Source organism: Denticeps clupeoides, chromosome 15, assembly GCF_900700375.1.
Source record: "Denticeps clupeoides chromosome 15, fDenClu1.1, whole genome shotgun sequence".
Classification (NCBI taxonomy): Eukaryota; Metazoa; Chordata; class Actinopteri; order Clupeiformes; family Denticipitidae; genus Denticeps; species Denticeps clupeoides.
Window position 1 is genome coordinate 12,813,878 of NC_041721.1, and position 251,567 is coordinate 13,065,444.

The 251,567-nt window shown below is 41.3% G+C and overlaps 1 protein-coding gene and 1 long non-coding RNA gene across 2 annotated transcripts; one reads left to right on the forward strand and one right to left on the reverse strand.

Moving 5' to 3' along the window:
* Nucleotides 1-36,763: 36,763 nt before the first annotated feature.
* Nucleotides 36,764-168,224, forward strand: LOC114765021 (uncharacterized). Its single transcript, XR_003742569.1, has 3 exons — nucleotides 36,764-36,885; nucleotides 154,275-154,414; nucleotides 168,204-168,224. It is a non-coding gene; the product is annotated as an uncharacterized LOC114765021 (long non-coding RNA).
* lrrn3b (leucine rich repeat neuronal 3b) lies at nucleotides 136,738-149,950 on the reverse strand. The gene is made up of 2 exons (XM_028955062.1): nucleotides 149,774-149,950; nucleotides 136,738-139,821 (listed from the first exon to the last, which is right to left on the reverse strand). The coding sequence occupies exon 2, from the start codon at nucleotides 139,512-139,514 to the stop codon at nucleotides 137,394-137,396; it is 2,121 nt and encodes a 706-aa protein (XP_028810895.1). The 5' UTR covers nucleotides 139,515-139,821; nucleotides 149,774-149,950; the 3' UTR covers nucleotides 136,738-137,393.
* Nucleotides 168,225-251,567: the final 83,343 nt, after the last annotated feature.

Consider the following 251,567-nt stretch of genomic DNA (forward strand, 5'->3'; position numbering starts at 1 on the left):
GTTGCCTGAGCGCAGCCGTATATTCACACGTATCGTCACATTTTAAATGGAGGTTAAGTGGCCATTATTACCTACCCGAAGCTAATGGCATAAAATTGGCTCTGCGGAGGGAGCGACTGCCACGAAGCTCGGCCATTCACTGCCCATACGTGCCAGAACGTAGCCTGGTGCTGTATGACTCTGTACAACTGCCTCCCTAAGCCTCTCGCACAAATTTATGTGGTTTATGTTGGACTTGGCAAAACTCGTGGAGGGATGCTGAGTTTTGTGCCAAAAGAATTTAATAAGCAGAATGGTGCTGCAGTACGTGGATCGTGGAAACGGAGCTTCTGGAACTATTCCAGTCACATCATGTATGCACAGTGAAAGTGAATACAGGGGTGTTGGACCTCGTTTTTTTTTTTTTTTTTTTTTTTTTTTTTTTAAGGAGCACAGAATGCTGACACCTTGGGTGCTTGAAGAGGTAATCCCATTGAGAGCATCCGTGAATTTTATCTTTCTGTCTTCTTTCTCTTACTTTTCTCTCCTAGTATTCGAGCACACTGTGGGCATTGAAGTGCGGGCAGTGCAGTTTTTTTTTTTTTTTTTAAGATAAACTTTCAGAACACCTGTCAGATACCTTACTGGCCAAATTTGCTGCCATTCCTGCCAACTGATTCACATTTCCCCCACTGAATTTTGTCTGTACGACGGTGTATAGCTGCACGTTTGTATGTAATTTTTGTTTGTGAATGGCCATGCTGTTGTACAGTGTTTAGGCATTAGTCATGGCTGTGCCCATGATCACATGGCTTATGTACAATTCTGTTGGGAAAATACTGATGATTTTTAACTGTCTCACATTCAGTTCCCAAAAATCAACTGGAGTATTGTTTTTTTGTACATTTCTTTATTAAGACTTGCATTTTTTGTGAGTTTTTTTAATTGGTTTTTCACATGAATCAGTACTTGAGATATTGTAAATTATATAATGAGGTTGTTGTAAGTATGCCAAATACTGTACCATCTTATTGCGATTATTGTACATATTGTGTTTTTAACAGAAATGTAGCTATAACAAATTTACAGCTTTGAATGTTGAAACAGCAAATTATAATTATAAAATGTCAAATATTTATGTTTTGTGAGTGTAGAGAAACTAAGATTACAGATGTATGCCTAACTCATTTACATACTGAAATAAATAATTGCCCTGTGGATTAAACAATTTTCAGCTTTACACAATTTCTGATTTATTCCCTAAATGCATTCTTGTATTCAGTGTATTTAATATGGTATCTATCATCTGCTTGTCCCAGAAGTGTTTCAATTTATTAAAAAAAAAAACATAGACAGGGCTACAGAATCACTTCCAGGGACCGACTAAAGCTGAATTTTGCATTTCAAAAACATAGTGTGTTTACAGAAAACACATTCATGTTCCGTTATGGCACCGTTATCAGTCAGTGAGCCATGGAGATGCAAACTGTTTTAAAATTGCTTTGGAGGAGACTTGGGAAAGTAGAGAAAATAAAAAATTTTCATATAAGAATTTGGGTGCAGTGCCACTTTATTGGCATTCCAGAAGCCGGAATGAAGGGAAACAATGCATATCATAATAATAAGGTTGAATTCTCTCTTTTTTTTTTTTAACAAGGAGACGACTGAAGCAATTGCAGATAAGACACACGTATAATTAATATTCAGTTTGGTTTGGTGCAGAAGAGGACTGCATTATTCATGATGGGATTTTTTTTTGTTCTTTTGACGACGACGACCTTACATTATTTCTCGAGATTTTGCTGCGGTGTGGTGCTGAGACTCCAGCACACTGCTGCCACTGCAGGTCTGTTTCTCTACTGGAGGAATGACTGAATCAGAGTCTTTGTGTGCACTTCACTTGAGCGATAAAGGCCTAATTGTAACAGTTGCTTTAATTTGACCGCATTAATTGCATAAAGCTCAAATACCTCATGTCCTTGTGCGGGAGGACACCCTTTTTGAGGCGTGGAAGGCTTGAGAAAGCACGTTTTCCTAGGCTTTGGGCCGTATTGTCAGCACCTTGAGTGATGTGCGTTCTTCTCCTCTTATTGGGTACTTAAGAGGAATAGTAACTGTCCCAAATGATGCTGTTGCCTTGGCAGGTACTCAAAAACTAAATATAATAATACTCTGATAGGTGCACTTGAGGCTGGTTCCTCCCCGGCACAGTTTAACACGGTTATTTTGATGCTAAACATCACATCTCGATATGCCGTCCTGCATTGGCTTTCTAAAAAGCCAACACACAAGGGAGAATGCAGGCCTTAATTCATCCTTGCCGTGGGCATATTCTGGATAACGTTGGGGTTAGTTTTTTTTTTTCTCTCCTCTGCTGTGTAAATCTCGGTGGAATAGTGGAGGCCCCAGCCTCGGCACAGCAAAAGAAATCTATGGTTAAAAAGAGGGAAATTTCAAAGACAGCCTCCAGATAATAGATCTGACTGTTTTTTTTCTTTCTATCCCTCTCATTTCCTGTATCAGCTCCATTGTGCTTGTGGCTTATGGGGATTTACCTGTCAGCCATGATGTTCAGGTTATTCACATTCACAGACTGAGAATGAAAGGAGCCTTTTTTCTGTCTTTGCTTTGACCTCTGTGACATGAAAGAATGATCTTTTGTTCTCATTATATACAGTACAATGAAACTCGGTTTGGACCAAGTGATATTTCAATATGAGTCCCAAATATATTGCAGTAAAATGCCCCACTCACCCCTTGCTTTCCTTAACTCTAGGTCCTTCTCAGGGCGCAGGGCGGGGCCTCACCCATGGAACGGCATCACAAATAAAAAATAGATTGCCTGGCATTTATGACCATGGATACTGATGTAGGATACAAACATTTATTGAGTTCATCATTGGCCCTTGTGGCCTATAGGAACACAAGCATAATTATATATTTTATGCCATCGTTTTTAAATAATCAGGTTTTTGAGCATAAAAGTTTTCTTTCCGTGATCAAAATAGATTTTTCAATAATCAATGAGCCATTTAAAGTGACAGATTTGCATTGGTGAGCACAGCATTCAAGTTAGAACTTAAACAAGGACATTTCTTAAACTTTTGTTCCTAGACCTTTTCAGAATTTAGGAATTCGAACAATTTTGTGAAGGTGCCAGCTTTTTTCAAGCTAATAATTTTTATCTACCCTATGGCCTGCTGTTGCTGTTAAGCATTAGCATTAAGGGAAAATGGCATTCTGTTGGCTAACAGCAGCTGTGATTTAACACCAAGCAAATTACCGACGCCGTGCCATGTTGTGTAAGCGTTTAAAGACAGAAAGTGCCAAAGAGTGACAGCTGAGGGCATTTTTAGCCCTGCCGACAGACTGTGACACTTAGAGACCCTATTCTCATTGAGCAGGCAATTATGAGGATCGAGCGGAAACCCGATGGCTGTAGAACCACTTAAAAGCACCAGGCTGAAGCAGGGCTGATTGGGAAATGACCAGCGAAGATGCAGCAGCCGAGTGGACTTCGCATCTGTTGTGATTGCAGGTCACTTGCCCGAGGGCGCGTTAGACCAAGATCCTTTGAAAAACTATTTCTGTGTGCCATATTTTCTCATCTCTTTCTTGACGTGGATCTCTTTGAAGTAATGTTTTTAAAGGGTTCTCTTGACCTCTCCTTATTTTGTCCTTGAGTTTGAAAATCGGTGCTTTTTAAAAACACTCATTTAAAGACCGCCTTTACCAACTTCTGCACTGAGACCTGAGCTGCTGCCTCTGTAATGATCAGCGTTGGGCTGCGTTATCCTGATTTGCTCATGGGAAAGATGATAGGCGGGATAATTCCCTTGAAGTATCATTTAACGTAATTCCTCTCGTTTTCACTCTCTCCCCCTCAAAGATTGCCACTGCATCTGAAAAGCATCTCCTCCTCATTCTGCTTCAGTCCAACTCATGCCAGTCATTTTAAAAAGTGGGCCTCGCAAGGTGCACTTCCATTAACCCATCAAAACTGAAGTTACAAATAGAAAATATGCCTGATGGAAACACATACTTTTTTGGATAAAACTCCAAATATATCTCAAATAGTATTTCATCCAACACTGCAATGGAATCAACTTTTTTGTATTTATGTAAAGAATGCATGATGATCTGAAATACATATTGGAAGGAGGAGTTAGCATGTTCTGATGCATAAACATGAATAAATGGAAACAGAAATTTTGTAATTGTGTTTTAAATTATTACGTTAGTTCAGCACAGATCTTAATAGGAAACACAGCTACATTCATTGTATTTCTTCTATATTTCTTCTTCCTGCTGCATATGCGTTGTGGTGCAAAACAAAACCACATCTTCTTCCCTTTTTCTTAATTTCCCACAATTGTTCCTACATATTGAAGCACGTTGTGTTTGTGCTACACAAAGCACCTGGACCAGCAGCGATTATCACCATGTTGCCCTTGACCCTGGCCTGGAACTTCTTGTGTTTTCCCTCACTGCATATGTTCATGAATAGAAATGAGGTACCAGAGCCATGGAGGACTTGCTGGCAGATGCACCCTCAGCCTTGATAGTATCAGAAGTGATTGGACCCCCCCGGAAAGGTCGACGTTGGCAAACTAGAGGTTATCTACCAGTGCTGTTGGTGTTTTGTATTCATTAGGCGGACGCTTGCTGTAATATTAATGCTAACATGGTTCACATGGCTTATGTAGCATTTCGCAGCTGGTGTTGCGTGCATAATAGTGCACAACTTGCATGCATAATAGTGCACAAAAGGGAGTGGTACAACATTGTGTTATGTTATGTTGAGCACAAACATATTTATGAATGGCTGTTTCAAAGATAAATACAAAAAAAAAGAAAACTTCACAGGGAGGATTGTGATTTTGGTTCCACAATGAAACAAACAAATCAGCTCTTTTTTTTTTTATTCTCTCCTGGTTGCTAAGCAACAACATTTTGTCGTTCTGCAGAGTTATTCTTATCCAGATACAAGGTGATGTCCAAGCTAATTGTGATACCTAAATATAATATTTAAATTACAGTTGTGGGGACAGTACATGCTCATGCCAAGCACTCTGCATCTCTGCAGGTCTGCAGGCAGCCAGAACCCCGTCTTCCAGGTGATGGTTGCCAGATGAGAGTGCCGCGTCACGGTAAAAATTCCTTTTGACACCACTGTGCACTTAAGCATTTGGTTCATTGATTGGACTTGCCATGTTCTCCAAGTCGGTTCTTTGTAGCAGTCTGTGTATACATTGTGTAGGCTTTCTGTGATTACGGAAGCTGTGCTGTGTGGCTTCCCCCCTGTCGGTGTAAGGTGCCACAGCTTAATTAAGTACCCATCAAGTAAAATCAATCCACTGTCAGCTGGCAGGATCAATAAGATGTCCAGACAAGGATACTTTAGCCTTTCCTTGGTTCCATTTGTTAGAATGGGGAAAAAGGGGTCACCTTGGGTCACTTTACACTGACAAAAATCCATGTGTTTTTTTTTTGTTTTTTTCATGCAGGGATAGATAGTAAGTTTTCTATTCATTGAATTTTGCAACTAATTAGACCCAGAAATTATCAGGTTTTTAGAGCATTTTATTGCAAGGTAAAAAGTTTTGTGGATGTTGCCAAATTATTTTAACTAGATCTACTACTAATAATAAATCTACTATGTGCCGTTATTACAGGTGGTTTGATGGGCAGTGGTGGCCTAGTAGCGGTTTCGTAACCGGAAGGTAACCGTCCCCACACTCTGCTCTCCAGGTGACTTTCATGGCTGCCCACTGCTCATTAAGGGTGATGGTTCAAATGCAGTGGACACCACCGCTAAAAGATGTTGGCACTGTTGGCAAAAAGAGGCAACTAAGACATCTCAGCAATGGTGTTGTCTTTATGTACAGTCGCTGCTTTTCCCATTGGTTATGTATGTATTTATTTAAGTGAAAGTGATTGTCATTATGAAACACTGCAGCACAGCACAAGGTGACACAACGAAATGTGTCCTCTGCTTATTAACCAGCAGGGCCACCAAGGCCACCACTGCCCCATAAGTATTCTTTCTGAACTTTGAGTTTGCCTTTTGATGCACTCATAAAAGTAAAAAAGTAGAGTGTATTATTACATGTATTACATACATGAAGTATACCACTTTAGTAATATTAGAAGTCATTAAATCAGCAGTTTTATTTTGAATGTCAGCGAAATTATACTCCTCCCCCTGGGGGCTTAGATCCCCCCCATTCATAGATATTTTTGATGTTATGTGAAATCTAATGTATCAGTTTACAGCCGGAGTTACAGTCGGCCCCCTGCTGATTTGGGGTGTTGGGGACTCAGTGGAGTCACATATTATGCATACGGCCCAAAGAATGTACATACGTACATGCTGGTGCTACAAACAACAAAACTGAGACTATTATTAAGGTTGAAAGAATATCTACGTTTGCTCCATATTATACTTTCTACATTTATTATTGACAGCCCCTGATGATCATGACTGTTAGGAAAGGGGAGCAAGGAAATTGATTCTCTAGCAGGCTAGTGAATGAACTGATAAATGACAGCAGCTGCCACCATTTTGAAGCCCCAGATCTCTGAACACAGGGCGTGATTTAGCAGCGGTTAGTAAAGATGGAGGCCATCCAAAGGCCAAGTCGACGCCGAGACTACTGTGCCGAAAACGCTTTTGGGATCATGTTTGATGAGCGTCTACTTCCTTGGCCCTGCCGGAGGCTGGAGGAGGTGGAGTTGAGTATCGCACCGTGTTTTATGGGGGTGGGCGGGAACCCCCTGGTGTGAAGGATCGTGGGTCTGCACCATCTGTCTTAATCTGGGGGCAGAGTGGTAAGAGCCCCGACTAGCAGGGCCCTGCTAAGCACCAGCTGCTTTCCTTCTTTCGTGCTCACCTCACCAACTGTGCAGCCTGAAATATTTACTGTGGGTGCATTAAAATGAGTGACACTTACTTTATTGTCTCATTTTCCCCTATCCTTCTGCCCATCGTAGGTCATAATGCTGACTACCACCTAGAAACACTACCAAAGTATAAATTAGCATAATAACATGACAAGCAGATGTGATGATGCTGACTCCCACAGCTTAGATATAAGCTTCAGTCAGGCCCATCATCAAACTTTTCACATTTAAAGAAGAACCTGTCAAACCAACAATTTACTACAAATGAGTGATAAATGTTGACTAGACAAATCCAGAAATAATAATTCTACAGTCTGTCTTACTGCAGGGATGAAGAATTCCACATTCTATCAGATGCTAAGACGTCTCCAAAATCTCCAGTCTCCATTTCTTTGGTATTCTTGATGGTTATATTGTTGTTATGGTTGTTTTTGATGTTGTGCCAGATCATTAAATAAATGAGTTAAAAATATATAATGCCATATTTCACAAGCTAAATAAGTTCTTCTATATACTATCAGTACATATCTTCTTAATGCAGTCATTGTAGCCAATGGTGTTGTGGCCATAATGTGACAAAATAGGCTGGATGTCCATCAGTTTTCTGCCCATCTTATGGCCCTGGAGAGTCTCAAGGATTCAGGGCAGTAACAACCCCTGGACTAGGTGTCAATTCATTGCAAATTTCAGTCCATTACAATTTACCTATGTGGCTTGTCTTTGATTTTCATGACTAAATCGGAGACTGTTGGCGAAAAAAAAGAGGCATCTGAGACATCTCACCAATGGTGTCGTCTTTACATTTGTTCCCTGAAAACATTTCAGTTGCTGCAGATGGCTTCAGTTAAAGATACATTTGTGAAGATGTGTGAATGGAAATCTGATGCAGACTGAAAAACAAGCATATGGCCCACCGCAGGAGAACATCTGAGGCCAAAACCTTCGTATGAGTTCAGACGCTAATGAACCTACTCTGCCTGTGAACTGGCGGTCATGAGGAGGCATTGATTTTCAGGCCCCGTCTCTCGGCACAGCATCCTGCTATTTAACTTGCATCTGCATACATCTATATAACCCACCCTTTTTCCTGCCGGATGAAGTCAGCAGGGGCCTCAACGATTGCCACCTGGTTGTGTAACAGGTCAGAAAAGCTTCCATTGATTCTGACCCCATGGCCCTACGGTAATGAGACTGATCAGACCTAAGCCGTTCATGTGCTCAGGCAGTAAATAAAGAGCCAATAAGGCATGTTTGCATGCTGGGCATGAAAATATTCTTGATGCTTGGAGCGATGACCGTATTGGAGTGATGATACATTTGTGGTGGTAGGATTTGTTTTAGTACTGTCAAAATTTGCCTGAAAATTAATTGCAGCCAGAGATAATTTACATTTATTTTTACATACATATATTTATGAAATTATTCACAAATCCAGTGCACCCACCATTTAAACACAGGGTCCACAGTGTCCAAACCACCACTTAAAAACAAAGATGAACATTGACTTTGAGGGCTGATTTAGACACTGAAAATCAATAGTTAGAGGGACAGTCCCCCCTGGAGCAATTCAGGGTTAAGTGTCTTGCTCAGGAACACAATGGTAGTAAGTGGGGTTTGAACCTGTGACTTTGTCATAGGTGAGTGTAACACACTAGACTACTAGTACCACCATTTAAACACAAAGACAAACATGGGCTTTAGGTTTTTTTATGGCATATTTAAATGCACAAACTACCATGTTAACCCACAATTCAAACCTGCATTTTTTGCACTGAATTCATTTATCATTCCCTGTGTGAGCCTCTCTCCCATGCTTGTCACTGTCATAATTTTAAACAAGCATTACAGCACATATTAGTCTTGTGAATGAATCAATTATTAATGAATTAATTGTTAAAATGTGTTAGCTTGTTAACTAATTTTTAACGATTGACAGCCCTACTTTGGAACAAACCAACAAAGGACTGTAAGGTGGGCAAACGTGCCCCGTACCACTGCCTAACGGAGACAAAGATCAAATGTCTTGTGATTACCCATGAGCACATGCAAACAGGAATATAATGCACCCTGTCTTTGCCTAGACAAGCAGCTTGTCCCCTCCGTCTTGTGGAAAGGTGGATGTAATGCGCTCGAGTGGAGCTGTCATGCAGCGATGAAGCCGGTTGCGTCCGTACGCAACGTTCACAATTGATACTGATGACACAATGGAGCTTCTTGGCAGCACAATAAAAGATATTTTCAGAATGGTGGCAGATTGCCTCTTGTTCGCACAATGCAGAACACAAGCTCAGAGGGAGGGCTCCAGCGCCAGCCAGTATACTTTATGGGCCTGTGTGAATGTGTGTGCATAAATGCAATGTGCCTTTGTGTGCTTTCGTAGCTTTATCAAACTCCACCTGATCAGACTTAGGGTGTAAAAGCCACGTCATTGTGACTTGCTACAGGATCAGGAATTGTTTTGCAGGTTTCTTTTCACATTTGCTCACTAGATTTGCTAATGCCCTCGTTGCAACTTTATCAGAAACTTTCTCTTCATAGTTACACTTTTAAACTACACCCTCGTGCAGTACTTCAGATGCACTCCACCCTACTCAACAATTCAAGTCACTTTTTCGATCAATAGACCACCACTGACCAGGTATGATTATGGTTTGTGGCCGCTTTCAATGCAGCAGTGATGTTGCCGTGGTAATGGGATATTGGTGCTGTGCTGGTAGGAGAGTATCAGAGGTGCTGATGGGATTTTAACACACATCAGTGTCACTGCTGGGTACAGAGTGGTTCTCCAACCAAATAAATAATGCTGGTGGTCCCCCCACAGTAAAAAAACTGACCAGTGATGAAGACAAACTCCTCATGACAACGACTGAACTATAAAGCCCTGTTTTCAAATCACAACAGGCTTGGGCTTGTTCGGTAGCGTAAGGTAAAGGCATCCTCAGGAAGTAAAAAAAAACTGAAAATATTGCATGCCTTTTATTTGTTTCCTGAAGAAGAGAAATTACATACCAATTTAGTTGGTTTGCAATTATTTCTTTTCATGAAGAACATGAACTTTAATGACGTTTTTATAAGCAGACTTTATAATAAAGGAGCTCGTAACAATGATTGGCAGCTCCCACACAGATTCTGGATGGTTTTATTCGATTAACATTTTGACTACTTAACATACTTAAAAGAGATTCTAAAATACCAAATACTAAACCACCCAATCTGGCAACATTGAGTGCTGTTTTACCTCCAGTTTCTGTCCTCATCATAAAACTTGTTCAATAGGCCACAACATCACAAACATGATTGCTTTCAAAATCACCACACCAAAGATGCAGATAGATTTTTCATTTCTTATTAAATAATTCAGAATGTGCAGAAAATGACTATATATGACTATATATGTACAGAGTACATGTTAAATATTTTAGAAACAATGCCATGATCCTTTGTGACTTTTTTTCTGTCTTTCTCTGTCTTCTCTGTAATTTGGAGCTTCTTCCTTTGTCCATCACAGTTTTTAATTGGACACTTCCTCCTGGTGCTTCAAAGATGATCAAAGATGGCATCTCATCAGCAAGTCAGCGAGAACACGTGCAAGCATATGGTCTGAGCGAGGTACCACTGCGGACACCCGCTGCTCGGAAACTTTGATTATCGTCTACTGATCTGAACAGAGGGACGGTCCAGAGGATGCAGGCCCTAAATATAGCTGCGCCGCTGTCAGCTCTGCCTCCACGGCAACTTCTGTCCCCCAGTGCGGAATGTCAAGGAAACGTATTCCCCCTCCACTGTCTTCCTGTGAGCCTCGTCTCATCGCACTACAAAATTTCTGTTTATGTGCCCAGTGAGTGACATGAGATTAAAGTAAAAAAGAAATACATCACTTTTCATTGGCCTGTTTTTGCTCTGTCTCAGGCCTGTCCCCTATGTTTTCTTATTTTTTGGGGATGGGGGGGCTCAACTCCAAGGACAACTTTGCCCACCGGGCTCACAAGCTGCCAGCATCAAGTGCCTGCCTTGGAGGTCTCCTCCCAACCGTGATGGGGTAATCTGCGTTAGCCAATGAAAAACTTCAACTCCCCACTGCGAGAGACAAATGGAATCTGTTATATATTTTTACCGGTCAAAATGCATGAATGAAAATAAAAGATGTCTTCCATCTTAGGGGAAACGTCAAATAGCATATTTTCCTCCTCCATTTTCTGATTCTGACAAGTCACATGTCTTATCTGTCTGTAAAAGGGAGCAGTTTTGTTTTGGTGAATATGAATAAATCTCAACATTGAGTGGCCTTAAAGCCCCCAACACACCCCTCCCTGGTCTCTCCCCAGCTGTGTTGGCACAGTGTGAGTGATCTCTGTGAATGAAAAGGATCATTTAACATTGTGGCAAAATTAAAATGGCCCATAATTGCTTTCCATTTTTCCCCGTTTAAAACATTGTTCTGTAGTACATAACGTCAGCCGTTCACATTTGTCTCGGAGTTGGACACCTTGCTACAGAGGACTCTCTTTCATGAGACGAAATGCTTTTCATTTAGAGCATTGAGGGGTACACGACATTCACTCACAGCTGCCTCAGGAGAAGACGGGTCGGTGACGCAAAAACGGCACAATTCAGTTGATTCATGCTTCCCTTTCAGTCCTAGTGATGAGGGCTTCATTTCTGTGCTCCGGTAGTCATGGCATCTTTTTTTTTTACTCGTTGCATTTTATCTCTTTCTGAGAGATTCCAGATGCTTCTTCGCAGAAATGTTTTTTTTTTTTTTTTTTACGTATATATGTGTGTGTGTGTGTGTGTGTGTAAATGAAAAAGTGCTTGTGGTTGTTGGCTGTTCGATGCGAGCAGGTGGCCGCAATGCATTACAGAGACAGATGGCTTCGGAACTGTCAATTATGCTTTAAGGCTGAAAATGGATGGAATTCAGGTTTAAGAGGGTGGTGAAACAAGGGTCAGCCTGCATCGCTGGTTGCAGCTTAGAAAGGAAGCACTTATTGGCTCTTAGTGCGAAATAGGGAGCAGAAGAACAGAGAATCTAGGGATGGTGCAGCCCACCTAAAGCCCACTTGTGACTGTTGCGCTTGTTGTAAGTGTGTTATTTCACAGTCAGGGGACCTGCATGTCCTTGATCATCTGTTAGTTAGATTTTACCCCTGATATGGGGACATTGTGCGCTGCGTACATTGAGACATACATTTTAAATTCAGACATGAATTTTAAATTCAGTTGTGACTTAGCCCTATGGTCATAGAATCAGCATTAAGTAATAATGACATCCTTGATGTAAAACTGGATATGTTGGTGGCAGGTCTAAATGAAGTCCTTCAGATGGTCAAACTAGCTTGCCAATGTGCTTAAGGGGGTCTTGAGCTGGTATGACCAGTAAAAAATTATGAAAAAAAATGTTGCCTTAAAATGAAGTGAAAGTGAAATGATTTTGAAACACTGCAGCACATGGTGACACATAGAAATGACAGCGCTTTGCTCAGTGGCACCTCAGTGGCACCTTGGCGGCTTAGGATTCGAATCGACAACCTTCTGATTACGGGGCCAATTCCTTAACCTCTAGACCACCACTGCCCTTTAAGGTACTCTTTTGATGGGTTCCCATAATGTCCCAGGCATGTAATTAAGAATGTTGTCAGGACTTAGGAGAACTTTTTTCTAGATGTCCCAGGGATGTTATTGTGAAACATTGGTGTAATGTTGCATAGGGTAAGTTAAAAAAAGTTCCAAGAAAGTTCCTTCAACATCCCCATTAAAATGTTATGGTCCATTTTGGTCCTTCATTGGTGGTGGCCTACCGGGTAAGGAAGCAGAATCATAATCAGAAGGTTGCGGCTTCAAATCCTGAACCGCCAAAGGTGGCACTGAGGTCCCCTTGATCAAGGTACCGTCCCCATACATTGCTCCCCGGGCACCTGTCATGGCTGCCCAATGCTCACCAAGGGTGATGGTTAAATACAGAGGACACATGTCGTTGTGTCACAAGAGTTTCACAATCACTTCACCTTTACTGGTAACAATGTATCATTTTGTGCCAACCAGATCACTTCACATATTCAGGGGCTAAAGAATAAATATATCTATATTTAAAAATATACTTAGCAGATGGGGGATGTTCACCAAACATATTAACAGTCATTAACTCAGTTCCTTCTCTGCAGTAGCACAAAAGAGAACCCAAACGAAAATGCTGCTGGGCGGTCGGTCCCCTCTCTCCCAGCTACAGCTAATGAGTAAAAAGCCCTTTCTCGTTTGTGTATTCCCCAAAAACCCAGGAGACGTGCGATGTCAGCGAACATGTGCACTGTGCTAAATCTCAATTGCAGTGTTCCTACTGCACTTAAAACCCTGTCCACAGTATGTGGGTCCATCTGATTTCAATTTGACATCAAAATGATGCACAGAAAAAGGTCTGCACTCAAAATCTGAACTTGACCCAAAGTCCCGAGATGATGGGAATTCTTGTTAGCTTGCTTTTGTCTAGACCTGGGTTTTTCGCTCCTGATGGACCCCCTGCCACAATGGTTTCACTCCAATCCCACCTTCATTTGACTGAAGTGTTTTTTTAACAGCTCAATAATGAATGAAGCTGGTTGCAAGCAGAATGAATAGGAATTAGAACGCTCTAGGAACGTGATAAATAATCTAGAACGCCATCTATCCTTCAAGCAGTCCAAAATCATTTTTAAGTGCATATGTTTATTATTTATACATCATATGAATGTGCAAAAAAAAAACGATTTCAGTATTTTAATGTTTTAATTGTGTCCAGTATTTTACACCCTTGAACACAAAGGAACAAGAAGCCACAGATCTGAAGTATCTCTTGCATGTGGTGAAGCATAAATCACCACTCTCAGTGGTTGCATCCAAAATATTAAGGGGCAGATAATTGTGTGTGAAATGTAACACTGGGAAATCTGGAATGCCATGTCACACACGGTTACATAATATCAGACACCCAAAGGATTTCTTGGCCTCGAAAAAGGGGCTTTAACATTCTGTAACGTACCTCTGCCTAACAGCAGCCAGCAATCATCAAAGAGCATAGATGTCTGAAATGATTCTTTTTTGGAGGCTGGTGTAAACAATGAGTCTAGATTTATTCTAAACTTTCCCACTTATTGCTCGTGGTGACATAAGAAATGATTCTGTTACTATGTTTTATCTCCCAAAAAGACAGGAAAGCTTAATTTTTAAATATTAATTTTAATATTAATAATAATTAAACCCCCTGTCTGTCATCACTGAGTCACCACATAATACATGTAATTATTTTGATGGTTTATTAATTTAAAAACCCTTCTGTATATAGAAATGAACACTTTAACTAAGCTCAAATTAAACAATAAGAACAATAATAAAACTTTTTTATCCAAATACAACTAATACTGGAAGTAGTCTAGTGGGTGACACACTCGCCTATGAACCAGAAGACCCAGGTTCAAATCCCACTTACTACCATTGTGTCCCTGAGCAATACACTTAACCCTAAGTTGCTCCAGGGAAAGATTGTCCCTGTAACTACTGATTGTAAGTTGCTCTGAATAAGGGCGTCTAATAAATGCCGTAAATGTAAATGTAAATGTAAATGTACTGATACTAATGCAGGCAGTTAAATATATTAGTAGTAGTAACAAATCTCTACACATCCCTACTAATTTTATAACGGCTTGTCCTCAGTTCTTTACTCCCTTGTTCTGATACCTGAGGAAAATTGCTTCATGACTTCATTCATTTAAATCAGTTCCTTTTGTTCCTGAACAGGGTGCCAGCAGGTACAGGTGGCACCTAACAGCACATGACAATCTGAAAATGAGAAGAAAAGTTCAATTCTCATCTAAAGCACTGGACTGTGATCACACCTAAAGTGATGCTATGCGCATGTTCATTAACACCAGGCCCTGCCTGCCGTGTAAACAACACGTGGCGACCCCGTCCCCCCGTCCCCCACACCCCCGCTCAGACACCTGCACAGGACAGGTGCGAAGAGCCGCACTCTCAGATCCTACAAAAAGCTTCCGCTCCTGTTCTCCCTCCCTCAGCGACTTCCTCAATTACCGCCGCCAAAGTGACAGTCGCACGGCTCAGAGTTAATCACGTATCAGAAAGAGTGTGTATTTTTAATGTGTCTGCAGATAACGCTGGGCTGCTGCTGGTGTGTAGGATCGCAGGTAACAGATTGCTGGAAATACGAAGTTGTGGCTGACATGTTACACAGTGTTTTTAATTTAACCTTTAGTAACCAAGGTTTGGACAGTAAAGTATAATGGCAAATATTCCACCTCTATTTGAACAGAAAAAAAAAATTACTCTTTGTGTCAATATCCACAACAGGCAGATTAATTATTAACTATTAACTAATAATCCATTAGCAACCGACCGAGATTTGTTTGTCGCATATTTAGTTAGTCAACCTTAATTTACTGAGTTCTCATATACATTTTCAATAATGAGTAATAACGACGCGTGGCCCTTTTCACACGCCAGTGTTAAACGTTTCATTAACAAAATTTTCACTCCCCTCACAGCCTTCCATTATAGTAATGTTCATGTTCCCATGTTAGGTTATTAGAGGATGTGACATTCCACACGCCTCCATAAATAGTGTGTACATTCAATACCATGTGTGTGACATCAAGTGAAATGTCTCAGGCTGTATCATTCGTTAGTTTGTTAGCAGTATGGAATGAAAAGTACTGGCCAACTAATGAGAATGTCCAGCTCTTGTTTCAGAACCCATAACTTTAAAACATGTGGCTTTCAGATTGTGTAGTAATGGGGCAAATTAGAATGCTTGTGCAGTAGTGTATGTTTTCATGTTTTTTTAGTGCAGATGTTCTATATGTTATTTTTCCCTAGTCGCCTCATTCCACTAATGTCCAAATATTAATAATACTATCCATTTCATTTCCATTTACAGCATTTATCAGACGCCCTTAGCCAGAGCGACTTACAATCAGTAGTTACAGGCACAGTCCCCCCCTGGAGACACTCAGGGTTAAGTGTCTTGCTCAGGGACACGATGGTAGTAAGTGAGGTTTGTACCGAGGTCTTCTGTTTCATAGGCGAGTGTGTCACCCACTAGGCTACTACAAATACTAAAAATGTGTACAATATGTGCTTTTATTGGTTTATTTGATTGCAGACATTTATACGTTGAGCTATGCCACAGTGCACCACTCAGAATGTTGAGTATTATTAGTTATTTATCTTTGCATTGCTGGCTATCGCATTGCTCCGCATTTTCTCCGTTTTTTTGTGCCGCGGTGTGAACGGGCAGTGATGCGGCCGTCCGGGCTGCCTGCTCTTTCACCGCTGCGAGCCGTTAAGTGTGATGGCGGAGTACATGCTGTTCTCCGGCAATCCAGTAATTACCGGGCGGTGAGAGAAGGTTCAGCAGCGTTGCCATAGAAATGTCCAAGGGAAACCTTAAGGTCCACAAAAATGCAATCTTTTTTAGCGGACGGAGAGACAACCGCCGCTGCCTTTCTCCTCCGGCTTGGTTCCATGGTGTGTGTCAGGGATGAATGTATACGCATGACACGTAATTGGCTGGAGAGGCCGGGCTGTCAGGCAGGTCTGAGTGTTGGTGGAGGAACGGATGGAGCGGCTCAGTGTTTTGATAGGGGCTCCATCAGCGGTGGCTCGGATCGATCCCGCCGCAATCGTAGGTTTAACAGCCGCCCTGTGCGCCTCCGCTGCGGCCGCGGTGCTTTACCCCACCGCTCACTCCCCGCGTCATTTATTTTAGAAATGGGATGTGCCGCCGGGATGCAGTTGCCCTTGCTTTTGAAGTGCGTGAGGAGTTCTGCATGCATGCTGCTTGCCATGGTTGGAGTTGTGTATATTATACTTTCATGTGATTCGCCTGTGAGTGCTGCCAAATTCAGATGCATTTTTCATGCACCAATAATCTGAAGAGTTTCTAAAAAATGACTCTTTTTTTTTTTTCAGATAGAAAGGCGCAAGAGAAAACTCTGGACTGTAAGGACTGTATTTCAGTATTCGGTGTTATATCAGTGAACACCACTTGATGAAGATGCAGAATTGTATGTGCAAAGTACATACAAAAATACCTTATTTCACATCTGTGTTTTCAGCTAACTTGGGGCAGTGGTGGCCTAGCGGTGAAGGAAGCGGTCCCGTAATCACAAGGTCACCAAGGTGGCACTGAGCAAGGCACCGTCCCCACACACTGCTCTCCGGGTGCCTGTCACCAGTGATGTTTAAGAGCAGAGGACCCATTTCATTGTGTCACCGTGTACTGTGCTGCAGTGTATCACAATGACAATCACTTCACTTTCACTTTCAACTTGTTCTAGTAAAAATACAAAAGCACAATCAATCTTTAGGCGAAACTGTAGTAAATATGACACCTGCCCCATGTGTCCAGTGGTGTGATCTATATACTGATGTCCGGTGGACGTTGCCTGCTCAGTACTTGTTTTTGGCTGTATTTCTTTTAATATGAGTGAAAAATGAACACACAATCCCACAAGTCCCCTCAGAATTGAAAGGGGTGGTTGAATATGTATTAATTGTTCATTGTTAATTAAGTTCTGGTTGGAGTAACAAGGTCTCTAGACCACCTTGTAGTCCCTGGTAAAAAAAGCAAGATTTCTTTAGACTGAAAGAACAGTTATATAAATTATATAAGCCAGATTAAATAAAGATTTTATATATAACATGTATCTCATTTGTCTTCAAATAATGCAGTGATGAGTAATACATGTATTATTATTTTATGACATCCCTGATATTTCTTATCTTATGTGTTAAAAATGTGTGGATGTTTATGAGGATGAGATGTATGTGTGTGTTTTTTGCACGTTGTATGTGTGCTTTCCAGAACCTTCTTCCCCCTCCAGAGTTTCCTCACTCAATCCTCTTACCCAGTTGCTACCCCTGGTGGGGCCAGTCATGTGGTGAGCGGTTGGAGTTGGAGTTGGGTGGATGAGGGGAATCGAGGGGCCGCTATCGCAGCCAGAAATAGACCCCGTCTGTGTGTCTGCTGTTCCTCCCCGGCTGACATTGATTCTCACTCCAGCCTGCTTCATCCTGAGGAGGGAGACCAGCTGCCCCCTCACATCGCAGCGTTCAGACGGAGAGAAGCAGAGGAAGGGAAGGGAGCGAGCGCAGGATAAGTGCAGATCCGTGTCGGCGCCGGCTCTAACCCTCAGTTTCGTTTCCTTCTGTGGGGACATGTGGTGGAATGATTGCAGTCATCAGAAGAAGAATGGCTGACGGGTTTAGCTGCAATCCTCTTGCAATTTTGTTTTGGTGAATCACCCCCTGGAGATGAGAAAAGAAAAGAAAAGAAAAGAAAAGAAAAGAAAGGAAGACATTTTTTATTCTGTGCACACTTATGCCCAAGTTGCCACCGAATGCTATCAGTGTCACAGGTCAGCCCTTTTCTCCACACTCCTCCACCACTGCTGTATTATTCTGCTCTCGACCCCGGTGGAATGAAATGAGGGGCACGTCTCGGTTTTATGAAGGCCAGTGCACTTTCGGCTCTGAGTGGTGAGCCTGAGGCCACTCAGATCCAGACTACCACCGCCAGACGACACAAGCAAGGGAATTGCCTAATGGAGAAAGAGGTCACCATTTCAGCTGTAGCTACTGTTTTGCATCTTCGGAGCAGATAATGCGGTGGGTGAGTTTTGCTCTTGAGCTTTGGTCACTTGGCCCCTACAAAAGAACGGTCACTACAGACCAGAAAGTGGCGTCTTCCAGGACAATCATGGTTTACCCTCACCTCATGTGACAATGTCACGACACCAAAGAAGGGGGGGACCAAGGTGCAGGTGCTTGAATAGAAAACCATTTTATGTAAACTGGACAAACACATAGGGCTCCACTTGGGGCGAATGGAAGTGGAAACGTACCACCACCACGATCGCGCTGACCCGGAACACTGGTGCAGGTAGTCCTTTCATTTAGGTCCAGGGAGGGACGGGGCCTGCACTCAGTCAGCTCAACTGACTCTGGGAAGGATCGTTACGAACAAGTTGTCTGGGAATTTTGGGGATGGAAGATAAAAACCATCTGTTGCTGCAACAGAAGATAGTGCAAGCGATTGGACACAAATGAGGCATTCGTTTCAGGATTAAGAAGACATGGGTCTCGGTCTCCTCTCTATCCAGACGTACTGTGCCATGTATTTTGGAATTTCATGTGACTGTTGTACATCATGGGACCCATAAATGCAGGGAAAGGGCTTCCAGGGTGGTACACCTATAAGTCATTTTGGAGCAAAAGCTGAGCCAATCATCAAAACATCTGATGAAAGAACATCTTGTTCCCTTCACAACAGGGGTGTTGAAGTTGTTGTGGTTTGTGGAGCCAAACGCTTCTCTGTGACTCCTTCTGGGAGCAAGAATGACTGTGTAGGACACAGTAATTAGTGATTTGTGACAAGGAGACCAGGGCTCCAGTCCTATGCTGGGAACTCTCTGGTTTGTGTGCATATGGGTTTCCAGAGTTAAATTGACCCTGACTTGGGATAAAATCCATCTTTCCTGCCACTCCAACCTGAATAAGCAGATTTTGAAACTCCAAGGAGTTTGAAAACTGTCTCAGTGTTTGCATGCCCTTCCCGTGTTGGTGAGGGGTTTCCTCTGGGTTCTCTGGCTTCCTCCCACTGTCCAAAAGCATGCATCCTAATTGAACCGGTGACTCTGAACTGTCCATAGATAGTGTGTTGTACCCCTCCCTGGGGTAGGACTAAGCGCTTCTGGAAAGTGAGGTTATACGAAACAGCAATTGTTTCTTATGGCAAAACAGTTGTCGCTAGGTTCTGAAAAAATATGATTTAAATCCAGATGTATGCATTTAAATATAAGTATATTTGAGTCATTTGACTCAAAGTCCTTTGTTTTTTCCGGCACAAGTGAAACAGAGTGATATATTTTTTTTATTGTTCTTTTTTGTCTGTCTGTGTGTGTGTGTGTGTGTGTGGTCCGTTTTTCTCCCGTTATGGCATGGCACTGGCTTCCGGCACGATGCCTGCCTGTGTAAGTCTTGAGTGATGTGTCATGCAGTGATCTGTGATTGGATAAGCAGACTGATGAGAGGAGACAGGCTCGCTGCCCCCTACCCAGATGCGTACGAACACTACATACCTCCAGGCGTTCCCACACATGGAGCCAGAGAGGTCAGCTGGGTCTGATACATAAAAACACACACAAACACAGGAAAAAAAAACTCCTTGCCAAGTACTATACAAAAATGAAGGTTTTCATCCTTTGGATAATTTATGCATATGATTTAAATGGGATGAAAGGCTTTTCTCATCAATTAGCAATCCAAACTCTCAGCAGTGGGTGTACGGAAGAGAAATTTGGAAGATCTTCCAAAAAACACTTAAGAACATTTCACACAGCATTAAAACAAATCTGCTCTCTAAATCTCACATTATCCTTCCCCTCTTCACAGTGTAGTGCTGCGACACTTTTGGTTGCCCACCCTGTATTAATACTGGTGATGGGAGCTTCAACAAAAAAGGCTTTGTGTTGGTCAGTTTCTTTCATTCAGTCTATTCTGCTCAGAAAAACGAACTGAAGGTAACAAGTAAAAATGCATTGTATTATCGTAGAGTAAAAATGCATTGTATTATCGTTGGTTGGAAAGATATAGTATGTAAAACAACAACAACAACAACGCATCTTAAAAGGTGTGTGAATATCTGAGAGAGAGAAAATTTTTAAACCTAAGGTGATGGAGCTCCTGTGCTGGTCAACAAATATATTTGATATTATGCGTAAAAGTATTAGTATGATGTAAGGTAAAATGTTTCTTTTATTGATGTATTGCTAACAACGTAACTATTTTTTACCTTGACATTCAGAAGTGTAAAGTGTGAACTTCTAGGTCCATGACTTTAATGAAGACCCCCAATTTATCTCCAAGCTCTAACTTCTTGTTTGTGAGCAGAAGGCATCACCAGGGTGGCAAAAGGCCAACAAATGGCCTGTAAGAATGGACATCGCGGGAGCCTGCTTTGTCTTACATAACAGATGTCTGCAGGGGGAAGTGTAACATTCCTGTGTCGACGGTTGTGGGTGAAGATTCGACACCCCGGTTTTTACATGTCTTTTGTCCGACGTCAACGTGCGAAGTATCAGCCGTCAGGACCGCCCACCCTCTTTGTCTTCACCAAATGGGAGGCACCGGGGGCGTGACATCAGAAACAACAGGTTCTGATTGGTCAGTGACAACTTCCTGTAGGCCAGTGACAACTTCCTGTAGGCCAGTGACAACTTCCTGTAGGCCAGGGGTATAAATGTCTGCACACATGTGGAAAAGTGACCTCTGAGCTATCTTGCTCAGGGGGGGTTCCCTCTCTTTCCCTTCTCTTTCTCTTCTCCCTCTTTACTCTTTCTTCTCATGTTTACTTTCTCTGTAACCTTGGTACCTTTTTACATTCAATATTCACATGTAACTACAATAATTATTTACCGGTGTTAATAAATTAGAAACTGTTCATTTCTAACCTCTGTTGTGCCATGCCTCTTTCTGCCAGGTAACATCAAATTGGAGTGGTTGAATACAGTGCTTTGTGTGGAGGGAGAAAGAGTTTTTTCTACACACTCTATTCTCTTCTCCACACCACATGGTCTTCATGTGTGCCTTTTTACAAATGGTGATCCCGACGTGATACCTTTGCTCGGATGTGGATCTGTGACCGTAAGTCTCTTTTATCTGAATTTTACTGCATAGGGAAGAATAGAATCTATGTGCTTTAATTTAAATAAAAAGGATCTACATATCCTAAAAGCCCGGGACCGTAGAAACCGAGGCATTTCTAAATCCAGATCCACTCCGACAAGGTATAAAATGAACATAGACTAATTACTGTATCACTTACAATGTGGCATGTAGATATGGCTGGCACAATAGATGAACCCACAAACCAAACTGTTAACCAGGATTTGTGACATTTTAGATTACTGGTATTACATTGAACATCATAAACCATGTCCCACGGTGAACAATTTGATAATAACTGATCAGGGATTGGAAATTGCACTGTTAAACTTAAATGTTTTTATTTTAAATTCATGTTCAGTATGATCAACATGTTTAGGATCAGAATTAAAATTTATGTGAAACTGTTTCTCTCTCTGAACACCTCAACAATGCCATAATCTCAAATAATAGCTTTTAGTGATAAAGGTGTAATTCTCTAATCACATGGCAACAAGCGGGATTTTATTTGTGTTTATTTTTCCGGCCACTGTTGTTGATTGAACTTCGTTAAGCCGATGCAAATTCGCAGAGTTATGAATTCCCTAATAAAGGTGTAATTCTCCAATCACATGGCAACAAGCGGGACTTTTTTATTTATTTATTTGTGTTTATTTTTCCGGCCACTGTTGTTGATTGAACTTCGTTAGCCGGTGCAAATCCGCAGAGTTATGAATTCCCTAATAAAGGTGTAATTCTCCAATCACATGGCAACAAGCGGGACTTTTTTATTTATTTATTTGTATTTATTTTTCCGGCCACTGTTGTTGATTAGACTTGATAAGCCAGTGCAAATCTGCGGAGTTATGAATTCCCTGATATCATTTTAAGCCTCCCACTATATTTACATGTTTTTTGCATTACAGTATCTGATCATTGTTGTCATTTGTTTTTCTGGTTTGGTTTTAATGTAATTTTTACATTCAATATTCACATGTAACTACAATAATTATTTACCGGTGTTAATAAATTAGAAACTGTTCATTTCTAACCTCTGTTGTGCCATGCCTCTTTCTGCCAGGTAACATCAAATTGGAGTGGTTGAATACAGTGCTTTGTGTGGAGGGAGAAAGAGTTTTTTCTACACACTCTATTCTCTTCTCCACACCACATGGTCTTCATGTGTGCCTTTTTACAGGCCTGAGGTGCCATGATGGAAGTCTCATGGATGACCACTGTCTTCCTGCATCAGGAGTTCTGTTTGGACAAGGCAGAAACATTAAAGGACAATCGGATTGGTCTTTTGCAAGTAAAGTGCCGGGTATAAAAGAGGTGCTCTTCACAGTCACTGGCTCTTCCTTTCCTCCATCATTGTGTCAGGATCTGGTCCAGAAGGGGCTACTTGTGGTTCTGATTCAGGACTGGAGTTTCATGTTAGTCATGTGCTATGATTGTTCCTGTCTGTCTGTATAAAGTCTTGATAAAGAACAAAATGTGTCCTCTGCTTTAAACCAATCACCCTTACTCAGACGTGGGCATCCATGAACCATGAAGTGCGCCCAGGGAGCAGACATTTCACATAAACCAAATTGAAAATGTGGTGAAGATGTTGTTCTGTAATGCATTTTAATTTAATAAAAAATATTGTGCTAAATGATATTTTTTATTGTTCCAATTAACTTATTTGATATGCCTGACCATGTCCCAGCAGTGTTGATCTATGGATTATCTATTTAACATTTGCTGACTTAACCTTTCTGAACTATGCAAATTACTGTAACCACTTGAGAAATAACCTGCTAGAAAACAGGCTATTTAAGCTATTGTGTTGATCATAGGAACAAAAATAAAATTACAATAAAATAAAAATACATTCTTATGTTTTGCTTACCAGAGGTAAAGGTGAGGTTTTAAAAAATACAAATAATGAAAAAAAACAACAACTTGTAGATGCATTTTTGATGCATTTAGAAATATTTTGGATCCAAACGTTTAAATGGAGACAATAATACATAACATCTATAAACATAGTAGGCATATTTTGCTGCCTTTTTAACCATCAATTTATTTTTTCATGACAGCTGTAAAGCATAATGAATAGATTTATTTGGTAGAGAAGAACATTTATTAATGTGAAGAGCAATGTAGTGGCGATATCAAATATGACGCTTCTCAAATTGTTGATCCCTAAGCTCTCATTTTTTTAGGTCTCAAAATTTTATTCATCAAACATCAAACTCCTATGATCACCACACACCAGTCTCTGAAATCCTCCAGTCTGTTTATGTCACAACAGGAGTTACGGATAGCCAGCTGCACCCATTCTCACCCCACTCCTGAAACCAGTGTAGCAACACCTGCAGGTGGGCTGAACATCCTGGGTTTTCAACGACTCCTCGGGGTCCTGGTTCACTCCAACCTGTTCTGCAAAAACAGACATCAAAGAGGTGGCTTGAGACTTCAATGATCAGCCCTAAACTGGCAACCACCTGTTCCACCCTCCGGACAAGTACGTCAGCATTAAGGCTCACCACGTCCTGAGTAAGCAGCCCACCCGGTGGACTCACAAATCTCCAGGTAGGATGTGTGTTATGCCCACTGGCAAAGATGGGGACTGGAGCTGCAACCAAATCACAACCAAACCAAATCCAAAGTTTTTGTCCAATTTCAACTTTCAACACAACAAAGTCTCGTTTCCATGTTGTTCATGTTCAGTGTTGTACATGTTCAGTGAGACATGCTGACAGACTGAGTAGATTCTAAATTTTGTATCTTTATTTTTAGCCTGTTTGTACACGCCCTGGTTGGTCTGGACCATCCGCCAGTATATCTTAAACATGTTATATGCAGGATGAGAGGTGTCCTTTATAATGTTTTTGTAGCTTCTCACACATCAAGTGTCATCTGGTGGTTTGGTGGCATCAACTCATTGCCGAGCTGTTGTGGCGGTCATACAGATACTCGAATAGGTAATATAGGTAACATTTAGGTAATATAGGTAATATAAAATGTTTTTAAAACAGTATGGTCGTATTGGGTCAATATGGGGCCATATGTATACTGCTAGAGTCTGTCACACATAATACATAAGGTATGGAATAATAACAAGAAGCTACCAATGGTGCTGAATTCTGGACTGAAAGGTACCTGGTAAACTAGATATTAAAAGAACAAAAAGTACAAAAAGTTACTCTGTGGTGGTTATGGAGACTAAGATGGATTTTGAAGAATCCATCAAAAATGTCATCATCAAAATGATATGCTCATTAACATGAATGATAAGAAAGTGTTCAACTCGTAGTTGAACTTAAGGTGAAGAGAAGTCAAATGTTGCCATCGAACCAAAATATGTTTGCTTTGGAGAAACTGAAATGTTCTATAAAATACTATATGCTGTGGGTCTTTTTTGTTTTGTTTGTTTATTCCATCAGCTCACATATTGTTATTTCATGGTCCTGTGTCTTCAGTTTTGTTCTATAATGCAAAAACTTCAAGACCCATAAATGAGTAGGTGCGTCCAAACTTTTGACTGGTATTTTACATCTGGCCTAAGATGTAAGGACTCTTTGAAGGGGAGATCTACCTCTCTTTATAGGTCCGTTTTAAACAAAGCAGAGTGTTGGGTGAGCAAAAAAGGAGTTTTCACAAATGTCCTCTTGCAGTTGTATAAAAAAAAATCTATTAAGCCACTGTGTGATGCCTGATAAAACAGGATTGATTTTCTGCCCATCACTGTCAGCCTGAGTGGATATAACTGCACCATCATCCATTTTTAAGGCCGTTTTTGCTTCGTTGCCGGTGTGCTTGTCTTTTATCAGTGCACATGGACCCAGTGGTACATAAGTTGTTGTGTTGGGCAGAAAGAAAAAAAAAAGAATTGTTAGCTTTAGGCTCTCGCCGGGATACCAATTAGTGCTATAAACGCTCTGTATGGATAATTTGTTTTTTTACGTTATGTGAGGACTGATGATGAATGGCGCAGTGTGAAACTCTCTAGTGTTGCAGTTATTTGGTAATAAAGATTCCAGATGACTATATTTGAATTATCTTTGAGATAACCTTTATCCTTATGGGCACACCAAATGTGGCAAGATTCATTTTGTATTTAAAGGTAGCGGTCCATTGTTATAGCTTCACCTCACCTCTGGGAATTCCAAATTCACCAGTATGAAGCAGTGCAGTAGGGATCAATTCCTCCTTAGAGGAAGCTTTGGCTATTTATTAAAAACTCCTGTTGGCTAATTGTGTTGCAGCCATATGCTTTTTGACATTCAAACTGCTTCAAGAGATGTTTTGCTTAACTGCTGGTGATGCATTGTTGTCCTCCGTAAAAAAGGATTTAGACCCAAGATTGATCGTGGGTGCTCCTGAACAGTACACGCACATCATTAGGCAGTGCACAGAATTTAGAATTGCTCTGGGTTTTAGAATTTAGACATTTTTAGTAGGACTACTGGAACAAATGTTGGTCCACTCACAATTCTGGTGTGCATGTCAGGTTAAATTCATAACACTCTTATTTCAGGTCATGGTCATAACATCACTGTACCCTTGAGCATACTATACTGTACACTGTATCGCTGTATTACTGTACACTTGAAAATAGAATATGGATGTCTTCTACCCACTGACGCTAAATGTGGAGCTTGTTCACTAATGTAAGCTCAAAGGTGGTTTCAGGAACTCCATAGATAAATAGATTAAACAAGAAAGAAACAGGATCTTTAATGATGTATTGACGGTCATGGCATTAAATAATCTAGAATGAGCAAATACTGTACGTGAGAACTCCTCCCAATCGAAACTCTGTTTCTGAGAAATCCCATTAAAGATTGTTTTCCGGGTCACAGAAACTATTACACTTCAGATAATTACCAAGCAGTCCATTTACTCAGCACTAGCCTACAGCTCGTCACTTTGCACGGGATCAAAAAGTGTGCCCTCGATTGTCATCCTCCCCAATTCCATTTATGACCCTGTAAATGGCCAATATTTCATCTTTAAACCGTTGATATGAAAATTCACACAAGTCAAAAGAGGCAGCATGCTACTTGTGCATTATTTGAACACTGTGATGCCTCTTTTTAAGTGAAACCGGCCAATGTTGGACTGTTTTCCAAGCATCTTACATGGGAATAGACACTACACTGAGGAGATCCGTAGATCACAGTAATATCATTGTAACAATATTTGTACAGTTATAAACAATGCCACTAGCCACTATATATAATGCACACACTGTGGCCACTGGTACAATGAGCTTCTATTTTTAATTGATTGATCCAACCACAGCCTTAGGTGGGGCACACGTCCGTCAATCCAGAAGGGACAAGATACAGACAGAAACGCAAAGAGAAAACTACAAAAAAGATCACATCAGGCCAAAATCTGAAAATCTAACACTTATTTCAGAGTTGGGGTAGTTAGCTGAAACTATTGATACTGATCCTGCTACTTGAATTACATTTTACTAGGTGGATGCATATCTAAATGTAAAAAAGTGAAATGTGTGCGTATGTGTGTGTGTGTGTGTGTGTGTGTGTGTGTGTGTGTGTGTGTTGGGTGCATTGTGTTTGTAAGACTGCCTACACTTAACGTAGGCAGACTTACCATGAATATTTATATGTTTGGAAATGTGAGCGTGCCAGTGGGAGGGTGAGTCTCTAGTCTATTAAACTTCTGGAGGAGAGGAATTGTCCTCCACCCAAAGATGGCAGTGTATCCCTGCAGGGGGACAGGGGGTGCAGTTCGCAGGTTATGAAAAAAAGGACATTTATCCACCATTAGAGAGGAGTTCCTGACAGAGCGTGCAGACAGCTGCAGCCATGCGCTAATGTCCCTGATCCCCCGTCTGCACCCCGGCCTGCTCCTCTGCACTGTGCACATCAGACACTGTAAAAAAAGAATAGAATATAAACGTCTTACTGTTCAGTGTCTTGCACAAATACACGTAAATTTGCACACATTTGTAAGGATGTTTGTACCTCTACTTACAGTATTTAGCATCAAGAGAAATACAACTCTTTGTATTTAACCTGAATGTGTGTTCAGGCTTTGCTGTTTTCCCAGACTCATTGTTGCCAGATTTGGAACAATTCTCTCTGCACACAATGTAGAGTCTCTGGTTTTACCACCACAAAACATTCAAAACGTTACAAAATGAACAGTTTTACAATGCTGTGCCAATGTTTATTTCATGTGCAGTAGTCAAAGGGCTGTGATATATGGAATGGTTTATAACAAAAAGTACAAAGAAAAGTCATAACAAAATCCCAAAATTCTAAACACACAAAAGACTGATTAACATGCATCAAATCTTTTCAGCCATTCTTCTTCTTCTAGATACACAGCAGTCTTATGTCTCAGCCCCTCTGTGTCATCTTCATGCTTTTTCATACCATTATTAGCCTGATTTATTATCTATGCCATATGCACACAGAAGCGGCTCTCTTGAAGCCTGTGTATGAAACTTGCAAAAAGGAAACCATAATCCCCCAGCTATGGATATGTCTTTCTGCAGAAAATGATGTGGTGATGGTTACATATGGCTGTGCCTTTGTTTGCTGTCATAGCCAGATGTTGCCATATATTTCTTTTTTAAGCTCAAAGAGGGTTTGGAATTGACAATTTCCCATTTATCATATTTAGTCTTATCCAAGAGGGTTCACTATAATGGCTGTAGATTCTTCCGCCTGAGAGTAAAGTGCTCGCAGGAAATGTTCATACAGGGCTGCGCTCCCTCCCTGTGGCTTTCTATGATAAATGTGTGGCTTAAAAAGTGAACCTTCATTGCACGTAGAGGGGACACTCATTAACATGTGAATAATCAGCCTAGGCTGTGAGCTGCATGCTGCAGGAAGCACAACTCGGATATGGCTCTCCCACTGCTTTTTTGGGAAGGGGTTGCAGCGCTCCCTCTCCAGACGCTTCCTGTAGACGCTGAGCCTCCAATCTCTCCTCTGCAGAAGTGTGTCTTGGGTTTGTATCATCCCTCCAGTTTGTTTGTCTGTGCATATATATTTAACTGAGAGTGAAGTAAACCTGTGTGTGGCCTGTTTTTTTTTTTTTTTTAGATGATGAACCCACCCAGGACTGTGGAGGCCTGCGGATACAGGTTCCTGCCATAATCCACCACAGCTTTCAGGTGCAGGTGGGAAGCCTTAAAAAAAATGTCCTGCTATTCCCTACTCCTGTACTTTGGCCTGAATTTTGGAGGATCTGAGACAAATTTTGAAGCCCCTAATGGATGTTTGTGTTAAAAAAAGAAAATGAGAGAAAAAGAAAAAACAGAAGGAGAATAGAGGAGTAGTGATGCATGCTGTGATGGAGCAGCTCATTACTGCTCAGCCACATTCATTCGCTGCTAGTCTAATTGGTTAGTGCTTCAACGTTGTGGAATCTAACAACTGCATTTGTGTGGAGCCATTCGCCCCTAATGGATCTTAATTAATATTTATGCTTACTTTCACACAAATAATCATTTAGGATTGAATTTGTAATAACTATATGCCTCTGCAGAGAATTTGCTAATCTGGAGGAGGAGTTCATTTAGCACTTTAAGCAATGAATGCAGAGGCAGGGGGATAATGTTCAGCATACAAGACAATGTACAAGAACAACAGCAGAAAGCAGGCAAAAGGTCAGCACTGTCAGTTAACCCGTGGTTTAAGCCGCATTAGCAGCCACATTCCCCTGCATTAAGGAGTGCATTGAATAATTAATGCACGTTATATATCTCAAATGACATATATCAGCAGACACTCCATGGCAGCGAGCATACATTTTCAGTACATGCCCCGGGTGAACTGGCCTCTAACGCCCAACGGTACACTTTAATAATGTGCACATCCATGGGGCACCTATTTTTGTACCAGAATAAATAAATAAATACATTTTATGACTAAATAAACTGCATTTTTATGTAAGGGTAAACTCCAGACATAACAAGGATTTGTGACATACTATAGTATAGTTATGGAATTCAATATTTAATACAAATTTATTATAAACGGAATAAAAAGATTGGATCTTTTCTACAACAACTTTGAACAATGCAATATCTCATCTCCTTAGATCTTATTTCTTTCCAGACATTTTTTCTCCTCTGGTTCCTTTTTATATATGTCAGCTAATCTACTTTACAATCAGCCGTTACTACAACCATTACTGATTTATTGCATCAGCCTCTTGGACTCGCAGTAGTCTTGATCACCTATTGTATGAAAGCTACAAATTTTCCAGCTGGAAGGGACATAAGACAAACTTAAAAAAAAAATGCTAATAAAACTCCTCTCTCTATATGTTTTTCTGCTGAAATCAGTCCACCAAATATAGAGCATGGTTTTTGTCTGCTTTGTGCTGACATTTATTTGCATATACAAAGCACATTTTTTTGCATTTATCATACTTATTCGCAACCAGCACAGCCACATTAATAGTTGGTTTAAGTACCTAAATATGATCAATTATTTAATTATTGTTCTTGGAAGGCAAAAAAAATGAACTAATATGTCATATTTGAATTTGACATGCACTTTATCACCATTCCTATAGAATGTCTGGAGTGGGTTTTTGGAAGGTGGGAGGTAACTGGAGAACCTGGAGGAAACACCAACACGGGAAGAGCACGCAAACTCCACCCACACAAGCCAGGATTTGTAATCAACTTCAGAGATGTGAGGCCATAAGCAAGTGTGTTATCCATTAGACACTAACCCTTTTCCCACTTAATTGGTATTTTGTCTTTTCAAACCTATTAGATTAATAATGAAAAAGATACATTAGAAAAAAACTTTTCTGGAAATATGGTGTTTATTTAGAAAACAAATGTACAAAAACTGTAGATTTTATAAAATGTATCACCCAGTAAGAACTATGCTGCATCTGCAACAGTGGGAGTGAAAAATTGAGCAGTGCAGAAGGAGGCGTTTAAAGAAACGCTTTTCATAAATGGCCATTGTTAGCATTGTGACGCTTAAAAAAAAAGAAAGTCTTTTTTTTTTTTTTGCTGCGCAGCATGAAGCACAGTGTGTAGGTCATTTGTAGAGTTGCCACTTTTTTGTCTGTAGCCCCAGGGGTTTGCACGAGTGCCCCTACTGGTCACGTGTAACAGCGCGGTGAGATAACGCTTCTCCTTGCTGGTCTCCTGTCTGACCTAATCACTGTTCCACAGTAGCAACCCAGCGTCTGGCTACGTTCCCAGCATAGATTCTGCCGAGGAGAAGCCGGTGCCTCCTGCATGCCAAAAGGCCTTTCTCTGAACAGACCCCTATCTTAAAGGCTTGTGCTAAGACAATGTGCCAGAGGAATTTTTCAAAAACGCTGCAGCAGCCCCAGCTCATGCTAGGCACGGCCCATGCCAAATTGATTAAAGTGGAATTTATACGCAAGAGCGACTTTATGCATCAAATAAATCACGTGTGTAGACAGTTGGGCTTTGCCAATGCCTGGTCACCAACACTAAAGGTATTATTTCTCTATATATATTTATTATCTTGGTTTTATAGGTGTAGAGAGAAAACTCACAAGCACCTTTGGTTCTGGGTGTAAGATGATAAAAGATTCAAGATTCAAGATTGTTTTATTGTCAGTACAACAGTATCCAAAGTATACCGTGTATTGAAATAATGTTTCACACAGACCCCCCCATAGTGCAATCATAAAAATATATATACAATACAGGCCAAAAGTTTCTTCAAAATAGCCGCCCTTTGCTCTGATTACTGCTTTGCACACTCTTGGCATTCTCTCGATGAGCTTCAATTGTATTCTCCAACAGTCTTGAAGGAGTTCCCAGAGGTGTTTTGCTCTTGTTGTTCCTTTGCCTTCACTCTGCGGTCCAGCTCACCCCAAACCATCTGGATTGGGTTCAGGTCCGGTGACTATGGAGGCCAGGTCTCCACTTTTTGTCAAGTACATAACTCCACATGTGTTCATCATAAAGAAAACACATTGAATGAGAAGCTGTGTCCAAACTTTTGGCCTGTACCCTATGTCAACCTTTGCTACGATAGGTGGTGGTCTGCTTGGTTGACCTTTTACCTCACAGACAAAAACAATGGACATTCAGTTTAGCTGGTGGCAAATTTGTACCCTGTCAATAAACTGTATGTGTGGTTATGGTTTTAACTGAAGTCAGGTGCACCCGCTTCCAGGTCGAAGTGCGGAGGATTGTGGAACACCAGATCCAGTTTGGTCCGGTTGAACATATACATGAAGGAGTAGCATTACCACCAATCACATTATCTGTTGCACTGAATACAATTTCAGCCAGACTGTTACCTATTTATTCTACTATGCTTTACTGGCCGTAGCCCTAACCCCAACTCTAGCTTTACCATCAGAGTGCCTTTGAGTAAGACTTTTAACCTACAGTATGCTGTTTGAAAGGGGACTGTCTTTATAACTCTTACTGTTAGTATGGATGGGGTGTTATTGAAACTTAATATACAGGGTGGGCCATTTATGTGACACACCTCAATAAAATGGGAATGGTTGGTGATATTAACATCCTGTTTATGGCACATTAGTATATGTTAGGGGGCAAACTTTTCAAGATGGATAGTGACCATAGTGGGCATTTTGAAGTCGGCCATCTTGGATCCAACTTTTGTTTTTTCAAAAAGAAGAGGATCATGTGACACATCAAATTTATTGGTAATTTCACAAGAAGAAGTAATTTCACAAGAAGAAGTTTTAACGTAACTTTATTCCTTCATGAGTTTTTACAAGTTTCTGACCACTTATAAAATGTGTTCAATGTCACCAACCATTCCCATTTTATTAAGGTGTATCCATATAAATGGCCCACCCTTTAGAAAGGTGACAAAAATAAATAAAGTCTAAATGATATAAAAAGCAGCTTGATTGTTCACGGGTTGTCCATATAAAGGGAACAGCATCTCCACCACCACACTGATCACTGGAGCCCCTCAGGTCTGTGTGCTAAGTCCAATGCTGTTAACCCTGCTGAGTCATGAATGTGCAGCGATGCACAGCTCCAGTCACATCATCAAGTTCACCAATGACGTGCCCGTGGTGGGTCTCATCAGCAAAAACGCTGAGTCAGTTTACAGAGAGTTGACGCAAGGACTGATAGACTTGTGTAAGGTTAACAATTTAATTCTGAACATAGACAAGGATGATTGTTGACTTCAGGAGACAATGGAGGGACCACTCACCACTAAACATCAACTGATCATGTGTGGAGATTGTCAAGAACACAAAGTTCCTCGGTGTTCATTTAGAGTAGAACCTCTCCTGGAATCTCAACACCAGCACAACAGCCAAGGAAGCCCAGCAGCATCTTTAAATGTTAATTTTGCACTGCTACGTCCCCTGTTTGCACTTTATGTAACCCGGTTTGTCTGTGTCCACACATGCACGTTACATCAGGATGCAACTTTGTTTAATTGTTGAAACGTTAATCCAGGTTCTGGAGAACGTGTATATAGCTGAAATGACAAAAAAGCTCAACTTGAACTTCAAAACTTTTTGTCCTGATGGGTGTCTTCCAGGGTGAAGATGCTCCAATATCTTTAGACACTAATGGCTTTGGATGAGTATGAAAACAAATATCATATGATATTGTCAAAACACTAAATCTGTCCATTAGTTCCAGTAGGATCAGTAATAAAGACCAGAGAACATTAACAGTGTCTATTGAATCAGATTTTATGGTGACCAGACATTGGAGCGTATTACATTATCTGCACTAGTAGAATGGACCCTTTCTAATCTATAAGCCCAACTTTGCATTGGAGGAGATGAGTTGAAAGGCACCATTTCCTGTAAATGAAATGCAGGTTGTCGTCAGTGGAATCTTCCTTCCATACTGGCTTTTACACACATTTTCTCAGGTGCATGATTCATTATTAATCCATTTTGAATTCATGAGATATAAAATTAATGGAGTTTGCTAGAGGTGGGAGTTTAGCAGTGGACATTTCATAAAAATGAAACAAATACGTTCATGTACATTTATGTAAAAGTAACATAACAGATTCTAAATAATTAACATAGGATATTATCATAAAAAACCTACATACATAGAGTGACCTCTATTTCTCAACCTTATGTTACAAGTCCACTTTCTTACCCACTAGACCTTCACTAGGTATTTTGTTGTAGTACATTCCCTCTACAGAGATATAAAATATTTATTTTGTTTCTATGTGTGGTACATAAACCATATTTATCTCACTATCACATATCTTGTAAAAACTATTTATTGTCCTTGTCACTGTCTCACATCATATGCAGGCCATTTACAGCTGGAGATGGTGTTAATTACCAGTACCACATCAACAGAAACTTTTTTTAGCTTTTCAGATTTGTTAAATAGTTATATTGTCTGCGACTGTTTCTGTTTATGCTGCTCCCAAATATTATTTATATCGGCAGCGCGTGGTCCAAACAGAGAAGATAGAGCGCATACAGAGGACAGGACATGGGAGGAGGTAAATCGATGGTTATATCAGACAGAGAGGAGGCAGATGGTAACAGCAAATAAAAATAAATAAAAAAAAACAATATTATATATATAAACAAAAAAATCTGTTCATTTTACAGAAGAATTTTGGCAAAGAGCAATGGATGGTCATCAGGAGCAAGTCTGGTGTTTGAAATAGAAAAAAAAATGTTTTCAAGTAAAGCACATTGCTATTTTGTTTATGTATTTGCACTGGGGCAGAGCATAAAATATTCATATTATTATTAGTGAAATATGTATGTTAATATGCACCCACGCTGTGAACCCACTGACTGCACTGGTCACTACAAAATTGGTCTGTTTGCATTTGCACACAACACAAGTTGTGATGCGTAATTTATTAAGGGCAGAAAATTTAGCCTGTGGCCAAGCATGTGCCCATGTATGAATTAGCTGTCAGCACTTGAAGGAGTGTAATTGCATCAGTCTAGTGCTCTCTCAGTGTTAAGTAGCTGTATTAGTAGCTCTCCATACAACATGTACTGGCGCACCCACTCCCACCAAATCTTCATATTCAATGATCACAGAGTACACTTGTATTTTTTTTTGGTTTAACTCAAAAATGGACATGGACTTATTTCAAAAACCCCAAAAAAAGAGATAAAAACGCTGTATTGAAAATACAGTGTGTAGCTACGTGATCTCTTAAGACAAACTGAATTAGTATGTGCTGCAGAGTAAGGAGGTGATCACCTTCATCCATCCTCTAAATCCACTTATGTGATCCAATCCCAGCAAACTCTGGCCACAAGGCAGGAGCAACATCTTTAAAGGGCATAAGATTACATCTTATTGTATTGCATTCACATGCTGCAGTAATCACTCACTGCCATCCGAGTACTTTTATGTAACATGTACGTTACGTAAATGGACAGCGGCAGGCGGTGAAGGGTGTTTCAATGGTCATGTCCTGAGTGATTGGAAGTGTGTGTAGGAAAGTTCATTTGCTAACTCCACAGGGATTTATCCCTGGCTCTCCTTCTCTGGTGGCTGTGGGGCTGACCACTCTACCAATCTGGCCCTAATGCTAAGTTCAGGCTTCATGACTTTCAAAGTCGTTGGAGCGCTGTACAGTCCACACTGCACAACTTTCTGATTGGGTCGTAAGGGTTCGTAATACATGAATGATAGGCGACAGAGGTGGGGTCACACACTGCACAATCTTTCACCCCTGACTGGTCCGTTGGGTCTTCAAAACAATGTTAAGATTGGTCAGAAGAGATACAGGAAAATTACCCTGGTGCATTTTTCAAAATATCTAAAACAAACAAGACAAAAATGTTCTGATCACTGATCCATAGTGTGCTGGTGCCTGGGTGAATCCCTGATCCCTGAAGTGATCCTGAGTAGGTATAGGATGGTTAATTAACAGAATTAATGGCCAGAGTAAGAGGCTTGTTCCTCATCAAACTTCAAACCACAATAAACATTGTGACCTTTCGACTTGAAGAATATTATCAATGACATGCTCTTCCTTCCTTTTCCTTTCTTCCTTCCTTTTCCTTTCTTGTTGCAACTCTAAGAAAGTCTGTACCTTCTGAAGGAGAACTTCATGACACTCATGAACAAGTAAATCCTCTTAATGTACTGACAATTTGAGTGTGTTAATTAACAACTTTTTATGTTAGTAAGAGGATTTTAAAATAAATTCAGAATTTCATGGGGAGTCAGTGAAGGGAATCTGGTGAAGGAGTAATATGATGAGGTCTGATGTATTCTGAACACTTCAATACAATAAGTGAAACAGTAAATTAAAGGATCTGTCATATTGCAATAGCAATTGCTCATAACAAAATATTTTTGATGCATTAAAAGTGTTCGGAAGACTTGCTTCCCTCTGGGCTGTAATTTAACAAAAAAACTCATATTAGACAGTTGTTATTTAACACTCCCATGTATTTATTCCATGTGGTTATACCGGCTATAGACATACAGTCAGCAAATATGAAAGATGAGCTGTTTAAGGTGCTGAATGCTTGAGTGTTAAGGGATTTAAACGTTCAACCCGTAAATAACAGAGTGTAATAAGGTGCTTCATCATAGTATCAGTTTAAGGATCAGTTTAACAGGGGTGTGTACTAGGGCATTAATGACTTCAGATTTTTTGAGATCAATGTATCTGTCAATAAAGTCAAAGTTGAGTGGACAAGTCGAGTGGACAGCTGTCAACTTTGCATTTTACATCCCCATCTCCGGGTGTCCTTTATATGTCCACTTAAAAAACATATAAAATATAATAAAAATAATAATACTTTAAAAAACAAAAACACCAGGATCTCCGGTTGTCGTTTCCTTTTAATTTACACTGGCCAGGTCTTCCTCTGTGGAACAAGTAATTTGTTAATAAAAAGCACACACAACTTGTTGACTTCTCTCAAAGGTCATCGACTTGTGCCTCTGAAGTTGATGCATTTTCTGCCCTATGGTGTGCACATTTTTATACCCACTGTTCTTATTATTTTCTGAATAGTTCAATTAAAAACTGCTATGTCTGGATGTGGTCAAGGTCAAATCCAAGTGATATAAATGTAGAGGAAAACACACACTACCTCCATGGGCTGGCAATGTATATCTAAGTTTAGCCAGCACTTCTAAATTTGATTTGACATTGTTAGCTATGTCCTCGGAAATGCAATTGGCTGTGGTTGGAGTCGGGTCATTTCTCAAAATAGCCTCGCCAGTTATCAAACCTTTCTCAACTGGTCTCTGTTGCAGGTGCTTCGCTGAGCGGCGAGAAACTTGTTCCAAAAGTGACTGGGATGAGGGTGCTTGGCCGAAGCTCTGTCCCATTCACCTTGCCAAAGAGTCCAACTAGGAACAAAGTAGGTAATGCTGGGATTGTGTCCTTTCACAACTTCATAATTTGCAGAGGACTGTCATTTGGCATCTCCAAAACTGAAAACTATGCAGAAAAGAGCAAACGATGTGTTAATAATATGTTTTTTTTTCACATTGATAGAGGTTTTAGATGTCCAATAATACTGTATCTGAAGTCTCTTTCCAAAATTCAGCCGTGGTGCAGAATTACAGCCACTTTGACCTTTAAGGGATACCGTGAGGGCATGAAATTTATACTTAATATTGTGGTACCACAAGATCAGTGTAGGACACTGTTCCTCTTTAATGCACCCGATAATCTTCTTTTTAAAAAAAGCTTTTACTCGAAAGTGATGTTAGATTTCTCTGACAATTCTTATGTGGCATGAGGGAGAAGCAGGAGACACAACTGCAATGGCAATCACACTAATTAAAAAACCTGAAAAGTGAGGGACAGAACACATACACACCTTCTGTATACAGGGTGGAAAAAAACAAAGAAAAGACACAAGTCAGGCTTTCATACAGGGCAAAACAGAGAAGACAAGGCACAGTTGAGCACAATCAGGGTCAAAAGAGCACCAACCCGGCAGGGAGTGGCCAGCCTCCCCAACCAGCCTTTGGTAGGACAGTAGATACCACCTTGGTTATTATTTAAATAGTGCATTGTAGATACTTGTATGCTGTGGAAATATTTCTTTAGCTAAAGGACGTTCTTCTTACTCTGTGGGCATCTAAGTCTGGGCAGTGTATCACAGCAAAGGCTTGCTCACCCAGGTGAGTTGTTAATAAACTTGGCCCTGGCCCCCATATCCTCAGGACCCAAATATTTCAATTATGGCACTTCATAAATATTGAGTGTTGTTGTGCCTTAGCGAATCGTTCAATAGATTCAAGTTATGGTTATTATTCAAAATAATACAATTTGATCTTTAATTTGACAGGCTCTGGTGAAAGAGGGTAAAATGTTAATGCTCTATTAATTTTTTTGTTGGTGTGATTTATTATTTTTTTGAATGTTTTATTCATAACATGGTTACACTTTAGATATTAGAATAAGGAGAAAGTGAAGGCCCTGGGGTCATTTTTCTGTATTGCTTGGCATCACACACAGTGAACATGGCAAGCCCTGGTCCTAGACCACTAATAATGCTGCAGTGTAATTATTGCAGGGTTGGTGAGAATGGCAAGTGGGGATTGTCGGATGAGGTGTATTCTGCGCATATGCAAGGGATGCGTTTGTAACGGCCACAGCCATGGGAACCTTGAAAAACTCATTCCAGTAAATCTCCATTGCGACACCACCACTAATTAAATTGCCCTGTGAGTGCTGCAGCCTTTCCTACTGATAATCCTTTTTGGTCCTGCTTTGTATGACATGCACACAAAAAAACCTGTGGCTGAAACTGTCAAACTGTTGATCTAAAAACCCAATTAAATATGCTAATTAGCAAGAATCAGTTCCATTTATTAATCATTTACAAATAATTTAGTTCAACCATGTTATAAAAAATTCATCAAAAGCAACAAGATATTTTCACATTACACTGATATTGACAGTACAATACAATTTATTATGGCTCATCCAGTCACATTATTAGAACTAGATCTGAACTTAACTGAGCTAAAATTGATCTAGAAGTACACCTTACATTGGCTTGCTCCTCTGGTGCAGTGGTGGCCTACTGGGATCATTTACATTTATGGTATTTGTCAGACACCCTTTTCCAGAGTGACTTAAAATCAGTAGTTACAGGGACAGTCCCCCAGGAGACACTCAGAGTTAAGTGTATTGCTCAGGGACACAATGGTAGTAAGTAAGGTTTGAACCTGGGTCTTCTACTAACACCCTGAAGGCTGAGGAAGAGGACTCGTGGCTTCCCTCTTGAGCAAGGTCCGTCCCCACACACTGATCCCTGGGAACCTTCCATGGCTGCCCACAGTTCACTAAGGTGATGGGTTAAAAGCAGAGGACACATTTCATTGTGTCCACCGTGTGCTGTGCTGTGTATCACAGTGACACAAAAAAATAACTTTCATCCCTATATCTGTTTAGGCAGCTCAAAAGGCCAAAACTCGGACATTTCTAAAAGAACCCAGATAGACGCAGTTTCAAAAAGAGGACCTCTCCATGGCAAAGACGACCCATAGCAGGGCATTACATATAATTCTTCCATCTGCTCACAGTCTTTTGAAAAATCTTAACACATGTCATAGGAAACACAGAAAAAGTCCAGTTAGCTCAAATAATCTCGCTGCATTTACTTCACTCTTTGACTGACACAGGACACACTTCCGCTCTATCGCACCAACCCTTTGCATTTCGAGTTGCTCGCTGCTTGTTTCGCATTTTGTAAGTTTCGTCCATGAAATGTTAATTTGTTTTATGCTTTTATTAGCCACTGTACTATACCTTTCAAGTTTGTCTTTATGTTTTATCTATTTATGTATATATCCTTTGAGGTCACACTGGCAAACAAGCCACATGCTTAGTGCTTAGTGGCGGCTTCCAAAATAGAGCCCATAGCTGTACTGTGAGACACAGTTGTCACTATTTCCTTACTTCATTTAAGACACCATACATGTTTAATGACCCCAATGCAGTCCATTTTAGTGCTCCAACAAAACTACATGCTGGTCATTCAATTCTCAGTTCACCCTAAAATCAATCATGGTATGACACAAAATGTGTAAAAAATTGGATTTGTCAATCACACATGAAATTACAGCCTGCTAATTTGCTGAGCGAGAGCCTAAATCCACTTAAACTGCTGTGTTCAATACATCACATTGGATTCCATCAGTGCTGGATGAGGTACACTTAAAGTAGAGATACCTAAGGTAAAAGCAAATATCCTCCCTTTATACATCCACAAAAGTGCAAAAGTATTTTCCTTCCATTGCACATAAAGAATCAGTAAGGTGATGTATTGTGGCTCTAAATCGAAATGACATTCTGCGTTACTAGGTTTCGTGTTTACCTGCAAAGTGTGATGCTTCATCTGCGGCACCGAACACAAGACGAGGGCTAGGAAATGTTTGACATGTGTTGTTTTGTCTTTTGTGGGACTGCACATTTTTATAATCACAAAATTTCCATAGCCCAAATCAATATTTTGGTCCATCTGCCAAGGGTGGATGAATAAATAAATACATATTTCTTAACTGGCCATATGACATTCAATACCATTACAGACAATACGTTTAAAAATAATCAAAAGTCATTATGGCATGTATTATATGAAGGAATAGTAACATCATGATTATATAGGTTCTCATGAGTGGAGCACAGCTCAAGTATATTTTTATCCAGTTTTATGTCTCTATCTATCACTGTTTTGAAACATAAACAGTCAGAATCCAGATTACATTTACATTTGACATTTATGGCATTTATCAGATGCCCTAGTCCAGAGCAATTTACAATCAGTAGTTACAGGGACAGTCCCCCTGGAGCAGTTTTAGGATTACGTGTCTTGCTCAGAGACTGAATGGCAGTAAGCAGGATTTGAACCTGTGTCTTCTGGTGCATAGGCGAGTGGGTTAACCACTGGGCTACTACCACCCATATTAACCCACCCAGATTCACCCACTTACTACCACCCTTATTAACCCACTCAGATTAATGCAGAATGTATGTTTTAAAAAATATGGTAAGTCGTAATATTTAAAAAAAAAACTACCCAGAAGGCCTTAAGATAACATACAGTGTCACCATGTAATAACACATAGTGAAAAGGAACGATTTTGCATAATTGATTGATTGATTGATGATTGATTGATTGATGAAACCGTTTATTGCTGTTGCAACAAACCATGTCAAAAGTAAAAGTACTACTGAATCTTGGCCATTGACCTGACCAGAAGATGGGTATACATTAGGATAGAGGAGGGGGATAAAAAAAAGACAAACCCCAGATTGTGGGAAGTACATTGTGGGAACCGTAAAAAAAATCTACCTCAACGGCATAAGCACATAGACTCTAAGGAAGATAAGGGACGGAGAGCAAACACGGACAGGTCAGGAGGATAGGAGTAGTGTAGTGTAGATAGATGTAGTGGAGTAAAACGTTAGAAAAATATACTGGAACTAAAGTAAAAAGTCTCCACAAATGGAAATACTTTACTAAAATACAGATACACAAAAAAATACCCGACTTAAGTACAGTAACGAATTACATCTATTCTGTTACTGTCCACCCCTGGATACTGTAGCTGTCATTGCAAAGATGGAATTTTGTGGTGTGCGTTTCACAGTAGAAGAAAAAAAAAAAAAAAAAACGTAAAAAACATAATCTTCTCTAGCCCCCACATTTAAATGGGATTAATTTTAACACAGAAAATCTCCTTATGCCTCATGCGACAGTGATACCTACGGAGATGCAAGCACTTGACATATTGGGGACACAAGGAAAGTACGGTACATGCTCATAAACTAGGCTGTATCCACACTCTCATGCATTTGCCTGTGGATTACGGCTCCCGAGAGCCAACTGCACAGCTTTGTAAATCGCAATATAACTCAAAATATGAAAAGGCAATGGTCTGCTGTCTGCTAGGCCCCTTGTCAAGGGCTTATGTCTACTAATAAAGCTCGGTTTGAGGAGTTGTTGGTGTGGTGAATCTCCTTTCTTGCTGACACTGGTTTTGACTTGGAGGGCTGATAATGCTCTCCCAGAATGCTCCGTGTGGCCTGATATGAGAGGGAGGTAAATTAAGAAGTATGGGTGCCATGTCAACACTGTAATCCCTTAGTAAGTAGGGGAGCTTTGTTGAGATTAGAGGGGCGAATGCTTTGGGGTCTATCCTGGTACTCATCTATCGCCTAACAGATACCATTTTGCAACCGACAGCTGAGTGGAATGTTCCACAACATCAGAGGTCACAATGTTGATGCAAATAATGAAATATGTGAGGATGTGAGTGTTCTGAGATAAAAAGACAATAAAAATTAAAATTCCTAAATAGTTTGAAAGGGTGTTGAACATGCATTTATTTAGCTGCTTTTAAGCAGTTAACAAATTAGGCAAAATGGGTACAATAATTTGCCAGTTATAATACTAACTTCCAGTGATTCATTAAACTAAACTAATGAACAATTACCATCCTAAAATGATTGATATTTTATTTCCCTACAATCAGTTAATTAGTAAATGTTGAACATAAAATGGAACCTACATTTCATTTTGAATTGGCACCATCAATCAAAGCAAAGACAATTTCAAGTTTTCTCCTCCAGCCCTGAAGAACCATAATTCTTAATACCATGACTGTGCCCATGCGTGTTTCGAGCCAGTGAGGAAGTGTGCAAGCATGCAAACATGCATTTTTTTTTCCTGAGCGCCCATATTACTCATAGTAGGCACTGTGGTGTTGTGCCGAAATGGATTTGTCTTGGTCGCTGGGGGGGAATGATGAAGGGGCCTTTGTCACCGAAGGACAGATATCAAGATTAATCAGTGCATTTGTGATGAAAGTCGCTCTTTTTTTCCCCGACGTAGAATAAAAAAAAAAAAATCAGGCTTTTTTTTTTCATCCTCAATATCTCCTCCACGTAAACTGACCAGAGAGCGGATGCTGCTTTATGTGCTAGTGTATTTGTGCTGGGGACGCACGTTTAAAATGACTGTGGTGGTGGGGGGGGGGGTGTTAGAGACCTCACCTGCGGTCTGGTGTCAGGTATTTATAAACTTGTACTGACAGAGACAGATCGCCTGCGCTTAAACAGGCATCTGCTGTCATTAGAGATCCACTCACACAGGGAGGGCTGCGCGCCGCGATTATTGCAGCAAACACCGGCTACAGCCGGCCGCTGGAAGCCACCATTGTTCCTACCATTCGCATCCCTCTTGGGTGGCGCGCGACGAAGCGTGCACTTTCTCCTTTCTTTGTTCCTTTCTGTTTGACGACCTACGCAGCAGGGACATGCAAGCGCTGCAGGTGAACTGCAGCTTAGCAAGCGATGACAAGTGACAGGCACAAAAGCGTGCGTCAAAGCACATTTTGCCCCTGCAATGGTCATAATGCGCCGCTGTTGTTGCAATGGACGTAGCCTGGCTGCGGCTTTTCCATGTTTTGTGCACATTCCCAATGCTAGTGCTTGCTTAAAAAGAGCCACATATTCACTGTGGTGCACAATGGTGTTTATTTCAGGTCCCTTTCATTTAAATCAAGACAGAAACTCAAAGCAAAAAAATAAAATTATCACTTACACAACACTCTACCACTTCTGTTTTTGATGCCCCGTTGTTCATTTCATTAAGTTAAAGCTTAAATAACATCTTTCTGTTACATGAAAAATATATTTATATTTTGGATTCTGCACATTAATTAATCAAATTTTTGCATATAAATTTCTGCACCAGTCAAGCTTTGGTTTTCATTTTTATGTGGGAATGTAGCTCACAGTGCATGCTTTGCATAATATGAGGTCTCAGGTTCAATCCCCGGCATCCCCATGCTGACCGCTCTTTAGTCTAGTAGTCTCTTTTCCGGAGGCAGCGGCGGCCTAGCGCTTCAGAAGGTTGCCGGTTCAAATCCTGATCTGCCAAGGTGCCACTGAGCAAAGCACCGTCCCCACACACTGCTCTCCAGGCACCTGTCATGGCTGCCCACTGCTCACTCAGGTTGATGATTAAAAGCAGAGGACACATTTTGTCATGTCACCGTGTGCTGTGCTACAGTGTTTCACAATGACAAAGCATGGGAAAAGAAAGAAACCCCATGTATGCCTTTTCCGACTTTTGACAGCAGTGAAGTCCGTCGAGGGGGGCGTTTCAGAAGGTGTTTTCAAAAAGCCGTGATGGATGGTTTCATATATCACGGCTCACTTTAAGACCCATGTTTCGAGGGTGCCCCACAAAAGGAAAAGGTACACTGGGGAATAAGGTTGCCTCTATGAATCCTGTGAGCACTAAATCTCTGCCACGGCTTAAGTCAAAAAAAAAAAAAGAAAAAAAGAAATAGTTCTAAAGCAAACCAATGGGTTTTAAAAAAGATCAAAAAGAATGAGGTAAGAAAGAAAAGCGAAAGTGTGGGAAAAGGGAGCGCTGCCTCCATCTGCATTTGAATGCCGCAAGTGAGCTCGGAATCCAGACTGGCGAGCCTGACGTCTTTGTCTCTGTACCATCTAATAACTTGTTACTAATTCTCTTCTCGCCTTGCTGCCAGATGGGGAGAGGGAGAGGGAGAGGGCACCGGAGGCCTCAGGCAGGCTCTTCACCTGCTATCAGCTCCTACCAGCAGAAAAAAAAAAGAAACTGATGGAATCCCACTTAAGTAGATCATCTCTCTTTTCAGGGGAAAACAGTGCAACCCCAGGGGTCAGAAGACTGCAGAAGACAGAGAGAGGATGGATATAAATAGCCTTATTTTTCCTCTGCTGATGAGGAAAAACTCTTCTTGGGGGCTGGTGATAACCCAGTGAAGGATATGAAGCTTCATTCACTCACTAGTAACAGTGCTGGGGAACGTCCAAAGGAACAAAAAAGGTCAAAGGAAATACTTTTAATATGTCTGAAATATTGAGTTATCATGAGGAGCACAGTACTGGCATTTTGATTGGCATTTTGAGACTCCTCAGAGGAACAACTTCTTACAATAATGTCTCTTGAAATATCCGTTTGCCTTATTACGTTGTGATGCCATGTGACCGTAGCACACCGATGCCAATATCCAATTACCTTGAGTGCACCACTACATACTTGATTGTTTCTCACCCTTTGACCCTGCGGTTTATAATCCTGTTTCAGTTTAGACCTAGTAGTCTAAACCGAGCCTTGGTTTGTTAGTCTTGCTTTATCTTTGTCCCTGCATGTTTGTGCATTAGCATAGTTTCTCCTGCCATCTTGAATTCAGGGTTTTCTTTTTGCACTTCTGTGCAATGTGTTAACCGTCACTTGTCTGACATATTTAGCAGTGAGTAACATCTCCATTTGTTCCAAACCTGCAATATTATAAGATCTCTCACTCAGTCATGACCGCCTAGTCCTGTTACTCAGGGTCACGGCTACTGGAGCCCATCCCGGGACACTGGGGGGGGTGCAGGAAACCCAGGGTGGGGTGCCAGCTCACCCCAGGGTGCACAAACTCAACATTCACTCCCACCTACAGGCGGTTCAGAGAAACCAATTCACCGAGTGTACATGCCTTGGGACTGTGGGAGAAATCCAACCCTCACCAACATTGGGAGAGCATGCAAGTTCCACACTAACAAGGTCCAAGCTTGGAGGTGTGAGGCAGCATCACTTACCATATCAAAAAAAAAAATTGAAGGGAAATCTGCACAGCAGTGGCCATAATATTACACAGTGGCGCTATGAAGGCTGCTGGGTCAGCTAGACAAAGACGCAATACAACAGGGCAATGTGTATATACTTAGGTAAGAACGCTCAGGGTAATTAGGATGACGAGACGAGGAAGGACAAGGGAGCAGATGAAGACGTGGCTCAGTGGTTCAGGGACCTGGAGTGCTGGCAGCAATTACATTAATAGCTACATCGCAGTTTTTGTCCGTACGCACCGTGCATTATATTTCCTTTGACAGGCTTACCATCATCGCAAGGAATGCAATTTTCGATGTAATACCCCCAAAAACAGTAGAACTGGGACAGCCTAAAAGTTTGGTACCAAAAATGTTTGCAAGTAGCAGTTTTTAATGAGTTCTTGTGACATTTGATAAATTATTCAACCTCCATACGCTAAGCTGATGAACAGGTGGGGATACATTTTTTTCCCTTTGTTTGTAAATTTCATAAAAAAAGAAAACCTTGGACCATCTAATAGAATTTTGTGGAGTATAAAATTTATTGAAAATACGTGGAAAGTTTTTTTTTTTTTTTTTATGACATCATGCATGTGCATTTTCACTAAATCATGCTAGGCTTTTTTTCTTAATGTGAAAATGAAAAGTAGAGGTTCTTTATTTAACATGCTCTGTATGGCCTACCAATGTGGGGTCTATTTTTCCCCATAATGGCTCTATTGCAGAGTGTGTTCCCTTGAGAGCCAGTCTGTGTGCTTTGTGCAACGCTCACCAGAGAGAAAGAGAGAGGGAGAGGCTGGAGGAAAACTGGAACAACAATGAGCGGCCGCTGGTGGGGAGGCTTATTATGCAGTACCCATTATATCTCATGTGGCTCACTATCACCAAGCAATGGAACCATTCACCAAAGGTGCAAAATGTGACCTGGTGTCAACAGAACCCCTCCTTGTCTACCTCCTTTATTGTTTCCCTCTCATTTGTACTATCCTCAGTCGATTCTGTGCGAAATCCAAGCCCCCCCTGGAAAAAAATGTTCTCCCGCTATATTTTCTCATCTCTCTCGCTCAGCCTTCCCAGAATCCTGATGCGGTGAGGGGCGCAAGGCCCCAGATGCACCTCACCTGCCCAGGCTTAATGGTGATTAATGCTAAAGGGAGCCCGAGGTGTCGCCTCTCTGGCCCAGCATGTGGACCTCAGGTCTGGGACAGGCAGCGGGGGCTGCGAGTGACTCCCATTACAGTTCCTGGGTTCCTCCTTCCTGTGATTCATTATGTATCATTTTTGGTTTTAACTCTGACAGCTCTGTGCCCGGTAGAATTGCTGTAGAGTTCTATTAAGTATTATGCTGTGTTTCCTCTCGAGCAAAGACGACTCACCTCAACTCTCCAGGCCCGTTTTCAGGCTCTGGGATAGGGATGAACAATTGACAATGACAATCAAATTGTGACTTTTTTGACAAATATCATGACTGCGATTTAATTTGCGATAATTCACTATACTATGTGTATTAAAAGCTGTAAAATAAACATACATTGAAATATGAACTGTGCTGTAACTATCACACCACGAGTGTAGGATAAGTGCCCTTGCTTGTGTTTAAGTGGGCGTGGCTTTGAACATATCTGATTCATAAGCATGAATGTCCATCATACAGGGACATCAGAGCAACCTGATTACGGGGTGGGTTGGAGACACAAACCTTGTGCTCGGCAGGCTTCAGCCGTTATAGGCTTAGGGGCAATGGTGGCCTAGCAGGTAAGGAAGCAGACCCGTCATCGGAAGGTTGCAGGTTCGAATCCCGAAGCACCATGGTGCCACTGAGCAAGGTACCGTCCCCACACACTGCTCCTCGGACGCCTCTCATGTCTGCCCGCTGCTCACCAAGGGTTAAAAGCAGAGGACACGTTTCGTTGTGTCACCGTGTGACAACTAATCACTCTCGCTTCACAGACTGAACAGGACATGCGCTGCGCTTTGCTCTTATTTTCTATATCTTTACGCAGCGCAAGAGAGGTTGTCAGCGCTGAATCCGAACCACTTGCCCGATCGGTTTCGTGCATGCAAGCACAGTGAAAGTTGAAATTTCACCGTTGCACGCTGTCATGCATTTTTGTGCAACACATACACACACGGGGTGGAGGGAAAGCTGTTCTTATCAATCTCTGAGTTTCCAGAGATCTACAACATGGCATTATCGTCCTACCGGGAGTTCAGAAAGCCACTCGTGCCACGTTTGGTCTGAAAGCAGCTCAACGCAAAAAGGCGAGACTTTACTTTTACTGCCAGAACTTTGTTTATTCCATTCGGCCAGTTCCGTTCTCGCCACTGCACCGTCGCTACAGCTGCCAAGCTTCTGCCTGCATCCCCAACTCCCCAGGGGGTCACCAACGCTCCAGTCTCTCGCTCACTGGCTGTCTCCAGCCAGCCCAGCATGTCTGCGCATGTGTCTTCCCGCTGGGGAAGTCTGGGGTTGCAAAATCACAGTTGTTTGGTCTTCTGTATTCTTCTGTAATCTATTCATGCTTCCACAGAATTGTTTTACAGTGTGCACACTTACACAATGTGCACAGTTACACAACTTTGGACCTTGACTTTGGACAAAGCTCTTTAGCTTCACAATGAATGGTTTTGTTGTGAAGGTTCCATTTTGAAGACATTTACTGTAAAGAAAGTTCTTGTTTGTTTGTGTTCATGCATTGGAAGAAATGTTGGGCTACAAAAATGACTTCTCTTTATAATTATGTAAAAGCATAACAAAGTTATCCTGGACTATGAGAGTCTTCGACCCATCTGCACCTAGTTCCGGGTGAGGAGGCGCCAGAGCTGGGTCGGGCGGCCTCCTCTGTACCAGATGCCAGAGCTGGCTGGCACCCTCACTGGCAAATGAACCGAGCTCTCGCACTGCACTAATGGCATCTTCATCGCATTAATCTGACTGTGCAAATAACAGTGCTTTGGCAGCTCCTCTCACCTTGGGGAAGGGAGAAAAGAGACCAGATGAATGGCTGCTTGTATTGGCCCCTCTTTATTTAACACAGAGCCCCATTCAGCACTTCGACAGTGACGTTTAACAAACGCTGACCCAGCACATTGTTCAGCTAAATTGAAAACCCTACTACAGAGTAAACAAGATGCCAGAGGTTCAATATTAGTATATACTTAAAAGTGCCAGGTTAATGCCAAGTGCTTTTTCTTATGGGCAAGGGGGGGTGATTGGATCAGCATGTTCGCCATTTTATGAAAGCAAAGTAGTATTGATGCAGTTCTATTAGTTGTAGGAATGGTAATACAAGATTTAAATGTAATGCTAAATATTGTTTCTGATATAACATTTTTAACTTACTTAAAGGTACCACAGAGGGAAATCCAGCATAATAATGGTAATAAAGACAATATCTCTGGTACATTTTTCCTCAAAAGGAATGTTGACATTTTTTAATTGCAATGCTGATCCCAGCCATTTTCTTATAACTCTTATAATTTTCTTTCCTTTTAGTTGAAAAGTGTTTAGTTGAAAAGTGGTAAAGGACACGCAAACAAAGTACATTTCCGATCATTAAAGCTATCAGCGCACACTGTTGTTGCATTGTGTTGGTCTATTTGAAAATAAAGTTAATATCCAGTTAATTGCAAACTTTAATACCTTCATGTTGGCTGTACAGGAAGTAGTAGCTGATGTTAGCTACTTTAAATATTGTGAAGCTTTGAAATGTTGTTGTTTGTGCCAGTGCACCTTGCTAAGAACTTCACTACTGATTTCCTTGTTTACACCTTGTTTATTGATGGTGGAATGAAAGTGAATGTTGCCTTTGCCTTGACTCGTTTCTCTTACAACCTAGCATTTCAAATGGCTAAAACAGCCAGTCTTAAAACCACACCAGTGGTCCACGTGAACACTGCTCTGTCCCTCAAACTTTTCATTTTAATGAGGGCATTGAATCACATTGAGTATAAAAGTGCATTAATTGGGTACAAAATGGTTTAGTTAGAATCTTCCATTTAAAAATTCTTAAATAATGTAAAACAGTAATTGGGTGCCTATGCATGAAAAGAGGACTCTCAGTGATCAAGGATCTCTTGATAGAAAAAAAAACCTTTGATACTTTGTGATTTGAATGAATTAATCTGATCAAATTAAAATTCATTCATTAAATAAAGAGTGACTGATCTGAGTCATTATGCTGAGAAGGAGGTGGCTGCAACGTGAACCGCTGACCCTGATTGTTCTTACCTGTGACTACCCTCATATTGAAATTGTTTTGGGGTTCAGAAAACAGTAATGTAGTGTATTTTTTTTTTTTTGCCTGTGTGTGTGATTTACTGGTTTTACTTTACATGTGACGGAAAGAAAGAGTGTCTTATCAGATATTGACTATGTACAAATCATGAGCTTTTATCTCTGCAGCAGTGGATCATGGTGGGAATTATGAGATTTCTGTAGGCCATCCAAACATATACTCATATTGGGGGAAAATATCTTAATATTTGGATGGCAACTTCATTTGTGAGATCAAAACCACTGCTCATCTAAGCTCCAAGCAATTCTGTTAACGTAACATCTACATAACAGAAAACAGAAAAACATAACAGAAAAATCTACATAAAAGTAAAGATAAAAAAGTAAAAATTATTATTGATAAAAATATTTGATTGATTTACATTTTATTGCTGAATGTTCTTATTGTTATGAATTAATGACATGCGGAGAAAGATTGTTTTCCATCTGTAGAAGCTCGTTCATGAGTTTTAGGAGTGGTAGTAGCCTATAGTAGCACTCGCTTATTAAACAGAAGACCACAAAGTCACAGGTTACTACCATTGTGTCCCTGAGCAGGACACTAAACCCTGAGTGTCTCCAGGGGGGACTGTCCCTGAAATTACTGATTGTGAGTCGCTCTGGATAAGTTGATTTCAGTTTCAGTACTGCCTAAAACATTTACACTGTTTTGTATACTATAGAGAACATGTTTCCTCAGTCGTATCTAATGTGTCACTACAGGAGAACCAATTACAAATAATTATTTTTAATAGTGCAAGTGAAGTGATGAAAGGTAACCATCACCCTTGGTGAGCAGTGGGCAGCCATGACAAGCGCCTGGGAAGCAGTGTGTGGGGACAGTACCTTGCTCACTGCCTCTTAAATAAATTCATCATAAAACATTATTTTGGTGTGATGACAGAATGATTGGTTGATAAAAATGTTCTATTTTATGTTTGATTGTTTGTTTCAACAAACTCACTGAAAATAGCTTAAATATATAATACAAATCTATGTATAATGCATGCATTACAAACAAAAAAGAAAAAGAAATTGACTAGTTTTAAAAATGGTAGTTGTTGTAATCATAATACTAATATAATAATGTTGCTGCTTGTACGTACCAGCCAGTAAAAAAATATTTTTTTGTGATTGACTGTCAGTCAAAATGGCAAAAAGTATAAACTGTATTGCTTGCAAACTAAGGCTCATTTCTGACAGTCAAAACACCAAAAAATCGCAAAGTCAGTTTAATAATAACTTCTGAACAAGCTGTAATCAAAAGATCTAATCTATGATTCATTCATAGCTAATCTGACTGGCTTCTATTTCTTCATAGTGAAAAGCGTGAATCTCCTTGGTGTGTTATTATTTTAATTCACTATTTTCTCCTGACCTCCTTTTAAAGGGTCATGGCACTCATACTTGGCCCTATTAAATGCACAGCGATCATTATCTAGCATACAAGCATCAACTAATTGCACTGAATTGAAATTCAATTACAGGCTTTGGTACCTGTTAAATATTACAGGGATATGTTAGACAGACCTGTAAACATTTTTAAAAATTACTGTGCAGGAATTACTTTTTTTACTGATTTGAATCGATGCTTTATGTGAGCATGTTTCTATGAAGACTGGCACAAGCGGCTCTCAGCCATGACTTCACTGTTTTTCGAGTGGTGAACACAGCTTCTTTCAGCAAGCTGCTTGGTCCAGTACATTCTTTAATTGGGCTGATAGTGATTTCCTGTTGGTGGGCTATTGATCTTTATTTGCATAGTTATTTGTTGATGGATACAGAGCCAGTGGCTCTTTATTGATCTCCGCTTGCGTAGGGAACAGCGAGAACACAACGGCAGCAAAGTGGCGAGAGTGAATCATTACAGCACGGGCGAGAAGAGCAGATGCTTGTTGCCCTCTATTTATCATCCAATCGCAACATCACCCAAGCATATGCGTCTCACACCCATCTGTACCTAGGGTTAGGGTGTGTGTTGCATATAGTGTTGCAGCCTTCTAACACCCTTGTAACAGTATGTGAAGCATTTTTTTTACTAGAGCCCACATACATGAAGCCTATTGTGAGCTTGTGAAGAATCTGTGCTGAACATGGTTTTGGCTGCTGATCTGAGCACCTTTTGCTTGCTCTATTAAATATCTGACAAATCCAAAACTGAGCACTTGAAAGGGTGTGAGAGACGAAGAAAAAGAGGCCTGCTGAAAATTCCATTTTATTATGCCTGAGATTATGTCAGTGAGGCTAGTGATGAGTTGGTTGAACCAGTAATAGAAATTGATCATTTTACATTTTACATTTACAGCATTTATCAGACGCCCTTATCCAGAGTGACTTACAATCAGTAGTTACAGGTACAGTCCCCCCCTGGAGCAACTTAGGGTTAAGTGTCTTGCTCAGGGACACAATGGTAGTACGTGGGATTTGAACCTGGGTCTTCTGGTTCATAGGCGAGTGTGTTAACCACTAGGCTACTACCTCCCTGATCATTTTAAAGGAGGTGCAAATGCTGGACCCAATGGCTTAGTTGTATCGATGTCCAGTGTTGCTGGTCTTCCTGAAATATTTGTCTACCCTTACAGATTGTAGGATATGAGGGATGTGCAGAGACAGCAATAATAGTTTGTGTTTTTTAGCATCCATTAGACAATAATATTTTTTTCCTCTATTTTTAGCATACATGAAGCCAGTTTATGCCATTATGTGTATACAAGGCAACATGGATAATTACAATTATCACTGACATGCATGTATGTTTAGGCTGTTGTCCCAGAGTCAGTGTTGGCATATTGGCCAGTCTTTCAAATTGAAATAAAAACATTTAGATAAAAATTACATGACAATCTATACGACCTATGAAACTATTTCTGAATGTTATGTAATTAAACCTGTAACACACATTACAGATAGCCTACTTCAGCAAACCAGTTAAAGAAAAAAATTGTCAGTATGTTCTGATTTATTATAACCAAATATTCACAAAATGAGTATTATTGCAGGATTAGGGTGAGCGGGTGGGGAAGTAGTAGTCGATTGGGTAAGACACACAAACCAGAAGACCACAAGTCCCAGATTCAAACCCCACTTAATCTCATTGTGTCCCTGATTTATAGCTGTAACAGAAACCCAGATTGAAGGTGGACGTCTAGTCGTACCTCATTACAGGTTGAGTCGGATTTTACAACAGGAAAACATGGTTCATTTGGGGACCCAGCAGGAAAAAACAGGACGAGATAAAAGGCTTAACAGGATTAATCCTTGTGATTATAGTTTTTTTTTCCGGTTGGGAAGTGTAGAGAGGGTGTTTTGGGTCATCCTTGCATTTGCTTATGACTGATGGATTATGTTATGTAAATGAAGTGGTTGTGTTTTTGGTGTAAAATTTACAATTTCATCACATTCACTGCCAGTTTTTTTTGTGTGTGTGTGTGAGAGAGAGAGACTGTGTTGACGTGCGTTTTCCTGTGGAGACATTTCTCACCACAAATGGCATCAGCAGCTGCCCCGGTGGGGGTGGAGGGGAAGCAGGCCAAAGAGAAGTTGGGCGCAGCAGATAGAGGCGCAGGACTCCCTGGCCCTACATCAGAGACAGGAAGCTTTGGCAGATGCCATCGCAGCATGGCGGAGACCTCAGTGGTCATTGCTCTCTCTCTCTCTCTCTCCCTCTATCCTCTACTCACCTGTACACCGCAGGACTAAGGAATACTATAAATATAGTGCACACCGAGCGTTATGCATGGAGACAAGCTGCGGGTGTCAAAATGGAAAGTATACGTGTGTGTGTGTGTGTTTGAGGGCGAATATAAATACCCACTGCATCTGGCAGTGCATCACTGTAAAGGTCATTTGCAGTTGTGCAATAACCACTTCCAAAAGAGATCTGTCTTGCTTAGCTTCAGGGCTCTGGTCCTTCACTTGCAAATGATATGCTTATTTTTCCCACAAAAGAGAAGTGCTTTGATTAATTTAAATCCGAGCGCATCAAGGGCATGGGATGGTAAACCGCAGCTTGTCGCAACAATCCATTTAAAGGCCTTTTTTATGTTAGAAAAAAAACTAATTGAATTATGAATAAGAGACAAAAGATGTTTAATTATAAAGAACTAAATATTATAGGTGTGTGGGCAAAGGCACTTAGAATGTTGACTTTATTTTTTGACAATTGTTCTGGAAGACATGCAATCTTTTTTATTTCGTTTCCACTAGTAACAATAGGTTCTCACTATTCTCTCATTATTACACTATTATTGCATTAATAAAAATATAATCACCACATAATTTAACATTATTAACAGTCTCCTAGAGTACAACAGTGCTACCACAGTTTGAGAATCATGTTATGATGTCTTCAGTTTAAAGTAAAAATAGGTGCATATATACATCTATAAATGCTCTTGATGATCGGCCACAAATTTGCATCTGGTGTGTGATAAAATGCTATTTACTTGCAAATTTTCAATTACTCCCACCATTTCTCTGCCAAAAATGCCTATAAAAATGATAACATAACAGATCCTAAAAGTACCCACTATCATGGATGAACCATCAGGGGAAAGAAAGGCATTGAAATGAAATGGAAACCGGCCAGCCGGCCACTGTCTTCCTCGTGCAGCCCTCATGTTGAGATAAACGCCACCCGCTACTGTTTTTAAAAAGCCCCTTTCATCATGTAAACTTATGCATGCGTTAGTGTTTGTGCCACACACCATCCCTAGGCGGTGACATTTTGATCACAGCCGACGATGTCTACTGCATGAAGTTTTATTTTTTTTTTATTTCTTCTTTTACTCCCCCATTTCCAGCCCCCACCCCCACCCCCCCTCAGAAGATCAAAAAGTGCTTATCATTCAGTGCCTTTAGTGTCTCCGCACCGCGCTGTCACTTCCTGCTAATTAAATCCCCAGTTGGTCTCTGGTGCCTTGGCAGGCTGACAGGTAACATTATAAAATGTGACCTTCTTTTTTTTTGTGGTGTTCCTAAAGACAACAAAAGACGCCTTGCACATTATAACCTGCAGTGTGTGTATGCAGTATTGCAGTATTCTTGATGTTTATGAGTGAAATTTGTGGGACGTCGCCTTTTGAGCTCTGTCGGCACAAAATAGGTTATAAAAGCTGCTGCCTCCGTAACGTGTGTGTTTTCAGAAGTGCTAACACTTGCTTTAGTGCATTGCTCTTGTGTGTGTGTGTGTGTGTGGGCCTGTGTGTGTGTGATTCACACTCCATTGTATGATAACCACAAAACAAGGTGCTGGGCTCAACAGTTTAACTGGCTGTCGAGCCTCATCTTACAACACGTGCCGCTCTTGCAAGTGTCCTCTTCATCACGGCACAAGTAAAACCAGGTCTCTTCTTACAGATGTCCATAACTTCTGGAGAATTGAGTCATGTGACCTTGAGTAATCCGATGGGTTTTTTTGTATCACTGTCATGGCTTTATGCTGAGAATCTGTCTTGAAAACAGCCTCCATAAAATCCTTTAATAATCGTAATTCACTTAAAGTCCGATTTTGTTCTGTTGCTAGGAAACAGTAACCCATTAATGAACTTTGCATGAGAGTATTTTTGTGTTTGATTAATATTATTAATAAAAGAAATTATGTGTTTAACTGTGCCTCCATCTGAAGCACTTTGTGTACAAACAGCCCCATTTGGGGTAATGGAATCATTGTCATCCATGGCCTCTCGTGCTTTTATTATTGCTTATTTATGCATTATGATTATTCTGCATTCAACCTATTAATGTTTACAGACAAATAACAGCATGGCAACCGAGAGCTCACAAAAGCAATGTTGCTGAATGAAATATGAAGGTTTATACTTAGCTAAAGTGCATATGAAGGCTTTTTTGTCTTCTTCATTAAGCAAATTAACTATATAAAGTCGCTCTGTATAAGGGCATCTGATAAATGCTGTAAGTGTAAATATAATTGATATATGCACACATACAGACATTTAAATGACATCAGATTTCTCCTGACTGACTTAGGAGCCTGTTGAACAGAAAGACATCATTTTCCCCTCCTCAGTTTTTGATGGCCTGGTGTTACTTCACTCGCTAATGTAATGTGGCAGCTAAGGAGAGAACGAGACGTCTTCTTGGTGTTTTTTTTTTTTTTTTTCCCACTCACTTCGAGTGCCTGTGAATGTAGCACATTAGGAGCAGAACGGATGTGAAGAAGCTAGTGAAGGAAGATGTGTGTCGAGAATAAGTGGGACCTTTTTCTCTCCACTATTGTCATCAAAATGTCGTTTTCCTGAAGGTCAAATCTTTTGTGCAGGGTTAAGTGTTCCCTCTTTTCCCTGAAATTGCAGTTAAGAGTAAAGGATCCGCCATGAGCCTTGTTCAGAGTCGGCACTGGGCATAGAGTAGCCTTTATTATGATGATTTTCTCATTTTTGTGTTGGTGTGACTGGAATTATTTTAATTGCATTCGTAGCTTTTATTGTCATTATGATACTTAAGGGTAGAGTTACTACAGAATTGCTCTGGCTTGGCATAAACTGCATTGCTGTCTTTTTACTGCTGTCTAAGGTAAAATGTCTTTCCAATTATGGGTCACATTATTTTGCCTGTGTGAAAACGCTGTGCACATAAAAAGACACAAAAAAATGAGAGAGAGAGACAACAGACCAAAAAAATGCTTATCTAACTCGTCTGATGTTTCTGATGTTTCGTGAATACATCTGTGAAGGTTGTTTTTCCTGATCCGTTACATTTATCACTTTTTTGTCACTTTTTCCCTCCACTCATTGAGGGCCTCAGTATTTTTCGCCATTGATAGAGAATTGTTTGTCGTCTTTGTTTGGTCCTGAAGACTCTTCAGGCCCAATTCTGATGGCCTGTAGTGTGTTTTTTTTTTTCTTATTGCGCTTTCTGAAATCCTCAATTTCTGTAGTCACGGTCATAATTTTCTCCCCATGCATTCAAGTCCTTAAAATAACAGATGGCTTTGTCTGTGTAGTGTACTGGTCGGTGCTTTTAGGTGTGACTTTTTTAAGGAAGTGAGTTTTTGACCACATCTAAAGTCAGTGGATCTTTATTGAACAATATTTAATTGCAGCCTTTTTCAAATGGCTTGTTTTGGACATAAGCTCTATGACACAGCGGGTGCATTTGGCCGTGGAATGGATTCTGGTTCCTGGGGTGCTTGTGGATCTTTTGCCAATGGAGATTTTATTGTTGTTGTTAATGACATTTTTCTTAAAATATTAATGTAATGTAGATCATTTAATCCTGAAAAGTTTATATACAATTTTTAAAAAATAATTTAGAGATGTGCAGTAAACAGTTCACTCTCATAAGCAGTTTGAACAGTGGTGGTCCTGTGCATGATATATTCGCATAGAAAATACCATTATAATCGCAATCTATAATATATCTTACTTAACTGCCTTTTAATGGTTACATAATCTATTTTTACATTTTATATATTTTTATGCTATCAAAGCAACAACATTTTCTTGGACACACCCATGAATGTAGGGCCCTCTGCCTTTGCCAAGTAAGAAAAATAAAAACTGATTATTTAAACTGATTATTTAAACCAGACCCTGTGTCCCATGATTTTTTTTTTTAGCATGTAGTGCTGTGCTTAGAGCCAATTCAAAAACAGAGCCCTTTGTCTCTAAAAAGTGAAGCCCATCGGCTAAGGCACTGCTTGGATAACGTACCTCCAGAAGAGCTTATTGGGCTGCTCCAATGCTGTGGTCAGAGTTTTCATGTAGTGAATGTTACAATAATTGTGCATTTACAACAAAACAGATCCTTCTGCTTTTATTTGAGACCTAAAGCCTGTTTGGTTCAATTCTTTGCCTGGATCCATTTTTAACAAGATGTGTCAGCGTCCCCATCTGTGGCCTATATATCAACAGACAACCAGATGTTGCACTGGGGAAGTCGGGTGGCAGCATCTTAAATAAATACGTAACTATATCCTCATGGGCGTTCACTGCACCAATTTCTGTATCGATCAACCTCAAGCTGTCAGAATGCATCTTATAACATTCACCTATTGCAGGTGAATTTGTCTACGAGGGCCTGCTGTTGTGGTTATTTGCGGCCTTTTTCAAAATCATTTTCAGTCACATTTGATTTGTTTATTAAAGTATAAATGGCAGAGATTCTTGCTCCTTCAAAGCCAGGGATGGAAAGTTTTTTTTTTTTTTACAAGGGAGGCTAACAGTGTGCAAATGAATTTCACATTACTGTAGGTCACTGAATACATTTTCCAAATGGCAATTGGTGTAATTACTCATGGGACTTGTTGCAAGTGGTGAGCTGAATTTCTCCACTCCAGGCCACTGGGGCTGCCAAATTGAGACCTCATTTTTTAACCTTCCAAGAGTGGACACGTTTTTGCAAAGCACATATTTTCTGACAATGCATGACATAATGGCATAATGTGACACATGCTGTATGAAGCTTTCTGTTTCTCCTCGAGTGCTATTGGTCGTATCTGTCTGTCCTACTGTACACAAATAAATGACCCCAGCTAATCGTTATGGACCAGAGAACGGGATCCCAGCCAGTTTGTGGGGTGGAAAGTCCATTAAAAGATTAATATGAGGAAGTGGCCAGGATCTTTCTCGACTGGTTGGAACCTCATCAGGATATAGCTGACAAATTTGATTTATCTGTGCGGAGGCTGTGTGCAAAGGAGGGGTGGTGATTGTTGTTAAGATGCACGCACTGAATTAGCACAAACAGTCATTCTGTGTAAAGCTGAATGCCCCTCTTCACACAGATTTTCTCCTTTGTGTTGCCATAGTCTATTAAACACCATGTGGGGAACCGAGCCCATTACCCTGTAATTGTAAAACGCACAATAACTCTAACATGCTGTTGCTTTGGCAACCACATAGCCTATATGTTGGAGTGCCATCTATTTCCTGCCCTTGAATATTACTGATGCATGTGGCACCAAGTTGGCATTTCAGGGAAGCAAAGATCCCAATTATATGCTTTTAGTAAAGATTTCCTGTCAGGCGTGGGCACCAGTGTTTCCTTCCCCCCTGTTGTTTACACGAACTTTGGAGGTGGTGAGGGCACAGTAGACACTTATATTTACTCCATTAATGCACATTGATGATTGACAGCTGTACAGAGATAGATTTAGAATTTATCCATAGTCATGCAATTTCTTTTGCATGAAATCTCTGAAAGACCATCAACATTTGAACGACAGTGTATATTTGTATGGGCACAGGTCAACATAATCAGTAAATTTCTAATCTGGATTTTTGGATCTTTAAGAAGAATCTAATTAACTAATAACTAGTTCCTTATTTGATATGACTTAGACCCACAGCCATCCGTAAGTATGGAAACATGATTTCTTGTTTTATCTATTTATTTATGTAAATCCTCAGGATGCTTTTGACCTTACACTAGCCAACAAGCCCTAGAGCACTAGCATTACAGTATTTTACACATCAAATGATATCATTTTTGTTCTTAAGATAAATTGCACTTTGAATCATGTTATACCTGAGGCCTATGTAATGTATGTTTATTCCCTAGTTAAAAATGATGACAAATGTCACCACTGCCACTAGGCAGTGGCCTAGCGGGTAAGGAAGTAGACCCATAATGAAAAGGTTGCTGGTTTCAATCCTAAACTAACAAGACGCCACTGAGGTGGCGTGTGCTGTGTGCTGTATTTCACAATCACTTCACTTTCACTTTTTTAATTTCAAATGTTGACGATGCCTCATCCATGAATTGTCAGTGGGTCATGCAAATCCAGTATGATCTCAAATCTAATGCTTAATTTTTCCTTTTCCTCTTCCCTATAGGCTGCGGCTGGATTGTGTGTCTGCAGTAATTGACACCGAATGACCTTAAAAAAAAAAAAAGTGGGTGAATCACATTGGCATGAATGAGAATAGCTCTGAGCTGCTCCCAGCTGAGGTCTCTGTAATCTGGGCTGACGTTTTAAAGTGTGCGCTCGTTAGCCTGTCGTACTTTATATGCAGCTGGATAATTAAATCTGTGACTACTGCTTTCAGATCAATATAAAGCAGCAATATAAAGGACCACTATTCACCCAGTGTGTGTGTGTGTGTGTGTGTATGCGCTTTACTAGGATGTTGATGTTGAATTATAATCATTGATATTCAGTGATGGTCCTTCTGCATGATGTAAACATTTGACATTGACCTTTTGATGACTGCTTGTCCAAGTATTAGCATAATGTATTGATTTGTAGCAGTGAAATATAGATTGATTGGTTTGATTGATAGATTTATTGATTCAGCAGTGCCACATTTGAAATCCGTCTGATGGCAGAAGGGCTAGTGCTAGAAATGCCTTTTTTTTAACCAGCCCTCATTTTGATCTTTAGCACTATTAATATTTTGCATGAAGTGATTAATAGGAATCACATCTTCTACCATTTGGAGGTGCAATGCAGAAACTGCATAGTTTCACTTCTTATATGCTTCTAAAATATATTGAACATATTGAAAAGTATGTGTATTGACTTTTTTCTTGTCCAGTGGGAAATCAATGAAATTTATTAATGGGAAAGTTAATAAAATCCTGCAAATGCATGTACACTCACTTGAGATGTATTTTGTGGCAAGTTTGTGACATTGCATTTTCTCAGTTATAAATTACATGAAGTGATGCTTTAAAGGGCATGCTTTGGTCCTGGAAAATGTGACCCATGTTACACTAAAACAATCATGAAAACAATGATTAGAAATGGGAAAATGGAAAAAAAATAACTCCAGGAAAAAAGGAAAAATCAACTCACAACTGAATACTCGAATGGAAACAAATGATAAAATACCCTGAAGGAACCAATTTTAGGGTGAATCACTAATGCTACATCTGCCCATCTAGATTAGAGCCCTGTTCTTCACTCCATTAAGGCTGACGTGGACCTGCACTGCAACAATGGAACTACACGGGAAATCTTTTTTTCCCCTTGTTGTCCTTATCACTGGGGCTAATTGATTTCTTCATGGGAGTGAGTATTTAAGTGGATGGCAGAAGGCTAAATGCTGCAGCTTAGCATCTCTTTAAAAAAGTAAGGAGGCACATACACTCTATTTAAACTCACTCATCTGACGTTACCTGACATGAAAGAGGCATGGCACAATAGTGGCTATAAGAATGAACAATTTCTAATTTATTAAAATAAAAGAAAGGAGAAACGGATAGAGGAAAAGAGAGAAAAAAACAGGAGCCGAGCTGCAGAGCGGCAGCTTGGTCTTTGAGAAACAGGGAGAGCAAGCAAGACTCAGAAACTGGGAGAGGAAGTGACCCCCAACCCCCAAGCGAAAACTCACGCCTTTTGTTTGGGGGGTGTCTCAGCTTGACAAAGATGCAGGCAGGGCACCTTCATGCAAGACAAAAAACACAAAATGCCATGGACCTGTCATGATCCGGTCCAGCAAGGTTTACTCTGGGTCTGGGATCCGGACCGGACTTTCATGTTTGTCCTGTGTTGTTATGTTTCCTGATTGTGTTCACCTGTGTAAAATTGTATAAAGCTGCCCTGTTCGTGTCTGTTCACCGTCGAGTCATTGTTACTTGTTACTGGATGTCTCCCCTGTCCTGTTGATTGTGTTTTAAACCCATGTTTCGTGATGTTGTGCGTATGTGTCCTTCTTCATCGTTATGTCCAGCCATCGTTCCAGATCGCCTGCCTCGCCATGTCAGACCAGCGTGACAGGACCTGGGATCTCGATTTAGATTTTTTCTCCCTGTTGGATTATGTTTATTTTTCTATATTATAGACAGACCTCCTGGTGCAGCCATATAAGTCATCACATTTCTTTATTATATAGGTTTTTTTGTAACATATAGAATTAATTAGTACATAAAAAGGGGGCAAATAATTTTTCACTGTATATATAAATTACTATTACATTTACATTACATTTACAGCATTTATCAGACGCCCTTATCCAGAGCGACTTACAGTCAGTAGTTACAGGAGCAACAGACAGTCTCCCTGGAGCAACTGAGGGTTAAGTGTCTTGCTCAGGGACACAATGGTAGTAAGTGGGATTCGAACCCGGGTCTTCTGTGTGTGTTACCCACTAGGCTACTACCACCCTATTAATGGATACCAATAGTTTTCAGATTGGAATATATAGCAAGACCTAGACTCTTTGTTACTTTGGCTAATCCCTATTCAACATCCTATAGAAACGCCACTAGATGGACCATGAGTTGTCAAGAGACCAAGATAATGTAGCATACAAGGTTTATAGATTTTTTTTGTTGCTCACTTCTCTGCTATATTCAACAGAAGGCCAACTCAATAAATAGGGAGTACATATATTTCATGATGAAATTATGTGTTATAAATGCCTATTAAACATACTGATGAAATAGCATACCACCCAAGGGCAGGGACTCACCCAGGGTGTGCACACCGTGCACTCAAACACTCACACCTATGGCCAATTTAGAGTTGGCAATGCACCTATTGTGCGTACCTTTGCGTGGATGTGGGAAATTTAGAGAAACCGGAGGAAACCAGCTCAGGACAAGAACTTGAACTCACAACCCTAATCTGCAAGACTGTAATGTAATAAAGGTGAAATATTGGTATTAAATATTGATTTGTCTAAACTGTTTATTGCAGAATTTCCTTATTTTAGTTAACCAATGACATCCTACCCTATTCGACTGTTCCTTGAGTCGAAATACAATATTGTTTTCCATTTGCAGATTTTTGCCTGCAGGAGACCATGTTGGCAGAGACCAACCCCCAGTTCTTCCATCACATCTCTAGATATCAACCGTTTTTCCCTAAACAAAATTAAATTAATACCACTAGCCCTTTTTTTATCATTATTATTTGTGTATTGTAAACATTTTAAATAGTAGCGTTGACAATGACAATGAGTGTTGCTGCTCTTAAGTTATCACATTTCGGGTACCCAGGAGCCCCGGCTTTAAAGATACCGCAGCGCTTGTCTGGATACCTTGGTGCCCCCATCAAACCAGACAGCTGAATTCAGACTCTTTTTTCCCTCTTTGCCCTGACAAATACCGTGACGATGGAGAGGGTGCGGCGAGGGAGTATTGATCAACAGCAGCACCGGTGTCAAGTCCCCCGGAAATCCCAGAGGCCTTTGAGGGGCAAGCACTGTTGAGTATTGGGATTACAAGGCCTGTCAGCTGGAGATGCTTTGGGGACATCCTTCATCCAGACCTCATCAGCATCCACAGTCCTCTGGATATGGGGAGATATTGGTCCTGGGTTGGGGGCAGAGGATCCCCCCAAATACACAAACACAATCGTTTAGACCTGACTGCTTGGCTGGGTCAGAAGACGTCTTGATGGGGAGAGTCCGGCTGTTCTGTGTATGTGTGTGCGTGTCTCTGGTGTGTGTGGCTGTCCGTGGACACGGCAGGATTCAGGATATGGAGCTGAAAATTTGGCTGCATATTTAGGCGCTGCTCAAGCACATAATTTATTGCGGCTTTTAGCTGAATGAAGCTGTTCTGCATACGCCACTGAGCAAAAAGCACTGAGATATATTTCCCTTTGATCCCCGCCTGGGCTTTAGAATGTGAAAGGAGCCAAGAGAGAAAGAGAGGGAGGGAGAGAATATAAAAAAGCGTGCCGACCAAAAAAGTAAATTATAGTAATTCTTTGGGTGCATGTAATGGTATTGTATATCAGTAGCCCGACTGTGCAGAATAATTATGGGTATACTGCAGCAGCTCTTTCATTTGCCTGCTTATTCTCACACTCTTTAAAATGGCGGTATTGCATCAGTGTCTCATCTGCTGCATGCAACAGTCTATTTGTGGGAGATAGATTGTTTCTTCGTCTGTTCATTGCTTGTTTGTAAAATGCGGCTGATGTGTCGCCAACATGGTCCGCACCTTCTGAAAATAGTTCAGCAGAAGAGCGGTTACTGTTCAAGGCATCGTGTAGATTGGAGTTGGAGTTTGAATTGAATTCAATTGGAGCTTTCCATCTTTTTGTTGAGAACTGTATGGTAGAGATTTCTGTGTATATCAATTAATTAAAAATCTCTCTCTGTATAAAGATAAGTTTACATAAAACCATAGAGAGGTGTACCAATCGCAGACCAATGACAGGACCTAGGAGTTGGGTTCAGTAAAAATGAAAAATAAAAAAATCCTCCTAAAATGAAACACATTCTCTGCACAATTCTTCAGGGACTAAATGAGTGTTAAATGACCTATGAAATGTTAAAAATGCATAGAAGCGACAAACCCCCCCCCCCCCCCCCCCCCCCCCAAAAAAAAAAAATGCACTGCTATAGATTCATCAGTCCATGTGTAATATAGCTTTTTGCACGACAAAAACATGATTGTGCAATGCATGCTTGCCACATTTCCTATTTTATTTGTTATGGAGCACATGACTTTGTCTAAACTGATTACCCCCATGCGTTTTTCCATTTCACAGGTAATCAGTGAAATGGTCTGGTGGGCAAGGAAGGTTGCCAGTTTGAATCCCGAACCGCCAAGGTGCCACTGAGCAACGCACCGTCCCCACCCACTGCTCCTCAGGCGCCTGTCACTGCTGCCCACTGCTCACTAAGGATGATGGTTAAATACAGAGGACACATTTCGTTGTGTCACCGTGTGCAGGGCTGCAGTGATTAACAATGACAATCACTTTCACTTTCGTACATGCCTTTCTTTCTCTCCTACCTTGTTCACTTGTTATGTAATTTAATAATTAAGCAAATTGCACAAGCAAATAAGCAAAGCAAATGGCACAAAACATATAGTAACCATAAACGATCCTCAGATCACATCAGATGACAAACATATGAGGGAAGGTAAGAAATAAAGGGAACACTGATTATGTGAAATGGGAAACACAAGAGGGTAATCAGGGTGGGCAAAGACTGTGATAATCGACACCTTTTTTATTTAATTTATTTTCATTAATTACGTTATCAAGTTGTCTAAAATATCTAGTTTGACCCCCATGAGGTATGTCATCACACCTCATAGGAGCATAAAGACAGTTTTCATCAAGTCCCAGATAACACGCTCTGTTTTCCTACAGTTGCCATGATTTCACACCATTTTTTACAGGGGGAACATGCCGTATATGTTTGTGGTGGAGTTGGATGGCTCCACTGGGCTACATGTTCCAGCATGTGTGTTCCAGTAAATATGTTTTTATACTGTATATATTTTTTCTGAAGCGGCCAACTCCCCGCTTTTCCCATCTCATTCTTCATAACATGAACAGACTTTTCCCCCTGTGTCTTCATTTGAGTTTGGGATGTTGTTGACCTGCAGAATTCACACTCGTTATAATATCTGTTGGTGCAACAGGACCCTTCTGCAAAATAAATGTTCACTGTGTACCAATGCTCTTAAAACAATTAGCATTCAAATTGTAATCATTAATTGTGTAATAACTAGCATTCCTAATTGCCAGCATAATCAAAGTCCTAATAATACAAACAATGGTGGTGCTGGCAGGGCACAACAAAGCTAAAGAGTAATTAATTACTCTAGCTCTTTTATATTGTGCAGACAGGGCTAATTAGGAATGAGTGCAAATGGAATGATTGACAGGGCACAAATTCAATAAATCAAATTCTGTGCTTTTCTCTGTTTTTGTAGCGTGATAACACCTGCCTATGTGCATATATGGTGTGTGCATTTTTTGAAATGTGTTTTAATTATATGTTATTATAAAAACACATTCATTATGTGTCATTCAGATAAATGATGTGTCATTCAGATAAATTCTGTATTCACTTAAAAAAATTACTTTACGGAGCAAAAATATAGCTGTAGCATATAGAGCAAAATGGAAAAACTACATATAGCGATAGTTATGAATAGTAATTGTTATTAACAAATTATTTCCAAAATAAATTTATTTAAAAAAACATATATAGACTATAAAAATATATTATATAGTCGATATTTTTTCATTATTACATTTTTGGAAATAATTTGTTTATAACAATTACTATTCATAACTGTACATGATATGTTTCAATGCAATCTGCAAAAAACACCATTGTATGCATTCACATTGTCCACATTATGGTGACACAACAAAACGTGTCCTCTGCTTTTAACCATTACCCTTTGTGAGCAGTGGGCAGCCATGACAGGCTCTTTGCTCGGTGGCACCTTGGCGGTTCGGGATTCGAACCAACAAGCGTATGATTATGGGGCCGCTTCCTTAACCGCTAGGCCAACCACTGCCCCGTCTTCACATGAGTCTTTGTGAAGCTGGTGTCCAAGATTGTTTTTTTTTCCTAGTTTCCATCTCCCCCCGGTTTCTTGTGTTTGATACCCTGTTACTGACCCCCCTGCCCACTCTTGATTACTGTTGTTTGCTTCGTGTGTTGAGACTTGTCTGCACTTGCATTGTGCCTCTTGACCCAGTGGGTGACCACAGGGACTCAATGTCTGTGGACCTGCCTGTCAGTGTTACCCGCCTCCCCGCACTGTTTATTCTGAATGGTGTTGAAACAAAATGCTTCCCAATGCCATGGGGATCTTTCTTTTTCTGCATTGGCCTGAAAGGAACAGATGCATCTCCATCATCCCAAAATGTGGTCGTTCATGAGAGGCTTTATGTGCAAATAAAGTTCCTCCAGGCAGTCAATAACCACTGTGCATGTCACAACTCCCCCCATGCCCCTCCAGACTTTACAGGCTCACAGCCCATATCTGTGACAGCACAGCTCCCTGGCATATGGACATTGCTTTTACCCGTTTCTGCATAAGTAAATAAAGTGATCATGAAATAAATATGAACGTTCGCTGCGTGTGGGTCTCTAGTGTGGCATTCTTCATGTCCCAGTTTCTTTGTGTGTTTTCTCTGATTTTTTTGCTCTGCTGTTGCATAGATGATTGCTTATGCTATGACACGTGCAACCCAAAAATACACTCCCACCTCATAGAGTTGTTACAGTTTAATTAAAATAGTTTTTCTATGACAAGTGCCGGTGTTGTTCCTGTGCTTATATAAATATTCAGAGAAAATATACAACATTGCGGCTCGTACATACATTTGCAGTTTAAATAATTTTAAAAATAACAAACCCACACACTCTTAACAGTACCCACAAGCAACAATTCTAAGGCTTTCACCAGAACCAGGTTTGTACATTTAGAAATGAAATGTTCCAAGGCAGTAACTATGATGGAGGATGATGCAGAGAGGAATCTTTTTTTTATTGGAGGTATTGTTATTATTTTGAGTTGCAAGATGCAAGATTAAGTGGGTTAATTTTAAGGAGAAAATCTGATCTTCCTGTTATGGGGTGTGTATGTCAAAAGTAACACAGTAATACAACTGTGCTCTGTAATGATTAATCTTAATTTGGGAAGCATTTCATTAGTCCCACAAGAGAGATTAATAAAGGATCATCTTAATACGAGCATTAAGTAAAAAAAAAACTTATTTTGTATTCAGACTAACTAGCCCTGTTCCCAAGACTGTACCCAGAAGCTAAGACGGTTGTTCCAATCAGAAACACACATAAATATTAACACACATACTGATGCAGTAAAACCACAAAATTCCCTGTATACCCCCGAAGGAAACCTTGCACTCATAAATATTAACCCCCTCTTTCAAACACACTCCATCTGATTTTTTTTTTTGTCTCTGACCTGGAGCTGAAAGCTCTTCCATTAGGCAGGTCGACCCTCCTGAGCACACAGCTAATGAAGCTAAATGGCACTCCTGTCTCCTGCTCAGGCGTGGCACATAGAGGAGCTTAAAAACAAAAAAAATGCAGTGCTTCACAGAGTTTGTGTTTGGTGGACCCTAAAGCCATCAACCATTCTTATTCTTTTGATAAAAAAGGGGTGAGGTGGGGTGAAGGCTGAGGTTATATATGTACTTATAATATAATATATAAAGCAGGTGATGGGAAATCTGTACTGTAAATACAAGCCATCCATTTCCATTAGTGCAGAGTGACTGCCTAAGTGTAAGAGCAGCACCAATAGCTGATCTTTTTTTCCCCTCCCATTACTCTCTTCACTGCAAAAATATTCATATTTTAAGGGCAGTGATGCAATATGGAAAGCCAAGTGTTCCAAATGACACCCGCTTGACCACAAGCGACGAACCTTTGGCTCGCCGGTCACACATCGGAATTGGAATAATTTATCGCAGCAGCAAGCAGCAGATTCCGGTTGAGTTTCATTTTGTCTCTCTAAACACCATACATTGTAATACCACTTTTGACCACCAACACAGGATGTTTCGATGCCTCTGAGGACAGCACTTCACATGGTTTTGAGGATTAGAATATTTAAAATGTCAGGTCATTGATTGGGCTCATTACTCAGTTTGACTGCACAATACACAGCTCAACTGGTATGAAATCCTAGTGTACTGCCAGATTGCTACCTGGATGAAAATCCAAAGACCACCGCAATCAACATAATGCTTTCTAGCCACATCTCTTACTTGTAGTTAATAGTTGGAGCTAATGAAATGGTGTTATATGTAGAAAGCATGTCAGAATATGCTGAAATGCAGGATAAATTATTCTGACACTTAATGTTCCATAGCATGACAGACACATCGCTGTTTTCTGTTTACTTACATCTAAATGTGTGTTGAGCTACTGTTTGTGTGTGTGTGTGTGTGTGTGTGTGTGTGTGTGCGTGCGCTCATGCTCAAGTGGGTGTTTAAATTGGCCCGTGCGAGACTGTGAACGTGTGTTTCGGTAATGGAGGGAGAGAGGCTTGTTCCAGATTGATGGATGGAAGATTGCACGTAGGTGGAAAATGTCAGAAGGAGAAGGCAGCTCTTGTGTGCATGAAACGGGATTAAAACATGCACAAACACCCATGGCTCTCGACTTCTTTAAGGTCACTGTGCTACATGAAGCACTTAGCCATTACAAACCGGTCAATCCGCTCCCGGCGTGCCATTTCTCTCCCTCTCCTTCGGCTCCGATGGTCGGCTCGCGGGCAAACCGCTCGCAGCAGACAAGCATCGGCAACACATTAGCATTCACATAAAACTGCTGTAATGTGCCGGCGATTAGAAAGGCAGGCCACAGAGCATTAATAAATAATCACTAAACGAACTCTGCAGAGTGAGTTCCTTTTAAAAATGTTTGCTGGTGTTTGATTGGCACGCTCTCTTGTCTCCGAAAAAAAAAAAAAAAAAAAAAAGGAGAGAGCCTATTAGACTTCCTGCCGGGAGGAGGATTTTGGTCCCCTTTTTTTAATGTCTTTCTTCTACCTCCACCCTCTCCTTCCATCCTTCAAATCATCCCTCTTTCTTGTTTGCCACTTCCAGGTGCACTTGACTCTGCAGTCGGCGGCGATTAGATGGGATCTGTGTATGATGCAGGCGGGAGAGAGAGCGTGTGCAGAGGCGAGATTTCTCTCCCGTTCCCTCGCTATCTTGGCCTCCTTTCGTCCTAAATGGCAGGAAATCCAATCACTGCAGTGTGTCTGTGTGAAATGAGATGGTCCCAGACGTGGAGTAATATAATCTGTCACAGGCTGTTGGATGGAAGCAATACGGCACTGGCCTCTCCGCTCAGGGGCTGGAAGGTTTAAGGTGGAGGGTGGGGTGTACGATTGCGTCCCCAGATAAGCAGACAAGCCCTCTCTCTCATAACAGCAGATGAAATATGTATGGGCGGCCTTCAGAGGTGCATCACCTGACGTGCTGCCACTTAGAGGTCTTCCTCTTTTTCATTTTCATCCCTGCCATGTGCCCTTTTTGTGATTTAGTTTGTGTTCCTCTCCATCTGGAAGAGGCCTTTTTCCTCTTCACATTTCGGGGCCAGTCACCAGAGACAAAGATAAAACCTAACGTGTAACCTTAAAGAAATGAAAATAGATGGGTGGGCTGAGGTTCGAAAGTAAGCAGCGGAGGAGAGACAGCTGAAATAACCCCATCCCCTTATATCACCGGGCATCTTCATCTAATATGTTGCTGCATTGATTCAATATTATTAAAATTGCCAGTGTTGATTCTTTGAGGTTTGATGGTGGCGGGAGGGGCATGCAATTAATTTCCCCATTTCATTAAAACAAAGTCATTAAACGCATGCTGCTATGGCGTTTCATAATTAAAAATGTGAGCAGAAAACAGCCCATGCCCTCATTAGTATTGAGACCATGGAACCTAATTTCAGGAAGCTAGGCACTACATCGCAGGCCTGTGGTGCTAAACGTTACCGGGTGTGGACGCAGGTGGCGCTGTGCGCAAAAGGGTGGGGTCAAGTTTAGCTCTGTAAGGACCTACATATGATGTACTGCAGTAAAACACACCAATTCTGAGGGGAAAAAAATGACTAAATAGACATTTGTTTATTGTAATAAGCTGTAGTTTATAGAACATTGAAGCTTTCTTCCAGGACTCAAAGTGGTGAGCGTGATACACCAATATTTAATGAACAATTTGTATGTATTTGGACTAATGATCAATGCAACTCTATACAAACAAATGTCTTGCTAAGACATATATAATTACATACTTGATCAATTGGTAAAACGATTTCGATACATAAGTAGCCTACTTTATGAATCACACTTTATCTCCTGGGATATACTGGCAGATAAAGGGTGGAGCTAAAGAACTGAATAATCGCAATGAAAAGGCTCGAGCTGTAACCTCATTGACAAACAGAGTACGCCTAATTTATCTCATGAGACATGTTTAACATGTGTGAAATACCTCGTGTTCCTACTATGAATCATTCAGAACATGTTGTGAGTGTGGATTCATTCTGGTTGTCACTGCTTTACTGTACTGTGTTATAACGGAAATCCGAAACCACAATGCATCGCTGGAGTAGATCTATCCTACCATAATGAGAAGATATTGATTCATTTTTCCCCACTAAACAGGATAATCTGCGTTTCTAGTTGATGCAGCAAGGGCTTGTTTCACAGGACATTATTAATATTATTTAGAGGAAGAATCTATTGTTCTAGGTATGAGATGAACATCTGAAATGAAACTGCATGGTCCATTCGGCAAAGCTAATTTATGCTTTCATAATTCATTTACTGTTACAAGTGGATTGTCTTGTGTGTTTGTTTGTTTGTCTCGGCATCAATTTTATAGACCATCTGGGCAGCTGCCCTGTGCCTTTTGCATTTGGGCGACTGAAGCTGTTTTGTTGTTATTGAATGTGATGTTGGTGGCATTGTTTTGAGGGGAAACAGTGGGAGGCTGATTGGATCTGGACCAAGCGGACAAATCCTGCCACCCCACCCCCATTCTTCCGGACCGGCCGGCGTTCCGAATCCCCCTCCAAGTGGAGCAGCGTGAGAAGCTGCCTGGGGAAAGTGACCATGGTGAGAGCGCCGGCGCATCCCCGCCACCAATCTCTGCCGTGTCCTCCGTCGGCTCCAGCATTAAAAGGTCACTGCATGATTTATGCCCCTCTTCACGGTGCTAGATTGGGGTGGGGGTGCGGGTGTGTGGCTGTCGGGGACCATTTCCTATCGCATTTTGAACTGCTCAAACACAACTGGATCCATAACTGAAATTACCAGGGCACGTGTGGATGCTTTGGAACAAGATTGTGTCTATACGTATGTTTGTATTTCTCTGTGGCACATCTTCACTTATTTATGACCCTTCCTGATGTTCTTCTGCAGACAGACATGACAGGAGACCATGTTGGGAATATATATTCATCGATAAAAAAAAAAAGAACATGAAACTATATCAACGGAGTGACACATGAGCACAATAAGACAATGCTGGTGCACCACTCAACACTAACGACAGAAATGTCATAATGCAACTCAAGTATCTACTAAAGCTTAGTGTAGTTTGACGTGTAGAGGAATGGAACCTTTTCTTCCCTTTTCTTTTATCCTCGTTCTTTGTTTTTAACAATGTTTTATGTGCTTTTACCAACCCAGTGGAAGCTTTGTGGTTTGTTCATTCAGTGTTGTGTTCTACCTCGCCAGGCTCCTTGAAGACGAGATAGGCAGAACATCAACTGAAGGGATGGTCAGAAACCCAGCGCGGGTTACACAGAGGAGCATGCCAGGTCAATTACTGGGGTCACGCTCACATTTTTTACAACTGACTCTCCTCATTAATGATGCTTGGATGCCGTGTGAGATAGGTGGGCCGAGTCCGTGCTTTTTCTACCGCCGTGGTGCCGAGAGTGTGGAGCCCTGCTTGACAGCCAGCCTGGCTGAACTCACTTTTCAGCACAGCCAGACTTTCATCCAACTGCCAGGGGAGCCTCTGTTTTATTTCCTTGGAAATGAACCATTGGATTGATATTTTATGGGCCTTTGTTACGTCCCTGGACGTATGCTCCCACGTGCTGTGTGTTTGGCTGTGTTTTTGCGTCCTGTCCCTTTTAGGTTGACTTCGTGGGAGGAGTTGAGGCCTACCAGCTCCATCTGCCATTGGTCACCTCCACCTATTTAAAGAGACTTCAGATGGTCTTCGGGAGGTCCCCAGGGTCTGCTAGGCCCTTATGCTTTTGGGAGGTCCCCAGGGTCCACGGAGATCTGCATAGAGCTCCGTTGGGGATCTCATTCGTGTTTCTTGTTTCGTTGTGTGATAGACCCTTTGTTGTTAGCCTGTTAGCTGTTAGCTTGTCATGTGCCGTTTTTGGTAACTTGTACGTGTTTTAGTTATCCCTGCTGTTATCTCATCCCTTCCATTAAGCTGTTTTGATGTTAGTTAGCTGTCCTGAGTCCTCTGTCTTATTGAACCTGTTAGCACACTGTAAATAAAAGCACTGTTTGTATCGTTTGTTTGGTTGCATGTGTAACAGTGGACCTCCTCCTCTCCACACCCTTGTTGCGTTTCTGAGACCCCTAGACTTAGGAACGTGACAAATGGGGGCTCGTCCAGGATGTTTTTTTCCTTGGTTTGGTGTTTGTGAGCAGAATCATATATCCGGTAAGTTAGGGTGTCTCTTGGGGTCTTTGCTGTGGCAATGCCCTCCCTGCAGAGCACCACTTTTGTTATTTTGCTTTGTTATTTTTCCTTTCTTTCTTTTGGAGCTACTCCGGGTGGGGGTACGCCGTCACACGGACAGCCTCAGCTTGAGTCTGACCGGGGTGACGTTCGGCGTTCAAAGTTGCCTCCAATCGGTACCCTCCGAAGAGCAGATAGGTTAAGGTAGATTGTGTTTAGGACCGGATTTGCAATTTTGCTGTTGTGTTTGTGGCCTCAGGTATATGTTCAGTGGAGAGGAGTTTGTGTAGGCTTGGGTGGTTGTTAGTATTCAGCTTTTTGTTTTTGGCATACAAGTTTGTGTGGGGCAGTTGATCTGTTTGTGTACACAGGTGTGGGTCTAAAGTTAGCACAAGATGCATTTTGTGTGTGGTGGCTGTGGTTGTATCATTTGTGGACATTCGTTAGTGCTCCTTCTGCATTCGTTCGGCACAGTGTTTGAAAGAGAGACTGTTTGAATTGCCGTGTGGTGTTCGCTCACTCTCAGTAGTGAGGTTCTTCGGCGAAAGGATACACTATTTCAGTTGTGGGGCGTGTTGGTCAATAGGAACGTTTTTCCCAGCCCTGCCTGCTGATGTGCTCTCGTCAAGCATTTCTGCCGATCCGGCGAGTGACTCTGATGCGGATGTAAAAATCCATGAGTGCTCATTGGAGAAGCGTGAGTGGCTTGATTCAGCGAGAGTTTGTCCAGAATGCGAATTCCGTAACTACGGGCTTGCAAGATGAAGCATGAGCTTCAGCTTTTATCAACTGGAGTGTCAGCATGCGCTTGAGCTCAAAGTTGGAGCAGCAGGTTGGAATGGAACGTGACTAAGTACCAGAGTAAGCACTGAGTGTGCTTTTGTGTAAAGCTCCCGTTCGGGTTAAGTCTAGGACGACTGTTGTATTGCGGTGCGTCTGTTTGTGGGCCTACTGTCTCTTAGGTTATTAGTCCCCAAGAGCAGTGTGGAGTGCCCAGTTTGCCCTATTATTTTTCCCAATCACTGACATTTTTGTATTTCTGTGGAAGTGGGGGAAATATTTCATTGGATCATAGTTTGCTTAAGTTTTGCCCTATTTTACAACCACCACCATTTTTGATTTTGAGTATACAAATTTGTTGTCCACTGCTTGTTTTTGGACCTTCGAAAAAATTGTGAGATTCGTTGAATAGTGCAGATATTGTATTTGAAGGGCCAATGCTTTATCTTGTGCACTCTTGGATCAACCGAAGGGTTGATATTTGGTGGTGGGGGTGTTACGTCCCTGGACGTATGCTCCCACGTGCTGTGTGTTTGGCTGTGTTTTTGCGTCCTGTCCCTTTTAGGTTGACTTCGTGGGAGGAGTTGAGGCCTACCAGCTCCATCTGCCATTGGTCACCTCCACCTATTTAAAGAGACTTCAAATGGTCTTCGGGAGGTCCCCAGGGTCTGCTAGGCCCTTATGCTTTTGGGAGGTCCCCAGGGTCCACGGAGATCTGCATAGAGCTCCGTTGGGGATCTCATTCGTGTTTCTTGTTTCGTTGTGTGATAGACCCTTTGTTGTTAGCCTGTTAGCTGTTAGCTTGTCATGTGCCGTTTTTGGTAACTTGTACGTGTTTTAGTTATCCCTGCTGTTATCTCATCCCTTCCATTAAGCTGTTTTGATGTTAGTTAGCTGTCCTGAGTCCTCTGTCTTATTGAACCTGTTAGCACACTGTAAATAAAAGCACTGTTTGTATCGTTTGTTTGGTTGCATGTGTAACAGTGGACCTCCTCCTCTCCACACCCTTGTTGCGTTTCTGAGACCCCTAGACTTAGGAACGTGACAGCCTTAACTGTTGACTGTTGACCCGTACTACAGTAACACGTACCTCCTTGCATTTGTGTTTGCTTGGCCCTTACATGCTTTTACATTGCAGTTTGTTAATAAAGACTTGTGCCATGTTCACACTGTGGCCCAAATACAACGTTTTGCTCATATGGGACCCATCAGGTTTTTTTTTTTCAAGACTGTGTGAACAGCACACGTCGTTTGAAAAAAGAAATGATTTCATTTCCAATCTGAGCCACTTCAGTCTGCGATCACCAACCAAAGATTTCACTTCTCTTGGATTTTTATCTGTGAAGCCAAAACACAGAAACACTATGAAAAGGTGACAGTCATCAACTGCTCCAGACCATGGCAGACAAGCCATGGGTGTGAAATATGCCCTAAGACATATTTTCAGTGGTAGACGTGTGTCTACTGTGATGCTTGTGTCTTTTTGATACACACTGTCTCACTGTTTACTGTGTTGGGTGCAATTTTTTTTTTTTTTAAATTACGACTGCACCCAACCCAGATATGAGCGAGTTAGTGTCTGTTTTAGGGGTGAGGCAATGGAATCAAGAGATCAAACTTAGCAGCTGCTTATTTACTTGCCATCACTTGGGAATGAAGAGGCAGATTTGAAAGAATTTGCGGCTCTTTTCATTTCCTCCCTGCTCTCCTGTCAAGCATTCATAAGCCGTGTTAATTGAAGATGTTTGTCATGAATCCTGGCTGATCCTCCATCATTAATTAAATCCCAAACACTGACAGTCAGAAGCTCCATGGTTATTCGTGCCATAGCTGTGGATCAGCATGACGCTTTCAGAACAATAAAGCTGTTGACGGGTGGAGCCATGTTAGTATTACCTCATCGCACATTTTCACATTTCAACTGTGAAAAATCTTGGATCTTTTTTACGATGGAGCGACCCCCATGATCGCCTGTCAGCATCTCTCTCATCCCTGTACTTTATTGGATGCACTCTATGCCTCCCAGATATTTACTCTGGTTACAATGAACACTGAATAAAGAAATAAATAAAAAGAAGAAGGGAGAAGTGGTAAAAGTAATGGGCCAGAATGCTAAATTGACATTTCTTAATGGTCAGGAGCTGTGGGAGAAGGATCAAGGCAGGTCAGACCCACAAATTCTTATACAATTTGTGCAGAGAGAGTCTGATATTTTTGAGGTTGTCAGACGTTCAATGATGTTTCTTTATCTTCAGAAAGAAAGAAAAAACATTAAGGACCTTACAGAGCGTTTTTAGGATTATTGAGAATGCAGAGAGATTTGTAAATAGAAATTTGAGTTCTTACTTTAACCCTGTCTTGGGTTCACTTGCCAAACAAAGTGAGTGAGTGGTACCTGCCAGGATGATGGGTTACTGGACACAAGTCATACTGAATGGTTGACGGGAATGAAACTGATTTAAATCGTGTCTCCCTACGTCACGTTCCCGTCTAGGGGATAGGACACCATGAACAGCAGAGAGGGAAAAGTGAGGCAGGGACACAACGTGCAATGTGCATACGTGAATGTGCATACGTGAAACCATCAACCCCAAAAAAAAAACTGTCGGGAGAAAAATGACACAAGAGGAGATATATGGTTGGGTTGTAAGGTTTTTTTTGCCTATTTATTTATAGACCTAGGTACATTCTTACATATATTTATTTATACTCAGTAGATATAGTTATTTATAAACAGTATAAACAAATTCCACAACTTGTACAATGACACGTACACACATCCTTGCACATTGTTGTTGTTTCTTGTTGTTGTTTTTTCCTACATTGTACACCATCTACCGGAATCAAATTCCTTGTCTGTGCTTGCACTTACTTGGCCAATAAATACGATTCTGATTCTGACATACACAGTTGGCAGGGAAATGGGACCACCGCACTAACCACCCTAATTCTTAACACAACATCATCTTAACAACATATTCACAACAACCACAACACCAACAATCACCTATCTGTCCTCCTTTGGCACGAAACGGCCCAGACTGATGGCTTGAGTAGTCCTTACAAACTCCCATCTGCCGGGTCGATTAGTGGGCGGTGCAATCAGTCCCAATCCTAATCCCACACAAATCAAACAGCGCACATCAACCAAACTACGGCCCAAAGGACATAACACCTTGCCACCGTTAAACCACCAAATGAGTGTTCTGGAAGAATGGTAGAGGAACACAGTCTTGGGAATGAGTTTCTTTTTTCTTATTTAAATTCTTCGCTGTCTGTGCATAATAATTTAGTGAAATAATCAGAAGCACATTTAAATAAGTCAAGTGATTGTCATTGTGATACACAGCACAGCACACGGTGCACACAACAAAATGTGTCCTCTGCTTTTAACATCACCCTTTGCTTTGCTCAGTGGCACCTCGCCGGATCGAGATTTTGACTAGGGGACCGCTTCCTTAACCGCTAGGCCACCACTGCCTCTAAAAACACCTGAGCTTTGCCTCCCCAATCTCCCGCGTGACGGGGATACTCGCCACTATACTAATGAGGGGACGGCATTAAGGAACAACTGGTCCAGGACACTCTGTAGTGTTGAAAGCATGAAGTTAAGTTAAGTCTAAACCCATAAATAAACATGCAAATTAAAACATGCAAAATAATATGTTCATGACCTTGTGGGAGAATAGGTAATTGCTTAATATGTCTAAGCAGTTAGTGAAGTAAATGAAGTGCAGTCTATAGAATGTGCTGAATAACGGCATGTGACAGTATATCTAATATTTTCGGTGTGCTGCGGGTGTTGCGGTACAGTCTGTGGGGACCGAGTGGTTATGAGGAGCCGCATTCGGAAATATCGAGTGTGCTTCAAAGTGAACATGACTGTTATTTACCGAAGTGCCGTTATAAATGGCTCAGGCGGAGCTGTGCAGAGCTTGACAGATAGTACCGCATCAAGGCAGCTGAACCCGGGAGCACTGTGTTTGGGAGGCTTCGCGTTGTGTTATCACAGCCGGGGACCGCTCAAAGCGCCGCCCTTCCGCTGCAAATGATCACGCTCATTATCACAATCCCATAGGTTCTGCGTTCTATTCAGCCCTCGCCGTGAAATACATTCAGTTCGCCATTATCTTTCTTGAATAATGGCCTGGCTACAGCGGCTGACCCGCACTACTGTAAAACTGGGGTTTTCTTCCCTCCTTTATGTTCTTTGTTACACAAAGGCGGCATGCGGCCATCCTATTCAGTAGCAAATGACAGCTCTTGAAGAAAGGAAGATGCCGTCTTGGGTGACATTTTATACTGCAGGGACTCTGAGGCTCAGCCCATTTGACTAGATTAACCCTTAAACATGTTGCATTGGTTTAATCCTATCTGGTACATTAAAGAGTACTGAGACACATAACTAAATGTCCCTTTTCTTGGCAATTCTATTGAATTTATTTGAGTATTTGAGCGTGGGCTTTTCCAAAGAGCACTTTTCAATTTTGCACAAAAGGACATTTATCAAAAAAGGTGGATTTCAGGTCATGCTGCAGTGTGTCATGTGCTGTCTTTGTGTGGCATGGCTGACATTTACCATCTTCCATTCATCTAAAGATATAGAGTTCTTTGAAGAAAGACAAATACTGCAGTCAACAGAAGATCTTATTCCATATGCAATATTAATGATAATTTTATATTATGCAATATTTACCATATATTGCAAAAGATAAATATTATAAGTATGTATTTTTTTCCAAGGAAAATGAGAAATGGCTGCTATTAATATCTAATAAATTATTTCACTTCATAAATAATAATCAGTACAATCAGTGCAATAACTATGAATTGTACTGTAACACAGAACTTGTCACATGAATGTGAAGTTAAAGTTACATGCAGTGACTAAAATAATATGATTTTGGATGTTTGGAACCGGAACAAACAGTAATTACTGTTAATAAAAGTAATTGCTTTTAATAAATACATTGCACTTATTTAAGTTTAAGTTAAGTTTTTTTTGTAGTATGCCTATTTGAAAAATCTGGCAAATGTGGCTATTTGCTTAAGTAATATTCAGCTGATGTTAATTCAAATTTCTATAGGTAGTATTCAATCAATGAAATTAACTGCCTTTATTGTATGACTAGAAGGCAGAAATATTGACTTCAAAGTGTCGATGTGCATTTTTTTTCTTTCTAGTAATAATTATGGTGAGTTAAAATAGCAACAAAAGGTAAAAATTAATAGACAATGCAGAGTTTCAGTCATTTTGGTCACAACAATACCATGCGGGGATTGCAGCGCTATTGCAATGTGGTGGTACTGCCCACGGATGGGAGCAAAAAACGCTCATTAATAGTAACATTATACAATACAACATTATCCACACCTGAATCCAAGGGTCTAACAGAGACCAGGAGAGGGAAGAAGGCAAAGAAAAACATTATTAATATTGCGTGAATGGCATTTGGAGAAGAGCTATACTTTATCTAGCACTTGTCATTTTTGTGCCTCTGTGGCAAAAAAAAAGAAAAAAAATGGCTCTGTGTCATCTCACCAGATGCATGATACTTTTATAAGATGATGAAAACTTCTCCTGCTCTTGCCTTACCCTTTTTTATTTGAGGTCAAATTGTTATTCTTACCATTTCTGTCTGAGTTTTGACAGGGGTAAAAAAGACTATATATGAAGAAAAACACAAATGGATGTTTCTTTTAAGAATGTGACATTTTGTTGCCAGCAGATTTTTTAAAGGATGTCTTTGACTTCCTGCTTCCCTTTGGGGGCTTTAGAAATATTCATAAGGATTATGGGTCTACAATCACTGTGGTCTTTACTCAGAAAGCGAGTGAGTGGAAAAAGAGCGAGCAGGTCTGTTTGGTGAAGCGTCAACCATCCTGGAACTAGTTTATCTCTCGCTGTGCCAGTGGCCCGGCTGTCAGTCAAAGTGATGGCTTTGATGGTAGAGAGCTCCCATCAGTTTCACTGAGGAGATCACACAATCAAAAGCCGTTTCACGGGAACGATTCCGTCGGTGGTGCAAGGCCATGTGCACACACACGTGACGAGGAAGAGTCAGCCACAGAGAGCCGGAGACCAGATCCGGTGCCAGCTGCTCCTGAACTTTTCTCCTTCATTGTTACCGACAAAGACATTGGAGTCAATTGAGCCGGCATAGGTGATGCCCAAGCCTCAGCAGCCTTTTGATTGGCACGGCAGTGTGCCGGCTGGCTGCGGCACCACTGACATCAGTGGGACTGCACAACACTTATTAAACTCCGGACGGGGAGTCGAGGCGGCAGGCGGCTCCACGCGGAATGTGAAATGGCCCCGTCTCCGTGAACGCTTTCCTCAATAAGCCCCCAGCTTCCTTTTCATGAGTCCAGGTGGCCCGGAGCAGCTGAGAAATTACTAACAGATGCCTAAAGTCCCTTAACTCTCTCCACCCCGCCACACACAATGTTTCAAATGCGGCTAAAATCACATTTGGTTTTACCCTTCAGTTGACCTCTTTTAATAGTCACATAGATGCTTTCTTTCTTTTTAGATCAAATCCGTTTAATATAAGACACACTTTCTGTATTACTGTACTGTATTACATATTGCTATATACTATACTATATTATAGTCAGTGGCACCTTGGCGGACCGGGATTCGAACCGGAAACCTTCTGCTTATGGGGCTGCTTCCACCACTGCCCACTGTTTATCAGCCATTATGAAAAGCATCACCATTTTACCAATTATACTAAATTTATATTATACTAATTTAAATTAACATTGCATTATTTGCATACTTTAATTAACTCTGCATTATTTTATCCACCCTTTATGTGTACCATACCGAAAAAAATGACAATTATAATTATAACTTGGTGCATTGACATGGCACAAGTGCGAAAATATGCTCCAGACCCACGTGTGCATCGCCTGAGTATTGTTTATGATTTATGATTGATGGTGATGTATGAGCTTCTTCTGTGAAACACCCCCACCAAAGCAATCCATAACAGCACCCAGCTTTTAAGCAGAGCTTTCAAATTTGACCTTGACTTAAATCCATCACGTTGACATTTCCAGTCCGCAGCCCAACCTCGCAGACGGCGCAAGGCTCTTAGCTTGCTGCGACTGCGGATTGCTGAAGAGGTGGTTTAATTACACAGACTCCATTTTACACTCTCAGAACCCATAAAAAAATGTACAAAAACCAATGAAAGCATGTAAGTGGTAATTACCCATAAGAGCCTCCCTCCAACTGTTACTTGCGTGATGGCTGATCGACATGTTGCTCCCGTCAAACGCATATAACGCTTATAGCGGCTGCTGGGAAAATGTGACACTCGAGAGGGGAAAGCGTTCTGTCATCAATACAGCAAACAGTGCAAGGAGAATGCTGAGCTGCCCATGGCCAGTCCCTCATTTAACGGTGGTCATTATGTGCCTGTTGCAGGTCAGGTAAACAGAGATTTCTAATGAGGCTGAGCTCTAATGGCCAATAATGTTCGCTTCTGTGATGGTAATCTGCCGACTATCTTTGGGTCTATAATGGTTGAGATATAAGCACGCCGCATCGCTGCACCTCATTATCTGTAACACAATGGTAAGCTCTTGACCCGAGAATGGACAGCGTGACCTTACTGCTCTAAAGACGTCATCTTGAATTCCTGTCATCTCACGACTTTAGCATCCATCTATAGGATTCTAAGCGATGGGAAGATTGCAGAGGGGAAAAACATGGGATGAATGGACTGTTTATGAGCCATTATGAAAAGCACCACCATTTTACCAACAGTACTACATGTTATACCCAAGATGACCCATGCAGTACTTCACAGGAGAATAGCATGGTTGGAAAAAACATATTTCAGAGCACAAAACAAGATTGGTTCCAATACATAGGCTGTAAATACAAATAGGATGACAAAATGCTACATGTAAAAAATACTTTATCTTTTATTCTTTACTTTATACCACTGTTAGACCAATTATTGTCTTTGTGGTCAGGTTTTCAGTGGATAGGTTTTACCATGTCAAAAATATTTTCCTTCAACAAGGATTGTAGGGGCACTGGTGGCCTAGTCATGGCTGCCCACTGCTTACCAAGGGTGATAGTTAAAAGCAGAGGACACATTTTGTTGTGGCACCATGTGCTGTGCTGCAGTGTTTCACAATCACTTCACTTTCACTTCTTATGAGAGGGATATTTACATGCACAAAATGTGTTTTTTTTGCCTTACTAGACTACATCTAAACAGCTTTTCCACAATCTGTGTTCTACACAGATTGACTTTGCTGCTCTTTTCTCAGCTAACAGATGTACGTGTAGCTGTTAGAAACACATGGCTGTACTGCATTTGTGTGAGGCAGGTTTTTGTATTACATTGATTTTATACATAGCGACGCAGTATAGGTGTCTGTGTTAGAAGAATGAAAATGCAGGATATTCTCTCAGCATGGGTTGAATACTTCACCAGCTACGGATCAACCACAGGCAGAGGCTTCTGATGTGTTCACATGACAAGTGGAAAATTATCCCCTCACCCTGCTCATCTCTGAACCATACCTATTCAGTGATAAATGTCGAGGATGAGAAGAGCTGTGAGGTCCAAGACAAGATGGATTCACATCATTCAGTTGTGTGCTGAAGGTTAGCACCTTCAGCATTGCTCTTTCAATAGTAGAAAATCATCCTGAATCAGTGTTGATAATAATGGGCCGAGGCACCTTCGTTGTCTGCACGTCCGTCAATTATGCCGCTATGCACGTAATTTCTAGAGCAAAAATCACCAGTGCTCCTCTGCCATAAATCCTCAGAGGCAATTAACAAAGACCAGACTAGACCAAACACAATTTTAATGCTTGTTTGTATTTTCCGTCTGCTCTCATTCACATAACCTGGCTTGATTTCACCCAGGTAAAACATAATGGGAGGTCTACTGGGAGCTCTGACACGTATTTCAGTCTGATCATTTGCATAACCGTGGGAATTTCCATATGCCTTTTTTTACTTGTTGTTAATCCTCTGTAATAAATTCACAGTTTTGTTGTGCATCACAAAATTGAATCAGAGCATGCTTTGCTTGAAGACAAAGTTGGAACAAATGCACAATGAAAGACATTCTGAATGTTGACAATATTGTCTGATTGAATCGTGGCGCCTGGATGAGGTAAAAGTTGAGTCAGGTGATGATGGCTTTCCAGTCCTGTCCTTCACCAGAGGGCTGCTCTGTTTTAAGACCCCTTCGCCCAACCCATATTCCACAGTCCACGCTTACTTTCTGTAGAGGAATAAAAACATGGAAAACTAGAACAGCATTCCCTCTAAGCTGATTAAATCCTGCTGATGGGAGCATTCTGGGAAGCAGGGCTCTTCCCACCAAAAAAAAAAAAAAAAAAGCCTCCAAGCTTCAAAAACAGCTCCCCATCCGCATTAAAAATGGAATAAAGATGAATTATACAAGGCACCTGTGCATCTGACATGCCATAATAGGTAAAAGTGGCACAGCACACACCTGTTCTCAATCTGAGAAGCTTCATTTCGTCCGTGTTCAGGGAACCTTTGCTTGGATTACGCCATATGTATTATTGATTGATTAAATCTTTCATGGCACAGAACATTTCACCCTCTCACCCGGCGCGTCATGCTCAGCCGAGACCTTTCACATGCACGCAGCCGTCTGTTGGGGATGTTGCTACAACCCCGTGTGTGGTATTAAATCGCAATCACCAGGCAACCTCAATGTATTTCATTTCGCCACGAGCTGGACACATTCCCTGATTGTGTAGGACAAGCTCGACTTCATTCCCTTTTACAGAGAGTAAGTCGCTGTTTTAATATAGCTGCCGCCGTTATTACTCCTTTAGTCTGCAGTGGTTCCTTGTGACCTCTGCCACAATTACAAAGAACACAACTACATGAAGTAGGTCCATTAATACCACCATACTATAATGTACCACCACAATAACATTACTACTGACATTGCTGTACTACTACAATTGAACCTAAAAGTATCAGGAAATGCATTCTCTGACCCTCCACTGCTCCACTGGTCTCCCCACCTCTGAAGGTACGAGGAAGACACTCATCTAGACTCTCCTTTGTTGTGGCCCCTTGGTGGTGGAATGAACTGTATTTTTAAATGGCAACTTACACTAACTTTCTTATAATCTTGTAATCTCATCATAAAATCACTGTATTCATAGTTGAGGTCATAGTGAAACAAAACCATTTACTTTTGCTGATGGTAACCTGAAAGCACGATGTAAGCCGTTATGGACAAGGACGTCTGTCAGATGTGCAAAAAATCTCGCAAGCTTACTAATACCACATGAGGTGCTACAGACATAATAAAATGTTAGCGTCCATTTTTGAGCAACTGTAAAAAGTCTGAGGTCTCTCTGTAGGCATTGCAAAAGGTGACTATTTTACACTTTTGCACTCATATTTATTTGTCGTGCCACAAGAGCCCTCAGGATTTCTGGCATGATAATAAATGCTAGATCTGTCTGTCTCCAACTACAACTAACCAAAAAGTGACCCACTGTTCAAGCCATGTTAGATTTGCATTGCAGGTGCATATAAACTCGGCATGGCACGTGCAGGTGGCCTTTTTTGGTGTTGCCGCTAGGAATATCACAGACTTGGGAGACCATGGTTGAATAATGCTGATGCTGGGTCAGATGCTGGGGGGGGCAGAATAATAAGTCAAGCAGCTAAGCACAGCGAGGTGAGGAGTTCCTCAGAGGGGCCTGCTGGGGTTTATATATCTGTATCTATAAAACCATACCAGTTTACTAGGTCAGTTTGCTGCTTGAAAAAGAATTCTGATGTTTGATCTCACGCAGAGCTTCGCGCAGAGCATATAATGCACTTGTACATGCCTTTCCATGCACTTCCCTCCACGCTCATGCCGTGTTAGAAGGACTGACTCTAAGATGAGGGAAGACGAAGGGGGTGCTAAAGAAGAAAAGGGGGCGGAATGTGATTTATGAAGCCGTCGGGACTTGCTGCGTGGCGTAAACAATGCGGTTTACACAATGAAGTGTGCAAGAGGAATCCATGTGTACAAGTCAGGAGATCTCATTTCTGACTTCAATCATCTGGCCCCAACTACATATATAGTTTCATTCATTCCATATTTTCAAATTTCATTCCATATATTCAGTTCCCTGTCATTATACATCATACAACCGCCACATGAATGCTAAAGTTGTGACGTCACAAAACATTGATTTTGGCTTATAAAATACAGTGTATAAAATACAGTCGGAGCAGCACAGCACAGTCTATTTAGCAAATCACGTCTGTCCTCTCTACTTAGAAGATTCTTGCCGGATAGTTCATATTTTACGTTAGTTGGTGTCATGATCCGGTCCGGCAGGGGTTACTCCGGCTCCGAAGTTCGGACCGGATTTCCATGTTAGTCTCGTGTAATGTTCCCTGATCGTGTTCATCTGCGTATAATTATATAATTGTATAAAACTATCCTGTTTGTGTCTGTTGTGTGGTGATGTTCCCCTGTATGTTTATGTATGAAACCCCTGTCCTGTGACGTTGTGCATGTGCGTCCTCCTTCCTCGCCATGTCCAGCCCATCGTGACAGTTGGATATAAGTATTATAAGCGGTCATGCTGTTTGCTGATGTTAGCGTTAGCTGTGCTTTTCATATAAGTTGTGTGTTTCTTTCCTTTCTTGATTCCTACTCGTTCTTCACTCCAACTTTTGCTAATGTTACCAAGTTAGTGGTTCACTAGTTGCTGTTTTCTATCTGAGTTTGCTAGCATGAACTGCACATTTCTAAACTTGTTCTCATTATGCCATAATTTCTGATTGCTAAATCTAGCAATGGTGAGTCTGAAGTGACCCAGCATCTTCCAAGCCATCATATAGCATATCATTCCCCGAGCACTTCACCCCCAAGTTCAATTGACCTGTGCATTATGCCCACGGAAGATGATCACAAATCATAAAAGAATGATTTAATGTCAAAAGGCACATCAACCAGGGTTTGGACACACCTTCTCATTCAATGTGTTTTCTTTATTATCATGACCATTTACATTGGTAGATTCTCATTGAAGGCATCAAAACTATGAATGAACACATGTGGAGTTATGTACTTAACAAAAAGTGCAGACCTGGCCTCCTTAGTCACCGGACCTGAACCCAATCCTGATGGTTTGGGGTGAGCTGGACCACAGAGTGAAGGCAAAGGGGCCAACAAGTGCTAAACACCTCTGGGAAGTCCTTCAAGACTGTTGGAAAAGCATTTCAGGTGACGACCTCTTGAAGCTCATCAAGAGAATGAGAATGCACACACACACACACACACACACACACACACACACACACACACACACACACACACACACACACACACACATATATATATATATATATATATATATATATATATAAAATATATTTCCAACTAAACCCCAACTCCAACTCCCCTCTGAAATCTGTGAAAGGTACTCCAGGCAACCTCACCCTAAGGCCCACTGCCTGTGAGACTGTGTTAAGAGGAACTAAAGAGGAATCACTTTCACTTCTTTTAGTCCTCCCGGCACTTACACACACATCGTCGTAAACAACTTTCCTCTCAGCGCAGCTTTTGTGGCACTTACTGCAACTGTGCCGTTAGTACATTGTATAAGCGTTTTTTTTTTTTTCTGGTACCGGGAGCTAAAAGGCACAAGGCTTCAGGGAGCTTTATATACTGTATCTCAACGGCACCAAACTTTTCTAATCGTGCCACTTTCATTACCATCACAGCAGGCCCACTCATAATGCTGACTAAAAAAGCCTTTAATACCCTCTTTACGCTGTTTCTCACACCAAGGACAAATGGCTTCTGGAGTATGTTTTCCCCTGATAGCTTTTATTTTTGTGTGTGTTCCGGTTGGTGGTTCGTGCATTTTTGAATTCAAAATGTGCATTTAGTCATTAGGAAAAAAGATTTATGTTACATTGAGTTTGGCATGTCGTTATTTTTTTTTTTTAAATATATACTCACTCACTTTTTTTCTAAATGAACTTCTTCAATGTTCTTCCTGTTCTTTGATACTGAAGCCACAATGGATTTGAGTTAATGCCCTTATTTCCCACACCAAAGTCATTTTCTCAGAGACATCTGTAATTCATCTATATGTTGTTTATGTCAAGTTTAAGAAATTATCTGGTCAACAACTGAAATAAAACATTTCAGCTTTATTAGAAGAGCAGAAGGAACAAGTGCTTTTGCCTGTGCATTACTGACATTTGTGTTAGGTTGGTCTAATTTGAAGGCCACTGTTTTGAAAATGAGTGTTTAATGCACAATAAAAATTTATCTAGATCTGTAAAATGTAACAAAAAAATCCAACCAGACACAAACTGGTTGACAGACGACAGAAAATTTGAAATTGAATTGCATTTAACCCATCAACTTAGTGGACAGTGGGCAGCCACAAAAGGTGCCTGCATGGGGAGCAGTGTGTGGGGACAGTACCTTGATCAAGAGAACATCAGTGGCATGTTCAGGATTTGAACCCTCATCCTTCTGATTATGAGTCCACTTCTTTAACCGCTAGGCCACCAATGCCCCCATCTGTAGTTCTCAGTTCAGGGGCTGGCTCCCTTGGAGAACATGATCTATGAAGGGCTGCCACTTTGAGGTTGTTAAATGAGATGGCCGAGAGTACAGGTAATTACAGCGCCTCCAGGCGTAACTCACGAAGTGCTGCCCCCTTTTCAATTCTTCCACAGCACATTACAAACAATTGCAATAGAGCCTGAAATTATTATTTTGTTTCATCTTAAAGGATAAATGTGTTTTTTTTTTTGCTCAGACACTGTTCATGCTATAAAAAAATTCACGCAGTGAATTATGGGATTGGGTGAACAGCAAAAAAATGCATCTCTTTATGCATTTGTGGAACGCATTTGATGGAATGCATTTATGCATTTGTGACACATTCTGTGTTGAAGTGTTTGTATTTTGTATTTGTATTGTGTTTAATGTAACTTTTTGCTATATTAAAAAAAGAAAGATGTTTAAAAATCTGCCAGCAAACAAACTTCAAAAAATGTTGTAGGCCTGGTCTTTGTTCATTTCTTCCCAGCCCGAGACAATCCCAGCATGAAAATGTTAGATGGACAGTGAATTGTAGGACCGATTCAGATCCACATTTAAATTATTTTCAAAAGGGAGCAATGTGCTTTCAGTGGGCCCACAATGCACCTGTCTCTGGGTGCGTCTTTTGTGGACCAGATGAAAAAAAATTACACATTATATAACCAGTGTAATTTGATGTTGCATGTACTGTTGCTGTTATAATAGACATATAAATGGCTCTTTTATTAATAAGGATGCAAAAAAAGAAAAGAAAAACGTATTAAAATAGTAGGTTTTGTATGGGCAATTTAGTCTGGTTTTGTCAGAGAAACCAGCTCCATGTTTTAAAATTACCTTACAATGCATTTTCTTCTCAAGGAAAACAAACAGCAGATGATCTTGCAGTATAATAACAGCATATAAATCTGCTTGAAAAGCTTTCTTTGCTTGCATAATGAGGCCATTAGCTTAGCTTAACACCCAAAGTGATTAGATTTTCCAGCGAAACTCTTTTAAATCGGCCGGCCCGAGCAGCAGCTCTCTGTGCTACAGCGACAGTACAATTCATCACCGCAACGGAGCCAGGGCATCTGATCATCTGGTCTCCGTGCCGTGGCACACACCGCACCCCCCTTCCTGCATGACCTTTACACCGGGCTGGCCGTCTGTCTTCGTCGTCAGGGGTGCCATGGCTCCTCGCGCTGCCGATAATGACCGTTATCATTGAGGGGAAGCTGGCATCGGGCCTGCCAGCACAGGGCAGAGCCGCGAGCCAGCGGCTTCACAGTGGCAACCACAGGGACAGTCCTGCACTGGATGAGGTTCGGTGGAGGAGCTGATAGAGAGCCAGTGGCCTGGCCAGGCCTGGCTGTGGTACATTTTATTTTATTTTATTTTTTTACTGGGGGTCACAGATGTGCCACTCTGGCATCCATTACCAAATGATAAAATACTTGTGTGCAGAAGTAGCAGGAGGCTCAAGCAAAGACCTCATTAAACATTCTTGGCTATTAATTAACGTCCAATATTCCCACTAGTTATATGCGCAGAGCATGCAGGGACGCGTGTTACTACTGTAAACAGATTAACGGGCAAAGACACGCACACTAGGCCGGAATAAAAACACAGACAGAGATCTGCACTCCTGGAGGAGAAAGGAAAAAAAAATGTCCCTCTGCCAGGGAGTGAGTCACAGGACAGGAGGACGCATACACAATTACACACCCACAGAGCAAGATCTCCTCGTCTCTCTTTCCTGGTTTAATGCCCCCCACCCCCTCAGCAAGACTGTGGACAACTGCTCTCATGCAGCGTGCAAAGTCAAGTGTTTCGGCAACATCAAACACTCTGCCACTTACTAAATCGAGGGGTGGACACACAAAATTAAATATTTGTTCAATCAGCTTGGCGTGGCATTCGTGCATAACTTCCTCTCTTTATCTTTGTCTCGCACTGTTCTTCTTCTTCTCCCTTTTTTTTCATCTACAAAAGGTGAAACTCAATAAATGCCAGGCTCCCCAGGGGTGTGAGTGGAGCGATCGTACGTTTAGAGCTTGCAATTATGTCAAAGCACCGAAATTAATAAAATGCCATTCCACATGGGACCCAACTAGTAATTTACATAATATTCATTTCACTCACTTTTTCCCCCCCTTTGCACCTTTTTATAGATGCATCCATATTTGCTGCAGTCGCGTCGCATAGCAAATTATTACAGGAAGTGGAAGACTTCGGAAAGTTCCAGCGTAGAGAGTGCTTGTTTATTCTCCCATGCCATATGCTCAGTTTTAGGAGTGCATTATTCCGACAATGCACGCTGACAGGCCTTAGTTCTCCACTCAGCAGTTTTTTAAAGGCTAAAATGTCCTCTCTCTTATAGAATTCCCTAGGTACTGTTTTCATTTTTCCCCTCCTCCCTGATGCTATCCTTAAGCACTGGTGTTTTTATGCTTTCTGGATTATTGGAGCGTTATTGGATCAAAACGGTTGGACACCCTAAAGTTTGGATAGATAATGGAGATGGTGAAGAGGGGGGCATGGTAGGAGCACTTTGTATGCGTGTTTGTGTGTTTTAATGAATAGCGCACAATTTCCATTAAGTTTGACCTTGACGTGATTGCTTGAGAGCCTGAGAGGATGAGAGCCAGAACAGGCTGAGGATTTGTGTTAAAGTAGCGTCTGTGGCGCTGCAGTACACTGCATTACCTAATCTCCAGCTCAGCCGTGTGGGACCTGATAGCAACCATGAAGACAATGATGAACATCTCTCTGTATTTTTTTATTTCTTTTCAAATGTCGGCCTTAGTCAAGGGCCTTGCGGATCTAAGGTATGCAGCAGTAAAACACTGCAGTTGGAATGTGACTGATTGTAGCAACATTTTGATATTATTCAATACATATGATTCATGACCGGGTGTAATAATTGATGGCGCAATATATGGAAGATACATGATATTCGTTCTGTGTCATTTACGGCAGTGGCAGATACTCAGATATTCAGATGACGGTTTAACAGTAATTTGGGCAGATTTGATTTAAATTGAGTTTTTGAAATGTTTTTTCTTCATCATTGAACAAGCATCATCATGGTCGTGCTTCCAGGCAATATTTGGGTCATGCATGCTTAGAACACATGTGATGCATTCAGCCATACAGACACAAAATGGCTGCTGCTATTGAGGCGACAGTGCTTGGCTACAGAAACAGGGCTCTAGATGAAGGCAGCTCAAGCGGTACCTCCTGCTAGGCTGTATTATCATATCTGCATGAGATATGACATACAAGTAAGATAATGTTACAAGTAGCAGGCATAAAATATGGTACGAGACAGGCTTATTTATCACTCACAGACACAAACCACATAGATGCAAGCTGGAAACCAACACCAGCACTAGAGGAGATGTGTAAAAATGTATCAAACAGAGATGCAGCTCTTGTTGTAATGATCACCAAATGCAAATCACACACTTCTGTGTGCTTCACAGAAACTCAAAACTGAAATGATATTTGAAGATAAAAAAAGAGTAGACTGTCACTCAAAACATTAAAAGTAAAAAAAAAAAAAAGATCTACTAGGCTACTGCCAATACAGTAGCCTACAAGGATAATTGTACAGGTCACCAAATCTGCACCCATTCAGTTACCTTTCAGTTATCATTCAGTTATCAGTTACCTAAAATGGGATACATTGTGCCATTTTTTGTCCATTTTGCAGCTTCATCACGTGTTATATGATGTACGAGCACAGATTCACCCCAATGAGGCCACGTCCAGAAATCGTCTGGTCATGAGAATGTCAAACCTGTAGCAATACACACATGCCCTCTATCATGACCGGAACAACAGGGAAAAAAGTTGGGTGATATTTATATTGAAAAAAGTGTTTGATTAAAGCTAAATTGTACATACACACCGCTGACTCTCTTCTGGACATTTTCGTACACAAAATTCAACAAATGGCCGAAGCAGCAAAGCAGCGTTTTGCTTTGTTGAACATCGTTACTGATGCAGATTCTTCTTCTTCTTACACATACTCTTCCGGGAGCTGGAGTCCAACATGGTCTTATTGCTTGTGTCATGCAAGTTGTGTCATGCATCCAAGTATCGGACTGTACACTGTGTACACATAAAGCTTGAGCTTGCAGAAATCGAATGCATGCATGTAAACAAATTGAGCTCGATGTTTGCCACGTAAACACATATGGTATTTTTAAAAAATACACATTAAATTTCCCCTTGTGGGATTTCTTGTTGTCTGTGTTCTGTTTTTATAGATAGTCTTGCTTTTGTTTAGTTAATCAGGAATAACATTTAAAAATACAATGCAAATAAATCACACATTTCATATTCATTCTGAATAATGTGTGTTATTTGCGAAAATGTTTTTGAAACATACAAATATTTATGACCGGTCTTTGTGTCATGTTAAATCAGTTGTGTGTAATACAAATCTAATTGCTTGGTCACGTAATCTTCTCCTGGATCCCCGGGTTTTATGATTTGTTTGCCCCTGCTATTCAGCCTTGTCTTCCCGGAACAGAACAGTGTTCCAGAGTTGGACAAACACAACAAAACGGTTGCTATGCAACAAGAGCAAAAGAGCAATAATGCAAGTATACAGTGAGTTGTCATCACATTATACATTAGCTGCATATGACATTAATCGTCCTAATTACAGATAATCTAAATAGCTTTTTTAATAGCATCCGAGGAGCTGTCCGCAATCTAGAGCTCTCTTTTAATTTAATGTCAGTAAATGCTTGTGAGCCCGAAATACATCCTAAGCAGGACCTTATTACAACTTAATTATCCACAAATTGATTGAGTTTCCCCCAGCAGTGTTAGCACAACAAAATGCTATTTATACAGAAATAGCTGTGGCAAGTTCTGAAAAGGTAGGAAAATATGAAGGACTACAAATCAAAAGACAAAGGACATAAAATAAGGGAAGAGGCCACTAGTGGCCAGGGACTGAAAATGCAGAGACATGACAAATTTTTGGCTGAAATGGCCAGGTGTGGTGGCAGTGGTGGCCTAGCGGGCAATGAAGCAGACCCGTATCAGAAGGCTGCCGGTTTCAATCTCGAACCGCCATGGTGCCACTGAGCAAGGTACCGTCCTCGCACACTGCCCAGCTTTCATGGCTGCGCGCTAATGGTAACGGGTTAAATGATGGGTTCCTCTGTATGCACCGTGTGCTGTGCTTCGCAATGACAATCACTTCACTTTCATCCCAGGTCTCTACAGTTTCAAGATTTTTATTTATTTTTTGCTCTCAAAAATTCACGTTGCAAAAAAATGCCAAATCGTCACATTTTGCTGAACTAAAAGTGAAATCCAAAACCTTAAAAACTGTCTCGCTCAATTGCAGATTTTTTTAAAACCAAACCCCCATGTGAATACCTTCAAATGATCTCTTTCTTTAACCTGGCTGATATACCTCAGCTCTGTTTTTCTGCCCTGTGGCGATTTTAGCACAGCTGGGTTTTTTTATTTTATTTTTTTTATTTTTGCACTTTGAAAAGTATTGCCAGAAGATAAATTGGGTGACCTTCTTCTGTCATTAGGAAAACCTCCACTACCAGAGAGCAGGGAGACAGTTAAAGGAGTGAAACAAGTGCAAAGGTTGTACAGGGGTCTGTGGTAATTAGCCGAAGAAAGAACTGCTTTTCGCAGAATAAAACCCCGGCGTCCGTTGGCAGTTCCCCGTTGCAGACTGGGTCAACAACACAGCCGGGGCCAAAGCAACGTCCAGCAGTGATTCAGGCTAAGACTGGGAGCTGCGGTTTTCATCTGTCTTCGCTTTCCCAGCCTTTGGGGGCCACTTTGTGCTTAGGTGGAAGCACAAAGTGTTTGCTCAGCACTGGCAGATATAAGTGATCCTGAGGGGTCGACTGCCAAAGCCCTTGTTAAAATGTTGCTGTCCCTGTCGGCAGGGTGCCACAGTAGGTGTTACTGAGTTCTCTTCTCTTCGCTGTGTTGAATCTCCTTATTTTCACCCTCATGTTTATGATGACTGCCAGTAATGGGAGAGCCCCCACTGTCTGACAGGACATTCGTTACCATCATTGTCCTAGGAGGACCTGCACCATCAATAACATTCCTGTGATGGATTGTTTGGGAGGCTTCTACGCACTAACTGTCCCGAATATAGTTTTCTTCTTCTTCTTCTATTTGTCCTTATAAAATTAATGAACAAATGGCCTTACCCTCCTTCCTTCCCCCCTCACTGCCACGACCCCTCTTCTGCCTCATTTTTATGTGACTCCAGGTGATTAAAAAGTCACAATATTTGCATTATGGAAAAGGCGGTGACAGGCCAACTCTGGAAAATTAGCTGCATGCTTTGATTGTTAAATATTGTCCCGCAACTGCACCAAATCTGACAAATTGTTGTCTTTATTATGTTTTTCGCAGGTGTGTGAGAGCCACTTTTAATCATTTATCAATGCCAGCTTTAATGAGCTGGAAATTAGGCCTTTTGGCTTGTGTTGTGTCACGCCGTGATGCTCAACAGCCCTTTTTTCCCCTCAAGCAAACACATGGCCTGTTCAACAGAAGGGTTTATTTTTGGGTGCCTTATCAGACTGAATCAGAGAGGGTTCTTCTCAGAAGTGCAGCATGTAGTCCAACTTCCTTCATCAGCTCTTCACTTCAAACTATGAACTAACGAGAATGTGGTTTCAGTATTCATATTTTCACAAAGCACAACATTGAGCATCAATGTCATCCTTTATTGGATAGATACTAGATACTCAATCTTTTCTTCTTGATTGTGGAAATAATTATACACCAACGGCAGCCTGCGCCACCACAATGCCCCTGGTACACCAAGTGGGCCTGCTTGTGGGTCCTGATGACACACAGGTCTCAGTGCACAACCATGGGCAGTGGTGGGCAAGCAGGCAAGGAAACGCACCCGTAATCGGAAGGTTGCCGGTTCGGATCTCAAGCCACTGAGGTGCCACTGAGCAAAGAACCGTCCCCACACACTGCTCCCCAGGCGCCTGTCATGGCTGCCCACTGCTCACTAAGGGTGATGGTTAAAAACAGAGGACACATTTCTTTTTTGAGCACCGTGTGCTGTGCTGTGTTTCACAATGACATCATTTTCACTTACGTCATTGTTTAATGGTTGTAGTTGTTGACCTTATGTTGTGATATTCTGTTTATTGATTGATTGATTGAATGATTTTATTTGTGTTTGCAGCCATCGTGGCAAGTTTTCTTTTGGTAATAAAAAATTTTAAAAGTTTTCCTAAAGCTGTGGCTCGTGTCTCACCCCACTCGGCATAACTCAAGCAGTCATTTCAAGTGTCTGTTGTAAATTCTAAAGACACATTTGTGTCAGTAGTGAACACTCCCCATGCACCACATCGCACCACAAAAAAAATGACCCATTGTTTCTTGGACCATGAATTGCTTTTAGATGTTCTCAGGCCATTCAACATTTCTCGTCTTCTCCTTTCCTTGATCTCTTACCATCTAGTTGACTTCTTTCAGTGTTTACTTGCAGCAGCCCCCCTTTGTCCATTTCTTCATTATTTTTTTCATTCTTTCTTATATTGCTTCTTCCATTCACCATTCATCTTGTCTTGTCAGTCTGAGCAGCTCTTCATTTCTTATCCTATCTGTCTTGCCAATACATTGTAGCTTCCTTCCATTTTCATCTTGCAGTCTTTCACTTGCCTTTTCTTCTTATTTTTCTCTGAGTGCCCATGTCTGAGCCATGTGTGTATCCATTTTTCGTTGGGCTGTGCTTCACTATATTATCTAGACATATGAAGTTCGTCTTTCAAAGGCCCGAAGCACATTCTTTCCTTTGTGCAATTTACATGGCCTTGTTTTTCCTGAAGTTTTACTTCATCCATCAGTGTGATGAACACCAAGGTTCTGTCTTCCCTGCTGACATGATCACTGACTGGTTGAGGTACAGTTTAGCTATTAGACTTCTGTCTCTCTAGTCCAGCCCTGTTTCTTTTAAAATTGTCCTGTCTACCCTGTCATGCTGGATGAATCATATATCCAACACTCTGTCTGCTTCTATTCTCCTTTCCCCCATAGCACCCTCAAGGCTACTGAATATAATTTTTTTTTCTTTTCTTCCATCTGAATCCAAACTGATCAGGATGTGGTGTTGCCTCAGCCTTGTTTCCCAACCTATTTTCATGTGGCTAATTAGTCAGATTGTTCAGTATTCCACACATTTCCTCCTCTCCACCCGCTGCTTTTTCAAGTGCTTTCCTTTGTTGAATAGTCCTTGCAGTAGGAACCAAGAGCTGTGGCTTCATGTGTTCCGTTATGTGTGGTTGGATTTTTTGTCCCCCCCTTGTAGCTTAATCAAGTTTTCTGTAGACTTGCAGACCTTAATCTTCCGTTTAATTAAGGTGCAGATTAACGGTATGACCAGATTTTACTGAATAGCAGTGAACTAGAGGAAGGGAATGACAATATGTGAGTCATGTTCTTTTTTTTACGGTCAAATATTTTTACACGATGCCGTCCTCGGGCCTCGTCTACTTCCTTCGGGCCTGGCGGTGGGGCAGCAGCCGTGGCAAAAACAAATGCATACAAATTGTGTCATGTTTTTGGCAGACTGTGCTGCATGCCGAATTTAGTTGTTAATTCATCCAATTCAGCATAGCTTCAGCGGGCAATTTCAAACCTGTGGCAGTAAAATTCCTTATTTGTTTAATTATAAATTGACCCAGACATGTTAAATGAAGGAGAAAAAAAATATAGTTAATTTCTAATGACATGGGCATAGACTAGTGTTCTTCTCCAGCCCGCTGTAATGGCTGAGGCATTTATTTAAAATTTTCGGAATCCTATAAATGTACATATGTACACACGAGTCTTTATTTTTTACTTTAGTGTTTGAGTCAAATAACAAATCTGGATTATTGGAAATGTTCCAAAAGCAGGCCAAAGCGGGGCTGCATTTGGGAGAAAAATATGCTAAAATATGATACGATATAAGATATGAAACATGTTTAAATTCTGTTCTGTTCTCTTCTTTTCTGCTAGCATGCTAAGTGGCAAATATTGGCCAGGTTGTTAGCACTCGCTAATGTTAGCAAGCTAATGAAAAACTTTGAAAAGTTTACTTTTAACTGACTTTCTGAATGTGCATGACAACGTAATGTGCTACTTTTGTTTTGTAATAGTTTGTATGCTTGATAAATATGTATATGTATTTCTGTTATTTGCTGCTTTGACATGTACTGTACCTGTGTATTAGTGACAAGTGGTGTGACAATAAAAGTGATTTCATTAAATAGTTTACACTACCTCAAAATCTCAAAGTCTTGCCACAGCAGGGATTTCATCACATTCCTTAACATTCATCTAAGTGTAGGTCAATATTTTTACATGATAGACTGCTGCAGATAAAGGACGCGCAATTCGCATTTTTTTTTTCTAAACATCTAGATTCATTTAATGCAGACGACACATTACTCATCTCACGAGTTGGATATCGGATAGATGACTGGGGTTTCAATAAAGCAAAAGGATCCTCACTCTGGCAGGATCTTTCTCAGGACTGTCAGAATTCAATTCCCAGACCTTGGCGCCGCACATTTCTCTTTTGAAAAAGGTTGATGACAGCTGATGACTAATACTCAGCTGTAGGCTTTCTGGTAGATTTGTCAGGGAGCGCTCCATCCCGATGCCGCGCGGTGCTAATTGGACGTGCGGGCAGGCGGGGAATGAATTTCCCTTAAAACAAATTAGCAGATGTGGCAGGCTTAAACTTACCTGAGATGCGCTTCTTTTCATGATCAATTTCATCATGTTATCTACGTGATAATTTAGGGGGGGATCTGTCACCCTGGCAGGAGTGAAGGCTGCGTATCCCTCGTTGCATTTGAAGGTTTAAACAGTTCTCTGATACAGCAGTCGTTCCTAAGTGTAATACTTTGTAATATTTAAGGATGTCAGAATTAGTGCCTTAATTATTGTGATTAATTGATGATTAAAATTAACCAGTGATGTTTTTTTTTTTTAATTCCTGTGTGAGCTGAAAAAAATTTTTAAATCCAAATCACTCCCTGTCTGAGACTCTTTACCACATTTGTGTCTGTCAATTGTAAAGGATGCATTATTGCAGGCCCTAGTCTTAAAACCTTTATTGCAATTAAGTCCTTGCAAAATGTGATATCAATTGCTTTATCTGATTTACAGATTTATTTTTTCATTTCAGTACAGTTCAGTACTAGACCTTGATTGATTGGAGGCGGTATCATGTGATTTGATCATCAATCTTTCAAAGCTGCTTGTGTCCAGTGTGACAGACATCATAATCCTTATGACACCCCTCCAATCAATGTATATTTTATTGCTCACAGTACTTTAGCCATATCACTTCTCAGTCCCATAAAGGTACTCCAACCACACAAGCCAAATTAGTTCCTTGACACGTTTATTCAGGATTTTCCTTTCATTTTTCAACGCTCTCCCCCATATATCCTTTGCATTCTTGAGGAGTTATTGACATCTACTGTTTACACAAAGGACCCTGACTCAATATTGTCATATGGTTACCACGGTAACAACTCAGTTCACAACATGCATGTTGGTTTGTTGAAAGCTGATGGGACACTATCAATAATAAATCAAGCTGCTACACTCAATACACATAAGGCCGGCAACCACCTGAACACCACCGCTTTCATGTTTAATTCTGTATTATCTTGCCACATCTCTATGGCAGCACACCTCCGACCATTTTTCAGAGTCCTCCTTTCTTTTTTTTTTATTCCCTCTTTTTTCCCCCCACACTTCACATATAGCACTAGTGTTGATGTGAATAATATAGTCACCCATTCAAAGGAGAGCAACACGGCCACGTCAGATGGGAAAGGAGGGAAGAGGGGAAAAAAAGTGACATTACTAATTCAGATGTGGTGATCAAATGCTCCTCCTCTACTCTGGAGATGAATCAAAGGCCCTGTGAGGTTATCTCCAGCTCTCTGAGCCGTCATCTGGTGCCATGTCCCACTCTTTCCCCTGTTCCCAGTGACACATTCACACACGGGGCACGTACGGCGCATATGCAAACAGGGGATCCGGCAAACTCCCGCTCGCGGGACAACTTCCTCCTCTGGCAAAAGGTACATGTCAGCCTGTCTCCGTGGATCAGAGCCAATGGCACCTCTGTCACTTGTCTCCTCCCACCATGGGCAAAGGTTTGTTTGATCACACTGGCGACGATCTACTGCTATCTCCTCTGTGTCTGTCAGGAAGGTTGACAATGGCCTATGAAGCTGTTCTGCCTGTGTATAAGACAGAGGTGACATATCGCAACAGGCCAATCTTAAAGTGTGTCCTGTCATGGTTTCTAAAGCATGCAGAACAGGAAGCGAGAACTTCGTATCTACTTGTGCCTCTTGTTTTTATTCATTTTTTTATTTTATCAGAATCATTTTATCATTCGAATCACAATTAGATTAAGAGTTCTGTTGTATTTTTGGTTTCGAACTATTAGCTCTGTGAGTTCAGAGATGTCACCGCACATCGAGCTATAAATGAATTTTATTCCGCTTATGAACTCATGCATGTCTGTTTCACCGTAAGGCTTTTAACTCCGGCAAAAATCAGAGAGGCTGAGGAAAGTAACATGAGAGCTTGTTGCACTCCACGCCAGGTGAAGTACCACTGCTACCTGCTGAACCGTTGGGTCATGTTCACTGTGGCACAAAGCATTTTATATCAAGCCAGTCATCCAATTTCTAAACCCACTTATCCATGACTGGGTCAACGGGAGGAGTGGGGGGGTGGGGGGCTCTACCCCAGCAAGGTAACAACAATCCCTGGACAGGATGCCAGTCTATCACAAGGTGAAAACACACACGCCAACGCCCATTTAAGGTTTCTCTGGTCGAATAGACAGATGGTTCAGTCAGGTTAAATATTTGCGGGTGTTGTTTATGACACAACACGCCAGTTGAACTATTAATTTTTGATTTAGTGCAATATTAGTGTTGAGGGGGGACAAAACACATTGATTAAATTGTCCTCAGTTACTGATAATTTCCTGCTTATTACATCACACTTTTGGGACAACGGCACATTGTTTAATTTTCCCCTCGGCTAAATCAAATGGGCCGGCCCCCAGAGGCGGGGGCTGTATAATTGCCCACCACGCAAACATAAATTGGGCCTGTCAAGGCAGGTTTCCTGCCGTGTGGCAGGTATACAGGACCTGTGCCATGTGGGCAGTTGGGAAGGAAATGGAACTGTCATGGGCACGACAGAGTGTGACAGCCGTGTCGCTCCGAGAACCTTTCCTCCATTTAATTATACCAGAACTGGCCATGACCAAGCACTGTGTGCCCCATTTGTGTGTGTGTTTTTGGGTGAGTACTTTAGCTGAAACTGCTATCTTCATGACCTTCTCTAATGAAAGCCCACGCACTCGCGGTCCAAGTGTTTCATAATGGTCCGGGTAGTGATTGAATTTTGTCAGAAAGGCTGCATGCACTATTTTAGACCTCTGCAGAGGTGCTCCAAACGTGTCCTTACATCGCCCAATCGATTGAGGGGGCTGGATGTAAGTTCTGTCTCAGAGTTTGTAAAGTTCTCTGCCGCATTCCACTTCCGCTCTAATCGAACTTCCAAAAGGCTAACCGAGCCTATTGGCTCTGGCATGTCAAAATGCATCAGTCAGTTAAATGGAGCTGTGAGAGGGAGAACAATTATTAATGCCTGCTTCTCTGTGACCTTGTGGCAGGATCTTTCGCTCGCCTGCTCACTCTACCTTCCTCTGTCCCTGCCCTTTAAGTGTATTGTCTGTCCTGCAATGCAAACTAGATATGAATACAAAGTCGCTCTCATTGTATTTAAACCCTCTTCATTACACCTTGTGTAAGGTTTTAACATGGCAAACTTCAACATATTTAACATACTGTTAAAACCGACAATATATTAACAACAGCAAATTGTTGAATTGCTAAAAAAAGTTTCCTCTGATATATAAATTAAGAAAAATATGTTCCAAGGTTCTATGATTGTTACAGTAGCTAAGGAGGCAGACTCATAACAGGAAGGTCATGGGTTCGGATCACCTTGATGGTTGAGCCAGGTGTGAGAGACCGAGCAGGCAGGTACGAGGACATGTTCAGGAAATGGAGCGGGATTTATTTACCGAAAAAAATAGTTACAAAAAGTACCAAAATCATAACCTAGTGTTAAAAAAAGGCCAACGAGAAAACTACATTTACATTTACAGCATTTATCAGACGCCCTTATCCAGAGCGACTTACAATCAGTATTACAGGGACAGTCTCCCTGGAGCAATTTAAGTGTCTTGCTCAGGGACACAATGGTAGTAAGTGGGATTCCAAAAACCATGAATGAAAAGACCTTCAAATCAAAACACAGGGAACATATTTAAAGCCTCACATAAATCAAATCTTTAAAACAGAAGCTGTTGAGTGTGCTTTGGTTACCATCGTTTGGATAACTGTGTGGCGGCGGGGCTTCACGGCTGCCCACTGCTCACAATGTGTTATTGGTTAATGCAGAAGACACATTTCTTATCCTTAATGTATTGTTTGGGTTTTTTTTTTTTTGATGAAAGGAAAAACATATATATCTGTTATTACAGAGAAGCCACATATTTATCCAGTAAGTTGGGGAAAACTAGTGAACTGCTGAGCATTCCAGGGATGTTGGCAGCACCTGTCTAGCTTGTCTAAAGTCCATTTTCTTTTCACTGAATCCATGAGCAAATGCAAATGTTAGTAGTGCGTGGTGGTTAAAGAAGTCATTAGGATATAAGGAAAGACGTCATCTTTTTCCCACACTTGGGCTTGGAATGTGTGCCAGATAATTAAAAAGTGTAATATTTGGTTGTATTTGCAATATTTGCATATTGGTCTTCATTTTATACTTGCAACATTTGCAATACTGTGGTCTGTAGCAGTTGCAAAATGCATTTCACTGAATATCATAACGTGTATGACTATGTATGTGACAAATAGAATTATAATTTTGAATTTGAAATGTTTACCTGTGTTTACTGTAATACACCTGAGCTACTTAATTTGTTGCTGTACACAGCCGCTTTGAATGACAACGGCAGTCGTTGAATTTCGTGTACATGGATACAGGAGGACACTCTGTACATCCACGGCTTCTTACACAGCGCTGCTTAAAAGTCATTTGTCACATTGTGACAGCTACTGACAAGAGGTAAAGGACAAGGCTTTGGTGTATCCTGTTTTGCTGTTCTGCCCTTGCCTCTGAAAGCATGTGACATTGCAAATTGTTCCCGAGAGTTTAAAAAGCAACATGTCAAGAAATGGCCTCTCTCTCCGCCAGAAAAAAATAAAATAAATAATAATAAAGTGCCCTTGAGGTTCAACGTTGATTTGATCTTTTCTACTGGAGGACTCTGCAAATGCTGCTTTCTTCAGCCTAATTATGACCATTTTTTTTGCCTCTGAAATGGAAAAGAAGAGGAATAGAGGCCTTGGGACTGTATTTTAATGAGACTATGACTGGTGCAACCAAGACTTAGCGTAGGGGGTGTGTTAAGTACCCAGCTGGGCTGCCTCGTTCACATGCTTGCTTTCAAGACATGGAGAAAAAAAGGACTATGTACACTTGAATAGACATTTGCAAGGAATTTTTTTGCGATGTTCAAAATGTCATGAAAAATGCAGCTTTTTGCATGGTGACGCAATTGCAGAAAAAAAAGCTCCGTTAGCTTCTTAAGCTCTGTTCCTGAACAGTATGCACCACTGACAGCCTTCCCAATCTCCCCGGAGTGGCTGCACTACAAGGCCGCAAAGAGAAAAAAACTATGGAGTTAATGGACTTAGAGAACACAGGGTGTGCTTTAATTTAGTGTTGGCCACCGCTGGTTGGCCAACAATTACCCTTTTTTGGAACATGCAAACGGACTGCATACTCACAGCATGTGGCCTTGTCGCAGGTGTATCCTAATGAAGGCACTATTTATTTTCCAGCCAGGCCATAACTGTGCAGAAATGAGCAGAACAGGCCATAAATGAGCAGAACAATTCCTGTAAAAATCTGTCACGATGTCCTTTATAGAAATGCAGTCAGAAAGACATTAGAAGTTTGTGTAACAAAAACGTATTATGCAAAAAGCATTTAAGCCAATCTATAAATAAATATTGCTCAAGAAATGAAGGTCACATTCACAGCTTATATATGATTATGGTGGATTTAGCACAGTTCCTATCATGTATTACTCATGGGCCGAATTGTGACGCAGCACGGCAGTCAGGCAAGGCCTCACACTGCCAAGATTGAGATCAAATCTCAGCTGGGATGGTGGGCTGGCACCCCACCCTATTGTCATGTTGTTAGGATATAAAATGTTCCACAATTCAGGGATACGAGAACAGGAATGTGCCTGAAATAACTGTGCCTGAAACTGCGTGAAACAACTGTAAAACCCATGAAGAACAGTGCATCGTGTCACACAATTTAACATATATACAGTATAGAACAGAAAGGGTCCATATGGCACCATGCATATCAAGAAGTTCTACATGTTAATATATGTGCTTGAATAAGCAGCTGTGCGATTGACAATGCTAGCCAAAGGTTAGCTATTTCTATCAGACTGACAGAGGGCATAAGCATAAATTACCGCCAGTTGTTGAACTGCTTGTTTGACTTTCGGGCAGCATGAATATTAAGCCCACCTCAAATCTGAAACTCACAAATAGATCTGACACATGGAAAGCAAATAGGCATTTTATAGGATGCTTTAACACCCCATAAAATCTAATGCATATAAAGCACATAGACAGACACGGCCAGGATCTAAATTGAAAATTGAATCAGACTGCTTGGACTGACAGTTGAGTGACAAAAAAAAATGTCCAACCAGATATTTCTATCAACCTCTCCTGTATTTCAGAAGCGAACTCTCGACTATGACAATAAAAAAACTATTTTAACAACAGACAGAGTATAAAAAAGCACATTTCTTAAGCATGTCCTCCTTTTAAACAATTGGTAATATTATGATTATGTAATAAACATTTACAGCATTTTACAGCATTTACAGCATTTATCAGACGCCCTTATCCAGAGCGACTTATAAATAATAAACCAACAGGCTAGCAGTTTTTTACATTTACAGTTATATTTAAGGCATTTGGCAGACGCCCTTATCCAGAGCGACTTACAACGTGAGTTTTTTATAGCTGATTTTGTGGCCAATCATAAAATCAGCAATAACAAAGCCCATCCAAATTGATATAAGATTTACTCACATTAAAACTTCAATAAATCACCAAAATTGAATGACTTTCCAAAAAAAACTTTTTTTTTTCTAAATTGTTTAGATTAGGGATTGAAAAATTTAAGAATTTATTAGAACTACTGACTTTTTCCTTTTTTCATTTTACCAGTAATTCTCCCTCCAGTGGTGAACAGTAACAAATTAAATGTAATTCGTTACTGCACTTAACTAGTTTTTAATCTCTGCTTTACTGAAGTATTTACATTTGTGGAGACCTTTTACATTGGTACATTTCAATGTAAAAAATCATACCTTTTTTAGGTTTAAGAATTGAACCTTTGACCCGTTAGATCAAAACTAAGATGCATGCGGCATTGGAGATACACATGCGTTCTGCATCTCCTGTGATGCCTCAGAAGGCTAGACGGATGAGTGCAACAAATTACAGCACGTGACGATTAACCTGCAATAATCCACTTTGCCAGAACATCCATGGCCTTATTTAAGAGACTTTTTCAAAGTTGTAGAAAAGAACAAGGAAACAGAGGTATGATTTAATTCTGATGGAAATTTCAATGGAAAAAACAAAGTTAGCTAGACAGGTTGGGAAAACACTCCCACCCATAATGTCAATGGCTGGCTAAAGCTATTTTATCCATTTCAGTCCAATGGCTGTGAAATGACTGTGTTGCATTTCAGTTTATTTTATAATATGCCATGGTTTTATTGTTGGGGACCAGCAGCTCAAAATATTTGAGAAAAAATATTGTACACATGCAATTTTCATTCAGATGTTTCTCAGAAAATCTGGTTTAATAACACATATTATCATAGACTGAAATAATTATGATGTTTAACTTGTAAAACAGATCCCGTTTGTCAAAGCAACTGAAGCATTGCATTATGGGATTTGTTTTTTGTGCTATCAGTGCTTCAGTAATATTAGGCCAAAATAATAGATCTATATTAAATTATCTCGAAGGCCGGATGTAATTGTACACTAGACCGGATGTAGTTTGATGTCTACATCATTACATCGTTCATTGATTGGCTATAAACGTGAGATATTAGGCTCATAAACAAGCCAAATATGCAAACAGCCAGATGAAAACAGATATATGTGCCCTGCCATGCTAATAAAATAACTTATTAACTATAAAATGAAGGGGTAAAATTATCGGATATTATCGGATTTTTGTAATTATTGATTGTACAGAGGTTAAATTATCATACAAATACAAAAATTAACATACGTATGGCAACATAAAATTTTCAGCGATAAATGTAATAAAAGTGCTAACAATCAAAGTGATCAACATGATTTTAACTTTTCATGCTGGCAAATCAAATCTATTATCATGCATAGTATGATATGAGTGGAGTTCTGCTTGTACCCAGCTCCACCAAACCAAACATGAAGACAGATTTCCATTTAGTTTTCAAAAATCATGGCATCTTTTATGATTTCGCTGCACAAAAGGCACAGATTCACAGAGGCACGTATTTATCGTGTGCTGCATTAACAGGTCAAAATAGATTTATGTGATCATCTTTTTAAATGTGTAGACCACATATATCATCTAATGTATATTAGCTTATATTATGCTATTTAAGTCATTATATGATATGTAATGATCACCCAAAACAGGATGACTGTCCCTGTCACAACGGACTGTAAGTTGTTCTGGATAAGGGCGTCTGATCACTGATTAATGGTTTTACACAAAAATTGATGTAGAAACAACCTAAAATGAATTTATTTAACCAGCAAATTAAAATGAGACATTAGAGCCACAAGAAATCCCTGTAATTTTAAGTACATTTGAAAGCAAATACTTTTGTACTTTTACTCAAGTAGAAATTTTATTGGAGGACTTTTACTTTTACTGGAGTACAATTTTACCCTGGGTACTTTTTTCAAGTACATAGTTTGTGTACTTTGTCCACCACTGACTCTGTCTACCTATGGGGTCCTTACTGTTTCCCCTGGCTGTGTTTTTATAAGCAGAAGTCTGTGATGATGACGCTCACTATAGCTTGTGTCTCTTTTAAAGTGCAAGATAAAATAAGAGCTGGTATAGTGTTTTATATTTGCTGCCATTGTCTCCACCAAAAGATGCACAGCCATAGTTAGAAAAGCAGCGGTGTGGTTCTGGCCTGTCACTTTTTCACAGAATGATCAGACTGTTGGCTGCTCGAAATGGCTTTGATGACTTCTTAAGTTAATTCAATTTGTCAGGCTTTTTTGGATGCCTTATGATTCAAATGTTGATTTTCATTAAAATATTTTGACTAAATCCTGCTGATTTAGCCAAAGGATTATGGATCAAATACCACAAGCCGCGATAAACACCCGATTCTCTACAAGATTGTTGTAGTATTTAAGCGGCACTTGTTGTTGGAATGATAATTGCATGTACCAAAACCTGGTTCTGTTTGTGTGCATGATTTTGCTTCCTTCTTTTTGATGATTGAATAATTGCAGACTGCACAGGAAGCACTCAGAAAGCTCAGAAGCAAATTTGTGTATTGTCTGAGTGATTTTTCAAGACATCCAGGTTGGGCTTTACCAGCTTTGGCTCCATCTATGGAATGACACTAGCACAGTGACACTAGTTCATTGTTGTATTTAATTACACAAAACACCACCATAAATATGGACTTTGCAACTTTCTACTAAAACCAGGTCTCCTTGTTCCAAATCAGTTTCCTTACCAGCAGTGTTTGCCCTACCTAGACAGTGAACTTACCAAATTTGCCTTAATGACAGACATCTCACCTTTTTGTATGAAAACATGTCATAATTGGCACATATAACCAGTATTTTATACATAACACATTTTTACATTTACATTTACAGTATTTATCAGACGCCCTTATCCAGAGCGACTTACAATCAGTAGTTACAGGGACAGTCCCCCTGGAGCAACTTAAGGTTAAGAGTCTTGCTCAGGGACACAATGGTAGTAAGTGGGATTTGAACCCGGGTCTTCTGGTTCATAGGTGAGTGTCTTACCCACTAGGCTACTACCACCTACACATGTAGGAAGATACCACTTTTTCAGGAAAAAAAAGTCTTATAATTGGGCAAGATCGCAATTTACCTAACCAGCTCCAACATGGTGATAAAATACCACATTACAAACTCAAATAATCAAGCCCAAGTCTGCAGCAGAGTTAACCATAAAACCACCATATGGTCCTATCCAGCTATTTTTAATTCTATTAAACATTTTTGCTCACTCTTGACATAAACACTGTGGAATGGAAACCAACATGGCTGCGTCTGATCTTTGGGTGTGAAAACCCCTTTAAATGTTAACTTGCTATTTTATGGAGAATCTGCTACAACGACATCTTCAAAGTTGCATCGTTGGATAGCTCCTTCATGGTAAAAGCAAGCATTTTTCTCCACGCTCATATCAAAGCCTAGGATGAACTGAGCTGCTTATACACTGTCAGCAAGTCAGGCAATGCACATTTGGTCCCCAGCGACACATTTCAGCCCACGCTGAATGACTTTTTAAGCATCGTCTCGCTGGCGCGCTGAGGGGTTTGGCGGCAAGATCGCTGGTGAGATCCAAAATGTGGCACTGACGTACCACTGTGACGTCCGTCTCGAGTGGGATGTGGTGGGGGAACTGGCACAGTGCAGGAGGCTTTTCTTCCCCCCTATCTGAAGTCTGTGAGGGGAGACACTTTTATTCGCATCTGTCATGGCTGCCGCCACCTCCTTCCCTAAACAGGACTGTCAGATCAGGAGTGAGCTGTAAATTGCCTTTGGGATCCAAGGTGTTTGTTATCCTTCCCCCCATAAACGAGGGAAAACACACAGCACAAAAGACATGGTAAAGTTAAAGCCTAGATCTGGGAATAGGTGTCCCCTACCTCACTATGCAGCTAATTAGGATCACCAGAGTTTGAGATTTGTGTGTGTGTGTGTGTGTGTGTGTGTGTGTGTGTGTGTGTGTCTGGCCCATGGTGAGATCTGAAGCCTGTAGGTAATAGGGAGATGAAAGGATAAAAAAACATCCTTCCATTTCTTTATTCATCCCTTCACACCCACCCCCCACCACCACCCTTCCTCCCATGTGCACTAAGCCTTTTTTAAAGACAGCCAGGCTCCCGGGCTCTAAATTGCTCCATTTGTCTCAGAGTGGCATGCCCAGATGAAAGATGAGTGTGTGGAATATGCGTGGGTGAGTGTGTGTGTGTGTGTGTGTGTGCGCATGTTTAATTAAGGGACTAGGTGTTGCCAATGATCAGACTTTTAAAAAATTATATTATATGAACATAATTTTTTAATTTTTTTTATTTTATCATTTGCACCTCAAATGAAAAATCTGCTATGATGTAAACCTGAGATGTACATCAAATTATCACATTCAAAGGTGATTTGACACCATAGAGAGCTGTACCTAAAACGTTCTGAATTCTAATGTAGGTTATATGTTTTTATATATATATATATATATATATATATATATATATATATATTTATTAATTATTTATGTTTAATTACTTGTAATTAGACCTTTTTTTAAAAAAACAGTTGAAAATCAAAACATTGTGTAATGGACAGCACTTCAGTTCAAGCACCAAAAAATGGGAAGAGCTTGTAGTAGTATCCACTTATGAACCAGAAGACCACAAAGTCACAGGTTCAAACCCCACTTACTACCATTGTGTCCCTGAGCAAGACACTTAACCCTGAGTTGCTGCAGTGACACTGCTCCTGTAACCTCTGGATAAGGGCGCCTGCTAAATGCTGTAAATGTAGAACAGGCAACAAGCACTGTCTCTGATTTCTTAATATCTCGTTACTACACAAATACATGCAATGGGAATCGGGCGTTTTAAACACTAATGAAGCTGCTGATCTTTTAAAACATCCATTTAGATCCCTATAATTTTTAATACATAATTTTTAACCACGTTACTTAATCCCTGATATGAAGCCAGGGTTGTGTCAGTTCACACTGATAAGGAACCAATTCAGACACCGGACCGTGTCTATAGAGACATTGCAACATGCCGTAGAACGGTCGAGCATGGTCAAGACATAGCGGAGCTGCTACCAGTGAAAACACAGAACACAGGATGACCTGTAGGTGTTTAACATCCAAGTGCTGAGCTTGACCAACACTGGATTGTTGTTTCGCAGATCCACCTCGGGTCTTCTCTGAGTCTTCTCAGGCCTCTCTCCGGAGTAGAGAGGAGTAGATTCTGGAAAGCAGCATTTGCTGCTAAATGTTACTAGAAATAGCCGAGTTGATCAGCTTGCTAATTAGGGGAGTACCAAAAATGTCCAGTGCTCTGGCTCCCTTGGGAATCACTGATCCGTTTCTGTGTGTGGTACGCTTTCAGAAATGGAAAATTTAGAAAGGGGGCGTTTTTTAAATTTTGGGCCTTTTCATTAGTGCCCGAGTGACCAGCAAGCGTCAAAACTGGTTCACACTGACAGAATGGCTAAATCATTTTCATTTACATTTACATTTACAGCATTTATCAGACACCCTTATCCAGAGCGACTTACAATCAGTTGTTACAGGGACAGTCCCCCCCTGGAGCAACTTATGGTTCAGTGTCTTGCTCTGGGAAACAATGGTAGTAAGTGGGGTTTGAACCTGGGTCTTCTGGTTCATAGGCGAATGTGTTACCCACTAGGCTACTACCACCTACTATCCCAGCTTCGGGGGCAGCATTTTCCCTCACAGCAGTACTTTTTTGCAGCCCAGCGCTGTGAGTTAAGGTTACAAAGTCAGTGGTTAGCAGCACTAATGTGATCATTAGCGTGTATTTAAAGGGTTGCCTGATTGGCAGCCTCAGCACTGAGCGAGCATCGACTGGATGGATTAATTCCCGTTATCTAATGCTCCTGAAGGCCACCCTCTGTCTGAGGTGGGGGTGAGCGGCGATGCCCTTGTAGATTGTGCAGAGGATGCAATCTGCACACCGCACTCCTGCCCTTGCGGCGAGGATTAGCAGAAATCCGGTTTGCCGGGCCTTTGTTTCTATTTGTTTGTAAAATAATTAGCCTGGTCCTAAAAACTGCCAGCGAACATTTATAACGCCGAATTACAGGTCTAGAGTTGAAATTTGGTGACGTGGGTGGGCGCTATTTTAAAACTGGTGCTGAGCGCAGCATGCTACTCCCTGATTCGGTACGATCTAAACCCGTGCCCATCGATACGTCACATGCGCAAAGATCAGTAAAGCTTGCGCTCTGGGTGAAAGAAACAGAGCTTGTATCTATTAATTTATCTAAATCCAGAGGACGCATTTGACCTTACAATAAGGTGCCCAATCTGTTACGAAAATATTTTCGTCAATTTATGCCGTAGTTGCGATATGACAGGAATTCCAAGAAAAGCCTTAGTTACGATTTATAAATCTGCTTAAACAACATTTTTTTTTTGGTTTGGGGGGGGGTGATGGGTCTTCCCTCTCTCTCCCCCAAGGACAATCGGTCAGAAGCTTACAGTTGCGGTGACTGCTTTACGATTGGAGCCCTAACCCCTTGTCATCCCACACTTCATCTCAGCCCTTTATATTAAGTCTGTAATTAGCGCCAGGCACCCTGGACGTTCTCCACGGCCCGGATTTATGTCCCATTTACAGTGCAAGGAGTTTCAGGCACCGGACCATGGCCTTTTTCACCGAGGGGGTTCACTTGCAGAAATCAATGCAAAAGAGCAGACCGGGAAAATAAGTGGGAGCGTTGCTCCATTCCTGCTCGCCCTTTAAATAGCTTCCAGCTCCTCAAGGATCTGGCAGAGATCTGTGCATCTTACCACCCGGGGGGGTGGAAATATGCCCTGGGGAAATGTATTATTCAATGGAGCCAACTTTTTTTGTGCCAGCCTGCCAGTTGCCAGTGTCAATGCTCGGTTTTAAAGAAGATCTTTGCCCTATTTTTTGTTATTTTTTTCATTCTTTTCATTTGCCCCTCAATCTGAGATGGAAACTGTTTATTCAGTCAATGCTCTCATCATGTCCTTGCAAAGGCATAAAAAGGCGACTTAACTGGATTTGACTGGCCATGGTGCATCCATAGAAGATATATCCCCATGTGGGAAAAGGCTGGGAAAACTGCATGCTCTTTTCCGATTCGTTCTGAACCTCTTTGTGAGCGTGAGCCGTACCATTGCTGCATACTTCATATGCAAATATATTAAACAGCACAACAACTCCTGGGACTGTTGTAAAATAAATGCTGTTCTGGAATGTATTTGAGGGACTGCCCTCTCCATTAAAAGGCCACACATTTCACAGGAATTTCATATTTCACCCATGTTTAAGGAACTGTCTAGCCTACAAGGCGTTTGGGGAATTAACATTGTCCACACATCAGATGGAATTCAGAATGCCAAAATGTCAAGTGGAACAAAGCTGAAGGTTTCTCAGCCCTATTGGAAGGGAGACTCCCTGTTCCTGTACTCATATGATCATTACAAATCACAAATTTACAAATTTAGACTATCATAGTGTGCTTTTATACCTACAGCATTAATTGCACTTGAATTGTAAAAGAAAATATAGCAAACATAGTCTTTCCAAAGCAGGGTGGTAGTAGCCTAGTGGAGAACACACTCGCCTTTGAAGCAGAAGACCCAGGTTCAAATCCCATTTACTACCATTGTGTCCCTGAGCAAGACACTTAAACCTAAGTTGCTCCAGGGGGGCACTGTCCCTGTAACTACTGATTGTAAGTCGCTCTGGATAAGGGCGTCTGATAAATGCTGTAAATGTAAATGTAAAAAAGCACTGTATTTAAACTCATCTGATGTTACCTGGACATAAAGAGGTATGGTACACTAGGAGTTACAAGAATTAACTTTCTAATTTATTCACATGGGTAGATTACTATTGCAGTTACATGTAAATATTGTATGTAAAAATGGTACCAATGTTACAGAAAAAGCACAAAATAAATGAAAAGAGAAAAGGGATAGAGGAAGAGAGAGAAAAGCCAGGAACCAGGCTTCAGAGTGGCAGACTGGCCCTGGGAAAACAGGGGGAGAGAGAAAGGCCCAGAAGCTGGGGGAGAACCCCCAAGCCCCCGATGGAGGAGGAAAAAAGAGAGAGTAAACATGAAGAGAACAGCAAATCTGCTTCTTATATTTAATTTTGTTGTTCCTGCAATGATGCATCTGACCAATCAGCAAAGAGAAAGTTATCATATGATTTGTAGTGAAGTATTTGGGTTTGCTTGGATTTTTCCCAAGGTGAAAGGAAACCAAACCAAGAGGAAAATGATGCAAAGTTCATAATATGTTGTGAAAGTGCTCATAGATTGTATGTTGTAGGCGCTCCACGCATGCTCCATTTACCCCTCTGGACTTTGATGTGGAATCCCCATCTTAACCCTAAGGGATAACGTTCATCTGATTTGCTAAATGAATAAATTTTGAAGCATGTACGAATTGAATGTACAGATCTGTGTTTGCCAACCACGAAATTGTTTGTTTTGGCCTGTGATAGTTGAACTGTAAAGAAAATCATCTCCTGTTGTAGCAGAATCGGACATACAGCTGGACGTTTAGGGGCAATGGGGGCTTAGCGGAAAGGAAGCGGTCCAGAAGGTTGCCACTGAGCAAAGTACCGTCCCCACACACTGCTCCCCAGGCGCCTGTCATGGCTGCCCACTGCTCACACAGGGTGATGGGTTAAATGCAGAGGACACATTTCATTGTGTCACCGTGTGTTGTTCTGCAGTGTATCACAATGACAATCAGTTTACTTTCAGTTGTGACTAAAACTTTTTAGAATGACACAATTATTGCTTTTCACAAAGTTTGCTGCTTCCGTTTTTATTATGGAGATTTGCATAAAGTCCTAAATGTTATGAAGAGTGATCAGATTCATTGCAAAGTCCATCTTTGCCATGAAAATGAACTTAATCCCATTTCATCCAAGCCACAATATGACCTCCAGAGATAATTTCAGTGATCCTCTCATTAACACAAGTGAGAGTGTTGACGAGCACAAGGCTGGAGATCATTCTGTCATGCTGGTTGAATTAGAATTCAATTTTGGGTCCATTGAGAATTGAGGTCAATACTCAAAAAGCGTGTGGACAAACAAAAACCCACAAAATTCTGACTGATTATGAAGAAATGGGTTGCCGTCAGTCAGGATTTGGCCCAGAAATTGACTGAATTGCAGAGGTCTTGAGAGAAAAAAGGGCCAAAACTGCAAATATTGACTCTTTGCATAAACTTGATGTAATTGTCAATAAAAGCCTTTGAAACTTGTAATTATACTTATACAATACACCCCAGACAAAACTGACAAAAAGATCTGAAAACACTCTCCCTTTAGACCATGTACTCCGGGACAAGTTGACCTGTGGGTTGTGCATGGAAAATCCACTGACTGTGAGTTGGTCATCCTTAATGACAATGGTCAAATGGTATCTTTGATAGCAAGACTAAAGCAATGGCTGACTTTGAACCTCTCACACAATACAATATAGGACCACCATTAAGGGGCCAGAAACAAAGGTATCACCACGACAGTTTCATGATTGTCCTCTTCTGTCTCCGATGGCCCAACATCACACAATTGTTAATGGAGGGAGAAAGAGAAGTGTTCCCTTGTACAGTGTACACTCTTTTTACTCCAGCTCTTTCACTCGCTCCTCTTTCTCTCCCCCTTTTTATCAAGTGGGGGGGAAAGGACAGTGCTATGGATGTCTGTGTGTGTGTGTGTGTGTGTGTGTAACCTCCCTGTCATCAAGGCTCTGGCTGTAGATCACCTAGTCCATTAATTCAGCCCACAGCTGCCGTTACCTGGGGGACGGGTAATTGCTTGGTGGGGGGCCGCCCTGCCTTCACGCCTCATTAAGAGATTTCGCCAGCGCGGAGGCGGGCAGGAGGTGGCAGGGGGTTGGTGGGTTCCGCTCACCTGCTTCATGCCATTGGGGGGAGAGCATATATACATATATATACCGTTTTTCCTTCTGCCATCTTGTCATTTCCACCTCCCCATGGCCTGCGAGATTGGCCAAGTTGAAATGCCTCCCCCGATGTCCCTCTGTATTCATTAGCCCAAACAGGCTTCCGTGACAATAATGCAACATGGCACGACTCAACGTGCCGCCTGCTTCTCCCTTTTTACTTAACAATGGGGGGAATCGCACATGCTGTGCCTCCCTCGTTCTCAGGCAATATGTTTCTTGTGGAAAGTACAATAAATTATGTCCTGGGTTGGATGTACTATCACACAGGCACTTAATATGCATCCATTTATGCATCATAACAAGGCACATCACTGCTGACAGGTCCATAAAGAAATGTGGAGGTACGTGTGATCGTTCTACAGTCTTCTTGCTTTCCGGTACGAAGTAGCAGGGCTGTGGGTGAATGTGGGTGAAATGGTCTCTGTAGGAATGAATGCCATCCCATATCAGGTAATAATCGTAAAATCACAGAGAAATCAGCGAGCGAGGGTTGGACAGCCCCAATTTACAGGCAGAGCGCTGTAAGAGCGGAATTTCATCCACTGCTCCGAAAGATGGAGGAAGCATAAGGAAAAAGGAAAGGGGTAGCAACTGTCCTAATGGCTAAAAAAAAGTGCTGATTATGGATTATAAATATGTGCAATGTGGTTACTGGCAAGCTCCTAAGCGAAAGTAGATGAGTCACACGCCTCGAAGGGAAGGCACTGTGTGACCGGTGAGAGTAATTAAAAAAAATAATTGTCATTTTAAGGTGGCCGCACCACACACAGAGTGGTGCAAAATAAATGATACATGTTTGTGGAATCGGACCACCCCCTCCTTCCCATGCTGCCTTTCCCTCAGGAAGCCCGGCACACTCTTACACTCTGAATCATAAAATGGCTTTCCCTGCCTTTTGCTACCTGCTATTATTCAGATTCTCACAGAGAAAAACATTGACGTGTCCTTGTGTTCTGCATGCTGGAGGAGTGTGCACTCCATACATAACCAGTACAGGGTGATTTGTGTTCTTGAGGTTTTCCCTCCCTCCATCGCTCATGTTTCCTTTCCTCACTTCCTCTTCTTCCTCAGCAGGGCATGGTGCGCTTTGGTCCAAGGCTCACTTCATCATACTCCGGCCTTTGTATGGGTTTCCACTGCCCTCAGAGCAAAGGCTTAACCTCCTATGGCGTTCACTCCCCTGCTCTCTCTTTTATTTATTTTTCCTTTTATTGCCTCTACATATACATTGCACAGACATCTTCCTCGACGGATCACACAGTCATCTGTCACACGCTGGGTAACAGCAGGGAGAAGATGGGAAAGAGAGAATATTTACATTTTCATTTTTTTCTCTCTCTCTCTCTGAAGGGACCCTCTTACAATATGAATTTTAACCAGAACAAGATGTTGATTGGGATTGTGCAAAAGAAAAAAACCTTATTGACAAACTAGGTGACTAGGTTATAATGGCCAAGATGGTGGCGCGCACGGCTGCTCGATTCAATGTTTACTGTGATTTATCCTGATGTTTCTTGTTGCTGTTAAGCAGGTACAGAAGCAGATGGTCGGTATTCGTTCCCTATCTTTCCCAAACATCCCCTCCCCATTTTTTTTTTCTCCTCCACCCTCTCCATCCTCTAGATGTCGATTTTCTGTCCAGCTTCTCTTTTTCTCTTTCCTTTTTCCTCGGTCCCCTGCTCATGTATGTCATGATTGTACCAAATTAATATGAAAGATAAAGATATTATAATTTTTTAAAGAAAAAAGCAGCACAGATACACATGCACACAGATTAGGAGAAAAGGTTAAGGTTCTTTGCGCCCATCAGACACCATAAACAAACTTCAGCTGGTCCATTCTGACGCCCTTCACATTATAGCAGGGGACTCTAACCAGGTCTGCCTTACCCCCCAGCTCTCAATCACTCACTGCTGCAGGATATGAAATGGGAGCTCAGCAAACTCAATCCCAGGCAAGTGACCATACCTGATGGCATACCTGGAAAAGTACTCATGCTGAAAAAGTGACCAGATCGTGCAGGTTTTCATCACAATTTCCAACCTCTTCCTGACACAGGCCTCCATCCCAGCCTGCCATGACACCATCATCCCAATTCCTAAAAAAATGAACAGCCCCAATGACTACCACCCTGTCACACTTAACCCATCTTAACCCACTAAGTGCCTGGAGCAATTGTTCCTCAACCCCTCTTCTTTTGATCCCCATAATTTGGCCTGCCAGGATGCTATAGACACCTGGAAAATCGGGTGAGCTACGTCAGGTTGCTCTTCATCGACTTCAATACATCACAAACAAAAGCAAAACCAATATAATGAAGTGTGCTGAACTCTTATCAACTGTTAGCCAATGATCTTTGACCATGTTCATCTGAAGCAATTGTCAACTGGCCATTTTGCCTCCCATTATGAACAAGAAAACACAAAAGATGTGACCTTAACAATGGTCATTTGGTTGGAGCACATTTAGATGAACTATTTGTTCAAAGTGATGACGATGTTAATGAGCATTTTTTCATTGTCAATAACTAGAGTAACTAGAGTAAAAACTATACAAATATTATCATTTCAAGATGCAACATTTTAAAAGTAAATTATTGGAAGTACTATTGGGTGGTGTGGCTGTTGTTCTGCAGTTTGTATTGTCTAACAACCCGACTTCACCAAGACATAAGTGACTTGTTCTAGCAGTTTTCTGCTATTTCAATATTAGCCACTTACAATAAGGACAATGGACAAGTGGTAATGGAGCTGTGGGATGTGACCTCTTTCTGGACCCATGATTAGTTTACTTAACATCTATTTGTCATCACATTGCTTCATTTTTACTGGTGAGGAACAATGAGCTGTCCTATTATTTCATTTAAAACCGTTAGAATTTTTTTTCAGGTGCATATTCTCTCTGGAAATTGATAGACAGAAATGTTGTAGGGTTGTATACCACATATACTGTGAATGGATAAATTGTAGGGTTTTGGCTGAACGTAATGTGTAGATGCCAGAGATAAAGGGTAATTTTAGAAATCATTCAGTACATGCTTTGCCCCCTGAGACCAAAATAAAGCATTTCAGTCGAGCTTTTTATGTTTTCCTAGTGTATGTATGCATGTCTACTTTAATTCTCAGTCGGCAGACACCCCATCAGTCTATTTCTGTCATTATTCCCAGTTACCTGTGTTCTGGAAATGATGCTCGTTTGAAGTGTGCGTCTGTGTGCGTTGTTCAGGGGAGCTCTAACTTTTAAAGCGTCTTCTGAGTGATTTGACAAGGACCTGAAGCAGGATTCCTACAGGATTACGGGAGCAGGCTGACAGTCTGTGAATGTACGACATGCAGCTTGGGTAAGCCGTGCATCGTGGCGGGAGCTACAGTCCAAAGAGTGCAGTCTAGTTTGGGTGACAGTCAGGTAAAATAGACTTTGGAAATGCTGTGTATTGATAGAAAATGTTTTCAATATCTCATAAAACTATGGAATGCAATTAGAGCCATTTAACTGTTATTAGCATTAAACATAATTTTGGCCTAAGATTATCAAGGCTGATTTGGGATATGAAAAACATTAGAGCTGGTCGTAGTATAGAAAGGTTGATAAAGTATGAAGGTGCTAGTACATGTATTGCCTTGTAAGTGAGTATAAAAAAAACTATTATAAAATATGCAGAATGTAACATGGTTAGTTACCTTCCATAACCATTCAAGCTACATTATGTATTAATACATTTATTATTAATTTTGTTGTAGGCCGGCAAACAGGCAGTGCCTATAATCAAGGCGGCTCCTAATAGAAGTATGCATCAACCATATGTTAAAGCACCCCTTCAGTGGTCTTTGCAACATTTAAAATATTACTTTTTGCAAATACATGTGATTTTGAGCATATTTATCATTATTATTTTTAATGATTTATTAATCTCTTGGCATTTAAACAACTGAACGCACTTTGTAGTTCATGTTATTTTATAAAATTTTTCTTAATTATTTTCTTTAGATTATCTTTTTTAATTGCACACAGTACAGTTCTTTGTGCTGTATAAATGCATTGTAAAAAAAATTGCTCCACTGTCACACTGACATGTGAAACTTTGTTAACTTTGCTGAGCACTGTGGTTGTTGATGTATTCCTTTAAGCATTAAATAGTAGTCGTGGACCCTGAAATTATAGCACAGCATTTGTGTGCCCCTTCAGTGGTTTATCACGTCTCACAAATATGAACACCATTACAATTGCCTGCTGAAGTGAATATTGCTTTTATACTGATTAAATGTTGAGTCCTGAGACATGAGCTGGAAATGAAATTTTCAAATGAAATCAGCGCACGTGATTAAATGAGAAAGGGGGGCTGGCAAACAGGCCGAAATTGTCCTGATTTGTTTGAGTGAATGGGCAGACAGTAAGATCCACTGGGCCGCTGTGCATTTCTGCATGCAAATGAACACCTTTGCCACAGCTAAACCGAGGCAATGCAATTCCCCACCTGATGCTGGAATCAGATTGCCGCCGAACTGACAAGTGCCAGAGGGCTGGGGCTTGCAGTAAGATGGATTATGTTTATACAGTTTGTCGCATTTATACCAAGCCTTTTGAGATTGCAAATGGCTCTGCACTGTTCTGCTTGTCCTGGGTGCTGATGATCAACAGAGAGCATGTGGAAACAAAAGGTCTTTCTTTACTATAAAACCATATTTCACATTAGCACATACATGGATTTAATATACAGTACAGGCCAAAAGTTTGGACACACCTTCTCATTCAATGTGTTTACTATTTTCATGACCATTTAAATAGAATATAATAGAATGTAAATAGAATACAAAGAAAACACATTGAATGAGAAGGTGTGTCCAAACGTTTGGCCTGTACTGTATACATCACTTTAACAACAGAATTTTACAAAAGTTCAATGCCTATCTAAACAAACCAGTCAAACATGCCTACTTTTTGAGTGGATCTTCTGGTTCAAAGGCGAGTGTGTTACCCACTAGGCTACTACCACCCTGCTTTGAAAAGATTATGTTTGCTATATTTTTGTTTATTATATTGTATTATTGTCTTGTATCTTCAGTTATGTTCTGTATTTTAAAAAAATGCAAGATAAATTTTTAGGTGCGTCAAAACTTTGGACTGGTAATGTATGATCATCACAGTGATCTATCTGAAAGTTATAATCATGTTCCCCTTTTGATAAAGCATTAATACAGTGATTGGTTCCAGGCTGTTTACCTTAACACCTCTTTACCAATTCTGAAATCATTGTAATTCACAATAATCAAATTAGCACTGCTAATAATGATAATTACAATGAACTCCTATGGCAGGTAAACACAGGCTGTGGTTGCTTAGCAACAAATTTATCAGAGCTCTGCATGTGGCACAACCGGTCAGAACTTTAACGATTTCTCTGTGTGTATGACCCCACGGTATTAATACTGTAGAAGTTGGAGGTGTGCTACAGTATTTATTTGAAATGTTCATACTCTCTCCAGCCACACATCATGAGGATATTGCACCGATACAAATTATTATAAACTGTGAGGTGTCACATCCACTGTCAGTCTGTGATCGTGGGAGCTGTAATGGGTCTCTGTCTATGACATTTCATGACCTAATCTTTGTAGCAGAGTGCAAGATTAAATTATTGTTCATTTGCAGGTAACCACAGTAGCACTAACAGAATGCGTACCTTACAACATGATGACCTCATCTCAACAGGTGATATTTTTGTTTTATCTATTATTTTTATAATAAAAAAAAAAATATTGACAATTGACTGTTTGCGCTACATGGGGACTGCTGTTTTTGCGCTCAGATTGTATGTTGCTTAAATAAACGGTGAAGTGGTGAGACGTGTTGATGTGTCTGTTCTCTGAGGTCGTTACGTTGAAGTGCCGATAGTGAGGGATGGAAAGGTTAAAGTCATGAAGAATGTGTCTGGGTATCTGGGGGGAGGTAACCTGCAAGCCGTCAGCTGATGCTTTATGTTTGGACGCGATTGAAGGCCAAGTGTTATTCGCTGTGCCGTAACTCAGAGTCTTGCCCACACGTTACACAAGGCCAGTGCCCTGAACAGAACCTCAAAACAAGGCCCTGCACTTCACCCGACAAGTCAAAGGCCTGAGGAGATGGTTGAAGGGAGAACCTAGTAGTGTCGGTGAGCGTCACAGAGATGCTACTAATACTAAAAATTTATATTTAAGCTGCTGCTACTGTTAATATGATGATGACTATTACTACTATTAATAATAATAAGTAAAAAATTGATGATTGTCTTAGCAAGAACAACAAAAATGTGTTAATTATTACTATTAGTATTATTATTGTTGTTGTTATTATGATAGAAATAACAAAAATCACAAACAATAAAAATAACAACTACAAGAAATACAATGACATAATGAAATCATAAAAGAATATACAAAAAAAAATGCAGTGCAAAAGAAAAAATTAAGATGAGTTAAAAGCAAGATGATAAAAATAAAAAATATTCCAAACTGCCGTTTTGAAGTACCCGTTGCCGTCTCCCTGCAGCCTCAACTAAATTTCCCTCAAGTCCAAATTAATGAAAGCCCACATCTCTGCATTCGAGCCGGATGGTGTTTACACCTGATCTTCTACAACGTGTTTGTGCTCGTTCGGAACCGTGTTTCAATCTCGGGCAATTACTTCCAGCACATCTCCCTTCATTAAATATGATTCTGGGTCTCTGCCTCGACCAAGACTGACAAAGACAAAGACGAATCTTTAATTTATGGATTGCATATAATTAATGCATACAGGCTGCTCTGTGGTGACTGGCACAACGCTGTCAACTTTAAATAATTCTGTTTTGTGTCAGGATTTGAGAGCGAGTGCTGTTTAATTAACAACTGCACACAGAACTGCTCTGCTCCTCTATAGATTTTAAGCACCAGACAACTGTATTCATGTTTGTCATTTTAAGGCCGTCCTTTCTAGCTCGTTCATTCACGAAATGAAGCTGCTATTCATGTTTTTATTTATTATTTTTTCCATTCAATCTTTTTTTTTTAAAGCATGGCTCACTGGCTGAGGAGTGTAATGTGTGATAGAAGCCGTGATCCATTCACAAGGCACAGAAGATGGTTATTATGCTATTGATTGACCTGGTGTTTAACCACTACCTGAATATGTACTCCACATCTCATAGATTTTTCTGGGTGTTTGGTAGACAGAATGTGTTGCTGAGGGACCTGGACTCATAATGGCTGTTTTCTCTTGTTCTCTTTTTTTTTTTTTTTTTTTTTGATCAACACCCCGTTTGTTCCACTGAGTTACTAGAAAGTTTGCTTTTGACTGATGGGTCCAAAACAGGAGTGTGAATCTCAAGGAAATGTTGTGAACGTAGCATATGAAGTCAACAGATCTGAGAACGCAGACCTGAACCTGATCCATACTGATTCAAGAAGCGAATAAGTAATAGCCCCTTTTCTGGTAACATCAGCTTTATAAAAAATAACCTGAGATTCCTAAGACATCTCCTAAATCATGTTGTAAGAAATTGTATAAAGGGGGCTGCATGGTGGTGAGGTTAACTCCAAGATAGATTGTAAGTTTAAATTCCAGCTGGGACCTTGAGTGTGCGGAATGTTGTCGTGGGTTTCCTCAGGGTTCTCTGGTTTCCTCCCCATGCAAAATGCATTCACTCTTGGTGAATTGACAATTCTGAATTGAAGTGAAGTGATTGTCATTGTGATACACCGCAGCAAAGCACATGGTGCTCACAGTGAAATGTGTCCTCTGCATTTAACCCATCACCCTTGTTAAGCAGTGAGCACCCATGACAGGCGCCCGGGGAGCAGTGTGTATGGAAGGTACTTTGCTCAGTTGCCCCTCAGTGCACCTTGGCGGATCGGGATTCGACAACCTTCTAATTACAGGGCCACTACCTTTATCGCTACATCACCGCTGCCCCATGAATTGTCTGTATGATTAAGTGAATGGTGTGTGTGTGTATACGGGGTGAATGGTGTGCGGGGTGAAATGCACTATATGAATAAAAGTTCTGGGTCACACCTCTAAATTGCTGAATTGGGTTGTGCTTCAGCATACCAGCACATTTTGACCTACACCATGCTTCCAACTCCTTCCAAGGTACTTTTCTATTCCAGAACAACTGTGATGCTGTGCAAGAAGCAAGGTTCATAAATATGTGGTTGGATGAGTTTTTGGTGTGGCCCAAACAGAGGCCTTGACCTCAACCCCAACCAAACAACTTTTGGATGAACTAGAGTAGCATTTGAGAGCCAGGCCTTCTCGTTCAACATCGGTGCCTCACCTCATAAACGCTCCAGAGAAAGAATTCGCAGAATGAAATTTCCACAAAAGAACTCTTGTGGAAAGTCTTCTAAAAACAGTGGAAGCTATTGTAGCTGCAAAGGAGGGGGGAGCACTTATTGAAGTCTGTTTATATGTTGGTGCTCTGATCAGGCTACCTAATATCTATATGGTATATTTGCCCTGTTTCCCCAAAACGGAAGGTAAATCATTAACATTAGGTACCCCTGTCTGGATGGTCTCAGGCATTCTGCATGGCAAGGGCAGTCAAAACTATGTAAAAAGTCCACCATGATTGGCCTCCTCTGTCACCATTCTGGTACCAATGCTTGCGTAACACAACTTATTCCCACGCACCTCCATGTCTTCCTGGTGTAACAGCAGAGTGTTGATCCCAGATCCCTGCTGAGTGGATGAGTGGACACAGATTAACACTCCGGGAAATGCATTCGGCATGAAAGTGCCACTCATCAACTCTTTAGTTCATTTTTTTTTTTTTATTCATTTTCAGCCATCATTTGCAACACCGCTGCAATCCATGCAAGCTCGTCATTGCAACTGGTGAGGATGTGATTTATTTATTTTTTTGTTTTGTTTTCTAGTCATTTTTTGCTAAGAATTTCATCAGGTTTAAGTGACACCCCAAAGAAAAAACCTCCAAGGTTAGTTTTCTCTTTTTCCTCATCATGTGACTCAGAGTTCAAAAATAGCATAACTGAACCAAGCCCTTAAATCAAAAGTCTTTTTCAGATAGATAGCATGTACCAACATTTTCTCACCTTAATGTTGAGAATTATTTAGTTTTTATTCAATTAAAACCAAAAGGATGAATGACACCCACTCTGCATCAATTAAAGATTAACCCACAGAATCAGGTCTTTGTAATTGTATGTGAACTTTGGGATTTATGAACAAGTAAGAAGAGAGAAATGGCAACGACTTCCATGAAAATGTCATTTCCACCCAAAACAACCTGCTGCCTGCGGCGCCATGATTACCATATTAAAATGACACTTGTCTATTCATTTCCTTCTCCAGTCGCAAAGACTTTTTAAAGTACAGAACAACGGCATGTTTGACCCAGATGTGAATCAGACAGAGAGAGGCAGATTTGTGCCGTGCCAACATCTTCTGTTAACTAAAAAATGTCACCTTCATCTAGATGCACGACAGCTTGAAAACGACACACATTTAAATTGTGGCTTGGAATAAACGGGAAAGGATAAGAAAAGAGTTCAAAGTTTTAGCAAAATAAACAAGAATTAATTTAAAATGTGCAAAATGACATTTATGCAAATCTATATTTATAGAAATTATTTTTGTGTAGCAGAATAACAGTGTCGGTCATTTGCATTTAAAACATAATTTTATTGGCTTCATTCAGGAAAAGTAACTGATGTAAATATTTATCAGGAGCAAAGGAAGGGGGTTTATGTCTACAAGTATATCATTTTTCTTATGCAGTTATAATTTTCCAATAGGTTAAAAAGATCATCTTTTTGATTGGTCTTGTGCTAACTGTAATACAAGTTCAAGCACACTGTAATGATAACTTGGACTCTCAGCTTGGCTCACAAATAGAAAATGTTCAATAGAGACCATGCAGAATCGAGGACAGGCCCTACTGAGGGAGACAGCATTTCCTCGAAACCACTGACAGAACCTTTAAAAGCTGCAGCTTGTGTAAACTAATGAACACAACACAACAGAGCCACGGCTGACAACCTATCATCCAGAAGGAAACTAATGCTGCAGGAGCAAGTGGTGCACCAGGAGGAAAGTGTGGCCAGGAGTGCAAAGGCGAAGAAGTCAGGGCGGGTTGACATCCCGAGTCGGATGCAATGCTGTGAAAAGCCAAGTGGAACTAAAGAGGGCCAAACAAATGTCAGGACTAGATTTTAAGCTCCTTATCAAGTTAAACAGAGACTTCTGATTATTTGTGGAGTAAATTTGTCTTCAGTGCACAGGATTCGTCATATTTTACTTATCTACAGGAAAACGGTTTCAAAATTTTCCGACACTGGTTTACTGGCATTCCAAACAATTTATCAGTGAGAGTAAATGACATGTCTAAGCATTATTACTTTCATTATATTTATTATTTAAAATCTGTTCAGTGGACAGTGCTTTTAGAAAAAAAAGAACAAAGAAAAGGACCAATAGAATTGCTGGTAACATTTTCAGCTTTTTTTTCCTCCCAGGTTTGTACAATGCATCAATGTCAATGGTCTATTGTTTACACAAATTAAAGAAAAAGTTACCTTGAAAAAACATATATTTAATGCCATGCATTCTTTCATGCCCCCTTTTTTGGCGTAAAAAAGTAATTAATTAGCATCCTCTAGGTTTGGGACTGTTGAAAGCTTCAAAATGTGGCAGGTAGGCTTATGTACAATATTAATACTAGCATGAAAATGTTGCAAAAATAAATACTAAAGATGAATTCGTAAGAAACTCTTTTTTAATCATTTTCATAATTAGCAAAAGTTCAGGTCATTGATCTGCATTAACATTATTAAGGAACGATAAGAGAAAGAACTCTTTCAAATGCACTGAAAAACAATAAAATGCACTTTATGTATTCATATTCTGGTCTTGTGTACACATATTTAGCTGAGCCATCAATCAAGAATACAATAAAGTATTTGCTAATGTTGCACACTGCATGGCTATTATTAAAAATATGGTAAATGGTTTCTGGATACAGTTTCTACATCCGGAATGCAGCTTTCAACAAGATCAAGCATGGAATCCCTAGCGAGATGGATGAGAAATAAAAATGTGCAAAGGCTGCACATTTCATTGTTTATTTCTCTGTGAAATCTTTGTGGATAGGAATAATTTCACCATAACAAGCTCAATATTTTAAAAACGCAAAGAAGAATATTAAAGAAATCAAGTTTTATTGCACGGCTGTTAGCGACATGGTCTCATACCTCAAAGGTTGTGAATTTGAATCCCGGCTCGGACCTTGTGTGTAAAGTTTGCATGCTCTCTATATATTGGCATGGATTTCCTCTGAGTTCTCCAGTTTCCTCCGGTTTCCTCCAGAACATTAGGTGGATTGTGTGAGAGATTGGTGTGCATCTTGCAGTTTCCTGGGATGGAAGGGAGTGAAGTTTCAACATTTGTTCGGTGCATGGGAATATTGCAACATCAAGATTTATACAGAACACTGATTAAGTTGTGTGCATTCTCTAATATTTAAAGTAAATATTGACATATCAACAAATCAATATCAAACAATATGAAGGATCTGATGCTAATGCAGTTATCGAATTTAATAACGTTATAGTATGCAAGAAGCTTGTAAAAAGGCACATTTCCCATGCACATCACTTGTGGGTGGGACATATAATATGAGAGAGCGATAGAGAGAGCTTTGAATCTTTTCAAGATGACAAGGTCAGTTTTACACACTGCCCATGATTTCTACAGCTGAGAGCACAGGGCACTTCAATCTCCTGACTTCTTGTCAGTTTTGCCTATGCAGTCGTCTCAGAGTCGGGCTCCTGACTACATCATATAATATATGGCTGTGGGCGTGAACGCGGTGGTTATAAAAAGGACCGACCTGTGCCTCTGCTTATATTTTTACTTTTCAGACACGTTTTCAGACATCCATTTATCTAAAAGTCTGGCTTGTTAAAAAAAACCACTAAACTCGCCATGATCTATTCATTATTATGCACATCTGCATATACCATACAATCTGTAACTCAAATTAGTCTAGTAGTCAGTTAGTTATCTGCAATCGCTAGCAAATAAGACCATGAAGTCAATCAAGCTAAAGCAACTTCAGTGGTTGCCAGAAGGTTGTCGGTTTGAAGTCCAAACCACCACTGAGGTGCCACTGGGCAAGGTACTGTCCCCACACACTGCTCCCCAGGTGCCTGTCATTGCTGCTCACTGCTCACCAAGGATGATGGTTAAGAGCAGAGGACACATTTCGTTGTGTTTCACAATGTCAATCACTTTATTTTCACTTCAACTTCAGAACCCACAGAGCAAATCAAATAATTTTTCAGATGCAAAAATATATATGATTTATACTGTATATAACCTTGTAGACCAATACCAATAGCTATGGAGACAAGTGAAAGCTCTAAAAGTGAAAGCTCTAAAAGTAACGGTCAGTATCAGGAGGATTTGGATCATCAGAGGCAAAAGCGGAAGCAACATTGTGGAGGGAGTGAGGGACATTCCATTTACATTTACGGCATTTATCAAATGCCTTTATCCAGAGCAACTTGCAATCATTAATTACAAGGACAGTGTCCCCCCTGGAGCAACTTAGGGTTAAGTGTCTTGCTCAGGGACACGATGGTAGTAAGTGGGATTTGAACCTGGGTCGAAAAAAGAGGTTAGGCTCAAATGGGCGACAAGGAAGAGATCAGTTCAGAAAAGGCTTACAGCAAACGTGATATAAATCGATGATGAGTTTGCAGAGTTGTGCCGTGTGGGGTCATTTTATACTCATTGTTGGTCTGGCTGGATCTTCTTCCAGTTCGGTGACTCAGGGTGTGGTCTGTACATGATTTACATGATTTATAATATAAATCATGTAAATCATGTAAATTATTTGGCTAGAGATCCCGGCCAGTGATGATAAACAACCTAGTGATTTCAATACACTACATTTACGGCATTTGGCAGAGCAACTTACAACAGGTTACCATCAGTAAATGTAATCAGTTCTGCTCCAATAGGACCCAACAATAAATACAATTATTCTTACAAAAGCCAGGTAACAAGAATTTACAAGTTAGTCTACGTATTGTCTACGTTAGTCTACGTAAGGTCTCAAGCTGCAATTGTAAAATACTCAATGACTGTGCTGCTCTGACCTCCAGGGGAAATTCATTCCACCACATATAGGAGCCAAGACAGAGAACAGTCTAGATGGTTTGTACATGTGCAAAGCTTCAATTTAACTGTTCTGTCTCTCTCACATGTTCCATAGCAATTCAGATGAAGCAGCTTGTTGTTTCTTGTGAATTACACTTGGCTTCTGTGTTTACAGCATCCATTATAATTTAAAAGTTATTTATGTATTTATTTATTCTTTTTTTTTCTTTTGAATTTGTAGCATTCAGCCATATGTTATGAAAAATGCATTAAATAAAAAGTGCTTATTTCTTTTCATTTGTAGTTGCTGTTCTCATAATGGAAATTGGTACTGGCAAATATCAGAATCGGCCAATTACACTCATCACACTCGGAAATTGAAATCAGCCGTGAAAAATGCAATCGGTGCATTCCAACTCAAAAAAGCAACTGTTTTGCCTTGTTTACTATTGTTTGGTTTATTGCATAACCTCACATGTCTTATTCAGTTTTCAGATTATGTGCATTAAACTTTAAGGTAAAGGTTGTAAAGGTTCTGTAACATTGTGATGAAATTAATGTTTAGCAGGGTTGCAACATGGCTTCTGCAATGTAGTGAGCAAATCTTTGCAGCATTCAAATTACATGTACATTCCCTTTGGCTTAAGAATTTTTAGATCCACCTGGTCTTACCCCTTAATTTGTCACGGTTCTGTCAATGGCTCTGCACCGAATCGCGTATTTTCCTGGAATCCGTGCACTCTGCAGTGTTTCTTTTATTTCCGGAGCTCACACGCTGTCCCACTTACTGCCAACAGTCATGCAGGCTTAATCATTTGCTTTGCTTCCAGGGCAAGACACAGATCAGAGGCGACCCAGCAAAATAAGCCTCCACCTTCAAGCGATGCGAAGGTTCATTTATAATTAGCCCAGAGATCTTTTGTACGCTTCTGATACCAAATTCCAGTTTTCTTTTTTTTTTTTTTATGAGGAGGAAGCTACGGGGTTCCAACTCACAAATAAGGAACACCCTCCGAGTCAACGGGAGAAGAATTTTCTTTTTATCTTAAGCTTAACAGCCAACCAAACAAACCCATTTTTAGCTCAATAAAAAATGTTTTTTAATATTCTCTAGTTTGTCTTCAAATTTTGGATGGTTGTCCATTTCTAAGCTAATTTTAGGCTGTTGACATGTTAAAATAAGAGAAGGTAGGGACATTTCTATTCTAATCATAGCTGCGACTTCCAAGGATTCCCAGAGAGTCAAAGACACTCTGTGTTTATTAAATCTGTGAAGAACAAAGCAACCCCCCCTCCCCAGAAATTCTACCTCAAAGGTGTGCTGTTTTTTTTTTTTTTTTTGTAGAAGCATGATGAAAGAAATTGTATTTGTACCGACTGTCAAACATGGAGGTGGAAGCATCATGCTCTGGGCCGATTTTGAGTGGTGACAGGTCTCCAAATTCCTCAACATCACTTCAAATAAAAAGCTAGAGGACTGCAACTTGCACAAAGTCGGGCAATTACAAACATGCAACAAAACTACTTGCAGAATGGATAAAGTTTTAAGGTTTTCCAATGGTCCTCCAAAAGCCCTGGATTGAAAACTTTAGAAAATGTGTGGACTCAAAGACAGGTCAGTAGCATTAATGCTAAATAATTGAAATAATCTCCATTAATTCTGCTCAATCATGCTGCCAGATTAATGCCAGAAGCTTGTTGACAGCCACCTAAGGCATCTTATCAATGTGTAGTCCGGTAAGGGATACTGAATTTGGAGGGGTTTACAGCCTGTGTGTATAATTTTGTACTAATTCAAACTAAAAAGATTATAGGATGTACAGACATTTTACACCAGAAAAGGCACGGTTCAAAGAAATCATTGACGGAGGCCATTTCTGCTTTAATCATAGCAGGGATATCCAAAGATTCCCCGAGAGAGCCCAAGACACAGGCACGATGATTAAATCTCTGAAAACAAAGGATTTCCCCCCGGAATCATTACCTCAAAGGTATGCTGTTTTTCGGGAGAATCGTGATGAAAGCGATTGTACTTGAGCGTGTGCACGCATGATGATCATAGATCATAAATCACAGAAAACATGAATATGGCGATAGGCTGTCATAACTCTCTTAAGCAATGGTATCTCAGGGCAGGGCTCCCTTTATATCATTGTTGGCTTGGCACTTGTCTGCGATATCGTTTTATGAGATATATGCACCCCTGAAGATGGACGCTTCCCTAATGCAGGCTGACAGTGTTTTACGCTCCAACTGGCAATTTGCAGAGGCATGATACCAATGTCATGAGCGTGAATGAGGCACCACCACCAAGGGGGGCGCCGCAGGATCGAGAGGCGTCCACCATCTGTGTGAGTGACTTGCCAAATGGGGGAAGCATCAACTCTTCAAAAGCTCTTGAAAAGCATGACTGACACCTGACTGGATGTGGCTCGGTGTTTTTCAAATCAAGGCTGAACACCACCACATGAGGAGGCCAGATTATGAACACAAGCAAGTTTAAGGTTCTCCTCAGGTCATACGCAGCAATAACTGAAGACAAATGATAACACAAGGTACTATAACACAGGAACCAGTTCATCCAGAAAGTACATCAATTCACATTGGTTACTAGAGGTCAGTTTATGGAGCAATTGATAGGTTAGACCCTGTCTTTCTCATGGTAGTAGCCTAGTGGGTAACACACTCACCTATGAACAACAAGATCACAAAGTTACAGGTTCAAACCCCACTTACTGCCATTGTGTCCCTGAGCAAGACACTTGTGTGTCTCCAGGGGGACTGTCCCTGAAGCGAAAGATTGCTGGTCGCTCTCCATATAAGTGTCTGATAAATACTAACTTCAATGAAGTTCAAAATTCTTTCAGTCTAGGATTAGGCTTAATCCATGAAAGGAAAACTGACTCCAGCAGAGCCCAATTTCAACCACAGGTAATATATACCCTAAATATTGCGGGGTTCTCATAGTGGAACCATTTATTGGAAAAAAGTAAATATTCAACTGCAACCATTTTTCTTGTACATGTTTTCTATATTATAGAATGTTTGATAGTTGTAATTTATGAGAAATACAATGTCCAATAACAAGAGGATCCTATGTTCCATGTACCAAGATGTGTGGTTGTGGTTGAGGATCACTGTGCAAATGAGTTTATATCTAAATCCCTTCAGATGGAGACGAGACTGGGGGAAAAAAGAAAATAGCTCATGTCTGTGATAAAAAGATAAAAGATGCTGCATTTTGTTCTTCCAAGGCACTGAATTTAACAGGAAAGCTATGATGCATAATAGGTGGCTTAATGTGTCTCTGTTGGGCAGGAGGAGGACATCATTAGGTAAGCAAGGTCACTGGGGTTCAACAGACTGCAGTGGTCAGGCATCTCCATCAGCTCTCCTACCACTCAATTTGTATAATTTATCCTCATCCAGGCCTCGGCCTAAATAGCTTGGTTTGACCTGCACCTGTGCCTCCAGTCGGAAGTCGCCTCCAAATGAAATGCCAGGGGCTCTTCAGTGCAGCCAGAACATGCAGCCAGGCAATAAAGGGACCATCAAATCTGGCAATTTCCAGCTGGGCCGCAGCTTCAGCGTGCAGAGTCAGCAGGCCAGGGCAAAACAGAGCAAGAGAAAAGAGGAGAGTGATGGAAAAAGTGGGGGAAAAGTTTGGCTTGCGGGATGGAATATGATTGACCCCTTGTCTTCACAAAGAAACACATTAAATTTCAGTGAAATGGTCATGAAATGTAGTAATTTATAACATTAAAAGAGTTATTGCAATTATTCTAAATGTCTGTGTTTGTGTGAGGGTTCTTTTTATTATTTTTATCTTAAGAAAGAAAGAAAAGCATGAATAGCTCACTGCTATTGGAGTCTAATTACACACAAAATTATCTACAATATAGTTATTGCAATGCTCCATACAATGATTCTGAAACATGTGTGTGTGTGTAGCAAGCCTCAACTAGGGACAAAATTAGTGACACAAAACATTTAGCTATGATGTTTGGGCACTACAGGGAAGTCTCATGTGGGAAGAATGGTCGTTTCTGCTGTAACTGCAGAAGTGGAGCTTCTGTTGATACATTTTTATTAAGCACTGGGAATACAGAACAATACCCATAGGGAAAAGAAATGCACAAATCCTACATGCTCTTATATTGATTTTTAGCATTATACAGGTTTGAGCCATTAACTTTCATTAAGTCTTTATTTAGCTAAAGCATTCCCCGAGTCATGATCCGGACTGGCAGGGGTTACTCCGGATCCGGAGTCCGGACCGGAGTTTCATGTTCGTCTCGTGTAATGTTCCCTGATCGTGTTCACCTGGTGTATATTTATATAATTGTATAAAACTATCCTGTTCGTGTCTGTTCGCCATAGGGTCATTGTGCGTGTTTATGTTCCCTTGTCTCGTGTGTAGTTTGTATTAAACCCCTGTCCTGTGATCGTGCGAATGCGTCCTCCTTCACCGCCATGTCCAGCCCACCCGTGACAGTTTTTCATTAATTGTTGTGTGTGTTTGTATAATATTTTAAACAAATCAGTTATCAACTATTGACTATTCATGGTGTAAATGAGAAATCTGTGTTGATAGTTTTAATTTTTTTTACATGTGCCACTCATATCTAATATTTTTTTCCACTACTTAAATATACACTCTCATCATGGAGATCAAAGAGAACAAATAAAACATTTAATCTGGTTAAATTCGAGTACACCACTCATGATGTAATGTAATCCAATCAATAAAATAAGGATGTTGATGATATTTGTATTATTTTTTTACCAATTTTGCAGTTTGCTGAGGTTCGGAATAGAACACATATCAAACTCTATTTTGATAAGCAGGTTAATTTTTGCTTGGGGTTGTCAATATTTCTGACAGTGAGATGATTGCGCTGAAGAATTGTAGGGGTGTTCTAGAGGGCATCTAGAAGCAGATAAGGAGAATCCAAAAAGCAAGGTCAGAGACAAACAGTCAGCGTGAGGTATAATCTGTCAGGTTCAAGAATGGCTTACAACATGAAGACTCAACAATGAGTTTGCAGTGTCCAAGATGTCCCATGTCCCAAGATGTCCCATCCAATTCTCGTTTGGCATTCCAGTAGGGCAGAATAGGTGGGTTTCAGTCATGTCTCTCATTTGAGTGGTCTGGTCTCACACTTTATGAACACAGACATTTGTTCACTATTCTATAGAGTAACACTTAACACTTATTTAAAGTTAATTTACCCAATCAACTCTTGACCACATAAAAGGATAAATGAACCTACAAATAAACAATAATACTCAACGTGGACATACAGATTTGATTGCTCACCTGTATACATAGGCCATTGGTTTAAAACATATGGGAAATATCCTTTAACCTCTTTAATACTAGGCCAAGGTCCAGTTATTTCCAGCTGCTCTTCTTGACTGATTACTGAAAACCGATTTTGCTCTCTCTCTCTCATCCATGGATCCAAGGGCCACCAAAACAAAGACCCTTTGTGGTTTGCAGTGGAGGGGACAGGCTGGGGTGGAGGGTTACTGAAGTGTTCTCCAGCACAAAGACCACAGTAGCTAGCTGTCGTCACTTGGTGTTTGATTTTAATGGCCATGCTCCACAAAAACAGTAAAGGGTCTCCACCCACTGAGTGGAACGTAGCATCCCTTGCCTGCTAATGGCCTAAAAGCTTTCAAAGCGACACGGTTCTGGCAGCCATATGATGGGGTCTGTCCCTGGACGTGATTAAGACCACATCAGTTCCACACAGCTTTTGTCAAATCTTGGTTAGGCCGTCATGATGGGTTATTGCATGCAATAGGGCCATTGAGGAGTGAGCTTGAATACAAACTGGCCCTTCTGTTCAAGACATTCCATGATGGAATGTTTTAATCGCCAATTTTTTTGTCCCTGAGAGAGAAATATTCTACTCTGCAATCGCAGATTAGCGAATGGAGCAGATTGCACCGCTGTGTCATGGCCGACTGAGCCTCTGCCTCATTTGCATTGCAAATAATTCCAAATAGATAATTAATGCTAAATGAAATTATTGTCAGTATGGAATTGTGGTTTCATTTTTGCTGTGATCTGGTCTCATTTGCCGGATTTGTCTTATCTAGCATGCAAGGAGACAGCTGGAGAATGAACGGAGGAAGGGGAGGGGAAAAAATGAGAGGAGGCAAAGGAGTGAGAAATCAACGGAAAAAGATAATAAACATCAAACATGTTTTGTTTTGCTTCCCAAAGATGGGGCAATTGTTATTTTAGTTTCCACAGAAGCGTGTAATGGACTGGGAGAATATGGCATTTATTTTAATCACACTGTGTCCTGTCCAGAGCGTATATGGCTCCGAGGGATACAGTAGCCTATATTGCCCTATTTGCATAGATACTGACACAAAGAGCTGGCCAGAACATACACGTTTTTACAGTAATGTTACTGTGAGAATCTGCCAGAACTTACAGTCTCACCAATTCGAAACTTTCACCACTCACTGCATATGTTGCTGGCATGACCGGACTCTGTGGGGGAATACTGCTGTTCCGTAGGGGAATACTGCCTGGGGTTTTCGTGTTGCCAGGGTGTACATCTCTGTATCTCACAGTAAAAAACACAAACTTTTCCTGACTGAATTCTGTTTCAGACAGCCAACAGACCAGTTGTGGTTAAAGGTTGTGTAGAACGTGACCCCCTTCTCCGTTGGCAATTACTCATGTAGTTCAAACACCTAATCACAAGTGTGCAGTGTGAACTATACATTGATCCGGTGACTTTAAAAGCCATGCAGTGTGAACTTAGAAGAATCCCATCCTACCATGAAAAAAAGAGAAAAATCCACTTTTTTATACATTTGCAGGTCAGAAAATAACCTGGAAAAGTTTCGTTTATTTACTTGTTACTTTTTTGTTTGCATCTTCCAGTAGTTTTCCAATGCATACCGCTTTCAAAGAATGCAAAGATTATTAGCATCATCAATAATGTTTGGAGTGGAGTGGTGTCCTTTAAGTGCTTTATTGCCTCCCTGGATCATTGACCACAAAGCAATCATGGAGCACTTTCTTGCCAAACCTGGACTTCTTGACAAACTAACCTCATGTTCAAAACATGCAATTTTATTGTGAACACAGTTATCATCACTGGGGTCATACAGGTCACCTGCTCATGCACGGTAATCACGGACCACAGCGCTGTAATTGCAGGTTATGAGGAGTTCTCCGGCTACGATCGACTTGCAACTGAACGCCACGTTGCGGGGGGGGGGGGGGGGTTTGCAGCAAGGTGCGGTCATGGCTTTCAGTGGATGAGCAGTTTCCATTTCCTCAAATGTGCCTTATCAGTTTCCCATCACTTTATTGCACACTGAGAGATATGCTTCCCCTCACATTAACAGGTATTCACGGCGTGCGAGCGGCGGGATAAAACTTGCAGGCAATTATGGGCTGTCACAAAGCAGGCACTATAACATCAATACAGTAGCGGGGAACGTGGTGGCCACCTGCTTTTGGAGCTGCTCCCGCTCTCCTCTGGCATGCAGATGATGGACATTACCCCTCGTCCCGTCGATGCTAGCACCCGCGCCCGGCTAGCTCTTTAGGGCCCGCATTGATTAGCCCGTGCAGCAGCTCTAGCATTGGCTTTCTCTCCAGAGGGCCCCGCGCCGAAGACAAAGGAGCCCGCCATCAATCAATGATCAGGAAGCCAATGATCCGTTTGGGGGAACTGGGAGTGCCAATTAGCAGGAAAGCTCTCGGTGGGATGCTGCCTTGTGTGATAGGGATGCTGCCTTGTGTGTGTGTGTGTGTGTGTGTGTGTGTGTGTGTGTGTGTGTGTGTGTTTTATCACCCTAGAATACAGACGGATAGGAGAGATGGCTAAAGTGATGGCAAGCAGAGAGTGTGGGGGTGGTTCTCAGAGTGAATGGGAAGATGTGGTCAAATGCATCTGGGGCATGTTCTTCCTTGTCCAGTAATCTAGGTTCTTGGAAAATACTCAGTGGATTTCTCTTTTCTCAGGTCTGCCTTGCTCCACCAACGTCAAGGTTTAATTGGTGCATAAATGCATGAGAAGAGTATGATTCCATGTGTTCAACAAAAAAACAGAAAGAAAAAAAATACCTTCATATATGCAATATACATGCAAATAGAATATAAATATATATATATATATATATGTATGTGTGTGTGTGTGTGTACCTTTTATGAGTACTCAAGGGGCATGGGAACATGGAGAAGTAAATATAAAATGTAGCTGTACACTTTACGGCAAGGTTCTCTCTGTGCTACACTGTAATGTGATTTGTCTGCTCTTGCATTGCAGTTTGAACGTGTAAATTGAAAGTAATTCCTTTGCCGACTGTTTCATGGGGGGGTCAATAGGGAAGTCAAAAACACACATTACTCTTGGATATGGGAAACACGTGTAACATATAAAGGAAATAATTACACAAAGCCCCAGGTGTCTACTGGAGAATTATAAATGAACACTGTCATTTCCTTTTTTTATTGGAACAGTGGTGTGTGGCTCCGCAGGAAAAGTGTGAATTTGTAGTTTGTAATAGGGTTATAACTCACACACCACCTAGGTAGAGTTAGGTACACTGTTCCAATAGCCAGGGGAAAAATAATTTTTTTCCCTCTCTAGATTTAACCCTGACTGTAACCTGCACCCAGAAAAGTCTCTGTATATTGACGGCTTGCTGGTGTTCCAAATAAGTGTTTTTAACACAGAAACATGGTACCTGAATAATGCTGAATTACATCTTTATAGGAAACAGGTCTGAGGTCAGTCAACTTGTAGAAGCAACTGTCAGAGTCTAGCATGAATAAGATACACTGATAACAAAGCATTGAACACGAAACTGAAGTCAATGAAGAAGATCTGCAGATGACCCAGAAAATGTTACATTCACTTTTTTGTCTGCAGTGTTCATACTTATTTACATATTTATATGGTTTATGAAATAGTATGATGTTTTATCATAAAATATCTTTGGAATGTCAGCTCACATATATAATTAAACATGGTGAACATCTTTCAGATCTTACATCAAACGATATAATCTTTCTGCACTTTTATGTGGGACTCACTTTGATTTACATTTTACACAAATTGGCTGAGATGTGAAAACACATTTTGTTTTCCGGTTTCAAAAGGCAACTGCATCCTCTCAAAGACATATGTCAACTAATTCCTTGATTTTAATAGACAAAGACAAACAAGATCTTCAAAATACTACAATATCCAAAAATAAATTTGCTGTTGGCTGATCCACTTTTCAATATCAATTTAAATGAAGTGGGTCACGTCTTAATGCTATTATATTCTATAATTCCCTAATTTATACCTTGCGTAGGGATGAACTTCTAGGGTTTGTAAAGATGTTCCGTCCATTTTTTTCTGTTGACTACGTGCCCACAGACTCAGCTCTGAGGCTGTTGAGCTGCTAAAGGCAGGGGACTAGCGGGGTTACGAGAGAAAGGAATTGGCAAAAAGTGTGTGTGGGTGTGGGCGTGTGAGACCAGGAGGATGGTGGGGTGGGGGGGGATGCAGACTATCGGGCTCCAGCTGACCTGAACGGTACCTGCGGAGGAGCTCAGGTCATATTTTAGCTCCTCTTGTCTTTGACAAATGGCTAGTCTCTAAAAGCGCTGTCCGCGGTGCTGAAAGCCACGCTGATGCATGGGACCCGGCGGACTGATAAATCCTCAGTGTCAGTCTGCCCATGATAGCCATTCATTATGCCTTGTGTGTGTGTGTGTGTGTGTGTGTGTGTGTGTGTGTGTGTGTGAGAGTGTGTGTGTGTGTTTTATCTTCCTTCCTACATTAGGCCTACTACTAAGACCCTTATAGAAACAAATAAAACATGATTCAGAAGCTGAGCATATTTGCCGTGGCCAGTGTTCACTTCCCAGCCCTCATTAGGTCGGTGTCACCCTGCACTGCGGTCTAGGAAGCGTCTCCTGGCCACTTTAACCACAAGGACACCTAACAGCTGGATCGGGGCATTACACAATAAACAGGCATATAAAAGAGAAAATAAATCACAAACGCACCCAGCAATGAAATATTACATTTACGCACAAAACCTCTCTCCTAAATACTGTATGGATCTGTGTGTGCGTGCGAATGTGTGTGCCACCGTTTCACCCAGAAGAAATTGGAGCAGGCAGCTTCCTGATTGCAAAAAACGCTGACATTTATTAGGACTTTTTCTTTTTTTTTTCTCTCTTTCTTTAAATTTAGCACAGAGTCTTACTGGCTGCTGTGCTTAGGTAACACAGACGGCACAGTCAATATAAAAATGGCTTTTTTCGACTTTTACACCCGAAGCAAGAATGCAAGAATGCTTTTGAAACCATGTGTATGCTAAAAATACCAGTATCTTTTTGCTATTTGATGTTAGCTTGTGAAGCTGCAGTCATGACATGTATCATTTTATTCATCAAAACCTCTCCAGATGTTTAAATGTTCATTCATGACATCCTCAGGTTTGACAAGCTGTTTTTCGTTTTTTTTATTCCTGGTGAAGTTCTTAGTGTAGGCACTTACCCTGGCATTGCTAACCTCTGACAGATTGTGTTTTAGAAGATCCGGCTTTTTAGTAGAGTTCAAAATAACATTTATTTGGACACTTACTATTTAAAATTAAGAACATAAAAGACAACTCCTGGCCTCACTAGTCAATACCCCCCACCCACCCCCCTCCTGGAGATGTACAATTCTTGCATTTTATTAAGTATGTGTTTTATCAAAACAATAATACTCTGTTTGATAGTTAATTCACACCAGTTTACTGCCTGGCTACTACACAGGAGATTTATCTGTTACATTTCTGGATAGAATATATCATATAACAATTCTTAGCAATGAAAAGACCAAAAAAAAAGACCTCTTAAATAGAAAAAAAAAGAAAGTAAGATATATTTCATCAAAAGTTGTACACCATTGTTGTCATCTATTCTAATAGGTGTCCTCCCGTATGAACTGGTGGCTTCTAACTCGTCTATGAATGCACAGCACAGACGGTATTGCTTGGGACCACAAGGACTGTTCCACTACTCTTTGTACATTTAACAGTCAGTTACAGGAGACAAAACCGCCTTCTTATTCTAACCCCGCCATCAGTCTCGGGATGTGCCCCGAGGCTTTAGCAATAAGACTCCTCCTTCGCGTCGATACCGCCGTTCGAAGGCCCACTGCACCCGAAAGCCTGCGATGCAAGGTGGTAGCACTGGTCATTCGGGCCGGAACAAACGGGCAATTCATCTGTGTTGGTTTTTTTTGTTTTGTTTTTGGATATTTTTCCATAAAATGGTGAGGATCAAGACGAAAAAAGGGTTTGGAAAGAGTTGAGTTGCCCTTTAAAGCCTTGTCCCATTCACTGAGGCTGTACGTGCTGAAATTGAAGCAGCGTGCGCGTCCATTAGAAAGCGTTGTCCGATACATTTATGACCGTGGCTTTCACCTCCACCGCGGTGGGCATGCCTTTGCCAGAAATCCACAGCCTTGTAAACGGAGAATGCAGACCCACAAGAGGTGCCAGGGACGTTTTGGACTGGCATTTTCTTAAGTCTCCGTAGCTGTGGTGGTTCCTCAGGGACGCACAAATTAACAGGCAGGCCACCGAGATCATAGCAAGCAGCAGGCCAGGCACGGCCACCATTGCCGCATCCCACCTCTCCGTTTCCGCGGCTGCTGGCTCTAATCCTTTGGTGGTGACATTCACACATTCAGTGTTTCCTTTGTGGAGCACGTTTGGGATGTCCACACACACTTTGTACTGGGTTGAAGGGCTCAGGTGTGTGAGGTTGTACGTGTTCACATCAGACGGGACCCGTGACGTGAAGGCCATGGTCGGGTGCTTGGTGCTGGATGTTGTGTACCATTTGACGATCGGTGCCAGGCTGCCATGCAAAGCCTTCCAAGACACCAGAATAGAATTGGCTTCCACGGATTTGATGTTGACATTCAAGGAGATGTTGGCAGGCTGTGGGAAATATCCATTCACCTCCACCGAGACGGACTTCAGGTCTGCTCCGACAAGATTGTGGGCCACACAGGTGTACAGCCCAGACTCTTTCACTGTGATGTCGTATATGTCAAAGGTTCCCTCAGGATGCATGTAGTACTTGTCGGTAACAGTGTTGGGTAAGACTTTACTCCCAGACGGCGTGATCCAGTAGATGTCTGGCTCGGGTTCGGCAAACGCTCTGCAGTGCAAGGAGACTGAACTTCCGTTCGCGGCTTGCACGTACGTGGGCAGGCTCTCGGGGGAAATGAGCGGCAGGCAAATCTCCATCATCTCCCGGAAGTGGATCTGCCGGACATGCTGGCCCTCGTACTCCGGTGGCTCCACGCAGAACAGCGAGTCGGCTTCCATGAAGCGGATATGGGTCTTGTTCATGTTCATCCAGCGCACCACACAGTCGCAGCGAATCGGGTTGGAGTGCATGCTGACCTCCTTCAGGTTGGGCAGGGACTCCACTGTAATCCTGTGCAGAGCGCTGAGGGCGTTCCCGTTCAGCATGAGTGTCTCCAGCCTGGGCAGCTTGTAGAAGGCATTTGGGTGGATGTAGGACAGTTTGGGATTGTTGGTGGCTTCTATTTTGGTCAGCTCAGGCAAATTGTTCAGGGCAAAACTGTCGATGGAAACCAGGTCTGGCATGCTGTTGATGCCTAGCTCTTTGAGGTGAAGCATATCGACAAAGTCCCCCCTCTGTATTCGCCCAATAGGGTTTTTGTTTAGGTCCAGGAATTTGAGGTTCTTGAGGTTCCTCAGAGCCCCATGGGGCACCTCAGAGAACGTGTTGTCATAAAATGAAATGCTTTCGAGGTTGTCCAGGCCTGACAGAGCATCATCTGGTAACCTGGAAAGATTCATCCGAGTCAGAACCAGGCTGCGAAGGTTTCTCAGTGGTCTGAAGTTCATGTCCTGAATGGAGATGACTGGATTCTCTCCAATCATCAGAATGTCCAGATTCGGGAGGGACTCAAACCACACACTGCTGATGGTCTGCAGTCGGTTGGAATTGAGATGGAGCCTGTTCAGGCCCTGCAGGCCTCTGAAGGCAGCAGGAGCGATGGAGGAGATCAGGTTGTGGTTTAGATAGAGCTCCTGCAGCCCTGGCAGCTGGGAGACCGAGTCATCAGGGAGGAAACGTATCCAGTTCTCTTCCATGTGGAGGGACAGTAGCTGAGAAAGGTGGCCCAGGTTCAGGTCACCTACGGAGGATAAGTTGTTTTGCGATAGGTCAATCTCTGTCAGATTAGCTAAGTATTCCAAAGGCTTGTCAATCTTGGCAATGTTGTTGGTCTGCAGTAATAACACTTGAGTGTCTGTGGGGAGTCTCTTGGGCAAATGGAAAATACCCAAGTCATTACAGTCAACTGTTGGAGCCTCTATATACACAGAATTGGGAGAAAACCAGGGCCGAATTTCACATACACACTTTTGAGGGCAGTCAATTCGGTCCTCTGATGCCTGAGCAAAAGAAGCAACAGCAAGTGCTAGAAGCAAGCAGTCCAAAAATGACAGTTTCTTCATATTGGCCTGATTCGTATGGCAAGTAATACGTCCGTAAAAGAAAAAGTCACCGGTGTTATTGAACGAATATAGGGCTGCTTTTGCATCCGCCAGTAGGTTCCTCCTGGGCTATGGCTGATGGACGTTTTTCCCAACTATTAATCCTTTAGTCTGTAGTTTAAGATATCAATTCCAGGCATGTGAACATTAACCAATGAACAAGTGCCTCTAAGCAAAAATTCCTTTTTTTAATGTCTCTTTTTCTTCTAATGATGGATGGCTTTTCCTCTTTGTGTGAGCTTCCATTGTCACGCTAATCCATTTCCATCTGGAAAAAAATGAAGAAAAAAATGAATCAGAGTGATTGTGAAATGTTAAAATTAAAGACGCATCATAACAGCAAGATTAAAGCATATTGACATTTACCAAAGTCACATTAAACCACACTGATTTATATTGACATTTATACAGCAAAGGCTCCACCATGAAGCTATTGATATATGGATTCTGGCTTCCTTGACCTTCTCCATATTATTTTGGGATATTGATGGTACCTGCTGGTGTGACATTAAGTGGTGGCATTTTTTGACTGCCTTAGGTTCTATATTAAAGCAGAATACTTTATTTTCTGAAATTTACCTAAAGGAAAAGTTCTTAACATCACATTTGGGGGTCACAAAGGCATGTCTGTGGTTTGAATAATGTATTTTACAAGGACAAGTTATATTTGGTGTCAATTCCAATAGCAGTTGTCCCTTTGATTAGATTATCCATGCATGAATTTTTGTGTTTTAAGGTAAAGTATGAAGGTAAATAAAACAATGACCCTTGTTAATTGACTAACCCAAAGGGGACTCATTCAAACATCCTTCACTTCTCCAACCTTTTGCACTGGAAAGTTGATGAGCACAGATAGTCTCTTCTCACTGGTCTCCCATCCCTGTAATTTCCATTGTTTTTGCTTAATCGCAATTAAAGGCGCCCTAATGTATTTTGGGCTCAGTGTTATTGTGTCCTTTCTGTACTTGATCAAAGTGGCGCACACTGTTCCTGTCCTCGAGGCCCAAAGTGGTAATGCTTGTTCCGGCACTCGTTTTAATTGCTTAAACGAGGGCGTCATTAGGATATAAAGCCTGAGCACTGATCACACGCCGTTTGATGTGGACCCTTTTTCATCAGATGCAAAAAAAGATGTGACAGACCTGTAGAAATAAACGAATGAGCACAAATAATCACTCGCCATATAGGCCTTGTGTTTTTTTTTTTTTTTTTTTCATGCTCTATTGGAGACCAAACAAGTCAACTATGGTAAAAATTATGGTTTTAATTATGGCACAATACAGCATTACCAGGGCTTTCAAAAGCTTCCATATCTACATTATCTACATTTAATCATGAAGTAAATGAGATTGAATCAGATTAACCAACTGTCTTGAGAAAAAACAAAGAACAGAAGAGAACACTGAAATAACGGATTAGATAATTATCTGTGGACGACATGAGCAATCTAAAAGAATGGGAAATTGCCGTAATTGCACACAGGTGTACTTTAAATAATTAACATCTGAACACACACGAGTACCATATCAGCGTATCTGCGACTGTCACGTGACGAAGACTGATGGTAATTCATCGCTGGCTCCTAAAACGCTCGCTTTGCCAGTGGTGCCTGCAGTTTAGCTGCTTACGGTTTTAATTCCAGCGGCGGCCCACTGGCCTCTGATTCTTTAGTATTCATGTCTCACAGTGACACTTGATGGAATTATTACATATGCATTAGAGCCTCTGTGGCCTCCCCCTCCGCGCAATCATAACTCTTTTGTACATTGTTACCCTCGGCATTCTGACAAGGTTAAGTTATTTTAGGGGTGCCGGGTACACAGTCGTGTAATGAATGAATCGACGCGTTTTGTGGCCGTGGAAAATCAGCCTGCGCCGCAGCCTGAATGACTTTGTTCTGCTTGTTGTGTATTGCATGGCAGCACTGTCAACAGTCAGAAGCAATATGCCTCTCGCATTTTCGGTGCCATTTTTAAGTACATTACGCATGGCAAGCCATTTGTTTTCAGCCTGCGATTGGAGTCACATAGCTGGATATTAGCATGGAGAAGGCACGCTGACATACTTAGCATTTAAATGTCAGCTTCTCCTTCTTCTGAAGTTGTCAATACGCTGTAAAAGTCACAATAATTATATTTAATTAACCAACTCCACCTTATCTGGACAAAGACTGCAATTATCAACCCAAGTGGGTGTTGTGTCAGTGAGTTCGTGTCAAGCGGTATGGCGGAAAAGCTATACGGCCTTAATCACCTGAGGTTTATTTAATGAGGAAATAATGACTGTCTACGGCAACTGGCAGAGGGAGCGTAGGAATGCACAGAGATAACGAAAACGCTGCGAAATAAGAGGGGACCGGGGAGCAAGGAGTACGTTGTGCAAAGAAACGAAATGTCCATATTATCAGCAACTGCTATTAACGTTATTAAGAAAAGTTTAAGCAATGGTTGCTGTAGACAGGAAGTACCTAATCTATAGTTTTTAAAGTAAACATAGAATGTTGTTGTTTATTAAATGAGCGTATGTGATATATATCTGCGTATATAAATTGCAACGTCTGTGTCATCGACAAAGCGCATGGAGGACGTAGGTGGAAACATGACATTTATTATACTTTAGCATGGGATTATCACAGGAAATTTCACATTCATACACAGCAGGAGCCAGAGAAGAATGAATGAGGATGTATATGGGCTTATGGGAAATGTGAGGATGACGAGGAACACAATCGTGTCAGGAATGTGCAACAAAACAGGAAGTGGTGGCCAGCAGGTGTTTAGATGTGCTTAGATCTGGGATATGACATGCATGTCTATATATGTGGTCCTTAGGGTCCCCTGCTGCTTATGGGAGTGTCGATTGTTGATGATTTCCACATAAAATGTCTCAATCAATGACACGTAATTAGACCTGGAATCAGAACCATGGATTTATTTATTTTTTTTATGCATAACAAGTATATATATTTATGGTCCACAAAAAATCTCAACCCTTACGCCTTCCATCGCATCTTACATTTTTGATGTATATCATCTGCCGAGCTGCACAATGGAGTCTGTGGTTTTGTTCATGCTACAGAACTGTTAAACATGAATAATATATAATGAACAGATATCACATATTCAATGTATGTGAGAAATCTGTTAGGATCTTGTAACAAATACGCTGAAGCCACAACAAAAGAAAAACCATATCTACCAGTGCTGACTTAAGAAGGTGCTGGGCCAGCTAAAAAGCCGCAGGTCTAGAAGACATTACAAAGTCAAATTTCAACAGCAGCATCGACATTCATTACAGGCTGTGAAGTTTCTCATGAAATAAAACGTTGATTTCTTTGTTTGATTTTACAAAAATGAAAGATACGACTGTCCTCCCTCCCTTTGACTCTCTCATTTCTTTTTGTAATTGCCTCCTCGGTTTTTTGGGTCAAATGCTGTGCATCTCGGCCTCTGGAAGAAATTAATGCTTATTGTGCATCAGTACTTCCCCTCCCGCTGTGAACAAGCAGCACTAATGCAGCGTCACAACCTCAGCAAAAACTGAAACGTTCCCGCCTCACCCGTCCTAGTTATTAGACTATTAATTCAACAGAAAGCAGAAGTCATATCAATGCACTGGGATGAAATGATTAAGGCTGTGACATGCAAGTTCAGCATTATACACACACACACACACACACACACACACACATATATGTGTGTGCGCGCATATTGTACAAGTCGAGTGTATAAACCTTTATAAAAAATTACAACACAAATGTAGTAATGAACCTGCCTGTCAGTTTTGGGCAGAGGGATAACCAGAAATCAGACATTCAAACTCTATACAGCACCTCAAGAGATTATGAAGAGGAACAAGCTTGCCCTGCAAAAACTGCTGAAAGATTTCTATTCGATGTGACTTCTAAACCCCCCCCCCAAAGCAGGTAAACATTGGTAGCCTAGGTGTTCCAGAGCATCAACTGTCAGAACACACCTCAGCGATGGAATCATGGATCAGCAGTGCCAGAAAAAAAAAAAAAAAAAAACAGTATATGAAAGCCATGAGTAGCGGAGCACAATCTAGATCTTTTTTAGGCTGACAGTATGGCCATTTATAGGCTACAATTACACCCATACAGAGAAACAAAGAGATGCACTGTTAAAAGAGGACTATAATGACCATTTAGTAGTAAAATATAAGCCTTAACAAATGCAGTCAGCCAATTAAAGACACTAGCCCACATGAAATGAATGTCTCTTTACACTCCAATCACATCGCATTAAAAAATGCAAGCAGGCTAGATGAAACAATTATGTCTAAAAAAAAATAATACACCGGTCAGGTTGAAATTTGCACTATTCTGCACACATTTTCTCTAATTAAGATCCTATTAGGGATTGTTAGGCAATATTTGCTTTTTCAAGTTACTGAATTTACTGTGATGCTGACCAATGTAATGACTGCAGGATAACTAGGAAAAATCTCTTTAAAGTAACAAGCTAAAGTAAAAAGATAACTCAACAAAAGCGCAAAACAGCAGTCTTGCCTATTCCCCTCTTACCAGAGGCTCCAGATCCAGGCAGATCCAGGCAGATCTAGCCAAGAGAGGTAAGAGGAAAGAGCAAAACTGAACCAGGAATGTAGCTGAAATCTTCTTTGTATGGGAAAACACTTCACCATTCTGTGAATCCATAGATTGTATACTGTTCAGCAATACTTTAAGGGTGGAGCAGCACAAATTTTAGAATGCCTGTATGTTAAAAATGTATAATAGCTCCCTAGCTGGTGCCATGATTGAACCATGGCCTTGGGTCTCCAACTGTGGTACTTGTGGCTCCCTCTAGTGGTACGCTGGGATTCACTGTTAGTATTGTTAATGTTAATGCAGTGTTATGATTCAGAATACTAAATTTCTCACTTGCTGTGTGTTTCACTGCAGTACTAACATGAAATGTGCTCCTGTGTCCTACGGTGGTACTTGGAGAGCCAAAACCTTTTTGGAGGTTGAAGTTTGAGAACAGCTGAAAATTTGTATTTTAAATCAATAACAGAACAGGATTTCTACAAAATTAAAAGATTACTTTGTCTGAGCAACATTGAATGCAATCAGACAAGAGACGAGAGACATGCGCAGATGGAGAGGCAGGAAAAGTGTCCGTGACTTGATGGATTAGTACAAGGCAAGACGGCGTCTTACAATGTACTAGAGTTGGAAAAAAAACAAACGTTGGCCGCTCTATACATCAAAAAGCATGAGACCACTCCATTACGCCAAGGATGTTATCACAGCAGACACTCAGATGAATGAAGTCAATCAATGGTAAACCGGTTAAAGAAACTAGGTGGGAACAGCGATTGCACAGAGGACAAAACCCGTAAGAAGGGGAGTGCGTGGGGAGGCAATAACTTGTACAGCGCCAGGCGGTTCCCCGAGACAGAGAGAAATATTGGTTAATACCGGGGCCAAATGGAATTCTAAGACGAATGCTTCCAATCAAGGACATGATGCACTGTAAAATAAAGAAAAAAAATCAACCTAAACGTGTGTGCGCGTGGCCCGGCCCGGATCAGCGATGTGTTGCCTCGTATGAGTAATTGTGTACAGCGGCCAAAAAAAAAAAACTTTGCTACTCCGGGCCAGTAAGTCACGCAGGACCAGTGTGGCCGGGCTCCACTGTTGGTTTTTCAAGAACGCTCTAAACTCCTCGGGGTTGGAAATGGCTGCCGATGATTTTGACAGTAATAATTAGAGGTGGTTTTGCCTCTCTGGACGTGCGATGCTGATGCTGCAAACAAAACGAATGCATTCAATATGAATCCTTTTGATTTATTTATTGCTCAATTGCTTGGTCGTTCATAGCAGTTTAATAGCAGAGAAAAAAATATCGGTGCCAGTCCTGTGCCACTCGGTTTTTCCAGCAGGAAATAATGGCTGCGGATTAAGCGGCGTCGTAGGGGAGGCCGTGTAGAATGTATTGCTTGTGACAGTGACGCTGCACTGAGTACACAGCGAATACCGGGACCGGCTCCCGGTTTTCTCTGGCGACATTAATGGCAGCGCCTTGCGTGGCCGGAACAGATGACGGTTATGTTTCGTACCGTCGCGGCCCGGTCCGCGAAGCCGGGCAAACAGAGGGGCCGAGGAGACGCGGGCTTAACGTCGGACTGGCAGGTTTGGCTGGTCGCTGGATGGCAGCTGGCGGGGTATCGCACTTCGCGCCTTTACATTTTAGTGCTGTTGTCTAATCGTTCTGGTCCGTTTTATTATCCCCCCCAAACGAACGTTTCTATTGAGTCCATTTGTCCTTCCGATGAGCATGGACGAAAAAAAAAAAAGGACAATATTGCATTTCTTTGGGGCCGGGACATTAGACCTCGCTGGTCAAACCTGCTCATGAGACATAAAGGTCATTCATAACGAGAGGCGAACAGCGGCGGAATTGCTTCCCGTTTCGGGAGAAATGGCCCGTGGATTGTAAAAACGGTTCTGAAGGGAATGTTGATCAGCTGGCATTACGTGTCTCTCGCTCTCTCTCTCTCTCTTGACCTCTTCACCCCCATTCCCAGCGTGGTGCATTAGCATTGCTATCGTTTCTGCCGTACGAGGACGAGGAGGGGAGGGATGAGCCTCGCTGTGGGTGGCGCAGCCGCGGCCGGCCCCTCCCTCTGCCCTTCACTTCATTGATTTACTATTACGCTCTTTCCGAGGTAAGGAAGAGTCCATTAAACGAGGGCTAGCTATGCAGCGTGCGGACATAATGAAGCGTCTTCCTCGCGCGGAACAACGCACCGCACGTGTATACGAACCCACACACACACACCTTTACACAAACACACTCCTGCTCCAGTGCGCCTGCAAATCAGCAGCAAGTCGATAGTTAATGCAGCAATCAATGTTCCAAATGAACCAGCTTTCCCCACCAAGGTTTTAGCTTTCCAGTCATCGCCCTTCATTTCCGAATCCAAATAAGTCTCCACAGACTCACACACACACACACACACACACACACACACACACACACACACACAGCCTCCACCTCAGGCACAAATACACACACTGGTATGCACCAAAAAAAAAAAAAAAACAGCACACACTCTACTGAACACACACACACACACACGCTAACCTGTTTTTAACGTGAGATCCATAGAGAACACACATCTTACACCAATATTTTCCCCATGAACCTCTGTCCTCACCCTTATCCCTCTCCCTCAAACCTACACAGAATAAGAAAAAGTACCCTGAAAACGGGTGTGTGGTGAAGACTGAACCTATCTGGGCAAACATTTCAGCAGTTGATGATTTCACGCATGCAAGACGAGAGATGTGCGTTATGAGTTATTTTAAACGATGGACAATCGCTCTGCTGCTTTATTTCTTATTATGCAACAGACAGTTACGATTGGAAAAATTGACTGGCGGAGCCATATTGGAAGCCTTGATAAAGGGCATTGTTGCAGGAAATGCAATCAGACAAGTTTCATCACGCGCTTTCTCGCTCTCTCTCTAATACACTGTTGCGGGAAAAGCACAGAATGAGCTTTTATACAAAGTCCGGGCCAAAAATTGAATCTGCAGGTGCAAATGTGCTATTGCATGGTCTGGAGATGCTCAGCTATCTATATTTATATGAATAATATATAACTGGTCAACAGGCCACCAACCCAAGGGGAATACGCTCCCCTAGCCGGCAAAATCAATCTTCATATGCCACTGAAATGCCTTTAACACCAGCTTGGCCCTCTTTACTATGATTTCATGGGTCTTCCACCGAGTCCATTTACCCAGAGCGTTGAAACAGGGACGACCGTGGCCTAAATAAATATATAAATGTCCATTTTAGACAAGGAATCCTAAAAAAAAAAAAAAAAAAAGTCCAGGGAAGTATAATGAAAATGTATGTTTCTAAAAAGTTTTTTTAAATATTTGGCATAGCCTAGAAATGCCGCGTGGTGAAACAGAGCAGCAGACTGCGCTGGAAATACACACAATTAGCTGTGATTTAAATTGCCTGCGTAATCGCACACTATTCGATTCATTGCTCGCCCGATCGTACAACATTGGAGACCACAAGGGGGCGATACTAAACCTAGAGGCCGTGCATATTAAGTTACGAAGTTAGTCGTAGTGCCTTTCTTCACATGATTTTGAGTGTTTCTGCTTATTCATGTGCTATTTTAAATACAAAAAAAAACAGATTTGTGTATGTGTAAATATGCAGGCCACAAACATGAATGATACCATGCCTTTATCATTAAACTGCTTAAACTGCCTGCTTTTTTATATTAGACAGTGCACAGTAACACATTGTTTAGCCTCAAACGCTAACTATTGGTGAAAAGGGCACAGTGAATCTTTGCCGCTGTGACAAACGCAAGGTTTGGTGATTTTGATAAGCCTCGCATGCAAACTTTCAAATGAATTCAATAAAATTTACAGCGTATGCTATCGCATCACCCTGAAACAACCAGTCACTTGCATTTTAAAACGTTTTCTGGTAATAATTGTATATAACCAAGGCGTGCTTCTACCGGAGCGGTTTCATTTATGAAGGGGTCAAACTCGGCTTCGGCCTACCCTGCAGCGTCCTCTCAAGTGAACCGCCGGCGGCTGCGCTGCAGGCAAGGCGCCGTAGTCTAAAGGACGGACAACAGATGGGCGGCACAGCAGTGCCTCCTCAAGACGCCTCTCCTCCTCAGCAGCCCGCCACACACGCGTGCCGTACGCCGCCGTCACGTTCCCTTCCGTACTGAGATCTATATCTCGTCGAGCGGCGCACGGCGCGCCTGCAGGAGCCGCGCTGACCTTTGGCGGTGCTGCAGAAAGTCATTATTGCCACTGCATGTGGTTCTGTTGTGGCTCTTATGTCTTCATATAGCTTATTTTCGTATGAAATGTAAGAAATTCCACGTTTTGGCACAGTGCAGATGCGGTTCGGACCCCTTTTGAAACCTGGCAGGTGCGTTTTCGAAAGATGCAATAAATAATAAGAAAAGTAAAAGTCCGTTCACGCCTCGCATTATCATGGCTCTCATTATGTAATGTGCAGTTAATGAGGCCCGCCGGCCTTCTCCCTTCTCCCCGCCGCGCCGTTTATAGCCCACGCAGGCCTCGCTCCTCGTGGCGAGCGCGGTCCCGCCGTCAAATCCACGGCCGCGACGCCCACCTCGCCACCGCGGAAAATTACGATGCAAAAAAAAAAAAAAAAAAAAAAAAGAATTAATAAAACCGGCGGTGTTCAGTTGGAAAAGTTGATGTAATCCTTCTTCTTCTTCTTCTTCTTTTAGTAACCGTGCACACGAGTGCACGACTCCCACTTGTTGAGACCCGGCCGCACTTTCCTCCAGCGGGGCCACCGGCACCCACGTCGCGCGGTGGCGGCGGCCTTCCTGTTTATTGGCGCGGGTGTCGGGGCAGGAAGCGCGGACGATGCCCCTCGGGGATTGATAACGAGTCGCGGTCTAATGCCGAGGCGGATCCGGCCGCTTTTACTGCACTCTGGACAACAAGAGCGAATTCATTTGCGAAGATTGTGGGTTTTTTTCACGAATTAATATAATCTATGTGCATTTTCTAGCGTGACCGTAAACAGAACCTCCCCGTGATCGTCGAGTTAATTTACGCAACACGGACCCCCCCCACCCAGAATACAAAAAAACTCCCCGGCAATGCGCGCACGGAGCGCGTAACGTCCGCGGAGGCTGCGCGCCTTCCGCAAGGCGGACGGACGAACGGCGACAACGCTGTCGCCTCGCCGGGCCGCCACTTGTCCCCTCGCAACAGGGTAAATAGAGAGAGAAAAGGGAAGCTGGCGGTGGGTGGAGGGACACCCTACCGCATCAGCAACGGGACACGCACGTCCTCCGCGAACGCGCGCTCCATTACGCACAGCAGCACCCGAGCGCGTCTCTTATTCGTATTAAATCGCCCGCAATGAAATATAAAAAAAAATACCGAAACTGTAAAATGTACCGAAATGAACAGGTGAAACAGGGTGGGTTTTGTGCGCAGCCTCCCCCCGCCGCCACCGAACGCGCATTGATAACGTACCGAGCGGCCACGGTGTCGTTTTGTGGCGCGCTTTGCGTAACGCTCCCGTGCAAAACGACGACGGTCTTTCCCGTTTAAGTTAAATAAAAGATTCAATGAAATAAAAAAAAAGGCGTGCGCCTCCGGCGAAGCCAGATGCGCGCAAAGAGCAGAACAAAACAGAGGGAACGGAGTCGTAACTTACCACCATCCGCGTTCTTTTCCCGTGAAACGTGCCGATCGTGCTCCGTTTATCCACATCGTACCGGTCCTGATCGAGAGATCGAGAGAGAGGAAGAGAGAGGGAGAGAGAGAGAGAGAGAGAGAGGCGCAATACAGAAACTCAAAAGGCGACTGTAGTCCCCGCTGCTTTTTTTTTTTTTTTTTTGGAGACGGAGTTGCACGGCTCTTCCCCCCCCGCCCTGCCTCCGACGCGAACGCTGCGCGCCGCTGGACGCCTTTAATAATCCCCCTCGGCTCTTGCCCCCGTTGCGGTGGCTAAAGGCGCATCTTCCCCCCCCACCCCGATCAACCGTCACATTGACATGCCGGCGTCTGCTCGGCGGTCATTAATATCCGACTAGCCCCGCCCCCCTCCCGCCAGAGGCGACCAATGGCGAGGCAGCTCGAGGAGCCTCCCGCTCCTGATTGGCCGGGCGCCGCCGTCTGTCAGGGATCAGCGCAGCCGCTCCTCCGCTCGGGGAAGGAGGGGAGCGGGAGGGTGGCGGCGGGCAAGGAATGGATATCTGTTCCCATCGGTGCTTCCCACCGACTTCCTTCACGTCTCACCTTACTTTTTACTCCCCTTTTACATCTCATAATTTATGTTAATTTTGAAATATATTTATATTTTACGGCATTTATCAGACGCCCTTATCCAGAGCGACTTTCAGTAGTTACAGGGACAGTCCCCCCTTAGGGTTAAGTGTCTTGCTCAGGGACACAACGGTAGTAAGTGGGATTTGAACCTGGGTCTTCTGGTTCACAGGCGAGTGTGTTACCCACTAGGCTACTACCACCCACCCCCAATATAATCACTGTCTAGGGTGGTAGGACATTTACATTTACAGCATTTATCAGACACCCTTATCCAGAGCGACTTACAATCAGTAGTTACAGGGACAGTCCCCCCTGGAGACACTCAGGGATGGTAGTAAGCGGGGTTTGAACCTGGGACTTCCGGGTTATAGGCGAGTGTGTTACCCACTAGTCTACTACCACCTAGTAGTAGCCTAGTGAGTAACACACTCGCCTATGAACCGGAAGACCCAGGTTCAAACTCCGCTTACTACAATCTCTGAGTGTAAATGTAAATGTACTATCAACCTAGACAGGCATTTAAATCTATATTTTTTAAGATTAACATAAATGATTTCACAAGGAAAGTTCTAGACCTACTGTATTGACAGGATGAGATGTAAAAGAGTCGTGAAATGTTCTGTCTAATTTTATTTTTACAAATTCTGGTATTGATTGCATTCCCACACACATTCTTCAACACTATTTTTGGGCTATATATCTTAAACAATTGAAACAATAAAATACAACATATGGTTCATACGTACAGACTTGGTGGCTGCAAATGGCTGAAATGATGCATCTGCATACGTGTAGAGAGGAACTCCCTGTGAGGACAAATTCCTCCCTTACCATCCGGTTCTTGCTGCTGAGCCCTTCCCGTGTTAAAGTGAAATTATTATATCTCATAATAGTGTCTATAAAGCTAATTTATAGTTAGTTGTTTAGCAGAAACATTCCCTCCTCCTTCACTTTCAGGAATGAATTAATCCACAGTACAGTCGCTGGGGCCGGACTCGGTCTTGGATCACAGGGTACCAGGCAGGGACTCTCGCAGTACATCAGCAGTGTTTCTTGTATTTATTTATTTGTTTGTTTAAACCAATATCAGCAAATTTTTTAGTTTTCGGCATCAATCAGGTTTTTGATTCAAATGCAATGAGTAGAATATCAGTAGACACAAGGCTGTCAATTGGGAAAATCATTTTATATGATATATTATATATATTAATATATTATTATTTTATTTTATACATTTCTAGTTGCTGGTCCCAGACCCGGGTAAATGGGGGGGGTTTCCATCAGGAAGAGCACCCAGTGTAAAGCCTTTACCAAATCAGTCGTGTGGAAAATCAGACCAGTTGATCTGCTGTGATGACCCCTAACAGGAGCAATATACTGTGAATATTGATTAGCGAATATACTGACATGTCAGCGTACGTATTTCAACAATTTAATGAAATCAGCATAATTAGGTGAGTTATTTCTTTTTTTTGCCATTCATTGATATTATATTTGTGATATTATTATATTGTCATTGATATTATAACAGTGTCTATGAAGTTAATTTATAATTGGTTGTTTAACAGTAACATTCTCTCCCCCTTCACTTACTCACCCAATTTCAGGAATGACTTAATCCACAGTGCAGTTACTGGTGCGGGACTCTCGCAGTACATCATTGTATTATTTATTTATTTATTTTAATTTTTTTGCGTAAGCCAATCAGCCATAAGATTATTACCAGCAATCCGATACGGACTAGGTCTGCATTTTGCCGCCTTACTTACTGAGGCATGGACTCTAAAGGTATGCTGGTATCTGTCAAGCTGTTGGTATCAGATCCTCACATGCTTTTAACCATCACCCTGAGTGAGTAGTGTGCAACCTTGACAGGCGCCAGAGGAGCAGTGTGTGGGGACGGTGCTTTGCTCAGTGGCACCTCGGTGGCGCCTTGGCGGATTGGGATTCTGATTACGGGGCCACTTCCTTAACTGCTAGGCCACCACTGCCCCGTGAATGCAGGACACAAGATTATACAAAGAGAACATTGCCCAATACATGTTTTCTGTTTGAGAAGGTGGTAGTTATTATAATGTTTTTACTGTTTTTTTATTTTATTTTACCGTTTACATTTGCACCAGTTAAGCCGACGTATGATCCTTGTTACGTTGTTGGTGTTTGCGTTGTCTGCTCTTTCGCCTTGTCCCGGTGGGTGGCCTCAGTAGCATTAGCTGTAAATGGAACATGGCCCCTTTAAAAGAAGGCAGCTTACATCACCCAGGAGTGGGGGATCGCATTCGAAGGGCACACTTTTCGACCTGTTGATGCCATCGACTTTATTGCCACCCTCCACTTCATTGTCCTTTATTGTTTACTGTTCTTGAGTCCATAGACTGGGACATAACAGCCTCATATGTGAAAAAAATGTGTCCAAGAAATGTATACCATGACTATTTAAATGATCTCATTTGCCAGGAAGGGTGATAAAACCGGTGTTTCACGACTTTCCTGACTTTTTCCCCGTAGTTCGTTGTCTGCATATAGAAAACGAGGCTGTAAACAGACGGTCCCGAGGCTCTGACGCTCTCCCAGTGATTACCACGAGCCAGCGCGTGCATCTTGTTTGCACTGCTGGTAGTGTATTAAGCGAGCGGGCATCTGTGGCCCAGCCAGTTCCCCCGCTGTTCTGTTTGCCCACTTCGCAGGTATGAGTAATCAGAGCAGGGCGCTGTCCTCAAACGAGTCCCGCTGGTTTAGCATCCGTGAGGGGCATTCTGCGGCCGACCCCCCTCCGGGCATCCCACGAGTCGTGGGAAAGCAGCACAACTTATAATAAAACTTTCGATGGAAACCCTCCTAGCAAAAACCAGGCACGTGCACAACAATGACCTAAGCAGACACCTGACATGTCTCCTTCTACAAATAAAAGTTTACGCCTTTGTGAATAAATTATGATTTACTGCTGTATTAAAGTATTGAAACCCTATAAGGATTCTAATTCCAAATGCTTATCACCTACTTACTATTATTTATTTATTTATTTATTTGTTTGTTTGTTTGTTTGTTTGTTTGTTTTTCACTGCTATGAATATTTGGGATGTCAAGTCTTTAATTATGCGAAAGCATCATCAAACCATCATATCAGCCTAAAGAGGAGCTGAAATAAATACACTCGTACAGCAGCTGACGCTTTTCCCTTCCTATACAAGGAGAATGGATGAATCCGGACTGAAAATGTTAGTGACATCTCCGCGTTGGACTGATGAATGCACCAAGACTGCACGTCGGTCTTCAGATATGTCTTCCTCCTCTGGGCATAAGTGAGCGCGTGTGCGTGTGCAGTTTGTGAAGACTGACACAGGTGGGGTTTGTTTGGCTTAAACCCCAAAGAGAAGCCGTGTCTGTTACCGGGCAGGCTGCTCTACACTGCACATTATGCATTTATTCCCATGAGGGCTTCCTGGTGTCGCTTAAAAACAGAAAAAATAAAAAATACAGCTTTTTTTCCCCCCTTCTGCTTCCAGCAGGATCTATGAAGATTAGGCCCATTATCCTTCATTAACAGGCAAAAACGAATTGATGCATGAAAGATTTGGTTATGAATTTCAGGTGAAATAAAAAAAAAATATATATAAAATCATCTAAATAAAAAGTAAACAAGGAATAAATGCATTCTATTCCACCACAAAGCAAATGTGTGCCATTTCACAGAAATAAGTAACTAGTGAAAAAAAAAATTGCCCAAATAACAGGGCGCCTGTACATATTTTGTACACAAAGTGGCCAAAAGCGTTGAGTCAGCGTCCCAGAAATGTGACTCATTATATTAGCGTTTCTGCCAAGCAGCACATTAAAATACTATTTGCGCTTTGTTGTGCACAGCCGATATCTCTTCTGCCCGGCAGAAGCTGTAGGCAGACCAACATCTGCTGAGCGCAGCCCTGCGAAACCTGCCAACGTGGCGCAGATGGACGGGCATGGCCACCAGCACCGGGCGCTGTCCAGCACGCCAAAGCGGCTCAAGGTGTCGCCATCTACGATGCCGGTGGGTTGGTGAACGGACATGTTTATCTGCGATACAGTAAACCGCGGCCGGATGCATGGCTAATTTATGTGGTTCATTAAAAAATGCACAGTTTGCTGTCAAAGGCAAGAGGAATGGGGTTTAAAATACTTATTACCCAGCGATTATACTGCAATAAAAGAGTCACCCTGCCAGAACATGTTTCAGCACCTTCTCTTCCACTGGAATTGATTTGATGAAATTTGGAATTTGTTGGAAAAAAAAACTCTAGAATCCATTACAATTGTCTTTTTTTCCTGTTGCTGTTTTTTGTCTTCATTATTTTCCACTTCAGAAAATGAAGGCAAATCACATTTGTATTCATGGTGGCAACTGTATTGCACCCTTTCACTCAAGAAACTACTGAAATGCAGCAGAAGTTCTTTGGGGGGGGGCGGATGAAAGAGGAAAATTTTCTTTCATTTCCAGCAAAAGAAAGAAGGAATGAGAGTCCAGTATAACTGGGTAGCCGGAGGAGGTTTGAGAACCTTTTCAAATGTTCAGGGTTTGTTCTCAAACACCCAATGCCCCTACTGTCACCAGCAAAACATCTTAGAAGAGGGTCTTGTGGACCACGTGAAGACCATGTCAGCCTTGGCAAGCAAGAAGGCAAAAGTGTAGACTTCAGTAAAAGGGTGGGGAGCCAAGCAAAGAGAAGACCTGAATGAGTAAAAGATGGCCTGAGGGAGTTTGAAGGAACTGAATGATCTGTGGAAGGGGTGAGGTAGCGGGAAACCTGCTCTTCAGTAAACGTAGCACGTCTGAAAAAATGCTTTACTTGAGGCTCCGTGGAGATCACACATCTAGCACAGCATGCTCCACACCATCTTGACGTATACAATACATACGTATGTATTGTTGCATTAGCCACGATGTAAAATGAAGTGAACCTGCTACCCACCTGATTGGAGACTGAATGCCGTTGCTTAGCAACAGTTCATTGCAGATGCTGCATCATAGATGGAGCTCTTTAACTGATGAAGATATACCTTTAATTCCTCACAGTGTGTGTTGGACATCGTTCGGCAGGAAGTAAATATTAATAAATATTAGTGGCATAATAGCAAGCCTAGTCTCTCATGATATTGGGCCCTAGTGCATCTCTCAATTTTTTATTTTTTGAAGGATTGATTAATATATTTATTTATGTTATTCTTCCACATTTGGACAAAAAACAACCAATGATTTAAATATGATGGATTAAGTTTGCTCTGTTTCAAACCATCTTTTTGGAAAAGTATTGTTCAACCCCGTCATGCCTAAATTACAGAAACAATCTTTTGTGGATCAAAACTTGCACATTCATTCTTTTCTTTCATTCTTTATCCATGAAATGCTTATGAATGCCAAAAGTAGCTCAGCTCATCATAGTGTTTTGAGTTTTTAAAGTCATTAATATGGGCAAGGGAGAGCCAAGCTTCTGACTTTGACAGTTTTCCCCCTACTTCTACCCTATTTGTCAGTGTTTTCAACAGATACATCAAAGCCAATGTATGTATTGTGAATGACTCGGTGTGGGAAGATAAGATCTGTTGATCAATGCTTATGTCATTCCTTTTGATGTGATGGCTGATTTTCCCACTAAATATTCTTTAGCTGTGAGAATGGGGGTGGAAAAATAAACTTTTTATCTTAGGATCTTAAATTTTATGAATGGCTACTGGTTAAAGAGCCATTTTTTTTTTAAATGTTCACATCTAGATTATTATGAACTCAGTCTCAGCACATGTGAAAACATCATTATTACTTGTTAAGACAGTAACTGAAGACCCATCACAACTCATTATCTCACCAGGCCCATGCATGTTTTAGGCTACTGGAGAAAACAGAACAAAATGATTTAAATATGATGGATTAAGTTTGCTCTTTAACAGGTACCAATATCTTACTCTGTATTATGGAATTACTGCAGACACTGGAATGATCTGAATGAAAACCAAATGAACTGTTAAAAACATATAACATAACATAACATAACATAACATAATATAATATAATATAATATAATATAATATAATATAATATAATATAATAATCCTGTTTCCTCTAATAGCCAACGACATGCAGGTCCTATATATGCATAATGATAATAACATCTTTTTAAATCCAATCATCTTTCAGTAGCAAAAATAATTATGTAATTTCTGTGAGTGCCTGCTCACTTCTATTGTAGACTCTAGAAAAAGTCACATACAATCTTTTTGTAATGATTTCATGTTTTTGGCTCAAACTATGCTTAAGAGCATATATGAATCATCAAAACTAAAACTTAATAGTGTCCCCAAACTGCTCTCACCCAGGGGCATGGTGGAGCTGGAGGCTGTCCCAGCAATGTTCAGGTGCAACACCTGGACAGGGTGTCAATCCATTGCAATCAGTCAGTCCATCAAACACATATGCACACACCTCACACACACACACACCGTAGCTAATTTGACATCACCAAAAAACTGTTTTGGACTGGGGATGGAACCCCAGGGAAAACCCATATGGACATGAGGAGAACAGGCAATCTGTGAGCAGAGAGACCTCAGGTTGGGCCACACACATTGTAAAACAATATTTTTTTTTCAAATGTGATTTGGGATTATTGACATTTTAGCACTTTGTAGCAGAGTTCTGGATCAATTTTTAAAATTATATTCTATGCACTGTAAGATTGGGCGTCGCAGGACCATGCTTTTGTTTTGCATAGCGGCCGTCTGCAAGAAGAAATGTGACATTCCTGTGCCTTTGTGGTGCATGAAGATTCAACACCTCTGTTTTACACGCCTTTTGTTGGACGGCCTTTTGTCGGCCCCCCCCGAGCCAAACATGTGAGCTGCCATCCATCGGGACCGCCTACCCTCTTTGTCTTGCCAAGACGGAAGGCCCCCGAACTAAACGTGTGAGGTGTCGGCCGTCAGGACCGCCCACTCTCTTTGTCTTCCCCAGATGGGAGGCAACGGGGGGCGTGACATCAGAAACAACAGGTTCTGATTGGTCTATGACAACTTCCTGTAGGCCATTGACAACTTCCTGTAGGTCAGGTGTATAAAATATCTATTCACATGTGGAAAAGGGACTGAGCTTTCTTGCCTTCTGGCTTCCGAGTCTTTTTCTCTTCTCTCATTTTTTCTCATGGCTTTTTCTCTCCCTCTCCCTCTCTCTCTTTACTCTTTCTTCTTATTTTTGTTTTCTCTGTTTCTCAGTCCTCTTTAAAATCACGCAGTCATTTTCTTCCTATAAAAACCTTTCCTTGGTTGAGCTGCTGTGAGGTGTGAATCATTGTCATGTACAAGGTGAAATTCTTCTTAGCTGTGTGGCAGGGGCCAGCAGGTCTGGTGCCCAAAACGTCCTAGTATAGAGCTATCCCCTCTATCTTCAGCAGAGCAGCTGTTCCAGCGAAAAGCCGCCCCTTGATGTAATGTGGACACCCCCAAGCTTGACAGTAGGCACTGTGTTCTCTGACTGGTGAGACGTGGGGTTGAACTCTTGTGTGGCACAAATCCAGCAGAGCTCGTTGGACCATAAGACAATTTCCCACATGAATTCGATGAATGCTAGATGAATCTTGCTTCATGATGTGTGCAGGCCTGGATGTTCTTCATTGTGAAGCATGGCTGCAGCACATTTAAAGCTGCAGCTGGCTTCGTGAAAGCCACCAGGTCGAGCTTTTTCCTTCTCAGCTCACCAATGTTGGGGTAATGCGATGAGCTTCAGGTTCTGGTGGGGCAGTATTTTCTTCACTTATTACTGAAAATATTACTGTTTTCATTTACATGGAAATATCTCATTCAAGGTATTGGGTATTGGGCCAAGTGGGTAAGACACCTGCCTATTAACAAAACAACCACAAAGTAACAGGTTCAAGTCCCACTTACTACCATTGTGTCCCCCAGCAATTGACCTTTCTGACACACCTTTCCAATAACACTGCACCCTCAGCAACATGAGTGTGTGTTTACATCTTTAAAATCTGTGCTACCCATTAAGGCTAGAAGTAGCCTATTGCAAACAAAATTGACCAGTCAGCTTACCCATAAAGTTCAAGCCCACTCTACTGCCCCAATGGCCCTTAGAATTTCACCTGATTCTTTTGTTCTCCAGGACAACAGGCTTTGTAAATGGTAAATGGAAATGACATGTGAAATTACACCATTTGTGACTAATAACATGCTTAGGTTTTACAAGTAACATGTACATAACTAATAACTTAGAAATGACTACAAATGGTATGCTTTTATGATAAATCTACCAAAATCATGGTAATTTTGTAATTCTATTATACACCTATTATATATATTAATATATTTTAAATAGGTAATTGGCAAAAGGGTTTAATAATTGGCATTGGAATTTGTGCATTTGAGAAGGTTTTTTACCTATATGTTTTTTAATTATTATTTTCCCAAAAACAGTCTATAAACAGGAGGTGTTAAAACGCTAGTGAGCATAAATGCCTTTGCATGCCACTGAAACTGGCATCTAAAACGCTCCTTGTTTCTCTGTTGTCTCATTATATTGCTTTGTGGCTCCTCTGCGAATGACTGGCAATGATTATGCAAATGGCCCGACAGAGAGCAGCATGGGTAATTATCGCAGTCGAGGACGGGCTTTGGAAAAAGCTCTCTCCGCCACCGAGAGCGGCCCACAAGCCAGCCACAGAGCTGAGCTGTGCTTATTGCACTGGTGACTAAACACCTCAGGTTGTCTGCCAGATGTGTTGGCTTTTGGTGGTTATTGATTTATCTGCTTTCTGTGTACCCAAGCACTTTCATCTAGGTCACATTTTCCTCTAGTCCCTGCTGTTCCTTTGTTCGTCTGTAAGCGAGTGTGCGTGTGAGTTTATGTGTGTGCGAGTACGTTTATGCCCCCTGCAACGTCCTGCCTGTAGAAGAGGCGTCACTTATTCAAATCACAAAATAATTGAACCACATTAAGGATGTAAATTGTAGTCCTGGCTCCAGCGCCGGCGCTTCGGTACCTAATTCCAGCAGCTGCCGGGGAGGAGGAGGCCACATGCTGATCCTCCTCGGTGAAAGTGTTTGTGAGGCCGGGCGAACCCTCGCACCTCGGAGCTATTCTGAGGACACAGCGCCCGCTGAGACGGGAGCGGGCAAAAGATACAAACGTTAGCGTGAGTCATTAGCAAGTGAGTCATTGGGTGGTGCTAGAGAGGCAACAGGCACCTCACCTCCAGGTGGGCAGGCTCACCGCTCTCATGCCGCGAGGCCTGCAGCGGGAGCCACTGAAGCCCCATCAAAGTGAAGCCTCTGCGGGGCAGGGATGATCTGACAGGCCTGGAGTGAATCAGCCGAGGCACGGTGGCTGCGGGGGAGCCTCTCCGAAGATAACCGAGCCTGATGAGCCACCATTAGCCTCATCCTCTGCTGTGTAAACTCCTGCAATGCAATGCGGTGGAGGGGGCTGAACGGGAGGTCAGGCTAAATATAAGTGCTATCCAAAGATGTATTCCTCCCCCGTGCTTTGCCGTGGTAGCACTCCTTTATTGTAGTCACAGAAAAAAAAGGTGGCCAAGTTGGCACACCTTGGACCCAGGCATTCACCTCAGGGAACGGAATGGTTCCGTATGCAGCGCCGTTTTTTAAAAATATCCCATTGTTTGGAAGAACAATGGCGCACGGTCCAAGCCGACTGAACGGGCACGATGGTGCACCCTTGCCCAAATAAATATATAAATGAGGAGCCTGAGAGCAACTCTGCTATCAGAGCCAGGTAGGACTGCAGCATAGTCATAAATCACCGGTTGAGAAGTGGGTCCCGGCAGCCAGAAAATAAAAGTGAATTTGTCAGGCGGGGGGCAGTCGGCAGACTTCATGGCTCTCAGGCAGGCAGCCAGCACCTCTTACAAGAGGCCCTTTACATTTGATGCACTTGACATGGGTGGCGAAATAGACAGTGTGTGTGTGTGTGTGTGTGTGTGTGTGTGTGCGTGCGTGCATGAAATACAGAGAGAAATAAAGATGGGAAAAGTCACTGATGGTCCTAGCAGAGCTTGTCTTTTTCTCAGGGCAAACTTATCACCAAAAGAACACCATACCCATGGCGAAGCATGCTAGAGGCAGAATAATGTTTCGGAGTTGCTTTTCTTCACCTGGAACTGGGGCTTTAGTCAAGGTGAAAGGAATTATGAACAGTTCTAAACACCAGTCACTTTATTTTACCCAAAACTAGAATTTCAGAAAATTAAGGCTTCTATACCTAAGAATACTGAAATTAAATTAAAAGGTGCTTCAAGGAGTTAGTTTAAAGGTGTGCACACTTATGCAACCAGCTTATTGTACATTTTATTTACTTTATTTACAGTTTATTTTTTCAAAGGATTTTAAATGATTTTTTCAAAATCACATCACAAAAACCTACCATTTTAACAGAGGTGTCTACACTGTTTATTTATATACAGTAGGTATGGTATGTATTCAGACCCCCTTACATTTTTCTCACTTTGTTATATTGCAGCCATTTGCAGCCAAGTTCTTCTTTTTCCTCATTAATGTACACACAGCACCCCATATTGACAGAAAAAACACAGAATTGTTCACATTTTTGCAGATTTATTAAAAAAACTGAAATAATCAGACCATAAGTATTCAGACCATTTACTGTCACACTCATATATTTAACTTCTGATCATCCTTGAGATGGTTCTGCACCTTCATTTGAGTGCAGCTGTGTTTGATGATACTGATTTGACTTGATCAGGAAAGCCACACCCCTGTCTATATAAGACTTTACAGCTCACAATGCACCTCAGAGCAAATTAGAATCATGAGGTCAAAGGGACTGCCAGAAGAGCTCAGACACAGAATTGTGGTAATAAACAGATCTGCCCAAGGTTGAAAAAAATATTCTGCTGCACTTAAGGTTCCTAAGAGCACAGAGGTCTCCATAAACCTTTAATTGGAAGACGTTTGGGACGACCAGAACCCTTCCTAGAGCTGGCTGTCTGGCCAAACTGAGCTATCTGGGGAGAAGAGTCTTGGTGAGAGAGGTAAATAAGAACCCAAAGATCACTGAGGCTGAGTTCCAGAGATGCAATCAGGAGATGGGAGAAAGTTGTAGAAAGTCAACCATCACTGCAGACCTTCACTAGTTGGGCTTTATGGCAGAGTGGCCTTTCCTCAGTGCAAGACACACGAAAGTCCGCATGGAGTTTGCTAAAAAATGCCTGAAGGACTCCAAGATGGTGAGAAAGATTCTCTGGTCTGATGAGGTCAAAATAGAACTAAGTGGTATGTGTGGAGAAAACCAGGCACTGCTCATCACCGGTCCAATACAGTCCCAACAGTGAAGCATGGTGGTGGCAGCATCGTTTTGTGGGGGTGTTTTGCAGCTGTAGGGACAGGACGACTGGTTGCAATCGATGGAAAGATGAATGTGGTCAAGTACAGGGATATTCTGAACAAAAACCTTCTCCAGGGGGCTCAGGACCTCAGACTGAGCCAAAGGTTTACCTTCCAACAAGACAACGACTGTAAGCACACAGCTAAAATAACGAAGGAAAGGCTTCAAAACAACTTTGTGACTTTTCTTAAATGGCCCACCCAGAGCCCCGATGTAAAACCAATTGAGCATCTCTGGAGAGACCAAAAAATGGCTGTCTATCAACGTTTACCATCCAACCTGCCATATCTGTAGAGGATCTGCAAGGAGGAATGACAGAGGATCCCCCAATCCAAGTGTGAAAAACTTGTTGAATCTTTCCCAAAAAGACTCATGGCTATATTAGATCAAAAGGGCACTTTGTTAATAATTTTGTGTTTTTCTGTCAATATGGGGTGCTATGTGTACATTAAAAAGGAAAAAATGATTTAAGCAAATTGATGCAATATAAAAAAGAGTGAACATTTTAAGAGGGTCTGATTACTTTCCATGCCTAGTCAGACATTTACATTACATTTACAGCATTTACCAGACGCCCTTATCCAGAGCAACTTACAATCAGTAGTTACAGGGACAGTCACCCCCTGGAGCAACTTAGGGTTAAGTGTCTTGCTCAGGGACACAATGGTAGTAAGTGGGATTTGAACCCGGGCCTTCTGGTTCATAGGCAAGTTTGTTACCCACTAGGCTACTACCACCCTACCGTAGTGACAAGTAGTGTAGAGGTGGTACAGCCTGGTCTGAATCCTTACAGGTGCTAGTGGTCTTGGGTATCAACTCCTGCCTGGCTCCTGGACTCCCCCCAATCAGCTAACGGGTGTAACTCTCTGCAGGGAGGCTGCATGTCAGAGTCCGTGTAACAACGTCCAGTATCATCTCTGACAACGTTCCATGCCGGTGCGTGCTGATGTGCCATAAACCCTGTCTGGTTGTAATTAAACAACCAGTTTGCCAAAACGGCATTTCCCAAATGATTACCCAGGACTCTGCCTGCCAAACTGGCTGTAATCCCCAGCAGTAAAAAGCCCATGGGGGGCACATCAGTTCCAGACCACAAGACTCTGATAACCTTGAACACGCTGGGTACTTGTATTCCTAAGGGGCAGTTTTGACTTACACAAGAGTCAATGGCCCCAAAGGAAATCAAACTGGTTATACTTTTTTGCCATGGCTTTTTTGGAGGTCTCTGCTTAAAGGTTTGCAGGTATGCAGTAATATTTCTGCTCCAAAACTCAAATTTCATGTGAAGAAGAAGACAGTGGGTGATCTATCAGATGGTTGCTATTTAAAGATTCAAGGATAGCTGTGCACATTCATGATAGAGAGTCTAGATATGTATTTCTGTACCTCCTGTATGTTCAATAAGAGGCACATTTATAAGAATTGTATTTCTCTATATTTCTGTGGGTTCTAGGTATAAAGGGCCAAAGTTGTGATAATATACTACTGAAGATGGTGAAGATGTTGAAGATATATTTAGTATATAGAGTTTATTTTATTCTTCCACATTCTTTAAAGCTCAAGCTCTACCAACAATGTGGTGTGTTACAGCATACTGTATGTTTAACGACCAAAAATCAATATCAATTCTTTTAGGCAGAGTCTGAGAACCGTGAGTCCTATGTACAGACTTGTTTATTTGGGATTTAATATTTTTTTTCGTCACAAAAAGCATTATGTAAGATTGACTTTAGTATTGTGGTCTATTGTTCAAGCAAAATAAAGAGCCTTTATCGAAATAATAATAAGCTGCCCTTTTTGCAAAGAAAAACCAAACCACAGACAAGTAAAGTTGTTTTGCACAACCGCAAAACAAAGGCAAGCCATGAAGTTCTTGGAGCACTTCCTAGTTTAAAACAAACGTTTAAAGGCTATGGATAATGCTGGTGAATGCATCTCAACAGGGTGTAGCAGTGAGTGAACAGATGTAAGTGTAGAGTCACATTCCTTCAAATTAATGGAATATTCTTGTGTATTGACGGCGCACCTTTTGCAGAACGCTCAGCCATCAGACACCGACAGACAGCTGGCCACCATCATCACCACCTAGGAGGAATCTCAGCATGGCACCATCATTGGACTTTTCATTTTCCATCAAGTCTATGCACAGTACTACAGTAAAACCAGGCAAAAAAATGCAAACTAAAGTCATCAACTCTCATTGTAACCAATATGTGCTCAAATCTACATCTGGCAAATATATAAATGAACATCAGATGCAAGCTACATGACCAACAGAGGTTTGGTGAGAGGACAAGCAATGTCAAATAATGATGCAAAATGTTAATGTGCTCTCACTCATAACCCTACTCATAGTCCTACTCAGGGTTGTGGCTAGCACAGCCCATCCCAGGATAATGGACACAGAGCTGTATCTCACCCAGGGTGGGGCGCCAGCCCACCACAGGGCACACACATGGCATTCACTCACACACTCACATCTACAGACAATTCAGAGTCACCAATTCACATGGTGCACATGCCATTGGATGGCAGGAGGAAACTGGAGGATCTGCTGCACCAATGTGCAGCCCTTATGCTAACACTCTGAATTACTCTGTAAACCATAGCACATTATTTTGTTTTTAACACACATTAATCATATGTGCTGATCCCAACACCCTGCCATAATTGCAATGCACAATTAGTTTTACCCTATTGGAGGGAAATTATTGCTGGAAATAAAATGAGTGAAGAGGCATCTCTGGTGTCTTTAACGGCAAAATAAAACCATGTTTCGGTTGGCAGATGTAGTTGGCCACTGGATTGGCAGCTGGTTTGTAGCAACATTAGCGAAGGACATCCATTTTGCAAAAAGTGAAAAGTCATTTGCGGTTTTAAAGTCACAGTGACAACTAGTTGTGACAACTAATTATGTCATATTAATGCAGCATTAAGGCATGCTTGCCTTTTAATTCATGAGTTGCATTTGTGCATATAATATAGCATAAGTCTTTCTGGGCAATGGATGCAACTGTTCAGACACGACCACAACAAAGACGTTGGTCATGCATTTTTTAGTTCCAAGACATGCATTTGTTTAAAAATACAGGCATGTTCTAGTCGTTTATTCATCACAATTATAATTATTATTCCAATAGCAAAATATTTATTGTCAGGTTTTTGAAAGTGGACAAAGAACAAATCCTGTTTCATTGTTATTGATGTAGTTTTGGCCCCAGATCTCTTGGGGTCCTGACCTCAGCCAATAAAAACACCTTTGGGCTTTTGTTTTTTTCCAGGCCAGCACTAATTGCCCAACAGCAGTGCCTGACCTCGCAAATTGTCTCGGGGCTACATCCATCCTTCTTCAATGTGCCTGCATCTAGTGGACAGCTGTCCCAGAAGAACCGAGAATGTATCAGGGTTTCAGACTCTTTTTTTTAGTTTTTTATGTTATTTCTTTCTTTATTTCCATACATATTAGGTTGTGTGTTTCTTTGGGATTTTCTCTTGGGAGAAAATCTGTAGGCTTGCTTCTTAGATACACACTTAGAAACTGAAGTGAACTTCTGCTCTGCCTTGTGTCATGAACCTCTAAAAAAAACACCAAAAACATTAAGAGATGTCAAATACAAACCTTTTTTTTTATTTTCCTGTTATCTAAAATATGGAGCACTTTTCCACTAATTAATCTCAGAACATCTCATAGGAGCTGCAGCTTTGTAGATGGTATTACCTACGTGGGTCGGTTCTAGACAGGCATATATGAGGGGGCAGAGAGAAATGTGAAAGGTGCACAGAGGTGGGAAATGGGTGATGGGTGTCCCCCCGAAGCTTAGGGTCACTGAGGCACACAAACCCTCTGACCACGAGGAGGTAGCAATCCTTCACGGGAGGAAACTAAAATATAAAACAAAATGTTCCTGATCAGATTATAATTAAAAACATAACATTTACTTTAATTAGATACTAACACTACCCACTCTTGCCAATATTAACAAAACTAAAGAAGGGTTGGCATAGTTGAAAAAAGGATGCATCTCACAGCATTAAATTTCCCTTTTGTGAGCTGATGGGGTCTTTACTACGTGTCTCTAACATACCGTGGTGTTTGCGGGAACCAGAAAGAAACACTTCTCTACGAGACTATGACAAGAACAATGGACAAGTTCCCCGTTGACTGTGCAAATATAGATATACATTTTTAGTTGTTAATTATCTCACCATTTGCTAAGATTTTGAAGCCAGAAATGTGCTGCTTCCTCCAAGCCTCACGCTCAACCTGGGAATGCACGAATGCATGAATTAATGGGATGCAAAAGAAAAAACCTAACAATTTATGTGCACACACTGTACGGTCCAATTCTCAGACGCGACCTGACTGTTTACACTACACAGCAATATGAACACATCGGAAGCAGAAGAAGTAGTGAATGCGCTGCTGGTGTACAGAAAAGCTCATAAGGCTAAACTTTCGAAATTGGAGATCACAAAAATGTATTCGTTGTTTTTTTTATTTGCTTTACCACTATAAATAGTCTCTTTTCCCTGTTGTTCCAGTCATGATAGGTAAGCAAGATCACGTTAAAAAGGTTTGCTCGTGTCTGTCGTGATATTACATCATGTACACTGTACGATGCATGACACAGAAACAAGCTGTGATTCGGCCGGACTCAAGGAATTATCGAACGAGTGCAAAATCTGCTCTAAAATCGCAGAGCATATGCCCAACTAAGAAACTTGACTCATTTGCATACTAACAACGACTGGATGTGTAGCTGAGGGGACAGTGAGTGGGGATCTGCGCAAAAGCAGAGTATGAAAGAAAGGAGCAAATCTTGTGTATATTCAGTGTGTGAATATAATTTTCTTTCTTAACTTCTAAAAGTTTGATTTAAAGGGACAGGACGTTTGTTCAAGGGGGCATTTCCCCATCGTGGCCCAGAATAGAGCTGGCCCCGTTACCTAGCCGTACAGCCATCATTTTGGCTCTTGTCGAAGTCGCTCAAATCCATATTCAACACATCAACCTCCAGGAGAAAAAAAATTCTCTTGCTGCGCAAACTATCACACTACCCACTACCAGGTGTCTCAGTTACAAGATAAGCAGCGTTATTCGCGTCATAATCTTATGGCTCATGGGTGTATTCTGTTTGCATGAAATTGCATTTGACTGCCGGTCTTACTTAGACAAGATTAAAAGCGCTCTCGTAGGCCACCCGATGAACGCTGCACAAACACACCACTCGCCACCCCAAAGTGTCCCGTTTTATACAGCATCAGCAATTGACTTCAGCCGGCGGCTTATTTATTTATTTCCCCCCTCTTCACAGAGCTTTTGTGCATCTGCCACACGCAGATCGATAATTGAGCAGATGATGGCTGAAGCTTCTTTTCAGCTTCCAGACTGAATGGCTCAAGGTCACACCACCCACTCCGTGCCGTGTTTATCAACGCAGATGAAAAGATGGCAATGGACGTCCTTTCAATAATGTCATTTCAGGCTGAATTTCTGCTGCCTGGTTTTATCAAGGCTTAGCCACGGCAAGGACTAACTGTACTTTTCTTTCTGATTTCTAGTTTTATGTTGTTGTTTTAGGTGGAAAATGTGACTTATTTGGAGGCAATACAGTGCAAAGACAAATCTTCCCAGGAAAGATTTAAATACTTAAGAAAAACTCATTCAGTCGTAACAAAGAGGGAAAAGGGCATTTACTGTGTAATGTTTGTTAATTAACTGGTTTTGAAAATTTCCTCGAACTTTCATTAGAGCTGCATTTTGCTCTGTGCTGACAGTGCAAGGGGGGTTGAAGAGGTGGGTCAGGCTGTAAATTAAAAAATTATATAAATATATATACACACACAGACACAGTACAGGCTAAAAGTTTGGACACACCTTCTCATTCAATGTGTTTTCTTTATTTTCATGACCATTTACGTTGGTAGATTCTCACTGAAGGCATCAAAACTATGAATGAACACATGTGGAGTTATGTACATAACAAAAAAAGGTGAAATAACTGAAAACATGTTTTATATTCTAGTTTCTTCAAAATAGCCGCCCTTTGCTCTGATTACTGCTTTGTACACTCTTGGCATTCTCTCGATGAGCTTCAAGAGGTCGTCACCTGAAATGGTTTTCCAACAGTCTTGAAGGAGTTCCCAGAGGTGTTTAGCACTTGTTGGCCCCTTTGCCTTCAATCTGCGGTCCAGCTCACCTCAAACCATCTGGATTGGGTTCAGGTCCGGTGACTGTGGAGGCCAGGTCTCCACTTTTTGTTAAGTACATAACTCCACATGTGTTCATTCATACTTTTGATGCCTTCAGCGAGAATGTAAATGGTCATGAAAATAAAGAAAACACAGTAAATGAGAAGATGTTTCCAAACTTTTGGCCTGTACTGTGTATGTATGTATATGTTTTTTTTTTTCTTTCTTCCAGGCACGGCTGTACAAATGGGGCTCATTGTTAATGGAGAAATTCGATTTTCTGCAATACACAGCCAAACCCCGTCCCTCTCTGGAGCCTGATGCCACCACGCTGAGGCTTATCAACGCACTCAGGGTGTGGAATTGAGTTCTGGCGCATATTAAACCATGGGAGATGCTGAGCGAGTGAGCAAGATACAGTATAGTCCTCGAGAGATTATCCTCTCTCAGGTAGACCACACCGTATCTGCTTGTTCGCACACACACACATACTCAATCTCTTAAGCATACACATTGTCAGCGCATTAGTTCAACGGGGCAGTTCAGGTGGGGACGCCTATTGTACGGTGTAATTTGCTCCTTTATCTTGAACTCGGGGCCAGAACCTAAATTGAGCTGTTATCATCACACGGATAAAGCAGGAGCCCGGCTGTGCTGAGGCGTGGGAGTGTCTCCTTCTTGAGCGAGAAGAGCCTGCTACTCTACACACATTTCCTCTAACTGCTGTGGTCATTTATTATAATATATTCAATGCCCTGTACCCAATGATGTACCTCATCATTTTCTTTCTTTCTTCCTTTTTTTTTATACCAGTTTTGATATCCCGGTTTGATTGGCTGAGAGATATTCTGAAAGAACATTCTGAAAAGGCATTTCTTTAGTCATCATTTGTCTTGTTTAACCAGTCACAGCGTGAACTAACAAGCATCTGCTACCTTAACCACATCATTATTTCTCATTGTAGAAGCTAAATCTACATGAACTGGGCCATAATAGAAACCTCCCGATTTGTGTGTGTAACTGGAACACAACAGAAATATAACAGCATCTATGTCATAGTGGCATATCTTCACCGGGCCATATCAGACAAGGCTCTTCGGGAACATTTGCTAATGTCACATTGATTAGTTCACAGTAATGTTTGAACAAAAGATTGAACAAAATGTTTGTTGTAGGTGAGGTCAGAGATCACATTTTTGTGATGTCTGCTGATATACTCCATACCAGGGAGGAATTAGGACAACAGAGAAAGGGATGAAGGGAGGAGTTTGTATTGGAAGTAGGGTGCATGGGAGTTTCTCCCCTTTTAAACTTTGCCAGTGTCTTCTGATTTTCAAAAATACTAATATTTAGTATCAGTCAATAGTGTACAGAAAGGTTTGGAGACACCTACACTGTGGCAGTTATGGAGACTAAAATTGAGGCCATTTTAAAGAATCCAATGGAAGAAAGCATGGAAGTATGTTTGATGAATCATGAGATGTTCATTAAAATGAGAGAATAACAAGAAAGTGTTCAGTATAAACCATCATAAAACCATCACCATTGACTAAGGTGGTAGAGAAAAGCAATCACAGCCGATGCTCCCTTCTTTGGAGAGACTCAAATGTTCAACTTTTTGGAATGTGTTTTATATTACAGTCCTGAATCTTCAGTCTTGTTCTATAATGTAATGTAAATGTAAAAAAAATGCAAGGCCCATAAATGAGATGGGGTGTCCAACCTCTACTACTAGCTACAGACCACTATCAAGCATTACTTTCTTGTTTGTGTCGATTAATTTCTGTTCATCTAGAAAGCATATGCTGTGACATTAGTGAACACTGGCCATGCAATTAGATTTACAGTTTCATGGACTTATATAAAATAACATACCAGACTACTACTAGAACACAGTTGTGTGCCAAAACAATGAACAATGGTCCCGGTCCAAAATGTATTTTTTTTAAAAGGAAAAACCCAACCTTCCCTTATGCCCTGGAGGGGGTTTGTGCAAAACTACTATGTACTTAAACCCAAGGGGGAAAGTGTTCCCGTGAGAGGCCTGAAAACACTGATGCAAGAGCCTATATCGTGAATCAGACATGGAGGCCTTGTGCGAAACGTACTTATTTTCTTTTGCCCTTAAATGGGTCAACCTTACTTCACATGTCAGGTTCACCCAGATTCTGGCTACTTATGCAGTGAAAGATATTTGATGCGAGGCCAGCAATTTAATTTAGGGCCTGGGGCCTTGTGTCCACGCTACTGGGCATTCGGGCATTGTTTTTGCATGAAATGCAATCCTCAGCTGACATTTACCAAAATCATTGCAAGCTTTCCTCAGTCTAAGGCTTACCGTTTTTGTCAAATGTATTTATTTCTTTAAATGTAAATGGAAATCTGTGTCTAATAAAGTCCACATCTGCCCCCAGGCACAACATGCCGAAGGTCCCACAGCCAGAGTGCATTTGAAATGTCAGTGCTTTTTTTACACTGATAATAAAATGGCATTATCCTAATACTTTTACCCACTTTTGATTCAAGTCCACACTGAAGCAGCTGTTGGCGCAGGGATTTATTAAGGCAGCACATTGCATTACATCAACTGTGATAACACGCCCTCGCCATTTGCAAACCACTTTTGTCTGTGGCTGACAGATGCGAGTGCGCTTAAATGATAACACCAGCAGCCCAGCAAAAAGTCAAACACTCGTGTTTAGATACACTTAGGCCGCCACTTACAGGCCTTCTTAAAAAGCCCTTTATATAATAAATAAAGCCACTCAGTGTCTTGTGTGTACCAATCTGCATGTTGCAGATTTATAGATTTACCCCTTTCTCTTCCTCACAGCATTGGAGCGATATGGGTGCCATTGCTGGTGATTGTCGAAAAAATCTGGTGTTCCCCTTACTGGCTGCATGTTGGCCTATATTCATTTAACTCTAATTACTATAGTTATATAAGCAATAAAATACAAGCTGTAGACAGGATTTTTGATCTTTTAAGCTCAAACATTGATATTTTTGGGGTAAACATTGTATGTTTGGGGTATGAAGTTGTTATGTTTGTTATGGGTTAAATATGTTTAAAGAGCTTTTTTTATCAACTGATCTAATTGTCTTTTACAGAACTTTTATAGTCAGGACAGTTTTCAGGCTCTGTAGGACTGAATGGATTCAGACTTCATGTGGGTTAATTTTTCTCTGTACAATGAATGAACCACATTAAAATATAGATTCCAAAAATACAATTCTTGGCTCCAAAATTTACCTAAATCTGTCTTTGATCCCGGTCTGTGTCTTCCCTGCCAATTACGGTGGTAATAGAGCAGCCGTAATCACAGCCACTTGTTTCTCAATGGGTCTCAGTTGAAGGCTGGGGACCGACATCTTATTCCATACATGAATGTAATTAATTTTTTATTTAGTTCAGCAAAGCTAAACACATAGCTAGGATTTCAGTTAAACCTTCTAAACACATTACTGTGAAAGTGTAAACTGCATCATCATGTGGTGATCTGTTTCCATACACAAGATTTATCACCCCCTTTTTGTTCCGCTTTTTAAGATGCCAAAAAGCACCGTTTTGTTCCTCTGTACCTGAATAAATTAACGTCTTTATTCTTTTTTGTGCTTAATACCAGAAGACGTCTTAGCTACCTTGATTGCAATGAGGTGGATTTCCACTTTGGAGAAATTCCTCTTCTATGTCACCTTCTGTTCTTTCATGATTCAAAGTTTTGGGGCGTGGCCACGCATATTACATTTGGTTTCAGCCAGCAGATTTTATTAACACGAACAAGCGTAGGCACGGATCGGCACAGGTACAATTATTTCATTGGTCACGTGAAACTTTTTTAATAAAAGTACTTCAGATGACCAAATGTGTTCTTCTTTTCCTGAATAAGAACTCATCCAATAAATCCTTCTCAGAGCAACATAAAAAAATATACTACTTTTTGCTACACAGAAATTGTGGATAGAGACATAATTTATCCTTTTTCATTATTTAATTGGTTTAGATGTCCATTCAATTAAAAGAACATACAAAAGATGTATCTGCAATTGCACATCATGTGATGCTGTTTTACTGCAAGAACATTTTCTGAAGAAAGATTCCAGAGAACATGACCTTGGTGTCCTCAGTAGTAGGTACAGGTATGTATAGAAGTGAGTTCTATACTGTGAGATATTACCACTGCTGTGCTGTAGTCAGTAGATCACTCACCATGTTCAATATCATATGGCCCTGGCTCTATTACTGCAATCATACCAATGCTGAAATGTTTATTGATGGCTGTTGTGACCCTTGCTGAGAAACTACATCAAAATTTCCACCTCACGTGGGTTATCCTACCACTGCTATGCCAACCACACATAACTCATCTTCTCTTTTCCTCCCTCAGATCTACGTGCTGCTTCCAAAATCTCTACATGTCTAACTGACATTTCATCTTGGATGGCAGCCCATCATCTAAAACTCAATCCCACCAAACTAATATTCTTTCCGGCAGATTCTTCACCACTTCAGGATCTTGCTATCTACCTGAACAACTCTCAGATCTCTCAACACACCTGGAGTAACTATAGAGCACCGACTCTCCTTCTCGACTCACATCACCAATCTTTCCTGCTCATTGTTAGGTCCCTAGTAATCTCATGACTGGATTACTGAAACTCCCTCGTAGCAGGTCTACCTCTGAATGCCATCGTTGTCCCATAGATAAACACTAGCATTTTATATAAAAAAAAACAAGAAGAAGAATTCATCATGGTTTATCGAAATCTGAACAAAGTTGATAACCCTGGCTGAGGAATGGACACACTGATGGTAACTGTAAAAAGAAGCAGGTCATCAGTGAGGAGAGAAACGCTGCTCCTTGTGTAGTAAGCTTATGACCTGAGTTTGGTGCACAGACCCAGAATTTTTTCCTCTTCTCACCACCTAACCTCTAGATATGAGATGAGAAGCTAACAATGTCTTTTATGCAGCACTCAATAAGAATAACTATCTTGTGGTATTCAGCCACTTCTCTCATCCATGAGAGAGCTGGGTGCTGGGTGCTGGGTGCTTTTGCTCGGTGCTCTGAAGGTCATGAGATGAGCTTGTATTCTAAGATGAACATGAAAAATCCCTTAGCATCTTGGCATTAGTCTAAAGCTAGAAAACAGGGCTCCTCCATCTTATGTAACAGGCCAAACATATCTGCATGCCCATTTGACAGGAGTGTTTTGGCTCATGGTGAAACGTTCAAGCCCTCAGGGTTCAGGAGGTGTTCTCTACTCTTGGCATCCCCGATAAGAGCAAGCGATTAAGAAAAAAAAAAGTGTGAAGTGTGAAGAAAACATACTGTAATCAATAGCGGTGTAATTGGAAGCTGCCATTTAAATCTCTTTGTGGCCCAGGAGTAATGGCACCTCTGTCATTTGTAAGGAGACATAAGACAATTTGGCTGCATGGTTAAGTTTGATTTGAAAAGCACCCCCACCTTTTCTTTTTTGTCTCAAATGGAGAGAAGTATTGTTTTCAAGCAGATTCAAGAGCAATAGTGCTGAATAAAGTAAAGTAAAGTGTGTTTTCTTTTCTGTATAACTGTATTCTGTATGTATATATTGCATATCTTTAAATTTATTTAATACTTTCACAGTTAGCTTTATCATGGATATTCAATATCCATCTCTCATGAATAGGGCACATGAAAACCAATACACTATACAGACATACATATCAAATGAGACAATTATTAGAAATAATAAAACATTCATAAAATCATCTCACCAGATAGTTTTCTGTCTCTGTCTCACTCACTCCTGCACTCCCTCGCTATACTCAGTCCTGTCCAATACTTAGTCCTGTCACTCAGGGTTGCGGCTGCCGTAGCCCATCCCGGGACACTGGATGCCAGCCCACCACAGGGATTGGTTTTCAATTATATAAAACTGTACATCTTTCCTGTTCATATTTTCCTTTTGGTTTCAATTTTATATTTTTATTTTTCCTCACCTCAGCAGAAATGACATTTTACCTAAAAAAATTGAAATAAAATAATATGGCTCAACAACATCAATCGGACAAAGATACTCGGGCCCAATGCACTGGAAGAAAGAAGAAACAGCAATTGCATCGCATGCCGACAACAGGACACGGATTATTATTACGAGTCCCCTATTAACTGTCTCTTTGCGTTAGGAGATTGTTTTGGTATTTGCTTAATGGGGATGTTCAAAAATGAAGACGCTGTGCTAAGTGCCATACCATTAACCATACGCTAATGCACTCTCTGCGGTCAGCATTAGCACGCCCGGGCCCGCGGCTGGCGTTCGGCTTTTTTCGAGAGGCTGTCAATGCTAATGGAAAGAATGAGAGTTGGGCCGCCCAGCGGTGGCAGTGCAAGGCTTTTGGTTCCTGAGATTCATTTGTGCCACTCATTCGCTCTGACAGGTCGGGTAATTAAAGCGAGGGCGTTTGCACGGGGGCATTTCTGTGGGTTCGGCTCTTTGTGAGTTCTTCATACTTCGCGGACTTGCGGCGCGAGAGAGCACGTTTTGAGAAGTTGTCACGAGGCATCTTTTCGATGGAAGATACTTTCTGGACTCACTTGCCTTGTGGCTCATGACGAAGAGAAATCTGGCTCACAAAGATGATTTCCAGGGAAAGTAGCTTCTTTCTACCGACAGATGAGCTGGTCCAGATAGGATTTTAAATAATAATAATAAGTAGTGATAAAACCAAGCCCAGCAGCTTGTGTGGAACCCAAGGGAGAGTCAGCAGATGTCAGAAAAAATCCCAGCCAGGCTGGTTGCCTCCTCTGATCCCCTTTGCCAGGCCTTGACTCAGTCCCTGCAGGGCCAGCGTTTGGGCCACTTAAGTGGATTAACCACTGTCACAACGAGAGCTCCTGCACGGACGCGAGGAGCTCTGCTCCCCGTGGCCAGGAACCTCTGACTACCCCAGAGCATCTGCTACAGTTTGTTTATTTAGGCAGATTTTTTTAACCCTTTAAAAATAGATGTTGGGAGCCCGACCTCTTTCTTGGATGCCTCATTGCAGTGGGTTTTCAGGACCCAGACGTCAGTCCAGATTCTTTTTTTCTTGTCCACTTACCAGCATGAGTGACTCAAGTTATGTGTCTGTACCCAGTGATGGGCTGCTGCCATGTCCTCGGTGAGTCCCGAAATAGGCTTCAGCAGATGCAACCCTGAGTGGGAATAAGAAAGGAATGTTTTGGAGCAGGACATAAATCTTGGCTCGGTGATGCACTGGTTCTGCTGTTTAGCCCGACCAGTTATTGCATCTGCTATTACATTAGACAGCTTTCTTTCCACAACTGTACCTTCCCTGGATGACCACATTTTTTTATGTCAGCACATTCGGAATTCCATTTTAAGACATTACATTTTTGCGTTTTTGTGTTTTTTCTGTGTGTCTGTGTTCTGTGAAAGAACTTTTACAAATGTTCACATGAACTAGGCTTTCTTTTTTTTTTACCAAAACTGAATTGGTTTGCAGAGAAGCAGCAATTTTACTTTAGCTGCCACGATTCCAGTTCACAGCCGCATGTCAAGTTACAATTAGTTTAACATTTGCAGTGCAGCTCATCACTGTCACTTTTTAAATTACAGACCAATCAGAGGGCTCTGCAGCCAGGACACAGGGGTCTGTTATTTACAGTACAAAACAAGCAAACTGCGACTCTGTCAGCTACATTCTCAGAAAAAGGACCTTTATCTTGGCAATATGCTTATTATACAACCTGTCAACGGGCCTTGTTTCTTCTCCATTGCCTCCATTTGTTACTATCTAGACATGTCCCTCACAGAATTTAGAAATCCCTGTATCAGCACCTGGTCCCTGCACTGCCACTGGCCTTGACAAAAGCTGAAATTTATTTCATTGAGGTCTAAAGCAATTAGTGAAGCATTAGAAAGCACTATTTAGCGCTGTTTTCCTGCAAAGACATAAATGTAGGACTGTACTCACTCTGCCATGAGTGTCCTGAACATCGGTGAAGGGATAAGTTGATGCTTTAAGATGCTTCTGCCGACCGTAACTTAAATCAAGCGAGCCGTGGGCAAAATTCACCTCATGTCCTGTCCACATTTTAAAAAGAGGCATGCCCGGGCCACAAAATAATGAGGACGGAATTAATTCACACGGGATTTGTATTTTTTGCCAGGCGGGCAATGTTTAATCCCATCAGTAAACAAAGCAGAGGTCATCTTGTTTTTGGAGAACTCCAATTAGACTGTAATCAGTGCTAATCAGTCAAGCTGCTCGCCAGCATCCTTCTCCCCCTTTTCCCTGCCTTTTTCTTTCCAGAAGGATCTCTCTGGCGTATTGCTTGCCCTCAGCACTCAGCGCGGCCGGTTCTTATGATTGTGTGTCAAGCGGTGTGAACGGAAGCGAGATAAGGCTAAATACACACATGCAGGCATATTAACTTCTGTCCAAAGAATAAAAAGTATATATAGAATTAGTGGCTACTTTCTTCTTTTTACTTTAGTTTAATTCAGATGTACCGTGAATGTCTATACAGTATCCTACACAGGTTCTGATGAGGTAGCTTCAACTCACACCGAGAAAGAAACAGACAAATATATCATTAAAAATCATTCATTTCAACACAAACGCACACATACCAACTAATGGCACCCCAGCATGTACAACCTTCCTTTGTCAGCGCGCCGATCTTCTCATGTCATACTGTATGTGTATGTTTGTATAATAAAGATGTCCCAAGGACCTTGGTTCCATTCTATTCCCGCTCCTCTTCGACGCTCTTATATGTGCCACTGCTACTGTCCTGCTAATGTGGATTTGAATACATGGAATAGTTCCCGTCAATTAAAAATACAAATGAATTAAATGTATCATATATTCATCATAATAATCATTTGACAATGTTTACAACACTGGTTGGGATTATATTAACACATTAAAATCAGACAATTTATTATTCATTTTTTAAACATAGATTTAATCTCCATTTACTCATTATAATTTTTTTTATATTATATTTTCCCCAGTGACATAAGACTTGTCTTTTGCAGAGCATGGCCATGTTTGAATCTCTCTTCAGAAATTTTTTTTCTCAATATATTAAGGAATACATTGGTATGCATGGGATGTCTTCAAATAAAATAATGCAATAATGAGCAAATGAACATTCATGAAAGAAACAAAATCATACATCTGCTATATTTGTTATATTATTAATTATGTCTTCTCTTGTTCTATTGGTTTTTAAATGTAAGTTTTGTTTACAATGTGAGTCCAGAGTGTTCACCATTTCATCTCACTGTATTCCTGTATTGGATTAAGATTTTAAATTGTGTGTGTATGAATATTCACCCACACTTTAATATTTTACATTAAAGGTAAATAAATTTTACGTTAATTACACTTTCACATACAGTGAGGCTGTGCAGTTATGAGCAAATAAAGCCGTTTGACTGATTGTTCCTTTTTATTGTATATTTGCACTTCAAAAAATGTGCAAATATACAAAAAGCCTGTATCAGCCAACTTGAATTTCATAATATGATATTCACTTTTATTTAGTTTATCTAGTAACAAGCGTTTCAATGAAATGGAAGTCAATACACTAAATGTCCTTCAATGTATACCAATAATACCATTCTAATTTCTTTAGAATATTAAATAGATTTAAAGTTTTCAATTTTATTCTTTTCACAAAAGCAGAAGTATAAAAACAGCTTCACTATTTTTTGTGTTTATTTGCATAGTTAAACAGTATAATTGTTCCCATTCGCTAAAGTGTAAAAGATAACAAAGTCATTAGTTGTATTTCATTCGTATTCTGTGTTGAAGTGTACCACTGTATATATTTGAAAGTTATACAAGTTATGCAATTTGTCTTAATTATGACAGGACGTACCTCAGTATGTGAAAAATCACCCAGCGTGAGCTTTGAAAGGAACTAATTTGGATACTTGCTTTTTAATCAGTTCCTTTTTAAGGATAAACAGTGAAGGGAATTGTAAGCTTTTGCTGACTTGTCAAGAATAATTTACAAATGCCCTGTCACAGTCCCGACGAGGGACCAGAACGTGAGAGCGTGTTGGACAAAATGAGAAACCTCGGTGCGAGTGGACGCAAGGAGGCGGGTAAGTTTCCTCCGGTTTAATATATGAACAAGAGCCGCCATGAGCCGCAACACCATACGGATGGGGTCGTTCGCGTTTTAGGTTGAATTGGGGACGGGGCAGGTTGAGAGGGAAGAGTAGAGGAGTGAGGAGATTATCAGGATAGGTCTTACTGGTTGGAGGTGAAGAAGGAGCCGAGTCAAGTTGACGGATGCCAATCAGTGACTGAGTGGCTGGCAGTGGCCATCTTGCCAATTTATAGGAGTCACGTTACCTCATCTCTGTGTTGCTCCCAGTCACATGGATGGAATCATGACATGCCCATTGTTTTTCTTTTTTTCTCCTTTTAGAGGCTCTTTTATAAGGACAGACATAGCCTGGTGCCCAATTGCTTTAAAGATGAAAAAAGAACGTACCCCCCCTGTCAACGAGAGCCATTAAGTCATTTGGACTGTTGGTACTGTGGAATTTGAATTCTACCATGGGGGAAATGTTGTATGCAAATAGGGAAGAGGGACTCTCACATAGCCCCCTCCATAATTAAACATAATGTAAGGTTTGCCTGGTTCTGTAGAATTGCTTTTGATGCAATGTGAACCAAAATGGAATATAACTCCGCCCTCATTACAAACAGGTCATTCTCAAGAACAAGAAATGGCATGACTTGGACAGGCAACATTCTGGCAAAGGCCATCGGATGCTCTGTTGATATTGTGTTTGTAGAAGAGTCCAGTGCTACAAAGGCTTGCCCACATATCTGGTACATCACCATAACTGAAAACATAAAGTCATATTATTGATTCTGCAAACCTTCAAATCACAGTCGGATGTGGATAAATTCAACCATTACTATCTGAAAAAAAATGCCTTACCTTTCCTTAAATAACAAATTGTTCTTGAATTAATATTCAGTTCACTGCATTCAATTTCCCATTTCATTGCATTTGTATCTGTCTGTCTATCTCACTCACTCATTATTCATAGCTGCTAAATCCTTCAGTGGGTGAAGGGTGGGGATTCACACTGGGAGAACTATGCACTATGTATGATAAATGCTGTAAAAATGCTGTAAATGCTGTAATGGAGAACACACATTCACACCTAATGCAAATGTAGAGTCGCCATTTGACCAAGAGCACATGCACATCGGTGTCGGGAGGCAACTGGAGAACCCAGGGGAAACTCATGCTACATGGGGAGAACATGCAAACTCCACACACACAAAAAAGCCCAGAACAAATTTCAAACCCATGAGCACTACCTGCTGTGCCACAATCGGTCTATCGAGGCATGATGATCAGTGCAGTAGCGTCACCGTTACTGCGGAAGGTTGACTGGACACAAAGAGACATATTGCCACCAGAAGATGTTCCTGGTGGAATCCCAAAATTAGAGGCAATTTTCCATCAGTTTGATATTCATAATCGAGTAATCCTAACCTTTCATAAAATTCTCACAAACAGCTCCTGGCCATGGAGATTTGCATGAAACAAGGATCCCTCACACGCAGTCTTTTTTCATCACTTAATCTCCTTTTGTGACTTTGAGATGGAATGTGGAATAATGATAACAATCTCTCATCTTCATTGGCTTGGACTGCTGGGGCCAGATGTTTAATATGGCAGCTCGGCTCTGTATTACCAATTCCGAAGGAAAACACAGGGTAATGATCGACAGCTTGGCAACTAAGTAAATTTCAGCAGTTAGAAAGTCTCTCGCCTTCCCCCCGCTGATATATCATCGGCTCAGTCACATAAGTGATTCCTCGTGCAAATGACCTTCCCTCCGTGTGGTGTCGAGGTGGATTGGAATTGGAAATTGTCAGTATGAAATGTACCTCTTTTGAAATCTGCTGTCTGGTGGTGACTGGTGGGCGGGGGGTAAGGAAAGCAGGGATGATGTTTGGACGGACGAGGTGCCCGCGGTTGTCCCCGGCAATTTCTTTCGACACCAGGAAGGCACAGGCTGTAAAAAAAAAAAAAAAAAAAACCAAAAGCAAAAAGATTTGTGAGCTCCACAGCATGACATGCAGGGCTGTCTCAGATTGACAGTTTATTTTAGAGGCCATTAACTTTACATACACCAGTCTGGTATGAAATATAGTGTGGGGTACAGATGAGGGCCGGCATCTCGCTTGACGGAGCTTATGTAACGCTGTAAGCGCAGCGGGAAACAAAGAACAAGATTAACCGAGGGGGCTGTGGAGTTTAGTGTATCAGGCATTTTGCCGGTCGTGGGCACTTTCAATTTCAGCTGAAGGGAAACCACACAGGTGCAAGGCTCTTGTCTGTCTTGCTGAGCGAGTATGTACACTGAGTGCCCTTCGACATTCCCAGATCAAAAATAAATGAATAAAGTACACTGCAGAAAAGCATGCTGCATGCAATTATTCTAAAATAATTAACAAATGCATCTATTCGGCAAGCTGATAGTCCTTTTATTTCTGTGTTTCTGTGTTACAACAGTGTGCAAAACCTGGATTGTCGATGTCACAAGTCAACATACCGAGTGAGAAGTTGTCAAGTTGTGTGTTGTTTTAATCTCTCTTGGTGTGTACTTAATCTCTCGCTCTCTTTCTGTATTTTTTGCAAATGACTCGCTGCACTATGTAAGGTGGTCGGACACCTTACTAAACACCTAAATATGTGGCAGTGTGAGACACCCTTCCCAGCAACATGCACATCTGAACCCTGCCTTGTGCAGAACCACACCCGCCCTCCACTTCTCCCATTTCCTACGTCTGCCGCAGGGACCTCCTATATGGGGCAGTGGTGGCCTAGCGGTTAAGGAAGCGGCCCCGTAATCAGAAGGTTGCCGGTTCGAATCCTGATGCGCCAAAGTGCCACTGAGCAATGCACCGTCCCCACACACTTCACAATTGGGGTAAAGGGGGTGAACTGGAAGTGGTTGGGTTTCCCATAGGAAAGGTTTCAGTTCTGTGTGTGTGTGAACTTGATAATAAAATTGTGTGTGCCATAGTATTATTGTTTTTATAATATTATTCCTATTTTTTGAGGGAATGTATGAATGACAGCTGGAGATAGGGATGTAAAATGCAAAGGTGACTGCTGGGATTGCTCGTGCACAGATGATGTCATGTCGATGTGTCAACTCGACATTATTGATGGATATTGAAGTCATTAATGCCTTAATCCAGATATTCTCAGTCTACCATAAAATGGTAATATTTCCTTATAATTTTCTGCATGATGAAACAAATACATGTGTGGTCCTGGGAGAAAGAATTGTATTACAAACTAGTAATGCAATAGGGGCACTAGGGTCTGAGTTTAACCTCTGGGGGGTCCAAGGAATTATTATTGGTACACTGATAGCTGAGTTTGAGTGTGTTCCCTATAGGCTTGCTGCCTATTGCTAGATGAAAATGAGGAATGGATGGATTTAGATATAATATTCCCATTGATAATGATGGTGCTGTGAAAGCACCCATCTTGCTGAAGCCATCGGGAGACAACAGGTCTTTCACCAAAAACCATTATTCAAAAAGAGCATTATTCCAAAGGGAGGAGGTTCAGCTCCTTCAGTTCATGGAAGGAGGAATGAATTCTGCAGACAAACAGGACTGACTCTTTAGACCATCTTCAAACAAGTCCCTATGCCAATTAAATGTCTAGCTAACACCTCAGTTATTAAAAGTGTTTTTTTTTTTTAGATTTATCCTTCAGTTTTCTTTCAAATAAATAAATAAATGAAAGTGCATGTCAATGTGGAGGATCCAAAATTGCCCCGTCTGCTCCCCGGCTCTTGGGGTAACAAGCTCAAACAAGGTGAAACGAGAGGGAAAATGAACATACAGCCAAGCGCACGGACACAAAATGAAAGCAGATGGCAGTACATAAAGATAGATTTCCAGTTTGTCCCATTACCTGTGTCTCGCAAGCGTTCATGTACAGGCATTAGCCTTGATCGAATCAATTGGTTTCCCATAGCACTGAATGTTGCTTAAGTAGCACTGGCCTAATCAGTGTTCGGCGTGTGTGGTTTTTTTGCCGAGTCAGCATGGCAATGGCAATTCTGCCTCTCTGAGCTGATTTAAACCTCAGCCAAACCAAGCCTCAACTTTCATTAGTCGTTGTCATTATTTCCTTGGACCTGACAGATGGCATTGTTGGGATATCGGATTTTATGGCAGGGAATCTTTCATATCCAATTTTTTCCCCCCCGATTTGATGGGAAGTTCTCGGTCCAGTCAGATTCGTTTTACATTTTGAGTATTGATTTTCCTCTTCAAGCCACCCCACCCTCCAATGGCCCTCTTAATATCCTCAGCAGCTTGGCAGTGGGTTTGACATGCTGTTGGTTGCTGGGCTGATTAAAGGCATACTTAAGATGAAAAATGAGTAGTAAATATGAGGTCAGGTTATAAGTTATAAGGGGTATTTTAATGCAACAACGAAAGGCCATTTTCTGTATTTTTTAAGACACTCCTTTTCAATTAAGACCCTTTTTGGTTGCACTTATAGGAAAGTGCTTCTATATATTCTAAGCAATGACTTCATCCCTCATGCTCAGTCTCTAATTGAAATAGGCAGCCAGACGTTTTGAAGCAGTCACCATATTTGTCTGCCCAGGCCTTTTTTTCCCATTTGGGGACCCCTGAGCCCCGAGGATCAAAGCGATTCATTTCCCCTGCTCTTTCAGGGTGACCTAAGAGTTGTCACTCCACCTGCTCACTCCAGAAATAGCGCTGATTTCATCACATGGGGGAAGAATGGCCCCGGTAATGTCATATTAAATATGCAGCATTTGTTGTAATGAGAGCGCCACGGCTGCAGCCTTTGGAAATGCTTCATCGGAATCCCGTGACACTCTGAAAATCAGGTGTAATGAGCTACCCTGTTTATTTCAATCACAGTGACTGGCAAGAAAATGGGTGAACAACCGTGCAGATTGCTCGTCGCTGATAGCAGAATATTGCATCAAACGCATACAGCACTATAAACATAAAACATGTATTAACCTTGGGTGTGAAATTAGCTATATGTGTAATTAAGTAATTAAGGTAATGAAGTGGATTTAAAGACCCTGTGGCTCAATAAGGCTTCATAATTGACTTTAGGAGTGTCATCAGTTATCCAACAGGTAAAATGTGTCGGATGGTGTTGATTGGGGGATGACCCTATCTCACTGTACATATGATGTTCTACATGTGAAGCCATTTTCTTCGCAATGTCATCAGCTTTAGCATGAGCATAAGCTCAGCTTTGCATTGCCAAAACAAGACCTGCAGCACAAGCAATAAAGCAGATGCCTCCCTCTGCACTTCCCTCATGCCAGGAGGCAAAGCGGGGGATCATGCAGGACACTAGAGGTGAATGACTGGGTGTGTGGTGGCCAGTCACACTGGGAAAAGGCCAAAGAAGGAGGCTGGAAAGACAAAGAGCCAAGTGGGCAAAACTTCGGTTCTCAGAGTGGCCGAGAGGGATGTGGTTTTTGATCAGAAGGGTGCTAAAAGCAGGAGAGGGACTGCTGCCCACCAGTTTGTCTGCCTGACCACTTGCCAAGAGCCCCAGCTTGGCCATCATGGGGTGGAATGATGCAGAACTTTTCATCACTTGCTGGCAACGACTACCGGCTTTGTCAAAGAAGCGAACTGACAGCCAAGTTGCATCATCAAGGGAACATCTCAGGGCCTTGTCTGTTCCTAAGCCGAATCCCTATAGAGGCCCCCTGCACATATGCATGCACTTTGGTGGGGGTGAAGAGATTCTATTCTCATTGCCAGTGTACTGTACCGAGGTACGGGGGTTGACAGGATGTCAGCAAACCCTGAGAAAGGGATGTCACGCTTGGTCGCGTGGAGAGATTATGCAGCTGACGAGGCAAGGATGAGTATTTTCTGCAGAGGAAGCGAGGGATGAAGGGGAAGGAGAGCAGGAGGGGGAGGAGTGAAAGGGTGAATCCCTGTCACAGGAACGGGTGAATATTAAGTGTGAAAATGCGATCTTGTCCTCTGCACAGATGATGGCGTCAGAGTCTGATCTGTGCTGCATCTAGCAAAGACAACAAAGCTGACACGAGTGACAGGTTTATTTTATTAGAATGGTGTCCCACAACCATGATCATGGTGAATATGTCACATTTTCTTAGTCACGTTGTCTCAGTCACATTTTGCAAAAATTGATATAGCGAATAGAAAATATTTTACACGCACCTGAATTTTTGAGGCAATTCATTAAGAGGCATATTCCACAAAAACAATGGAAACACACATAATTTATAGGGCATCTGAAAAGTATTCACAGCACATCACTTTTCTGCAGAACACCCTTAATGGCAACATGAAAAAGGTTTACATAAAGTTTACATAAAGTTATGCCAAATCTATTCAAAATAAAACTGAGAAATCGCATGTATATAAGTATTCACAGCCTTTGCTCAATACTTTGTCGATGCAGTCTTTTTGAATATGATGCTCATTAAGCTTGGCACACTTATCCTTGGCCAATTTGTCAATTCCTCTTTGCAGCACCTCTCAAGCTCCATCAGGTTGGATGAGAAACATTGGTGCACAGCGATTTTTAGATCTCTCCAGAGATGTTAAATCAGATTCAAGTCTATGCTTTGGCTGGGCCACTCAAGAGACATTCACAGAGTTGTCCTGATGCCACTCCTTTGATATCTTGGCTGTGTGCTTAGGGGTGTTGTCCTGCTGAAAGATGAACCATCACCCCAGTACAAGTTCAAAAGCGCTTTGCAGCAGGTTCTCATTCAGGATGTCTTTGTACATTGCTGCAGTCATCTTTCCCTCTATCCTGACTAGTTTCCAAGTTCCTGCAGCTGAAAAACATTCCCACAGAATGATGCTGCCACCACCATGCTTCGGGATGGTATTGGCCTGGTGATGAGCGGTGCCTGGTTTCCTCCAAACCTGATGCCTGGTATTCACACCAAATAGCTTCATCTTTGTCTCATCAGACCAGTAAATTTAGTTTCTTGTGGTCTGAGAGTCCTTCAGTTCCCTTTTGGAAAACTCCATGTGCCTTTTACTAAGGAGTGGCGTCTGCTCTACATTACAGGCCTGATTGATGGGGTGGTAGTAGCCTAGTGGGTAACACACTCGCCTATGAACCAGAAGACCCGGGTTCAAATCCCGCTTACTACCATTGTGTCCCTGAGCAAGACACTTAACCCTAAGTTGCCCCAGGGGGACTGTCCCCTGTAACTACTGGTTAAGGGCGTCTGATAAATGCCTTAAATGTAAATGTAAATGTAAATGTTGATGGATTGCTGCAGAGATGGTTGCCCAGAGATGGTTGATGGTTGTTCTCTGTCTACAAAGGACCTCTGGAGCTCTGACAGAGTGGGTACTTGTTCAGCCCCTTGACTAAGGCCCTTTTTCCCTGATCACTCAGTGTAGGTGGGTGGCCAGCTCTAGAAAGACTCCTGGTGGTTTTTAATTTCTTCCATTTACGGATGATGGAGGCCACTGTGCTCATTGGGACATTCAAAGCAGCAGAAATGTTTGTGTAACCTTCCCCAGAAATGTGCCTCTTGACAATCCTGTCTCAGAGGTCTTCAGAAAGTACTTTTGACTTCATGCTTGGTTTGTGTTCTGACATGAACTATCCACTGTGGGACCTTATATAGACAGGTGTGTGCATTTTAAAATCATGTCCAATCACTAGTTTTTTCCACAGGTGGACTCCAATAAAGCAGCAGAAACAGCTCAAGGATGATCCGGGGAAACAGGATGCACTTGAGCATAATTTGACCTCATGCCTCATATGTCGCTGCCCGCTTAGACTCCACGGCCATGCTTTTTGGAATTACTTAGCGTCAGAGGAGAAAAAAAATATATTTGTGTTGGTTAATGAAAAGAAAGAAAAATATGAAACCTTCACTGCCATTCCATTCTAAATGAGTAAAAACATGGTTTAACATGGTTTCTCTGCAGCTGATTGGCGTGAAAGACGCTGCAGTCCAGCAGGTGTTGGCATGCCAAACTGAACTTAATCAGTCTTTCAATTTCACCTTGATTTTAATGAGTCCATAAATGTCAGCACTGCAAGTCTCTGTTTACTTACAATCCGTTGCCATTACCACTGCTACAGAAAATTGCTTGAGGTTGTCCTTTAAAATCTCACCTCCGCTCATAACGTAATGCAACTCTGTGATTTAATGTGGTGGGAACAGTTTTTGAGTCTGCTTTTTATAAATAAGTTTGGGGTCAAACTCATTTTAATGCTTTATTTGGACAGGATGAAATTTGCTTAATGAAATAAATAATTTGACTCAAAGTTGAAGGTCAGGTTTAGTAGCACTAACACTGTGGACATCATCATCAAAAACAACATTAATGGGGTAGTGGACAGGCAGGTCAGGAAGCAGAAAGTCCCCTTGAGCAAGGTTCCGTCCCCACACACTGCTTCTCGAGCACCTGTCATGGCTGCCCAATGCTCATTAAGTGTGATCTGTTGAATGCAGAGGAAACATTTTGTTGTGTCACTGTGTGCTTCGGTGTTTCACAATGACAATCACTTCACTTTCATGTAACCGTGTTAACCCTGAGGAACATAAATCATCCAGAAATGAATGCATTGTCTGATGAGGCTGTTTTAAAGGTTACGGATTAAATTAACTTCCATTGTATTTGTTATTTTGTTGAATTATAGATCATTTCATTATAGAAAGATCAGGATTTGCTGATTCAATATTAATGTATATGCAACTGTACAAAATGGAAATTTAAATGTTTGACCTCATGAAATGTAAAATGCATTAAATAAGGATTATTTAAATGTTCACGTTTGTACAGACATGCTGAAAAAATGAAACCCTTTGTATGTTTGTTTAAATGTATTGAGACCCAGGTTCTTAGTTGTTGCCAGTTGTGACAGCGTATTTATTTAGAGTGTTTTGTCCCTCCCTAGAGGTATAACTAACAGTTCTGTTAACTGTGATGTATTTCTGTTTCGATCATATTAATGGTTCCCTACAACTGTTCTTTTCACTAAAACTTTGTTCCCACAGATGATTTGGTGGCTTGAGCCCACATAGCCTCTTCTCTGCCTGTCATTCTCGTGTCAGTGTGTGACAAAAGCTTTTTCGAGGAGAAGAAGTGAATGCCCGTGTCCTGATTCACTGCTTTTCCAAACACAGTGTAATCACGGGTTTAAAGGACCTGTCACAGAGGGAATTATCGGAGAACAAACGCATGGTGATTCAGAGCTGTCTGAAAAGACAGTAGCTCGTTTCGAGGCTCTCCCTGTTCAGCTGCCACAGTAAGTGGGCCACTAAACCGGCATGCAACATTCTGAACTGCATTCCGGGGTCAGCGTGACCCCTGCTTGAACCCAGACAGTCTGACAACAAGTCCCAGAGCTGGCCATGGCGTGTCACCGGTGAAATTATGGTGAGCCTGTTTGGCGTGTAGGCAGGTCAGAATATTAATTGGGGTCGTGGAAAACATGCCGCTTTTTTTTTTGGATGATGATGATTCAATATGCTCTTTGTCAGCTGGAGTGTTTTTGGAAAACAAACTTCAAATAATTAAACACAGAGTTTTACAGAGTTATCCAGTGACTGAAGGACTGTCATATATGCAATTTGATGTAAGGACACCAAGAATCCTATTTTCAAAGCTCTATAATAGACATAGCGTGGCAAGTGTACGTCCCCAAACATCAAAACAGATAATTATTTAACTGCCATCATTACTTACTTTTTCATACCAATTTTCATCATTATTTTTTTCCCAAAAATATCACATTAAAACCTGCCAATCTGGCAACACTGAGTGCAAGTTTTTATTCACTCCCTCCATCAGTTTCTTTGCTCATAATAACATTTGTTGTTAAATAAATGGACAATCAGTTGTTATCAAGTTATTCTGTACAGAAAACCCAGTTCTTTTGAAAACTGTTAAATCTGACAAATAATGCAGAATTTTTATCTCTAAATGTAAGATGTACTGATCACTAGGCGTTGGAGATCCATTGTGTACCTGCAATGAGATGTTTATTAGGACTCTGCCAACAGTCCTTGTGCATGTCCTTGTGTCTTTTGATGGATACACTGGAGCCCTTTGGTGATATACTGCCCCCTATGTTTTAAGAGTATAAATTCTGTAGGTGGCCAAAACCCACACAATGCTTCTATAAAATAAGTGTCATTGATTAAATCTGTATTTTTCTCCAAGCAGGTGACAACTGAACAGGTTGCTTGTTTGTTGTGCAATCTTTTTTTCCTATTTCCTGTTTCCCTGCCACATCGGAGACAGCCTTTCACCAAATATTCATAAAATTGTGAAAAGAAAATTCTCTGATTAAATACCATGACAAATAATGGGTTTACCCCAGATAAATTAGCTCTGGGAGTTGGGCCTGAATGGATCATCGATAAACCCAGAGTGCAAAACTTGTGTGTCTGCTTTGGTAGGACGTCTGGGTACAGCACTGTGCTGTGCAGTTGAGTGGATAAATCTTATGGTAGAGTAGCAGATGGAGCTGCAGAGAAGGCTGGGCCTGTTGCTGGGTTACATGATGAGTGGGTGTGGCGTGAGAAGGCCTCGCTTGGCAAGTTTATGGATACTGGCGTTGTGTTGACTGAGGCTGAGGGTGGACGACAAGCTGCTTCTCAGCATTTTGATGTCTCTGTCAGGTATAGCTTTACAGCCGCAGGAACTCTGTTCTGTTTCTGAGGAATTGAATTTCACACAAAATTGTGTGAAATTCTGTTCACAGCGAGGGCTTTTGCATAAATCCCCTGAAGACTGCATTTCACCTCATCAGGATCTAATGCTCTAACTACCTGGCTAATTATTAGATTCTAGTAATTGCACCTACAGCACAGAGTCACTAAACTAAATAACCTAAAATTACATTCACCCTGACTGGTGGGCTTTGGTTGCATTTCATTTATTTGCCAGAAAGGAACAGGCACATTTAAAGCACTTCATATTCTTTGAATATTGAATTTGGCACTTGTATTTTTTTTGGACGATGGCGCAATTTACATTCCAACACTCTATTATTCATGCACTGAGAATCTGAGACCAATAATTGCTCTCACATATTCATGTTTTGAGGTGTAGTCAAATAATAACAGCAGATAATAATATTATAACACGCTGGCACATTGGGTGATGACTTTGATAAGCTCTGTAAGAGGCAACATTTGGGGTAATTTTTGCAAAAGTAAGGTTGTTAATATGCTGTACTATGCGTGTCTATATTTTGTAAATAAATGCTCCTTTTGTAAAGTCATGTAAATGAGTCCTTACCATCCTCACCAAAATCGTGACAATTTATGGTGTTATGATGAAGCTAATTCTTATTTAAGTACATGAAGGAGTTAGAGAGGTTAAATACTGTTTGGATTAAACAATAACATATCTGGCAACATAGACTTTATGATTTTGTGTGTATGACATATTGGCTGAAGGGGGATTAAATCATTCAGAATGAGCAAACTGGGAGCATGAGAGCTGTCAATCAATCAACTTTAAACATCAAAATTCAGATTCATCTAATTAAAAATAGTGACACAAAAAGGAGAGTAGTTTACTTCTCTTTTTCCAAATGGAAGGGCTGAGGGGCTGTTCCTGCACTCAAAAATTGGTTCCAGGCTCCTGTGTACTGTGTGCATTAATTAATGGAATGGTAATTTAAAATTTCATCAAAACCATAGCCGTTTTGAGAAATAAAATCCATGCTGTGTTTCAACTCCCTACTGTATTCAATGCAAGGTGGAATTGTAGTGTCAGCATACCGTTTGATCGTAAACAGTGTGTGATGTGTGGAATAGTTTCTTATGTTTTGCTTGTGCCTGATGAACAATGACTGGCTAAACAAATATCCTCACACAACTGTAGAGTCACAATGCAGCTTGATCAGCAGTTATGGCCTTTCAAGGGATCAAAGTGAGTGAAATGACATGAAGATCAATTAAGAGCTTCAAAGTAACATACTTTAAATATTAATAAATCAACTCTGTTGCTTTATGTACTGCATGAGACATGTACATATTGCTCAATATACCAACAGTTTAAGAAATTAAGCCCTGTAGGTCTAGTGCCTCTGCTGGTTGGCTGCAGCATATTTTTGTTCAGTGAGGGAATATTCTTCTATGCCACCTTTATCTAAAACTCTTCCTATCAAAGATTCTACAGCAGAACTTACTTTAGAGAGTACTGTGACTTTCCATATTTTACATTTATGGAAATGAGCAGATATCCTTATCAAGACTGACTTACAATAAGTGTGATTGTAATAATAATTATCCCATAATAAAATAAGTGTTGCAAGATGTGATGATTAAGAAACAATAAAGCCACTTTTTTCCCCATGCATTTTTTTAGGTCAGGTGAGGATGCAGCCAATAATAAAGGCTCCTCATACTGCTTGCAAATGCCATATTTAAAGGTTATCCCAAAAACCTGTACCCAAGCTGAGTCTGGTTGATGTTTTAGACTATATTATAATTTGCAGAAGAAAGTGAAATATTAGAGTTGATGACGATACTTCATTCCATGACATGAACAAAATGTGGCTCCACAGTACTGTAATAACTCAGATATATTCATGATTAGACAAATTATATCATACATATTAATGGTGGAATTAACCTCCCTGTTTTTTACCATTATGCATATTGAATGCACAAACAATACAATACAAGTGCTCCGGCTTATGCTCAGTACTACCTTCAGTAAACATGAAAAAATGGACAGAAGAGCTAATAGCATAGCTTAAGCAACTGTAAAATACTTCCTAAAAAGAGTGAAAAACCCTTTGTGTTCCCAAGGCCATTTTCTGTCTAGGCTTTATAATACTAGCTTATTTAAAAACCCTTTTTGCTGTTCATCCATGCTGGATAAAGTCTAAAATTAGCCGACTGGAACACAAACCCTATTGTTTTCATGGAACATATACAGATCGAGAGGATGCTGTAAAACAGGGATGTTGGTCTTGTTTAGATCCTATGTGTGATGTAATGGCTATGCCAGCCATTTAGAGAATGAATATGACTCCTAAACCTAAGCATTTGCATCTCCCTATCTGGTGAGCAGGGAAGCCGTTTTTTTAATGGTATGGTATGGTATGGTGGGCAACCCTTTCTAGCCAATTTAAGCTGCTCAAATTAGGCCCATATCTAAGACCATAATTGTAGTGCCACGGCTGTGAGGGTGTTTATGTGTGAACAGGGGGCATCAGGGGGCATGTGTGAACAGGGGGCATCGTCAGGCATAAAGCAAATAATTTCTGCCTGCACAAAGAGGTTCGGGTTGGAGACCCAGGGAAAATCAGGTTTGGGGGCGAAAGTGTGTTCATCATCAGACATGAGCATGCGATGGTAAGCACATAATTAGTGACTCATGTCAATGTCACACTTGAAGAGATGTGACTCACGCACCATGACCTTCCGCGATGTTTGTACAGTTTTAAACTGATGAAAAGAGTTCAATAGACAGAAACTTGAGGTAGAGTGTTTCATGTTTTCTTTTGTTGCAGTTATTACAGCAGATGTATGCAATGTACAAATTAAGAAACAATAACACAGTGCGGGTGCTGCACTGACAGATATTGGCACTGGCGCACTGCAGTCACAGGCACAGGGCCACCGTTTACCCCATAATAATTATTTATGACTGTTGCAACAACAAAGGCTTAAACCAGAATTACCGCCTCCGACAACCACTTCACCTTCAGTCTAGTTGAATATATTAGTTGTATTTTACATTCCAAAGAGATTCAATTCTAGTATTCTAATATCACTTGGCTAATATCTATGATGGCATGGGGCTGTTACAGCAGGTGCCCATGTGGAGACTGTTACTTCCTTTGTGCTATTGTCAATAAATCATTGTACCCATTATGTCCCGTCTCTGCACTTCCTTCTCCCGTCAGCCCGCGGATGTGACCATGATTCCGCTGAATAACATACAGTAATTAAAAAAAATAGCTGTGGACTAAATTGTAGTCAATCATCAGTAATCCTAACATTATGAGAACAAAATAGGGAAGAAATTAATTAATGTTGCTTTAGTGATGTTACCAAGGGTTTAATCATTTGGTTGTGTAAAAGGTAGTGATGGCTGCATATTGAATAAATTGCCACAAATGTATTCAGTACATTCAGTTTTTGTTCTTTTTGTACTGTGTTTTTGAGGAGTGAATTTTTTGAGTACTTTTTGTATTTCAAGAAAACCCTTTTTTAGCTGTGCAAAGAGTCATTTTAAGTGGGCCCATCATATTTACACATTTTTTATTCACACTGGTAGCCTAATTTTATAAATATAAATATTTTTATTGCCTCATTTACATTTGATAATATTATAAATAGCAGAATTATCCTAAACACGTCATATGGAGCTTCTATCTTGCTGCTGCTAACCAATGCCATTCAGACAGCAGCTGGTTACATGACATTGCAACGATGTATTAATGTAACATAAAAGGTGATCAAATTTCACAGATGTGTCAGGAGAAAAAAAAAAGGTCTTTCCAGGACTCCTCAGTAGAATTATTATATTCATTTGCCTTGTACAACTACGGGCCCTTGCTTTTCACCCTCACTGAGCAGTGTGCAGAAGCCAGAAAAAAACAGCACGCACATTTCATGTTCGCCATGTCTGAATGAAAATTGCCATGAAAACATGTTTATTTGGACTGCCACGGTCCATTACAATTTTAACGTACAGCAAAATCATTTTCAGAATGCCCCAGCGGCTTTCAGCTTCCAATTGACTAGACATGCTGTAAAAAATCTCTTATAGTTGATCTTGACAAATGGCGAAATGACCAAGCATGCAGAGAATGAAATTGGAAAAAACAGTTCATTGTAAACTAAATAGGTGGGTGTACTGGTCAGATTATCTGCTATAAAGTGGTATGTGTCACACATTCTTTGTTGCTCTACTAGAGGAATGGACACTATTCTACAAAAAAATATTTAGATGGTGGTGTTGGAGACTTCAATAATCTTAGTTGGGTTCAGAATCTGGTGCCTGAATGCTTGGAGAGTTTAAATCCAGGTCCCAGCTTTGTGTGTGATCTCCTCACACTATAGAAGGTTTCCTCTCTGTCTCCTCGCATAGTCCAGGGATATGTACAGTTGTACTTGAATTTTTTTTTACAATTTTTGAATTTTTTATGTTTCTGCATAAATATCTTGCTTATTTTTAAAACATTCCTCATTCTTCCAAACATAATTATTTTCCTCAATAAATAATTGACCATGTATAGTTTTTTTCGTACATTTTTAGGATTGATTTTTATCTACTAAGCCTGAATGCTTCGGTAAATATTAAGTCAAATTTATGCAGAAATATAGAAAAATGCTAAAGGGTTCACAAACTTTCCAGCAGAACTGTATATATTTCATCATTCTCACATTTCAGACTTCATATTCGTCCTGCAAGACATCATAGGAATAAGGTGATAACTCACAATCACTTTGTATTGCGCTAGAGTGACAAAAATGTCAGTAATTTCACTTCTTTCTTTCTTTAACTTGATTTTAATAAGTACAGTGGTCAATGGCATCACTAATCTGCAAATAAAATCTCTGAAGATCAGCACACTTGATACTCTCGGCACATGAAAGAAGGTAGCGGCGACGCCTTAGCATCACCATGACCTTTCGTTTCATCTTCCTTAAGGAATCCAAGACAGCAGCGCTGTCGCTGTCAGCTGTAGTTTAGTGACGCGACATGTACGGGGGGTGAACGTGGAATGATATCACTGGAAGATGACTGATGAAATATTGAGTGTCCGGCACCTTCCCCGGGGAGCCATCTTTCTTTGTTTCCTGCCGCAGAGCGACAGCCCCATCACCACAATCTTCGTCAGTGCCGACACAGATTGCTGGGAGCTGTGAAGGAGCCACCTAACGTATAACATGCATGACTTGTGTCGGGCTCTCCAATTAATACTACTACTAGGATTGTTGTTATAAATACAGTCCATTGGCTGAATTATATTGTCATTCATATTCAGATCTGTGGAAACAATTCTTGCTTTGTCTGGAATCAGATAAACATATGGACAGATATTACAGCATGTTTGCTTCTTTTTCTCCAGTTCTGACATTTTGAAGAAAATTAGAATGTGGTTAAAATATGTCTTTATGTATAAAATGTGTCTTTAAAATATATATTTTTTTAAAGGAAGGAAACAAATAGGTGGCTCCTAATTCATTTTAAACATTGATTTTAGCCTTCCTGCTGGTTTCTGTCATTAGCGTGCATCCAGGGGGTTCTCTCAAGTAACGGTTGAGATTTCCTAGAGAGAGGGGGGGGGGGGGGGGGAAGTCATACATTGTGGGTCACTTTCTGTCATCGTTAGGCACCTATTACCCTGCATGTTCACTGCAGGTCCCCTGGGAAGAGAGGCGAATTGAACGCAACGTGTGGGAGGATGTAATGGCTAAGGCGCTGTCAAGAAGCCGCATCGCAAAAACAAACAGCACCCCGAGCGCCAAGATAACTCTCATTGAAAGCCAGCCAGCTGCTTGTGTGCATGCGTGCATGTGGATGTATTTGCATGTGTTTTTTTTGTTTGTTTTTTTTGAGTGTGTGTGTGTGTGCCTCCTTTTTTTGATCTGCAAGTAATGTCTGCAAACGTTGAAATAACATTAGAAAGAGTTTGGGTGGGGGGTGTCATTGGACAATGAAATGCATTTACCTTTTTTTTTTCAAAGAGCGAGATATTATTAGATATTAGATTAGATATTAGTTAAAATCATATTTGTTCCATCCATTAAACAAATAAACATAGTTTTTCATTTTTTCTGCTTGGTTTGCAGAGAAAAATGCTGAAATAACAGTAATAATCTTGTCTATTGTTTCAATTCCTGTGTGTGTGATTCACATTTGCACTGTCCCTCTAACGTGGCTGGGTGTTAAAGGACAAAGGCTAGATGGAGAGGAAGATTTCTGGTCATTTATCCTGAGTTCAGCAGCCTTGAAATGCCATTTAGAAATTTTATTGTGCATTTCATGAAAGGTCGGCTTTTCTCATTGGACACTCAATGTGAACTGAGCTGAGACTCATCTTGCAGCTTCTTCTTTTTCAATCGTACTTCTTTTTTTTTTTTCCTGGCACTGCTTCTTTAGACGTAAAGCATCGGCTTAACATGCCATAGGGTGGGGCAATCTGCCCTGCAGAAGCTTTGACCATATTTTCAGAGATTGTGCCAATTATTCAGTTTATTTTTATATCCATTCTACTACAATACAAAGTTTTATGACCTTGTGATTTGCAGACACGGATGTAGACGCACCAAGAGTCATGAGACAGCATATTTTTAAATTCCATTATACCTTTATTTGACTTGTTTACAAGCACAACATGACACAACATGCATGTTCTATCAGTCTGAATGCTGATGGAAGGATGTTGCTTAGCAACAACAGCTGGACGATAGATTAAATTTAATTTTTAAATTACAACCACACCTAATGGGGCAGTGGTGGCCTAGCGGTTCCCACACACTGCTCCCCGGGCGCCTGTCATGGCTGCCCACTGCTCACCAAGGGCGATGGTTAAAAGCAGAGGTTGTGTTGTTGTGTCACCGTGTGCTGTGCTGAAGTGTTTCACAATGACAATCACTTCACTTTTACCTTGACAGTAAGAGTTACAGTTTATATTTATTTTTTATTGTGGTTCTCTGAAGTACAGTATTGCTAACAATGTTTCCTCGAAGATATTATTATGATCTATTTCTTAATTATAAAAAACTTCTCTTTTTGAATATTCTATTTTTTTAAATGCATTGCAATACAAACAAATTCTGAAACGTCTTCTAAGACTAAATCCCATATTTTGCTCTTTGGACCCCCCTGTCCAACATTATCATCACAAAGCTAAAGCCCCTAGAGCTACACAGTGGTATAGATCCTACAGGGACCACTGTGGCTCATGGATCAATGTGTAGTCTTTACCAGGATTTGAAAAGTCCAAAAATGACAACCTCTTCAGTCTGACTGTTGCAGTGGAGGACATGAACTCCGGCAATCCAAACTCCCGTCTCCTCCAGGGCATTTCTGACATGCCAGTTAAACAGACTACTACCCTGCTTGGTGGCAATGTGTGTCTAGGGATAATATTGTGAACTTGACAGCTCAATTCAATAAGCGATTGTTTTGTGTTTAGTTGGCAATCCAATTATACTAACAGATGGTGTGAGTGGAGATAATTGTATGTTCTGGCATGTTACCCACAGGAGTGAACTTTGCAGGTACGTATGTGTATATGATTTAATGTATGGTATGTGATCTTTGTCTGTTTTTTAGGTTTATGTAAATTCTCATTGCCTTTTTGTCATGCATCCATCATCCATCCACCCAGTTATGTTATGTTTCAGTTAAATGGCATTATATGTTCACAAGATAATTTTCTCTAATTAGGGGGGGTTACATTTAAAGAGTTTGTGAGTTGGTATTTATGAGAAAACTAATTTTCACTCACATGCAATACCATCTTCCCACCATAGAAATCCATTGTGTCTCGCACATGCACCCGGTAACTACTGAATTTAAGTTGCTCTGGATAAGGGCATCTGATAAATTCCATAAATGTCAATTTTAATATGGACATCCACCCAGAACTTACACTGCCTGTCATCAAGCCTTCTTAACTCCAAATCCAGTTGTCTTTGCTTCTCAATATGAAATAAGCTCCACTGGGCTTAAATAAATGGGTTTAACATGTTTACAAAAGAGCACAGAAACGTGAATGTAGCACTTTCTGCTGAGTGAAGGTTTGACAGGAGGGTTTTGTGAAGGGGGTTTCTGGCAACTACTACTTTGGGAGCGACTGTTTTTTTTCCTGGAGAGAATGGGTGGGTTTTGTCAAATGCCATGAGTTGGAAGCTTGAAGGATGGGTTTAGATTTGCACTGAAAGTAGTCAGCGGTCGCTTTTCTCCTGAAGTTCAGTAATGAACTCCATTCAGGGTGGACTGTGGGCACCTATTCTTTCACGGCACAACACAGCACTTTGCATCGGCTGAAAAGCCATCACAGTAGACTTCAAATCCCTTTCAGCCTGACAAGCAGCAAAGAAGAAGACGAGAGGATTATTTATTGTTATACCCCCCCTCCTCAAATCGCCCATCCTTTACAGGCAGGAAGGACATCAAATCCTTCGGCAGTATCTGCCTGAGTCACGGTGCAATGTTGTTCTTGAAAGTGCTCAAATGAAATGCTGGAGAACAATTATGCCCCCTGCCCAACCATCCCTAGAAAGGCCACTTGGAACATTAAGCTACTGCTTTTTTGGAATATTGAATACAAATCGCTTACCTGAGGTCAAGGCTCCCAATTGCTGTAATGTTATGAGTGATATATGAACAGGTGGAGGTGGTGTTATTGGCAGGCCAACAATGACGGTCCTACATTTAACCGTTTTCTCTGGAGAAATAGAAAAATATTCTCCCAAGGACATCAGCTACCGCTAAAGAAATGTAGGTGTTGGGGGGGGTGAAAATTGTATAGGGGCTTTCTCTCCCTAGTTGTTTATACGAAGTCACAGAGGCCATAAATTTTTCTGAGCAGAAGCATATTGGGCATCATCTGATGCAGGCATCATTCCAGGAATTGCATCCCGTTTACCCTTCTCTGCAGAAGCCCACAGTTCATTGCAATTCACATGGATCCCTCACACTTGTCACTTTGTCACTTTATGGCAGATGGCCATAAAAATAAAGGGAGGAGGAATTTGTGCAGGCACCATGATAGCTCAAGGGTAGAATATGGGATTGAGAAGTGCTATGACTGTTTTGGGGTGAACTGTTTGAGTGCACGTGCTCTTAGCATACCATGTAAGTAAAAAGTGAAGTGATTGTCATTCTGAAACACTGCAGCACAGCACACAGTGACACAACGAAATGTGTCCTGTGCTTTTAACCATCACCCTTGGTGAGCAGTGGGCAGCCATGACAGGCGCAGGAGCAGTGTTTGGGGATGGTGCTTTGAAAAAACCATGCGTCTGCAGTGATAGGATGTTCCTCACAGGGACTGAACCAATACAAGGGAACATTAGCTTTGGGCAGCTGGTCTTGTGAAGGAGTAGTGGAGAAATCCATGTGCATTTTTATTTACGACTGAGGTGCTCTTGCAAGAACGGGCCTTCTCAAGATTCTGAAGGGTCTCCACCTCCCTTGCAACAGCTAATTATGGAGACACAAACTTTTATTGGATCCGCTGCTTTGAAGGGCTTTTTTCCTCCACTCCTCTACCCCTCATTTTATAAAATCTATTGATTTATTTTTTTCTTTCCCCAGTCATATCTGGCTTTGCATTTCCAATATGTTCCCTTCCCCTCCCCCCGTCTCAGTTTCTGCTTCTGTACTTCCAAGGATACTGGGTTGTGGCACAGTCGTAAGTGTAAACACACATCTGCTCTCAGCAATTATCAAAGGGCCAGAGTGGGAGAAGAATTGATCCGCAGGCATGCAACTCGGTAAACAAAGCTTCCCTTTTCCCTGGCGAGCATAGCAATTATGAGGTGCAGAAGAAGCGAAGTTAACATGGAGTCTGAAAAGAAGACTGTAAAACAGCGTGTCAAAAGATGTGCAAGTTTAGAAGACCGCAATTAGTTCTAATAAGAAGCAGCGATGCAAAATGAAGTCTAATAAACTATAGTGTTCATTGTTTATTATCTTAAAGCAAAAACTTTGGATCAGATTTGGGTTTTTTATGTACAGACATAAAAAATAAAGTGTAAATCAAAGCTCCTCATGTAATTTACTCATTATAAAGGCGTCTTTGCAATTTGAAGTTAATGACTCTTAACTGATGTTTAATTAACTCTAGCCCAATGTATTAACAAAGACAGTTGATTATGGTGCATCATGCTGAACTATGTAAGAATAGCCAACAGTAGAAATTGTTTCTGTAAAACAATATTGATTCTATTGATTTTTGGGGCAGAGTGGGGCAGTCTACTGCAATTTTCTGCAGCATTTTAGTTATTTTGACCTCTATTTGTCATTAAGTTCTCTGTACAATGTGTACAACATTGTACAATTTTAACCCCTTGACATTCAAAATATGGTATATTTTAATTATATTACACATTTATTGATAATTGACAAGTTTTTAGTTTAAATTTTAAAAAATCTAAAAACTGTATATAAAGAATTTCTAGTTCAAGTGTACGTAGCTGAAATGACAGTAAAGCCTACTTTACTTACATAAGTGCACATGTGCGAGGTCCAGTTGCAGAGGGAGGTGTTCAGGCCCAGCAGGCTCAGCTTCTTAATCAGGTGCTGGGGAATTATGGTGTTGAATGCTGAACTGAAGTCTATGAAGAGCATTCGTGCGTATGTGTCTTTATTGTACAGGTGGGTGAGGGTCAGATGCAGGGTAGTGTTGATGGTATCATCTGTGGAGCGAATTGCAGTATGTCAGCGTGGAGGGCGGCAGGGTCTTCATATGTTTCAGGACCAGACTCTTGAAGCACTTGATCATGATGGGTGTAAGTGCAACAGGACGGTAGTCATTGAGGCACGACACTGAAGACTTCTTGTGCCAGAGCACAATGATGATGGACTTGAGTTGGAACGATGGCGGTGCTCAGTCAGATGTTAACATCTGCCAGCTGGACTGCACACTCTCTGAGCATCTTCTAGGTATGTTGTCTGATCCAGCAGCCTTTCGTGGGTTCACTCTGAGAACAGTTTTCCTCAAATCCCCGTGGTTAAACACAGCACCTTTTCACAGGGAGGAGGGTTGGATTATCTCGCAGTCATGCAGAGGTTGTAGACCTGTAGTTTGTGACGGCCTGGACGACCTCAACATAATCATGTAATAAAATTAGTTTCAGTGCTCAACATACATCATGAATAACGTGAACTGATCGTGTGATGTGGAGCAGTCAGAGGACCTGCTGCTTGAGGGTAGATTTGGCATTATGCATTAAAAAGGGGAAGTGTAACATGCATTGACCTGTAAAATGGGTTAAGCCACCTCCACATTGCCTCCATCAAATGTACTAGGACTGGTACTACCATATTTTGATGTAATTCATTTGCACTATTCCTTAAGGACACTTTCTGCCATTGGTGGTTGAGTACATGCTTTTGTTAAATAACGTGCTTCGCCTCAGAACCTGGCCAGCTCACTTCTAAAAGTTTAAATTCCACCATGCTTTTATCCCTCAGATCAAGAAATCAAGGAAATGTCTCGCTTGTTTTGTTCTTGCTGTCTTGCATCACTGAAATGTGTTTCATTCACTAACTTGAAATGTGTAAAAGCATGTTCAAATTAAATCAAAGAGCATGTCGTATAAAACGTATAATTTAAACATTTCCTCTTTTATAACTCTTTAGAGTTGTCAGCAGTCTGTAAAATAGAACACATGGTGTGAACTGAAATCAGGCTTTTGCATTCTGTCCACTGGACAGATGAACGGGAGGCTGTCCTGTTATTCAGTCATGCATCGTTAGAATAACATCAGCAGTAAAATTTGATTAGCTTAACAAGGCCAATGGAGTGGTCTGTCATTTTAAATCTTCCACCAAATTTCCCCAAATGCAAGTAATGCAAATGCAATGTGACCAAATGGCATAATAGCAAATGGTTTTGTGTGCAATTCATGCTCCTAGGAGAAGTATTTTGTCGGCATGCTGCAGTGAAATTATGATTGACCAACTAAAAAGGACATCTCACGTCAGTGGTGCAGCATTAAATGAAATTTCAGTTGGTGCATTCCCAGGTAAATGTCTACACACAAAAGAAACACGTCTCGATGGCGAGAAATACATACATCACACCATACCGTGGCACAAGTGAGCGGCAACGCAGGTTCACTTTCATGGAGTCCTGATCAGCCGAGCTAGTGGCTCCTAGGCATCAACAATCATTAGAGCAATCCACCATAGATCTTGCATGCCCAGGTGGGGGGAGAGGCCGCTTACACTTCAGAATGATTTAGAAGAGATTTAGAACAACCTTTCCCCGCTGGCACTGGTACAAAGTAAGTTTTCTCTGCCATCAAAAAAAGCAAAATGTAGTGGAACACGCCATTAATGTCTTTTCAGCTTCCAACTACACATCGGATTGATGGAATAGGTTACCAGTTGTGTAGACAAAAGAATGGATGTCCATGTTCGGCTTCCACAAAATTATGCTAAATTGCAATTATCGATTTTTTTTTTTACTTTTCTCTGTGTGTTATGAGGAAAATACGTGTAGGTCTAGAGTAATGGTTCCTCAAGACTACGAGATGGTTTGTTTCTTGTTTTCATCGCAAAAGCACTGTCCCAGCAAAAGTAAGTCTCTCATCTTCAGTCACGGTAGCGTGTGTGTGTGTGTGTGTGTGTGTATCTACTCTCTCCCCTGTATTTGATGTGATTCTGTCTGTGTGAGTGGGGATGGTGCACTCCATCTTTCTGCTCCCGAGATGTATAATAAGGTCCGTCTGCCGAGAAGTCTAGCGTCAGCAAAAAATGAAAAAGAGAGAGAGAGAGAGAGTGAGAGAGAGAGAGAAGGGCACAAAAAGATTTCAATTATCAATATAGCATTTAATAAATAGCCGACAGGCCAAACAGAGCTGGGTGTGGACAGCTGAAGATGGAGGAGGTTATTGCCCGGGCCTATCAGCAGACGCTGCACTGTGGCAATTTGGCATCCCGGGCGGGCTGCAGGTTCAGCGCTCAGTCCATCCGTCAAGCAATGGTTAAATGGCAATTCCACACAGGGCAACGGCACTTCGCGCCCATGCAAGCATGGCTTGAGTGAATGTGTTTACAAAATTTCCAACAACAAAAGGAAAGATTCGGGGGGGATGATCACGGCGTTAAAGAACAACAGGGGGTAAAAGCCGCTCGCAATCTCTCACGCCATCCCATGTGAGCGGCTGATGAAAATGAGTCAGTGTTGCCCTCTGACACTCATTCTTTTACTCTGACTGCATGTAATGCCACACCCACAGATCAGCCGGGAGCCGGGCTTTCAGCACTTGCTTTAAGAAATCAGGTCCCTCTTTTACCCTCTGAAAGGGCCCGCTGCGACGCATTAAGTCACGTTGACTCCAGCAGGGAGGTAAACTAGCACACCCCCCTGAAATTGCATACGCTGTCTCTGCCGCAATGACAAAAGATAAGGTTTTTTTTTTTATCACCACTGCCGTTAGCAGCAGCATTATGGCGGAGAAAAAGGATCACGCCGGAAATCTGATGTGCTGCCAAACATGGGCCACCCCTAAAGCTCCAGTTGGCCTCGGCGGCATTTATAACACAGTAGGTGGAAGCTGGGTGGGACTTCTGAAGGAAGGATGGATTCAGGTTCCTGACATTTGTGCCATTACATACGATGAATGAACAAAAAAGGTCAACCTTCCTCACAAATGCAATATATATTTTTTTAAACATACCTGCTGGGTGGTAGTAGCCTAGTGGGTAACACACTCGCCTATGAACTAGAAGACCCGGGTTCGAATCCCATTTACTACCATTGTGTCCCTGAGCAAGACACTTAGCCCTAAATTGCTCCAGGGAGACTGTCCCTGTACCTACTGATTGTAAATCGCTCTGATAAATGCTGTAAATGTAAATATATATGGACCACTGTTCAGTAAGCGTAGCCCATATTGGAAAGAAGGTTAGAGAAGCTGCCGACCAAAACTCAGTCGCACTTTCAGCGAGGAAACACATCTGCTAATACTCTTTCACCTGAAACAAGCATATGAATTATATCTAAATGGTCTATGCTGGGGAAACCAACTGCTTTTCGGCGCTACTAATACCATCATATTGTCAATAAAAGGTTTAACATAAAAGTGATTAGTTGTCACATGTGACACACCACCCAGTGCACACAGTGAAATGGGATCCCATCACCCTGTAAACCCATCGCTCTTAGTGAACAGTGGGCAGCCATGAAAGGGGACGGGGACGTGTGTGTGGGGACGGTACTTTGCTCGGTGGCACCTCAGCTGTTCAGGATTTGAACCTTCTGATTACGGGAAAGTTTGCTTACTCGGTAGGCCACCACTGCCTCTGGGAATTGATTACGTCCAAGCACAAAAATTATTAAGTGACTTTATATTCAGAACATCAGACCAATATACTGTTTGGGAGCCACCCAGGAAGATCATAACCCAACATTTTTGACGTTCACAAACAGATGTATGAACTAAAATGCTACTTTCATCCACTGTTACTTGGGGACATTTACATTTACATTATTTATCAGACGCCCTTATCCAGAGCGACTTACAATCAGTTACAGGGACAGTTTCCCTGTGTCTTGCTCAGGGACACAATGGAAGTAAGTGGGATTTGAACCTGGGTCTCCTGGTTCACAGGCGAGTGTCTCAACCTCCTGTGTGCAAAAGAATGTATGATGGAGCTGTGGTCTTTTGAGATTGGGTAACTTTCAAATCTGGGGAAAACTTTAATGCTAACAAATTGCTATGCACAATGTCAAACGTTTCTTTCTACTCTACTCTAAAGATGCAAAAAGCTGAAGATGGATGAACAAAATGAAACAATTAAGGTTGTGGCACTAGTACTGGTAATCATTGAAACCCCCTGGTTAGGAGACATTTCTACTACCAGAATTCAATGTTAGAGTTGTACATTTAGAAGGATTTTGAAATATACTGTTTACAAGTCACCAGCTACCCATTATAAAATCTGTTGCATTGTCACATACTTTCCATGGCGGGTTTTTGGATATTCACTGGTTATTTATGGGGTTTTCATGTCTCTCACCTGTATTTCATTCTCCCTCACCTTGTGATTCTATGATTCACTACATCTCTGTGTGTTGTATCTGCCATTTTGCTTGTTTTAGAGCCACATACTAATTTTTTTTTAGTTCGTCATGAATAGCCAGTCTAAAATGAAAGTGAGGGCTCAGTCTGGTTTAAAAAAATCAGATACCATGCATTCTGGTTGGTAGAAGAAATTGGAAGTTGGACACATCAAAGTGGCAATGATAATGCAGCATTAGAGGTTCATATTTTAAACATACCAGCTGGAGTCTATCCCAGAAATCCACAGGCACAAAGTGGCCATGACCCTTCGACAGGGTGCCAATTCATCACAGAGTAAACCCACTCACCTAGGTCCATTTCATCAAAGTGCCTGCCTTTGGGCCTAGGTTTTTTTTTTGGCAGCATTGTTAACCACTCTGCGGGGTGTGGGCACCACTTGTCAGATACTGAGTTTTTAATCACGCTTATTAAAATTGTAATCAAATGAAGCAGTTTTATTGAGTCAGAAGCCATTGTTTATGAGACCCAATATTGTGGGACCTGTCTGCCTTATGATCTAACCCAGTTTGCTATTTCTGTTGTTTATTTCTTACCTATTCAAAGTTATAAAGACAGAAAAATGGCCCTATTGTTAAAATACAATTTCCAGAGGCATGACAGGAGAAGTTTTATGAAGCAAACAGTAGCAGTACTGTGTATAATTCTCTATGCCAAGGTGCACTGAAGGTGCAGGGTGTTCCTGGGCACTCTTCGCTGAGACGTCTGGCAGAAACGTTTCAGATCTGTGTCCATGACGTATCAGTGGGAGGTGTGCCCCATAAACCTTCTGCCCCAGTGAGGGCAGATTTACAAACATATCAGCAACCATGTCTAAGCCACATCAGGAATCAAAACCATGGACATATCTTCTATATTACTGTTGTGAATGTATCGTATTTATGCAGCATGGACCTGAATATAAGATTCATCAAGACTAATGAAAACACTTAAATGGGAAAATTGGTAAAAACTGTAACTCATTGTGATTTATTGAGGCATCTGCTGCATCGCTATTGTTCGTCTCAATGTTATTGACTTGTTCTTTGAGTTGGAGAACTGCTGATTTACAATTACCACTTTATTCCTATTATTCCATCTGCCTTTGTGTTTGACCCACGGTGTTCCACTGTTTATGAACATCTCTGTGATTACATTGATTTAGGATTTATTTGCCTTTGACATAGCTGGTTGCCAGCACAGAATGAAAATATGTTTTTTTAACATCATTGGAAGAACAAAAGGAAGAAAAAGGAATATTTCTGAACAAGCACGTAGCCTTAACCTTTTTCATGCCCTCTTTCCCAATGTGAATGCACATCCAATTAGACAGAGAGGACTATGCAGAATGTTCTAGCTTCTGTATGTTTGAATATATGGTGTTGAGTGGCTCCCAGACTCTTACAGGCAACTGGGTGGATATTGTATTCAAACATGAGAAAGTTCACTGGCCCACCACAAAACTGGCTTCATTCGCTTCTTACACAGATCATAGTGCCAGGACTGAGCAGGCTTTTCTTGTTCCTGGTGTCCCATGTGGCTTCCCTCTGTGGGTGTCCATGGTCTGTTGTCATGGATTTGGGCCAGTCTGTGTACAAATGCTGTCTTCTGTGCTGAACCTGGCTGATCTGTAGGGCACATCTACAATGATGACAAAATCATTTTTATGTTTTTTTGACTAAGATGCTTCAAATATTTTTATGTCCTAATCCTACATTTTAAATTTGAAGTTGAAACTAATGAATAATATTATATTAAAATGAATCCAGCATGAATATATTTTGAATATGAATATATTCTTCTATATTTTAGATATCTCAATTGAAATTTAGAACCAGTAAGAGACCGGCTTTGCTCAATAGAAATGATCAATAGAAAGATCAGAATTATTGCAAAAGTAATATTGCATTCACACGTCATTAGATTCATAGTAGTAGCATGGCAATTTCCTTATTGGATCTTTATGCAGGGTCTCAATTTTGACCTTTATGCATATTAGGGTTACTGATTGACCAACAATTGATCCTTACCTGCTAGGCCACCTCTACCCCAATTTTTTGCCAAGATTGTTTCATGTGTGGCAAAACACTTCAAGGTTTCTTCTGTCTCCATGTTAAAAAGAAGCCAGATCCTGAGAGAGCTGTAATCTCTTTTTGCTCCTGTTATTTTTCCTAACATCTGCTCAGCAGCCTCAAGGTTAAATCTGCCTTCAGGGTAAACCACGATTGTCTCAGTCATATGTTGTTTATAAGGCATGTACATGTTAGATTCGAAAAGCAAGACACCGGAATTTCCAGGAAAAGAAGCCAGGAGTTTTTACAGGTTTCAGATACGATCGGCACTGGTCATGGGGAAGTGGCTGTTTCAGGAGAAATCATTAATTGGGAGCAACTCGGCCACAGAGACAAGATAAGGGGGGCCGTGGTACCCAGTCCTTGCAAGACACTGTGATTAAATGTCCAAGAGGCACAAGCAATCATGTGAATAATTCCAAATCCGCTAAAAACAACACAACTTTTTTTTGGAAGAGAACGTCCGTAATAAGTGCATCCTTTTAGACTTTTTAGAGGGTGTTTCTTTTATCTTATGGACATCCAGATTGCAAATGTCTCCATGGCGACTCTCATCACCTCGTGTCATGCCCTCAGCTCCAAACTTGTGTCAGTGAACTAAAAACAGCCCTGTCTCAAGGGGATTGGCGGGATATAGCTGTAATATATGCCAATTTGACTTTTTTTCTCTCAAGGACAGGCCACCGCCTGCTGAAGAATCTGATTTTTATGTGCATGTTTATGGACACCTGGGCTCCTGAGACGACCCTGACTGATGGCTCACCCTGGCTCTGGAGACAAATCCGTCTTACTCGTTGACACACCTCAGTCCTCATTCATCACAATGGCATGGAAAGGGAAGTCAAATTCTATATACGTATGAGAGAGCTGGACATGGGAGCTGTGCAGGGAGGATTGGGAGAAGACTAAGTGAACATGAGATGACAATCACTACAGGCTGATGGGTCGAAAAATAAAACAGCTGGAGACAATAGTGGAGGACATATGGACAGCGAGATGACATTAGTGAGATGAAGTACAGGGGATGGGTGGAGAGATAGAGTGGAACCGCGATGTGATGCTCGGCACTCATGGCATCTATTACGGGTTGAAACCCCTCTGTCACATGAATGCCATGGATGCTGGAGGAGATATGTGGGGTTGGGCCCTTCAAGCCTCCTTTCTATGGTCTTTACAGATCACACACACACACACAAACACTTTAATACGTTAAGTGATTGTCATTATGAAACACAGTGCAGCACACGGTGACACAACGAAACGTGTCTTCTGATTTTAACCATCACTTGAGCAGTGGGAAGCCATGACAGGTGCCAGGGGAGCAGTGAATTCGAATAGGCAACCTTCAGATTGCGGGTCTGTTTCCTTACCTGCTGAGCCACCTCTGCCCCAATCTTTTGCACAAGATTGTTTCATGTGTGGCAAAATTCAGCACACTTCAAGGTTTCTTCTGTCTCCATGTCAAAAAGAAGCCAGATCCTGCGGCAATGAATCATGCTTCCAGAGTTGTAATCTCTTTTTGCTTTTTTTTTTTAAATCTGCTCAGCAGCCTCAAGGGTAAATCTGCCTTCAGGGTAAACCACGATCGTCTCAGTCGTATGTTGTTTATAAGGCACATGTGAGATTCGAAAAGCAAGACACCAGGATTTCCAGGAAAAGAAGCCAGGAGTTTTTACGGGTTTCAGATACGATCAGCACAGGTCATGGGGGAGTGGCTGTTTCGGGAGAAATCACTAATTGGGTCCACTTCCCTACCCGCTAGGTCACCACTGCCTGCTTTAATATAATAAGAGCCTTTTCAAAGACATGTGATCATAATCACATTTCCCCTCACCCTCACGTGTGACAGAAATGTGTGTCTACCCCACTATAAAGCTTTTTTTTGACCCAATGCAAGGCACCGGCCCACTACTGTATACTGTACGCTAATTTATTATTAATACAATTATTATGGGTTTTTATGTGTTTGAGGGAACAACAAAAATACAATCAGCTTTGCAGAACACAGTGGCATTGTGAAGGTGAGTTGGGATGCTGCAGTTCTTGTAAATGGTCCGATAGTGTCCCCTAGCTAGAATAGTGTGATCGTTTGAAATGTAATTATGCTAATCGGATAGGAGTTCCAGGTCAGCGCTGGCCCACAAGCCTTTTGCCCCTCCTCCCTCTACTCCCTCCCCTCCAGCCCTAGGGAGTAACAAACTTTAAAAGTGTGTAACTTTGCCCTTCAATAGACAGAGAGGGTGGCAGGGTTGGGACAGAGTGGATATACAGACACACTTGAAATGCTTTTCTGGTCGAGAGGTCTGGTGCTGCCCTTGACAAGTGAGAACACAGTGACCAGTTAGATGTGGTGCCATCCCCCTTCTTGCTTCATTAATGAAATGCTGGTTCCTTTCTCCCTGAAGCCTTGAATAATGCATCGGGAAGCACTTTGTAGTGGACTCCTCCTTGTTCAAAGTGCCTCTTGAGGTTGTCTGTTGGTTCACTTGACGTAAGCGTCTGTGGTCTCATATGGATCATTATTGTATATTGGATATAAGACTTCAATTCAAGGTGCAGCATATGTTTGATGTTAAAGCCTTCCACCAAATTATAGGCTCTTAACCTTACACTACACATAAGAAACTAGATCTTCCCACTGGGTCCTTATCATATTGTTATGTAAAGTTGCTTGGAGAACCTACAACACAAACCTGAAAAGTTTTGCAAGCATTTAAAAGTGGTAGTTGTGCTGGTAGTTGGTTTTAGCTGCTCTTGGCTGCAATGATTTGTATAATTTCATGATAAAAATGGCATTTAAACTGACTGATAAACTGAAAGCTTTTAGTGTTCACATGGTTAACTGCACTGTTTGAAAGACACAAAAAGAGGGTCACATGTCTTGTCTGAAATGGGAGAAAACAGTATAATGCTGTCAAATGTTACTGGCCATTGATTTTTGATACTTAACTTCACATAGATCAGCTAACCAGTTGGTAAGTGAAGTGAGTGGAACCATTGTGAATACACAACACCTCCCGTGTAGGATCAGTGGGTGCAGTGTGTGGGGACTGTTACAATCACAAACATCTTATTTCCGGTCATGGTCACACCAACCAGCAGTCTTCCAAGGCTTCTTCACATCAGCTTTGAAAACCTGAATGTAATATGGCATAACAGTACAGTATTTAACTGTACATTTTTGTCTAATTTTCTACATTACTAAGAAGTAACCCCCAAATCCCCTGCTGCCTGTGCTTTCATAATTTATCATTATAACATGTGATAAAGCAAATGGCCCCTGAAGCATGTGAATGTCACAGCCATAATAATGCTCATGATGCTGTAGGCGGAGTAGTTCACTTGCAGAGGAGTTAATCGGGTATTTATATATTTCGGATATACGTTTCCTCGGTGCAGATGGAGAGCAGAGTCAGGCATGAATGCCCTCACAATCAGTGCAGCGGTGATTATATTTAGAAAGATGCCAGGCTGGCGCCGCGGCGTTACTCACACATTAAAATCAGAGAAACCAGTCCCTCCAGGCCCAACCAAGATAATTTCGCTAAAGTGCTCTATTTTTGGTGTAATGAAGCCACATGGCAGCGTGTCAAACCAGAAAGCTTCCCCCTTATGAAAACCCAGGCAATCTGGGGACGATGATTTGTATGGGAATAAATTTTGCAGGTGCACAGCTGTGGCCCGGCTCAGCCCACACTAAGCCAATTTGGGTCATCACTAACGGATGATGTTTACAGGCTCTTCCCAATGGAAGAGCATTGTGGCGTTGCCTAACGCTGCTGGTGTGGGGCGCAACATCGTTAACTCTCAGCGCGTGGATTGTGTCTATTCGTGCACGGTGTGTTTTCTTGGGAGAGTGATATGAAGATGGAGGACGCGTTCGAAATTCAGGGCGCATTTTGACCCCAGAATATGAAAGAAAAAAAAAAAAAAACGTTTTTATGATGTGAGTTGTATCCCCTGTACAGGAAATAGCTCATCTGGCGGTGTTGTTGATTTGTTGGCTCGCGTCGAAATGCACGGCGAACGGCCTGTCCTTTCCAATGACACTGAAAACAAGCATGAGCCGGTAAAAGGGCTCGTGATAACCATATTGCCTCTGGTGAAGCTCTTTTGTTCAAACCGCTCAGCGCATTCGGCCATCTGGACGTGCCAACACCAATCAAGTGGTCGGCCAAAAGAGAAACAAGCCTGCCACAACCATCTTTTGGAGAGGTTGCAGCGCTGCCCGGAACCCCCAGCCAATCCACTCACGCCGGCTGCCTGCACTCGCCGACGCGCCGGTGTCTGAAAGTCAAGCGGACGGCTGCCCACGCGTGCTACAGCCGGTTAAGGGCTTGTTGGTGCGCCACGAGGCCCCGTTCCTCTGTCTTTCACAGCCTGGCGGTGATCTGGTCTGTTTTTCACCACATTTTGGCGACCTCGGTGATCAGTTGTGACCTGAACCCCTGGAGAACAAAAAGATGAAAATCTGAAATGCTGCCTTCACAGACAACGGACACAGGAAAACTGAGCCTTTTATTCCCTGCTGAAGAGTAATGAACTGATGCACGGCTCTACTTACAGTCACGCTCGCTATACAGAGACATCATTTCACTGTCGGCAGGTGATGCTGTTACGCTGGCCACTTAAGTTGATTTATTTGCATTTTATTATTCATGAAATGGCTTCTTCTTCTTCCTGCACAATGCAGATCACCATAGCCTAACAGGAAATGGGAGAACTGTGTGTGTGTGTGTGTGTGTGTGTATATATATGTAGGTAAAATGGCTACATTTACATTGTAAAACTAAAGTAGAAAGTAACACATTGTAATGATTAATGTATTAGGCTTCTCACGTGTCCCTGTCCTAAACTTTTTGGTGGTGGCTTAGCGGGTAAGGAAACAGGCTCATGGCTGAAAGAAACTGCACCGTCCCCACACACTGCTCCCCGGGTGCCTGTCATGGAAAGGGTCATGGTCAAAAGCAGAGGACACATTTTGTTGTGCACTGCAGGGCATCACAATGACAATCACTTCACTTTCACTCCACTTTCACTACAGAAAGGCAACTCTGTAGAATTTGATTCATAGAAATACTTTTTTTAAAAATATATAACAGTGTTTGTTAATCAACAGGAAGTTTGTTAGTGAAAGGAACACATTTCGATGAAGACATTCCTGTCTTCATCAGTGTGGATAAAGAGGAGTTAAATGGAACTAGATCACTCAGATTGCATTCAGTGGGGAATTTATTCTCAGTCCAGTTATTCTCAGTATTGTGGTATGAAGGGTTACCTGCAAAATGTGTATACATAAGGATAAAAACAGCCCAATATCCTTATTAAATGTACAGTTTTTCGCTATTCACTATTTCAGATGCATATAAAGATTTCTGTTAAAGTGGTAATAAATGTATCTAAACAGGCTTGCTTGAGTTCAAATGAACTGCTTCATTCCCTTGGGCTGCTTTTTGGATGGGGCTTATATAATATGCAGTGTATTTGTATGTGACGTTCATGTGAATGCTGGAAATATTTGGGTCACAAAGGAATTCCACTCAAAGCATGTTTCATCTTGGAAACTTCAGTAGCCCTTGATGTCTGCATCAGGCAAGAACAATTCAAACTCACCATAAAACAAACTGAAAATACACTGAACTGTTTATGAGGGCTTTTTTTTCTAAACACAGCCCACAGACAGCAGCCATGCAGCCATGCAGTCATTTCATGCAGCCATCGGATGATAAAATCAGATGATAATAATTTCATGAAACTGATGAACTGGAAAACAATGACATTTTTTTTGGTTTGATTAACACAATAGTACAACAATAAACTTTGGGGAGATGAATGCCTTTGTCTTACTCTCTAGACCTAAATGCATATGAGCCAATGGAAAGATAAGCTGAAGAAAAACTGGAGTGAAACTATAAAATGAATTTAGAAATAAAGGTATAAATCTGGGAAAAAAGGGGTGCAGGGAATAATGCACATCACGACCCTTTAAAAAAGGGTCCCTGAAAAAAAACTTTAAGCAAACAATGATGTGTCATTGTTTTGTTTAGATAACTTTTGCATTGAATTAATAATTCATAGCATGTAACTGCTGAACAATGAATAGGTTTTACTCACACAACAGACTTAAGAAACCTGAACCTCAAACCCTTGAAGCAAATGTAAACATGCATTTTTGTTTGTTAGCTTTTTTCCGCAGACCTCATTTCTGTAATTGCACGCAATACCGTGCCCCAATTTATTTAGAAACATGAAATTGTCACAGATGATGAGGGTTTCGGAGGCCGAGCACGCTCCAGGTCTTGAATTTTATTTGAAAACAAACAGAGGAAGCAATCCAGAAGGCATAAATGCAAAACATGCAATATGGCCATAAATTATAAAAGCAAAATGTAGTCCCTCACATTTCACAGGGATGTTGTAATGTTTCCTTTCTTGTGTGCAATACTGAGCCAGTTGCCTTGCTTCCAAGTTTTCTTCACCACGTTCAGTTTGTTTTGTCTTTATGGACATTTTAATTTTCCAATATACTGTCCTACATATGAAAGCACATTGCAACAAGCAATGTAAGAGGGGCCAGTAAAAGCACAAACCACACCACATACAAAGCAAAATGTGTCTTGACTGTCGTGCGTTACCTGATGAGAAACAACTGGAAGCTAGGGATGTAGTGACTGAGAAAAAAAACATTCACCACTCACCTGACGTATGAGGGCCCTTTCAACAATGCCAGCCTGGAGGTCACTCGGTATGGGATTTGGCCAGCCAGTAACTAACACCCGCCAATGGCTGAGGGTGGGATTTGCCACAGCTTGCAGAACACTCCCATTTATAGCCTGAATGTTGTTTAATTGTTTGCATCTTGTTTTGTTTGTTTGTTTGTTTCAAATTCACTGGTGTTAATGAAGCTTAACAATTATTTCAACCACAATATAATTGGGTATAACCATATGTCTATATTTGTTCCAGTCATAATAAGTATAAGAATATAAATTTAAGCTCCTTGCTGGAAGTCCTGGTAAACTTGATGATCAGTGAGAACTGTCTTATAATTATGCCAGGTGAGATTGTGGATAAGAATTTTTATGATCGGTGTGTTCTGGCGAGCCCACACATTGTTTCTTGGCTTCAAGTTAAATGTAACTTTATGCATTAATGCATCTAGAAAACTCACCCCTGGACAGCTCTTCTGACTTTAATTCAAACTTTAATCCACTGGCATCTGACCGATCGTGAGACATCATAATCAGTCAAGCTGTTTACACAATCATGTTGAATGATTAGATTTTTTTTTTTTTGCTCGAGGCATCATGGTGCATCTGACTTGTACTCATCACCTCGCAACATCAACAGTTGACAAACTGTTCATCACTCTCCAACCCCAGAGAAATAATGAGCATTGCCTTCCTTTCATTTTTTCCCAAGCCGAGATTGCTTTTAGTCGCAATGGCAGTCAATGTTTAATTGCACTGATTAATGACATGCAAACGCTTTGGTCCTCGTGGTGGGGCATGGAAGTCATTAGAAATAAAGCCATTTGTGACCCAGTCAAGTGTTCCGTATGAACTAGCAATTAGAAGAGGAAGAAATGCCTTGTTAAAACACCGGGGACGTCTGTAGCTGTCTGCTGCAGATCGCACGCCGGGCTGCCCTGTGGGGAATAGCACTTTAGCTCTGCCCGAGCTGCTCAAAGGGCACTTCCAACTGAACCGCATCCAGCACCTGCACATCTGAAGAAAAACTCTGTTTTACCTTTTATCACCTGTTCCACTGATCTGGTGACTTCTGGTACCATTCTGACAAAAGAAGAAACTTCACATGATTGAAAAGATTGGGATGAATTATACACCACTCACTAAAATGTTGAAAAATCCACCATATCTGTCTATGTAACAATAAATGTCTATGATATCATAAAAATAACGTTCACCAGAAAGAGGGAGAGGGCCATTTCTTCCCACAAGCAGAAGCAGAGCTCTCAACATACTGCCATCACTATAAGACTGTTAAACTCACACAACAATATGCCTTCACACAACTTTTGACATTTGCACAATTTAAACTGTTTGCCTCTTACTAAATTGGCCCATTTTGCACATTTCACTTTTTATATGTCATGTCACATTTGACATATCCTGAATATACTTGAATAATTTTCATACTCCATTGGACAATGTACAGCCACTATGAAGCATCATACGTGGTGTTGTACCTTGTTCAGTGTACAGAGATGTATATAGTTTTTACAGGTATTTTTTCTAAATTCATGAAAAATATATTTTTATAAATGTACTATGGGGGACATGGTCTGTGGGAAACGGTATTTCAAGACAGCATACTGTGTATATTGTAAATTGACAAACCTCTCTTGTAGATGGGGGACACAAATGCTGTGTCCCCCAAATTCTCCAGAAAGGGTCCATTGGTCCAAACAATTATTACAAAATGACTTATAGGAAGCCAAATGTCTGTCAAGCTGTTTTGCTGAAATTGCTGAAAGTTTTTTTTCCACATAAATCAAAGAAAATGCCATTTCGTGGGAAATTACTTATTAACATCATATATAAATATTCCCTTTCAATTCCTATCAGTATCTGTTCAGCTTTAAAGTGAATAATACCCCAAGCATGTTTCTGATTGGTTATGCATATTACATCTTACAGTGTGCAACATCATATATCCAGGCACCTAAACATCAAACAGGTCATGTCCTGACCGCATCAAATTAATAAAGATATTGCATGACATTTACACATATAACCCGTTGTTGGGAAATATAGGAGAAGAAATATAGGAAAGAATCTTTTTAGGTTCAATTCACTCAGTGGAAAAGCACCCTAACAGTTCCTAACACCCTAACAGTTTCAATGTGGAGCCATTGATTATGGGATATTTGCATGTCCTTTCTTACATTTCCCCCCATATTTAGACTGAAATATTCCAGAATTGTCCGTGATGAAAAGTACCAGATTTTTGCTTAATTTCCAAGAAAAAGAAATTCTGTCTTTTTGCCAGGGTGAAGAAGAGTACAGAAACAGAGAGGGGCATTCAACCACAGATAATTACATCACTTAAGATATTCACAAAATAAAGAAATAGAACTCTGAAAGGGGAGTGCAAGAAGTCGAAGGTTCAGGTTGATGAGAAGGTCTCTGGTGCATTTCTAACCATGATTAACAGACCTGGCTTGTTTTGTACTGCTGATGAACTCTCATGCTCTTCTTTGAAACCACAGGGATTATCTTTTTCTATGATTCAGTTTGAAAGGCTCCCCGGTGTTCATTCTCACCGTAACAACAGACAGATAGAACAGTGTAGTAAAGACCCTTGTGACCTGCTTTTCCTGATGTACTCCAGGAGGAGATTGTAGGTGTTTTATGTTTCAGCCTGCCTGTAACAGTTGGGCATCATTTGCATAGTTCCAGAACTGGAGTATTGCAATAGAATGGTGTGGAATAGAAAGGGTCCACTTGGGTTCATCTTCATTCTGTGATTATGCCGCATCCACAGAACACATCACTGAATGATTTAGTAGTATGAACATGCTAGAACCCATAAGATTTCAGTTACCAGGTCTCAAATGAACTGTGGGAGATTTTGGAATGAAGCCTTAGTCAACATGTATATGGCCATCATCACCGTATTAGCTGGGTTAGAACCAGCCCTTAAGCCATTTCAGGCAAATGTTGAAAAGTGCAGAGCTACACACAAAGCCAAAGGTGTCCTCAGGATTTGAACAAATAAATAGAAAATCAAGATCGAAACATGAGCCCTAATGGTGATGTGGTGATTGGCACAAGCTGAAATCATCCAGAATAGGGAAGCGTGCATGAGAACTATCAATTATCAGGCTCAAATTCTGTTTGTAAAAAGATCATTAATGACCATGATCTGGGTGACAGAAATAATTACACACCAACAAAAAGTGTAGGCTCTTTCTTCGTAACACTGATACCTCTTCAAAAGCTCCTTGTTTGATGTATTTATGTAAATGCTTAGGAAACATAACGTTACACAAGCGAACATGTGGTGCCATGTGGAGCGTTTAAATGTACCGTATGAAAACATTAGTTACAATTATGTCTTTGACAATTGGGATTAGGGGCATGACGAGCAAAATGTAGACAGAGTTCACCACAGCAGAAACCCCCTAAAGGAGGAATCTATAGGCCTTTCAATATTAATTTAGCAGTCAATCAATGTCAATTTTTTTATTGCACACGTGATTATCCCGAAAAGAGCACAGTCCTTGTCCTTATGTAATTACACATAGTGGCTGTTTCAGGAAAGACTTTGCACGGTGATTTGCGGAATGGATGCCATTTCTACTTCCCTGTCTGTTCTGTTTTTCGACTTGACTAGTGATTATGTTTATATGTATACTTGTGAATCTTATATTTCAAGAACTGCCTCTAGGGAATTCCTTCAACAGTTGAATTGATTAGAAGGTTGTGGTCAAAGGTCAAGCTCGCTATGACATCACTTTCTTGTCAACACAATATATCAGCAAGGTCTCTAGGGAACTTTTCTTCAGATTGGGCACAAGCGTTCGCTTGGACTAATTAACTAATTAGATTTTTGGAGGTCAAATGTTGTCTACATTGTGGGGGGATCATTGCCTATTTGTCAAACTCAAGCTGACAAACATGACGAAACGTGTAGAAACTGAACAGTCTGGTGGAGACCAGAGTAGGATGAAGCCTCTTCTACGTCAATCTTGTGTCGTTTTCTGCAATAAGAAAAAGTGCAGAGATGCACATATATTAAAGATCAGTTGCAGCTGCTTCTGCCGAGGCTCCCCTTTAATGGTCATGTGCCAAGTCTGCACGCCCAGATCCTGGCAGGAAAATGGGGCTTCATTCCTCAAGGGTTCCAGTCAGCCGCAAATGATAATTGAAAATAATGTAAAAATAGTGGTCTGCCGCGGACCTGGGCCAAATCTCCTAGGAGGAGGTCAGATTCTTGACTCTTGTTTTAATTTCTGCCCGATTAATTACAGCAAAAGAGGCTTCGATAAAAAAAAAACGAAAGAGCAGGAGAAGAAGGAAATAAAGAATGTTGTCAGGATTGCACTTTACTTTGTGTGTTTTAGCTGAGTAATGTAGTGAAACTGAACTCACGGTTTTAATCTTCCCTGTGTCCCTGTGCTCCTTATATATTTGCTGTTTAAATGTTCTTCAGACATTTGCCAGATGTCACTCTGGAGAGCCTCGCTCACATCTCTGTTGACAATTAATTTACTAAATCGGTGATGTTTTTTTCTCCTCCCTTTTTGTCCCTGTCTCAGACGTTGATAAAGACTTTCCTAGGCGGAGTCGGCAAGTTAGATCAGATTCCTCACCAATCATCTGTCAGCCCTGGGGTGGAAGGAGAGATGGAATGCATTGCTATGGACACACATCAATGTGACATGCGTCAAATCAGCATAAAGTAGATGGGAGACTGTGGAAGAAGTGACACCAGCTTGCTTGCATGATGATGATGATGATGATGATGCACCAGTTCACAATGTACTCATCAATGGGCAAATCAATCTGAATGCCATTCTTAAAGCAAAATTCTTAGATTAGAGCTTCAAACCTTTTAATCTTCTTAGGAACTGCAGATAATAATCCCACTCTGATTTCCTTGCTGATGTGGTCCTAATCAAAGGGTTCAATGGGATTAGTTGCTTAATGAAAAGATTACACCAGATTTCAGGTTTGTTTTTGGGTTTTTTTAACTATCCTGAATTCAGTTTTTGCAATGTGCACAATGAGCAGAGTTAGGAAAGATGGTTTTTTGGTGCCTGTGAAGCACCCCCCCAGCGGGTCTTTGTCAGTGTTGAGGCACAAAATGTTTCATTCTGGGAGGGATAAGCCATTTTTCGTGTCACAGCATGAGTGCAAAGTATTTTTCACACAAGAACACTCCTGCAATCTTGACCAGACGATGGCATATGAGCAGAATAAGGCGGTTTTGTCATTCGTTGGCAGACTTTCCTCTCTGGAAAAGTTTGTAGGGTACTGTGACACAGCGCTGTGAGAACAGCTTTAGTCATGTCTGATTAATCTACGAACGGCATAATTACTAAAAAGAGTAATTATTGCAAAGAAGTGTTGCTCCTGAGTGTTGGGCCAGAGAACAGCAGGGAAGTTGTTGTGTCGGACACACATGAAATTCCTCATGGGAAAGACAAAAAATAATAGAAAGAAGTGAGAGGATGAAAAGTTCTTCAGTGGATGACTTCCAATGTGGCAAAAAGATCAGGCCATCTGAAAAAGGCTGGGGGGAGGGGAATCAACAGCATCCATAATCTACAAATACACCAGCGAAGGGGCTGAGTGGAGCCGGTACCTCAGGGAAATCCAGAGCCACTCCAGATTTGTCACTTCCTGCTGCTGCTCAGTGTGGTAGAAGGACTCTGAACATCAGTGTGGACTGAGGACAGTGTGGATTTCTGTAAACGTACACACACAAACAGAAATTATTTCAATGCAAAACTTTTTTTCCATTCTAATGATTATTCTTATGTTTTTTGCTTTACCCTACTGTGTTTAGATACTGCATACAGTGGTGCCACAAATGGTGATGTGGCCTCGCACTTCAAAGGTTTTGAGTTTAAATCCTGGCTCGGACCTTGTTTGCATGTTCTCCCCACAATGCCACGGGTTTCCTCTGTGTTCTCCAGTTTTCTCCTAGCATCCAAAGCCATGCACATGCATTACATTCTTATCGGGTTTAATACTTTAATCCAGTGACTCTCAAAGTCTTGACAGGAGGACATAAGCAACCTATGAAAGTCATGTTGGACTAATGTTTAACATGAATGTTTATTGTCGGAGTCATTATCACAGCGGTTACATTAGCAACCTACTCATTCAGTGCATGGAACATAATATATTAAATAACAATATTTACATGCATATACATTTTTAAAACTGTATTAAAAAAAATGCTTGAGTACAATTCACTAACCATGAGTAATCCATCAGGGTCGCAAGTTCCAGGGCACCAAAGGTGTGGCACCAATCCACAACAGGGTGCACACACACCATTCAGAGAGCCAGAGCCCCGATTCAAGCCCATAACCTTGGAGGTGTGAGGCCACAGCCCAATTATATCATCTTTAAATGAAATATGTAGGCAATTGCTGTAACTCACTGACACCCAAATATTTATCATTTTTTCCTTTTTTCAAATAATGTTAATGCTGCATTTGACCTAGCAGTTGGGATGGCACGCTCTGGACAGTGCATCCATGTCCATGTTCAGTTCCGTGCCAATTTAATAGTTAATTCATTTTTGCCGCATTAGGTTTCACTATGATTCATTCAAACATGCGATTGACGCAATCTATCCCTGCCTTATAAAAACACGACAAAACACCTTGATTCAGTAAATCTGTGCTGTAGCACACAGACATTCTTTTACCATCTTAGGCAATCAATTAGAGATGTGATGCATCCAGTTGCTTAACAGGTTATTATTCATTCAGTAAAACAATCTCTCATTTGTGATTTAATTTCAGCAAAGAACAGTAATGTGGGAATTTACTTAATCTATTTAAAATAGCCTTTTAAATTAAATTAAAGAATTACTCTTGCTTTTTGACCACTTAAAGACGTTGCTGTGTGAGTATTCATGAGGACAGGTATAATTATTTGGAGAAACTACAAATTAACATGGCATCCCACCAAAAAAAAAATAAAAAAATAACACAAATAACATAGGTGAAGATCAGGCATGTGTGTGTGTGTGTGTGTGTGTGTGTGTGTGTGTGTGTGTGTTGGACATCACAGCAACAAAAATTGACAAATTGAGAATCCCCATTTTACATGCTATTGTATGCTATTTGTTAATGATCTTTTTAATCTATTTATTGCTTTTTACATGTATATTTGCTTTGTGGTGTTGTCAATTGTACATTTTGTTGCCAGGGTTGTGGTGTAGCATTAGTATATAATTTTGAGGTCTTTCCTCTGGCACCACTCACACATTCCATTTTCCCGTTAGTTTGGTTGTTGAATCATTAAAGATTTACAGTGTGCATTTGTACTCCAGCATCAGTCTGTGCTTTGCTAGTTTGTATGCAACCCCTTACACCATTTTCTGTTTCCTTAGCCAATGGTGCTGCCAAAGAACACCATGGTCAGAGGAGTGTGTGTCACGCTCACAACCAGGTTGGCAGTTGTGAATTCCCCTATAAAAAATCAGTCCAGATGCTCATGTTTTAACACAGTTGAGCTGTGGAATAATATACATCACAAAACCAGCAAACATCATCATAATGTACCTTTTGGTGAAAATACAAAGCTGGTGCTTCCTCGTCCATGTGGTGAATCCTGTTAAATGAAGATAATTCATTTTGCCAATGGTGTTTGCTACTGTCATGATCCAGACCGGCAATCATGAAGACCACACTGGACTTGAAATGCATTCTGAATTCTGTAGAGGACTCTTAGTTATGAATGACAGTGACAGTCCAAGGGGGGGGGGGAATCAATAATCAATTGAGCACAACCAATTTTTTCTTGAAATTGCCTCTGCCATCCTTCCCATCACCACTCTGTATCCCGGTCATCCAGCCGGCTTTGGAAGGTGCAGGGCCCAAATTCCGGACGGCTCCATCGCTGTGGCATCACAAAAGGTACAAAATCAGACATTGGACAGAGTGAGAGAGTGAGAGAGAGGCAGAGAGCTCAACAGCCACTGTAACTCACCGCCACGGTAGACGCCGAGCCAGGCCACCATGGCGGCGTTGCTAGGCAACGCCTTGAGGCCAGATCCCCCAGCTACAGACCTGATTAGTTAATTGCTGAAACAAAGTGACGAGAAACAGACAGACAGACAGACTGACAGAAAGTTTCTGCAATTGAGGAAGAATAAGAAAGAATTCAACATGTGCACCAAATTTTGGCAGCCAGTACAGTTTCTGCTCTTAACACTAGGGCATCAACACATTTGTGGAATGTAGATTGTTTTAGAAAGTTTTATGAACAAATAATTAACTCAGACCAAAAAATTATACAAAAAAGTAACAAATGCTTTTTAACTAGTTAAAAAAAAAAGTTAAAATTTTGTTGCTTTTAAATTATATGAACTGAATTTGTACCCTGTTTTTTTATCATTGTCAAGTGGTTTAAAACAATACTGATCACCCATGAGATCTGCAAAGCTGGTCCTTTTTTAACTGAGCGTTTCAGTATGAGTGCTAGAATACACCAGGAGATGGATTCTTGTGCTCTTCTTGCTCAATGGAACTATGAAAGAAAGTCATTTGTGCTCATATGTCTGTTTTTGGGCAGTGGTGGCCTAGTGGTTAAGGAAGCGGCCCCGTAATCAGAAGGTTGCTGGTTCGAATCCCGATCTGCCAAGGTACCACTGAGGTGTCACTGAGCAAAGCACCGTCCCCACACACTGCTCCCCAGGCGCCTGTCATGGCTGCCCACTGCTCACTCAGGGTGATGGGTTAAATGCAGAGGACAAATTTCACTGTGTGCACTGTGTGCTGTGCTGCTGTGTATCACGTGTGACAATCACTTCACTTTCACTTTTTCTCTTTCCCTCTCTTTTGCTTGCTCTATTTCTGCAACCCAAATATTCGGCTATATCCGTTGCCATGGTGGTGAACACGGAACTGCCACATAGGTGCCAGGATAGACTGAAAAGAGTGAAAGAGGTGCATGACACATCGGAAGTGTTGGAATTTATAGATTGCAATATGAAAAGCGTATAGTATAGAGGTTTTGTTTAACCGAGCTCTAATTGACTCAAATGGCTGTGTGATAATCACTAATGGGTACCAGATGGTTCTCTGGTGCTTTGAACATGTTGTTTCATTCGCATGATGCTCACAAGGATTCCCAACTCTCTGTCCGGCTCTGATGCCGCAGTAACGCAAGGAATGTGTACACTTGAGAAGGCAAGGCTGGCTAATGAATTTAGCATGTCTCTCAAAGTGCTTCACAAAATATAGTTTCTTTTCTTAAAAGAAACCCGAACCCAATCCAGATGGTTTGGGGTGAGCTGGACCGCAGAGTGAAGGCCATGGGGCCAACAAGTGCTAAACACCTCTGGGAACTCCTTCAAGACTGTTGGAAAACCATTTCAGGTGACGACCTCTTGACACTCATTGAGAGAATGCCAAGAGTGTGCAAAGCAGTAATCAGAGCAAAGAAACTAGAATATAAAACATGTTTTCAATTATTTCACCTTTTTTTGTTAAGTACATAGCTTTGATGCCTTCAGTGAGAATCTACCAATGTAAATGGTCATGAAAATAAAGAAAACACATTGAATGAGAAAGTGTGTCCAAACTTTTGGCCTGTACTGTATATGGAAAAAGCATAAATAAATCATCTCAGTAAAATCTGTTTTTCAAACAAGTTATTTATATTTGAGTTTCAAGATAATCAGAAATATCATTTCAAAATAGCTTTTAGGCAAATCAGTAAAATGCATCGTATTCTGCATGACAGATGCATTGAATGATATCTAGATTTCTGTGGTTTCCGTGGCCTTTGAATCGGACAGTCACTGCATGAGAACAAAGGAGATTAGAGCGCGAGATTCAGTCAGTCAGCAGAAACAATACAGAAAGCGATAATCTCTTTCAGTATATTTCTTGCCACTGTTAGACAGTTTGATTTCGCTACCACTTGCCCCTTGGTAAATGCGGTAAGGAGCTCATGTGCACTGGAACATGCCTTCAGCAGAGCCAATTACCTTTTGAACTTTCCCCTTTTGCCCCCTCTAATCTACAACATAAAGGATCTTGTAAAAAACGTCTCTTTTTTTTTTCAGAATGTTCATTGTGAGTCTGCTCAGGCGCAAGGAAGCGCAGAGGGAGGCGAGACTTTGACTTTATTCAGCCAAATGACCATTCTAAGAAGAAAAAAAAGAGTGAATCTGTGGTAACCTAATTAAAAGAAAATGCCATGGTGGTAATTACACCTCACAATGTGAGTCATCCCAGGATGTGCGGCCTCCGCGCGACTCCTTTTTGCCGGGGGAATTTGAAGGCGCTTTTCATCCAGTGCTGTCGGAGGTCATTTATGGGGCCAGGCCATCGGAATTGCAGGAAGCGTCGCTGAGCAGGCGATCAAAGTTTGGGACATTCATCAGAGGGCCGGAGAGACCTTGAGTGAGATTACAGAGCCAGGTGTCATGCTGCATATTTTCAATCAGCGCGCCAAGTCTGATTGATTTAGGGCTCAATTCAATCGTGTTATTCAGCTGGCAGAGAACTAAATGGCATGTGGTGATAAAATTAAGCTCTTGCCAAATATCGTGTTCCTCTCCTTAAATATACTGACAAGTGCTGGGGATGTGCAGAGATCAAACAGTCTTTTGTGTATCTGTATTTGTAGTTATAATCTACCGTTAAATGCTTAGCTTATAATACCCAACAAAAAAATTGTACACTACCAGTCAAAAGTTTGGACGCAACCTACTCTGTGGTGGTTATGGAGACTAAGATGGAGCCATTTTTAAGAATCCAATGCAAGAAAGAATTTTTGTGTTTTTGTAGCAGGAGAAAGAGAGGTATGTTTGACGTTCATGGCTGCTTTGTTCGCTATTGTCGTCATCCAAAGCGACTTCATAAGATGCTCATTAACATGAGTGAAAGATAAGAAAGTGTTCAGCGTGAACCTTCAGGACTGGTGGAAAACCATCAGCATTGTGGTGAAGCGAAGCCAAGAGTGTGAAATGTTGCAATCACAGCCAAAAGCTTTTTGCATTTTTATATATAGCCTCACATTTTTTAAAAGTAACTGTATACTTAAATATATTTATAAATTAACGAATTAACTGTAACCCCCCCCCCTCACTTTTATCCTCACTTTGAGTGCTACTGTTGTGTTGTGTTTTATGTTGCACCTATAGTCCAGGAAACCAATATTTCCTCTCATTGTGTACTACCATGTATATGGCTGGGATGACAATAAAGCTTTACTTAGTGTATGAACATAAACAACATAAACATAATTGACAATAATGCACATTCAGGCTGCAGAGTGCTGACAGATGGGGCAGTTATGCGAGAATTTAAGTAAGACACATTATAAACTTAATTATAAAAGGCTGTACAGTTGTTATAGAGCATCCTTTCAGCATCTTGTGTACGCTTCCTGAACACAATGATCAAAATAAATGTTCATTTTAAAAATCCTTTGTTTGTGCCTTTCCCAAAATTCTGCATTCTCATATACATTTTCTGACAGATCTAATGAGGATCCTTTTCTGCAACAGGGAATCTATTTTTTAGATAAATTTTTTTTATTGCCTTTTGCCATGGGAGAGTTCAATTAAATCATCTTTTGTATCAGATTAAAGTGAAGTGATTGTCATTGTGAACCACAGCAGCAGGGCACATGGTGCACAAAACAAAATGTGTCCTCCCATCACCATAGTGAGCAGTGGGCAGCCGTGAAAGGCTCCCAGGGAGCAGTGTGAGGGGATGGTACTTTGCTCATTATTCAAACCGTCAACCTCCCGTTTCCTTACCTGCCAGGCAAACCACTCACTAGATTACTACTGGTCTGGTACAACCAATCACATAGACACTCACGCCCTATTGCTTTCTGATAGAGCCATCCATTTACACGGAAGTGTATTCCCATTGATACAAGGGATTCCACATTCGGTCTGATCTTACAGAGGTGTTTACACGAGTGCTTTTATTCCAATGCTGCTATCAGTCCAATTAGTGCCATCGAGCACAAAGGGCTCCAGACTATAAAGGCCCAGCCTGGGGTAATGAGTCAACATAGAAACAACAAGAAAGAGCACAGAGCCAGAGCAGCATGAAGTGGTGCTCTCTACACACTCTGGGGAGGCTGAGCAGCATGTAATGGAGTTGTGGGCATGAGTGTGATACAACTAGCATGCGTCCAGAGCCGAAAGAAAGGAAGATGTCACTTCTGAGACATCATTTAAAAAAGGATTTTACAGTACAGTACGGTATTTATATATATAATGCAGGTCTGCAGTGCAGCATCTATTAGAGAAAAAGATCATTGGGAATGAAATGTATAATTAATTTATATATTTACTGATTCGGTCAAGCATTTTAAAATATTGTTGTGTAATGATGCGTGACAAATTCAAAACAAAGTTGCAACTTTATTTTTTGTTTTAATGTGAGGGCGGAAAATTATTATAAAAAAAAAACAAAAAAAAAACAGCTTGGGCACAGATGGGCACAGTAGCTATATCCTACAGCGAAACAGATGGACAGTCTATGCTTCACAGCAGTAGATTTATTTTGTTCTCAATTCCAGTTGTAAATTAGCTTTGGATTTGGTGTGTGTGTGTGTGTGTGTGTGTGTGTGTGTATGTGTGAGTGAGTGTGTGAGAGTGAGAGAGAAAGAGGGAGAAAAGTAGGAGTCTGTCTTTTTGTTCCATGATTCTCATGCTAGTGCATTAAAATGTCAAAATCTATATTGTTATGTATCCCCTGGCTCTAGAAAGCCCTTGAAATATGTTGATTACACTGCAGCCATGCATCTACAATTTCATGATTGCCAGCTCCAGATCTGGGAATAGATTTATGAAAACGTGCATGATTTAGGGCCGTACAAACAGATTAGGGCCATTAATTCAAACTGGAGCAAAGTGCAATTGTGCTTGTTCACTACTGTAAGGTCAAAGGTGTCCTCAGGATTTTCCTAAATATATAGATAAAACAAGAAACTTACTTTTTGATGGTCCTCTTTTTTTTTTTGTAAGTTTGTAATTGTTTTTATTGTCCAATGACCTTTATTAATGATTCTGCATTTGACACAATATGGAAGATACTCAAAACTACCAACTACAGAGCAGTTTTTTTGTTTTTGTGTCTGTAAGTCCTGAGAACACCTTTTCCCTTACACTTATTAACAGGTACCACCGCTTAGCATGTAGCGCAGCTTGAAAATGGTGCACCATGGTTACATTCATCCAGGCTGGGAAATGAATTAAACCCAGAATCCTTAAAGCCCACCAAGCCAGCCCTCAATCCTTTATCCTAACAGAGCTTTCAGAAAAGCTTGCAACGCTTCACTGTCATTAGACGCCACGTGCATAAGATAAGGAGTGGGCCCGTGTAATGAAAGGGCTAAAAGGTAAGCTAAGACAGCACCGCTACATCAATTTCTCACAGCGTGCACGGTACACTGGGGAACCGTCCCTGCCCGTCTTCCCGGAATTGTGCTGTGGAGCTTGACCTCAGAAATGTTAGTGCATTTCACTTTTGATGGGATTATCTAGTCTATTATGGAGCAAGATCGAGCTTTAAAACATATGGGCTCCTCTCTTTCATGTATTGTCCCTATCTATAATTACTTTTTTTTTGCACATATCACCAGAAAATGGATGTTCATCCGTGGTAAATGTTATATGTGCCAGATAATCAAACCAGAACAAAGAAAGAGCGACTAAAGATTTCATTTTTTTTTCTGTTTGACGTTGCCTGCCCTATTTCTCCCAAAAGTTCATCCTTGCTTTTTTGGCATGTCTACACAAACTTTGCATTTACAAATCTATTCCGATCCATCGCCAAATCATATAAAGACCACAGCTGTTCATGTCCCAGGGTGTTTACAGGGAACCTCAGCTGTAAGGCTGTACAGAATACCCATAATGCTTCAGGGCTTTATTGAGCGACAAACGCTGTAATGCTGGCAGAAGTTCAGTGCAATGGATTAGAGGTAAGGACATTTGAAGCCTCTCTCTCTGTTTTAATTAACAGATACCTCTGATAAATATTTAAACCCTCGGCAATGACATTGCCACAGAGAGAGAGAAAGAGTGGGAAGGATTAACTCAGCTTTTTTTTTGGTGTGTTTTAATGCTAACTCAGCTAACAAAGAGCTGTGGGAGATGGAGGGTAACACTGAACTTGCGCTACTGCCTCAGTGTGCGTTAGGGTAGACGAGGCCATTGGCATTTGGCAGGTAGCCTAGAAGAATGTGTGTTTTCGTGATAGCGGGGGAAGATGAACAGATACATTACAAGGCCATGAGAAGATTCATTTGAGGAAGGTGGGGAGATTTCATGTCCCCTAAGAAACAAATTACTGCCTGGAGTAACATTTGTAACACGTCCGTCCACTCAAAGTGCAAATGAACCATCAGTCAGGGCTCTTCGCACACATTGTACATACAACTACAAGAGAATGTGACCAAAATGTCAGGAATCAGACCGACCTTGTTATGAGGAACGTTTGAAGAATTTTACTCTCTTCAGAGCCACAGAAACGTCCATAAATACTACAAAAATCATTCAAAAAAGGGGATAAAATCTGTAATTTTGTGGTATTTCCATGTGCATGTATATGTGTTTCCTTACTTTAAAGGAAATATCTCTGTTACATTTATGTTACAGCACAATTGGCACATTGTATTTTTTTAGGTAACTTCATTACCTGTATGTATGAGATGACAATAAAGCTCAACTAAAACTTGAACTCATATAGTGCTATATTTGACAGACCCATTTCATTTATATAAATTCATTTTATGAATGCATTATATTTTATACTGAACTGGGAATGTGTTGGTGAATGGAGGGAATGTGGAATTAAGAGAATTTTGGTGCAAGCCAGGATGCATGTTTTATCCCGTGCAGCTCAGTAGTTTCGAACTCCTGCAACAGGGTAAATTCTACATTGCATCAGCCGTTGCTGGTTTCAACATCTATATTCGGAGCTAATTAACTGATTAGCCTGCTCTGAGAGAAATACGCCTGCCTCACTGCGCTTCACTGACTGCCAACTGTCATCACTTCTCTTTTCTGTGCAGGAGATTGGAGGCTACAATTCATCTCGGCTTCTTACTGCGGATGTTTTTTCATCCAAACATTTCTTGCAAATATCGGCCATGCTGTACGTCTGAATTAATGGAATTAATCATTATTCAGCTAATTGGTGCAATTATGTAATGGTTCTTAAGTAATAATTTTTAATTATTTCATGCATAATGTTTATTATTAGCATTGTAATGAACATCTTTTGAGCAACAAATGTATTAAATCAGAAAATGCTAGTAAATCAAAAGCCATGAAACCAGTGAACAAAGAAAACAAGAATTTTCAAAGTCCATGACCACCAACTCTCCTACACCAATGAAAGATTATTAAAAATTAAACTCTACACTGCAGGGTGCACACACATACACACACACACATACACACACCAGGCTAAACCATGCTAAAAAAGGATACATCTAAAATATATTGATTAAAGGACAACATTCAGATAACATTTAGTCAGCTGTGTGTCAGACAGAACGTGTGAAATTCTTTTTTATTTATTTGGTCTGTTTTTTACTTCCTCTTTTTTAAGGGCTGTATCTGCATTATTAAAAGAATATATCAATCTGTCGGACCTGTTGTTTTGAATGACCTTGTTGTGCACATAGATGGCTGAACAGTATCCTGTGAAAAGGTGTAGAGGGAAGAATGTGTAGGCCTGGACACTCCACGTGTTTCACCTTTGGTCATGGAACAATCAGAAAACAACTGTATATCATTTTAAACCTTGGTGATGTACAAGGCTAAGATGTTTTCCAAACAAGCGTGCTATGCTGGACACAAGACAGATTCTGGTGTCCTTGTCCAGGGGCCTATAATGAAGCTACCATGATTCTGTTTTCCTATCCTGAGTCACCCACGGTGGTATAAATCAAGGGTTTTAAGGGTTTGTCCAACTCTCTAGATATATTACCCTGGTCTCAAACCACCGTGGTGTCACAAATGCTAACATCACCAAAAGTCCTTGGATGTTCTGTGTAATAATTCTGTAATAACACCTAATCTTGTTTCCTATGCAGATTCCACTTCTGCACCATTATGGGGGCTAGGTCTAGAGTAAGCTTTTGCAGTTTGTTTGTGTTGTGACATTAACTGTGAGCAAATTTTATAATGATGAGGATAATTTAATTTAATTTTGACCAGATTCCTTGCCAACATTATCTTTTAAGAGTGTACCCTAATTATCACCTTCACTGTTTTTCCAAAGGGGGAGGTGCATTTTCTCTCTTAATTGTCTTCGACAAAAGCCAAAAGAAGGGTCAGCAAAAAATTGTTGTACATTTTTGATTGCAGATTCTCTGAAAGTTCTGCCTGTGGTTCAATGAAATTTAATTACAGTGTGATTCTGTCCAAATATTTTTTTTCTGTTTTTCATCCAGATAGTTTAACCCCAATAGGCCCCAAATATCCAAAATGCCATATGTCATACTCAAACACTGAATTGTCATGGTGCTATTTGTATATTGGTTTATATATTGGTTTATATTGCTTTAGTCTGAGAAAAAACATATTCTGGTGTTTTTGAAGGGGACAGTTTGTTGAATCTATTCAATTCTTGAATCAGTCAGATAACAGATGTTTTTTGTTTTTTTTTTTACATTTGGCTCATTTATGTTGCCAAATGCCAATGAGGTTAGGAGCTTTTCAGGGAAGCAGAGTGCAGCTTCAGAAAAGTAAACGCTTCAGAGCCCAGATGCAGCATGAATCATTTCATAGAATTCTGACGACAAAACATTTCACCAGGCCTTGGAATTAATTTCTATGTCAGGAATCATAGTATTCGCTCCACTTTGATTCTGTAAAACACATATGCCAGATGTTGATTCTTTTTACTTATTTCTTTTATCTTCAAGTGACATGAGATAATTCCCTCTGGATCACCTGAAATAGAAAATGTGTAATAGAAAAGTTGTAAAAAATACTTTTATATATATTTACAAAATAGTAACTATATATATATTTACAAAAAAATAGGAATCTGGAGGCACTGCAGTGCTAATGTTGTTGCAACAGATAGCTAGACAGACTGCTTGGAGCATCCAGCTGAGTACCACACGGTGGTCTAAAAGCATTACAAAGAGTCTTGGGGGGGCAACCAGCTTGCCTTTCTGGAACGGGAAGTGAAGTGATTGTCACTTCTGATACACAGCAGCACAGCACATGTTGCACACAGTGAAATTTGTCCTCTGCATTTAACCAATCACCCTGAGTGAGCAGTGGGCAGCCATGACAGGCGCCCGGGGAGCAGTGTGTTTTGCTCAGTGGCACCTCAGTGGCAACTTGGTGGATCGGGATTCGAACCAGCAACCTTCTGGCCACTTCCTTAACCGCTAGGCCACTACTGCCCAAATGAGTGTGCTACAGGTGAAATGATCGTTTACAGAATTACTCTGATATTCCAACTGTACACTGGTTAATGCATGTTATTGCCTAATTTAAATTGTAAAATGTTATAAAACACTTTTAAAAACAGAAGTTTTTGGAAGTCCTTTCTCTATGACCGTGCATTTTGTTTGTACCATAATCTAGTTTCAGAATAACAAAGAGCACCAGTCCTTTTGAGTTAATAAGTGGTTTTATTGATGGGTAAAATAACGACTGAAAAACTTGTGAAGTGAAATGCATGACAGACAGACTGATAAAGAAGATTTCTCATTCATGATGCAGGAGTTCTGTTTGCAGGAATTTTGCAGACACAAAAGGTTAGTGTCTGAAACAGCTAAGCTAGCAGGAAAAACATGACATTTCATGGAGCAGAGGAGTTCTATTGCAGTTACCAAGATTATCGTATGGATTCTATTGGATGAACACTGTGATGCAAGAACAGGGCAGTGATAGGAAGAGGGCCAGAATTTGAAAGTTAAATAGAAAATTTGGACTCGTATTTGGAGCTCTTCGAAAGATGGCTATCTACAAATGATATTATTGCAGAAAAGAAGGCTGATGGTTTTTGAGTGTCTTGGGTGCTACAGAATATGGCCTATTAAACATCTGACGCATTTTACAAAGATATCACTACTGCCCTGTCTCTGAATTTTAAAGCAAAGCCTATTTCGATTGCAGAGCACTTCAGATTTTACAAAAGAAAGCAAAAGAACGGGGAAAGTGCACCTGACTACATTCTTGCACAGAAGAAATTGGCAAGCACTCGTGAATTTGGACGGTTTTTAATGATGCACTCAGAGATAAGTTTGTCTGTGGTCTCTCAGGGGAGGGATATCACAAGAGACTGTTATCAGAAAAAGGTCTGACCTTCAAAATGGCCTGTGATATTGCACTTGCTCTGGAATTAGCATGTAAAGGCACCAAGGAATTAAGAGAACATGCTGAAAAACCCAAAGCGGAAGTCCACGGAGTCTCCAACACATCAGGTGAGAAATGTAAGGTAGCGGTGTCACAAAGAGGCATTTGAATTGAGAATCATGCAACGCTACAGTACAGGAAAAAAAAAAATGTATAGATGCGTGTCATGATACGATCTGGCAGGGATTACTCCAGGTCCGGAGTTCTGACCGGAGTTTCATGTTAGTCATGTGTTATGTTTACGATTGTTATCACCTGCATCTAAATGTATAAAACTATCCTATTTGTGTCTGTTCTAGAATCACGAGCAGCTGAAGAGTTCTCTTTTGCAGCCATCAGGCATACATCTGTCATCATAAACAGGTGAGACCATTCCTACGCTAGGAAAAAATTGTAGTGCCTGCGAAGTATGAGTGGAAGTTGCCTCTTGTAGTGGTAAAAGGTGTCAGACCACCATTACTTGGCAGAAATTGGCTGGAAAAGGTAAACTGGGAAACAATCTTCAGTCTGGAAGACTGCAAGGATAAAGAACAGCATACACTGCTGTCACGGGTGGGCTGGACATGGCATGAAGGAGGACGCATTCGCACGATCACAGGACAGGGGTTTAATACAAACTTCACGAGACAAGAGAACATTAACACGCACAATGACCCGACGGCGAACAGACACGAACAGGATAGTTTTATACAATTATATAAATAGACAACAGGTGAACACGATCAGGGAACATTACACAGGACGAACATGAAACCCCTGCCGGTCCGGATCATGACAGTACTCCCCCCTTAAAAGCACTACCACATGGGAGTGCCCACAAAACGGTCCATGAAAAGGGGGGAGAAGTCCATAAGGACGAGTGGCGGTTGTCCTGCACCGGCGGCGTCAGGCCCAGGCCAAAGCACGGTTTGTCCATGGGGGACCGGCGTCCTGTCCGCCGTCCGCAGGCACCGTCACTCCGGTCAGTCTCCGGTACGCCCCGCTGGGAAGTTCGCCGCCTCCCTCGTCTCGGTTAACACCGGGAGCACCTGAACTGCGCGACCGGTCTCCTCGACCCCAAGGTAGCTTTCGTAGGCCATCGAGGTCCGGTCGCACGGATTCGTTGGTAGTCCCCGCCTCCGGAATCGCCAGGGGGAACATGGACCGCGTGACAGATCCTCTCGACCCCACGGTAGCTTTCGTAGGCCGCCGAGAGTCTGTCACGCTTGGGGAACTCATTAAAAACATGACATGGATCATGGCGGGGAACTGGCGATTACCAAAGGTGCGTCGCTGGAATCCGGATGAGACGGCGGTGTCGGAGGACGTCCATACATGGAACCTTGAACATGGATCTGTGGAGCAGACGTCCTCCCGACCATCCACGGTTCCCTGGATCTCAGCGGGGTGTAGATCGGCTGCGTCCACGTGGTCGGGTCATTCTGTCACGGGAGGGCTGGACATGGCATGAAGGAGGACGCATTCGCACGATCACAGGACAGGGGTTTAATACAAACTACACACGAGACAAGGGAACATTAACACGCACAATGACCCGACGGCGAACAGACACGAACAGGATAGCTTTATACAATTATATAAATATACACCAGGTGAACACGATCAGGGAACATTACACGAGACGAACATGAAACTCCGGTCCGGACTCCGGATCCGGAGTAACCCCTGCCGGTCCGGATCATGACAACTGCAAAATATTCTGGAACAGCACAAAGATCTTTTCAAAGAAGGATATGGATGTCATGATCTGGTCCGGAAGGGGTTACTAGATTTACGTTTGTCCTGTGTAATGTTTCCTGATCATGTTCACCTGTGTCTGATAGTATAAAGTTGCCCTGTTCATGTCTGTTAACTGTTACATGTTCACCAGTTACCGGATGTCTCCCCTGTCCTGTTCATCACGGATTAAACCCTTGTTTTGTGATGTCGTGTGAATGAGTCCTTCTTCCTCGTCAAGTCTTGTCATCTTTTCAGATCACCTGCCCTACCATGCCAAACGGCCGTGACAGGATGACCCGACCCGCAGAGATCCAAGGAGCCGCGACTCACTGGGAGGATGCTCCCGATGCACCCGATGGGTTTTCCAGACGGTCGAGGACGCCTTCCCCACAGTCCCATGTCTTGATCCTTTGAGGGGGGGAAGCGGCCATTCAGCGGGGCGAACCGGAGACTGACTGGAGCGGCGGGCGCCTGCAGACGGAGTACAAGGTGTCGGTACTACACTGGCCTGAAGCCGTCTACACAGGACTACCACCACTCATCCATCGTGAATGCTGGATCAGCAATCAGTCATTTGTCATTCATCTCATCTCTCCTCATCTCACCTCATCTTCCACTCATGTTCAAAAAGACTCAGTGTATGGATTTCCTTCCCTCCTTCGTGGACTGCTTTGGCTGGAACGGTGGGAGTCGTGCCTAGGAGGGAGGGTACTGTCATGATCCGGTCCAGAAGGGGTTTCTCCATGACCAGAGTTTCATGTTCATTCTGTGTAATGTTCTGCCTTGTTCGTGTCCGTTCACCATCGGGTTATTGACGTGAAGTGATTGTCACTTGTGATACACAGCAGCACAGCACACAGTGCACAATGATCGTTACATGTTACATGTTACCTGTTACCAGATGTCTCCTGTCCTGTTGCATACAGATTAAACCCGTTTCATGACGTCGTGTGAATGAGTCCTTCTTCCTCGTCAAGTCTTGTCATCATTTCAGATCACCTGCCTTGCCATGCCACACGGCCGTGGCAATGGAAAGGTCAAAGGCTTCAAGGCAAAGGCATCAGAGTACTGAAGAATGTCCGCTTACCAATGAAGAGGATTTGTTTGCTACTTTGGCTAGCAGCACAGAGATCGATCTGTCTTTGGCTTAACAAATGCATCTGGAACCAGATTTTGAGCAGTCTTGACCATGAACACACATAAAGGCCTCTTTAAATACCATCGTATAGCATATGGAGTCTCGACAGCACCAGCAGTGTTTCAACCAGCACTGGATAAAATGCTACATGGAAAGGAAAAGCTTGTGTGCTTTATGGATGACATGTCTGTGTAGAAATTGGGTCAGCTCTAGGCTCAATAAGGTTATGGTGTATTTAAAGATTGTATGGGATTTATTCCACCCAGCATAATGGTTGTAATTTCAAGGAGGAAGAAATAAGTAAATTAATAAATGAAAGATGAACAGAGTAGATGATTGAATAAACAAAAATAAGACTTTTTCTAACTACTGAGTGCACTCTGAGAATTTATCTAGCAACCAATAAAGAATTTCAATTTCCACACACAGTACATATACATTAAACCCTAAACAATTTCCACAATACTTCTAACACAATAAAACAAATGTGTTGAAAGTTAAGTCTTATTGATCTCGTTCTGTTTCTTCTGTTCCGGGCTCAAGTTCAAGTTCAGAGGAATTTAATATAATTTAATAAGTAAACTGTAGGAATCCAATGCTTGGAAACTGTAACACTCCTATCAGCCTGGTGGAGTGAAGCTCACTTTCCTGGTGTCCCGTCACAGTTCAGATTGCTGGTTCAGTGACATCTCTAGGAGGCTCGCCATCACTTGTATCAATCCACAAAAAAACCTGACTTTCCCATTTGATTTTAACAGGCAGACATTAAATATATTACAACAAACCAAATAAAACTATCTGAAAGTAAGACAACTAACTCAAAGTGATTGTTAACTATATAAGTGGCCTTTCTTTTATAATGTTAAACAGCCATAACTCTGAGCTTTGACAGGCAGCTCAGTTTAACAAGACTGATATTAATCATGCTAGTGAGGAAACGTTAACATTTGGCGCTAATGCTATTTGCTAGCTGCTTTTACTTTGAAAACATGAAAAACAAACTCACCAAAACGAAAGTGAGATCTGGTGCATGTACGTTTAGCTCATTCATGCGCTATCAGCAAGGAATGCAGATCTTTTTTGAGAACTGCAAGCAAGTACGCGGTGGTACAGTAAGGACAGAAAAATGGCTACTGCCAGTCATGTTCAGAAAGGCGGAACTTCCGGTCTCTTTAATTTCTGTTGGTTAATTTAACACCAATTGTGACAATCAATTAAAGCTGAAATAGTCTCTCTCTTTTAGGAATTGGACATCCTTCTGTGTACTTTCAATATTTTAATTTTGTTAGACCACATTATTGTGTAGGGGGCTACATAACAAAAAAGAAACTACGCCTATCAACAATATTAGGTCCCAAGTGTGCCATACTGAGGTTTGCTGTGCTTTGCATGCATCGCCGTGCTTTAATCTTATTAGTATATGATTATGAAAGTACAGTAGATCTTGTGATCCTGCAGATGCATTATGTCAAGGATGAAACTGATGACAGCACTGATGATGGGTGAATAAGACATGACAACAGTTCGGGCTCAAGAGTCGTCATACCACCAAAGTTCAGAAGGAGACTTTGATGGATTTGCATGAGGGACATCCAGGCGTTGGCCAGGATGTGTTTAGATCGAGAGATAGAGCATGTGAGTCCGGCAGCAGCACATCACCATGGGAACAAGTACACACTGACTTTGCTGAAATCAATCAACAATGCTAATTGTTGGTAGTTGATGTTTATTCAAAATGGATGGAAGTTCTACCCACACACTGGAGAAGACAGTACAGCTCCTTCAGAACGTGTTGGTGTCAGACATTGGTCCGCCATTTACTTCAGCCGAATTTGAGATTTTGTCACCACCTGACAATCCTGCCTCAAATGGAGCAGTGGAAAGGGCTGTACAAACATTCAAGAAAGCTTGGATCAGACTAGAACGAGACTAGGTAAGTTCCTGTTCACATACAGAAACACTCCTCACACAGTTACCGAACGCACCCCGGCGGAGATGTTTTGAAGAGTGGAACCAGCAGCTACATGCGTAGGGGTTGTGCACACTTGAACACTGTTTGATGTTTATGTATTTAGTTATTCCCAGTGATATAGGGGGAAGGAGTGGAGAAAATGTTGCCGCCGCTGTTAGGTGTTTGTAATGCATGTAATGAAGAAACCCAGATCCGTGTCTCTGTGTTGGCATGTGTTCAGAATTACCCCAAAAATACTACAGGTATGTAAAGATACCATGGGGACGGTATCTTGCTCAAAGGGACCTCAGTAGCAGGGATGCCCCAACACTCAGAACCGTGACATGTAGTTAATCAGACCTTTACTATACTAGTTATTATATATTTTTACAGTATACAGTATAATTTTATACTGTAGACTGGTGGACTACCAAATTCCCTTGTGGGTTATTGAGGTCTGAAGTGTTAAGCAGCTTTGCAATGTGTGCGGCTCAGAGATAAATCTTCCATTTTCGATAAACATTTGGAGAAAGTCGCATATTCCACATTCCAAAAATGTCACATAGAAATTCATCAGCGGTACAATTATCTAAGCCTCGTGGCTATTCCGGTCTGTAAAATAAATATCACAGTTGTTCTGAGTGAGGAATTACAGCGGTAATTGCCTGCTTACCCAACAGATTTAATGTCTGTAGCAGCTGGGCTGTCAGGGTCGACTGGGCCATTATCATTCTGGTTCTCTTTCCATCTTAAATCTATCAGTGAAATGAAAAAAAAGCTTTTCCTTTGTCTTATTGCACCTCTGAATTACTTTAACCTGCCAACCCTTTAGTGTTAGAAATCGGCTCGTTTGAGAAGAGGACTAGGAAACTGATTGCATTTGTAATTATAAAGTTGTGAATTAAACAGTATCTTTTTTTTTGGGGGGGGAACTTTAATCAATTAGACAAGTGTTGAAAGTCAAGCAGATGCATCTGTCATGTTAGCACTGCAGGGGTCTCTGTCGTCCAGGCGATTCAGAGCTGCAGATGATCTGTTTCTACACCAATGTGTAGAAAATATGTCAGGTGTGTGGAGGCTTTGATGGAGAATTATGACAGATTGGCACTTTCATGTGTCTTGTCATAATTGTAGCACCCATTTGGTGACATTTTCGGTGTGCCCCACTTGTTACTGTGACAGGGGCATGTGCAATGCACGGCAGCCATTTGTCACTATAAGGGGAGATCACATTTCGAAATAATCTGAGTCTGTTGCCCTCTGTGCCCTATGACATCATATGAGGGCCAATCATTTCTCATTTCCTCCATCCCTGCTCTTCCTCTCTTGAGAGAAAAATGTGAAAATCCTTGCCTTCCGGAGAGGCCTTCTTCGACTTAATAGAGTGAGGCTAATTAGGTGCTGTAAAGGAGCATGATTTATTTACCACAGGTACTCTGATTTAGTGCAAAAAACAGACACACTTGACCAGACTGGTGTCACCCCAATGACAGTCCCCCAAGCCATAAATAAATATTTGAGAGGGGATTATGAATTGTGCTCCTTGCTATGAATTTATTTAAGTCACAGCCATCTCCTTACAGTATGGAAGGAGGTGGCGGGCTAATTAGAGTCAAGGTCAAATGCCATACTTCTCTTGGAGAGGCTAAAAGCATTTTTCTCCAAAACTACTCAACCCCTTGGGCTCACACCCTGGATGAGAATAAATTTATCCTTTTTTACTTTTTTTTTTTTTTTTGCTGTGTAAAATGCTTTATTGTCATGGGGCACAGTACAGGAAAGGATGGATATGCATGACTGCATGAAGCATTCAAGGGTTTAATGACAAAAAACAATCTACGACATGGACCAGTAACACATACCAGGAAACGACAATGATCATACATCAAGTAGACACATTCAAGGTACATATATATCTTACACACAGGTGGAAACAGTCACGGTAATCAGGGAACACAGGACCAAGAACACATGGAAAACCTGGCCCGGATTGGCAATGAAAGTTTGGGTAATAATAGTTTGGTTACCTATTAATAACACTTTTATTAATATGTTAGTTTTCAAAACATTTGTAAGATTAATGAATCCAGTCAGAATGACATTTGTACTAATATGTGACACAGCCTTCTGTGAGGCTTAATGGAATTCACTCTGGCCACATTTACAGCTGCTGCTCACTCCAAGGCACAGGGAAAAAAAATTAATTGATAAAGGAAGCTTTTACATTTCTTCTTATAACTATACAATATAAGTATATTATAACTTGGCTAAATATCGTTTAGAACGTACACAATAATATTTAGTTTTCTTTCACTATATTTCTGTGCACACACAAACACATTTTTTTGGGGGGGATAGTAGGCTAGTGGTTAACACACTCACCTATAAACCAGAAGACCACAAAGTTACAGGTTCAAACACCACATCCAATGGGATATTGCACCATTAAGGTTTATTACCAGTCATTATGATATATGTTTTATGCCCTGGCGCTACACACAGTGTAGTCTAACAGTGTACTTTAATCTAGCAAGTTATCTAAATTAGACTACATCTGGACCACAAATGTTTGTTAGATAGTGGTCTAATTTACAAGATGTAGTAAAAAAAACTTTATTCATAATGGGTTGTAGAGTCTCTTGAAATGTCTCTATATGGCCTCCACAATGTGACAATGCTGTCAGCACCATATGTGAATTGATTTATGCGGCCTGTCAGCAGAACAATCGCATCCGATACGTTGATATCTGAGCTTTGTCTGTAGTAGATGGCAAGTAAATCAACAATAGAATAAAATAGTGGTACAGTAGAATAAAATTATGTTGGAATTGGAGAAGAGCTGTGCACATATCAAATTAGTTTCCAAACTATTGCTGGGGTCGGCCGTGTTTATTCCCCCACTGGGACTCCCATGCAGGGATTCCCATGTGCATTCCCTCCTGCCTAAAAACAACCATCTGCTTTATAGCATCTTAATCAAGAGCATATCAGGCCTCATGTTGTTGCCCTTGTAAAAACGCATGAAGACCATGTGGTGTGGAAGAAGAGAATAGAGTGCACTGTATTCAACCACTCCAATTTGATGTTACCTGGCAGAAAGAGGCATGGCACAATAGAGGTTAAAAATGAACAGTTTCTAATTTATTAACACCGGTAGATAATTATTGTAGTTACATGTGAATATTGAATGTAAAAAGGTACCAAGGTTGCAGAGAAAATAAACATGAGAAGAAAGATTAAAGAGGGAGAAGAGAAAAAGAGGGGGAGAGAAAGACTCAGGAACCTTCCGGTTTCCGATGGAAAACCCTCTGAGCAAGAGAGCCCAAAAAACCTCTTTCCACATGTGTGCAGACTTTTATACCCCTGGCCTACAGGAAGTTGTCACTGACCTACAGGAAGTTGTCACTGACCAATCAGAACCTGTTGTTTCTGATGTCAAGCCCCCCCCCCCCCGGTGCCTCCCATTTGGGGAAGACAAAGAGGGTGGGCAGTCCTGACGGCTGATACTTCACACGTTGATGTCGGACAAAAGGCATGTAAAAACTGGGGTGTCGAATCTTCATCCACAACCATCGACACAGGAATGTCACACTTCCCCCTGCAGACATCTGTTATGCAAGACAAAAACAGGCTCCCGCGATGTCCATTCTTACACCCTGATGCTTTCACATGTGCAGTAGAAGTATATTCTATGGGTAAAAGCTAAACTTGGGGCATAGTAACCAGGTCTGTGTCTCGGTTTTATATTTTACCAGCCTTTGAATTGAATGGCCAACAAGTGCAAAACTAATTAACTTTTCATAAGACTAATTAGCATTTTGTAAAAAAAAAACAAAAAATAATTTTACATTTAATGAAACAAATGAACATTTCATAAAAATAAAATTTACAACATACAAAACAAATGTGAAAACAAATTTACTAAAATGCTAAATACATATAAACAGCCAGCGACTCATTTCAGGGAGGATGAGGTGATGCTTAACCCGTTTTAAGTCGCTCGCTGTTTATATGTATTTAGCATTTTTGTAAATTAGTGGTTTGTAAAAGTACTTTGCCTTTTAATATGGTAAGGGGAGGTATGCCAGATTGTAAAACTTTCACATTTTTGTAAATTTGTATTGCATGTTATAAATTTGTTTTATGAAATCTTTGTTTTTCACTTGTCATTGCATTTGAAAGTCCAGTGATGATTCATAAATGGTGACTTTGTCACCTATGGCAATGGCACTTTCATGGTGGCTTTTCATTTGGCTTCAATAATTTTAATTAGCCCTGCAGACGCTTGGTTAATTGGCTGACGACTGTGTGAAGCAAATCAGGACCCAGAGGCGAGGCTTTGGACTCCACATTGTGAATGAGGGAAACGAACCTATTAGAAACCGGATTGAATGTAATCTGTGGGCAGAAAGGACACCTGGCAATCAACAGGCACCAACAGCTGCCCTTTTGACCTTTTAGTGCCTCTGACTGGGAAATAGCTGGAGACAGTCTCTCACATACTCAAGGCCAGCCAGTCAGATTCCTGTTTATGGCAGGACAGGGGAATACAATCAGATTTCCACTGCTGACAGCTTTTGTCGCGACAGGATATTTGTGAGCATTTTTATCAGCAGCTGTCTCCGGTGACACGTGCCACACTCTGTCTGTGTCAAAGATGCCCATCACGCTGCCGAACATGTGGGTGTAACAGAGGTGGGTACCCCATAGCACACACACAGACACACACACACACACACACACACACTGACTGAAGCTTGTACTTGAAATATATAGGGTACACCCAAACCAACACCATACCATGTCCTGCATTTTATCTGTAAATGTGGTATGACCTAAGAAGTAGGTCATTAACACGCCTATACACAACAGTCACTGGTTCAAATCTCACTTAGTAACAGCCATGTAATCGTCTGTCCATGTAATTAATTAATTTGCAAAATTATCATATTTTTACTACATATATGTTAAAAAAAAATCCATAATATTTAAAGGTCAACATGCTGCCTGCTACCATATGCTCACCCACCAGACTACACTTGCTTGGATGTGTGTTTTCATGACAGCAATGCACCTATTCCTCAAAGGGAAGGAAGGTGTAATGGAGTGCATTGTGTTTTGAGGTCTGAGTGAGTGTTTGGTACCATGCAGACCTGGGATGTGGCCTTTGGAATAACAGTCAAAATGGAATAAAGACATATGTTCAGAATGTAAATTGGACACATTCTGCAAGCTGCATAAATATGTATTTGTGCTGCACTATTTTAGGAATACAGACATCTGCAAAAATATATATTTTTATGAACAAAGGGAGAAAAAAAAGAATCTTCTTAAATTTCAAGCCATTGTAAGTCCTAAACTATACTATAGCTGAGCATATAGCTGGGCAATACCAAATATTTTGATTGTGTCAGAATGACCTTGTATAAAATCAGCTGCAGTAAATGAGTGAACCCAGACCATGACAATGACATTGGAGGAAATCATCATGATTTCTGTTTAATCAGTGCTTGGGTAACCTTGGCCTGTCGGGAGTTTTATCAGTAACTGGCCAGTACAATGGCTGTCATTTCTGCAGATAGTGGCTTGCCCTCAGATGTCTTGCAGTCATTTCTGGACTGATGGGAAATTCCCCAATTATTTATGAGTATCGAAGCATCGTCCGGTTTTCATTATTTGGTGGCAGATTTAACAAGGTGGATGTCCTTGGTTGACTTCACAACACTGTGATAACATAAAAAAGGTATTAAAAGGCCTACTGAATGCTCCAGCAGGCTTGGCCTTTGATGCATGGGAGATAGGGCAGGGGAATTGAATTGCACTGATCGTCATTGATTAAAGATGGACTTAGGGCATGAGAAAGCAGGAGAGGCAAGGAGGGAAGCTGGGGTCATTACAGTTTTCTTTTGTAAACACATCTCTGATCCCTGCTGGTGGTTGTTCGCAGACCTCCTCGCTTCGACTCCCACGTCGTCGGGCTAAATGGCACAAATGCACATTGAACAAATCACAGCAGATACTTTCTTGCCAGGGTCAAGACTCGCTTGTTTATTCAAGCTGTCAGTTCGAGGATACACTGCAGATGAGCTGCATGAAGTGATATTTTGGGGCTCGGCTGTTTGGCCAGGAACGAGCAGCTGCGGTAATTCAAGTTGGAACGGCCCTGTCTCGCTCAAGGTCTGAAATCTGTCTGGCGTCACACTGGATTTCTGCTGCTAACTTCATCGCTTTTGCAAAAACAGATGCCTGCAGAATCCTAAACACGTAACAAGTACTTTGAGAGGATCAATATTCCACGCTTCTTAGCTGAAGGACTGGGGTGTGAGGAAGGGGGTCTCATTAAAAGTAATTGGGTCTGAATGTGCGGTTGGAATGCTGCCGTCATTTGAAACACCTGCATTCCATTCTATTAACTGACAATGAAAAGCTCTGTGCTGTTAGGGTTTATTAATAAACCTTTAACTGGGCTGTTCTTGCACCCTCCCGGTGGCCTGGCAGCGCGCAAAATAGAATGAAACAAACTTTTGAAAGCATGATTATACGTCTCTAAATGTACTGGCTTCTATATTGTCTTTAACATTAGTTTGTAAGCAATATATGAGGTGCCTAAGGGGCATCAAATAATCTATAAATCATTAGTTTATTAATAAATCTTAATTTGCCTTGCACTTGCAACCCAATACAAATAAGCAAAAAAAAAATCTATATGTGTTTCTTCATATAGTGTTTTATGGTTTCCATTTTCATTATAACTTACTGTTATTGTGTAAGGGATAAAGATGCCTAAGAGGCATGAAAGAAATCATTTGTTTTCCAGGCTTGTTATCAGAATGTATTTGTCATTTCAATGAAATTAATAAAAGATCATTTGAGTATGCTTCTAATCTGCACAGAAATGACCCAAAGGACATGTGTGTATGAACAACTGATTTGCTTTTGATTAGATCTTCATTTTATTTATTTATTTTTATTAGAGTCTAATCTTTCACAAATTGCATTTCAGTCTTATTAGATATGACAATCACATTACAGCTAAATCAATAAGGAGAAAAAAAAACAGCACTGAGATCTTACTGGAACAATGCATGGGATTTGCGGTGGATCAGATACGTTGCAGGCATCAGTTGCGACAAGCTAGCATCGCTCTTGAGGCTTTGGCTGAATCCAACCCACATCCGGTTTAATTCATTGCTTTGTGAAGTTGACACACCACGCCGAGAAAATGAAGGTCATTGAGATTGTCCGAGATGTTTGTCTGGAATCCAATTGCATAGCATCATAACAGGAGCCATGTCCAAGAAGCTTGACGTCGCCTTTGATATCGTTCAGTATTTGCCAGCATTTGGGGAGCCTGGCATGAATGATCCAGGAGGGGACAATTTCACATATTATCTGTCTTTGTTTTGACAATGTTATCGCCGAGTGGGTTTTGTTTGCATTGTGGAAATGAGAAAACCAATGAAAGGGTTTTGTCTTGTGCCAGGGATATAATATCTGCAGACGCTGCTGCTAAAGAAGAGCAGGAATGTCCCGTGAGAATACTCCTCTGTATGACCCGAGCCAGATCATATTGGGTCACTGAGCAGCTGAATAATTACTCACGTTGTGTTAGACTTCATGAGCAGAACAGCAACATGCCTGAAGACTACAGAGCTCACTACCTTTTGCAGTGATGTCTTCATCCTTCTTTATCACTGGTAACAATGCAGGACAGAGGCAGTGACTTCATGCATAATTAGAGTTCATCATGTTCTAATCTCACAGCCTCATGCACTGTTAACTTGTTTACCACTGTTTGCCATTGCTCTGCCCTCAACATCACTTAAGCAATTCCAGCAGTCGCTTGTAAACCTGTGAGACCCTATGGCTCACCTGACCTGTCCTATGTGCATATATTCACATATTAGATTGTGTTTACCAAAGTTGCAAAAAATAAGTTGCAAAGTTACAAAAAGTTCCAAGATCCCTATCACGTGCACAAATAATTTACCTGGATTTGAAATCATAGCATTTGATTTAATGAATCATTCCTCTTTTTATATACGTGGGAATGGGTGGTCACACCAAATACTGGTTTGGTTTAGCTTTTTCTTCTGTTCATTCACTGCATTTTGTTAATTGGGGAAAATATTCACAGCATTTTGCAGACCTTGTGCACAGTACTGTGTGTTTTCATGATTTGACCAAGAGCATCGTCTTGGAGTCCTGTAAGATAAGGTGATCCAGTTCCCTGTGTTATTATCAGCAGACCAAACACAAAATTACATAAAATGAACAACCTGTCTTGTGTTACACCTTGTAAACTCACACTGGTTGAAGGCTAAAAAAAGTGCTACAGGGATCTAGAATGAGAGAACAGGAATGAGGTCCCACTGCGAGTGTTTTTTTTTTTTTTTTCCTCAGCCCAGGTTCTGATTAATATCTCTGAAGATGTAAGCGCCAGTGGTTCTTGCTACGGCAAACAACATGGACCGACTGGAGGGTTCTCCTGCGAATTTCAAATGCATCGGACGCAGCCGAGCGGAAATAAAAGGCCCAGTCGCCTTTGTAGCGCAACTCAAAAGGAGCCCTATTTTAATGAATTAGGCTTTTCACTTGTAAACAGAGTTTTGAATGTAATTAGTTTGACACAAATAATTTCAAATGTGACAAACAGGAATGAGGAAAGGAACATTGAGTTCAGGAGGATAAAAAAAACAACCCTGCCTGTCACCACTCTGCTGGCCTCACACATACACACCACGGCTTACTCACAAACAAGAGGGGGGATTTAGAAAGGCGACTTCAGACCCATGGGTAATTGTGTTCTAATTCAGAATAGCCTAATTAACCTAGCATATATAGTATGGGAAGCTTCAACCTCAATTAGGCCTTTGGCCGCACCTTTCACACAAATTTGCTCTACTTTCCCCCCTTTTGAGGTTTAGTGTGCAATTAGCGCCAATCTCCTCTTAAACACTGTCTACTGGCACGCAGTTCGAGCAGACGGAGGATGGAGAGTAAATACGTGGGATGGCTTGGGTGGTTTGCTGCCATGGTTTGTCCCAGGAGAGAAGGTCACTGGAGATCAATATGAAATGATTGTGAGCGATCACGTTTAGCCTGGATTTGAGACATTTACATTCTGATGAGATTGATGAATTCCAGAGTGACTATGGTCTCGTCCACAGAACAATGTCACTGAATGGGTGATGACTACAACATCTTCAACATCATCAACGTCAAACGGTTGAATCTCTTTCGTAAGTTATAATTGGAAAGGTCATTTTTTTTGTTCAACCTGAGGATCTGAGAGGAAAACTATAGAAGCAGGTGACAACAATTAGTTAATCAATCTAGACACAGGGGTTAAAGGTCAGAAGGCCAGCTGAACAGTGCATGGCCAGGCTATCCCTGTCATTTCTCCCACAGTATCAACATTTTTGTAAAGGCTACGTCAATACTGATTGCACAGGCAATACAATTTCATTCTTTGTGTGTGCATCTATATATATCAGCGTTGTACGTATGCATGTGTGTGCACTATTTACATAAAACACTTAAACCCAAGCTTTTCTTTTTTGTTTTGCACCTTGGCACAGATACTCTCGGATGGCGAGAGCAGCTCCAAACCGAAATTAACTCCTGCGTTTCAGAGTGACGTGAGGGAGCACGCGAGTGGACTCTGTTGTATAAATAAACCCCCCTCTTGTCTATTCTCACAGCTCTCATTACCCACTGAAGTACAGAGTGTGCTGATCAAACCTGCCATTGTGATTCATCAACCGGCAAAAGATGTTTTCTAATGTGGGCCAATTTGCTTTGGGATTATGCCAATTTACAGTAGCATTAAGCCTGTCTAATGCTGGGTTTACTCGACAGTAGGGGCTGTACGAAGCCTGTTTTTTAATACAAAAAAATCTGCTCAATCTTGGAGAAGATAAATCCATTGTTACCTCATGTAAGAGTAAACTGCAATTCTTTACGAACATTTCCGGTGCAAATGGCAATATAACGAGTTGTGTCTTAACCCAAAAAACAGTTTTAAAACCTCCACCTTTGTGCTTGCTTTTCAACAATTAATCAATAGCATAGTATCAATGGCCTATCATATAGTGGTGCCAATGGTCCACCAGGTGGCACCCTTACCCTGTCATGTTGTGTGTTATTTAAGTTCACCTGACCATAGTGTTCCAATTAGCCAAGTTGTGTAGTGTTAACCTAAACATCAAACTCTCTGTCGCAGCAAGAAATCCCAACAAAATGCAGAAAACCATTCACATTTGTTACAAGGTTGGTTGGCTGGTGTGGTTTTCTTTGCCACAAATAGGTCTTTAAGCCGTATGACAAGTTCCAACCAACTTCGGTCACCTGCAGGGACACCACCGAATACCACAAAATAACACACACAAGCATTTGGCTCATATACACTGTTATACAACATTTCTACATAAATGTAATCATTTATATACATATACATCTTTATTGTTTTTATTACATCACTCCTACATGAGAATTGCTGTAAATGTAAAGAAGAGGCACAGCTAGAGAAGATTCTAACATTCTTAATCATCTGCAAATCTTTGGGTTCTGTTAAACATACTACTTGCCTGTATTGCTATCTAAATCCGCATAATACGCACTCACTGCAATGTGTCATCATATCCCCAGCTATTGCTATTTCTGTAGGCCTTTGTGCTGTATTATTTTCTGTTTTGTTTAGTAAATGTTAAAATATTGTGCGCATGTGCTCTCTCCCTCTCTGGCATGACATGGCCTATACAATTGCTGGAAAATTAGGCGAGTCAAGCCTGTTATACACGCATGAGGAACATCAGATGGTGAAGGGAGCTTCTGAAGGCAGTTAAGGATATTTGGGTCAGACCTTTACCTATAAGATTATATCAAGCTATTCTTTTATTCCCATGACCCACAGAGCCACATCAAAACATTGTCAGTACAAGGACACGTTCAATTGTGTGTCCCAAGACGTTGGTACCGTATTTAGTGAGTTGATGCACTTCCACCAATGATCACACCTCAACAAACAGATCCAGATTCAGCCGAAGATGCAGTCAAGGGAGGTCATGACTCCCCAGGTGGAAACTAGGGGAGGGGAAGTCTCTTCACTCAGCTAATTATCTGCCCGTTTTCGGGAACAGGCATGCGCCGTCCTCCTGGAACTCTCAATTACAGCCATCATTACGTGTCTGAGGCATTCGAGGGGCCGTGGGAGTGAAAGAGGGAGGTGTTGACCTCAACCTTCTGAGATGCAGAGGCCTCCAAGACATGTCCCCCTTTGAATCACAACCAATAAAGATCAATTAATCAAATCAAAGTCTACAGGCTGATGAATGACATTTCAGTCATTGGCCCGATGAAGCTCTGTCTATGGAACAGTGCCTTGGTGTTTTCTATGAGTTATTTCCCCCGTCTTGATAGCAGCTCATTTTCTTCCCAAAGCTGCTTCTTTCCCCTTATCATCACAATCAAGACACACAGGAAAGCAATTTGCGCGGGGTTATAAGCTAATTAGGCAACACATTGTCTTCCCCTCCCAGCAGAAATATTGAAATTGTCTCATATCAACTTCTTTTGCATTTGTGTCCTAGAGGGGGGGATGGGAGCAATGTGGGTAAGTTGGGGGCTCTCCAGATACACAAACAATTAATTATCAAGCGTTACTATTACTGACACATCCAGTTCAGTAACCTCAGCCTGCAAATCAAATGTGTTCTTTAGGCACCAGATTGGCTTTAAACTTCCGGCCATTAAACAGAAATGACAGGAGAATCATTCTCTGCTTCTCTCTTTTGTTCCTAATGTGAGATAAAGGCAGGGGATTTTTTTTTTTTTTTATTCCACTCCCATCTTCTCCACACGTCCTATTTTCACCTCCGCTCTCAACCCCTGGCCTCTGGCGAGAGCTGTTTGTTTGTGGAGAGGTGACAGCAGCTGTCACTTGGAACGCCCTCCACCTGTCCCCACTGGTGACCTGGTTCGCCCCCACATCAGCACCACCCAGTGTCACCGACCATCGGCCTCAGCCACAGGGTGACACGTTGGGCCAGGGATGTGAAGAGCCCGGAGGATCAGCTCTAAGACCTTGTGTAAGAAGGAACTTGGCATCAGTTTGGCTGGTGTTTGGGCAGGTGGTCAGTATTCATCTCTGGACATCTTCCTCATTGAAACAGACATCTGGATATCGTGCTGCCTACTAATTACTTTTCTGAAGTAAATCTGCTTTATATGGATCATTAATGAATTGGGTGATTATATGCAAACTGGGGAGAATTTGAGTAAAACAAAGAAAACAAGCTTCCAGAAATCCTTTATTTTCAGAACACATCCAACAACTGTGCGCTGCAATGATTGCAGTGAAGCATTTTTATTTCTGACTCCCATTCTTACATAATGGGAGTTTCTAGCATTGGAAACAGCAGAAATATCCAATTTTGTTCATGTTTTCACAAAATAAATCCTACTAATGCAATGTAATTTTTCTTCTGCCCCGTAATGTTGTATATCCCTATACCTTGTTTTTGTATCAGTAAGTTGCTGATATGTGGAGATACCAACCTTAGTGGAGATGACCGCCTTCTCTTTATAATGGGACAAGAATAGCAAACAGTTTGCAGTGTAAAATAACAACAAGAAATATCAATGCCTCTTTCCAGAAGCCATGACCCAGATACACAAGATAACCCACAGAGTCATTTATTTAATACTTCTATTCACAATGCATGGTTTCTCTTGAAAAGATCTGGCAACCTTTAGTAGAAAGGTAGGAAAAAGTTTTGGGCCATCACAGCCAGTGCCAACGTACCTAATCACTGAGTCCTGAGTAATCTCAACTTGAGACAAAGAAGCATGATTACTCAGGACTCTTTGATAAGCGGATTGGCAGCACCCAGTAGGTGCTGTGATGTTAAAGTGGACTCTGGCTTAAAGTGGCTCCTGGCTTAATGCCACACACCTCAGGTTTGGTTTAAATTGTTTTCCTTTTGGCCCTCGTGCCGGTTCCTTTGTTCTTCATAATAAATCCCTTTAGTTCCCCGAAAATGTCCCATCTCTGCGCTTTCTTACCAACTCGAGCCCGACATATATCTCTAGTAGGCACCCATTTGGGCATGAACCAGTACCTGAGATTTGAGGACCAGAGACACAGAGACAGCCTCACTTCACCATTGCATCTTATCAGTCAACCAGTTACTTGCAGTGAGATCATTCACTAAAGCTGCCAAGGTAGCAACATGGGTATGATGAAGAATTGTGCCTATCTTCATCCACAATTTAGGTTCAGCCAGTGGCCAAGTATGATCCTGGAGATTCTCATACCAAAACGATTCTCAGCTTTCCTTCATTTAAATATGAAACCAGACAACATGACATAAAGACTAGTAAATCATTATTACTGTTCATGAAAGATGGTGTGACATCGCAAACATAATGACATTTGGCTTCCTGAGAATTATAGATCTTTTGTATGTTTATTTAGCTGATTTAGATTTTTGTTGTTATTCAGTTCCTTCAAGTTTTTGGCATTTTGAGAATTCAACTATAGAATAAGATACATTTTGCAAGATCCACAGGACCTGGTCATTTTACACTTAAAACGGACTAGTTATCATTCGGGGGGTAAGCTGCCATGCGTCTCGAGGCCGCCGATTTTCCAGAGGTCTCCCCTCTGCCGCTCAGCCCACCAAGCTCCATCTGTGCTGCTGTCAGGGGCTGCCAGCTTTCAGCCGCCGAACGCGGCCTCTCAGTGTGACATTGCGCTCCGGCTCAGTGCAGTCGGTGAAGTGTCGGCACCCACCAGTGTATTTGCCACCGCGTGCTCGCACTCGTCCTCCCCGGCAGAAAACAGGTGTCAATCCGCCCAAGGAGTCGGGAGGCTTAAGCTGCCGAGAGAGCAAGGCAGGCCGTGGGTACACCCTCCGCCCGCTCCCCACCAGCCCGTTACCATAGAGATCACAGCGATCAGATCAGAGCCGGCAAGCCAGGCCTGAACTGGCAAACGGGGTTTTCTGACGTCTGTGAGGAAATCCGGCACCCCCAGGAGGAAGTTCACCTCCTTGCCACAGGGGAGGGGTAGAGGCAAGTCACACGGCAGTGATTACAGGCGCGGCGTGTCATCCACGCCGCTGCGGTAATCTCGCGGAGCTCGAAGTGACATGTTTACAGGTTTCCTGTAAGACTGCTAGCCCACGAGGCTCCCCCTGAAACCCGGCGGATCGGATTCAGCTTGAGGGAACTCTGCCCCCTTGTGGAGCCTGGAGGGATTTTCCCCCTCACCGCACCATCTGCAATGAAACGCCATGTTTCGACAGTTTTGTTGGGCTGACCAAGCCTCATGCTTACATTCTTCCAAGAAGAGAGCATATCACAGGAAGTGTTGCTTTTTTTGTTGGCTGCACAACAGGCATGATGATATTAAAGGGGTGGTATTAGCCTAGTGGGTAACACACTCGCCTATGAACCAGAAGACCCAGGTTCAAATCCCGCTTACTACCATAGTGTCCCTGAGCAAGACACTTAACAGGGGGACTGTCCCCTGTAACTACTGATTGTAAGTCGCTCTGGATAAGGGCGTAAATGGAAATGTAATGGATGCAGAAAACGGTTTGTTTCTCTTCGCTGCCCAGCCCTTCTGTGTGCGCATTTCTTCCTGGTTTCACGCTGTGCCGCAAAAAAAGATTAGACATTCAAAAGCTGTTGCGCTCTTAAAATCCCTCCCGTGTTTTCTGCCCCAAACATGGCATCTGTGTTGTGATCTACTAGTGTTGGTGTTAAATATTTGATGATGTCCCTGAGTGCCCCTGTGTGAGCCGCTGCGTCCTGGTAGCCTGCCTTTTTTTTTTTAGGTCACTTTCGGGATGTTCCCTACGCAAACAGAACAGGAAGCAGGAGATTGATTGGCTGAGGGCTTGTTTGAAAATTGTCCCAGTTCAGAGAAACACTTAGGGCTCATGTCGGTGGTAAACAACAAGCATCAATCCCACCGCTGCTCGCATTTCCTCTCTCTGTAATACGCATAAAGAGAGCTTTCATCCATGTTTCACAGTATGAGACGCATGAGACTGACAGACACTGCAGAGCATTGTAAAATGTTTAATTAAGGAGTGTCAGGCCAACATCATCTTCCAAAATGTTCCTTAAAGTAAATGCATAAATCAATCAATGGAATATTAAATCAAGAGATTATGAAAAATATCATATTTAAACTTTTGATATTAAGCTAATAGGTTTTTCTAATATCATTGAATGAATCAATCAATTAATAAATGAATAGGCGATCAAATAATTGGACGACTGAACGGCTGAACAAATGAATGAGCAAACAATGATTAATTAATTAGTGAATGTCAAAAAAGTAACTTCACATTTTTAGAATATTATGAATTTATTAATTAATTAAAGTAAAAAGAAATACAGAAATCCCAGAACTCACACACACTAAAACCTTTCCAGTCTCGTGGCTGCCCTCATAATTAAAAATTACCTCCTGTCACTCTCTCAGGCCCCTAAATCACCTCCAGCCATCTTGTGACGTCATCAGCTTTATTAAGTGGGCATAGGAGACCAATTTCCACTCTCCAAGTAGGGGTCACCGAGTAGGCACTTAATGAGGACTCGTTATGCAAATCCACTCTAATTAGAATTAGATCCACAATATCCAGGCCCAAAGTATGTATGCGTCTCTAAGAGGGGTGGCTCATTTAGATAATTACGCCTCCGGCAACGTCCTTCTCCAGCTCTTGTTTTCCTCCTTTCTTCTTCTGTCCGCACATCGTGACTCATCGCGTGGCTAAAAAGGCCGAACGGCGCAGGTTGTCTCGAGGGTGCGAA

What these genes read in the sequence shown, in the direction of transcription:
- lrrn3b (XM_028955062.1), bottom strand. Translation starts at nt 139,514, where the DNA reads ATGAAGAAACTGTCATTTTTGGACTGCTTGCTTCTAGCACTTGCTGTT.